We start from the raw sequence: 217029 nt of genomic DNA on the forward strand, positions 1-217029 counted from the left end.
TTTTGCATTTAAACTATGTCTTGGTGTGGGCTTTTTTGGATTCATCTTTCTTGGGCCTCTCGGCACCTCCTGGACTTGTAGGTCTATTTCCTTCATCAAGTTAAGGAAGTTTTCTGTCATTTTTGAAATAGGCTATCAATGTCTTGATCTCTCTCCTCCTTTCAGCACCTCCATGATGCAAATGGCATGCTTGAAATTTTCCCAGAGGCTCCTTACACTATCCTCATTTTTTGGATTCTTTTTTCTTTTTTGATTGGGTGTTTTTTGCTTCCTTATATTCCAAATCACTGATGTGATTCTTGGCTTCATCTACTCTTTTGTTGATTCCCTGTAAATTATTCTTCATTTCAGTTAGGGTATCCTTATTTCTGACTGGTCCTTTATTATGCTGTTGAGATATTCACTAAGTTCTTTGACCATCTCTATAACCAGTGTTTTGAACTTTGCATTTAGTAGATTGCTTGTCTCCATTTTATTTAGTTGTTTTTTCTGGTGTGTTTTTTTCCCCCTGTGCTTTCATCTGGGACATGTTATTTTTGTCTCTTCATTTTGGCACCCTCCCAGTGTTTGTTTTCATGTATTAGATAGAACTGTTACATCTTCCAGACTTGGTAGAATGGCCTAATTTGGTAGGTGTTCTTTAGTGTCCAGTAGCATAGCCACCCCAATCACCCAAGTTGGCCACTTGAGGTGTGCCCCCCACAGCACTTGAGGGCTGTGTACACCTTTTCTCTTGTAGTTGAACCTGGATTGCTGTTGGCACATCAATGGAAGGCATTTATCCCCATGCCAATCTCCTCCAAGGATGCCTGACCACTGACCACTGACTTCTGACCATGGTAGGGGATCAGCTGTGTAGGGACCCACCCCTCAAAGCAGAACTTACTTTAGTGGGGTTCTGGTATCCACTGAGTCCACCCCTTGAGTGTGTTGCTTGCGGAGGTAGTTGGGTATTGATGCTGAAAGTGGAAAAGTTTGTTTTTGTCTTGCCTGTCACAACCAGAACCAATACGCAGAAACAAGAATTGAATCTTTATGATCACTTTATGCAGATAGCTGTGATCTGAGTAGATGGTAGTTTATGTACCCTCAAAAACCGCCTTAACTTCTCACTTCAAATTGACCTTTTTATAAGGAGAAAGGGTAGGTAAGGGGTTTTGAAAAAGTTAATGGGATAAGAGTTGCAGTTTGATGGTGATTTTTCTGGTACTTCTTTATCTGTTGATCAACAATTCTTTATCTGCATCATGGATTACCTTGCAGGAACACCACTGCTCAGATACCATCTTCATCATTTGCAGACTCCCTGGGGAAAAAAGGTTGAATTGCTTGTTGACTTCCTGGAGTCATGTGGTCATACATTCCAGTTCTTGGATAATAGCTTTGTACAATATTAATCACTTAAGCCTATCAACTAAGGCTAAAATCTTTAACTCTTGAGTTCCCCTATCAAGCTGTCCACTAGGTGTGCTGATTCTGAGGACTCCTGGGAGGTACAGGCCAAGATCAGCAGCCACCTGTGTTCTGCCTAGGGCCACTCGGCATGAGCTACAGAGCCATTTGGACATGGCTTCTACTTGTTCTGAGCTTGGAGATACCCAGGCATGGCCACGCTGCAAACCAAGGCCAGTAGCGGCTAGTGCCAGGACTGGGGCCACCTAGCAAGAGGTACAGGGCATGCTGAGAGCCAGATGCTACTTGTTTGAGAAATTTTAAGAAAATCCAAAGCATAAGCCAAGACAAGCCATTTGTATAGAAAATCCACTGGAAACAACAAGGTGGGGGTGGGAGAAGTTATGTGGGGTTGGACATCAGGGAATCACCAGCACAGGTCAAACAGTGTGAGCCCAGTTGATGGAGTCTCAGATATGGGGCCCATCTGCTGGCTTTGTGGGGGTAGGGCTTAGGAAAGGAACAAGGGGCTCTGACGGCACTTCTGTCTAGGAGAAAGCAGCACCTCCAGCTCTCATCCCAATGCTAGACAGTTCAGTTTTTTCCCATATGTCTCGGGTGCCTTTCACCCTGCTGCCCCAGTGCTGGAACTCAGAAGGACTGAGTTCAAGTAAGTCTGTGCTTGGGCCTTATAAGAGGAACTGCCTGAGACTCCAGGAGCCCTCCATCTTCTTCAGCCACAAGTTATGGGGTCTCCTCTTCCTGGCACTGGATCCCTCGGCTGGGCACTTGGTGTGGGGATAAGACCCCTTGTTTCTCAGGGGAAACCTCTGCAGCAGAAATATCCCTACCGATTTTATCTGCCACACATGGGTTTGGGACCAGCACATACTGCATCTCCACTCCTCCTACCAGTCTTGATGTGGCTTCTCTTTTAATTTCCTAATTGTAGGACTTCCATTCAGCCAGACTTCAGGTGGTTCTGAACAATGGTTGTTCTGTAGTTTAGCTGTACTGTTGATGTGGCTGTGGGAAGAGGGGAGTACTGCATTTACTTATGCTTCCATGTTGTTTCAAAGTCACCAGTGTTGTGTTTCTTTATCTCAAAGCACTTACTCCAGACAAAATGCTAATATCCACAGCAGGTTTTTGTTAGTCATTTACATCTTTTGGTGACAGATTTGTAGATTCTTTCCTAAGAGTAAATTTTAATAGATGAGATAGGGAAAGTAAGTGAGTACAGCAACAACTGAAGGGATTGGGGGGAAAGGATGCAAATCTGAGAGCCTCTCAGTTTTGGATGGGGCACTCCTTAAAGCCACATAAGCTGGCTATAAGCCTAGCATTTAAAACCTTACCAACAGAAGAACTATATGCACAATAAGAATATGGTTCTTAGAGACAAGGTGAAACTTAACCACATACCATTTCTTTCCACATGCAATATTCTCTGGATCTAGACTTCTTTAGCAAGACACCTGAAATTGGCTCCTTTTTCACCTTTCTCTTAACTTATCAGAATCTGAAAGACAAAAGATACTTAATAATAATAAATATATAAATGCGCACTTCTATTATAAATTTATTTTCAACAATGACATTGATTAAATTAAGTGGTGAAAGAAAGGGTTTTATTTTTTTCCAATAAGTAGTATTAGAGCAACTAGTTATCTGTAAAGAAATATGTGCTATAATTGTAGGCTATTTTTCATGAGTTCATCTTCTCTGAACTAGAAGGTCCATCTGGAATATAGTATGAAAAGCAATCCATTTACTCAATGATGAGATTACCCTGCATGAGACAGATGCATTGTGGGTTCAAAATCACAGAAGACAATCACCCTTCTGACTTCACAGTGTGCACACAAAACCAGAACTTTCTCTCAGTTCACATCCCAAGGTTACAGAACAGAAATCAGTTGACCTGGACTCTGGTCCAGCTCAGTCATTGATTGGCAAGTGACCTTGAGAGGGATATTTATTGAATGCCTGCTATCTGCCAAACATTGCTCTAGGCTCTGAGCTCTGTGAATATAGCAGTTATTTCAGGCAAGAGAGTATAAAACTAACCAAAGTAACCACAGATATGAATAGTGTTATTAACAGAGAAGATGATTAGTGGGAGGTGGGAGGCCTCTGTAGAATATGGCATTTCTGCTAAGATGTGATGGAAAGGACTCAGTGAAGAACCTGGGAAAAGATATTCTTAGCTCAAGAACATCAAATACCCAGAGGCTGAGGTGGGGAAAACCTTGGCGTGTTCTGGGAACCCAATGAGGCCAAGACATTCAGAAAGCATTAAGGGGTAAAATGTATGAGAAGAGGTTAGAGTTAGGCAAAGAACGAATTATACAAGACCTAGTGGTCTGATGAGGACTCTGGCCAGCGGTGTCCATGGTGTTGTGGATGCAACGAACAAGTTCACATGGACTGCAGAAGTCCTGCGGAGAAAAGGGACAGCACGGCCACTCTCTGAGAAAGAGAGCACCTTGACCCTTGCCTGGACAGGCTTTTATTGCTTTCTAGTAGTATTATAACAAAGAAGGTTCTCATTCATTATGCTCAGGTTTACTTTAAGTGATTACTTCTTACAGATAACAAAGAAAAAAATGTTGCAAATGCAAGGGAATGATAAAAGTGATTGATCTGGTTACACTCCGTCCTTGGGATGGCTTAGCACAGACTTTAGGGAGTTGCTTCAGAGATAAGCATTAAACATCTGCTGTCTTAACTCAGGGTGAGGCAGTTTTAGCAAAAGCAAGCCTCAAAGCATCCTAGATATAATGCAGGCCTGGTTCCCCAAGGGAAAGCCAATGTGTGGGCCTGGCTCCTGTGTGCCGCCTTGCACCTGTCAGTTTTCCGAACCAGGGCTGAGCTACATTCACCATTGCCACGTGGACTGGTTCCATATAGTGGTCCATGGTAAGGGGTCTGGATTTTTTTTCTTAATTCAGTGGAAAAATATTAAAGGAACATTGTCTAATTTGTATTTATAAGAGATCAGTCCGATTGTTGTGTGGAGAACAAACAGCACATAGTATTTATTGGGCAAGAATGTTTTTGTGCAGAATTTTCTGATAGAAGGATGGAGACAAGAAAATAAACCTTGATTTTGTTGCTTCTGACTTGTGCAGCTGGGTGGGTGGCAGTACACCTGGCTGGAAGGCAGGAGACTTAGGGAGGAGGACTCAACTACAATGCAGGCTGATGTCTACACTATAGCTATGACCAAACACAGAAATATTCATAGCCAAAGCCAGTTGCTTCTGCCCTAGATCTTGATGACCTCACGCGCAAATCACACCAGCACCCTCCCAACTACAAAGCTTGCCAGCCTTGCTTCCTGTCTCTCCCCACTGTGGGCCTCCATGATTTTTACAGTTATTTATTAATTTAAAAATAGGGAGCACTTCATGAATTTGCATGTCATCCTTGCACAGGGGCCATGCTAATCTTCTCTGTGTCATTCCAATTTTAGTGCACATGCTGCCAAAGCGAGCACTACTTTTTTTTGCCACAATAAACATATATACATATGCATAAAATGTATCATTTTAACCACTTTTAGTTGTACAGTTCACCAATGTTAAGTACATTCACAATGTTGTACAATGGATTTTTATTTTTAATATGTCATTATTCTCATCCCCCTCTTTCCCCTGACAATCTCAGGAAAAACTGTGCCTTGGATCTTCCTTCACCTACTAGTTCTCTTTCTTGTATCAAAAACTACAGAGAAACAAAAGTTGATATAGAAAGCTTGTCAAACAGGCATTTCAAACTTTTACCCATTGAAACAGATTCATAGATACAGCTGTCAGAGGGGTGGGCGTTGGAGGGCTGAGAGAAAAAGGGGAAGCGATTAAGCAGAACAAAAATTGGTAGTTACAGAATAGTCGCACAGATGTAGATTACAGCACAGGGAATATAGCCAGTAACATTGATAAAGAGAGAAAAGGAAAAAACAGAAAAACAAATAGTAATAATAACAATAACAATATCATGATAACTATGTGTGGGGCCAGATGGATACTTGAAGCAGTGGGGGGACCCCACCCTGTGAAGTACATAATTTTCCAACCACTTTGCTGTACATCTGAAACTAATACAGAATAATATTGAATGTAAACAGTAAACAAAAACATAACTTAAAAAATAAAACTTATACCCAAACAGTGTAAAAGGAATAACCAAATCTTTATGATTTATAAAAAAGAAGTTTACAAGAACAAATCATTTTAAGATAGCAGTTATTGTAATTCAATTGAGTTGAACATACAATTTTACACTTTTATAATTTTAAACATTTTATTGGAACACTAATAATTTACTACATCCATAGCCAGTATAAGAAAAGCAAGAAGTTCAAGTTAATTGGGCTTTTTATAATAAAGTAACTAGTTATTTTATGAGAAAATAATTATGGTCCCAGAACAAGTCTTAATTTCATTAGAAAATTGCTTAAGTATTTTATCAGGAAAGCTAATTTCTTCTCAGAAAGAGATAATGAATTATGTCATACAAAAATGTTCTGTATTAGTCCATATTTGACAAAATTTTCCCTGGCTGAGGTGACTGAGTGGATTGAGGGTCCGCCTACGAACTGTAAAGGTTGCTGGCTCCTTAACTAGGGGCAAGGTGCTTGGCACTGTCACCTGGTAGAAACAAGGTGTCAGGCTGGATAAAACAAGGTGGAGGGCCAGATTTGGCCCGCGGGCCTTGTGTTTGCCACCTGTGTGATAGAGCAATCATACAGGTACTTAAAAGTCCTGTATGAAAAGTCAATGTGCATTTAATTAATTGTGTGTTTTAAGTAATTAAATAATTAACACAGAGATAATTCTGTTTTGTTAGGACTATCTCTGTCAGCCAGAGGCACCCAGACTACCTTGAGGGGAATCGGGATGCCATAGTAGGAATGCGAACACAAAAGTGATATTTGCTTTGGGGCAGTTTTTGCTTCTAAAAGAAATCATTGCAAATCAAGAGAGAATACCTGACAATGACAGGGCATAGCCTCTAGAAAGGGAACAGAAGATATGCTGTTTACCCTACATATGACCACCAGGGAGATTCAGAGGATCACCTTGACTAGTTGGTGAACAGAGAACCGGGCTATGGCCTTGAAAAAAGTTGGAGGCCTAGATACGAAAGGGCCTGACTTGGGAAGCTCACAGGAAGTCAAGGATTATCTGGGGCCAGAGATGAGCCAAAGTCCTAAAATGACTAGTGACCTCTTGAGTGAGCACCATGTCATCCACACTTGCTGTTCTCAGTACATGGGCGAAGGCATTCCATGGACAGCAATCTGCATAGCACTTCTTAGATTATTCAGCAAGACACCCACTTACCTCCAAGAATTTATCAAGCACCTGCCAAACATTATAATGAATGAAGCACCTATGTAGAAATGTAGAACAATCTCCAAAATAGATGGATAGGGGTAACACAAAGTGTATAATAGTTTATGTAGTAGGGTACCATTTGAACCATTTACAAAAGAAAAGTGTATATGCATTTGTATATATGTAGGTGTGTAGCTAAGTATTTACATATTTATATGTGTAAAAAATATCTCTGAAGCCCACAAGAAGCTGGTGACAGTGGTTGTCTCTGGAAAGTAGAAAGGTGGTGGAGGGCTGGAGTACGTGAAGAATTCCTTATATGGAAAAATCCTTTGTTCCTTTTGAACATTTTTATCATGTGTACATGTTACATATTCCAAAAGTTGAATAAAATAATACAAATAAATATTCATACAAAATAATTTTGCTAGAAGATAAGTTGCCTGCAGAAGCCCTCATGCATGTACAAAAGGGGGGAATGCAATATTGTTTATAAGGGTAAAAACCAGAAACAACCAAAATCTTCCTCAATAGGGAATACGTATGTAGAATATGGAAGAGCATACAGCAGTTTACATAGAAAGACTTGAGATGATGGATAGATCAATCTATTATAGAATAAAGCTAAAGCAAATGAATTAGATTGCTCTATCTGCATATCAACATGGAATGACAAAAACATGTGGAAAATTCATAATATAGAATGTGTGTTTAGTATATGATCTAGTTAGATTTTTTTAACACACTAAGTCAAAATATAAGAATAGGCTAGAAGGATACTAAATTCACAATGTAGTTTCCCTGCAAGTAGGGAGAGTAATATTTTATTTCTTAAAAACAAGTATAAAAAATATAGAAAGCATGACAAAATATCACAAAATGTTAAAAGTTTTAATTCTGGATAATAGGAATATAGGTGTTTGTAGTTTTATTCTTTGTATTTTTCTCTGTTTTATACAGTTCTACAAATGTAAATAAATGTAAAATAAAATTATCCAGCCCTGGTTCTCTAAATAAATCCTTTAACTTTCTTTTTAAGTTGAGTAAATTCTAAACAATCAGTCTTGACATTATTAATAATTATTCCTTTAAAAAATAAAATGTGGACCCTGGTTGTTACGGCTTAGTGGATTGAACACTGGCCCACAAACCAGGGTCGCCAGTTCAATTCCCAGTCAGGGCACATGCCTGGGTTGCAGGCCAGGTCCCCAGTAGGGGGAGCATGAGAGGCAACCACACATTGATGTTTCTCTTCCTTTCTTTCTCCTTCCCTTCCCCTCTCTCTAAAATAAATAAATAAAATATTTAAAAAAATAAAATAGTAAGAGGTTTTGAAACATTGGGAAACTCTGGCTGTGGCCTTAGATTTCACAATTCACGTGCAACAGGATGGAACCATTGTCAGAGAATGCAGGGAAGTGTGGTTCTTGCTACATCACGACTCCTTGTGCAAACCCATTTGTTGAGTCTCAACCACAAGCTCCTCCCAATTCCTGTTAGCTCTTCTGTTGGGGAAGCAGGAAGACTTGTTTCAACACATATTGGTTTTCCTTGTGCTCTTAAGGAAAATAAAACATTCTATAGGTGGAGCTCTGAACAACCCTCTTTAAAGACAGGAGTCACCACGCTTACCTGACACTTCAGTTCCAGTATCCTTGCCCAGCAAAGAAGCAATTAGTCAAAATGATACCTGGAGGTTTAACTGAAGCCAAGCCTGCCACTCCAGAAATCCAGGATATTGCTGATGAGGTGAGTTGATGCACCCCATGGAATGGTTTAATCTAAAATTTTAGTTCCTGGGTTGGCCCTGTGTTAAAAATGCAGGTGAACATGAAAACCAGAATACTGGGAAATGTGTAGTTTTGTTCAGGCTTTCTTACAACTAAAAGAATTTTCCTCTTTTAAAAGATGAAACCTCTAATAATCCCAACTGAGGGAGTGAGCTTGAGCAAGTCATATCCCCTCTCACAGCCCCAGTTTCCCCATTTGAAAAGAATTTTTATTGGATCATCTCTGAAGCTTTTTACTACGTATGATTCTAGGATTGTTAACTCAGTTTCTAATGAAACTTATCTAATCTCACCATGTGGAGCCAACATGGAATTAAAGTCTGAGGTTGTTAACAATTTGACAAACTAGACTTCAAATGCACTGCACGGAAATTTTTTTGAATGAGTTGAATTAAGAAGAACATGGTAGAGGCAATCCTCTTACAAATTTCCTACAAATTTAACCAAATAGACAATGTTTTTGCCATTTAGTATTAGAAGATGATTAAACTAGTAGAGAATAGATGTGGAATAGTTCATGGTGATTCCAAAATTGATTATAGTGAAAACAGAATAATAAATGTTTATTAGAAAGTTGTTTGGTTAGCTATCACCCATATAATAATATTTATTATATTGCATATTTTATGAAAAGAAAAATATAAATTACTATTTTAGGTTTATAAAATTTTCTATTTTCTTTTTTAAAAATTTTATTTATTTTTAGAGATAGGGGACAGGGGGCATAAAGAGAGGGAGAGAAACACCAATGTGTGTGAGTAACATCGATAGAGTACCTCTCACGAGCTCCCCAACCCAGGCATGTGCCCTGAGCAGGGATCGAACCAGTGACCTTTCAGTTTGCTGGAATATGCTCAACCAAATGAGCCCCGCAGTTCAGGCCCTGTTTCCTATTTTCTTGTAGCATTTCTTCTTGCTTTTTCTTTGAAACTTCATTCTGTAACACTATTTGGCAAGCGGAAAAGATGGAATTCTCTATGTAGGACCCTCACAATCTCTCTAAGACATCAGATGCCTGGAATTCTACCATCCATTTTTTGGTGATAAATATTTCTCTTCAAAGAGTTCTTTTAAAGAATAAATACCTTGGAGTTGTCTTTGTTTTTTGTTTTTCCTGAAGAAGATAATTAATGTTTTTGTTGAATCCCTGGGTCAGTGTTCTCAAACCTGAATGTACACATGAGTCACCTGGGGACTTGTCAAAATGCAGATTCTGTCTCAGTGGGTCTGGGATGGGCCTGATAGTCTGCATTTCTAACCAGCTCTCAGGTAATGCCCTTGCTGCTCTCCATGACTTCACTTGCCTACAGGATCAGAGACCCATAATGTCCTAAGAGACCTGTGAGAGATGAGCTTTCTAAAAACACAGTGCTGCCAAAATATTCTGTTTCATTTGTGAAATGAAGATAACACCTCTTGCCGACCTCAGAGCTGTTAAGACTAAGTGAGAAAATATGCCTAGGTGAGGCGTCACCATTGTTTACTTCCAATTTTTGCCTGAAAGCACCTCTAACCATGGAAAATCCCCTGGAGACTCTCCAAGGACCAGAGCTATAAGAGGGACGAGGAATAAGAGATTTAAAATATACAGGTTGTGGAAAATTTTAATTTTAATGATTTTTAAAAGCCTATCTTGGTTAGCAAGAACATGTTTGTTTGATTTTTAAATAAGAAGCTATCCAAAGGCCTTGCATTGTTAATAACATTTGTCTGTGAACCACATGTTTCTTGCCGCGCATCTCAGGTTCCAATCCTTTTAGAGAGGGAGAATGAGACATAGGTATTTCTAGTAGCTTCCTCACCCCAGAAAGGTACTTTGCAGCTGTAAAAGCTTTGCCCTCCTTTTCAATCTCTCATTTTGATCTTTCTAACCCCTGGGGCAGGGAGAAAAGCATGATGTCCATTTTTCAGATGAAGAAACTGAGATTCAAAGATGTTAATAACTACCTAATCAACAAGCTAGCCTATCTCCAGACTTTTGACCACCTGCCTTTTCTACCATACAGTGATAGGAAACTGGAGAAATATGTGGGGTGAGGGAAAAACAGTGGTGAGATACGGTGTGGCAAATTTGCCTTCTCTGTGCAAGCAGCAGACCCCAGATTTAAATCAACATGAGTAATAGATATTAATGAATTCTTGAATATGTCTTCGGTGTCTAGCACTGTTCTAAATATCATAGAAGTTGCATGAGGACAGTAAGACATGGGCCTGCCCTCAAGGAGTTTCCAATCCATTTAGGGAAATTACCCACTAAAATGCAGGTGTTCTTGGAGGAGCTGAACTTTATTGGCTGTCCCTGATGTTGTCGGAGAGCTTCCTGGTGGAATGCCAACGGAAGGAAGAACCCCATTAGGAAGGAGGGAGAGGAAAGGAAAGGTCACTCCATAAAGAGGAGAAAGCATCTCGAAAAATAATAACTGCATACTCGAGGAATTTGAGATCAAAATGAAAGACGGGTGTTGGATAAGGTCAGATAAGAAGATCAAACAAAGGGGTTGGGGTTCCGAAGATGAACATTTCTGAGGATAGAAGGAAAGAGTGTCCGCATTCTGAAGACAACAGAAACTGGACGGTAATTGCAGAATCATGTACTATGCCAGTGGTATTTGGGACCAGAGTACACATGAAAGAAACCTCCTCTTCCGAGATTCTCTGGATATCAGTCGAGTGTCTTGGCTATACCCTTCTTCCCACTTGGGGAGAGAAGTTGTCACAAAAAGCAAGCCTAGTCTCCTGGTCAGAAGACGCTGATGATGTGCACAGTACTGTGTGAATGACTATAGACAGAGAAGGGATATAAAAGATGTAAAGATAGTCCCTCCCCTCGGAAATTTACAAAATAGATTGGAGATAAGAGATATATACAAGGGAATGAAGAGTCATACATGCCCCACCCATAAAAACCAATAATACAGGGTGGGCCAAATGTAGGTTTACAGTTGTTCACATGAAACATGCAATGATTAATACATAAATAATAATACAAGCATAAGCTCTATGTTTCAGGTACTTACAGCTATAAACCTACTTGTGCCCCACCTTGTATATATGTAATTAAGGATTAAATGAATGACTTGTCTAGCAACAGCTTATGGACCACTACTGTTTCCCATTATTTTACATTATAAGTAAAAAAGAAAAAATATTGCATGAGATTTCTGACAATATTTATGGGCAGGAAAGAAATACTATTTCAATAATTACTTTTAGAAATAACAGCTATAATTACACATGCACAGGTACATACACATAAAACACACATACAAGTCAAACCACATTACTGCATAGAATTCCTGGCACACACAGACTGTGGCTTTTGTCTGCCAGGACACCACACAAACACCCCGTCTGCATACCATTCTGGACACACCTCAGGGCCTAGCATGTCATGGCACTCATCACCCACGAATTTTCATTCTACTCTCTGACTATAGCCTCCTCCTCAGTCATGACTCCATGGCCCCAGCCCCAGAGAGCCTGCCACTCAACCACCCCGGAGTCCTTCAGGCACTCACCCTCCCATCGCCATCACGCACGTAGGCCCACTATATCACTCATGCAGCCTGGACCCATGATGGGTGGTTCCATACTCTCCTCCAGCCCTGGTTTCCATGACCCCCTGAGCTTCTGGCATCCCAGTCCTCACTTAGAGATCACTCCCACTGCCACCACTTCCTCCTCAGCTTCTGCTCCAGGTTCACAAAAAATTGATCAAGGAAGATACAAAGCCACAGAAAACTCACCCATTACAAATCTAGGATTCATGCCAGTGAATAACAGCAGTAGAACCATGGAGCTGCCAGAACATCCTTTTTGTCATAGCTTGTTGGTCCTTTTCTAGAAACCCCACAGAGATCAAGCTGGACCTTATGTCTCCTCAGTTCCTCAATCCCTCCCATCTCCCCGGTCCCTCCAGCCAGCAACTCAGTTCCTCCCTTAGAAGATTGTGGTCATCCTGTGTAAGAACGCCCCAATTTACGTACCCTCCTCTGATCTCATTCCACCTCCCAGCTAAGACCTTGTCCTCCTTTCTTAAGTCAGTCCTTCCTCTCTTATGTCAGGTGCCATCACTTCATGTGTACCGGGTGCCTTACCCCATGCTTCCCCCTTCCCTCAAAACATAGTCAGACAGCAAATGTCCACAAGGCACCTCTCATCAGCCCCACTGTACCTTCATGCTGCTACCCAAACTCTCCTTCCTTACTACGCTGTAAAACTTCCCAAAATATGGCCTATCCATGTTGCCACCACTACCTTCCCATCTATTCTTTCCTAAATGATGCATAGTCTAAATGATTCTGCAGAAATATTAGATACAAGAAAAACTCCTGAGTGTTGCATGCAGTGTGACTGGAATCCTCAGATCCCAGAGAACTAATAATTTGCCGAGATTCATGCTCTGCAGCAGAAAGAAATGCTTGAACAGCCCTGGGGTACATGTATGCCACCGGGTGCTCCTCCCAGGTAGCATCCTTCCCCTGCTGGGGCCCAAGCAATTCCCCTACACTGTTTCCTCCAGTGCCTCAGCCACCACCACGCATGACAAGCTGAGGAATTGAACCCCAACTGTGCTCAGCCCAAGGTCTGGCTGTTTTCTACCAGGCTCCTGAACACCACTCCCAGCTGGCCTTCACCCTCTGAACATCCATCCTGGGGGCTGTTCAGCACCAAGCTGCTTTCTGAAACTTGAGGTTTCACTGACCAGCTTCTTCCTGCTCTGCCCCTTTTCCTGCTCCTCAGCTTAAATCTTATCACCTCGGTTCAGAGCTTCCAACAATGCAAATCTGTTTTATGAGAAGGGGGAGCAAGGCTACAGCTAATAAATAAGTAGGTTCTCCATATCCACCAGTGTCATATCTGCAAATTCAACCAAACGTGTATCAAAATGTTTGGAGAAAACAATCCCGGAAAGTTCCAAAAAGCAAAACTTGAATTTGCCATGTGCTGAGCCCTGTATTGAAAACACACTGAGGAAGTACGCTGCAGGCGATATGCAAACACGTACTACGCCATTTCATATAAGGGACTTGAGCATCTGCAGATTTGGGTATCCGCAGGGGGTCCTACAACCAAATCCCTCCTGTTCCCAGGGAAGACTCTACAGTGAGACTGAAATCAGGGCACGCACTCTAGCAGGTGCCGGTGAGCTTACAGAAACAAGCCAGGACCCCTGAAGGGCACTCTCTCGTGCAAGACTTACAGACTGCGTAGATACAGTGGAAAGTTGCAGCTCTACACAGGACAGATACAAATAAACACTTGTGATCTGTGGAGAAAACATGACCAAAAGACTGGAAACCAGAAAGAGGACAGATAACTGCAACAGATAACTCAGGTATTTATGTCATCAGGCAAGGAATTCAAAACTTTAAACAACTATAATTAGCAATTATTAGCCTTAAGCAGTCATGTTTTCCTCACAGCCCAGGTTCCTCATTTGTAAGAGGTAAAGTAGATAATTTTGGGGTTTGTGTAGAGATTAACCCTTTTCAACCCTTTCCAACTGGGCTGGTACCCAGTGTTGGTTGGAGCGGGTTAGGACAGAGGCTGCAGCAGGACAGTAACCCCTTTCCTCACTCATCCTCTCCCTCCACCATTACCCACTTTGCCTTCTCTCTCCTCCCTCTTCTCATTTCTGGCTTTTTCCCCACTCTTTGTCTTCTTCCTTCCTCCATTTTGAGCTTCATTTTTCCATCTCAAGAAAGCAATCCAATTCTTCCCATCATTCGGAAGTTTACAGGAAGAAACAGGTGTTAGTCCAGGAAGTGTTTGCCCCTCAAAAGTAGTCTGAGAATGCCTAGCTTGCAAATGGCTTCATTCTTTTTTTTTTTAAATATATTCATTGATTATGCTATTACAGTTGTCCCATTCCCCCCCCTTACTCCACTCCATCCTGCCCACCCCCTCCCTCCCACATTCCCCCCCTATAGTTCATGTTCATGGGTCATACTTATAAGTTCTTTGGCTTCTACATTTCCTACACTATTCTTACTCTCCCCCTGTCTATTTTCCACCTATCATCTATGCTACTTATTCTCTGTACCTTTCCCCCTCTCTCCCCCTCCCACTCCCCTATTGACAACCCTCCATGTGATCTCCATCTCTATGGTTCTGTTCCTGTTCTAGTTGTTTGCCTAGTTTGCTCTTGTTTTTGTTTTAGGTGTGGTTGTTAATAACTGTGAGTTTGCTGTTGTTTTTACTGTTCCTATTTTTTATCTTCTTTTTCTTAGGTAACTCCCTTTAACATTTCATATAATAAGGGCTTGGTGATGATGAAATTCTTTTTTTTTTTTTTGAACTTCTTTAACTTGACCTTATCTGAGAAGCACTTTTATCTTCCCTTCCATTCTAAATGATAGCTTTGCTGGATACAGTAATCTTGGATGTAGGTCCTTGCGTTTAATCTTGGGTAATGTAATTATGATGTGCCTTGGTGTGTTCCTCCTTAGGTCCAGCTTCTTTGGGACTCTCTGAGCTTCCTGGACTTCCTGGAAGTCTATTTCCTTTGCCAGATGAGGGAAGTTCTCCTTCATTATTGGCTCAAATAAGTTTTCAATTTTTTGTTCTTCCTCTTCTCCTTCTGGCACCCCTATAATTCAGATGTTGAAACGTTTCAAGGTGTCCTGGATGTTCCTAAGCCTCTCCTCATTTTTCCGAATTCTTGTTTCTTCATTCTTTTCTGGTTGGATGTCTCTTTCTTCCTTCTGGTCCACACTGTTGATTTGAGTCCCAGTTTCCTTCACATCACTATTGGTTCCTTGTACATTTTCCTTTGTTTGTCTTAGCATAGGCTTCATTTTTTCATCTGGTTTTTGAACAAATTCAACCAATTCTGTGAGTGTCTTGATAACCAGTGTTTTGAACTGTGCATCCGATAGGTTGGCTATCTCTTCCTTGCTTAGTTGTATTTTTTCTGGAGCTTTGAAGTGTTCTGTCATTTGGGCCTTTTTGTTTTTTTTTTTTTTTTGGTCTTGGTGCATCTGTTACTTTAAGGGGCGGAGGCTTAGGTGTTCCCCAGGGCAGGGTAACGCTGGTTGCTGCGCTGTGACGCTGTGCATGGGGGAGGGACCGAGAGGGAGCAATGGCGCCCTCTCCACTCTCCACCGGACCTCAACCCTCCACTCTGCCACCCACAATCAAATTGGGCCCCTCTGGTGCTGGTTCCCGAGTGGGTGGGCTTGTGCACGCCCCAGGCCCCTGTGTGTCTCTCCAATGACCTCTCCCGTGAGGCCGGGAGTCTCTCCCGCTGCCACTCCAACCCCCACGGGCGTTTTCAGTCAGAGGTTTGAGGCTTTATTTCCTCGAGCTGGAGCCCTGGGTTGCTCGGTCTGCTTTGCTCCCCGCCATTTGTCCGGTTTATCTGTGCGTGAATGTGGGGCCGCTGGGTGCTACCTGCCGCTCTGCCTGCCCCATTCTCCGCCACTCTGAGTCCAGCCCTCTCGGTTTATCTGTGTGCCAATGTGGGGCCGCAGGGTCTGCCAGTGGTCGGACTGCCTGCCCCACTCGTCCCACACTCCACCAGTCTCAGTCCCGCCACAGCCACGCGAGTCCTCTCCACCCCGGTGCCTGTCTCTGCCCCTCCTACTGGTCTGGATGAATGTTTATTTTTTATTTCCTTGGTGCCAGACGTCCTTGCCGTTCGATTTTCTGTCAGTTCTTGCTGTGCGAGGAGGCGCAGTGTGTCTACCTACGCCGCCATCTTGGTTCTCCGGCTTCATTCTTGAAAACACTTGTGGCACCCAAAGGGAGGCGCCAATAGGAAAGGATCGAAAACATTTGCACAGTGATGGGAAGGGCTGGAGGTCTGACTGGGACTGTAGGTGCTTCAGTGAAGGGCTGGGAGGCAACTTCCTAATAAACGAGATGCATGAAAGCACACACATGTATTTTTCTCTTCCCTCTACTTAATAGAAAAGGATCAGGGGGAAGGGGCACAGACACACAGCTGTAAAGACAACAGGAGATAGGCAAAGACCACCTCAGAGATAGAGACAACACTGTGAAAGATGGAAAAGAGACAAACAATGGAAACTGACTGAGCCATCTAGACACAGCCTGAGCCACAGAGGGGAATGTCTGAGGCAGGCGCAAGCAGGTTCTCATCGCAGAATTCCAAAGTACCTCAAGCACGAGCAACTCCAGAAACTGATGGAGAGGAGACTGAGGTATGGGGCTAACGCCGGAGGATTGATGGGTGATCTGTCTAAGGAGCAGTCAGACTGCCCCCAGATCCTTCCCTCTCACTGTCCTCTACCTGCAAGACAAGCTACTCCTTGTCCTCCCCCAGAGCAAAGGCTCGATCTGTACTCTTAGCAGCAATCCAGTGAGAGGAACTGTGGTGGACAATAGCACATGAGGCCCAGCTGAGAGCAGGAATGAATGACCTACACTGAAAACTTGGATTCAATCAAAGTTCACACATTGGATTGGAGACTCTCTTGCTCCCTTCTCATCCTTGGTTCAGGAATTCTGGCATCTAAGCTTATTACTCCGAGTTTGACAGAATGATGACCATCTAAACCTCTGCATCCTGTAAAAAATGTCACCTTACTGGGCAAAGGGACTTGCAGATGAGATTAAATTAAGGATCTTGAGATATACAATACTATTTTTGCAATTTTGAGTCAGGAATTGCTTCAAAACAAATCTTTTAATGGAACAGTAATTATTATTCTCCTCCTGCCCCTTTTTTATATTAGTCAAAGACACATATAACTATTAGAGCCTCACCACTCAAAACATTACCTTATAGCCCTGGCCAGAGGGCTCAGTTGCTTGGAGTGCCGTCCTGTACACCAAAAAGGTTGGGGGTTTGATTCCCTGTTGGGGCACATAGCTAGGTTGTAGGATAGATCCCCTATCAGGGTACGTTCAGGAGCCAACAGATAGATGTTTTTCGCTCACATCAATATCTGTCTCTCTCCTTCTCTCTCTCATTCTTCCTCTCTTCCGCTCTCTAAAATCAAAAAACATATCCTCCGGTGACGATTTAAAAAAGAATTACCATATTGCCACATTATCATGTTACCAAATTGAGTCAATGTAAACTGAGCCTAAAGCAACAAAATTTCACCTTTTAGTTAGCCCATGTGATCTTATTAAAGATAGGTCTTTCCACCCACCCATTTCTCCCTGCAATTATCACCCCTTTTTCCATGTCTGTAAATTCTCTTATTTTTTCTTTTTTGCTCATTCTTTCTACCCACCAAGTCCTCACCCATTGCCCATCCCCTCCAGACATGTCAGCCTGATCTCTCAGAGTCTGTCTCTGTTTTACTTGTTAAGTTTGTTAATAGATTCCCCGCACGAGTGAAATCATATGCAAGAGGGTATAGGTAGAATAAATGGTGATGGAAAACAAACAAGCAAACAAACAAAATGGTACAGCCATTTTGGAAGACTACAGACACCAAAATACTAAATAAAATTTTACCTAATAAAAGCTATAGTATACTGAAACAAATGTGATCCAGTCGTATTTAACCCAAGCTTAATTTTTTTTATTTATTAAAAATAGATTTCTACTAAATTATGCATCAAAGGAAATAAAAGCATTTTTAAAAAGATAGGTGTTTTCTTTCTTTGAAATATGAAACTACACCTTCATGGGTGTGGCTCAGTGGATTGAGTGCCAGCCTGCAAACTAAAAGTTCCTCAGTTTAATTCCCAGTCAGGACACATGCCAGGGTTGTGGTCCATGTCACCAGCTGGGGGTGTGCAAGAGGTAACCAAAAAAGAAAAATGAAAATAGCTCATAGATCTCATTATCATCATTTAAGAACATGAGGAGCTACAAGTGTACATCTCATAAAAGGAATCCAATATACTTTTGATAATTTGTTTATTTTTCTCTCAAGGTTAAACCACAGCTTGAAGAAAAAACAAATGAGACTTATGAAGAATTTGAAGCTGTAGAATACAAAACTCAAGTGGTTGCTGGAATAAATTACTACATTAAGGTTAGAGTTCAACATCCACTTTGACATTAAGACTCTGTATTTCTCACTTTATGTGATGCTCCCTGTCACCTCTACCACATAATTTCTTCCTTCACCTTGTCCTAAATCAAGATGCCCACCTAGCATACTTCCCAAGTAGTAAACTCTCAAATTTAGTAGATATCAGTATATTTATGTCACTTTTCTCTTGTTAATTTAGAAAGCCTTCTTATATTGATTCTTAACTTAATTTCCAGAAACTATATAGAAAAAGATTTCATAAAAGTTCAGATCATATCTACATTGTGGCTATGGCTACTTCTCATGTGAAGTGGGAGCCTGAAGGCCTGGGCTGGACCAGAAGCTCTCTTGAAGCTTGTTTCACCTCAAAGGATTGTGCTTCTTACATGTCTAAATGAGTAGATGTAAGGATTGGTTCTACATGTCTAAATGAGTGGATGTAAGGAATAACTTCAATCATTGACTGGGAAAATAATTTAAACCTCTTTTGCCCGTTTTGATTTTGATTAATGTAATTTAAAATTTTTTTGCAACTCAAATAGATTCAACTTGTAGCACTGAAGGTATATTATAAAGCAATGAAACATTTAAAATATTTTTAAACTAATTTTATATCTATGTCAAAAAATTAAATGATGTATTACTCCAGTCCCAATTGAAGAAAAAAGCTTGTGTACTTACTGAGAGAGAACCAATTCAACAAGTCAGCTCTAGATATTTGGGAGTCAGTTTCGTCCTTTTGTATTGAGAGGATGATAATTTTGTTTTAAAAATAATAACAACAGATATTCAAAAGCATTTACTTAATCTTTACTAAATTCCTTGAAAGGGGCACTATCAGGCTTATTTCTTTTTAACAAAAATTAGTTATTTAAGATAGAAAAAATTTCTAAAAAGTTTTTAACAAAGAAAATAAAATGAGTGGTGCTTGCCACCTCAGCATGAGAAAATCACAGTCCTGAATTATGTGACCTGATGGACCCAGTTCCACCAAACTGGAGCTGTGAAATGTGCCCGGCCCTGGGGCGTGTGCAGGGTGTGGGGCCCTGCGGTGTGAGAGCCTGCCTTGTGCTCAGAAAGCAGCCCGCTCTCTTTATAGCTGGAAAAGAACACTTTCCAAATAAAAAATGATTTTGTTCAATAACAAGCGTTCCATCAAAATTAGGGTCATTACTTTAATAATTTACAATTAATCTAAGTGTGTAACTTTCACATATTGATTAGCTCATAAATTTCTTTAAAAATGCATCAGAAAACTATCTTGAGAATGTCTTCCCTAAAGATCACCTGCCCAGTCTTAACTACAGTCTGTTCTCTTCCCTCTCCTTTTCTCCCCTACCCTCTTTCCCTACCTTCTCCTTCCTTCTGTTACAAATTTCTCCTACTGGACTATAGCCACTGACCCCAGTTCCCTCAGACTTCCTATTGTTAAAGAACATACCCGGGGGGGGGGGGGGTGAGTGATACACTATTACCAAAAGGACTCCCCCTTTTCTCCCGGGGTTCCCTTTGCCTACTAGGGAACTAGGTTCACTTTGCCTGCCACCAGAGGAAAGACGTCTCTCAATGTCAGAGATTGGTGAAAAGGAAAGGAATTATTTATTTAAAAGTTATACAGGCTTAGAGTAATGACTTAATGTCTTCATTAAAATACTAAAGTCCTTTAGAATACCCACAAACTCACACAGTCCTTCCTTCCCCCCTTTGCCCAGTCTGGGGTACCTACCTCAGGAAAAGAAGTAGAAGTCCGTGGTTCAGGCAGCCCCTCGGTTCCAGCACCATCAGCTGTGTTGCTGCTGCAGTCTCCAGTTAATCCAAAACCATGTGGCACCTTCTCATGGCCCACCAGCAAGAGTCCTTTCTCCCCTTTTCTTCCAGGCAAAGATTCCTGCTTTCTAAGCCGAGTGGCAAAAAGGAGCAACCTAAAGCCACATGGTCCTGACTGTCTCCCAAGCAGTGGGGCCCCACTCCACCAAAGCTGCGTGGCTCCCCCCTTCTCCGCCAAAGCTGCATGATCCTCTCTTGGTGTGGCTGCTGTGCCTGGGTTTAAATCCCAGCGCCAGTCTTCCTCTGCAGCCGCATTTCTGACCCCTCCCGCAGTCAGTTACACCTTCCAGCATCCCTGTATTCTGCCAGCTTACTGGGCTGCCATAGTAAGTCTGGGAAGATGTGGCCCCATGGTGTGGAGCCAATCATCTCTAAGCGCTCAGGTCACTGTAACTGGGTGGGGGGAGTTGCCTCCCAGTTACATCTTGGGTGGAAGTCGCTTCCATCCCCCTGGCTCAAAGCATGGCCACAGCTATTTAACATATCTATGTAACCAGTTAAAAGTTATAGATATGTTAAATGACCATGCCAGAGGTTGGCTGCACAGCTGTTGCTGTACAAAACAGCTCTCAATGGCCCTGCTCTATGTGTCCCATCCCCCAGCTCAGACTTGTGAGAGTGAGGACATCCTATACATATTTTTTTCTAATATTTCCTGGACACCTTGAGTTCTGGACCTCATTACAAATCCGTATTTTGGGGCCCCCTCTTGGCTGCACCCTGTTACACTATCAGTCTAGCTGTTAATCCCTTTGCTCTGAGCCACTCTAGACTGAAGGTCTTGGTGGTGATGTGATTCTCTCAGCTCCTTCTCAAGGGCCTATCAAAAGGCAGGTGGTAAAATGGAAGGATTGTAAATGTTGGTCCTGGGTTTGAACCTTTGTTTGACTTGTTCTGCTAGTCAAAACCTGCGTGATTGCAGCTCCTCATCTCCTCTGAGCTATCATTGCTGTATCCGCACAAAGCAGACAATAACCTCCTTTGCATGGTGTTGTGTGGAACAAAGGAATCAAACATATCCTGAGTTCAGAGAATGTACCAGACACTGTTTTAAGAGCTGGGTGTGTATTACCTCATTTAATCCTCTCAACAAACCTATTGGATAAGTATGATTATTTTTCTTGTGTTACTGATCAGACAACTGAGCCCTGGGAAGGTGAAGTAGCAGAAATCAGATAACTATAAAAGCAGAAGCCAGGGAGTCTGATGCATAACCACTGGTTCTAATGATATATGCAAAGGCTTGTGCCCTGTTCCAAGCATGGAATGAATGCTTTTGAAAGGTTACACCATAGAGCAGGGGCGTCAAATTCATTTTCACTGGGGGCCACGTTAGCCTCAAGGTTGCCTTCAGAGGGTCAAATGTAATCTTAGGACTGTATAAATGTAACTACTCCTGAACAATTAAGTGAGAGCTCAGCACTGCTGCCAGGTAGAAACAAGGTGCCGGGCTGGATAAAACAAGGTAGAGGGCCGGATTTGGCCCACGGGCCTTGTGTTTGCCACCTGTGCCATAGAGTGAAAGGAACGTAAGTGTTGAAGTCTGAATTTGAATTTTAGCTCTGTCCCTTATTAGCTGAGAGATATATGGAAAATTACTGTCCTTAATCTCTCTGAATCTCTCTGATTTTTAAAAATCTCTCCAATTTTATAAAATGATCATTGTTCCATATTTTTCAGGCCCATAATAAGAAGTAAATAGGATCACGTATATAAAATGCTCATCATAGTGTCTGACACAGAGGAAACACTTGATAAATGACATTTGTTAAAACTAGGTTAGCAGCCCTGGCTGGTGTGGATCAGTGGACTGAGTGCTGGCCTCAAACCAAACGATCGCTGGTTCAATTCCCAGTCAGGGCACATGCCTGGGTTGCAGGCCAGGTCCCCAGTGGAGGGTGTGCAAGAAGCAACCACACATTGATATTTCCCTCTCTTTCTCCTTCCATTCCCCTCTCTTAAAAAATAAATAAATAAAATCTTTTTAAAAAATAAAAATAAAATAAAATTAGGTTAGGAAGGGGCATCAGAACACACTAAATATTCTTCTAAGCAAAACTTTATTGTCTCAACCAAGATCAAAAGTAGAAATTCTTACCCAAACTACCATTTCAATCTTCATACCATTTCAATCTTCATAGCAATAACCTCCCAGAAAGATCCCTTACTTTAGAAGGGAGACCAGACTGTCCACCCGCTGGGCCCTGCTCAGTCCTACCAGTGGGCTTTTTTTTTCATTAACATTTTTTAAATTGTTGTTCAAGTACAGCTTTCTGCCTTTTTCCCCCACTCCTTCCCACCACCCCAGTCCTCCCCACCTCCCTCCCCTATTTACCCCTCCCTTGTTATTGTCCATATGCCAGTGGGCATTTATAAAATAGATTATGATATACATATGAGAACCACAAATCTCAAATTTTCTAGGACAATTCTACTTTTCTTTTCCCTTCTTAAATCATGTGGCAAATAAATTGTCCCAGTTTCAGTGTCAAAAATAGTGTCACTTACCTCTGTACCTCTTTGAAAATGAAATGCACCTCATTTGTGACCAAATTATATTAAAATATAAAATAAAGTACACCTAGGACCTATGTCATTTGCCATACCTTTAACCTGCCCTTTCTCTCATAAAATAAGGTGATAAGTTTTTGAAAACCAAGTGTCTAAGAATGCTGGTCTAGGTATGTTGTTCCAGAAAAGCTTATTGTAATGAAGCCTTTTGTTTTATGCATAATTTTTTTTGTTTTTCTTTATTTTTATTGTTTACACTATTACTATTACTGATATCCCCATGTTCCCCTTTTGTCACTTGTCCCTGCCCTCACCCCCCACACCACACTGCTGGGTGTGTATGTGCCATGCACACACACTCTTTGACTAAACCCTTCAAGGCCTTCTTTCATCCAGTCCCTCCTTCCCGCCTCTCCTGACAGCTGTCAGTCTGTCCCATGTACGTGTGCCTCTATTTCTATTTTGTTCATCAGTTTCTATTGTTCATTAGATTCCACACATAAGTGAGATCCTGTGCCCTTTGTCTATCACTGCTTTGCTTATTTCACTTAGCACAATAATCTCCAGGTCCATCCATGTAATCACAAAAAGTCCTTTCTTTTTTATGGCTGTGTAAATGTCTATGGATTCTCACTTGTCATAGATCCATGCAAATGAACTTCCTTTTTCTTTCTTTTATCTTTCAGGTACGAATAGGTCATAATAGTTACATTCATATAAAAATATTCAAGCCTCTTCCTCAACAACAGCAGTCTTTGACTCTCACTGGTTATCAGACTGACAAAAGCAAGGATGATGAACTGACTGGCTTTTAGCGGCACGTTACGAAGTGCTCTGCTTCCTTCCGCTGGCTACCGATTAATGACTCCTGCTAATAAATGCAACTACCAATAAAAATTTTTTTTAAATAAATTAATCTCTTCAACTATTTGTCTATTGTATTAAATAGTAATTACTTTTTCTTTCTCAAAATCAATGTTATTGCTTTAGAGCAGAAGTTCCATACTAATTGATGTCAATTGGAAGTCTTGTAAAAATTAGTCAGGCCTAAGCAATTGTTCTTTTTTTTTTTAAGGTTTTATTTATTTTTAGAGAGAGGGGAAGGGAGGGAGAAAGAGAGGAAGAGAAACATCAGTGTGAGGTTGCCTCTTGCACGCTCCCTACTGGGGACCTGGCTGGCAATCCAGGCATGTGTCCTGACTGGTAATTGAACAGGTGACCCTTTGGTTCACAGGCCGGCGCTCAATCCACTGAGCCACACCAGCCAGGGCCAAATGTTCAATTGCATTATAATCAGATCCATAACCAGAACTTCATTTTAAGTTCTTCTCATCTAGAGACAAACATTATTTTACTCTGATGCATTTGCAAATAGCTTTCATCTTAAAAAGCCATGGGAAGAGATATTTCAAAAATGGGTGGATGGATTTGTCAGTCCTTTGCCAAATTTTGGGTGGCAACCCAGCTGTTGAGGTATTAAATATGACTGTCCTTGCTTCACAAATGAAGTCTGTATGGAGCCAGAGATAGGGTTTCAGAAACAATTCAAAGCCCATCAAATCCTTTTACCTTCCCAAAACCTCCCCTATTCATCTCAAAAGGCTTGTAGATAATTGGCTTTATGAAACCAAATCCTTCTAGGAGGAGCTTGCTTCCCCCCCACCCCCATATACCTTTGAAATTCAAATATGCGGTGTCTTCAAGAACTATCTGGCCATCCATTAAAATACAAGTTTCTGGGAGGCAAAGCTTATCAGAGGGAGAAAAACCCTTCGCTATCTGAACAAATCAGTTTAACTTACTTCAGCTATTGCTTTCTAAATTAGTGAGTTTTGCTCTATAATACCTGTTTCATAGAAGTATCTTTTTTCTTTTAAATTTATTGAATTTATTAGGGTGACATTGGTTAATAAACTTATAGAGGTTTCAAATATACAGTTCTACATCATCTATTTATTGTATTGTGTGTTTCCCACCCCAAGGCAAGTCTTCCACCACCAAAGAAATGCCAAGTTCCATGTGGGTTCTAGAGAGACAAGCAACTTACAAAAGCAGGGCACTCCTGCGAGCTGTGAGCAGCCAGAGCCTTGTCAATCTCTGTCACGGGCAGCAATTGCAGGTGAGTCAGGAAGCAGGTCAGAATTGATAAACCTGTGGAACAACTGAAGCAGGTTTGGAAACTGCAAACAGAACCCTTATTTGGCCCTGGTTATCATTCCTTACCCATCTGGGTTTAAATATAATCCACACAACCCTAGTCACGACCTTCGATTTTCCCTCTAGAATTGATTAGCTTTTTCTACCCTGAGATATTCTAAAAAGGATTTAAATTAATTGGGGAACTCAAGAGTGGGGAAACTTTACCTTCAGGTAATAGCTAATAAGCCTAGTGCATGTGAAAAGCTATTGTTTCAGGAACTGCAGGCACAGCCCACCCTGACTCCAGGAGACCACAAGTGATTGACCTTTGTGCTCCAGGAGAGACCATAGCAATCAAGGGGGTATCTGACAATTGGTTCGAGGGAGAGATAATCGGCAGCCCAGAACTCAGATAAAGAAAATCTCCCAGGACCCAGGACACAGATGGACAAGGAAATCACCCGTCAGTGGATGAAGGATGTTTGGGAAATTGCCGGAATGCAGCTTTTACCTGATTAACGTCTTTTCTAAGAGTCCCAAATCCCTTACCTACACTTTTGCCCCTTTATAAAAAAGGCTGGCTTGAAAGGAAATGTAAGACGGTCTGTTAGGGTACAAACCCGCCGTCTTCTCAGATCACCAACCGTCTGAATAAAGCGCCCGTAAAGATCAATCCCTGTCTCTGCTTATTGGGTCTGGTAGTGACAGGCAGCCAGAACGCTGACTTTTCCAGTTTCAAAATCACCACGCCTAGGTTATTAAACCACAGTCACAAAATAAACTTGCACCATATGTAATGGAGAAGATTGGGACTGGAGGAGGGAGAAATAAGAGTAAGAACTAAAAAATAAATAAAGCTACAGTGAGGTTATTAGACTAAACGCTGGCTTCTCTAACGTAGGGTTAGTTGACAGAGGCAAGCCTGCCAATTTGGCTTTTCAGGTCGCTGGAGCCAAAGCAAAGACAGAAACAAGGTCAGTTATGCAACTCTCCACGAATTGTACAACTGACAGGAACGGCGGTTTCCTGACAGCAAGGCATGATGGACATGGTCTCTAAAAAGGGCTCAACAGATCCCTGCAGCAAACGTGAAATAGGAGGGCAAACGAGTCCAGGGCTTGTGCTGCCTGTCACCACTCCGCCAAAAAGCGGAGACAGGGATTGGATTGTAATTGCTCTTTCATTCATATCAGAGGCCAGCAGTCTGAGAAGGTGCCAGGTTAAAACCCTAACATCCACTTTACCTAGAGCTTTCAGAAGCAAGTTTATATAAGGGAAGTATAGGAATTCGGGAGGGGGAAATCCCTAGGGGGAGCACAAACTGGCTGTTTCTCTTGGGAGGGGTAGCTGAAAGAGAAATCTACATCTTCTTCCCCAGGTGGCTCCTTTGTTCCCGTGTTATCTTTCCATTTGCATTAGAATTCTTCTTCTCTTTCTCAAGGCCTGTGAGGCCTGTGATTTATGGCCAGGGCGGTTCTGGGTTCTGTTTTCTCTGGCTAGGGAAAAGAGATATAAACCATTTATTCCTAAGTGTCCTTGGTTAGGGGAGATAAGGTCTTGTGATTCACCAGCTGGCTATAAATTGCTGGAATTGTTTGGCCTTGTTTATTTTCCCGTCTCAGCTTCCCCATCCCACTTGCCCAGGCATTTTCCTAGCTTCTTGCTCCTGCTGCCTTGTCTCATTCCCCCCACTCAGAGACTTCCATTCCTAAAATCTTTTAGGAGTTATGAGGGAGTTGATTTTTTTATCAGTAATTACTTCCTGTTGACAAGGGACATAGTCCCTGCTTCCATAGGGTATGGAAGTCTCTCCCTGCCTGGTCTAAGGGAGACAAGGGGATGGGATCTGAGATTAGAATGGAGAGGCTGTGAGCTGATCCTTTCAAAGCATGGATAGGCTGGAATCCCTGAAGCATCATCATCTTGATATGGAACTGTTGTATCCAATTCAAACATCTAGTCCTGTCACAGGTGAGCACAGGTAACCAGGTTCTTGGTTATCGGGACAAAGAATTGAACTGAACACCCAGAGTTTATAGCAGAGAACATGGGAGCAGGCCAACTTCAAGCAGAGATTGACCTCCGGGGCTGGAGGGATTCCATTCTTATAGGGCGGATCCTTCCTGGCTAGTTTTGGCGGGCTTTTACTGCGCGTGTACAAGTAGTTGTGTTACTTTAATACACTGCGCATGTGTTCTCCCATGATTTTCCCTGATTGGCCAGTGGAGAAGGGGTCACACAGTTTTACTGAGTGGATCCCAAGTCTCCTGGGGTCCCCTGTACTACGTTCGCCTTGCCCACTGCCAGGGAATTATAGCTCTCCATGTTGGAGACTGGTGAAAAGGAAAGGAATTATTTATTCAAAATTTATACAGACTTAAGAGTAATGACTTAATGTCTTCATTAAAATCCCAAAGTCCCTTAAAACACCCACAAACACACACAGTCCTTCCTTCCCCCCTGTGCTCAGTCTTGGGTACTGTATCCAGGAAAAGAAATAGAAGTCCATGGCTCAGGTAGCCCCTGCCTCTTCCCAGTAATTCGTGCTCGGCTGGCCGGCCTCCCTAGGTTCCCAACACCATCAGCTATCTCTCTGGGATCTCCAGTTCTTAATCCAAAACTACATGGCACCTTCTCATGGCCCACCAGCAAGAGTCCTTTCACCTCTTTCCTTCTTGAAATGTCTCTCCTGCATTCTTCTGAGCTGCTAAGAGAGAGCTCTGCATCGCTGCTACATCTTGCTTTCCAGCATCCTAAGCTGCATGGTTCTCCCCTGCTAAAGCCACATGGTGATTCTTGTCATGGCTGCTGTGCCTGGGTTTAAATCCCAGTGCCAGTCTTCCTCGGCAGCCCCATTTCTGACTCCTCCCACAATTGGCTACACTTGCCAGCATTCCCGTATTTTTCCAGCTTTTCTGGGTTGCCATAGTAAGTCCAGGTAGGCGTGGCCCTTTGGTGCAGAGCCAATCATCTCCAAGCTCTCACGCAGGCACTGTAACCAGGGGGAGTTGCCTCCTATTTACTTCCTGGGTACAAGCCACTCCCTTCCCCCTGGCTCAAAGCATGGCCACAGCTATTTCACATATCTATGAAACCAGTTAAAGGTTGTAGATATGTTAAATGGCCATTCTAGAGGTTAGCTACAAAACTGTTAATATTCAAAACAACTCTCAATGGCCCTGCTCCATGTGTCCCATCCCCCAGCTCAGACTTGTGGGGGTGAGGACATTAGATAGATAGATAGATAGATAGATAGATAGATAGATAGATAGATAGATAGATGATAGATAGATAGAAAGACAGACAGATGTATTTTTCTAATATTTCCTGGACACCCTGAGTTCTGAACCCCATTACAAATCCTTTTTGGGGGACTCCCTGGATGCACCCTCTTATAGTCCTGCTAACAACTCCATTCAACCAGGCCACTGAGTCTCATTTCAGGAGGTGACGATGCAAATGGGCTTCTAAAGGGAGGCCTACACAGTGTAAACAAGCAACCAGGTAGACAAGGTCATAGTAGAGACTCTATGAAAACAGAAATAACACAAAAGTTAATGAACACAGTAAATCATAAACCAGTTTCTGAGTCTGCAAGAGTGCTAGATGAGAAGGCTTCCAAATACAAGGCTTTTGCTGAAATAAACTTAAGCAGTGACAATCTGCTATATCTTCTTTTCTGTAGTTTAAATGTCTCTGGTGATATCATCAGGTGCTCAGGTAAATTCTGTAGGTTGGTTCTGCATCAGTAGTTCTCAATAATTCCAAATCAAAGAATGAAAGAAAAATGAAACATCAGTTTGAAAAAATACTAGAAAAATTCATGATCCAATTCAGTTTGTAGGCGAAAAAACTTTAATTAGAGTCCAATATCTGCAACTGGGCATTGTGATTTCCACTGGAACACAGTTTCTGTCCCCCAAATCATCCTCATTTTAATCAGAGACTGCATTAAGTCCAGTATTAATTTGTCTTGGTTATTTGCATAAACACAAGAATAGTAGTTGATCATATAGGCTCTTTCAAATCCGCTTTGTTGGAATATGACAAGGAACTTTCAGATTGAGATTTAGACAGCCCCTCAGGGCACAGAAGCCAAGCCACACTATTGTCATCAGGCCTTGCCTGCAATATCTACAGATTTGGGGGAGTTCCTCAGGTTCTCGAGGACCCCAAAATGTCTTGAGGTTTTTATCTCAACATCCTTCAGCAAAGCAACCTGAAAAGACTGCCATACCGGGAAAGACTGCCGTGAACATTCTGAATGAGCAGGTTACCAGGCCTTTGCTCAAAGGGGCTTTTATTGGCTTCAAGGTCAATCTTTATTCCTTCAGGCTTTCTGTTGACATCCAGAGTCCAAGCTTGTCTCTCTCTCTCTCTCTTTTTTTTTTAATATATTTATTGATTATGCTATTACAGTTGTCCCATTTCCCCCCTTCACTCCACTCCATCCTGCACACCCCTCCCTCCCACATTCCCCCCACTATAGTTCATGTCCATTGGTCATACATATAAGTTCTTTGGCTTCTACATTTCCTATACTATTCTTACCCTCCCCCTGTCTATTTTCCACCTACCATTTATGCTACTAATTCTCTGTACCTTTCCCCCCTCTCTCCCCCTCACACTCCCCTGTTGACAACCCTCCATGTGATCTCCACTTCTGTGATTCTGTTCCTGTTCTAGTTGTTTGCTTAGTTTGTTTTTATTTTGGTTTTAGGTGTGGTTGTTAATAACTGTGAGTTTGCTGTCATTTTACTGTTCATATTTTTTATCTTCTTTTTCTTAGATTAAATCCCTTTAACATTTCATATAATAAGGGCTTGGTGATGATGAACTCCTTTAACTTGACCTTATCTGGGAAGCACTTTATCTTCCCTCCCATTCTAAATGATAGCTTTGCTGGATACAGTAATCTTGGATGTAGGTCCTTGCCTTTCATGACTTTGAATACTTCTTGCCAGCCCCTTCTTGCCTGTAAGGTCTCTTTTGAGAAGTCAGCTGACAGTCTTATGGGAAGTCCTTTGTAGGTAACTGTGTCCTTTTCTCTTGCTGCTTCTAAGATTCTCTCCTTCTGTGTAATCTTAGGTAATGTAATTATGATGTGCCTTAGTGTGTTCCTCCTTGGGTCCAGCTTCTTTGGGACTCTCTGAGCTTTCTGGACTTCCTGGAAGTCTATTTCCTTTGCCAGATTGGGGAAGTTCTCCTTCATTATTTGTTCAAATAAGTTTTCAATTTTTTGTTCTTCCTGTTCTCCTTCTGGTACCCCTATAATTCAGATGTTGGAATGTTTAAAGAGGTCCTGGAGGTTCCTAAGCCTCTCCTTATTTTTCCAAATTCTTGTTTCTTCATTCTTTTCTGATTGGATGTTTCTTTCTTCCTTCTGGTCCACACCATTGATTTGAGTCCCAGTTTCCTTCGCATCACTATTGGTTCCCTGTACATTTTCCTTTGTTTCTCATAGCATAGCCTTCATTTTTTCATCTAATTTGCTCCCAAATTCAACCAATTGTGTGAGCATCCTGATTACCAGTGTTGTGAACTGTGCATCTGATAGGTTGGCTATCTCTTCATCGCTTAGCTGTATTTTTTCTGGAGCTTTGATCTGTTCTTTCATTTGGGCCATTTTTTTTTGTCTTGGTGTGCCTGTTACAAAAAGGGGCAGAGCCTTAGGAGTTCACCAGGACGGGGTAATGCTGGTCACTGCACTGTGATGCTGTATGTGGGGGAGGGGCCGAGAGGGAGCAATGACGCTTGCTCCACTCTCTGCTAGAGTTCAGTCACCCCCTCCGCTACCCACAATCAAACTGGGCCCCTCTAGTGCTGATACCCGGGTGGGTGAGCTTGTGCATGCCCTAGGCCCCTATGGGTCTCTCCAAGGAATTCTCCTGTGAGGCTGGGAGTTTCTCCTGCTGCCACCCCAACCCCCACGGGTGTTTTCACTCAGAGGCCTAAGGCTTTATTTCCCTGAGCTGGAGCCCTGGGTTGCACAGTCTGTTTTGATCCCCCACCATTCCTCCCAGTTTATCTATGCACAAATGTGGGGCTGCAGGGTGGGTCTGCCAGCCACCACCTTGTGGGTTCTGCCAGCTGCAGCCTGGCCTGCCCCATTCCACAATCTGCCACCTCGCTGGGTCCGCCAGCCCCCACCTTGCCGCGAGTCCTCTCTGCCTCTCCTACTGGTCTGGATGAATGTTTCTTCTTTATCTCCTTAGTTGTCGAACTTCCATACAGTTCTGTCAGTTCTGGTTGTTTTTTGTTTTTAAATTGTTGTTGTCCTTCTTTTGGTTGTGCGAGGAGGCGCAGTGTGTCTACCTATGCCTCCATCTTGGCCAGCAGGTCCAGGCTCGTCTCTTCTGATCATGGCATTCCAGACAGAGACTTGGCAAATAAAACCACAATTAGAAACTATTTTTATGGGTCCTGTTATAAAGAAATCAGGCTTTTATTGGATTTATGCAAACAAATATATTGCCATGGAGATAATACTCAACTCATGAGGAGTTTCCAAAGTCCACAGGGATGAGGTATGGAGAAAAATATAAATGTCTCAATACTGCTTATGAAAGTATAATTTACCAAATTATTTTTTTAAGTTTTCTTATGTCTGAAAAACAAAAGATTAAAAATTAGCAACATATTTTAACAAAAAGTTATACAAGCCACAATTATCTTCAGTTTATTATGTCCCGTAATTAGTTTTTTATTTATACTGATTGTGTTGCGACCCTTCAAGGTCAGGCAGGTCAAAGGTATTCGTGCAGATAGAGTAATATTCATGGAGCTGTTGGGATGTCTGGCATGCCTTTATTCATAGGTGGGCGACCCACACATGCTGTAAGCTGTGTGTTTCCCTGCATGTTACATGTCGTGGCCCTTCCTCCCCAGCGTGACACCCATCGTGGCACCTGTCCCCTTGCGTGTGTCTCTCATCATCACCCCCAGCAGGGGAGTCCCTACTTGTTTAAGTAATAGAGGGGAACAAAGCGGCATTTCCAGAACATTACATAACATAATTCTGCGCATGTGAGCCCACTTCATGATATGGGAACAGTTTATCGGACCCAGTCTCAAGGCTATGAGGACACTGGTTATTAGGCCCCTCCAAGGCTATGGGAACACTGCTCCCTTAGCTACCCAGAAACCTGGGTGAGGAAGCCAGCCTGCCTCTACTTACTCTACACTGATTATTTGCAAGTAGTTCTATGGATTCAGTTACTCCTTAGGGTTCTGCAAATCTTAATTTACTTCAAAGATATGACTGAAACCTGTCATGTAGAGTATGTCAGAGTTCTTTTCATAAACTTTTCCAAAGGTATAATATATTTTTGCAAATGCATCAGAGTAAAACAATAGCTGTCTCCAAATGACAAAAAAAAACCAAACAAACCATTAGAACAATGTGGTTACAGATTTGATTATAATGCAATTGACAAAGAAATTTGCTTTCCTGCAACAACATTTTAAGATAACAACTAAAATTACAAATGAAAGTATATCAGAACCTTGTAGAATCTAGGAGATTTTTATATAATCTCTAGAACATCTAGTTTAATAATAAAAATATGTGTATAAAAATAGAACATACTTATTATTTCATTATTTGATAAAGCTTACCATGTATTTTAAGCATAATAAATAGGCCTAATTAGTTCAAAATTTCTTCTTAATAAAAAGGAAGAACAAATCTCCAAGGCATTCCAGGGACCCACTGGAATGACCCAATGCCAATTTTAGGTCAAGAAAAGCCTCTTAAAATTTAAAGCCTGGGGAGGTTTTCAAATGCACTTGACTAAAATGTATCAAATGCACTTGACCAAAAGTGTATATCATTATGAAACTATATTAAATTATTTACTTCCCCAAAGTGACAATAAGGGTATCAAACATATATACAGGCTATCAAAACTTTAGTTCTTACAATAAAGAGTACAGGATTTTGAGTAATGAGACACCTGATTAACACAATATAACACATAACTATTATTTTTAAAATATATAAAATCTTTGCATACTAGGCAGATACAGAAAAAATCTTTTTTCCTCTGAACAGTTGAAAAAGAGCCAAATTCTGTATTAGCTTACTTTTGATACTTAGATTCATTCATCTAATTTATTATTCAGCTTACCTATAATTTCCTTTCAAGATCCCTCTTCACAAACCTTCTTCAACTTGCACAGACCCTGTGGTACCTACTCAAACCCCCCTCAACTTACAGTCATTTCCCTCCACAAGTATTTTCACACCTTACACCTTCTATTACCAAGCCATACAATTTCTTTCCAATCTAGCTGTAATTCTTAATTCTCAGAAGCCTTGATTTTTAGTGACAACCTAAGTAAGTAATTAACATTCTTTAGATTGATGCTTTTATGAACATATTGCATAACTTCTAGAAACATGTTCTTTCATTGGCAAACACATTTTCAAGAGACAAACTTCAAATAAAGTACAAGATACATTCATTAATGGATCTAAATCTGTTTTCTAGCTTCATTGCAATAAGAAGCCAAAATAGGCAAACTAAGATCAGTATTTCAGTATACTGTTATTTTTAAATAGCTAGATATTTAAATAATTTAATAATTTAATTATTACTAATGATGGCCATCCAAACTCCTGGATCCTGTGAAAATGTCACCTTACTCAGCAAAGGGACTTGCAGATGAGATTAAATTAAGGATCTTGAGATACACAGTACTATTTTTGTAATTTTGAGTCAGGAATTATTTTTTTAAAAATTTGTAATGAAGGAGAGTATTGCCTTTCCCTTTTTTAAAAAATTATTTTATTGTTGTTCAATTACAGTTGTCTGCATTTTCTCCTCACCCCTCTACTCCATCCCAGCCAAACCCACCTCCCTCCCCAGCTTCCACCCTCCCCCTTGGTTTTGTCCCTGTGTCCTTTATAGTAGTTCCTGAAAACCCTTCTCCCCACTCCCCTCTCCCCTCTGGCTACTGTTAGATTGTTCTTAATGATCGGTCTTCTGTCAAGGGTACATGAGTAGCTGTGCTCCCCTGCTAGAACCTCCAAACAAGCTCTCAAGGTCCCCCTTTTTTTTTTTAATTAATCAAAGACGTACAGTGTTACTGGACAGGAGCCAGCTTTGAGCACGTCTGCCTCTGGCCAGCCTGTAGTGTGTGGGTTCTTGACTTCGTGTAGAAAAGATTTCACCACATGACTCCACGTGATTTTGTTTATGGAGACTAGGACAGTGAAACAAAGGGAGGACCTTGGGTAGAAGAAGTAACAGGAGAGAATGTAGGCAATGCTCTGCTTTGGCTCCCTACTAAAGTTATAGGAAAGAAATGAGCCAAGATGGGACTGCTTGTAGCTCACCATGAAGTCAGAGAAAAAGAGGGTCCCTGGAGACTGGGTAAGGGGGTAAGCCCGGGTCAAGCTGCTGCTGCCCACTGCTCCCTTGGCTGCAGGTCTTCTGGGAACTGTTAAATTTAGGAGGAGGTAAAGATTTATGCCCAGGAAGGAGCCTGGGCATGCTCTAGAGCAAGCCAGTAATGCATCTTTGTCCTGAGGGCTTTTCCTTTTATCTTTCTTCTGTGGGTGAGAGCATTAGGGGAGGGTTTCAGCAGAATGTTCATCATCTTTCCAGGTGCATTTTTAATATGCTGATGTGTCGAAATGAGTGCACATGATGTGGGTGGCAGGGGCGGTGTTGGGAATATTCTTGGGTCTGTTATATTGTTTTACCTTTATCTTGAGTCTGTCTGGCTTTTTTTTTTTTTAAGATTTTATTTATTTATTTTTAGAGGGGGAGGGAGAAAGAGAAGGAGAAAAACACCAATGTGTGTTTGCCTCTCATGTACCCCCCTACTGGGGAACTGGCCCACAACCCAGGCATGTGCCCTGACTGGGAATTGAACTAGTGACCTTTTGGTTCACAGGTCGGCACTCAGTCCACTGAGCCACACCAGCCAGGGCGTGAGTCTCTTTGGCTTTTAATGACATTTTGGTTATTTGTTCACCTGACTGCATCTGTCCCTGGGTTTAGCTGGCACAAATGACATTAATTAGGTCTCTGTTCTCTATCTCCCAGACCAGAGAGATTTAAGCTACGTATTCTTTGGTTAGGGAGGAGCTGTATAAAGTATTCACTCTCAAGTGTCTTGATTAGGGGAGATAAGTTCTTGCAATTCACCAACTGGCTATAAGTTGCTCTGTTTGGCCCCGTTTAATTTTCTTGTCTCAGTTTCCCCATTCCACTTGCCCAGAAATTTTCCTAGCTTCTTACTCTCCTGCCTCAATATAAGCGTTAGAGTTTTGCCAGTTAAAACATTACCATTAAAACCACATTGCCACATCTCCACATGGAGTTGATGTAAATTCAGCCTAAAGCAACAAAACCTTTGAGTTAGCCCGTGTAATCTTATTAAAGATAGGTGTTTTCTTTCTTTGAAATGTGAAAATAGCTCATAGATCTCATTATCATCATTTAAGAACATGAGGAGCTACATGTGTACATCTCATAAAAGGAATCCAATATACTTTTGATAATTTGTGTATTCTTTTCTTTTCTTAAGGTTAAGCCACAGTTTGAAGAAAAAACAAATGAGACTTATGAAGAATTTGAAGCTGTAGAATACAAAACTCAAGTGGTTGCTGGAATAAATTACTACATTAAGGTTAGAGTTCAACATCCACTTTGGCACTAAGACTCTGTATTTCTCACTTTATGTGATGCTCCCTGTCACCTCTACCACATAATTTCTTCCTTCACCTTGTCCTAAATCAAGATGCCCACCTAGCATACTTCCCAAGTAGTAAACTCTCAAATTTAGTAGATATCAGTATATTTATGTCACTTTTCTCTTGTTAATTTAGAAAGCCTTCTTATATTGATTCTTAACTTAATTTCCAGAAACTGTATAGAAAAAGATTTCATAAAAGTTCAGATCATGTCTAGATTGTGGCTATGGCTACTGCTCATGTGAAGTGGGAGCCTGAAGGCCTGGGATGCACCAGAAGCTCTCTTGTTTCATTCACCTCAAAGCATTGTGCTTCTTACATGTCTAAATGAGTAGATGTAAGGATTGGTTCTACATGTCTAAATTAGTGGATGTTAGGAATGACTCGAATCATTGGGAAAATGAGTTAAACTTCTTTTGTCTGTTTTGCATTTTGATTAACATAATTTAAATAATTTTGCAACTCAAATAGATTCAACTTGGGGCACTTAAAGTATAGTTTAAAGCAGTGATTTTCAACTGGTGTGCTACAAGAATTTTTAAAACATGTAGTACCTGACTACTTTCAGGGGCACTGACCACTTTTCCCTTAGATTGTCAAATTAAAAAATGCAACAGCCAACACAACAATAACTGTCCAATTTGAATGAATCAAAATTATACCTATCTTTTTGCCAGGCTGGCAAAAGCATATTTTTTGGTGTGCCACAGAATTTTAGTAATTAGTCTATTTATACCAGGAGATGCAAAATGTTGAAAATAGCTGGTTTAAAACAGTAGAACATATAAAATATTTTTAAAATTAATTTTATATCTATATCAAAAATAAGATGTATTGTTACCTAGTTCCAACTAAAGAAAAAACTTATGTACTTACTGAGAGAGAACCAACTCAACAAGTCAGCTCTAGATATTTGGGAGTCAGTTTCGTCCTTTTGTATTGAGAGGATGATAATTTTGTTTTAAAAATAATAACAACAGATATTCAAAAGCATTTACTTAATCTTTACTAAATTCCTTGAAAGGGGCACTATCAGGCTTATTTCTTTTTAACAAAAAGTTAGTTATTTAAGACAGAAAAAATTTCTAAAAAGTTCTTAACGAAGAAAATAAAATGAGTGGTGCTTGCCACCTCAGCATGAGAAAATCACAGTCCTGAATTATGTAGCCTGATGGACCCAGTTCCACCAAACTGGAGCTGTGAAATGTGCCTGGCCCTCGGGCGTGTGCAGGGTGTGGGGCCCTGCGGTGAGAGCCTGCCTTGTGCTCAGAAAGCAGCCCGCTCTCTTCATAGCTGGAAAAGAACACTTTCCAAATAAAAAATGATTTTGTTCAATAACAAGCGTTCCATCAAAATTAGGGTCATTACTTTAATAATTTACAATTAATCTAAGTGTGTAACTTTCACATATTGATTAGCTCATAAATTTCTTTAAAAATGCATCAGAAAACTATCTTGAGAATGTCTTCCCTAAAGATCACCTGCCCAGTCTTAACTACAGTCTGTTCTCTTCCCTCTCCTTTTCTCCCCTACCCTCTTTCCCTACCTTCTCCTTCCTTCTGTTACAAATTTCTCCTACTGGACTGTAGCCACTGACCCCAATTCCCTAAGACTTCCTATCAGTCTAGCATAATATTTTCCACGTCCATCCACACCTTCACAAAGGGTACAATTTTCTTTTCTTATGGCTGAGTAGTATTTCATTGTGTAAATGTCCCATAGTTGTTTTATTCACTCATCTACTGATGGGCACTTGGGCTGCTTCCAAATCCTTGTGATTGTAAATAATGCTACAATGAACGTAGGGGTGGTTATGTTCTTTTGAATTAGTATTTTAGGTTCCTTCAGATATATTCTCAGAAGTGGGATCACTAAGTCATAAGGCACATTCATTTTGAATTTTTTGAGGTATCTCCATACTGCTTTTCACAGTGGCTGCACCAATCTGCATTCCTACCAACAGTGCAAAAGGGTTCGTTCCCCTTTCTCCACATCCTCACCAACACTTGTTTGTTAATTTATTTATGATAGCTATTCCAACAGGTGAGATGATACCTCACTGTGATTTTAATTTGCATTTCTCTGATGATTAGCGATGTTGAGCATTTTTTCATGTATCTACTGGACATCTGTATGTCTTCCTTGGAGAAGTGTCTATTCAGGACCTTTGCCCATTTCTTAATTGGATTGTTTGTTTGTTTGTTTGTGGATTTTAGTTTTATAAGTTCTTTTTAAATTTTGGATATTAACCCTTTGTCAGATGTATTGGCAAATATGTTTGCCCATTCAGTGGGTTGTCTTTTCATTTTGTTGATGTTTTCCTTTGCTATGCAAAAACTTTTTAGTTTGATGTAGTCCCATTTGTTTATTTTTTTTCTTTTGTTTCCCTTGCCTGGGAATATATAGCAGATAAAATACCACTACCAGCAATGGCTGGGATTTTACTACCTATATTTTCTTCTGGGACTTTTATGGTTTGGGGTTCATATTTGTCTTTAATCCATTTTAAACTTATTTTTGTGTATGGCATAAGAACGTGGTCTACTTTCATTTTCCTGCACATATCTGTCCAATTTTCCCAACACCACTTGTTGAGTAACCTATCTTTAGTCAATTGTATGTGCTTGCTTCCACTGTCAAGTATTAATTGACTATAAAGATGTGGGTTTATTTCTGGGCTCTCTATTCTGTTCTATTGATCTATTTGTCTGTTTTTATGTATGCTAGGACAAGGCTGTTTTGATTACTATGGCCTTATAGTATAGTTTGATATTAAGTACCAGGATTCCTCTAACTTACTTCTTCTTTCTCAAGATTGCTGTTGCTATGCGGGGTCTTTTGTGGTCCCAAACAAATTTTTGAAATAATTGTTCTAGTTCTGTGAAATACAACATTGGAATCTTGATAGGAATTGCTTTGAATCTATAGATTGCTTTGGGAAGTATGGACATTTTAATGTTAATTAAATGTTAATTATTCCTATCTGTGAACATGGTATGTACTTCCATTTATTTGTTTCTTCTTCAGTTTCTTTCTTCAGTGTCTTATAATTTTCCCAGCACAGATCTTACATCTTTGTTTAGGTTTATTCCTAGGTATTTTATTCCTTTTGAAGAAATTGTGAGCGGGATTGTTTTCTCAATTTCCCTTTCTGTTAGTTCATTATTGCATATAAAAATGCAACTGATTTCTGGATATTAATTTTGTATCCTGCTACTTCACTGAATTCATTGATCAGTTCTATTAGTTTCTTGGTGGAATCTTTAGGGCTGTCTATGTACAGTATCATGTCATCTGCAAATAAAGACAGTTTTACTTCTTCCTTTCCAATTTGGACACCTTTCATTTTTTCTTCTTGTCTGATTGCTATGGCTAAGAATTTCAGTACTATGTTGAATAAGAGAGGTGAAAGCAAACATCCCTGTCTTGTTCCCAATTTTAAGGAGAACACTTGTGGTTTTTGCCTGTTGAATATGATGCTGGCAGTGAATTTGTCATATAAATATATATTTAACTATGTAAATATATAGCCAAAGGGTCAAAGCAACTCAAATATTAATCAACTGATGAATGCATAAACAAATTGTAGTTTATCTATAAACTGAAATATTATTTGGCCATAAAACAAAATAAATTTTTGGTACATATGGATGAACCTGATAACATTATGCTAAATAATGTTATCATTTATTCATAAAAGAAGCCAGTTACAAAAGACCAAATATTTTATGATTCCATATATATGAAATGTCTAGAATAGGCAAATCTATAGAGACAGGAAGTAAGTAAATTAGTGGTTGCTTAGAGGTGAGATGGGAGATTATTGCTAATGGGTATGGACTTTCTTTTTGAGGTGATGAAAATGTCCTAAAATTGGGTGTAGTAATTGTTGCACACATTTTTTAATATACTAAAAATCATTAAATTGTATACTTTCATTGAGTGAATTGTATGGAATGTAAATTATATCTCAATAGAGGTATTAAAAAAGAGCAAAATGGCAATTTTGTAGAATGCGTGACTTTGAATTAGATCTTTTTGCAATAAAAGATATGTTTGGGATGACTAGGGAAATTTGAATGTTATCTAGGAAATTATTAGATGTAGACAAATATATCAATGATAATTTTCTAATTTTGGTGGTTGTATTTCAGTTACTCAGAGCATTATACTTTCTTGTAGGAAATGCAAAATAAAGCAGTTGTTGCTGATGGGGTATCACTGTAGGTACCTTACTCTCAAATGTCCAGGAAAAAGTTATTTTTACAACTTACCTGTAAATTTGAGATTGTTTCAAAATAGAAATAGGTTTTGTAAAATAACTGATTTAAATTTGAAATGTGAGAATGGAGATGGAATGTTGTATACTCAGCAACCACAAGGCATTGATGGCCCAAGGTGTAGCCTGCCTACAGTGGGGATGGTGATGGTGGTTTGGTGGTATTATCTTTTAGCCAGTGGCTTAGGCTTGACATCTGCATCATGGGAATACCAGAAGGAGAAGACAGTGAGCAATAACTATTGAGAACCTATTTGAAGAAATAATGACTGAAAACTTCCCTAGTCTGGAGAAAGAAAAAGACACACAATGCAAGGAAGTACAGAGTGTCCCCAACAAGATAGACCCAAAGAGGCCTACAACAAGAGACATCATACTTAAAATGGCAAAGGTTAAAGGCAAAGAGAGAATCCTAAAAGCTGCAAGAGAAAAGCAGTTAGTTACCTACAATGGAGCACCAATTAGATCATCACCTGATTTCTTAACAGAAACATTTCATGCCAGAAGGGAGTGCTGTGAAATATTCAAGGTAATGAAGGACCTACAACCAAAGCTACCTTACCCAGTAAGGCTATTATTTAAAATTGAAGGAGAAATAAGGAGTTTCCCAGGCAAGAAAAAGCTGAAGGAATTTGTTAATACCAAACCAGTACTGCAATAAGTATTAAAGGGCTCTCTCTCTCTCTCTCTCTCTCTCTCTCTCTCTCTCTGCCTCTCTCCCCCCCCTCTCTCTCTCCCCCCTCTCTCTCAGAAAAGTGGAAAATAGTTTAAGAAAATGGTAATAGATACATACCTATCAAAAATCACCTTAAATGCAAATGGCTTAAATGCTCCAACAAAAAGACATAGGGTAGCTGAATGGATAAGAAAACAAGACCCATATACATACTGTCTCCAAGAGACCTACCTCAAATTAAAAGATACACATTAAAGACTAAAAGTAAAGGATTACAAAAATATTTTATGCAAATGGGAAGGGAAAAAAAGCTAGCACAGCAATACTTATATCTGACAAAATAGACTTTAAAACCAAGGCTTTGTAAGAGACACAAAAGCATACTACATAATGATAAAGAAAACACTCCAACAAGAGGATATAACCCTAGTAAACATTTACACACCCAACACAGGAACATCTAAATATGTAGCAGGGGTGCTCAATATGTGTTCCGTGGACTGCATGTGGTCCAGGATTGCTATGAATGTGGCCCAACACAAAATCTTAAATTTACTTTACTCATCAGTTTTCATTAGTGTTTGTGTATTTACTGTGTGGCCCAAGACAACTGTTCTTCTTCCAGTGTGGCGTAGAGATGCCAAAAGTTTGGACACTCCTGAAAGCAAATTTTGATGGACATAAAAGGAGAGATTGACATAAATACAGTCCTGGTAGGGTGATTTACCATCCCACTGACTTCAATGGAAAGATCTTCCAGACAGAAAATCAACAAGGAGACAGCAACCTTACAACACACTAGGTCAAATGGATTTAATTGATATCTTCAGAGCAATTTACCTCAAACAAACAGGATGTGATGCAGATCCCGGCACACAGGATCCGTGTGTTGTGGCAGCAATGGACAAATTCACAAGGACTACAGAAATTCTGTGGAGAAAAAGGGACAGCATGGCCACTCTCTAAGTGAGAGAGTGGGCAAGAGGGCCAGAGAGAGCCCGACCCCTGCCTGGACACGCTTTTGTTGCTTTTCTGGGCACGTTACATGGAGGATGGTCCTGATTTACTATGCACAGGTTCACTGTAGGTGATTACCTTTTACAGATAACAAAGGAAAGAATGCTGCTAATTACTTCAAAGAGAAGGATGTTACAGATCAAGGAGGAAAGTGGTTGAACTGGTTACATTCCATACTTGGGAGGTTTAGCACAGACTTTAGGAAGTTAAAGATACACAGTAAATATTTGTTGCCTCAATTCAGGGTGAGGGAGTTTTAGCAAAAGCAAGTTTCATAGCAGCCTAGGTACAATGCAGGCCTGATTCCCTATGGGAGAACCTGTTCATGGGCGTGGGTCCTGTGTGCCAGACCTCGCACCCACTGGCTTTTCCAAGTGGGAGCTGGGCTACATTTCCCACATGTGGAACAGTTCCCTATAAGGATATACAAACCTTTCAAGTGAACATGGAATGTTTTCTAGGATAGACCACATGCTAGGACACAAATCAAGCCTCAATAAATCTAAGAAGACTGAAATCATACCAAGCATCTTCTCTGACCACAATGCTATGAAACTAGAAATCAATCACAAGAAGAACACTGAAAAATACATGACATAGAAGCTAAATAACATGTTATTTAACAATGAATGGGTCAACATGAGATCATGGATGAAATAAAAACATACCTTGAAACAAATGAAAATGAGAACACAACAATCCAAAATCTGTGGGACACAGAGACAGCAATCCTAAGAGCATTATTCATAACATTACAGGTCTATCTTAAAAAAACAAGGAAAAGCTCAAATAAACAATCTAATTACACACTTAAAGGGTGAAAAAAGAGTAAGAGAGTAAACAAAGCTTAAAGTGAGTAAAAGGAAGGACATAATAAAAATCAGAGCAGAAATAAATAAAATAGAGTCTAAAGAAATGATACAAAAGATCAATGAATCCAAGAGCTGGTTCTTTAAAAAGATAAACAAGATTGACAGACTCATCAACAAAAAAAGAGATAAGACCCAAATAAATAAAATCAGAAATGAAAGAGGAAAAATAACAGCAAAAAAGTACAAATGATTGTAAGAAAATACAGGGTCTGGCACAAATAACACCCCTTTTTTATTACATAAAAATCTTTTATTATACAACCATAAGCATGTAATTCTGTAACATAATATCACACACAAGCACACCATATGACATTTTAGGTGAAATGTTCAAATTGCTGTCCATCTCATGCCTGACATTCACGTACCCTACTAACCACACTCAATGCTGTTACTTTTGCCCGACTCTGTATTATGACCGACTATATGCCAACAAATTGGATAACATAGGTGAAACGAATAAATTTGTAGAAACATACAATCTTTAAAACTGTGTACAAGTTTTTGTGTATACATGTTTTCAGTTCTCTTGGGTGTATACCTAAGAGTGAAATTGCTGGTTCATATGGTAACTCAATGTTTAATTGTTCAAGGAATTGACAGACTATTTTCCAAAGCCACTGCACCATTATACATTCCCACCAACATTGTATGAGGGTTTGGATTTCCCCACATCCTCATCAACATTTGTTATTACCTGACTTTTTTTTTTTTTTGGCCTAGTCATTCTAGTGAGTGTGGAGTATTATCTAATTGTGGTTTTGATTTGCATTTCCCTGATGACAGGTTATGTCAAGTATCTTGGAATGGGCTTATTATCCATTTGCGTATCTTCCTTGGAGAAATGTCTATTCAGATCCTTTGCCCATTTTCTAATTGGGTTATTTATCTTTTTATTTTTGAGTTGTGAGTGTTCTTTGCATGTCCTGGATACTAGTTCCTTATCAGATATGTGATTTGCAAGTATTTTCTCCTATTTTTTTATTGTCTTTCATTTCCTGATGTATTCTTTGAAGAATAAATGTTTTTAATTTTAATGACATTCAAATTATTTTCTCTTTTGTTGCTCATGCTTCTGGTGTCAGATCTAAGGAACATTTATCAAATCCAAGCTCATGATGATTTACTAAGAGTTGTGTAGTTTTAGCTTTTTAGTTAATCTTTAGGTCAAGGGTTTTGTTGTTGTTGTTTTGTTTTGAGGTTTTTGGGGGTTGTTTGGGGTTTGCTTTTTTTTTTTTTGCCTATGGATGTCTAATTGCTACAGCACCATTTGTGAAAAGGCTATCCTTGTTCTTTGAATAGCTTATGTATTGTCAAAAATTACTTGGGCCTATTTGTGTGGGTCTATTTCTCATTCTCTGTTCTGTTCCTTGATTTACATATCTATCCTCCATCACTATCACACATCAGTACATACATATATAGTAATTCTTAGCATGTAGAATAATTCCTCCCATTTTTTTCAAAATTGTTTTAGCTATTATATGTCCTTTGCCTTTCCATACAAATTTAGAATAAGCTTATCTATATTTGCAAATAAATTGTTAGGATTTTGATAAGAATTTAACTTAATCTAGCCCTGTGGTGTAGCTCAGTGGATTGAGTGTGGGCTCTGAAGCAAAGGGTCGCCAGTTTGATTGCCAGTCAGGGCACATTCCTGGGTTGCAGGCCAGGTCCCCAGTAGGGGGCATGTGTGAGAGGCAACCACACATTTATATTTCTCTCACTCTCTTTCTCCTTCCCTTCCCCTCTCTCTAAAAATAAATAAATCTTAAAAAAAAAGAATTTAACTTAATCTTATAGATCAGTTTGGAGAAAATCTATATCATCATTAGATTAATTCTTTCAATACATGAATACAATATGTCTACCCATTTATTTAGGCTTTCTTTGATTCCTTTCACCAGTGTTGTGTAGTTCTTAGCATAGAAATCTTATACACATTTTGTTAATCTTTACCATTAGAGGTAAGGATTCAACTTCATTCTTTCACATGTGGTTATCTAGTTGTTCCAGCACCTTTTGTTGAGAAGACTATTTTTTCCTACATTGAAAGATCTTTTTTTAAAAAAATTATTTTATTGTTGCTCAATTACAGTTGTCTGCATTTACCTCCCACCTCTCCCCACCCCCACCCCAGCCATCCTTACCTCCCTCCCCTACTTCCACCACCCCTCTTGGTTTTGTGCATGTGTCCTTTATAGTTGTTCCTGAAAACCCTTTCTGCCTCCCTCCCATTATCCCCTCCCACGTCCCCTCTGTCTGCCTTGAAAGATCTTGACTCCTTTGTCAAAACCAGGTGATCATAGGCACATGAATTAATTTCTGGACTCTCAATTTTATTTCATTAATCTACATGTCTGTCTTCATGCCAGTTCCACATTTTCTTGATTACTATTGCTTTATAGTAAGTTTTGAACTCAACAAGTATGAGTCCTCCAACTTCGTTCTTTTTCAAGAATGTTTTGGTTCTTCTAGATCCTTTGAAATTCCATATGAATTTTAGAATCAGCTTATAAATGTATATAAGGAAGTCAGCTAGGATTCTGATAGGGATAGTTTAGAATCTATAGAGCAGTTTGTGGAGTAGTACTATCTTAACAATATTAAACTTTTCAATCCATTAACAAGGGATGTTTTCTAAATTAGTTATCTCTTCTACAGTTTCTTTTAACAATTGTAATAGTCTTCACAGTAGAAGTTTTGCACTTCTTTTGTTAAATTTATTCCTAAGCACTTTATTCTTATAAATGCTATTGTAAATGGAATCAATATATAATATATATGATTTTAATCATATATATACATGATATTATGTATTTATTTTCAGAAAGAGGGGAAGGGAGGGAGAAAGAGAGGGAGAGAAACATCAACGTGTGGTTGCCTCTCATATGTCCCCAACTGGGGACCTGGCCTGCAATCCAGGCACGTGCCTTGACTGGAAATTGAACTGGTGACCCTTTGGTTGGCAGGCCAGCATTCATTCCACTGAGCCACATCAGACAGAGCTAAAATATATTTTATTGATTATGCTATTACAGTTGTTCCATTTTTTTCCCTCTTTGCCCCCCTCCACCCGGTATCACCCTTCCCTCCATCCATCCCCCACCCTTAGTTCACATCCACGAATTGTGCATATAAGTTTTTTGGCTTCTCCATTTCTTACACTGTTCTTAACATCCCTTGTTTATTTTGTACCTACCAACTATGCTTCTTAATCCCTGTACCTTCCCCCCATTTTCTCCCTTCCCCCTGCCCATTGGTAGATAACCCTCCAGATGATCTCCATATCTATGATTCTGTTCCTGTTCTGGTTGTCTGCTTAGTTTGCTTTTGTTTTTGTTTTTTTTTTAAGTGTGGTTGTTGATAGCTGTGAGTTTGTTGTCATTTTACTCTTCATATTTTTGATCTTCTTCTTTTTCTTAGATAAGTCCCTTTAACATTTCATAAATAAGGGCTTGGTGATGATGAACTCCTTTAACTTTACCTTGTCTGGGAAGCACTTTATCTGCCCTTCTATTCTAAATTATAGCTTTGCTGGATAGGGTAATTTTGGTTGTAGGTCCTTGCCTTTCATGACTTTGAATACTTCTTGCCAGTCCCTTCTTGCCTGCAAAGTTTCTTTTGAGAAATCAGCTGATAGTCTTATGGAAACTCCTTTTAGTTTACTCTCTGCTTTTCTCTTACTGCTTTTAAGATTCTCTCTTTATCTTTAACCTTGGGCAATTTACTTACAATGTGTCTTGTGTGGTCCTCTTTGGCTCCAACTTCTTTGGGACTCTGTGCTTCCTGAACCTGTATGTCTATTTCCTTCATCAAACTAAGGAAGTTTATTTCATTATTTTTTTAATAAATTTTCAACTTTTTGCTCTTCCTCTTCTCCTCCTTGCACCCCTATGATTTGGATGTTGGTACATTTGAGATGTCCCAGAGTCTTCTTATTCTCTCCTCATTTTTTAAAAATTATTGTTTCTTTATTCTGTTCTCATTGAGTGTTTATTTCTTCCTTATATTCCACTTCATTGATTTGAACTTTAGCTTCCTTCCCTTCACTATTGGTTCCCTGAGGATGTTACTTTATTTCACTTAGTGTAACCTTCATTTCATCCCTTATGCTTTTGCCATACTCATTGAGATCTCTAGGCATCCTTATCACCAGTGTTTTGAACTCTGCATCCGATAGGTTGGCTATCTCTGTTTCACTTAGTTCTTTTACTGGGGTTTTGTTCTATTCTCTTATTTGAGCCATATTTCTTTGTCTCATCAATTTGGCAGCCTGCCTGTGTTTGTGTATTATGTAGAGCTGCTTTGACTTCCTGTCTTGGCGCACCTGTTATATAGTATGCAGCAGAGCCTTAAGTAGTGTCAGGGCAGGGTAGCCTGCTTCAGCACTTTGTGGCTTTGTATGTGGAAGAGGGGTCAGAGAGGGGGCAATACTGCTGCCTGTCTGCTGGAGATTTGTGCAGCACTCACCCCACTTCCAGTCACTTCTCCCTCTTCCTGTATGCAACTGTGCCCCTCTAACTTTGCCCTGGTGGTGGTTCCCAGAGTGGGTGGGTTTCATGTGTTCTAGGACCCTGTGGGTACTTTAAGTGAACTCTCCTGAGAGACCTGCAGTTTTTTCGACCACCTCAAACCCCACTGGTTTTTACAGCCAGGAGTTATAAGACTTTATTTCCCAGTGCTGGAACCCTGGGCTGTGCAATTTGTTCTGGGGCTTGCTCCCCAAGTACCCCTAATGTGAGACCGCCCATTCTGCTGGCTGCTGCTGCTGCCACCACCTGGTCACTGCTATCTCGCAACACCCACACCACATCCTCTCCACCCTGGCTCCTCGGCTCCGCCCCTCCTATCATCTGGATGAATATGTCTTTTTTAAATCCTTGGTTGTTGGACTTCCATACAGTTGAATTTTCTGGCAGTTCAGGGTATTTTTTGTTTCAAGGTTATTTATAATCCTTCTTATGGTTGTGCAAGGAGGTGAAATGTGTCTGCCTATGCCTCTGTCTTGATGGTAAGTGATAGAATTGTTTTCTTAATTTAATTTTGGCTTGTTAATTGCATGTGTATAGAAATATAATTGAATTTGTATTGGTCTTATATTCTTCAAACTTGCTGAACTTGTATATTGGTAGATTACTTAGCTTTTTCATATACTACAAGATCATGTCATCTGCAAAGATAGTTTTATTTCTTCCTTTCCAATCTGGATAATTTTTCTTCTTTTATTATCTAATTAAACTGGCTAGAACCTCCAGGACAAAGTTAAATAGAAGTGGTAAGAGTAGATATCCTTGTCTTCTTCCTGATCTTAGGGAGAAAACATCCGGTCTTTCACCATTTACTATGATGTTAGCTACAGCATTTTTGTAGATGCCCTCTATCAACATGAAAATACACAGGGGACTAAATGGTAATGGGAAAAAACCCCAGCCCTGGATGGTGTTGCTCAGTGGATTGAGCGTGGGCCTGGGAAGCAAAGGGTAGCCGGTTTGATTCCCAGTCAGTGCACATGCCTGGGTTGCAGGTTAGGTCCCCAGTAGGGGGCATATGAGAGGCAACCACACTTTGATGTTTCTCCCCCTCTCTTTCTCCCTCCCTTCCCCTCTCTCTAAAAATAAATAAATAAAATCTTTTTTAAAAAAGAAAAACAATAAAGATTAAATTTTTTTAAAAAAGAAAAGTTCACTTCTAGTGTCTTTAGGATTTTTTTTATTGTGAAAGAACATTAGATTTTGTCAAATTTTATTACACACCTATTGAGATAACCATGTGGTTTTGTTTTTTAATCTATTCATAAAGTATACTACATTAATCATTAATTGATCTGGGGATGTTAAAACAACTTTTCATTCCTAGAATGAGTCTCACATAGTCTGAGTGTGTAATTTTCTATGAACTAGATTTGATTTGCTAGTTTTTATTGAGGATGTTTGCATTCATGTTATAAGAGTTGTACTTTTCTTGTGATGTTTTTGTGTGATTTTGGTATCTAGGTAACACTGGTCTCATAAATTAGTTGGGATGTAGTCCTCCCTCTTCTATTTTTCAGGAGAGTTTGTGTAGAATTGGTATTAATTCTTTAAACATTTGGTAGAATTCACCAGTGAAGCCATATGGGCCTGGGTTTTTCTTTGTGGGAAGTTTTTGATTACTAATTTGATCCTTTCACCTGTTATAAGTCTATTTAAATTCATTCATTTTGCATTGATTTGGCAATGTTTCTTTACAGAAATTTGTTTATTTCATCTATATTATCTAATTTATTGGCATACAATTGGTCATAGTATTCCTTCCTTGGCCCTACTAATGGATTTTCCTGGATTGTTTAGAAAGAAGAGGGCAAGAAGAACTAGGGGAAAGAGAAACTAGGGGATGGAAGGGAGAGGGAAAAGAGAAAAGAAAAATGTTTTAAAGATACCCTAAATAACGTCTCCCTCTGTGTTCTGCACTCTGCTCTACAAGGCCAATCCGTCTGTCCCCCCAAATAATAGTATATGGAGGCCTGTCCAGAAAGTATCCAGCCATATAACATGAAAAATTGAGACATTTCTTGAGGAAGATACAAAAAACATTACACATAAGACAATGACACCTCAGCCCTCTTTAAAGTAGGCATCTTGGGACCTCACACAGTTCTCCCAATTGCCATCAGCTTCCCTGTCATATTTTCCTGAATCTCATTGACACTCTGAAATCTTTCTTTTCAAAGGTGATTTTAGTTTTGGGAAAAGCCAGAAGTTGCAGGGTGCCAAATATGGGCTGCAGAGGGGATGAGTCACCTGGGTGATTTGATATTTTGCCAAAAAATTTTGCACAAGACATGATGCATGAGTGGGCACATCGTCATAATCAAGGTGCCAATCACCAGTTGCCTATAGCTGCAGCCTTCTGAATCATCTGAATAGTTTCCACAGATGAATTATGTTTAAGCTTAGTGCAAAATCTGATGCAGATTCGTTGCTCTACTCGCTCAGTCATTGTGAATGTGATGGCCACACAGTACACATGCTCACTCAACAGTGTCTAACCCACTGACTAGTACAGTAAAGTCAACATTGTTCACACACGCGCATTCCAGTCCACTCTCCTTGGCTGCCAGGTTACACTGATGTCACTGATATCATGCTTGCTATATTAACAATGGCTGGACTTTTTCCAGACAGACTTTGTATGTTCAGTGCTTATTGTATGCCAGATAGTATTCTAAAGACTTTACACATATAACTCATTTAGTTCCCATAATAACCTCATGAGATAAATATTGTTATTATCTTCTCTTTATAAAAGTCTAAGTATAGAGAAGGTAAAATACTTTCCCAAGGCCTCATGGCTAGTTAGTACATTGAGGATATAATGGCAAGCTGTTTGCCTCTAGTGCTCTTAACCCCTACACTCTCTACTCTGACCCCTGAAGGAGATAAGTAAGTGGGAGCTTGAAGCAGTGATTTTTTAAAAAATTACCAGTGGCAACTCTTAATGCTTCATAACAAAGAAACCGTGCTATTTATCTGTCCTTAGCTCCCAGCTCATAGACATTTAGTTCAATAAAGAAACTAAAAACTTTCCAGTGGTTGGCTGGTATTAATGATGTAGGGCTCTTAGGTAATAGGGACTATCAGAGATGATCCCACTGGCCTAATAATAAGAATCCTTTTCTGAGCGATGCAGACATGGACACAAATATAGATAGCTGTATACACACCACGGCATACAAAACCCAACAATCAGCTTGATTAGATTTATTTTTACTTTATCCCAATTTTGGTATAGAATATCTGACTACATCACTGTGTAAGAATTAATCTAACAAGGGACATACAGAACCTATGCAAAGACAACTACAGCACTTCACTGTCAGAAATAAAAGACCTGGCAAAATGGATAAACATACTCTGTTGCTGCTTAGGCAGACTTCATGTGAAAGAGAACACAGACATAAATAGGAAAGATGATCAAGTAATGCGTGCAGTGATTCTCAGTCTTGCCACATGTTGAACTACTTAATCTGCAGGAATCTGGCCCAAATAACGCCCCTTTTTATTACAAAATCTTTTATTACAAAATCATAAGCATGTAATTCTGTAACATAACAATATCACACTCAGGCACACAATATGACATTTTAGGTGAAATGTTCAAATTAAAACTGTTAAATGATTATACCCACATTATTTCCCTACCAACCACACTCAAGTAGGACTTACTTCTGCTGGACCCTGTCCTTTTTTAAAAATCCAGGTTGAGGTCCCACTGCAGACCAATCAAATAAGAATCTCTAGGCAAGGGTTCAGGTGATTCCAATGTCATCAGGGTTGAGTATTACTGTGAGTTAAAGGGGAAAAAAGAGTTTAATGGATGTACTTGCCCTAATGAAATTGAAAATATATTTCAAAGTGAAAAATTTATTACAGAATATTTCACTGAGAGTAGATGAAAATAGAATAGATGATGGGAACAGAAAAAAAAGTCAGAAAATGTAACCCAAATATATTTAAGCCAGGTAAAATAAAAACAGTGTGTGTGAAAATAATTTTTTTCCTAAATGCTGCTGAAAATTTACATTTGGGGGGGAGATAATCATTTGGATCCATATTTAATGTATATCATAATAAATGACAAGTTGGTTAAAAAGTTAAAAACTGGAATAGTTTAACAACAATTTTAACCTAGGAGATTTATTTTTTTATTATTATTTTTTGTTTCAACATATATCTTATTTATTGTATTTTTTCAGAGATGGCTTTTTAAAAGGGAGTGGTTTGTTTTAAATGATAATGAAGTATCATGAACACAATTAGATTTATTCTAATTAGATTTATTCTCCAAGAGTTGCTGGAATTCTCAGAGTAAGGAAAACAAAAGAGACCTACAGCTTAGTTTCTTGGAGTGTCGTCCTGATGCACCAAGGTTGCAGGTTCAATCCCCGGTCAGAGTATGTACAAGAATTAATCAATGAATGCATAAATAAGTAGAACAACATATCGATGTTTCTCTCTCTCTCTCTCTGTCTTCCTCTCTGTCATTAAAATCTATCAATAAATAAAAGAAAATAGACCTACAACTGAATAAACCATTAGTGGAAAAAGTATTCAGAAGTTGGTGGCCATTTAGGGCTTATCCAAATAAAGGAGCGAGTTTCTCTCCAAAAGACCTGACTTCCCTTAGCAATACCATTGCAAACAAAGATAAAAGTACTTTGCTAAAACATTTTTCCCACCAAATTTGAAGTTGAATTGGGGAGCAAGAATTTGTACTCTGTTATAAAAATTATTTTGTCTAACCCAAAAGAGAGAGACAGAGAGAATGTACTCTTGCCTCACAACAGTGAGGGACTCAACCCCAGCTGTCTATTAGGCACTCACAGAATTCACTGTGACAGAGTTTGTGCTTAAATAACTGGAACTGGACCAAGTGCAGACTTATAGGGCATAAGTCTACCCAGGGTTATAGGCAATGCCTACTTGGTTCTGTCTTGGGAAAGAGGTTTTTTCACTTATGTAAGGGAGTGACTCAGTCATTTTCTGCCTAGTTTATTATTTAAAAGGCCTAAGACTATTCTGAGGCTTCCTTTGCTGGAACCTGAAGTTCAGACACAGTGAAGGTAACCCAAGAAGCTATCCAAGTACATCCCCATTGCTCTAAACAACAATAGAAATTTAAAGTATTGGATGAGGAAAAAATGTCCTAATGTCAATAGAAGATCTAAACATGTAGATATTGCTTGGCTACTTGAATGTCCTTGATAGATTCCTTTGGTTCAAGAGATCTTAATTTACTTTGCGTAATGCAGGGATTTATCATATACATCTGGTTAGGACTCTAGGAAATGCCAAACAATCAGGCCTCATGGAGAAGAGGGACCTGTACAGAACTGGGTCTCACAGCCAGAACCAGAATCCAAGGCAGCTCTAAGAACCTGAAAAGCTGTGGTGGTGGGTATTCACTCTAGGGCCCCATTTTTAATGGATCTCAGTTATTCCCCAAGCAGCCATCTGCATCTCTGTCTCTGTCCACTTTTCCACCAGCTCCACCTGGCATTCCCTCTTCTATTCTGTGTAACTTTCCCTGCCTTGAGATGTGCATCCTCACAACTCTTGCCTTCTCAGAATATTGTACCTCATCCTAGCCTCTACTGTACCTGGCCTCTGTTGTACCTCATCAACACTCTACTTCAAGTTTCACCTCCCACTGCTAACTACTGGAAGGCTTTGATTGTCCTGATCACCTTTTTGCCCCAGGACACGTCACAGAACACTGGCCAACTTAAGCTTTAGTAGTTTTGTGGTCCGCTGCACAGCCCTGATCCAATCAGCATAGTGTGAAATGTGCTTCCCAGGGCTGCTCTTTCAGTAGGAGTTTGGGCCAGAGTCTTCCCTAAAAAGAGCTCTGGTGGCTTCACGGGTGAATTTTACCAAACATTCAAAGAACCAACAACTCTCCTCAAATTCTTCCAAAAAATTCAAAAGAAAGGAAGACTTCCAAGATCTTTTTATGAGGCCAGCATTATCCTAATTCCAAAATTAGATAAACTACAGAGAAAGAAAATCATAGATCATTATTCCTGATGAACATAGATGCTAAAATCCTCAACAAAATATTAGCAAATTAGATCTGACAATACATTAGAAAGATCAACCATTTAATTTCATTTTAAATAAATCTACTTATTTACATACAAAAAATACATTAGAAAGATCACACATCATAACCAAGTGGGATTTATTCCAGGGATGAAAGGTGGGTACAATATTTGCAAATCAATAAGTGTGATATATAAACAATACATGAGCATATCAGTAGACACAGAAAAAGAAACTTTTAATAAAATCCAGCACCCATTTATGATAAAAAAAAAACTCTCAGCAAACTGGCAATAGAGGGAACATACCTCAACACAATAAAGGCCATATATGAAAAACATATAGCCAACATCATACTCAATATGCAAAAACTAAAAATGTTTCTATTAATATCAAGAACAACACAAGGATGTCCACTTTCACCTCTCTTACCCAACATAGTACTAGAAGCCTTAGCCACAGCGATCAGAGAAGAAGAAGAAATAAAGGCATCCAAATCGGAAAGGATGAAGTAAAACTGTCATTATTTGCAGATGACATGATATTGTACATAGGAAACCCTAAAGACTCCACCAAAAAACTACTCAATTTAATAAATGAACTAGACAAAATATCAGGATACAAAGTATCCAGAAATCAGTGGCACTTTTATACACCAATAATGAACTCTCAGAAAAAGCAATCTGCCCTGGCCGGTGTGGCTCAATGGACTGAGTAACTGTCTGTGAACAAAAAGGTCACCAGTTCAATTCCTGGTCAGGACATAAGGCTGGGTTTCGGCCCCATCCCCAGCTGGGGATTTGCGAGAGACAACGGATTGATGTTTCTTGCACACATGGATGTTTCTCTCCCTCTCTTTCTCTCTTCCTTCTCTCTCTGAAAATAAACAAAATCTCTTTAAAATGGTTAAAATGGTAAATTTTAGTAAGAGCACTCAATAGATTCAACACAATTCCTATTAAAATGCCAATTGTGCCCTGGCTGGTGTGACTCAGTGGATTGACCGCCGGACTGCAAACCAAAGGGTTGCCGGTTGGATTCCCGGTCAAGGCACATGCCTGGGTTGCAAGCCAGGCCCCCAGTAGGGGGGGCACAAGAGGCAGTTACACATTGATGTTTCTCTCCCTCTCTTTTTCCCTCCCTTCCCCTTTCTCTAAAAATAAATAAATAAATCATTTAAAAAAATACCAACGGCATATTTCACAGATCTATGATATTCCAAAAATTTATATGGAACCAAAAAAGACCTGAATAGCCTCAGCAATTTTCAGAAAGAAGAACAAAGTTACAGGGATACCATTTACCAGATACCAGATACCAAACTATATGCTACAAAGCCATCATAATCAAAACAGCCTGGTACTGGCATAAAAACAGGCAAACAGATCAGTGGAACAGAACAGAGAGCCCAGAAATGAACCCACTCCTTTATGGTCAGTTAATATTTGATAAAGGAGACAGGAGGGTATGATGGAGTAAAACCATTTTCTTCAATAAATGGTATTTGGAAAATTGGACTGGTATATGAAAAAAAAGAAAGAAAAAGAAAATAGACCACCAACTTACACCATACATAAAAATAAACTCAAAATAGATAAAAGACTTAAATGTAAGTCACAAAACCATAAAAACTCTAGAAGAAAACATAGGCAGTAAAATCTCAGGCATCTTGCATAGTGTTATTTTTGCTGATATCTCCTAGTGCAAGGGAAACAAAGGAAAAAATAAACAAATTGGACTGCATCAAACTAAAAGGCTTCCAAACAGCAAAAGAAACCATCAAAAAGATGAAAAGGGAACCCACTATATGGGAGAACATATTCATTCACCAATGATATATTTGATAAAGGATTAATTTCGAAAATATTGGGTTGGCCAAAAAGTCCATATGGTTTTTTCATAAAATAAAAGACTCAGTTTTAATTTTCACCAATAACTTTATTAATTTGAAAATTTTAAATATTTTGAATATGTCAGCCATCTCTCACATGGTATAATGTTGATTGTTCTCAATGTCTCGATTTGATCACTATCAATTTCAACTGGTCTACCTGACCATGGAGCATTGTCCATTGAGAAATCTCCAGCACAAAACTTCACAAACCACTTTTGACATATTCTATCAGTCACAGCAACTTCTCCATACACTGCACAAATCTTTTCTTTGCATTTCAGTTGTGTTTTGCCTTTCTTCAAATAATAAAGCACAATATGCCAAAAATGTTGTTTATTTCCTTCTATCTTCAATATTAAAAAGGCTACACAAAAAAATCACTAGTTTTTTTTCTTTTTTAAATTTTTATTGTTATTCATTTACAGTTGTATGCCTTTTCTCCCCATCCCTCCACCCCACCCCAGCTGAACCCACCTCCCTCCCCTACCTCCACCCTCCCCCTTGGTTTTGTCCATGTGTCCTTTATAGTAGTTCCTGTACTCCCCTCTTCCCACTGTCCCCCCCCCCCCCGGCTATTGTTAGATTGTTCTTAACTTCAATGTCTCTGGATATATTTTGTTTGCTTTTTTCTTTTGTTGACTATGTTCCAGTTAAAGGTGAGATCATATGGTATTTGTCCCTCACCGCCTGGCTTATTTCACTTAGCATAATGCTCTCCAGTTTCATCCATGCTGTTGCAAAGGGTATAAGCTCCTTCTTTCTCTCTGCTGCGTAGAATTCCATTGTGTAAATATACCATAGTTTTTGGATCCACTCGTTTGCTGATGGGCACTTAGGTTGCTTCCAGTACTTGGCTATTGTAAATTGTGCTGCTATGAACATTGGGGTGCACAGGTTCTTTTGGATTGGTGTTTCAGGGTTCTTAGGGTATAATCCCAGCAGCGGAATTGCTGGGTCAAAGGGCAGTTCCATTTTTAGTTTTCTGAGGAAATTCCATATTGTTTTCCACAGTGGCCTCACCAGTCTGCATTCCCAACAGTGCATTAGGGTTCCCTTTTCTCCGCATCCTCTCCAACATTTGTTTGTGGATTTGTTTATGTTGGCCACTCTGACTGGTGTGACATGGTACCTCATTGTGGTTTTAATTTGCATCTCTCTGATGGCTAGTGATGCTGAGCATCTTTTCATATGTCTCTGGGCCCTCTATATGTCTTCCTTGGAGAAGTGTCTGTTCAAGTCCTTTGCCCATTTTTTAATTGGGTTGTTTGTCTTCCTGGAGTGGAGTCGTGTGAGTTCTTTATATATTTTGGAGATCAGGCCCATGTCTGAGGTATCATTAGCAAATATGTTTTCCCATACTGTTGTTTCTCTTTGTAATTTGGTTCTGTTTTCTTTAGCCATGCAGAAGCTTTTTATTTTGATGAGGTCCCATTTGTTTATTCTTTCCTTTATGTCCCTTGCTTTAGGGGATGTGTCTGTGAGGATGTTGCTGCGTGGAATGTCTGAGATTTTCCTGCCAATGTTTTCCTCAAGGACTTTTATGGTGTTACAACTTATATTTAAGTCTTTTATCCATCTTGAGTTTATTTTTGTGTATGGCGTAAGCTGGTGATGGAGTTTCATTTTTGAAACTCCTGGAGTTTCAATTTCTTGGTCTCTCTCTTCTCCTTTTGGCACCTCATGATGTGTATGTTAGTACATGTGAAGTTGTTCCAGAGGCTCCTTACACTACCCTCATTTTTTTTGTGTGTGTGCATTTTTTTTTCTTTTTTGCTGTTCTGATTGGGTGTTTTTGGCTTTCTTATTTTCTAAATTTCTTTTTAAAAATAATATTTTATTTATTTTACTATTACAGTTTTCCCAATTTCCCCCCCTTACTCCCACTCCACCCTGCACCCCCCAACCCTCCAGCATCCCCCTCTTAGATCATGTCCATGGGTTGTACATATAAGTTTTTTGTTTCCTATACCATTTTTTACCTCTCCCTATTTAATGCCTACAAATTGTGCTTCTTCTTCCCTGTACCTTTTGCCCCTATTCCTCCCCACTCCCCACTGAAAACCCTCCATGTGATGTCCATTTCTCTGATTCTGTTCCTGTTCTAGTTGCTCATTTTTTTTTTCATTTTTTAAGGTTCATTTGTTGATAGTTGTTGAGTTTATCATTTTACTGTTCATATTTTTGATCTTACTTTTCTTAGGTAAGTCCCTTTAACATTTCATATAATAAGGGCTTGGTGATGATGAACTCCTTGAACTTGACCTTACATGAAAAGCACTTTATCTGCCCTTCCATTCTAAAATGATAGCTTTGCTGGACAGAATAATCTTGGATGTAGGTCCTTGCCTTTCATGACTTCAAATACTTCTTTCCAGCCCCTTCTTGCCTGTAAGGTTTCTTTTGAAACATCAGCTGATAGTCTTATGGGCACTCCTTTGTAGGTAATTCTTTCCTTCCCTCTTGCTGCTTTTAAGATTGTCTCTTTGTCTTTCATCTTGGGTAACTTCATGATGATGTGCCTTAGTGTGTTACTCTTTGGGTCCAACTGCTTTGGGACTCTCTGGACTTCCTGGACTTCCTGAAAGTCTATTTCCTTCACCAGATTGGGGAAGTTATCCTTCATTATTTGTTCAAATAAGTTTTCAATTTCTTGCTGTTGTTCTTCTTCTTCTGGCACCCCTATAATTCGGATATTGGAACATTTCATGTTGTCCCAGAGATTCCTCAGCCTCTCTTCATTTTTTTGGATTCTTGTTTTTTCATTCTGAACCGGCTGGATGTTTATTTCTTCCTTCTGTTCCAAATCATTGATTTGAGTCCTGGTTTCCTTCCCATCACTGTTGGTTCCCTGAATATTTTCCTTTATTTCACTTTTCATAGCCTTCAATTTTTCCTCTATTTTGCAACCATACTCAACCTATTCTATGAGCATCCTGATTACCAGTGTTTTGAACTCTGCATCTGATAGGGTGGCTATCTCTTCATTACTTATATTTTTTGTCTGGAGCTTTGATCCATTCTTTCATTTGGGCCATTGTTTATTGACTCTGCTCCCCGGCCTGTTCCGTAGTAAGGGGCAGAGCCTTACGGGTGCGGCAACTCATGTCGCTGTGTTGTGGCACTCTATGTAGGGGAGAGGTCCTAGAGGGAACAATGCCACTTGCTCAGCTCTCAGTTGGCGTTCAGTCACTTCTTCCTCTACCCATAAGCAAATTGGGCCCTGCTGGTGCTGATTCCTGGGTGGGTGGGTTTATGTATGTTCTAGCCCCAGTGGGTCTCTCCAATAAACTGTCCTGTGAGGCTGACAGTTTCTCCCACTGCCACAACCCCCACAGCTTTTTTCAGTCAGAGGTTGTTGAGGCTTTATTTCCCCATGCTGGAACCCTGGGTTGCATGGCCTGTCTCACTCCCTAGTTGTTCCTTCCGGTTTATCTGCACACAAATGTAGGACCACCCACTTCTCCAGCCGCTGCCTTCCTGCGAGTCTTCTCCACCTCTGCTACCTGTCTCCACCCCTCCTTCGGGTCTGGATGGATGTTTCTTCAACTCCTTGCTTGTCAGATTTCCATACACTTCGACTTTCTGGGAGTTCTGGTTACTTTTTGTTTTTAATTTTTTATTGTTGTTGTCCTTCTTTTGGTTGTTTGAGGAGGCCAAGTGTATCTATGTATGCCTCACTCTTGGCCAGAAGACTCTGACTAGTTCTTTTTGATGCTGTTGAGGTTCTCACCATGTTCATTAAGCATCCCTGTAATCAGTGCTTTGAACTCTGCATCTAGCAGATTGCTTGTCTCCATCTTGTTTAGTTCTTTTTCTGGAGTTTTGTTCTTTCACTTGGCTCATGTTTGTCTCCTCAGTTTGGCAACGTATGTTTGTTTCCATGCATTAGGTAGAGCTGCTATGTCCCCCAGGCTTTGCAGAGTGGACCAATATAGTAGGTGTCCTGCAGGGTCCAGAGGCACAGCTTCCCTGATCATCCAAGTTGGGTACTTGAGGTGTGCCCCCCTGTGAGGACCATGTCCACCCTCCTCTTGTAGTTGAGCCATGATTGCTGTTGGCACATCAATGGGAAGGATCTACCTAGGCCAATCAGCTGCAAGAACTAGCTGTGACCACCAAACACCAACCTACTTCCACCATGGAGTATCAGATGTGCAGGGTCCCGACCTACAGAACAGGACTTACTTCAGCAGGACTCTGGTTCCTGCTGAGTTCTCCTCTTGAGTGTGTTGCTTGTCAAGTTGGTTGGGTGGTGGTGCTTCAATGTGGTCTCAAGCTGTCCACTGGGTGTGTTCTGAGGCCTCTCAGGAAGTGCAGGCCAAGATCAGCAACTACCCGTGTTCTGCCTGGGATCACCGGGCACAATCTGCAGATGGCTGGTACTTGTGCAGGGTTTGGAAGTGACCAGGCAAGGCCAAGCTGTGAACCAAGGCCAGCTGCTGCTACTGCCAGGCCTGGGGCCACTTAGGACTCCCTGAGACCAGATGCTGGGTTTTTTTTGAGAGGATTTAGAAAGTCTAAAGCATGAGCCATGACAAGCCATTCATATGGAAACATTCTGGTTGGGCCCAAAATTTGGGTGGGGTGGGACCTTAGGGAATCATCAGGGTAGGGCTAATAGTGTGATCCAGGTGATGGAGACACAGACATGGCACCCACCTTCTGGTTCTGTTGGTTGGAAGTCTCAATAAAGGAATAAAGGCCTCTGCCAGCACTTTTGTCTGGGAGAAAGCTGCCCCTCCAGCTCCCACCCAGATGCTAAACAATTCACTTCCTGCTTATAAGTCTCTGGTGCATTCCAACCTGCTGCCACTGCCCTGGAGCTCAGGAGTGAGTCTGAATTAAGTCCATATGTAGATCCTTTAAAAGGAACTGCCTGGGACTCCAGAAGCTTCCATCTTCCTCAGCCTTACTCCCTACTCATTTTATGGGGACTTCTATTCCTGGTACTGGAACCCTGCACCAGGGGAGCTGGGATCCCTCACTCCTCAGGGGAGACCTCCACAGTTGAGATATCCCTCCTGATCTTTATCTGCTACAAGTGGGTATGGGACCAGTCCGTTCCACATCTCTGCCCTTACCAGTCCGTGTGGTTTCTTCTTTAATTCTGTATTTGTAGGACTTCCATTCAGCTCCGTTTCAGGTGTTTTTGAATGGTTGTTGTATAGTTTAGTTGTAATTCTGATATGAGAGGAGGCAAGTATAATTTTTACTTACCCTGCCATCTTGACCAGAAGTCTCTAGGTGGCTTGTTTAAATCATGGTAGGCAGGATTCTTAAGTGACTCTACAAGATACCCTACTCTAATCCTTCACACAGCGAATGTGAGGCACATCTCTGTGATGTTACATTACCTGGCAAAAGGGATTTGCAGATGTAATTAAGGGTATAATCAACTGATGCTGAGTTTACCAAAAGGAAGATTATCGTGGTAGGCCTAAACTAATCATGAAGACCCTGTAAAAGCTGTTAGTGTAGCTTACAGCAGAAAAGGAAGTTATATTCCAAGAATGAAGAGGATTCAACGCACTGTTGCTAGTTTGAAGAGGAAGGAGGCCATGTATCAAGAAACAAGGGTGGTTCCCAACAGCTTAGAGTGGCCCATGACAGATAGCAAGGAACTGGGGACTTCAATCCTAACACAAGGATCTGAATTCGGGCAACAAACTGGATGAGGCTGGGAGCAGCTTCTTCACCTAGAAAATCCACCCTGGCTGACAATGTGATTTCAGCCTGAGACCCTAGGCAGAGAACTTAGTCTAGCCTGCCCGGACTTCCGACCTACAAAACTGTCAGATAATAAAAAGGGGTGATTTAAAGCTGCTAAATTGTGGGAATTTTTTACATAGCAACAGAAACTAATAAAATCATCCTGTGCTAGAAAATGCTTTTTCTTTTTGCAATGACCAAATCCTGATATGAGGTTTTGTTTTTGTTTTACTGACTCATTTGTATATTATCATGAAGCCCTCCTGTGCTTTTCCCTTTCTGAACTTGATTTACTGCTTTCCTTTTCATTGTCCAGGGGAAAAAAATCCCACCCAAAGTTAGTTTTTTGAGTTTGAAAACAAGCGAAGTTAAGGTACTAAGAGAAAGTTTCTTTGGGCAGTATCCAACCTATAATACTGCCCTTTTACTTAAGAGCAATAAACCCACAAAAATAAAGGGATAAAACCATCAGTGACCAAAAAGCTCCATGTTCAAGCCAATAAATTTGTAAAAATCATAAAGGTATAAAACAAAATCAGGTACTAAATTTGTGTTCAATATTCTCTTATAAGAACTTAACTGTCTCAACTAGAAAAATAATCAATATACACACTGAGTCAGAAAATTATTTTAATAGTTACAAAACTTTTTTTTTAACAGAATCAGTATAAAATAGCAGTTGATTTCTCCATAATTATCAGAATTATTTATACGTGAGGTCTTGGCTAAGTGGGGCTGAAATCAACAAAAGGTCTTGGACTGTTGGCTCAGAAATCATTCTAAGAAGCCTGCCTTGTTGATGTCTGTCATGCTTAGCTCTTATGAGATGACCCAGTCGTTTTTAAAATATCTTTTCATTCATTCTTGGGAGGCTTGAAGTGAACTCGGCAGCGTTCATTAAACACCTGATATTTAAACAGAAACAAGTCACTGAATTATTCTGTATAAACCAGGCCTGGAACCAAATTAAATTTACAGGGCTCAGCCTCAATTGGTGTGGATCAGCTGATTGGTTGTCATCCCGCAATGTGAAAGATCACCGGTTTGATTCCCAGTCAGGGCACATGCCTAGGTTGAGGTCAGTCCCTGGTCAGGGTGTACACAAGAGGCAACCAATTGATGTTTCTCTCTCTCTCTTTCTCCCTTCCTCTCTAAAAACAAAAAAATAAAATAAAATAAACTTACCATGGTTCAGGAGGACATAATAGTTTCTTTCCCGTCAACAGTTTTAGGAAACACAGATTTTTTCACCAGTTCAAAGTGACTTATCGAGTGCTAAGAGCACAGAAAGCCTTGATATACGTTTATAAAGCAATTTTATTATTTTAATCAAATTTAAATTATTCAAGGAAAAAAATCATCCCAGGCTAGCTTATTTAGTAACTAACCAACAGTTCAGTTCTATAGTCAGGACTTGTTTTAGACAGGTAGACAAAAATATCTAAAATAAGTTTAAGGTTTTTTTTCCTTTTTTATAACATAAAATTTACTTAGCTATCTGTTGTGCTTTTCTAAATGAGTGCTAGCTCCTTCTTACAAGCAGGTATGCTTGAAGGGAGACTATATTTTGTTAAATTGTGTAAATTTACATGTTTTGTTCTATTTACTTTGCTTCCTAAAAATCTAAACAAATTATACATAATAAAAGGTTAAAATGTTTTATCACTGTCTGTCAATATGGGATTGTATTAACCAAAAATTATGATACAGCCATTCAACAGAATACAATGTAAAAGGCGAAAGATTTATATGATCTAAAGAGAAACCAGAGTATCAACAGAATATAATGTAAACATAAAAAAGAATAAGGAAGCTCTTTATGTTCTGATTTTAAAAGATATCCAAGATCTGTTAAGGAAAAATAAAGTATGAAGAGTCCACTTACATTTGTGTAACAAAGAGGGAAGTGTGTGTGTGCACACATATATAAAATTTAAAAAGGTACAAATATCTGAAAGCATATACCATCCTTTCAGAGGGAAGCGAAAAGTGCCTATAAGAGATGAGAGGTAGAATTTTTATTGTACATCCTCTCATATTTAAAAAATTGAATTATGTATCTAAAAATGTGTATTTAAAAAAATTATATGTATAAAAATCTTTTTGAAATTCTCAGAATTTACCCTGGAATTTCATTAACATAAGGAACAAATCATTTTTTAAAAAGATTTATTTATTTTTAGAGAGAGGGGAAAGGAGAGAGAAGGAGAGGGAGAGAAACATCAATGTGTGGTTGCCTCTCGCACACCCCCCCACTGGGAACCTGGGCCACAACCCGGGCATGTGCCCTGACCAGGAATCGAACCTGAGACCCTTTGGTTTGCAGGCCAGCGCTCACTCCACTGAGCCACACCAGCCAGGGCATGAAAAAATCATTTTTAAGGTTAAAAAAGAAAAACCTATTTTGGCTGCTATTGACTATTACAAAAGTAAATGCAAAATCTACACAGGGAGGTTTTAAGGTGCTGGTATTACTCAACTTCTTAAGCTGGGTGGTAAATACATGAGTGCTCATTTTATTAACATTCCTAAATTCTACGTATTCCATGCTCCTTAGCATGTGCATCTCACAATTAAAACACAAGTCAAAATTATAGACTCTTTCTGGCCCCTCCATCTTGTAGTTTGTCACATGTCAGTTCCTAGCCCTGACATTCCCTGAAGTTCCCAATGCTCAGACCAAAGGAGTCTTCAGATTACTGGCCTTGCCACATTGGTTGGGATGATACATACAACTCGGGAGAGCTTCTCTAACTCTTTTCCTAAATACCACTTTTGTGGGATTATTGCACCATAGCACCATTTTCGTATTTTTAAAACAAGTGGGAAAGGTCACTTTCTGTGGGGTGGGTGGGTTATATTGTTACTGCATGGGGACCAGGCCCAGAGCAGGTCTGCCTCAAGCTAGCCAATAGTTCTTGTCTTCAAGTAGGAAAGATTTCACAGCACGAGTCCAGGTGATTTTGAGTGTTTATTAAAGCTGGGGACAATGAAACAAAGAAAGGACCTAGGGTAGAAGAAGCAACAGGAGAGAGCATAGGCAGTGCTCTGCTTTGGTTCCCTAGAATGTTATTAAGAAAGAAGTGAGCTAAGGCAGGGCTGCTATTACCTCACTGGAAAGTCAGAAAAACGAAGCCTTGCAGACAAGATCGGGGGTAAGCCCAGATGAGCTGCCGCTGCTCCTTGCTCTCCTGGTTGCAAGTCTCATTGAGAACCCTTAGAGTTGAGGAGGAAGTAAATAATTCATGCCAGAGAAGGGGCATGGCGTGCTCTAGAGCAAGCCTGTGCTGAGTCTTTGTCTTGAGAGTGTTTATTTTTCTTCTGTAGGTGAGAATTTTAGGGGAGGGTTTCAGCAGAATATTCATCAGCTTTCCAGGTGCATTTTTAGTATGTTGATGCATTAAAATGAGCAAATAGCGGTTTGGGATTATTCTTTGGTCTGCTTTATTGTTTTACTTTTATCTTGGGTCTGTCTGGCTCTAATCAGGTTTTTGTAGGTTGTTCCCATGATTCCAGCCATCCTTGAGTTTACCTGACATAAATGGCACTTTTTGGGTCCCTGTTCTCTATCTCCTTGACCAGGGTGATTTAAGCTATGTATTCTCTGGTTAGGAGGGGGAATATGAAACATTTGCTCTTAAGTGTCTTTGACTAGGGAAGGTCTTACAATTCACTACAACGTACAGGCTGTTACTTACAAGCTGTAAGTTTTTCAAATTGTTTGGCCTCATTTAATTATCTTGTCTCAGTTTCCCCATTCCACTTGCCAAAGAATTTCCCTAGCTTTTATTACTATTCTGTCTCAAGTTCCTTTAAAACTAGTATCAGATCCAAAAATGCTTCACTCTTCCCACAATAATACACTTTACATACATCAACCTCTGCACTGGATTTTTCAAATCAGTTATTTATTGTATCCCTACCCCATCCCATGCCAAGTGTAAATATGATCTCTCTGAAGAATTTAAATGGACTAATATTGCTAAAATCTTTTGAGTAGCAAACACCTTATCACACTGATGAAAAGGGCAGAAATAGGAGATCTTGGCAAAGAGGACAGAATGAAGAAATGTAAGCTGCTCTCTCTATGGGGCACACCCATGCCTTTCGCCATCCCCTTCACGCAGGCCCAGTTTCCTTGCCTATTTTTCCTGAGCTCCAAGGGCCCTTCTTTTGCCTGTCACTTGTTTCTTACGCCTATTTCTTCTGTGCCTCACTTCTACCTCTTTGACTTTCTAAATAAACTTTCTCTTACAGTTTGAAAAAAAAAAGGAAATACAATAAAGCAAAGTAAACTAATTTGCATTTTGCAATTTATTCATGGCGCTGCAAGTTGATACATCCAAGTTTTTGGTTCAGTTAACCTCTCACTGGATTAAGCCAATTCCAATGGTTATTTTCAAAGCATGAAACAAATTTTGCAGTTAATTCTTTCAGATTTAATAAATTTTGCCCTCTAGAAAAAAAGAGAGCTATATAGTTTTATTGTTTTTAATTCTTTTTTGTATTTTTTTACCCTTATGCCCTCTTCTGCCTCCTCGTTATTATTATTTTATCCTCATCCAAGGATATTTTTTCATTTCTTTTAGAAAGAAAGGGATAGAAAGAAACACTGATGTGAGAAAGAAACATCGATTAGTTGCCTCCCATATATGCCCCGGACCAGGAATCCAACCCATGGCCTACAAATGTGCCCTGACCAGGAATTGAACCTGTGACCCTTGGTTATCAAAAGATGCTCCAACCAACTGAGCCACAATGGCCAGGGCAAGAGAGGTATATAGTTTTAGAGACGGGTATATAGATAATACCTTTTTAGAAAACTAAAGTCAGGATTTAAAAAAAATTTTTTTGACTACATGTAAAGTTCTGGAATCTTGGTCCCACTCTCTTAATTCCTAATCAGAAGTATGCAGGTGGTAAAAAGGAGCATGTGAATCTAGGAGCCATAAAATAGCCCTATTATCAGATACCAAAGGCTATGTACAAAAATGTTCAGGATCAGATACTAGAAAACAAGCTACTGTGATGGGTAGCTAATGATATGAAAATTTATACAAAGTAATTGGGATCAAAATGGCTAATTTTAACAAATAACCTTGGTGAAGGTTCTGAGTTAATCAGAGTAAAAACTCTAAATATCAAAGATGCCCATAATTAGTATTAGGAAACATACAGAATGTCTCCAACTCTATTACCATGGCAGGTCATACAATTCTGCCCTAACTATAAAGCCAATTTTTATAAGATGGCTCTATTTGGATGCTAACCACATCCACCGCACCCCCTCCAAAAAAAGTGAAAACCCTCAGTTGTTTGTAAATGAAGCATCTCTGTCCTTCTTAAGAGCCCAAGAGCTCTCCTTACTCCTCCTCCCTTGGTCTCCCTTTGCTAGTTCAGTTTTCCTCCTACTTCTCTCTGAGCGCTAACATTTTATACCTTCCAGCTTCTGTCATTTACTACTTCTTCAACATTCAGTTCTGACTGCATCCATTTCAACTGCAAGAAAGGAAAAACAAATTTAAGTTATGGAAATTGAAACCAAAAAACTAAAACCAAACTCTATAATGTTTTCCCAACAAAACCAGCCACTGCACCTGCAATCTTTGTTAACAGTATTACCTAGGCTATGTCTTGGAACCTTCTTTGACACACCTAACCCATTCTCCCCGTAACTAGTCAATTGTTAAATCTTACATTAGTCACAATTCTCAAGCTTTTCTGCATGGTATAATCACTCTGAGGGCTTTAAAAAAAATCTCAAATTCCCAGGAGTTCACAGAAGAAATAAAAATGGCCTCTATAAAGGACAACCACTATAAAGGACAATTTGGTAAGATTTAAAAAGATCTATAAACTCATACGTTCTTGAACTCAATAATGCCAGTTACAGTTATTGATCCTGTAATATGGATTTGCAAAAACAGCACAGAGGAATAAAAAAGGGGCAAGGAGATGGCAACCTGATTTGGATTATGAAAAAAGCATGGAGGGGGGGCAAAAAAAAAACAGAGAGAGAGGGAGGGGAATATATAAGGCCCAAGTGATCTTGAAAGGCATGAGTTTTCCACACCTTGATCATATGGCTCCAGAGGTCTCAGGCAAAAAATGCTAAAGTCTTTCTAATTTTCTTTATAACTGCCAACATAATCATAAAAGTAGCCAATTTCACTGCCAGGCTCAGATGGCAGGGCCCATCATTCTCCTAGTCACTTCCTGGTTAGAGAAACCTGAAAGGAAAGAAGCCAGCAATTCTAGGAAAAAGGCTTGAAAATATTCAGGAAAATTTGGAGAAAAAAAGCATGATCTACAGCTTGAGACAGCCAAGAGGTTAAAAACCAGGATGATTTGCTCAGGCCAAAGTCAAGACCTAGGCCAGGATATTTGGGGACAAAATGCCAGAAGGCTAGATAAGATCTGGGCAACCATGAGTCAGCAAACTAGGCCAAAGAACCTATCAACATGCCCTGGACCAGGAATCCAACCCATGAAAGAATCCTGCCAGGATTATAGCTCAGGCAGGAGGTTTGAGAATCGTGCATGTAACACTAGTAAGGCTGGAACTTGGTACTGATCCAATGGCTCCTAGATTCAGAACCGGTGTCAGAGTGCGGGCCAGGACACAGGACTAAAACTGGAACAGGGGTCAGGGCTGCATTTCTGATGGCCGGAGCTGTGCTGCTGAGGAGCAGCGAGCCTGAAGAAGCACACCTGCGCATACCAAAGCGACTTCGGTTTCAGATTTTGATTAGCCGTATGGACCAGAAATCACCGAAGTGTCACTGCTGTCAGAGCCTGGACTGTGTGCCAAAGAAGTAACAACTTCAAACAACATGCCACTAAGACAAGTCTTCACAACTGATCTGAAATATTTAAAGGGATTTCATGTAGCAGTGGGTTTAGACCTACCCTATACAGCTCCAGAGGGAACACTAATAAGGAGCAATAATTACCCATTAAAGGGAGGCAGATTTTCACAATATATAAAACCTTTGATTACAAAAAGAGAATATACTGCCACAGATGATAATGTGTCCCTAACCCCCTTAAGCAGTGGTTAAACAAAAGGTGGAAACCACTGGTCGGGAGAACCCTTTGGTGCCAAAAAAGTTAAGGGACGGCTGGTGAAGAGGATTAACACTATGTACTCCATGTTAACTACATGTTACTCCATGTAACAAATATGGAGTCCCAGAGCCCCAAAAAGGAAAGGAAAGAAGCTGCTACTTTGTATCGGCCAATGAGCTAGATCATTTAATCCTCATCAAAAAAAGAAAACAAAGTTATTAAGTATCAACTATATTTTACAAGTTGAAAATGAAAAGTCAGAGCAATTTACAAGGTTACAAAGCTACCAAATGACAGATGAGATTTATTTCCTTAGAGCTGTCTGCCTTTATAACCCCTGCTTTTTTTCGTTCTTGAACACTGCACGTATTACAGCCAATTCCTGATGAAACTTCAATTGCACCAACATAATGCTTCCTTTGAGCTGGTTCTTTTTGAAAAGGCTCTGGCCTTTTCAAACTTCCTCTCAAACGCCACTAACAGGTGACAGCAGTTACATAGTTCCAGCAAGGACTGTACTTTTTGGGAGTTAAAAATTCAGGTAAAGAACCGGGGACTTTTAGACTGGCACCTCTGTATATAAATAAAATATGTCCACTAAAGTAATCAGATCAGCCGCAACTTAATGTAAAAACCCTGACTGAACCCAAAGTCAGAAGAGATGGGTTAAAGTCCTAGTTCTACCACTTACTGCCTTGTGATTCTGAGGGTGTGACTTGGTATCTCTGAGTCTCAGTTTCCTCATACAGAAAATGAAGAGGTAGAGCTGGAACATCTCTTAAGAGTTGTCTCTTTCTAATTCCACAATCTCCACAGCAAACTTAAAGAATAAAAATAAAAAATTCAACTTTCCTTACTTGCTTAAGTACTATTCATGGCTCCCCTATAGTCTTGGTATAGTATGATACCAGGCTAGAAAGCTACCTTTCTTTCCCAACTCACTGACTGGCTTCTCTCCGGTGATTTTCTGGGCCTTAAAAGCACAGGGCAGAACTGGGGGTGGAGCAAAGTGTGTGACACTCCAAAAACACACACTGGGTTTTGAACTTTGCTCTCCGTTAACAAAGAGTCACTTCATTCTTTGACCTAATTTGCAAATAGTGATTTTTTTAGTTTCTGATTTAACAGCCCTGCTCTGTAGTTTTGTCAATACCTTCAAGAGTCTGTTAAAATACAGAATTCAAAAATAACTAGATTTTAACCAGTGTTATGTAAATGGTCTCTAGGCCTTCATAAATACTAACAGTAAAGTAAGACGACCATTATAGAGCATAAGTTCACTGTCTGAGGAACCCACCACTGCCTGGCGAATAAGCGGGTACGGGGTACAGGGCTGAAGCAGTGTCACACCAGAGAGAGCCACGAAGGCAGCGGAGGGCTCCTGCACCCAGTGAGACACGCTGCATCGGGGGGATGGCTGAGAAAGTGTGCACTCACTGTGCGCAGCTGAAAGAGATGACAAGATCCCTGTTCAGTGCTTGGCTACACCTACTAAACAAAGGGTAAACTTTACAACTGTTCAGTATGAAAAACAGGATTCCATCCCACTGTGGATTTTCACTCACCGGACATGCAAGGATCAGTAAATCACCTATTGTGGCATCAGACATGATTTTGATAATTGCACAGCGATCATTAAAAAAAAAAAAAAAGCTCATGTTTGGGAAATAACCAATGTATGCAGGGCTAAAGGGGCAATGCCCACGTTACTAAAAATGGCTCAGGAAAAAAAGTGTGTACATATGTGGTGGAAGGGAAAGGAAGACTGGGAAAGAGTGAGGCAAGTATGGAGGAAAAAGGTAGGCTAAAGAGAATAAATTGTGAAGCAGGTGAGGCAACATGTAAACAAGTAGGTAAATATAGGTGAAGAGTACATGGGAGTTCTTAGTACTATTCTTAAAACTTCTCTTTAAGTTTGAAATTATCATCAAAATAAAGTTACCCCTTGCGAACCTCAAGAGACAACAATGCATTCCATGTAATAAAATATGGTACATATACATTTCAACTGTTTTCTTGACATGCCACATTTAAGGGCTATACAAAAGTGTTCTGCTTCAGTAACTATACTCTGAGGTCCACACCCTGCCTGCATTATAGCTGACTCTGATCGATAAGGCTTCCTCTGACACAGCACTCAGGGGACACTTGCTGTTTTTTTTTAAAGCGAAAGCTGTAGGAATGGGAGACGAAATGGAAACAAAGACGTGTCCAACAAGAGCCAGAGGCCCATAGCAACTTCTCCCCAGTAGAGAGATAAATTATAATCAGGTTCTAGTGTATCTGGGTATATTAAATTGTACTGTATTTTTATGGATGAAGAGGGTAATGTCCTGACGTTAATTGTGTATTACACTTCAGCAGATAAAACCAGAGGTACATATTTTCAAAATGTAAATACATTTAAGAGATGTTTCTTCGCAGGTCAAGCTTCAAAACATAGATACAGATGTGATTTCCCTAGATTTTCCGATGTGGTATTGGCCTGAATTAATCCTTTTACCTTTAACAGCAGAATATATAAAAGAATGAAAATCAAGTATGATTACACTGCATACGTTCATGAAAGTCACATTAATTTACCAATTTACCATTGGATATTTCCACGTGTAAAATAAAGCCCATTAAAAATAAAGTTTTAGTCTCCTGGTCACTTTTTTTTAAAGTAATGATCATATCTTACTCTAAATTTTTTGTAATAAAAACTGCTTTTATTTTGAAAGATAAGTTTGGAAAAACTGTGCCTCAGAAATGTAAGCCTTATTCAACTTACCTTTGTCTGTTCTTTTCTAAGTTGCTTTAATAACGTTAAATCATCCAAATTCTTTTCTCTCTCTTCTCGTAGATGTTTTACTACTGATGAAGTCTGAGCTATACAATTTTTTATGAATCTGTCCCTACTGGCATGAGCTTCCATCAACTAAAAGAACAAAGGAGTGAAAAGAGAAAAATCATAACAACTTATTACATTTTAGTTTTTTTGATCCTTATTTTTAGAGTATAGAAATGTAATGCTTTCCAAAACAAGTTTTTAAAAATTAAATCTATAGAAGAGAAGATTGTGCTCATCAGCTAACCCACCTAAAAATTTAGGATGAAAGGAAGCAGCTCTGCCAGTGGTTGGGGTTGTCTTCTTCCTCAGTGAGCTCCCAGGGCTTCCTGCCCCGTCTCCTGAATCCCTGCTCCCACACGTGGGATGCCCACACCAGGCCTATCATTTCATTCTCTTTCCCCTGCCATCCCCTTCTCTCCTCGTTATCCCATCCATGTGCTCCCTGACCCACACCCACTCTCACATATCTGGGCCACTTTCTATTGGTAGTCTTCCTCTCTTCTTTGGTTCTCTCATGCTTTCTTCGGCCTCATGTCGTCATCAAGTGCGAGAAATTATAAAGTAAGTGATGTAGAAAAACTCTTAGTTATATAAGAAAAACAAAGAAAGTTACATTTACCTATGTAAGACAGAGCCCTTTTGAAGATTTTAAAGTTAAGTATTAATAAGGCCAATTATGTATAAAGTACAGAGTATTGATTCCATCAATTGTGTGTGCTGATTGAAAGGACATCTGACAGAGCAATTCTTTGTGAACCTTCATGCCAATGTAGCAAATCCAATATAACAATTCATGTCTATTTTCTGCCTTGATTCAAGAGGTATGATAGTCAAGTATCAAACACTCCTGTGATCATAGCCAAATTTTGATGATACCCCCCAAATTTGGGGGACAGGAAAAGCAAACACTAAAATGATATGTAATCACCAATATAATGGTACATAAATAACAGTGGTTCACCTCCAACTAAAATGTGTTAACTTGTTTCATGTAATTATATTTCTTCCTCCCTCTGAAGAGGGAATAACCTAATGCAATAGTTATAGCAGGGATAACCTAACCATTTTGTATACACGTGTGTCCATGTGTGCACGTTGTGTGTGTGTCTAGACAGATAAAATATAGGACTAACGTAACCATTCTATAAGCATTCTTCATATGCTACTAAAAGCACATCTCTTAAATGATCATGTTAGGACCGTACGGTTGAGAACGACTGTCTAATATTCACCAGGAAAGAATAAGCCTTTGCATGTCTAGAGTGCGGTACTAAGAGTACATTAATTATAAATCATACCCATGGAAAGAGAAGGAAAGTAAAGGTGAACTGCCTAAAAGACATTAATCCCACCTATAGTAAATTTCTCTAATATGCTCATTATTTTTCATTGTAACATATGATTCCCAAGGACAGTTTCAAGGCCCGTATTTCATTGGCTAACATGCCACTTCTTTACTTGTTTACTCCTTCAGGTATAATTACAGGATATTAAAGGAACTACTGAGGACAGGGAACTACTCTTCCCAAAAGAGAATAAAAAGAAAAGAACCATTCTCAGAGTTAGGAAGCTCTCCCTGTTGCTGTGTAAGGCTGGCTAAATCATTAGCATTTCCAGGCTTCAGTTTCCTCTTTTGTAAAATTATGGATTATGAGAAAATAATCACTAATATCCTTTCTATCTCTAATATTTAGGGGCAACACAAGTCAATCCACTGCTAAGATATCAGCTGCTATTTCATCACTTTGTTATCTTGTCTAGCCCCTCAGCAACTGGTGAAATAATACTAGCACCAACTAGCAGCTATAGGGAACTGTTCCACCAGTGGGAAATGTAGCCCAGCCCCCACTCGGAAAAGCCAGTGGGGAGTGAGGTCCAGCAGGTAGGACCCACGCCCACAGACAGGTTCTCCTGTGGGGAATCAGGCCTGCATTGTACCTAGACTGCTATGAGGCTTGCTCTTGCTAAAACTCCCTCACTCTGAATTGAGGCAGCAAACATTTACTGCATATCTTTAAAGTAACTTCCTAAAATCTGAGCTAAACCTCCCAAGTATGGAGTATAACCAGTTAGACCACTTTTCCCTTTACATTTGCAAATATCCTTCTTCTTTGATGTAACATCCTCTTTAGCAACATCCTCTCCTTTGTCTTCTGTAAAAGGTAACCACCCAAAACAAACCTGTGCATAGTAAATGAGGACCATCCTTGACGTACTGTGCGTAGAAAAACAGTAAAAGCCTGTCCAGGTGGGGGTCTCGGGGCCCTCTCTCTGACTTAGAGACCAGCTGTGCCGTCCCTTTTTCTCCACAGTATTTCTGTAGTCCGTGTGAATCTGCCTATTGCCGCCACAACACAGGATCCTGCTGCCCAGGATCTGCATCAGCAGCATGTAACAAAATAGTTTCGTTTTTCTATCTGCATTTTGGTTTATATTTTTTAAAGTAATTTTTTTATTTTAATATTTTTAAATTTTATTTTTCAATTACAGTTGACATTTTTCTATCTTCACTTTAAAATCAAATTCAAATTTTGAACATTTTCCTTTCATTCTCTCTTATCACAAAGTTTCCTTCTTTGGTTAGGCTTTCTTCCATTATTCCCCTCTTAACTTGCCTCTTTCCTGTGGATACACTTCTAGCTGCAGCCCACCCTCACACCCTCACCTGCTAACTTCTCCTTCAGATTAGCCCCCTGGGAACCCATGCAATGTGAAGAGAAATTACTGGGCAAAATGTCTTTTACTCTGTATTATCAATTATTTTAATCTGGTTTTCATGACTGTCCTGCAATAAAATTCAGATTTAAGAGCCATGTTAAAGAGGACCATGCATGGACTTTTTGTACATCTATGTCAAAGAAAGGAGAAGGCTTGACAGCTAGTAATAGATTATGTGACAGGAGCCTACCAAAGAAAAATAAAGCAATAAACCAGGCTTAGCTCATTAGTAATTCAGATGCTTGAGGATCTGGTCACATGAGAACTGTTTCATTATATGTGAAGTGCTTATTAAAGGAAATAAGGTAACACTTATTAAGAAACTTGATAAAAGGCAAGGAAGGCCTTTGGTTACAGAAGAAAAACACTGAACAATAGGCCTATCATAACCTCGCTTCCTTTGATTTGGGGTAAGCAACTTTGAAACAAAAACCTGGGGGTGAGGTAGGAGAATGATTTCAGAGTAGTCTAAAGGGGGTTTATCTAGGACTTTCCAGTTTTATTTTATCCGAACTTTGAAAACTTCTTTCAGTCTAAAATTTCACATGTCTTTTAATCATTATTTTAAAACAATGTTTTCATCTTTAAGGGAAATATAATGCCAACAGTTTTCCTAATTATAGTTTTTCTGGTATTCTTCTTTCTAAAACAAGGGTTGATTCTAAATATATTCTACATTAAATTCTAATTTCCCAAACATAATTTATTTTTTTAAACTTGACATGACCCTTGGTTTAACTATCATTAAAATCAAACAAAAATTAGTTTTTGTGATAGTATTTTTTTGTGTTTTAAATTTTCTAGAACTTCTGACCAAATGATACAAGGAGGAAGCATACCATTTAAGTATATATTCCAAAAGTTCATTATATTAAAGAGATTTCTTTAAGAGTAAGTCCATCACTATGACACCAATAATAGTTTTGCATTTGTAAAACACTGTTCCAAATTCACAGACTTTATATTGCTAAGGATTGACTTTTATGTTTACCTTGAAAACAATAAATAAAGCTAGAAAAATTTCAAAGATTGAGGGGAATATGCTCTAATAAAGAGATCTCATTAAAATTATTTTACTTTTACCAAGAGTATACTTCTAAGATTTTTAAGATTCTAAGAGATCTAAGATTTCATATGTAATTCTAAGATCTGGAATTACTAAAACGAGTGCTTCATAAGAGCCTTGCTGTTCATCTCCTCTGAAGAAGCATTACCATTACAGTGTAAATACTCCTTCACTGGCTACAGAAGAAAGGGTCAGAGACTAAAGTAAGTCAAAGTGACTACAAGTAGCTTAGACATTTCAGAGTTCCACTTCTTAACTGAGACGTATTTGAGGGAACTCAGTGGTACTTATTAGCACTGGCGCTGTGCTGCAGCCTGATCCCTGGCACAAAACTACTTGATAAACAATCCTTTGCACGATGTTCATGTTGTTGGATCCCTCTAGGGTACCAGCAGAGAGAGAAAACTCAAACACATACAAGCGGGGACCAAAAAAAATAAAATAAAAAGGAATTACCTTGTAGTACAGGCTTCCCCCGCTAGGTGAGTGTTCTAGGAACTCATTTGTATCAGTGCACCAGCTGGTGGTTGAGAGAGGCTGCCCCGGCTGCAGTGATTTTTTTTTTTTTCTGAAGGCTCTCTTTGAAGATTCTTTCAATGTGTTTGCCCCTTTCATGATGGGCGATTAACAAGTGCACCCTCCTACCTCACTGAGTGTTCAGCAGTTTTTGGCCAAAACCAGCAAGATCCTCGTACCCCACCCTCCTTGATCAACCAATCTAGTCCCACGCTACTGTTTTTGTTTTCCCTGGATGAAAAGTCCTCAAAGGGAAATGTTTTGCCAACGTGGAGAAGGAGAAACAAAAAACAGCAGAAGCACTAAAAGCCATCAAAATCGACAAATTCAAAAATTGTTTTGCGCAGTGGAAAAAACATCTGGATAGGTGTATTGAATCAATTAGAGAGTACTTTGAAGGTGACTGAAATTTAAACATGTAAGAATACATACACAATTTTTCATAAATAAATTCTGATGTTTGGGATGTCCCCCCTCATACAAAGAATATCCAAAACAGAAAGGTTTCAAATTTAGTATGCAAGATTATCCTGGTTCAAATAAGGATAGGAAATAATATAGCAATAACTAAATAGAAGCATCAAGAATGCCTATGGAAAACATTTAGTACAGTAAGTACTTTATATTAACTCATTTAATGTTCTTAACAACCCTATGAATGAAGTTTTATTATGCTACTATTTTACAAATAGGAGGCTGAGGCAAAGAGGTTATATAACATGTTCAAGGAAATCCACCTAGGAAGCAGCAGAGGTGAGATATAATCCAGATCTGGAATCCATGTGGTTAAATCACTATAATATAAAACTCTAATAAAAAGATTGAAAACAACTGAGTAGATTATAAAGCTTATATGTGTTGCGAGGGGGAGTCACTTTTATAAAGTGATCATAAATTCCCAGTTCTTCAGATAGAGCTACCCAAAGAAACAAGTGCATAATAAATTAGGACTAGGCCACATGCTCCCTACTTCCAATACTGGATTCTACTCATTAAAGCCCACAACCCTGTGATTTTCTCAAGACACTAGAATTACCAACCACTCAGTAAAATAACATATTTTCACATGAAAGCAAAACAAAAATAGCAGCAGTTAACAGTTTGAATTTAACTGTTATCAATAAGCTCATCCAAAATTGATTTTTTTTCATAATTGAGAAATGGACTATAGGTTTCAAATAACACCTTCTTTATAAAGCACTGAATCCAAATAGTAATCTTGCAGTACAGCCTAAAAAGCAAATAGCATTTGAACTTTAGCTTCCAAGTTAAAGAAAAAATGTAAGAAACTATAAAAAATACTTAGCTATGTCATTATTTCCTTCTGCTTTTGGAAATTAAAGAGAGGAATAAAAGTGATCTTTAAGAGTCGATGAAAAAAATACATACTTGAGAAACCAAAGTCTCAGGAAACGATAATTTATCTGTGACTCTCCTCTCTCAACTGCCAAATGCTTCTATTCCCCTTCCTGATGAGTGTGGGAAGAAAGAAGACAGAAGGCATGAAGGGTTTTCTTACACCAGCTCTCTGGCTTCTTAGAATCGTTTCATTCTAAGCCCGTGCTCTAGACCCATTGTTTAACTTGACTGTTTGCACTTTCTCCTTCATTCCTTTGTGCATAAGGTTTCCTTAAGTTAAAGGCTTCCCAAGAGGGGGCTGAAAAACTACCACTCCCATTCCTTAGAACCGTCCCTCCACAGACTTGTGCACACTATCACACATTTCTTCAGTCTGTAGAAATTAGGTCAAAACTTGTAGTTCTCTGACCACCTCCCCACTAGTGAACATTTAGGTTGTTTCCAATTATAATCACCATGTTAGGCCATTCAGACTAAGCCTGCGGTCCAGGTTTTGTTCCTATCAGCCTTTAATCTTCCATTAGTAATTTAAAGATCTTTTCTAGATTTCAACCTAGAAATAAAGCAGTTTGTAGAAGGCTCATAATTTTGACTAATAAAACACAGGCAAACATCAGGTCTAAACCCCTCAGGTGTGGGCAAGAAAAAACATGAAGGTGTCATTCTTTTATCTGTAGTTTAATTAATACATTTATCAAAAGAGTTCTTATTTTGCCTGCGAAGACAGACATAAAAGACGCACAAAAGGAAGACTCAAAAGATATACTTACAGAATCATAAAGCTGTTTACAGGTTTGGCTGGCATCAATTTTCCCTGCAAAGGAAGCTGTTGGAACCGTAGTGTTTAATTCATGTACTATTCTGTCATCAATCGTCCTCATCACCTTGAGTAATTCCTATACATATTTAAAACAAAAGAATAACCCGAATGGAAAGTTAAGTGATAGAAAAAAACACTTAAACAAAAAAATAAAGCTCCTGGATATATTATAACCCTGTACATTAGGAGTGGGGAAACCATGCAGTGCAACCACAGGAGTATCTTCATTACAAGAATTATGTACTAGTAATCCTAATCACGGGGTCATCTTAAGGGTAAAGATTGTTTTATTCATTTTTAGACCCACACTACTTAGCAAGCAGTGTGTGCTCTTCCCATATCCAGTATACAGACTGTAGTTCTAACGAGCTCGGTTACCGCAGCATAATTGCTTATTCCATTTCCTCTCTATCATTCTAAAATGTGGTGCTAGGTAGAAAACTTCTGGAAAGGTAACACAAGAAACTATGAGTAGTGATTAACTTGCAGAAATCAATCTGTACCCTTTTAGGCTAAATTAATCTAAATATATCCTTTTAGACTGTTTTTTACTATGGCTGTGCATAACTTTGGTAACAAAAATTAGTAAAACCAAATATGCTGCTAGAGAAAAGAGTCAAATCTCTTCATGGCTTTCTTGTTTACAGAACAAGTAACAACCAGTTTCACCTTTCTTAGTAACCATAGCTCACACCTCTCCCCAAAAAGGCTCCAATTCTCAAACCAATCAAAAGAAAAATGTTAACAAAAGGGAAGACGGCTTTGACTCTGGAGAACAAGCCTACCCGGCACACACAGTCCTTCTCCCCACTTTTTGTCACTAGAAAAACTGGGCATCAGCTACTAGAAGAGGTATAGTATACCTTTCTCTTTCTTTTAAAATTACTTCTTAAATTTGTTCCCCCACCCATAAACAAACTAACACGTTCTCTGCAAAATCATCAAGTAGTACTAGCAATAGACTTACTACTGAAAACATCCAAGTTCACATTCAATATTAATGTGTATTAAAAACAACTTGCTTGATCCTACTTTCCTCCGCATAACACCCAATTTCTTTCCTCTGCCGACTTAAATCTGTATCTGAAACCAGCTCCTTTTTCTTTCTTCATCCATTTGTTAAAATAAAAAGTTTTACTACCCTTAAAGCATTACACATTCATTTTAGAAAAATTAGAAAACTGTAAAGAAAATAAAAATCATTCAGTTAACCATTACCAATATTTTAACATGCCCCTTTAGTTTTTCTATAAATACCTATAAACACTTTTATAAAATTAAGGTACTATGTAACATTTTAAAGTCCAGCTTTATGACCATAAGCATTATACCATAAGCATTCTGCCCTTATTAAAGACACATTGAAGACTTTTTAGTAGTTGCATTAATATTCTATTCTATGGAGGTACAGCTTATCTGGCCACTTCCCCATTAACGAACATTCAAGTTGTTTCCAATTCTATTAACCATTTAGGCTATCCAGACTAAGTCTGCAGTCCAGGTTCTGTTCCTATCAGTCTTTAATCTTTCATTAGCAATTTAAAGATCTTTTCTAGATTTCAAGCTAGAAATACAACAGCTCATAGAAGGCTCATAATTTCAACTAATAAAACACGGGCAATATCAGGTTCAAAACCAACTTCACTGTCTTACCTCCTCATCTTGTACCTTTCTGTTTTTGATCTTCTTGTATCTATTTTTGGCAATAGCACCATCATTCTCTGTACACTTGAATTCTTAGGAGTTCATCTCAACATATTCACTAAGCAACTCTAAATAATGTTTTATTTACAGTGGAGGATGTATCGTGTCAATAAGTGGCAAGTTCCAAACAAATGATGGTTAGCACTATTTAGACTGTCAAAAAATAGCTAAGTAGTAAACAGGGACCTACCTTGCCAACTTTACCTCCTACAATTTTACTATTTAAAAAAAAGGCCTCCTTTAAAATTGAACTGATCTTCTGAGGCTAATGTTTAGGTTACACGTTTTAGATAAAGCTTTCCCTGATTGAGAGGCCTCGACAATCTTTTATAATTTTTTTTTATCCTCCCCCGAGGACACTTTTTTCATTGCTTTTAGAGAGAGAGGAAGAGAGAAACGTCGACATGCAAGAGAAACATGGATTGGCTGTCCCCTGTGTGTGCCTGCCAGGGACTGGTCCTGCAACCTAGGTATGTGTCTCTGTGTCCTCACGGGGAATCAAACCCGCAACCTTTCGGTTACAAGACAACACTCCAACCGACGGAGCCACACTGGCCAGAGCTCTTTCTTTTTTATCTATCTATTTATTTATTTTTTACTCTCACCAGAGGACATTTTTTCATTGCTTTTAGAGAGAGAGAGGGAGAGAAACATGGATGTGAGAAACATGTATCGGTTGCTTCCTTGCTGCGCCCCAACCAGGGATCAAACCCGCAACTGAGGTATGTGCCCTGACCAGAAGCCAAACATGTGACCTTCAATCTACAGGAAGATGCTCCAAGCAACTGAGCCACAGCAGACAGGACAGGGCTGTCACACCATTCTAAGCACCAGGACAACAGTGGTTAATAAAACAGAAAAGCTTCTTGCTTTTATGGAACAAAATTCTCACAGACAGACAATAAGCACACCAATAAACAAGGTAATTTCAGTATAATGGTTCCCCCTTATCGACGGGGGATTCATTCCAAGACCCCTCAATAGATGCTCAAAACCGTGAATAGTACTGAACCCTATATATACTGTGTTTTTCCTTAATACATACATACCTTTTCACTTAAAGAAAGCACTTTACAGCTTCTCTTTGACATCTCTGAACTGTCAGCACTGCTACTCTTATGCTCTGGGGACATTATTAAGAGTTACTTGAATACAAGCACTGCATCATCAAGACAGTAGACCTGAGGGCCAAGGCAGCTACTAAATGACTAACTGGAAGGCAGCAAAGGGATGACTTATTGATTCACGTCCTGGGTAGGATGGCGCAGGCTACTCAGAAAGGTGTGCGATTTAAAACTTATGAACTATTTTTTCTGGAATTTTCCGTTTAATATTTTTGCACCACAGTTGACTGAAATTAACTGAAAGTGCAGATAAGGGGTTTCAGAAAACACACTAAGGTAACTGGATGAAGAGTGACTGGGTGAGTGAATGGCCTACCTTAGAATGGAGATCAAGAAAGGCCTCTCCGAGGATGAAGCATTTGGGCTGAGACCTAAATATGAAGCCAACTGTGAGAACATCCGGGGAAATAAGTAAAAAAACTATGAGGCAAGAACAAACTTTGGCATAACGAACTAAAAGAAGTGGGCTAGGAGTGAATAAGGGAGTACGTAGTATGAGGTAAGGTCAGAGTAGAGGAAAATGAAGGACAACAGAGACCATGGAAATGATCAAGGATTCTGCTCTAACGGTAACCGTTTTAGGCAAGGGGATGACATAAATGACTAATTTTTTTAAAATAACTTTGGCTGCTATGTAGAGAATGGACTACAGAGAGAGGAATGGAAACAGTGTGACCATTTAGCAGACTACTATGAGAGTCTAGGCAAGATAAAGTTAGTTTGATAAAGTGGTAGCAGTAGAATTAGGGAGAGGAAGCTGGATTCAGGATATATTTTGAAAACAGAGCTGGTAAGGCTTGCTGATGAACTGTTGACACTATCACAGACATCCCCATTTTCCTCCCCTTTACCCGCCTCCACCCAGCCCCCACTCTCCTTGCCCTCTGGCCTCACCACACTGTTGTCAGGGTCTATGGCTTGTGCATGTATGTTCTTTGGCTGATCCCCTCACCTTCTTTCATCGAGCCCTCCCATCCCACCCCCCTCTGACAGATGTCAGTCTGTTCCACGCATCCATGTCTCTGCTTCTATTTTGTCCGTTTATTTCATTAGAGTCCACATATAAGTGAAATCATACAGTATTTGTGTTAGTCTGACTGGCTTATTTCACTTAGCATAATAATCTTCAGGTCCATCCATGCTGTCCCAAAAGGTAAAAGTTTTTCTTTTTTACCTCTGTGTAGATTAGATTGAAGGGGGGACATATTAGAGAAAGAATGACTGAAAGTCATTCATGACTGAAAGGAGACCTACCACAAGGCTAGTTGCAAAAATGACACAGCCTGAACAAAGACCGTGGCACAAGTGGTGGATCTCTCTAAAGCACCTATTCGATCACCTCGCCCCCTCTGCTCAAAAGTGACTCCCTACCCTCACATTTGGCATCCAAGGCCTTCCACAATCTGGTCCAATCTTGTGTGTAATCTCAAAGTGCCCCTGCACAAATCCTGAATTCCAGCAATACTGATTGGCTATTTCCCCCAAACACATAAAATTGTCTGCCTTACATACTGTTTTCTCTACCTAAAATGCCCTTGATCCTATCCACCTGAGGCCCAACTCAATTGTCACGGTGTGTGGTTGCCTCCTGTGCACTCCCTTCTGGGGACCTGGCCTGCAACCCAGGCATGTGCCCTGACTGGGAATCGAACCAGTAACCCTTTGCTTCGCAGTCCGGTGCTCATTCCACTGAGCCACGCCAGCCAGGGCAAACACTCTTAAACTTTAAAGCATGCACCTATATGGGAAAAAATCAGAACACTGTTTGTAAGAGGGAAGAACGAAGAAGGATAGGGCCGGGATTGACTGGAAAGGGGCATGAAGAAACTGTGAAAGATAATGGTATTATTCTCTATGCTGATCGAGGTATATGTAAATGTCAAAATTCATTTAACAGTAAAGATTTGTGTATTTCACTAATGCAAATTTTACAGAACGAAAGTATACAAATATTGAATTCTACGTAATGATATGCATAGTGAAACACATGTTTAGGGATGAAGTATGTGGATGTTTGCAACTTAGTTTGACATGTATTAAAAAAATAAAAAAGTGGATTGATGGATACTTATGTGATAGAGTAAATAAAGCAAATTACTGAATACATAATCTAGATGGTAGGTACATGAGTTTTCATTGTACAATTCTTTCAAATTTTCTGTAATATCTGAGTATTTTCATAATAAAAATCTGAAAAAAATACACCTAATATTTACAATAAAAAAGTACATGATGACTTCTCATTTCTCCTCCACTGTATTCAGTGCTGTGCTTTTCACATTTAAGGTACTTACATAGAAAATGTAATGGTTTCGCTCCAAGCCAGAAGAGAATGGCAAGGAATATTCCAAGTAATGAAAACCAAAGGCCTGCAACCAAGACTACTCTACCCAGCAAGGCTCTCTATTAAAATGGAAGGCCAAATAAGGCGTTTCCCAGACAAAAGTTGTCTAAAAGAACATACCTACACCAAACCAGCTCTGAAAGACATGCTTAAGGGTCTGCTTTAAGAACAGGAAGAAAAACAATGAGAGAGGAACACAGGTACGAAAAAATGGCAATAAATAAGTACCTATCAATAATAACCTTAAACGTAAATGGATTAAATGCTCCAATCAAAAGACACAGAACAGCTGAATGGATAAGAAATCATAACCTACACTTATGCTGGCTACAAGAAAGAGCCCCACCTCAGTACAAAAGACCTACACAGACTGAAAGTGAAGGGCTGGAAACAAATATTCCAAGCAAATGGAGACAGGAAAAAGAAGTAGGGGTAGCAATATTCATATCAGACAAAACAGACTTCAAAAAAAAGGGCCATAAAGAGAGACCCAGAAGGTTACTTCATAATACTCAAGGGAAGAATCCATCAAGAAGATATAAACATTGTACATATATATGCACCAAACATAGGAGCACCCAAATATAAAGAAAATCTTGGAGGATTTCAAGAAAGTTATTGACAGCAAAACAATTATTATAGGGAATTTTAACACCCCATTGTCAAAAATGGACAGATATTCCAAGCAAAGTATCAACAAAGATACTGCAGCACTGAACAATGTCCTAGATCAAATGGACTTAACTGATATATACAGAGCCTTTCATCCCAAAGAAGCAAAATACACATTCTTTTCACATGCACATGGAATATTTTCAAAGATAGACCACATGATAGGACACAAAGCAAGCCTCAACAAGTTCAAGAAAACTGAAATCATATCAAGCATTTTCTCCGACCACAAGGGACTGAAACTAGAAACCAACCCCAAAGGAAAAAACCCAAAACACTCAAAATCATGGAGACTGAATAGCATGCTATTAAACAATGAATGGGTCAAGAATGAGATTAGGGAAGAAATCAAAAACTTTCTGGAAACGAATGAAAATGAACTCACAACAACCCAAAACCTATGGGACACAGCAAAGGCAGTCCTGAGAGGGAACTTCATAGCAATACAGGCCTACCTTAAAAAGACAGAAACATTTCAAACAAATAACCTAACCCTACGCCTACAAGAACTCGAGGAACAACAACAAATACAGCCCCAAGCAAGTAGAAGGAAGGAAATAACCAAGATCAGAGCAGAGTTAAATGACATAGAGACTAAAAGCACAATTCTAAGGATCAACAAATCCAGGAACTGGTTCTTTGAAAAGATAAACAAAATTGACAAGCCTTTAACCAGACTCATCAAGAAAAAAAGAGGACCCAAATAAACACAATTAGAAATGAAAGAGAAGAGATTACAACTGATACCACAGAAATACAAAGGATTGTAAGAAATTACTACAAAGAACTATATGCCAAGAAATCTGAAAACCAAGGTGAAATGGACAAATTTCTAGGAAAATATAATCTTCCAAAACTGAGTGAAGAAGAAGCAGAAAGCCTGAACAGACCAATAAACAACTGACAAATTTGAAGCAGTAAACAAAAATTCCCAACACACAAAAGCCCTGGACCAGATGGTTTCACAGAATTCTACAGAGCATTTAAGGAAGAGCTAACCCCTATCCTTCACAGACTATTCAAAAAAATCCAAGAAGATGGAAGACTCCCAAACTCTTATGAACTAGCATCACCCTAATCCGAAAACCAGATAAAGACACAACAAAGAAAGAAAACTTCAGGCCAATATCGCTGATGAACATAGACGCTAAAGTCCTCAACAAAATATTGGCAAGCCATATCCAGCAATACGTTAAAAGACTGTACACCATGACCAAGTGGGATTCATCCCAGGGATGCAAGGATGATATAATATTTGCAAATGAATAAATATAATACATCACATAAACAAAAGGAAAGACAAAAATCACATGATCATATCAATAGATGTGGAAAAAGCATTTGATAAGGTACAGCACCCATTTATGATAAAAACACTCACCAAAGTGGGAATAGAGGGGCATTCTGCAAACTAATAAAGGCCATACATGAGAGACCTACAGCCAACATCATACTCAATAGGCAAAAACTAAAAACTTTCACACTAACATCAGTAACAAAACAAGGTTGTCCACTTTCATCACTTCTATTCAACATAGTATTGGAAGCCCTAGCCACAGCAATCAGACAAGAAAAGGAAATAAAAGGCATCCAAATTGGAAAAGAAGAAACAAAACTGTCCCTGTTTGCAGATGACATGATAGTGTACATAGAAAATCCTATAGACTCCACCAAAAAACTGCTCAACCTAATAAGCGAATTTGAAAAAACAGTGGGCTACAAAGTCAATATTCAGAAATCAAAGGCATTTTTCTATATCAACAATGAAATATCAGAAACAGAAATCAGGAAAAAAAAATCCCATTTGATATAGCAACAACAGCAGCAAAAAATACCTAGGAATAAACCTAACCAAGGAGATAAAAGACCTGTACTCAGAAAACTACACAACATTGAAGAAAGAAATTAAGGAAGAAACAAACAAATGGAAGCATGTACCATGCTCATGGATTAGAAGAATTAACATCATCAAAATGGCCATACTACCCAAAGTGATTTATAGATTCAATGCAATCCCTATTAAAGTACCCATGACATATTTCAGAGTTATTCTCTATGTTCTCTATTTCAGAGAACAAACATTTCAGAAATTTATATGGAGCCATAAATGACCCCAAATCACTGCAGCAATTGTGAGAAAGAAGAGCAAAGTAGGAGGGATCACACTACCTGATATCAAACTGTATTTCAAGGCAACTGTAATCAAAACAGCCTGGTACTGGCATAAGAACAGGTGCATAGACCAATGGAACAGAACAGAGAGCCCAGAAATAAACCCAAGTCTCTATGGTCAATTAATATTTGACAAAGGGGGAAGAAGCATAAAATGGAGTAAAAATAGGCTCCTCAACAAATGGTGTTGGGAGATCTGGACAGCTACATTCAAAAAAATGAAACGTGATCACCATCTTACATCATACACAAAAATAAATTCAAGGTGGATAAAATATAAGTCTTGACACCATAAAAGTCCTAGAGGAGAACATATGCAGGAAAATCTCAGACATTCAACCTAGCAATATCTTCACTGATATTCCCCTAAAGCAAGGTACATAAAGGAAAGAATAAACAAATGGGACCTCATCAGCCATGTCTGATGTGGCTCAGTGGACTGAGCACTGGCCTGAGATCCAAGGGGTCACTGGTTCGATTCCCAGTTGGGGCACGTTCTTGGGTTGTTGGCCAGGTCCCCGTGTTTCTCTCCCTCTCTTTCTCCTTCCCTACTCCTGTCTAAACAAAGTGTATATTAATAAAATCTTAAAAAAAAAACCCAAAACAAAACAAATGGGACCTCATCAAAATAAAAAGCTTCTGCACAGCTAAAGAAAAGAGCATTAAAATGAAAAGAGAACCAACCATATGGCAAAACATATTTGTCAATGATACCTCAGATAAGGATTTGATCTACAAAATGTATGAAGAACTCACATGACTCCACTCCAGGAAGACAACCCAATTAAAAAATGGGCAAAAAGCTCGAACAGACACTTCTCCAAAGAGAACATATAAGAGGGTCCAGAGACATATGAAAAGATGCTCAGTATCGCTAGCCATCAGAGAGATATAAATTAAAACCACAATGAGATACCACTTCACACAGGTGAGAATCGCCATCTTAAACAAATCAACAAACAACAAATGTTGGAGAGGATGCAGAGAAAGGGGAACCCTAGTGCACTGTTGGTGGGAATGCAGACTGGTGCAGCCACTGTGGAAAACAGTATGGAATTTCCTCAGAAAACTAAAAATGGAACTGCCTTTTGACCCAGCAATTCCACTGCTAAGATTATACCCTAAGATTCCTGAAACACTAATTAAAAAGAACCTATGCATCCCACTGTTCATAGCAGCACAATTTACAATAGCCAAGTCCCGGAAGCAACCTAGGTGCCCATCAGTAAATGAACGGATTAAAAAAACCAAGGTACATTTACACAATGGAATTCTATGTAGCAGAAAGAAAGGAGCTCCTGCCCTTTGGGACAGCATGGATAGAATTGGAAAACATTATGCTAAATGAAATAAGCCTGGCGGTGAAAGACAAATACCATATGATCTCATGTATAAGTGGAACCTAATGAGCAAAAAAAAAAAAAAAAAAAAAAACAAGCAAAATGTAACCAAAGACATATAATCAAAAACCAGTTTGAAATTAAGAACAAACTGACAGTAATCAGAGGGGAAATGGAAGGGCATAATGGGAGGGAAAGGGTGAAGGGTTTACAGAAACAACTATAAAGGACACATGGACAAAAACAAGGTGGGGTGGAAACAGGCAAGGGAGGTGGGGATGGCTGGGGTGGTGGGGACTGGGGGGAAAAGGCAGAAAACTGTACTTGAACAACAATAAAATTCAAAAGTATTTAATTAAAAGAAATTTTAAAAAGAAAATGTAATGGTTTCATAGCTTTAAATAATTTAAACTTTCCTTAATAATTTGTGACTATGTCAGTTAACCATGCTTTACAATTTAACAAATTTATCTAAACCTAAAAGCTATACTAAAATTTTACAATGTTACAGCACCTTCACTTATGTTCTTGTGAGGCAGTAGGGGCAAATGTTATTCTCATTTACAATGAGGTAAATGATGGGCTAAGGCCAGCTCTGGAAAAACAGATCTTCTGACCTTTAACCCAGGATAGTCTCCCTTATAAACCATGTTAGAGAAAGTATCTAAAAATTTCCCCCAGGTTTTACTAGTGAGACTTATTTTATGATCTCTTTACTTACATTATCTGTGTGAATAGAATGGTTCTGCAAGGCAGTTTAACTTTTGCCCCACTTACAACATTCAACATTTTATCTGACCTTCCAAAAGAAAAATCAGTGTTCTTTAAGCAGTGTTGGATGTTTTAACAGCAAAAAGGGATTCTGAAATTTGGTTTTAGAGATTCAAATAACTATGGGGAAGGAAGCTGTTATAAATGCTACTTAAAATAACCTTATTTTATAGACTCAAAAGTTAATTCCCAAAGGGGTTAAATGATCAGCTCAAGGTTCCAAAGCTGTTAATGGGAGAAGCAGTACTAGAATCCAGAACATCTAACTCCCTAAGCAGGGCTCTTTCCCATAAACCTTAAAACTGTCATTGCAAAATTATCTGAGTGTATTAACTCAATTTAAATCATAGTATGAATGTGACAAAACCAAAGCCACAAAGGGGCCAGTAAACGTTAAATAGTCCACATACTTTCGAATTCAAGTCTTTATTTAAAATTTTTACAAGGGTTTGCATTTGCTGGGCACATGGATTACACTTGAAGTCAGCTGCTGTGCTGAGCTAGTCTGAGAAGCAGCTGAAGAGGGTGCAATGACCCCACATAAAAAAGACCCCACTTAAGTTCTTTGGCCAAAGGATGTTTGTCAGAGAATTCAGCCTGTTGCGATTACCTCCAAGAACAGCACTCCCTACAAAACGGCTCAAAGCACAAAGCTTACTACAAATAGGTCAATGACAGGTGAAATGACTTTTCATTATCTTTGGTTAAAAATACATTTGTATGATCATGACTTTTTAAAAATTCAACTATTTATCTAGACAGCAGCACATTTGTGGCTACAATGGAACAGATAACTTTCATTGCAACTTCGTCAAAATCCAAACCCCTGTCCTTTAACACATGGGTTAATATTTAACCAAAGACTTCTGGCGATTGAACATATAAAAAACACCACCTTTTTCTTAAATGTTACATTTTCTCTAATGCTTAGGAAGGCAGCAGCACCCGGGCAGATACCAGAATTAATCTCCTCTTCAAGCCCCCAAATGTTCTGCCCCATCAAAATAGTAAAACTTGTACCAAGTTGTTTTATCAAGTCCATAAGCTCTCCACTTTTTAAAAAATCTCCTACAAATGCTCCACTTAAAATACGAGGGGGAATGGTACAGGATAGAAGAGATTTCGGGGGATGGCCAAAAGGTTTTTACAATCCCTACCCACCGCGGCTTGGTCACCGCGCAACCACCTGGAGTTTCCCGGGCGGTTACTCCAGGCCTGAGCCGCGCAGAGAGAACCATGACCCCCAAGGAGCAGCCTGGCTCCCAAAGGCCAATCCCGCGCCCCCCATGACCTCCAATGGCTCGAAAAAGGAGCTCTGAATTGCCCATTTCTTCCACACTAGTCCGCACTCCCTCCTAGGCCAGAGAAGGGAACAGGGACCGGGGACAAAACAAAGGACACGCCTGCCACTGAGAAAAACCCCATCACCTGGAACTCGGCGAACTCCTCACAGTTCACACCGCCACTGGGCGCCGCCATATTGGACAAACGCGAGGCCCCCTCCGTGAGCCAATCACCGCGGAGCAAAGGTGTCCGCGGCGCCGCCTGACAAAGTATTTCTAGGTACATCTCCGCAAGAAAGCTGAGCCCTAGGCCTGTTTTTTCCCCTAGTCCTCTTCACGTCGGAACCTAGAACTCTACTGTTGTTTCCACGTCTACTGCTTTAACACATCCTCCTGGAACTGACCCATATGCATGGATCGAAGAATGTCAGAACTTTTGAAGGAATCGTTTTACCCTAATCCCATCTTCTTATAAAAAGGGAAACAATTCCCTTGTCGAGTAGAAGTGGTTTTTCTTAACCCTTTCCCTCCATTATCTACCTATCAAAGCTGAGGGGCCTTCGTTAAGAACTAGGGACCACTCAGAAATGTCAACAAGACATTGCTGACAGTGTGGGTGCGTAAGGGTTGAACAGGTGTTAGGTGGGTAATGCTTAGTTTTACAAAAATAGGTAAACAGAAATAGGAAATATACATTAGCCAGAGAGACACTCCCAAAGCCAACAAAATAGGCCTCAGCTACGTGTTTTTATAAAGACATACACTGTATATTCATTGAAAACACTGAAATACCGGTTTACCTGGGCAGTTTGACTTCGTGAGTCTACAGTTCGCAAAGTTATAAAGCAGTTACTGTACTTTTCTTCTATTTTAAACAAGTACTTTCTTAGATCCGAAGAATAATACGTATAGGAAAGGCTCATTATACTCATACTCTATATGAGCATTTTAAGGACGCGTGCCTCAGGTGGTGCCCGCTAGACGACTTGCCACCACATTCTCCGAGTCCGGCACGTTCCAAGCGTCTGGCCCGGTACCACCCGCCAGCCCCGCCCATACGCCCGCGCGTCACGCACGATCCGTTCGCCCCGCCCTCTCTTCCCACACGCTCCAACCACCCTCTGAGCCTACTTCTTTCCCTTTGCAGCCCTCGGTGACATTGAGTACTCCTGCGCCACCGCCTTCCCCGAGGCGCTGTGCGGTTTGGCGGAGTAGGCGGCCATGGGGAGCCTCCGCGGCCTGCACCTGGTGGCGGGTGAGACGCGGGACTGGATGGCGGGGGTGGGGGGCTGGGCAGCCAACTTGGCCACTGGGTTTGGAGAAATCCTGCAATCTCCCCAGTCCTGGTAGTGGCTTGGTGCCTCACGCACTTCCCTCTAGTTGCTTGGAATCCTACCCTCATGGTAGTAATAATGGGAGAGAGCAAGGGCTGAGTGAGCAACTGCTGAGCAGACAGTGGGGCTGGCCCGACGTGACCCTCGCACCTGGCTCCTAACCACACTGCTCCCACCAACTTCATGAGCCCTTGCTCCCCCATCCCTTCCCCCTCTCCCCTCACTAGCCCCCTAGGAGGAGCTAAGCTCTTACTGGCATCTGCCATCCTTAGAACTACCTCATTGCTTGATTCAGTTAGCTTTCCACCCTAATCTCTCCCCTCCCTCCGTTACTTCTACTTGAGTATGGAGTCTCCCCCCCCCACCCCCCACCCCCGCCGCCCCCTGTCCCACCCCATCTCGAGTTTATCCCTGCTGTCAGAGAAAACTGTAGTCTGGGGTTTCCTATCCATTTAGAGACTGTGATTTAAGGTCTCACAGTTGTTTTCTTAAGATGGGGGATTTCTTTTAAACAATTCTACAATTAAGTACTTTGAATTTCTTCAAGTGTTATGTAAATACAGGACCTGTAGTTTGTTTTCCTAGTAGACATCTGTAATAATGGGTGTTTGGATTCAGAGCTTAATTTGCTTTGGGGAACCCGCCGAGGTTTTGCTTAGTAAAGGCTAAGAAATCAGCATTTGCCTCTACTCTCTCGTCTGGGCCCCAGGGCCAACCACTCTCGCACACCTGTGTAAGATTTGCTAAGGCACAATGATTGTTCTTTTGTTCCTTGGTACCAAATTATTAAAGAGATGTATAATTCACATTTTAAAGGAAGAATTGCCCCAAACTTGGCTATGGAAGTAATATAAATGTATATTGTAAATGAAGTAATGTTAAAAAAAAGTTATCCTTTACACACAGTTTATTTTGCGTTCCAGTGGAGAATGGACTGGAAAACATGTCTCAGACTGGAGAATATTGTTTACTTCTTTTACAGCAAATACCCTCTCCACTAAAAGTGATGGATTTCATTGATTTGTTCAATCTGTTGAACTAATTTGCCTAAAATCTTTTGTGTACAGTAGTCCCCCCTTATCTGTGGTTTTGCTTTCCACCATTTCAATTACCCATGGCCAGTCGTGGTCTGAAAATGTTAAATGGAAGATTACAGAAATAAAGAATTTATAAATTTGAAGTTGCGGGCGGTTCTGAATAGTGTTGGTGACGTGAGGGACCTGGTTCTTCTTGCTGACGCATGTAAAGAGTTACAGATCAGCAAATCTATTAGCATGTAATAAGTTTATTAGTGATCCATTCCCATGGAAGGAAACAGGACTGGGTAGAGTGGGGGGTGAAAGGCAAAGTTTCAGGGCAAAGCAGGGTGGCAAAAGTTGAGGGGCTGAAGACCAGGGGCATGTCGCCAGGAAGCCTGAGGCCCGGTGGCCACAGGCCCAGTGGCCCAAGAGCCAAGAGCATCAAGAGCTCCCAGAGCCCCAGAGAGAGAGAGAGAGAGAGTCCTTTGTTCTGAGGACTTATATAGTTGGTGGGATAGGAGGAAAAAAGTTACATGTTGATAAACGGCTAAATGTGGCGCCAGCTTTCCTGGGGCAATGTGACTACCCAAACTTAGGTATGTGTGGGGGTCTGTAAGCCTGAATCCTTATCTTGCTCCAGACTCCATTTGTTCATCTTGTTGTAAAACAAATACATGACAGGAGGCAGTTAATTAAAATTGGGGCACTTTACAAAGTTATTTCTGGGCTCTTTCTGTAAGCATCAGGGACTCCCTCCTAAAACAGATAGTGACCAGAGGTAGACAATTAACCAAAGTTGTTTTATGGGCTGCTTCTTTGGGCACCGTGGACCCTCTCCCGAATTCTAGACCTTGGGATTAAAGCACAGTTTCAAGGCTTTCTTTCCCAGATAGTGGAAATGCTACATAGAATTTCAAGGACTTCCCTTCTTTAACATAGTGTTTCTTGTGATGTTGGAACACCTGGCGATATTATCAGACCAGGCTTAGGACTGCTGAGTTAGCTTGTGAGACATGTCTCCCTCCTCCTCCCTGCCTCGGTTTACTATTTATACTACCTAATTGGTAAAAGGTGTTTCCTGGCAACCAGGATGCTAGACGCTGGCCAGTAACAGTATTGCAGTCTCAGAGTTCTTCCTGTGCCGTCTCCTGCCTCAGTGTGATTAAGTCTTGCATCTTTCCACCCCATCTCGCCCCTGGGTCCAGCGTTTACTCTGCAGAGACTATCAGATTGTTAGGCACTTAGTAGCTGTCTCCATTGTTAGACTGACTGTTGTGATATTGCAGTGCCTGTTGTGATATTGCAGTTCACGTCACCCTTACTTTAGTTACAGTGGCCTCAAAGCGCAAGAGTAGTGATGTTGGCAGTTCAGACATGCCAAAGAGAAGCTGTAAAGTGCTTGTACATATTAAAAAACATAGTATATGTAGGGATGAATACTATTCATTGTTTCAGGCATCCACTGGGGTCTTAAAATGTTTACCTCATGGCAAAGAGGGGACTACGGTATTCCCTTAAAGTGTTACCTTTTCAGCATGGTAAGTGAAAGAATCATTGATCTGTAAAAAAGCTAAAATAGACTGAGTGAGAGGGACTTTGACTACACAAGAGCTAAGACCGAAAGTTTATAAGTAGTCCATCTTCTTGCCTTCAGAATGTATTTATGCATTATAAAGATTCCAAAGCCTGCCCTAGCTGGTGTGGCTCAGTGGACTGAGTGCTGGCCTGGGAACCAAAGAATCGCCAGTTTGATTCCCAATCAGGGCACATGCCTGGGTTGCAGTCCAGGTCCCCAACAGGGGGTGCATGGGAGGCAACCACACAGTGATGTTTCTCTCCCTTTCTTTCCCTCTCCCTTCCCCTCTCTAAAATAGATAAATAAAATCTCTGAAAGAAAGAAAGAAAGAAATTTAAAAAAAAATTCCAAAGCCTCCAGACTTTTAATGTTTAAGAAGTTCAGTATTGGGCACTCAATCAAAATAAAATTCCTTGAGCAATTTAAGAACAATTTTATTCCAGAGAGATCCACTGAAGATGTCATATGGGCACCTCTTTCCAAATGTTCTTCTCTTAATGTTTGTTGTTTTGTGAACAAGTCCACATAATTTGCTCACCCACGTTTGCCCATTTTATAGCTAAATACATTCATGTACCTTATCTTACTTGACTGATTTCTCATAGTAGCCTTCTTAGGTAAGTCTTATCATCCCCTCTCCATTTTACAAGTGAAGAAACATAGGTCAGAGGGTTAAATGGCTTATCTAAAATCACTTCACTTCACGATGTTAGAGCCAGGAGGTGAACCTGCCCTCTAATTCTGGAACTTGTGCTCTTTGCCTTGTTCAAGCTGTCTATTCACAGTAGCGTGTATGCGTATGTGTCATGGCTCATTGTGTCTCTGATGTAAAGTGACAGTCATGAACTGTAATTGTACTTATGAGAAGGAGGCACACATTCATATGCAACTGGATTTTCAAATAAGAAGACTGATGTAACAAGCAACTGTAACCAAAAACGTAAAGTCTCTACTATCCACAGATTTAGTCAACCACAGATCAAAAATACTAAAAAACAAAATGTTACCTTGTTGCTGATTTATACCGTTTAATTAAGTCTATGATGGTTGCATCTCTACTGAGCAAGTACACTTTTTTTCATGTCGTTATTTCCTAAACAATACAGCCTAATAGCTATTTACATAGCGTTTACATTGTATAAAGTATTACAAGTATTCTAGAGGCTATTTAAAGCATTTGGGAAGATGTGCATAGATTATATGCAAGTACTATGCTATTTTATATGAGACGTGAGCATCCTTGGGTTTTTGTTGTCTGAGGGGGTCCTAGAACCAGTCCCCCTCAGATACCAAGGGACCACTGTGCATCTCACTTATCCAGAATATTAATAGGAATAAGATACTCTAGGTGAGTAAAATTTCAAATAGCCAAAGCTTAATCCTTTAAATGATGGCCTTTTATTTTTAATATTTTCTGTTGGAAATCTTTGCTATACTCCCTTAGCAAACAGAATATGGGCTTTTATGGCTTGAATTTGTTTATTGTTTTGTAGATATAAGTCAGGGTTACCAGTAACTTGCAATTCTTGGACCACTTCACAGATGAGAGGCCCTGTAAACCTCTGCAATTATAATACATATAACATAATACATAATTATATTCAAATTTTGATGTTTATATAGCTGTTTACAGAGAGCAGATCCATAGTTTGCATCTGTTACTGAGATCTGTTTGTACACTTTCAGTTAAAAAGCGTTGCTACTGATGATTTACAACTAAAGAGCTACTGACCCATACTAGTGTGGGTTTCATGAGGGTAAAGACTGGATCTGATTTGTATTAACTAAATCCTCAGCACTAATCATTGTCTAGCTCATAGTAGACAGGAATTTTTTTGCGGGGGGGTATGAGAGACTCTAGGAAGTATCTTGGAACATGCTGCAGATAAAAGGTGAGTTACCTCAAAGTAGAATAAAATAGGTAGAAACTTCAAGTCATTATATCTTTCTACAGAATAATTATTAGGTCAAAGGAATGGAAGGGCCTTATAAAAATGTTTCTTTGTACTTTCAGAAAAGTTTTACTGCCCTAAACTCCGTGGACTTAAAAGCAGATTTTAAAATGAATTTATTATCATTTTTATACCAATGCAGTGGACCATGGCGGCTCCTTGTCAGTTTAACCCACATCACAGAGCATTAGAATCAAGAGGCATCCTAGGAGTCCTGTAGTCCAGTCCCCTAATTTTAAAGATGAAGGAACTTAAGACCCAAAGAGAAAATTGACTTGCGAGGGTCACACAAATACAAAGGTGGGCCATAACCAGTATCTCCTGGCTCCTATGCATATTTTATTTCCACTGCATTCATTGTTTTTTTTGTTTGTCCTTGCTAACCAACCCTAAATGAGTACATGCCCTTTTCTCCTGCAATAATCCTTCTCCAGTAATTAGCTTTGCATGTCTTTCCCTCCAGGTTTTGCCAGCAGGTTTTTATTAAGCACCCACTTTGTGTCCTGTGCACTATGAAAGCTCTAAAATGAGTGGACTGCCACCCCTAGGCCTGGAGTTTACTGTAATGAACATTTATATAGTACACCTGGAGAGCTTATACATGACAATATATGTTAAATTTTGGGTTACAGGACAGGTTTTCAGTTGTGTGGTGTCCTGGAGCTGGTTCTAGTGGCTTTGTGCACCTCTCTTCCCAATCACACAGTCAGAGATGTTATATTGGTAGCTTGAAGTCTGCCATGGTGAGGGTTACTGACACACACTACCTGTCAGGACTTTTCCCTGCCAGCCCTCCCAAGAGCCAGCACACCACTCAGAGAAAGGAGTAGTGTAGGTTATGATTATCTACTGAAGGCTCCACTGAGACAGAAGGGATGGGAGGCTTACATGAGCAAAGGCAGGGGTAGTAATGAGTCTGGAGTGGGTGATGGGGTGGGGGAGCGGAGTGAAAGGGCAGTAAAGAGAAAGGATTACATTGGATTTGGGTCAGGAGGTAATAGGACATATGGTGTAGCCTTTTGAAGATTTTGAATCAGATGAGTTTGGACAGAAAGGAAACCTTTGAGCAGAAGTGATTAAAGGAAAAGTTTTCAACAATTAACATGCCTGGCCCTGGCTGGTGTGACTAAGTGGATTGAGCCCAGGCCTGCAAACCAAGCGGTCACCAGTTCGGTTCCCAGTCAGGGCACGGACCTGGGTGGCAGGCCAGGTCCCCAGTGTGGGGTGTGCAAGAGACAGCCACACATTGATGTTTCTCTCCCTCTCTTTCTCCTTCCCTTCTCCTCTGTCTGGAAATAAATAAATAAAATCTTAAAAAAAATTTAACATGACTGCTTACATAAAACATGAATAGCTGCTACCTGTGAAGATAGTTCAGTAACCAACCAATGTGTGAGGTGGTGATGGACATGACACAAGAGGAATATATCTGGGAAGTGTTTCAAGGAAATTAGTATGACTGAGACATAGAGTAATTTAAGGAAAATTCTAAAGATTTGACGTCTTTGAGCCTGGAGGACTGAAGGAATGTTGCCCCACCGTCAGAAATAAGAAAGTTGGGAAGGGTTTGGTGGAGAGGATGGTGTGTTATTGAGTGGTGGGTGGCACTGAGTTATAGGTGAGGATGGGACTCTCGGTTGAAGACCTGAGGACAAAGGAAGGATGCAGTTAGGGGCATATATGAGAGCCGTCAGTGTGGAGCTGATTATTAAAACAATGGTGGAGTCCTCCTTGAGAGGAGAGCAGAGTACTGGCAAAGGCAGAAGCTTAGAAAGGCCTGACATAGTGTAAGTAGTAGGAGGTGGCAAAAGGACGTTATAGAAGAGAGATCGTAGAGGTCAGGGATAAAGGGAGAAAATGGTGTAGAATGTCAAGAGGGACTAAGTCCTTATAGGATGAGACCAGTAGAGTCAAATGGCCACAAAGATGGAAGAGTGGAATCAAAGGAGCTAATGATAAGAATCTAAAAAATATATTCCTGTGATTAGAAAGAGATCATTAATGTTTTTAGAACAATTTTAGTAAAATGAGTGGGGGAAGAAACATTGTAGTAAACCGGGTGCTGAGGTCAAGGTAGCAGATGCGTACCACTTATTCAGTCATTTGGGCTATGAAAGGAAGCGATTAGTATCTTATTTATACGAGCTGTTAAGAACAAGTAAATGTTTTGTCCAAGATAGCGGACTGTCAGTGCCACTGTGGTGTGATGAAATAGGAATTCTCATCAAGTATTGATAGAAGTGTAAATGTACTCGGCCTTTCTGGAAAACAGCTTGTTATATATACTAAGAATCTTAAAAGCGTTCATATCTTTTAATCATCATATCCTTTAGCTCTCAACCACCAGGATTATGTATAAGAAAATAATCAGGAATGCCATCAGAGATTTATGTAGAAAACTGTTCACTGAAACATTATTTGTAACAGTGAAAATGGGAGACAAATCCAGCTGTAGGGAATAATTAAATTCAGGTTATATCTGTGTTGGATGTCATATAGCTATCAAAAGTATTTTTAATTAGTATCCAGGAAAAGTGTGACATAAGGTATAGTACTTATTATGTGATTATAAAAAATGTGTAGGTTGTGTATAAGCATAGGAAAAAGTCTGGGAAGAAATATACCAAGTTGTTATTCCTGGAGAGTATGCTTATGGGTACTTTTATTTGTTTATTATTTTTAGCTTCCAAATTTTTTGTAGTAGGCAGGTGTTAACTTTTATAATTTCAAATTTTGTTTTGTTTTAAGAATGGGAAAACAACATTTGGCATGGAAAGGAAGGGTCTAGAGGTTGTGAGAAAAGTTTGGTACAACATTCCTTAGCAAGAGGGATCACAGGTGAAAGGGTTCAGTTGTGCAGAGTGAAGGACTGGTGTTCTGAGCCTGCAGGGAGGGATGAGAAAACAGCTGGAGCAATAGGGATATTGCTGTTCCCTATCACCAATAGGGATATTGGTGATCTGTTTCTGTCACAAAGCCGATTTAGGTCAATAGCTAAGGCCAAGAGAGTTTCAAGTAGCCCCTGTTGGGCATGTGCGGGAATGCCAATGGGGGAAAAATGATCACCAAGGAGTGGCCCTATCTCACTGAAGAGTGGCCACCAGGTACATAGAATTGCAAGACTTTTTTCCATAGAGTTTCCCGTACAACTTAAAAGCCGGACAGATGCCAAAGATTTATTTATAAATCCGTTTTTTCAACTCTAGAAGATCTTTCCCATAAAACCAATGTTATAAATGGTGCTTAGGGTTCTAGCTAGTCCACAAAAACTCTGTCAATCCGTCTTGCCAATTTTTTCCTTTTTCTTTTCCTTGCCTTTCCTTTCCTTTTTTTATTTCTTGACAATTTTTACTCCCAACTAGTTTTCACATATGTTAGGTTCTCTCCGTTAGGACTTACAGTTATCCATTTTCTTCCTTTCTTTTTTAATATTGACAGTAATATGTCTTTATTAAGAATTAAGTAAGTTGGGGCTTCCCGCCAAGATGGAAACGTAGGTAGACACACTGTGCCTCCTTGCACAACCAAAAGAAGGACAACAACAATTTAAAAACAAAAAACAACCATAACTGACAGAAAATCGAACTGTGTGGAAGTCTGACAATCAAGGAGATAAAGAAGAAACATTCATGCAGACCAGTAGGAGGGGTGGAGATGGGCAGCTGGGGCTGAGAGGACTCACAACAAGGTGGCGGCTGGTGGGGACCAGGGCAGGCAGTGCAAACGCTTGCAGACCCGGTGGCCCCACATTCTCGCATAGATAAACTGGGAGGAATGGCAGGGAAGCGCAACCCTGGGCTCCAGCTCGGGGAAATAAAGCCTCAAACCTCTGATTGAAAACGCCCGTGGGAATTGAGGCGGCAGTGGGAGAAACTACCAGCCTCACAGGAGAGTTCATTGGAGAGACCCACAGGGGCCTAGAGCGTACACAAGCCCACCCACTTGGGAACCAGCACCAGAGGGGCCCAATCGGATTGTGGGTAGCGGAGGGAGTGACTGAAATCCGGCAGAAAGTGAAGCAGGCACCATTGCTTCCTCTCGCCCCCTCCCCCACATACAGCATCACAGTGCAGCAGCCAGCATTACCCCGCCCTGGTGAACACCTAAGGCTCCGCCCCTTTATGTAACAGGTGCACCAAGACCAAAAAAAAAAACAACAAAAAAAAAGGCCCAAATGAAAGAACAGATCAAAACTCCAGAAATAATTCAACTAAGCAATAAAGACACAGCCATCCTATCAGATGCACAGTTCAAAACACTGGTTAATCAGGATGCTCACACAATTGGTTGAATTTGGGCACAAATTAGATGAAAAAATGAAGGCTATGCTAAGAGAAACAAAGGAAAATGTACAGGGAACCAATAGTGTTGGGAAGGATACTGGGACGCAAATCAATAGTGTGGACCAGAAGGAAGAAAGAAACATCCAACCAGAAAAGAATGAAGAAACAAGAATTCGGAAAAATGAGGAGAGGCTTAGGAACCTCCAGGACATCTTGAAATGTTCCAGCATCCGAATTATAGAGGTGCCAGAAGGAGAAGAGAAAGAACAAAAAGTTGAAAACTTACTTGAGCAAATAATGAAGGAGAACTTCCCTAATCTGGCAAAGAAAATAGACTTCCATGAAGTCCGGGAAGCTCAGAGAGTCCCAAAGCTGGACCCAAGGAGGAACACACCAAGGCACATCATAATTACATTAGCCAAGATGAAACAGAAGGAGAGAATCTTAGAAGCAGCAAGAGAAAAGAACACAGTTACCTACAAAGGAGTTCCCAGAGAATATCAGTTGATTTCTCAAAAGAAACCTTACAGGCAAGAAGGGGCTGGCAAGAAGTATTCCAAGTCATGAAAGGCAAGGGCCTACATCCAAGATTACTGTATCCAGCAAAGCTCTCATTTAGAATGGAAGGGCAGATAAAGTGCTTCTCAGATAAGGTCAAGTTCAAGGAGTTCATCATCACCAATCCTTTATTATATGAAATGTTAAAGGGATTTATCTAAGAAAAAGGAGATTAAAAAATAGGAACAGTAAAAATGACAGCAAACTCACAGTTATTAGCAACCACACCTAAAACAAAAACAAAAGCAAACAACTAGAACAGGAACAGAACCACAGAAATGGAGATCACATGAAGAGTTATCAACAGGGGAATGGCAGGGGGAGAGAGGGGGGAAAGGTACAGAGAATAAGTAGCATAAATGGTAGGTAGAAAATTGACAGGGAGGCTAAGAATAGTATAGGAAATGCAGAAGCCAAAGAACTTACATGTATGACCCATGGACATGAACTATAGAGGGGCGGATTTGGGAGGGAGGGGGTGGGCAGGATGGAGTTGAGTGAAGGGGGGAAATGGGACAACTGTAATAGCATAATCAATAAATATATTAAAATTTTTAAAGTTCATGAAATTGCTATTTGTAATCTTTAAAACTGCACTGAAGTCTTAATTTTGTTGTGTCGCACTAAAGGAACAGCAGGATGGTTATACAATGTTCTTTTTCATTCAGTTTTGTGACTCTAAAGTACTTGCAAATTCTTAAGACTACCTTTACCACCAGATTAGATCAGTAAGTGTAATAACCAATTTCCTCATAAGTAATTCAGTGTATGTTTTTATATCATATTCACTTACACTTAAGAATTAAAGCAGCCCTGGCTGGTGTGGCTCAGTGGATTGAGCAATGGCCTGCGGACCAAAAGGTCTCCAGTTCAATTCCCGGTCAGGGCACAGGTCCCCAGTTGCAGGTGTGAGACAGGCAACCGATTGATTATCTCTCACACATCATGTTTGTCTCCCTCTCTTTCTCCCCCCTTTCTCCTCTCTCGAAAAATAAATAAATGAAATTCTTTTTTAAATGTCACTATAAAGATCTGTTAAAAAAATTTAAAGCAAGTGTATTACTCTGATGGAAATACGGAAAATCTCATGAAGTATACAAGGATAATATTGAAGCCAAACGGAAAATATCCTATTCTTCTTATTTTTTAATGTTTCCTTTCATAATCATCTGCATGATAAATTAGAAAACCCATGAAGTTGCCCACAGATCAGATATGTATTTTCAGTTCCTCAGAAGCACCTGATATCTGTAGCTAATTTATACCCAATTATTAAATGTCATTTCAGCAAAACCAAAATGAACCCTACAAGTTCCTATAAACAAAAGCTTCCAATGGACTAAGGACAGACAATAATTCATGTAGTCATTCAAGGGATTATGGCTGTTCCTTAAGGAATGCCAGTTCAAATCTGACATTTTGGTCAACACCAAAAGTAATCATTTAATAACAATTTATATGTAATTATCTTTAAATTCTTTATCAGCATAACATGAAAACAGTCTTTCCACAAGCAAAAAATGTGGAAACATTAAAAAAAATGGGTCATTTTTTAATGTAACTGATAAGATTTTATAAGCTACTCTCGGAAACTGGATGTTGCTAGAGAGAATCCCTTCATTTCGTGGCTTTTCTGCATCCACTGGACTGGACCAGTTCTTCTGTGTGTGGTCCTAAGAGCTCATCAAAACATAGGTCATGCTATATAGGTAGTAAAAAGCGGGCTAGAAGATAAAAGGCTGACTTGCACCATCCTCCTTTCTGACGGTATGCTAGAATATCTGCATTCATGATGGTCGCAGGGTCGTATCCTGGCCCACTCATCATTGGTCTACTCATATACCTCCAAACATGAAACGCCATGTGGAGGGACATACCGAGACCCAGTGTAAGCCACTGCTGCACAAAGAAACATCATACAGAAGAAAGCATGGGTGAGTTATTCCAGAAGTACAGGAGGATTCGGGGTGTTAAACTGGTCTATAGGGTTACTGTAATCAGTCTTCAGCTCATCAGATGATGCCAGACGATGAAGAAGATGATCGTAGCAGTGAACGCCAGCGCCAGCATATAGCAGAAGGCCGTGAACATGAACACCATGGCTGGGGAGGAGAGCAGGGAGCAGGGCAGGGCCCTCTGGGAAAGCCCAGCTATCCATTTCCTTCACAAACCTCATTTGCATACAGTGTAGTGACACCATCTAAAGTGAGGTTCCATATTCCTGTCTTCCCACTCCTGCTGCCTTTACCCCTTCTCCCCCCACCTCAGGCCTGGCTTGCATTCTGCACTCAGATTTATCTTCCAGAAATACCATTGCTCTTTTTGTTTTCCTGCTCAAAACTGCTTTGCCTGTTTCCCAAATCATTTGGGGGGAAGAGCAGGCAAAAGGCTTCTCCTTGGGGGGCGGTGGGGGGAGCGTGGATAGCCACAATACCAGACGCAGAGTGAGCTGGGCCAGTGTCATCACTTACATTCTGAGCCCTCGAACGCCAGCTTGGACCTCAGTAACGGGGCAGAGTTAGGCGTGTGAGTGATGGCAGGCTGGCAGGCAGATCCAGAAGTCTGCGTCACATACAGGAGCAGGACAAATCAGATTTGAAGCCACATAGATCAGTTCCTTGTCACAACAGTAGCAGCAAGCCATTCTGGTCTGATTACTGACAAAGCTCAAAGCAAGTTAATATTACAGGTTTATTCATTTGTTTTGCTGTGGTCAGTCCTTTGTGCAGTACAGCTTTGCTTCTAATGTGGAAACTAAATCAATGTTTCTCTAATCTAAATGAGCTCTGGGTGGAAATAAGAGCTCCCACTTACTTAAATGACAGACTTACCCTAATTTAATCATTCTTTCTACTAGGTCAATTAGAGTAGCTATAAACATTTGACATGCAATTCGCTGTAATTATAAAACACAGTACTGATGAGACAGTTATGTATATGAACTATGCTATACTCAGGATAGGCATACATGTAGCTTTTTTTCCTCCAGAGAATTAAAATTGACTGGTTCACAAAAGGAACTTTCCAAGTGCCTTCCTCAGACCTGCCCTTTCCTATTACTGCAAACGTTTTAGGACTGGAAATATCCTATTTCAATTCTAAAAGGACTAATAGGCATTTGTGGACTCTCATGAGTACTGTGTAAGTATTTAGATTAGAAAATCTTGCCATGGGACATGAAAAAGGAACATCATTGCCCCAGAAATAAGCTTCTCCCAGTGGAGGTCATGGTAGCAGCTGCTGGCCTTCTGGAAAACTCGGAAAAGAGAATGAGGAGGTTGGGCAAACAGTCTCACCACTGAGGCAGGATCAGGTCTGTGGACTCTGGTCACTCACTGGGAGGTAATTAGGCAGTGGCTGTTTCCCCCACGAGGGGCAGCCAGCTGCTGTGGAGGAGGGATGTGAACTAAAGCCTTGTCTGCAGGGGGATGGAGAGGCAAGGCAACTGTAGAGCAGCGCACACTGTGTGTCGTAAGGACTGGCTAGTATATTGGAGACTGACAGCTGGGCATACTCCACAGGGATGCCAAACTTTCAGTGCAGCGAGTTAAAAATAACTGACACACAGAAGTTAGAAGTAAAGCTGAGCTTCTTGTCAGTAAGTTAACTGTTGAAAAGGCATTTATTTTGGGCCCAACTGGAGATGTTGTATTAAGCCCTTCTGCACTCTGGGCATTCACGAAGCTCATGTTCAATGCGAACTCTAGCTGGTTGTGTTGAAGAGTGGTGATCCTCAAACATAGCCGCACCTTAGAATCACTGCGAGAATCTTTTCAAAGAATATTTAGGTCTGGGTCCTAGACCCAGAAATTGGGATTTCATTGGTCTGGCATGGTGCTGTGCTTCTCTTCTCTTCTCTTCTCTTCTCTTCTCTTCTCTTCTCTTCTCTTCTCTTCTCTTCTCTTCTCTTCTCTTCTCTTCTCTTCTCTTCTCTTTTCCTTTCTTTTCTTCTCTCTTCTCTTCTCTTTTCTCTTCTCTTCTCTTTTCTTTTCTTTTCTTTTCTTAGTGTTCTGGTGATTCCCATTGGCAGAGTTTGAAATCCAGTTTTCTAGAGCAGTGTTTCTCAAACTTTAGTGTGCATAGGCATCACTTGGAGGGTGTAAAGACATTTTTCTAGACCCCACCTCAGAAGGTTCTGAAGGTTTGGTGTGGGGGTCTGAGAATTTGTATTTCTCTGATGCTCCCAGCTAAGGCTAACTAGCACTGTGCTAGACTTTAGAGATGTGGTATTGGTTTCCATGTGTCTGGCACACAGTAAGTACTCAGCAACTGTTGAGTAAATATGGGTGACTTTTTGATTCTCAAAATTTAATGTTCATTTGGATATCTCATTAAAAATGTTGTAGGTCTGGAGTGGGAGCTGAAAGTCTGCATTTCTAAAAAGCTCCCAGGTAATATCAACCATGCTGGAGAATAGCAAGGTGTGACAAGGTATAAACTATTATGTGTAGTTTTCTCATTTCCACCAGGGTACGCTTGTCAGATGATCTTCACCTGCACATCTTTGGTCGACCCTGGATTGGGCACACTTGCTACTATACCCCACTCCTTTTTCTTTCCCATTGCATGAGCATACTGGAGTGCAAGCGAGTGACATTTTTATAGCAATAACATCAAATCTCTCTGATTTTTAATAGTAACTATCAAGTAAATATATAATATTTATAAAATATGTATAAAGTAAAAACCAGTATATAATTAATAATACCCAAGTACCCATGTTTTAAAAATATTTTTATTTTGGAATAATTTTAATGTACAGAAAGCTTGCAAAGATAGCACAGAGTTCTGTGTAGGTCTCACCCAGTTTCCCCTAATGTTAAGATCTTACACAACCACAATACATTTGTCAAACCAAGAAGTTACCATTAGCACATTACTGTTAGCTAAGGCCAGACTGTTTGGTTCTCACCAGCTACTCTGCTGTCCATTTTCTGTTCCAGGGTTCGATCCAGGCCACCACATTGCACTTAGTTGTCATGTCTCCTCGGTCTCTTCTGGTCTGTGACAATTTCACATGCTTTGATTTTTATTATCTTGGTAGTTTTGAAGAGTACTGGCCAAATATTTTGTAGGATGTCTCTCAATTTGGGTTGGTTTGATGCTTTCTCATGATGCGACTAGGATTATGGGTTTGGGGAACATGTTTTATGACTGGTGATTTTGGCCACTTTGTTTCTTTCCTGTGAAGTCACTATTTTTTTCCTTTCCATACTCTGTTCTTGGGAAGTAGGTCACTAGGTCTGACCCATACTCAAGGGGGAAAGAATCCAGGAGGGAAGATTATCTACATATATTTGCGATTTCTCTTTAAGGAGGATTTGTCCCTCCTCCTTCATTTATTCATTCATCTAGTTATTATTTATATCAGTATGGGCTCATATATATTATGCTTTGAGTTATAATCTGTTACTGCATTATTTATTATGTTCCTCAAATTATTCCATTGTAGGCTCTATCAGATCAGCTCCTTTGTCCCTTTACATGCCCCCACCCTTTTGTTTTTTGAACACTTTTTTTCTTTCTGGTGCTACAGGATATTCCATATTCATCTTCTATTTTCTCTGCTGCATCTTAGAATCAGCTATTTTTCTCCAAGGAGCTCCACTTCCTCTTTTTGGATAATGGTATTTAGAAACCAAGATCTGGGCATTGAGTGTGTGTATTGCTCCTGATGTGTCACTGAATCCAGGCCCACCCAGTGGGTGGAACTGCGAAGTACATATATGTATACTAAGCCATGTGTACACAAATAATTATGTCTATATCTGTCCATCTGTCATATCTTTATATATTTATAAATACATAAACAACATATAAGTATGTAAGGCAAAAATAGTCCATGCAGTGTTCTGACTCTGATCCAGCACCACAGGGTTTATTCTGGCTTTCCACGCCTGCTTTTGGAACTCCTTTCTCTGACAGTGAGAAAGCTGGCGCTCGTTATCTGCCATGTGGCTTTGGTTTTGTTTGTCCTCACTCAGAGACATGCTTATTGATTTTAGAGAGCGGGGAAGTGAGAGGGAGAGAAACATCGATCAGTTGCGTCTTGAACATGTCTCCACTGGGAACCAAACCCACAACCCAGGACGTGCCTTGACCGGAAGTCGAACTCGCTACCTTTTGGTTTACAGGATGATGCACCCAACCAGCTAAGCCACTCCAGCCAGGGCAACCATTTGTTTACTTACTTGTTCAGCCCTATTATAGTTGTAAAGTAATTTTAGAATTGTTTACCCATGCTCATGTAAAAAACAAAACAAAACAAAACAAATTTGCCAATTAGAGTACAGTATTTATGTATGGTTCTTTTTGTTTTTAGTCTTACAGTTTCTAGTCAAAACAATGTTTTCCAAAGTTACTTAGGTCAGCTTCTTTTGTCCCCCACCTTAAAGGTTATGAGGTTAGATTGTGTCATATATTTCTAATACAGTTAGATACATTTGTCACATTCTGCATTCCATCCTGAGATTTCTCCAACATCCTGGTTGATATTTTTATTTATTTGTTTACTTATTTTTTTAGAGAGAAAGGAAGAGAGGGAGAGAAGCATCAATGTGTGGTTGCCTCTCGCATGCCCCTACTGGGGTTCTGGCCTGCAAGCCAGGCATGTGCCCTGACTGGGAATTGACCTGGTGACCCTTTGGTTTGCAGGCCGGCACTCAGTCCACTGAGCCACACCAGCCAGGACCCTGGTTTATATTTTTAAATTTGCATGTAGTAAAGCTCTTAGTGATGTACAATTTTATGACCTTTGACAAATGTCAGTTTTTTAAGCAAATCATTAGCAAACTTCATAGCTAGAAACATACTTGCAACACACCTGACAACTGATCTTGGCAAAGATTAGGAAACACTGACTTAGATAATTTTTTAAAAGCCTCTTTGTTATCTAGCATTCGTTGAACCTTCATTTATCATCACTGATTCACAGAGATTGGTCATGTCCCAAGTCACATCACTGATGCTTATCTCCAGGAAGTTCTTGAAAGATTCTGAGACAAAAGGTGTCCCCACCTCTCTGCACTGTCCATCATGAATTTGGAAGTACTTTTTAGGGAAGGGAAGGGACAACAGGGTGAAAACCAGTACTCGAACCAGCCTCATCCCACCTGACCTAGCTAGAGCTGTGAGGCTTCATCTCGACTTCCTGCTTAGGGCCCTGGGGATGCAGAGCTGTCAGCCAGGGACAGCCTGCAAGTTCAACCAGAGGGCTAGAGAGCTCTTTTCCTTTTCATTTGTATGTTTGTTTTCAATTGCGGTCCACCAGAAAACGGGACATGTTTGGCTTGCATGTCTGGGGCAAAATATTCTGTCTCTTTGAGATAGAAAAAGAAGATCTTAATAATGATACTAAAACTTTTATGCTTTTTTTTTGTAATAGCAAAATAAAAACTGAGCTCACATCAAGTACTTCATTTTTTTAGTTATGCCAGTTTTTTAAAATTATTTTTTATGTTAGTCTGTTATTTCTAATGCGTATAATAACACCATATTTATGTATGTTTTAATCAGCATGTATACCTTAAGGAGTTAAAAATTATTGGCATCCAGTATGAAGTTGCAGTAAGAAAAAGTTGGGAGATATTTTATGATCTAGATAAACAACTCATGCCTTCAAGTCCCTACCCCCACCTCCATCTCAGGTACCTCTATAATCTCAAATCCTACTTTCTTCACATTGTTCACTGTGTTCCACAACCTGGCTAGGGCCCTTGCACTTACTCTTGTTCCTGTTTGGACTATCTAACTATATTTTTTCTCTCTAGCACATAGTATCTAACTATATATTTTTTCTCAGTAGAATGTAGGTTCTGCTGGCATAGATTTTTATCTGTTTTTGTGTATTGTCTGGAACAATGCCTGATACATGATAGGTACTCAATTATCACTTGTTAAGAATCTGCAAACATGCATTTGTGTGACTGATAGTAAGTAGGTATAAATGTTAGCATTTTTACTTTATTATTACCTAAATTTCTATCCTTCTCCACTGTCTGTTCTGTTCCATTCTCCTAAATTGCCTCTGTTCTAATTAAGAGGGATGGGGAAGGGCAGCCACCAAAGGAAATAATTGTTGGTTCTGTTTCTGTTTCTTATTTAGAGAGCAGAGTTCTTCTAGCTCACTGCCAGTTGCCCTCATTCCTTTCTGTCTCATTGCCTGCCAGAAAAGAATGGGACAGGATGGTGTGAGATGGGGCCTCATGGTCTCATGAAACCATTGCTTCTCTGGGGAAGATGAAAAAGTCCTGGAGATGGATAGTGATGACAGTGAATTGTGCTGATGGTGGTACAGTGTGAATGTACTTAATGTCACAGAACTGTACACTTAAAAATGGTTAAGATGGGCCCTGGCTGGTGTGGCTCAGTGGATTGAATGCCAGCCTGAGAATCAAAAGGTTGCTGGTTCAATTCCCAGTCAGGGCACATGCCTGGGTTGTGGGCCAGGTCCCCGGTTGGGGTGTGTGAGAGGCAGCCAATTGATGGATGTGTCTCTCGCATGCTAATGTTTCTCTCCCTCTCTTTCTCCCTCCCTTCCCCTCTCTAAAATAAATTAAATCTTTTTTTTAAAAAAATGGTTGAAAGGGTAAATTTTGTGTTATGTATATTTTACCACAATTTGTTTTAAAAACACAATGATTCTCAAAGTGTAGTTTCAAACTAGAAGTAGCAGTTTCACCTAGAAACTTGTTAGAAATGCAAATTCCCAACCTCTACCTTCAAATTACTGATTCTGAAACTGGAGGTAGTATGTCCAGTGTTTTAATAAGCCATTCAAGTGGTTCTCATGCACACTGAAGTTTGAGACCACACAACTAAATAATTTTGTTTTAATCCTGAGAGCCATAAAAAAACTTTTGAAATGCTTCATAGAATATTCTCATGCCCTGGTAACTGCATAATTATCTTGGTCAGAAAAAGTGTTCTGGAGATATTTTGAAGATTAATGTTTTAAGTAGTGTTTCAAAAAAAAACCCGTACAGTTTCAAGCACCTTGCCAAGTGCTGTAACATTTGTTTTTCCATTTAATCTTTACATCAGTCCTGGTGAAGTAAATACTACGTGAACCACATTTGAAATGAGGAAACAAGCCCAGCTCAACTGTAGTGTTTACTTGCTTCCACTAAGTGGCACTGATGGTGTGGTTACCGAAACCCAGGCAAAACTTTCTGGGAATACAAACCTAGAAAACTGGAATAAATGAGGCCTCTTAAAAATAAATAAATAAATAAATAAATAAATAAATAAATAAATAAATAAATAGAAATCAGACTGCAGGTAACCACAAATCTTTACACAAATAGAGGTTCTGACTTGTGATATGTTAGAATAAGGATTTCTGAAACTCTACTCCCATATAAAAGTAGTGAAAATACTGCCAGAAATACTTAAAATCAATTTTTGCAGATCTCTAGAAAATAACCAGAGGCTTGTGACAATCTTACTAGCATTTTTCCAAGAAAAAGCACTTAATTATGGTAAGAACAGCAAGCCTTGTGCAGTTTTAACTGATTCCTATTTCCTCTCAGCTTCGCAGTAGCTTTGAAGACTAATCACTCCTACAATCACAGGAGCCGTGGGAACCAGCAGCCTAGAAGGCAGAATGGACTTGCAGTGGCCCTAAACCCCCGGCCCCAGAGAACTGTTACTGTTTGACCTGTCTAGCAGTTCCCTGGAAACCTCTATACTCACAGGCCTTTTTTCTTTTCTTCTTGTCTTCTTCCTCCTCTCCTCTCCTTTCTCTTCCCCTGTTCTTTTTTCTTCTCTTTCCTTTTCTTATTTTTACCTGACTCAGAGCTAATTCAGTGCCAGTAGTTCCCCTGTCCCAGAAACCCCACCCTGGAGCATGGCCCAGCACAAACACAGTCCTTCAGCAAGGGCTGGCAAACCTGTTGGCGGAACGCAACTAAAGAAGTCTCTGTCCAGTTATGGGCTGACCACCAAGTCAACACAGAACATAGACTTACGTGGCAAAACACAGCAACACAAGGGAATAAAGGGAATATAGAACAGTGAAATAGAATGTAGTCAAAAATAAACCCTCACATATTTGGTCAGTTGATTTTCTGTACGTGCCCAAAAAATCCAACAGGGGAAAGAATAGTCTTTTCAACAAATGATCCTGGGAGAACTGGATATTGACATGCAAAAGACTGCAGTTGGATCCTTTCCACATACAGTGTACCAATATTAACTCAAAACGAATCACAGTCCTAAAAGTTAAACTGTAACATTCTTAGCAGATAGGAGTAAACCTTTGTGACCTTACGTATGACACCAAAGCTCAAGCAACAAAAGATAAAATGGGTAAATTGCACTTCATCAAAATTAAAAATTTCTTATTTAAAGGACCTCATCAAGATAGTGAAAAGACAACCCGTGAAATGGGAGGAAATACATGCAGTTATATATGAGATAAGCAGCTTGTATCTAGAATATAGGAAGAACTCTTACAACTCAGTAATAAAGACAACCAGTTAGGAAATGAGCAAAGGAGCTGAAAGAACATTTTTCCAGAGAAGATACACAAATAGCTAATACGCATATGAAAGATCCTCATCATCATTACTCAGTAGAGAAGTACAAATCAAGACCACAATGAGATACCACTTCACACCTGCTAGAATGGTTTTAATTTAAAAAATAAATAAAAGCAAGTGTGGGCCAGGATACAAGAAATTGTAACCCACATACATTGCTGATGGAAATGTAAAATGCTGCAGCCACTTAGAAAATGGTCTTGCAGCTCCTCAGATGATCAATCGTAGAGTTACCACATGACCCAGCACTTTCCCCTCATAGTATATGCCCTAAAGTAGTGAAAATAGATGTACACAAATGTCCATATCAGCACTCTTCATAGTATCCAAAAAGTGGAAACTACATAAATGTCCATTGACTAATATTTAAAGAAATTCTGGGATATCTTTGCAATGGAATAAAATCTATCGATAAAAAAAATTAAGTATTGCTAAAATGCTACAAGATGGATGAACCTCGATAACTTGCTAGGTGAGCCCTGGCTGAGAAGCTCAGTTAGAGCATCCAATACGCCAAGGTTACAGGTTCCATCCCTGGTCAGAGCACATAAAGAATCAACCAATGAAAGCATGAATGGGTGGAAGAACACGTTGGTGTCTCTTCTGTCTCTCCCTTCCTCCCTCTCTCTCAAAAACAATGAAGAACAAAAAAACTATTTCTGCACAAGAACAGACACGTACCAATGGAACAGAATAGAGAGCCCAGAAGTGAACCCAAGTCTCTACAGACAGTTAATTCTCAACAAAGGGGGCAGAAACACAAAATGGAGTAAAATTAGCCTCTTCAACAAATGATGCTGGGAGAGCTGAACGGCTACATGCAATAAAATGAAATTCGATCACCAACTTCATACACAAAAATAAACGCAAGATGGATAAAAGACTTAAATATAAGTCGCGACACCATAAAAGTCCTAGAGAAGAACATAAGCAGGAAAATCTCAGATATTCCACACAGCACTATTTTCACCAATATGTCCCCAAGAGCCAGGGACATAAAGGAGAGAATAAAGAAATGGGACCTCATCAAAATAAGAAGCTTCTGCACTGCTAAAGAAAATAGCATTAAGATGAAAAGAGAACCAACCATATGGAAAAACATATTTGTCAGTGATAACTCAGACAAGGGTTTGATCTCCAAAATATATAAAGAAGTCACACAACTCCACTCTGGGAAGATAAACAACCCAATTACAAAATGGACAAAGGACTTGAACAGACAATTCTCCAAGGAGGAATACAAAGGGCCCAGAGACATATGAAAAGGTGCTCAGCATCACCAGTCATCAGAGAGGTGCAAATTAAAACCACAATGAGATACCACTTCACAGAGGTGAGAATCGCCATCTTAAACAAATCAACAAACAAGTGCTGGCAAGGTTGTGGAGAAAAGGGAACCCCAGTGCACTGTTGGTGGGAATGCAGACTGGTGCGGCCAGTGTGGAAAACAGTATGGAATTTCCTCAGAAAACTAAAAATGGATCTGCCTTTTGACCCAGCAATTCCACTGCTGGGATTATACCCTAAGAATTCTGAAACAGCAATTCAAAAGAACCTATGCACCCCAATGTTCATAGCAGCACAATTTACAATAGCCAAGTGTTGGAAGCAACCTAAGTGCCCATCAGTAAATGCATTAATGGATCAAAAAACCAAGGTACATTTACACAATGGAATACTATGCAGCAGAGAGAAAGGAGCTCCTACCCTTCTCAGCAGCATGGATGGATACGGAGAGCATTATGCTAAGTGAAATAAGCCAGGTGGTGAAAGACAAATACCATATGATCTCACCTATAAGTGGAACCTAATCAACAAAAACAAGCAAGCAAAATATAACTAGAGACATTGAAATTAAGAACAAACTGACAGTAACCAGAGGGGAGGTGGGAGGGGACAATGGAGGGAAAAGGGTTTTCAGGAACAACTATAAAGGACACATGAACAAAACCAAAGGGGGGTAGGATCAAGGGTGGGAAGTGGGGATGGCTGGGGTTGGGGGGAGTGGTGGGAGGGAAATGAAGACCATTGTACTTGAACAAGTTTTTACACATTTTTTTTAATATATTGATTATTCTATTATAGTTGTCCCATTCTCCCCCCTTTGTCCATGGGTCATACATATACGCTCTTTGGCTTCTACATTTCCTATACTATTCTTACCCTCCCCCTGTCTATTTTCTACCTACCATTTCTGCTACATATTCTCTACCTTTCCCCCTCCCCCTCCCCCACTGATAAACCTCCATGTGATCTCTATTTCTGTGAGTCTGTTCCTGCTCTAGTTGTTTGCTTAGTTTTGGGGGTTTTGTTTGTTTGTTTGTTTTTAGGTTTGGTTATTAATAACTGTGAGTTTGTTGTCATTTTACTGTTCATAGTTTCGATCTTTTTCTTAGATAAGTCCCTTTAACATTTTATATAATAAGGGCTGGGTGATGATGAACTCCTTTAACTTGACCTTATCTGAGAAGCACTTTATCTGCCCTTCCATTCTAAATCATAGCTTTGCTGGATACAGTAATCTTGGATGTAGGTTCTTGCCTTTCATGACTTTGAATACTTCTTTCCAGCCCCTTCTTGCCTGTAAGGTTTCTTTTGAGAACTCAGTTGATAGTCTTATGGGAACTCCTTTGTAGGTAACAGTCTCCTTTTCTCTTGCTGCTTTTAAGATTCTCTCCTTATCTTTAATCTTGGCTAATGTAATTTTAATGTGCCTTGGTGTGTTCCTCCTTGGGTCCAACTTATTGAGACTCTCTGAGCTTCCTGGACTTCCTGAAAGTCTATATCCTTTGCCTGATTGGAGGAGTTCTCCTTCATTATTTGTTCAAATAAGTTTTTAATTTCTTGTTCTTCCTTTTCACCTTCTGGTACCCCTATGATTCAGATGTTGGAATGTTTAAAGATGTCCTCCTGGAGGTTCCTAAGCCTCTCCTCATTTTTTTGAATCTTATTTCTTCATTCTGTTCTGGTTGAATGTTTCTTCTTCTGCTTCAAACCATCGATTTGAGTCCTGGTTTCCTTCCCTTCACTGTTGGTTCCCTATAGATTTTTCTTTATTTCACATAATGCAACCTTCATTGCTACCTGGGTCTTTTTTATGCTGCTGAAGTACCCAGTGAGTTCCTGGAGCATCCTGATAACCAGTGTTTTGAACTGTGCATCTGATAGTTTGGCTATCTCTTTGTTGCTTAATTGTATTTTTTCTGGAGCTTTAAACTGTTCTTTCATTTGGGCCTTTTTTTTTTTCTTTCTTTTTGTCTTGGCACACCTGTTATGTAGTAAGGGGCAGAGCCTCAGGTGTTCACCAGGGTGGGGCAACCCTCCTCACTACCTTGTGACTCTGTATGTGGGGGAAGGGTCCGAGAGGGCACAGTGCCGCTTGCTCTGCTCTCTGCCAGTTTTCAATCACTTCTCCCGCTACCAACAAGCAAATTGGGCCCTTCTGGTACTAATTCCCGGGTGGGTGGGCTTGTGTACATTCTAGGCCCCTGTGGGTCTCTCCAACGACCTCTCCTCTGAGGCTGGGAGTTTCTCCTGCTGCCGCCTCAACCCCCACAGGTGTTTTCAGTCAGAGGCTTGGAGACTTCCTTTACCTGTGCTTGAGCCCTGGGTTGCTTGGTCTGTCTTGCTCCCTAGATGTTCCTCCCAGTTTCTGCATGCAAATATGGGACCACCCAGTCTGCACGCCCCTGCCTCACCCAGGTCCTCCAGGAGCTGCCTTGCGGCGAATCCTCTCTGCCCGGCTGCCCGGCTCCGCCCCTCCTACCAGTCTGCATCAATGCTTCTTTAATTCCTTGGTTGTTGGACTTCCATACAGTTCGATTTTCTGTCAGTTCTGGTTGTTTTTGTTTTTCAGTTTGTTGTTTCCTTCTTTTGGTTGTACAAGGAAGCACGGTGTGTCTACCTATGCCTCCATCTTGGCCGGAAGTCCTACATTTGTTTTAAGAATACATCTATTTCCAAGCTTTGTTCACTGGAAAGACTTGAAAACAACTGGGGACAAACCCAGTAACAATGACCTTCCTTCCTTAAGGCATCTCTAAAAACATTTCCTTTTTAAAAGAACCAGAGCACCTTGTAGGCAGAAAGCATCAAAATGAGTCTGGAACATTTTGTCAGGAAGTAGGAGAATTCTCAGTCATCGCTGAGTACATGCTGAAAAAGGACTTGGGAGCCCAGTTAGAAGAGTTCCTAGTGACTTATGATGGGAGCATCTGAGCATCAAAAAGAAAAATAACTGAAATGGAGTGGACCACATCACATGTTAACATACAAGAGTTCCTTTTGATCCATTTAAACAAAAGGTCACCCATGCAGGTTGCAAGAAAACCAATTCATTTAATTTGAAAACTGGCCAAAGGAAAAAAATCAAGCATTTCCCTCACATTTCCTGTATAACTTTTACCTTAGGATAATCAAATAGTTAATGCGGAAAAGAATTTCCCTTATGAATCAATAGATCTAGCTAAAAACATCAGATGAAAGGTTGATGGGGAACTTTATAAGAGGTAAGTCAGACTGATTATCATCTGCTCTACTCTTAACATCGCAGAGGCAAAATCAATGTATGTCTCTTATGGCAACTCAGTAAGAAATACACAATATCACTTATGACATAGTGCTAAAAAATTCTAACTTGAATTTGATCAAATCTCAAACATTTGTTTGCAACATAAAGGGTAGTTAGAAGAATATGTTAAGCAACACTATGGACATGCAATCAACAAAATCTTCAGTGAGGGAAAGTCTGTAGAACAGATGACCTAGTTTCTTCAACAAATCACACAAGAAAAGGAGGGGGGCAAGCAGGGAGACCTACACAGGGCGCATCAACCATATTCAGTGTATGCACCTATTCAGAATAAAGCAACTAAAAAAATTTTGAACCCATTCAGGAAACTGAATTATTTGATGATAATGGGATGATAAATTATTTTTTGTAATACAAATGGTATTTTAGATAGAATTTTGAAAAGGTACTGTTTTGAGATACATACTGAATTATGTACAGAAGAACTAATACGATGTTTGGGATTTGCTTTAAAATAACCCAGTAGGGAATAAGGAGCAGGTAGGGTTTAGATGAAACTATTTATTGGCCGTGTATTGATAATAGTTGAAACTGGGTGATAAGTATATGGAGGTTTGTAATACTACTCTCTATAGGTGCTTAGAATTTAGATTTTAAAAATTAGCCATGGCTGGTGTAGCCCAGTGGAATGAGTGTGGCTGCGAACCACAGGGTCACCTGTTCGATTTCCAGTCAGGGCACATGCCTGGGTTGCGGGCGGGGTTCCCAGTAGCAGGTGCGCAAGAGGCACTCACACACTGATGTTTCTCCCCCTCTCTTTGTCCTTCCCTTCTCCTCTCTCTAAAAATAAATAAAATGTTTTAGAAAAAAATAACAACCTAGGCCCTGGCCTGGAAGTTCAGTTGGTTAGAGCATCATCTGGATACACCAAGGTTGTAGGTTTGATCCCCAGTCAGGGGACATGCAACAGTCAACCAATGAGTGTATAAATAAGTGGGACAAAAAGTCAGCGTTTCCCTTTCTGTAAGATCAATAAATAAAAAAAACCTGTATATTTATATATAATAATATAGTTTTATATATTTAAATATGTTTGTGTAGTTTTAAAATTACACACAATTCATGACTGCATCCAAAGTTGATTTTTAATTGGAGAATTATGGCCTGAAAGGAACAGATTTTCTGGAACCCCTTGCAATTGCAGCTTCCTGCCCATAGTTGACAAGAATAGTATTGACAACTTGATGTTTTGGTGTATCATGTTTGGGAGTTTGCTGATCTTTACCTAAACAGCTGGGTGCCATAATACATAGTGTTTCCACCGGAACCATTATTCTTATGATAAGACATGTGAGACGTACTTTTTATAAAACTTACAGCTGATAAAATGTTGTAAATTCCTAACTTTCTAGTCGGCAACACGTATATTTTAAAACAACACCAAGCTTAGCACCTCTAAATATAGTGCATGTAACTTACAAATAAAGTAGTATATTCATTTTCTTTTTTTAAAACATTTTATTTATATACTCTTTAGGGAGAGGAGAAGGGAGGGAGAAAAAGAGGGAGAGAAACATCAATGCACAAGAGATACATTGATTGATTGCCTCTTGCACACCCCCAACTGGGGAACCTGGGCTGAAACCCAAGCATATGCCCTGTCTGGAAATTGAACCTGCGACCTTTTGGTTTGCAGGCTGGCACTTAATCTTCTGAGCCACACCAGCCAGGTCTATATTCATTTCCTACATGAGTTGATTTTGTTAAATGTATACCTTGTGGGCATGCTCATTTTGAGACAACAGATTTTCTTTCTCTGAAACATTTTTCTCTCTTTTCTAGGAAATTATTTTAGGTTGTGTGAAAGAGATGCTTTCTCATTTCTAAGGCTTACCAGAAACTCTGATTTGAAGAGAATGAATAGATTTTGCACCAAACCACAGGAAAGTCCAAAAGCTCCATCCCGTAAGTTTTTATTATTATCTTTTCTAATCATGGACTAGGCAGCTCCCAAAGAGGACAGTTGGAATCAAAAGAACATAAGGGACAGGCGGTGACAGGGGTACTACATCATCCTGTCATGTAGTTCAGGCTTCCCATTGTACTGACACTGGCTGTGCCCACAGGTAGCAACGATTTCTTCATTTTCCTCATTTGTCACGTTTATTTCTTGCCTCAAAGATTGGACTGTCACTTTTTGTAGGAGAGAGAATAGATGCACCAAAGGAAATCGTAGTTTAGAAATAATTTAAGGAACCCCAAAGGTAACTAAATCAAGAAATGATGTTTTGGGTAAAATATAATCTGGGCTAAGCTCTAGGTTGGGCATGAACGTCAGCACGTTTAGTCCTGTCCCTGACTCAGACCTTTCTCATTGCCACCACTGTAGGAGGAAGGAGCATAATTAATGAACTGTCAGGTCCTAAGAACTGTTTGCTTGTTGCCTCTTCACGAGAGTACACTTGAGCCAAGCAGGTCTTGGTGAGTGGAAAGGAGCCATCCTCAAAGAATATTTTTATCAACAGCTTAAAAATGTTTATATCCTTTGTGGTATTTCACTGCTGGGCATCTATCCTAAGGAATAATCCCTACATACAGGCAAAGTTTTGAGTGTAAAGATGTTTCCATTTTTTATATATAAGAAAATGAGAAAAAATCTAAATGTCAGCTAACCTGGGAATGATTAACTACATACGCCAGATCTACTTGATGAGAGTACGCAGCGTTGGGAATGGCGCAGACACATACCGTGCGCTAGCATGGACACTGTGACAGAGCTACTGGACACAGCAGGACACAACATTTTAGGTTGTGTATGTGCACAAGCACGATCCAGCTATAACTTACACATACATACATGCTTATGGGGTAAGTTATGAAACACACCAAAATTAAAATATAGGGATTATGCTATGACAAGAGAATTAGAGATGGTTTTTATCTTTTTCTTTTTTTTTCACATCTTTCCTTTCTGAATCGTCTGTAATGGGTATATGGTACTTAAAATGAGAAGGGAAAAATACTATAGTGAGAGCTGTGTCAAGTGCTAGAAGTTTAAGTAAAACAACAGTAGTGCCATTTCTATCTTCTAAACCTCTTTTCTTGCCTTTGGTCCTTGCGTTTTTTCCTGTTGACTTTCCTGTTCTTTTGCTGTTAACTTCTGATTACATGAAAGGAACAGCATAAACCAAGGCGGGAGGTGGGGTGAGTGTGACACGTAGGTAACAGTCACGGAGAAGGTCTGTCCGCAGGAGAGGTGGAGGCAGTACACAGAATTTGGGTGGGATTATCTCCAAGGTCCCTTCTACCTTGACATTCTGTGATTCCCTAAATTTTCCTGCTCCTTACCTTCAGTGACTTCCCCTTTTAGTCTGTGGTTTTGTACGTTTCTTCTTTATCTGCCTCTTCAGCCACTCCTTTTTCCTCTGCTGCCTCTTTCTCCTGAACCCTGTCTGGGTCTTTCCCGAGGCTCAGCCCTTAGCCTTCTCTTCTTTTTCACGTGTACTGATGATTATCTCCACTCAGGCTCATTAATGAAACCTACTCAGATGGTATATATTTAGACCCAGTAGTTCTAAAATGGCACAAATAACATTTTTTGGTTGGTAAATTTGAGAGTCATAATCTCACATAAGTAAGGTATCTTGTCTTGTTTTACTTATAGACACTTACAGACACCGAGTGCCATTACACAAACCTACAGATTGGGAGAGGAAGATCCTGATATGGTCAGGTCGCTTCAAAAAGGAAGATGAAATCCCAGAGACTGTCTCGTGAGTGCTGTACTTAGGGTTGTAAGCAGCTTTTATTTCTCACTGATTTGTTTTAAAGGAAAAGCAATTCCTCTGAGTCTATTTAAAAACTTAACCAAATTTTTAAAAAGTTTTCACATTTTCCCAATGTCTCCTCTTTATCAAGCATCTGGAATAAAACCAGTGCTGGGAGGTCAGTATCTTACCATTGCTGTGTTGTGTAGTGCCCAGGGAACAGCAGATACTCTGAAGTCTGCTGATCAGATTTCTTCTCCTAGCTACAGAAATGTGGCTAAGCAGTGATGTTCACTCTTTGTAGTTTGTTTTAATCTGGTGTATCAGTTACCAGTGACAATAACCATATTCTATGCAATTCACTCAAGTGTTCAGACATTGGCATAAAAGTATTTCCTGGATCTCTGGGATGCAGGAAAGAGTACCTTCTGTCACCAACTTCCTTAACCCAGCCTGGCTGGGATCTTGGGACTCTTACAGAGTCTCTCGATGATGAGTATATGTTCCTCTAACCCAGGGTTTCTCACCCTCAGCACTCTTGACATTTTGAGCCAGATAATTTTTGTTGTTGGGGGCTGTCTTGTGCATTATAGTATGTTTAGTAGCATCCCTGGCCTCTTCACTCCTGTATATGCCAGTGGCACTCATAAATGACAATCAAAAATGTCTCCAGAATGTCCCCTGAGGGGACAAAAATCACTCCCAGTTGAGAACCACTGCTTCACTGATGGGTATGCATCTTGGCCAACAGAAATTCTGAGAAATAGATGCCATCTCCCCAGTGGGGCATCGTCGTCCTCAGAGATGGGGACTTGGGACAAATCTCCTAGTCATTCTCTTCTCGCAAGAAAACTACTCCTGCACCTTCTGGTTTCTGGTTTCAAGTCATGTTCACAGAAGATGTGGGTTCATTCAGGGTATGTTTGCCAGAAAGATGCGTGGTATTTGCCCTCTGTGTACAACACCTTCAAAAAAGAGTTCTTCTGCTTCTGCACGTCAAATTAAATAGCACATTATTTTAACAGGAAAAATTATTTCAGCGGGAAAGCCCTACTCCATCTTTGCTCAAGTGACAATACTCTTGTGGGAAACTTGAGTGACGTCAACAGTTTGTCCCAATTTCCTCATGAAAGTCCCAGCAGAATACGAGCTGGTATATACCCGTGGACCTAATAGGTACTATATAGATTTTGCAGTGGAACACCTTCGGTTGGCCCCAGATCTGTAGGTGGTTCCCAGATCCCCTCTTGCCCAAAGTACCACCTAGTGAGTTACCCTAGAAGGCCTTTTTCTAAGCCTGGGCAACCATTTTTCTTTATGCTCATAGTTTCGAACAGGCGCTACTTAACTTGCCCATTGTGATTACTCTCTATAGAATGGAGGGCAACATCATGGCCTTATTTATGTGCATTTTACTATTTTTTTAAAGATTTTATTTACTAATTTTTAGAGAAAGGGGAAGGGAGGGAGAGAAACATCAATGTGTGAGAATCATCAATTGGTTGCCTCTCACACGCCCCCAACTGGGGACTGAACCTGAAACCCAGGCATGTGCCCTGACCGGGAATTGAACCAGCAACCATTTGTTTTGCGGGACGACACCCAGCCTACTGAGCCATACCAGTTAGGGCTTTTTAAATGTTTCCTCAAAAGTAAACTATATCACTTTTCATGAGGATCACAGTACCAGTTCATATAAAATATTCTCAACATGGGTAGTTAGTTTGTGGTTGGGGGGATCTTAGATGCTCTTAATAGAGCAACTCACCATCCTTAGCAGTTGTCCCTGGTTTCTCCCACCTGCAGGCCTGGCTTCAGTGCCTGCAGTGCTCCGTGTACATTGCTGCTTCAGTGGGTCCCAGCTCTTACATCACAGTATATATGCTTTTGGGGTGCTCCTCCCACTACCTGCTGCGTCCCAGATCCTGTGCTTCCTTCCAAGCACTTTTAAAGCACTTTTTGTTGATTTAAAATGTAATATGTGTTAAAATGGGGGCAGGGGGAGTACTTAGCACTCCAGTCCCATCATCTAGAGATAATCATTTCCTATTTATAACCCACTGAGTAGCCCAGTTCTCTATCCTGTGCCCACTAGGACTCTACATGCCCCGCCCTGAAGCTCTACCAAACACTCAAGAAATAGAGCTTCAACCCACTGCCCATCTGCAGAGTCATCAGGGTGGAAGGGCCTTCTCTTCAGACTTTTTGTTTTAAAGATTTTATTTTTAGAGAGAGGAAGGGAGGGAGAAGGAGAGGGAAACATTGATGTGTGGTTGTATCTCCTGTGCTCCCTACTGGGGACCTGACCTGCAACCCAGGCATGTGCCCTGACTGGGCATTTGAACCAGTGACCCTTTGGTTCACAGGCCAGCATTCAATCCACTCAAGCCACACCAGCCAGGACTCTTCAGACCTTTTCTTGTTTGGCCTCTCAGTTTTCCCACAAGAATGATAATGTAACCTTAACCCTTAACTTTCCGTTAAGGCACATGGATCTGTATTCAGTGGACAGGTTAGAAGAGGCACTTGCCGAAGAGCTAAAATTCAGTCACTCAATTTTACCAAAACATTAGTTAAAAGATAAACATTAAGGGAGTATTGCATAAAGGGTCTTTATACTGTTCCAGATATTTTCAAATCTTCTCCTGATTCAAGGCAGAGAACAGAAAAGTTGGGTATAAAAAGCACATTAACTCTCTCCTGTGTGTGTTTTCTTTTGACCTGTGCTTTGTGTTGAAACTTATGAGGCTCGTTGCAATATCTGTTGATGGGATATTATTCAGAGAATCATTATATCACAGAATATTTTCTTGAGAACCTCATGGAGAAACAGCTACTGGTTCCACTTTTAGCTGTGGCTACTGATGGGAGACCTGCGAGCCAAAGCCAGGGCCCGCCATGGCAAGCGCAGATTAACACGTGCCGCCTTTTTGGGGGGGACTTTGTTCCTGGTTTCACTTTCTGTCTTCACGCTTTCTCCTTTCTGTTCTACTTCAAATTTGTGCGATCTTACTGTATTTTATATACAAATATAAAGTGAGTTGTGGAAATGCTCCATTGTCACTAAAGTCCTACAAGATCTCCAGGCCTCACCTCCTTTCTTACATTTACAGGCACCACTCCACTTCTGATTTGTGGTACAGAGCTTTATATCCTGCTGGCAACCTCAGAAAGTGAACTTTCTCTCCTGATCTCATTGTGTGTTAGGTTTGACATGCTCCATGCTGCAAAGAACAAGGTCCGGGTGAAGATCAGCTATGTGATGATGGCCCTGACAGTGGCAGGATGCATCTTGATGGTTATCGAGGGCAAGAAGGTGAGAGTGGACTTCCTCTCTCTCTCTGTTTTCCACAAGAGGCAATCAGGGATTGACCCTCGTATTTATCCTCTGAGAAGAGGAGGCTACTTCCCTACACAAGAAATTACAAGACACAAAGTAAGATACAGTCGGGACAAACCTAGGATATCACGTCTGGGGATAAACAGCAAATCCTAATGTTGGCAAAGAGAAGGACTAAATTTTGTGCAAGTAAAAAGTATTCAGTTATCCACAGAGTTCATAAATGTTACGAAATAAGAAATATGACACTGACAAATTTAACAATAGCTCTGTGCGTGTCTGGGAAGCACCGTCAGTACATGGGCTTGTTTATCCTCCTCCTAACTGCCTTAATCCTGGTGAGGGGTCTTACCACGATCTTTGCTTTGAGCTCAGCCAAGCTGGGCCATACGTCTAAAGACCATAGCTCCTCAGCGGTACACAGGAATTCAAGTCCAGAAATCATGGTATTAACATGGATAATTATTAATAACTATCACTAAATGACCTGTCTGCCAAGTATTGTACTTTGCTGTTATCTCATTTGAACCTCACAACACTGCAAGGTAGGTACTATTATTAGGACCTTATTTATAGCTGAGGAAACATAGCTGAGGAAGCTTTAGTACCTTGTCCAAGGTCATGCACCTCCCTAAAGGCAGAGCCACAGTTTGAACCTCAACCTAATTGAGGTGATAGTAAAATTGCTCCCACTGACTGAGTGCTTATGTATTGCAGGCAGTTAAACTCATTTAATTACCACAATTACCCTAAGAACCTAAGAGGTAGGTTCTCTTATTATGTGTTTTATAAAAGAAGAATGTGAAGCTTGAAAGATGTTAAATAGCCCTGGCTGGTGTGGCTCCATGAATTGAGTGCCGGCCTGTGAAACAAAGGGTTGCCTGTTAGATTCCCAGTCTAGGGTACATGCCTGGTTTCCAGCCAGGTCCCCCCAGTACGGGGTGCATGAGAGGCAACCACACATTGCTATTTCCCTCTCTTTCTTCCTCTCTTCCCTCTCTAAAAGTAAATAAATAAAATCTTTTAAAAAAGACGTTAAATAGCCTTGGTTGGTGTAGCTCAGTGGATTGAGCATGGGCCTGCGAGTGGAGGGGTCACTGGTTCGATTCCTAGTCAGGGCACGTGCCTCGGTTGCGGGCCAGGTCCCTGGTTGGGAGCGCATGAGAGGTAACCACACACTGATGTTTCTCTTCCTCTCTTTCTCCCTCCCTTCCCCTCTCTATGAAAATAAATAAATTAAAATCTTTAAAAAAAAATAAAAAAAGATGTTAAATAGTTTCCTCAAAGTCACATAGCTAATAAGCACCAAGATAAAAATTGAGAGCCAAGTTTGCAAGTTATCAAACTTCATACTGTACCATCTTGTGCTTAAAATGTAGTTACTTTTATATGCAGCAGCAATGGTCAGACATTTATTTATTTATTTTGTAGAAGATTTGGTTATTTTTAGAGACTGGGGAAGGGAGGGAGAAACAGATGGAGAGAAACAGCGATGTAAGAGAAACGTCGATAGGTTGCTTCTCTTATGCAGCCTGACCAGGGACTGAACCCGCAACCGAGGCCGTGTGCCCTGGCCCAGGACTGAACTGGCAGCCTGTGTTTTGCAGGACAGCGCTCAACCAACTGAGCCACACTGGTCAGGACCAGACCTTTATTTTAATACCATGTATCACAGCTTCCCTTTGGAAAGATATGTCTTGTATCTATTATCATATTTAAAAGGGTTTTCTCCCAGCCCGGTGATAACTGACCTCCTTATCCCAAGAGTCTAAAGTAAAAGGAAATGAACTTCCAGCTCTTCTTAGAGCCTCGGAATGGAAGATACTAGGATCTCCTCTCGCCTTATCCAAGGGTATATAGACTGTGTTCTTTAAAGATTTTTATTTATTTATTTTTAGAGAAAAGGGAAGGGAGGGAGAGAAACATCAATTGGTTGCCTCTTGCACACCTTCAGCTGGGCATGTGCCCTAACCAGGAATCAAACTGGCAACCTTTCATAGCCAACCCACTGAGCCATACCAGTCAGGGCTACACTGTGCTCTTTAGAGTGCTTCTCTCCCGTTTTGTATCATAAAAATGTAGTATTTGCTTTTTATGGAACTATTTCTAAAAAATTGGTAGATGCCACTGGAATGGAAAACTTTTGAACTTAATGTGAATCAGAAGACAGAAATTAGCCACTCTGTGTTTTGTGCTCCCCCCCATTTATCATGCACAGTGTCCTCCCCTCCCATACCTAATTCTTTACATATGACATTACATGGATATAAGAAAATACTACCTTCTAGGGTGATAGTGTCACTTGTTTGGTATAAAAATTTTGAAAGCGGTATATTAATATAAGTTTCACAGGGAGGGAAGCAAGGGAAGAGGATGGGTGCCTCTCCCCCACCGCTGTTTGCTCTCAAAGGATGGAATAGTAGGATATATGTCGCTAGAAGTCATCAATGGTAGTAGTTGGTGAAGTCTGGGATCCCCAAAGCTGAATGTTTTGGGTAAAAAAAGGAGTAAGGTGCTAAAAGAGTGTGAAAGTTTACAATGATTTGGAGGAAAAATGGTAGCAACAAAGAAAAGCAAAAGGAGAGAAAAGGGGATAAAAATGGAAATGAGAAGGTATTTAATATTGAAGGCAGGAAAAAGGGAAAGAGAGGCTAGAAGATTGAACGAATGAGGCCAGAAGGAAGAGCAGTGCTTGAATGGGGGGCCTCTACTGTACTGGGAGGCATTAGAGGAGGAAGTCACCCGGAGGCAACCGCGGGCCGAGCGCGCAGCAGGCCCATCCGGGCCTGTGCTGCTCTGGGTACCCTGCTGACATCAGTGCAAGGTCATGACATCACTCCCAAATGGGCATAAATAATTGTTCAAATTGCTTCATTTTAGGCTGCCAAAAGACACGAATCTTTAACAAGCCTGAACTTAGAAAAGAAAGCTCGTCTGAGAGAGGAAGCAGCTATGAAGGCCAAAACAGAGTAGCAGAGGTATCCATGTTGGCCGGAGTTTGAAAATCCAGAAATAATGTTTCCATAACAAGCCTGTATTAAAAAGAATGTGGTATGAGGATCCACTTCGTGAAAGTATGGTTGGTACAAACATACCATTTCCCTGTTTTGCTCTAGAGGTACAAATAAATTTTCTTAAAGAACTGACTTGTCTCATTTCATGGCTTCGATGCAGGTTAAATTCAGTTTTTCAGACTTTTGATAAAATGAAAGAATGAAAAATGAGACAACTTATTTTGACTTTAACTCTCCCTTAAAATCTGGTACCGTATCCCATTTGACTCCCATTACCAGAGTGACTTCTCCGCAGAAGCCAAACTGGCTTCTTTTTCTGCACCTCTCTCTCCTTTGTGTTCATTCTGGAGACATTCTAAGAAAGGCCAGCCGAGTACACTGCCCAAGTGCATTTAGAGAGCTTCTTCTCAGAGCCCTGGCAAGCATTCCAACCACACTTTGCCATTTTGGCGTGTGTTGGCAGGCGGAGGTGTCCCGGCAAGGTGAGGGGAGTGATCTGGCCACAAGTTTCTGAGGACTTTGAAATCCCAGCCGTGTGGTGTTGCCTGGGGCCAGCACGGTCACCTGTTCTGCTCCATGGCTTCGAATTCCCAATTGGTCCTTCTCCTGCTGCCTTTACACTAAATTCAGTTATGAAAATCTATCAAATGCATTTTCTCATTAGTGTTGAAAGATAAGTATTTGTACCTTTGGGATGCCAAGTTGTCTCATATTTAGGTATGGGTGCTGGTTTCTATTTTAAGTATTTCACTTATTTTCTCACAAGTAAAAATGGATGACAAGTCCTCATAGCCACATCAACCTGCTGGGTCTCCTAAGAGGGTTATAACAGATTAAAAAGCAGTATATGCAGCTGTTTGGGAACTTGGTTTAATGAAATACTCAGTAAAATGTAATACACCAATCTACCTATAGCTTTATACTCTATCTGATGTTAACGATGTTTATTTATAAAAAATACAAAAATTGACCATAACTTTTTTAGATACCAAATTCTTTGATTTTTATCACTTGAAAATTATAAAAAAGCATAACTTCTCATACATTTTAGCAGATTAGTTTTTCATGATTATTTTGGAACACTTACATCTTACCTAAACCAATGTTACAAATATGGGTAAATTTTAATATAATTCTTTCAAAAATAAGTAATCTGCCCTAGCTGGTGTGGCTCAGTGGATTAAGCACCAGACTGCGAACTGGGGGAGTCGCTGGTTTGGTTCCCAGTCAGGGCACTTGCCTGGGTTGCAGGCCAGGTCCCCAGTGTGGGGCGTGTGAGAGGCAGCCACACATTAGTGTTTCTCTCCCTCTATTTCTCACTCTCTTCCCTCTCTCTAAAGATAAATAAAATCTTTTTAAAAAATAAGTAAACTTTCTTCATAGAGCAATACCATTATTAACTTCTAAAGTAGCATTTTAAAGTGTTGTATCTTATTTATTATAAAAATGTTTCATTAAACCAAAGCACACAGATGTTACAGTGCAGCAAGAATTTACACAGTCATTTCTCATTTTGTGTCCTTGTATACAGTAACTTACAGTGGCTAGCTCTTTATGGGTTAAATAGAAATTTCTTGGCCAGAGTTAGATAGGCCTGCCCCTATCTAATCCCATTTCTCCCAGTACCCTCTCATACTAACTTCTTAGCAGTCATACTCTACTAATAACTCTAATGTCTTATGTGCCTCAGAACTAGTCAAGCAAATCAGACATAATGAGCACTAGTATAAGACACTATAGAATACAAAAGAAGACAGGTTTGCTCTTGATACTTTCAATTGTTGTACTATTATCTTTTGCTTAATTTCTAGATTTTTTTCCTCATGTCTCTATAGGTACCGGGCAGAAACCATTTTCTCTTTACGTTTTCTAAAAGCCCTATTGGAATAAAGTTAGTATGTGAGGCTCTACTCAGATACTTTTAATTTTAATCAACAAAAATAATAGTATGGAGAATTGATTCCAAAAATTTAGTGAAAGCAGGCAAAGAATGAAGTGTTGGTGGTATAATTTGTTGTTATTTATCAAACATTACTTGAGTCCATGGTATATACAGAAAGTGAGAATACAAAGATGAATAATATGACATACTTATTGACTCCACGGAGCATATAATACACTGGAAACATGGCCCATAAAAACTATTACAATACAATTGGTAAATTATATATTTTAACTTTACTAACAGAAACTATAGAAAGAGCAAGAACACCTAACTCAGCTGTCAGCTGTGGTTGGAGTCAGGCAGGCAGTGATGGCTCCACAGAGTGGTGATGCCCGAACTAAGTCTGAAGCCTGGGTAGGAGCCTGTGGGTCAGACACATAGTGCAAGAGCAGCCTCCCACTCAGGCATTTAGTTTGCTTGAAAATTATGAGAGAGAGTGCTCAGCCTGACAGGGCATCAAGGGGTCCTTTAGTAAAATGACACTTATCATGTTTTAGACTTTCAGAACAAACCCAACCACCTATTTTTCCCAATCTGCTGGCTTGATTCCATGGACCATTTCACATCCCATCATGTAGGCTTATCACTTAAAAGTGTGTGAGTGGCATCTGACATATATCTTCAATCCACCATCATCACAGACTTATTATGCTTTTACTCATCTGGTCTCCCAAACCAAAAACCTTGGAATTATTCCAAACTCCTTTGTTCCCCTCATTTAATTAATCACTCTGTCTTGTGAATCTTCTAAATATTTCTCAAATGTCTATACAACAATCCTCTAGAATAGTTATTGAGAGGAATAGAATGGGCCATGGCTGGTGTGGCTCAGTGGATGGAGCACCAGCCTGTGAACCAAAGGGTCGCAGGTTGATTCCCAGTCAGGGCATGTGCCTGGGTTGCGGGCCAGCTCCCCAGTAGGGGGCGTGCAAGAGGCAACCACACATTGATGTTTCTCTCCCTCGCTTTCTCCTTCCCTTCCCTTCTCTCTAAAAATAAATAAAATCTTTAAAAAAAGAGAGAGGAATAGAATGGAAATCTGTCTAGGGACAGACAAAAGAGATTAATAACAGACTTCAGGATTAAAAGTCAGAAGCCCTAGGTTCTAGACTTGGTTTTCCAACTGTCTTATTTTGTAAATTTAGGTTCTAGGTCTTAAAATCTTAAATAACCCAGGATAAAGTTAAAAAGAAATTCAAAACCATGCCAAAATTAAAAGAAACCATCTTTTTAAGTATCTTTTACCCAATTTGGCTCTACTACTTGCTTTCTAAAGAGTTTAGTAGTTACTCATCCACAGTTTAATTGTTTTGTCATTTCCTAATGCTGCTGACGCAATGATGTTTTCTGTAGGATGACAAGCTGTTGAGATTACAACATCTGTATGACCTTGTAATTTCTGTACAATCTCTTTAGTCTGAAGATTCCAAATGTAAACCAGGTTATCCTCTGAACCAGACACAATCCACTTTCCACCAGTAACGGAAAAATTGGCAAATATGCAGTATTTCTCATTCTTATGACCAGTGTATGTCTTCAGGCATCTACCCCTACTGTAATCCCATAGTTTAAGAGTATTGTCCAAAGTTGCAATGAGAATATATTTACCATTTGGGGAAAATTTAACAAAAGAGACAGGCGGGTTATCATCATCAACAATTGTTTTTAAACACTGACCTGATGCAGCATCCCAGATTCTACAGACACCATCATAGCTACCAGACACCATCAAGGACCCATTACAATTAAAATGAACAGCAGAAACTGGGTCAGAATGAGCAGACAGAGTCTTGAGACACTTTCCCGTTTTCACCTCCCATATTTTCACACTCTCATCAAAAGATCCTGAAATTATGAGATTGGATGGTGGATTGAAATTACAGCAAAACACATAATTACTGTGTCCCTTAAGCGTTTTCAAGCACTTTCCAGATCTCACATCCCAAATCTTTAGAGTTTTATCATCTGAGGCAGAAACCAGACGAGTGGAATCTGATGACCAGTCAACATCTGATATTTCCAGATTGTGACCATAAAGTGTTTTCTCATATTTTCCATCATAGGCTCCCCAAATTATAATTACTTTATCAGCAGAAGAACTTGCTAGCCATTCTCCACTAGGACTAAACTTAACCGATGATACTGCTTCCGTATGTCCCACGAGAGTGCATCTGAGAGCATAGTTCGGGTTTTCAGACTCTTGTTTGCTGGGATTGGCTGATGAGGTGAGGGCCGACTCTGCTGTGATGTCTGACTCCTTCGTTGCCATGGCTCTGAAGCTCCAAGTCAGTAGGTTGGCTAGGCGTCAGGCCCTGAACCAGGCAGCCCGGTATTTTGGCTTTCTGCCCAGCAAAATGAAGATTAAAGCATCAGACTGAAAAACAAACGGTCTTTAATGATTATAATTTCTGGATCGTCTTTTAACTACGATATACACTGATTCAGCAGCATGGGTTGGACCACCAGTTTTTCCTCACTTCCCCCTGGAAACAAATACTTGAAAAATATTATTAAAAAGGCCTCATGCGTTGTCGGCAAGTAAGGTATTAATGTTGGGTATTTTGCGACTGTATAGAGCCGTCTAAAGCGGCGGGGCGGGGCTGAGCTCTACAGAAACTATTTCTCACCGCCCCTCCCCCCAACTCGGGACATCTTTGAGAACACTGAGCAACCCTACCAGTCTGGCAGACTTAGGGTACTTGAGCATGAATGCATCACCTCTTTAAACAGAAAATTTCATAAGCTAAGAGGAAACCTGCGTAGACGCCGCTACTCGAGGCTCGGACCTGACTGACAGCTGCATCCCGCAGACACAAACGGATCGCCGGGCCGCGTAAATCTAAAACACGGGCTTGACGGCCAGCGCATGCGCAGAGGGAGCACTCCCTCCCAACCTTCTTCCGAGTTGAGGTGACCAATGGGAGAGGCCTTCGAGCGCTTGCATGAATGGAGAAGCCAAGGTTTCCTTCCGGTCTTCCTCGCCCCGGCCTCCCGCAACGCCTTCCACAAGCAGATAAGCACTGCTTGCTTAGCCGAGTGGCTGGGTCGGCTGGACTGTCCCAGATCTGACTGGCTAGCGAGGAAAGCAGTGAATGAATGTATGTAAAAAGTTTTTTTTTCTTTTTGCAAACCGTGTTACAAGAAAGGACTGCATACCTTAGCCGCAGAGTTAAGCCCACATTTGGGACGTGAACCGCCCAGACAGTGTGCATTTCGGAAATGTATCTAAGCCCACTTAGGCGCTATTGACTACGTGTCAGCTCCAGCTTTCCCTAAACGTTTAGGGAAGGGTAAAGTAGTTGTGTTAGGGGCGTTTAAAGGCCAGTGGTTAGAGAGCGTGACACGGTGGTAATCCAGGGGGAGAACGAGCAAACGTTGTTTTAACACTTCCTTATGCTTTGAGCCTCCAAAGAAGATTAAGAAAAGTTCAGATTTGCGTAAGTGCTTAAGTCAGGAAAGGACGAAGTAGTAGGTGGAATGGGGTAAGAAATGTGTGAGGTTACTCGTAATTAGGCTTTAGAGACCTTATGCTAGTTTTAAGAAATGAGTAATGGCCGTGAATGTATTATGTAAACCATACGTGCTTTTCAGTTGTAAGTTACTCTCTTTATACAAAAATAGGTTTACCAAAAACCTGGTAGTGTCTCCATCTTCCAATAAAGAGTGCCCGAGAGAATCAGTGTTGTTTTGAAAGGTTTTCCTAGTAGCAGAGTTGAAGGCAAAAGGCAAATATCCCTCCTGTTTTCTGTCAAGAACTGAAACATTCAGAACAATGGGTTTCCTATCATATTAAGGATAATTGAAAGCGTTGCCCTTTATAAGGCACAACAGCACAATTGGGTCACATATAATACTTTAAGACCCTACTACTTTAGTTTGGAATTTAGACAGGAATCGCACAAATGTTTTAGTCTTAGCTAATGCAAGTTAATGAGATAAACACAATGAGGAGGTTCTGGGAATGAGAAGAGCATCTTTAAAATGGTTTGGAGCTTCCATTTATATGCCTGATGACACTTCTCAGTCCTCGTGGACCACCCCTCTGTAACTTTTCCACTCTAATGTATCCTAAAGTTCAGTTCTGATTAAACTCTGCCTCCTCCCAATTAGCCTCGATTACTGTGATTTTTACTGGGAAGCTTAGACACACTCTAAATTCTGCATCAATTGAAATTATTTCCATTATAATTAATTCATTAGAAGTAAATTTAAAAGCACTTCAGACAACAAAGTGTAGGCTTTGTTTCAAAGAACTTAACTAAATCGGTATTTTTCCAATAATTGTTCTAGGGGAGTAAATAAGGAGAAAATTAGGCAAGGTAAACACAGGACATGAGGGCTTCGATTGGGGTGTTGGTGCTGGAGTCCTTAGCCCACTGGAACTATCTCAAGCATGATGAAAAGGGGTACACAAGCATGTGTTGATAGGAATATCCAGAAAAATAACTTATTTTCCCAGAATTTGACTGAAAAAACTTTCCAGTATTAAAATTCATTTTTAAAGTGTATTTTATTGATTGTGCTATTACAGTTGTCCCATTTTTTTCTCCCCTTTATTTTCCTCTGCCCTGCACCCCCCAACACCAGCATCCCCCCACCCCTTAGATCATGTCCATTGGCTGTACATGTATGTTCCTTGGCTTCTCCATTTCCTACACTATTCTTAACCTCCCCCTGTCTATTTTGTGCCTACCATTTATGCTTCTTATTCCCTGTACATTCCCCCCCCCCCACTGATAACCCTCCCTGTGATCTCTATGTGCTTCTGTTCCTAGTTGTTTGCTTAGTTTTTGTTATTGTTTATTTTAGGTTCAATTGTTGATAGTTGTGAGTTCGTTGTCATTTTACTGTTCATAGTTCGATCTTCCTTTTTTCTAAGGTAAAGTCCCATTAACATTTCATATAATAAGGGCTTGGTGATGATGAACTCCTTGAACTTGACCTTATCTGGGAAGCACTTTATCTGCACTTCCATTCTAAAGGATAGCTTTGCTGGAGATAAGAGTAATCTTGGATGTAGGTCTTTGCCTTTCACAACTTTGAAACTTCTTTCCAGCCCCTTCTTGCCTGTAAGATTTCTTTTGAGAAATCAGCTGACAGTCTTATGGGCACTCCTTTGTAGGTAACTGTCTCCTTTCTCTTGCTGCTTTAAGATTCTCTCCTTATCTTTAATCTTAATGTACTTATGATGTGCCTTGGCGTGTGCTTCCTTGGGTCCAACTTCTTTGGGACTCTCCAAGCTTCCTGGACTTCTTAGAAGTCTCTTTCCTTTGCCAGATTGGGAAAGTTCTCCATTATTTTTTCAAGTAAGTTTTTAATTTCTTGCTCTTTCTCTTCTTCTGGCACCCCTATGATTCGGATGTTGTAATGTTTAAAGATGTCCCGGAGGTTCCTAAGCCTCTCATGTTTTTGAATTCTCATTCCTTCATTCTGTTCTGGTTGAATGTTTATATCTTCCTTCTGCTCCAATTCATTGAGTCCCAGTTTCCTTCCCTTCACTGTTGGTTCCCTGTTTTTATTTCACTTTTCCTTCTATTTTGCAGCCATGTGTTTTGAACTCTGCATCAGATAGGTTGGCTGTCTCTTCATCACTTAGTTGTTTTTGGAGTTTTGATCTGTTCTTCTGGGCCACACTTCTTTGTCTTGGCACACCTGTTACGTTGTAAGTGGTGGAGCCTTAGGTATTCACCAGGGTTGGGCAACCCATGTCACTGTTGTAGTGCTGTATGTGGCAGACGTGTCAGAGAGGGAACAATGCCATTTGTCCAGCTCTCTGCCAGCTTTCAGTCACTTCTGCTACCCACAAGCAAACTGGGCCTTTCTGGTGCTGACTCCCAGGTGGGTGGTTTTGTGTACATTCTAGGACTCTGTGGGTCTCTCCAAGGAACTCTCCTGTGAGGATGGGAATTTCTCCTGCTGCCACAACCCCTCAGGTTTTTTTTAGTCATAAGTTTTGAGGCTTTATTTCCCAGCCCTGGAACCCTAGGTTGCACGGTGTCTCCCTCCCCAGTTGTTCTTCCCGGTTTATGCACCCGCAAATGTGGGATCTCCCAGTCCACCAGCTGCCGCCTTACCATGTGCCCTCTCCTCCCCAGCTACCCGTCTCCACCCCTTTTAGATCTCAATGATGTTTCCTCTATAACTCCTTGGTTGTCAGACTTCCATACAGTTCTATTCTCCAGCAGTTCTGGTGGTGTTTTGTTTTTAAATTGGTTGTCCTTTCGGTTGTGCAAGGAGGCAATGTGTATCTCCCTACGCCTCCATCTTGGCTTGACTGCTTAGTTTTTGTTTTCTCAGGTTCATTTGTTGATAGTTGCGAGTTTATTGTCATTTTCAAGTTCAGTTTTCATCTTTTTCATTCTCTTTTAACATTTCAAATCGGGAATTTTTTGTTTACAAATAGCATCAAGAATTCATGCAAAGAAAATTAAAGTTGTGACTATAATTAAACCATTATTCATTAGTGATGTTCTAATACTAGTATATAGTCCTAATATTTTAGTCCTTGTGAATTAGGACTGAGAATTTCTACTTCCTTGGTGGCAGGGAGCATCAGCAAGAGTGGAGGGTGTAGTAACAAGGAATACTGGTATAGGTAAAAGGAACAGGAACCATAATTATATATTTGCATTTCGGGCTCTGAAGCAAAGTTCCTTACATGGCCCTGTTTTAAAACAATTTCTATTTTTGCTGCTGTTAATCATAACCAAATAGGTGATTTGGAAGTTTCCCTCTCTGTAGAAATCAACTAATTTTTTTTTACATGTCCCATAAAAGTTTTAAAACTGAAAGTGTAATCTGTGATTGAAAGGTTTATTCTCCTAGCCCCGTAGTGAAATTTGTGAATATTCTAAATAGATGCTTCACCACAAGAGGGTCATTTTTTCTTCAGTTGAAAAGGTCTGTTTAATGTCTGTCAGACCTAACCATGGCCTGGGAGTGATTTTTACATCGAAGGGCTTTCTTGAACTGACTTGTTTCATGGTAACTCTGATGACCAAATCCAGTCCTCAAAAATCAAATTTAATACAACTGTGTACATACCCTATTGCCTAAGACCACAAGCAATTTAAACATGAAAATAAACCTGGGCTAAATATGGGGTGGCCAAATAACTAAACTCAGGCTTTCTTAAAGTGAAAGGCACTAATATAATTAACAGGCATTAATTGATCTAAAAATCAAGACTGCCCCCAGCACACCAGTACAGCCACTGCTGACTTCTCAAGACTCCCCTCATAATCACAACTTAATCTTGGAAGGTTCTACACTCTTATATAGTACTTAACACCCCAGCCTGCAGAGATCTCTCCCAAACCTGGTACTGTTCTCTTCCCACTACTGTGGTCTCCTGGGTTTCTATTTTCTCCTTCCCCATCACTCTAAGTAATACTGGGCCCAAGTGGTTTAGGTAAGGAAGTGATCGATATTACGGACACCAGCTGGACTCCACTGGCTTCCTTGGGTTAAGTACCGTAGGTATAGAAAAAGAAATTTAATGAGTAGTTTTATTCTTTGCAAAAACACTCAAAAATCACAGAAATGACCATTTATTTTTTTTTCTAAAACAGTAAGAATTTTTCAAAATGCCACGTGAAATAGGGGCAATCATCATCTAAGCTGGCTACAATAAACCTGCAAACCCAGTAATTGTGTAGAGTGTGGTCTGCAGGAACTCAGGCTCAGAATGTTTTTACGATTTTGTTTTCAGGAAAGAAAAAAAAAACCCTGGTCAGTGGAATCTCTCAAAAATGGTGGTGAAGCAATCATGGAATGAAGAAATATACTGCCTTTCTCCTTCTACTGATCTACCACTTAAATTGGAGGAATGGATAAAGAAAATGTTTCCATGCAATAATACATATATGTAAAAATAAAGAATCCTTAATAACCTAAGGCAACCATCAACTTCCACATCAGTTGGATATAACTGGCCAAAAAGTTTTTAATTCTAGAATATGCTGGAAAGGACTGGTGAGCTATTTTTAGTATAAGACACATATGTCTTAGCTATCCTGTAAAATATACTTTTCTCAGAAGACATAGGTGTTTTGTTTTTTTTTAATGTAATAAACTTCTGCTATGATTGTTTGGTTCTGTAAACTTCAGGTCAAATTATGTCTCGAATTACTACTACATATAAAACACATTTTAAGACAATAGCTTTAAGAGTTATTAACTCTGATTTCAAACAGCATAAAGGAATTCCTTTGAACTTTTTCACTGTACCCTTTACTAATATCACATAGATGCATGTTCCTTCAGTCATTTAGTATTTATTGAAGGTCTACTAGGTCCAAGGCACTCACCCATGGCCTGACAAACCGCAGCTGGGTACAAAGAATTAGAGCCATTCGAAACCAAAGTGTAAGAACACTTTGAAAAAGGACACAGAGTGGTCAAAATGACGAGGTACGCAGAACATACTCAACAACATACATTAAAAGGTGACCTTGACACTCCTTGGGACAATACTGCTTTAGGAGATTGTTAAATTCGCACCCGTGGATGGCACTGCTTTCTAAGGCAAAATTCACTCCAAAGCCTTTCATTCAGTGTCAATACCTTCCACGCTTCTTTGAATGGAAACATGCTTTTGAGTATAGCCATTATTCTACTAAATTCAAAATCGTTTGCATATTTTTAAAAATTTGTTATCTGTTGGATCATATACAATTTTAGCACCATAGAAGGGGAAAGATGTTTGGGCCGAGGATCTACACACCAGAATATGTGGCCTGAAAGCAATGTATACCTGATTTAGCTACTTTAAGGGAGCTGCTGATGGGGAAGACTCAGAAAGAATGGTCCAACAAAACGAAACGCTGGCCTCGCTGTGGCTGCCGTGACTAGTTCTGGGAGTGCCTGGCACAGACCACCACCGCGACGGTGACTTTCTCTGACATAAAACCTGCAGGACTCTTCCCCATCTTTGGACAGACAGTATCTAATGGTTGTGAGCTCAGGCAAAGTCAGTTTTCCCAAGTCTTAATTTTGTCATCTATAACAAAGTAACAATTATCCACCTCAAAGAGCAGTTAGAATAAGTGAAAATAAGTGAAAGCCCTTAGCCAAACACTTGGAACACAACAGAGGCTCAAATAAAGACGCCTTATCTTTATTTGACCTTTAAGAGAACACACTGAAACTTGTCTCCCCTTAGTTGAAAACAGGATGGAACGTCACTACCCTTGATACCTTCTTCTTCCCCCAAACTTCCAGGTACGTTTACGCCCAGTAACAATTTGATGTTTTTAAAATTAGCATTTTTGTTTCATTTTATTTCACATTATAGATATACATTATATATCACTTTCGATAGGAAAAGGTGGCCCCAAATATCTCCTACCTGGTAGATATTTACTCTACTTACTTCACAATAGAATAAAATGGCTTTATTAATTTCAGATGGCAAAAAAATTCAGATTTGAGACTGCCAGGTGCAGGCACACCTATCTCTGCAAATGAGCAAATTTTGGAATGTAGGAGGTAGTATGTAGCTTATAAATAGGAAAAACAATGCCCCTGTCTAGAAGTGGATTCCTTTTCTTCACTGAGTATCATCTTAGATACCACAATTTTCTAATACACATAGAAGGTGGGGCAAAAGTAGGTTTACAGTCATTCATATGGAAAACCATACAATACACAATAAACTGTTTTGTTCACTCACAACTTTAAATCTACTTTTGCCTCCTGCTGTGAGAAAAGCCCCAAGCCCTACAACAGCTATGACCTACCTACCAATATAAAAATGTTCACAAAACTCATCAGCAAGAAAGAAAAATCCTTCAACCCAAGGTAAACCCTTTCATAATGCACCCCCAGATTGTGGAATTAAATAACTAAACTTTATTTAGCACTAGGGAAGTAGATTTCGAAGTTGCCTGTGAATAGCCATGTACTGATACAACAGAGGATTTAGATGACAAAATTCAATTTATAAAATATACTAATTTTTTAAGGCAAAATCAGCAACAATCTGGAATAACTCAAGATTTATTACTGGATAATTATCAATGTTTATATCTGTAACAATAATGATGAAAACAACCCAGAGCCCATTCCGTTTTATCTGGCAGAGAGAAGAAACAAACCTAGGGCACTATAGTTTTCAAAAGCAGTACATCTGTCAAAGGTAGTTTTAAAGAGTCCTAATTACTTAGTGACAAGAACATGAATTAATGTGTTCCATGGAAAACTGTCTCCTAAGTCTCACCATTCTTCACATCTATCATTTTTACCTTTCCCAGTATTTCCCAGTCTAATCGTATTTACCGCCTGTTCCTTCAGATACAAGGTGCCATTACTCCCAAATCCTCTCAATGCTTTTTTTCCCTACCCAAGTTCTCATTGAAAAGAATATACACTGAAATGTTGAGAATAAGAAGGAGGGGCTATCAAGTCACTTTTCCACTCATCAGCATATAAATTATAGGTGTTTTCCTGTGTTGAAGTTAACATGCTTTTGTAATGAGTAATATCTTAGTGATAGGGTATAATCAATAAATTGAAATTAACAGAATCTGCCAGGCACAGAACTAGAAACAGGATTTACAGTTACCTCCTGAAACATCATTTCTATTACCAAAAAAGGTTGCTTTCTCAGTTCCAACTGTTATATGCTGGGATCTAACATTTAGTCAATTTCAATTTTTATATTTAAAAAACACTATTTTATTCTAAAAGAATTTTAGCTCATCACCCAGGAACTTCTAAGACGGAACTTCTAAGACAGGAGCCAAGATAAATTCCTGTTTTAAACAGAAAATAGACCACATTAGTTGAGTGGACTTTGTTTTAATTCATTCATTAAGACACCTGCAATTGCTAGCAAAAATTTCCAACATATGCTATTCTAATGTGGAGGAACAACTCTGTGTGCTTTATATTTTTTCCATTCAAATTGGTTTATCAACATGAACTGAAAAAATTTTAAATTATCCAAAAGAAGGTACATAATTTAAAACATTCTAGAGAAATGACGTTACCAGTAATTTACAATTTTAAAAAACTCAGCCACAAAAAAAGTCAAAGCTAAAAACAAGATTTTTACTATGAATCAGTGCTTCTATTACCCTTCTGGAAGAAGTTATAGTTTAATGTGATGTAAAGGCAACATTGAAAGTTTTTCTTTAAATTAACCACCTAACTTGTCCCTAAAATTACGAAGAATGAAAGTCTTTTACAGGTCAAGTGCAGTCAACTAAAATGTTCTTTCAGCACAAAGCAACACTAGAGAAAAAGTAACAGTTACGCATGAGAGTTGACTAGTTTGCAGTGGCTGCTCCACCAACGACAGACATCAGACGGTATCCATCCAGAGCAGACACAACTACAGGTTAGATGTGAAGACTGCGTCACAGGCTTGGCTGAAATGTCCTTTATCTTTTTACTTTAAATGAAGTGGATTTTTTAAAAGTTTAAATTAGGTCACATAAGTTGACTTCTTAATTGACAACATGTTGAGGTATGATAGCTCTGAATATCCCTAACATTCAGTGCGATTTACCAGAGACGTAGAATAGCTTGTCAAGGGAACTCCCAAAGAGCTAAACTTTGGGGTTATAATGAATTCTAGGAGAGGACAAGATTAAAGAGGATTAAAAGGGTATTCTCTATAACAGAAGTGAGCAACTCTTCCTTCAGAATTCATGTTGAATAGCACATCAACAAATATAAATCTTCTCCTATAGTGTGTCCCAATATTGAATCAAGATGACCAACTAGCACCAAGAAGTCGTATGTTCAGCTGCAGTTCTCTTGGCAATTATGCTTATTTTTTTGTTCCAGTCCAAGCACAAATGTAGATCACTGAAGACAGTACTGGAAGTGCCATTTGCAGGTACAGAGTGCAGTCGTCATTGAATGAGCCAGAAGGTAGAAACTGTTTTTATTTCATGACAAGGGGGAGGGCAACTTCACTGGGCAGTACTAACTAGTAGGAGATAAAATGACATGATTAGGGAAAAATAAAGTTGTAAGAAAAAAAATCACTGCCCTTATTTGGGTTAAATAGGTCATACTGAGAAGATGGTTATTTGTTTAAGGTAAGGATGCTACATTAGAGGGATCATATCTGCAGCACGAATACATTAGAATCATGCTGAACCCAACTAAAAAAAAATTTCCTAAGTAACCTTTGAAAGTATGTGTTATCTGCCAGTCACAGAGGGGGAAGCACCTAAGGGAACTCCAATTTAATGAGGACCTAATCAGGGCCACAAAGCCTGAAACATTTGTTTAAATGCAGAAACAGCCTCTAGTCACACTAGTTAAGTTTGGGGACATTGGTGGGGGAGGGGGGTTATTTTTTACTTTCTTATTGAATTACAGAATATGTTTTAGATTACTAAAGATTCTAGGTCAATCTCCAACCAGTATTAGAATCGAACCACTTCCAAACCCTAAGACACGTAAGACCAAAGAGAAGCAATAGCCACACAAATTACTATGTGCCCCTCTCTCTTCTGCTCTAAGGAAATCTTCAAACCAGTATCACATTTGAGAATCAAGTGTTAATGCTTCAGCATTCCTGGCAACTAGAAAGCACATTCACTGAAGGCTGAAGGTGAGAGAGCAGATGGTTTAACTTTAACATCTGTGAAGAACGGCGCCAATGGAGGAAAGGAAATCATCCAATCTCAGTAAGTATTAATGCAAATTTGGCTAGAGAAAGCCACCAGGTAATCCAAGGGTTCACTGCGGAAGAACTCATGAAAAGTACTCTGATGCGTACACAGTAGGTCTAAACATCTCCCTTGTTTGCAAGTAGTTGTGTGAAATTCGAGATAAAGTTTTAGTCTCATCTTTTTAATGTCAGTATTTTTTCCCACTTAAAAGAGAATGAGGAAGAGCCCTCTTTTTCCCCAACAACAAAAAAAAGAGAGCCACATTAACATGTGCATATTCTCATGACTCTTATAATAATATTTAAGTGCGGATCTCCAAAGCCTAGGGATTTTTCCTTAAGAGAGTGGGCCGTTCTGGTTACCCTTTTCTTAAAAGGGTATTCCACCACAGAGAGCCAGAGGTTTTCCAGATGTGTGTAAGAGAGCAGGTGCGCAAGACAAGCAGATGAGCGCAAACAGTATTATGGAAAACATTTGAGAAGTTAGCTCCATGAGGACTGTGGGCTCCACAAGAGGACTTGACTGGGTAGCCTGGTCTGACACAGGAACATAAAACCAGTGTATTGCTTCAAAGCTGGAACCCTTCCATAGGGGCCTCACACTGCTGGAAGATGTACTGCTGCTGGCTAAGGTCAACCTGGGGAGCAATGCTGCTGTCCTCGTCCTCGGTACCGAAGTAATGCTCAATGAGATCAAAGGCCTTCTGGTAGATCTCTTGGTTTTCATGGCTCTGTAAGAACTCAATTTTATCCAGACCTAGAAGAAAGAATAATAGAAAATCTACTGTTTATCTACAGGAAATTCCAATGCAGCAATGTTTTGCCATATGTCTGCTTCCTTGAGGTAAAGAAGATTCTCTTCTCTATTTATATCTTGTATGTATTTTGTAATAGCATAGACAGTATTGCTTGGAATTATATCTGAGTGCTAGTATTACAAACTGACATCTTAAACCTATATGCAAGCAAAAGCTAGTCCCCAAAAGCAGCAATCAGTCACAGTCACCATATCATCCAGTGCCTAAGGCCAGTAGCAGCAGAGTCCCTACTGGACTGTACCTATGGCCTAATTAATCCTTGGTTCTAATTCTATCTACCTAGGCTCTGACCTATCTAGTATCATTTCAACAAATGTGTAATATCTGTAAATCAGTCAGAATGAGTTTCTACTGCTTAAACTTACAAGTCCAACTAGAACAATTTGCCAACACTTTCCCTGTATTAAATTCAAGCCCTTCTGAACTAGCCTTTGTTTTATTTGCAGGCATGAGCAGTGGAACAGCGACAGCAATACCAGAAATATTAACACTGCTCAAAGGGGAAAAAATACATATTCATATACAAGGGAGGACCCAAAAATGAAATTTATAAAAAAAGTATTTATTCTTGCATGTTTAAACTTCAGTCACCTTCAAAGTACTCTCCATTTGATGCAATACACCTAGAGACATTTTTTCCACTGCTCAAAACAGTTTTTGAACTCGTTGATTTTGATGCCTTTTAGTGCTTCTGCTGTTTTTGTTTCACCTCTGCCACATCAGCAAAATGTTTCCCTTTGAGTTTTTTCATCCAGGGTAACAAAAAAAAAAGTCACTCGGGGGGAGACTGGGTGAATAGGGAGGGTGGGGCATGGGGGGTCATGCCATTCTGGTTAAAAACTGCTGAACACTCAGCGTGGCGTGGGCAGGTGCACTGGTAAATCATTCATCTCAAAGTGGGCAAATGTGTTGAAACACTCTTAGCACTGAAGTCGAACACAATCTCTCACATCTGCTGTTACACTGATACAGATGGGTGGGGCCTTAGAACACTCACCTAGCAGGGGAAACCTGTACTATAAGGGTCCTGCCCTCCAGAAGATAATTCCAATTTTGGGGGGTCCCCCCCATATATATCCATATTAAAATATATATAAATCAAAAAAGTAACAACACTTCTTATCTCTGTGGAGTAAGATCTCTGAATAAAGTACATTTTTATGCCCTGGCTGGTGTAGCTCAGTGGACTGAGCACTGACTAGCCTGTGAACCAAAGGGTCACCAGTTTGATTCCCAGTCAGGGCACATGCCTGGGTTGTGGGCTAGGTCCCCAGTAGGGGGAGCACAAGAGGCAACTACACATTGATGTTTCTCTCCCTCTCTTTCTCCTTCCCTTCCTCTCTCTAAAAATAAATAAAATCTTTAAAAAAATGAAAATTAAAAAGTCAAAAATCACTGGAAAATAATTCTGCATTCCGATCAATTTGAAAAATGAATGTACCCCCCCCACCCCCGCCGGCCATGACCCCTAATTCCAATCTCAAGAACAGACAAACCCCAGAACAGTGATTTTTTAACCCTGTCTATGCATTAAAATCACTTAAAGAACGTAAAAGGTTAAAGTACCAATGGTTAAGTATATAGTTAAGAGTGGTATTAGAAGACTGAGGAAACCAAGTTAATTTTTTAAGATCAAACTCTTAGAAATCTTTTTTAAAAACTGATTTTTGAGAGAGAGAAAAAAAGGAGGGAGAGGGAGAGAAGTAGGGAGGGAGGGAGGGAGGGAAGGAGGGAGGGAGAGGACGGGAGAGAGAGAAACATCAACTTGTTGTTCCCCTTATTTATGCATTCACTGGTTGATTCTTGTATGTGCCCTGACCAGGGATTGAACCTGCAACCTTGGTGTATCAGGATGACACTCTGACGGAGTTACCCAGCCAGGGCTTATTCATCAGAAACCTTTAAAGTCAGAGACTCTTTAGGAACACAGGAACTGCTGGGTGAAATGCATAATCAGAGCTCTCTATCTTAACAGGAGAAAAGTCGTCAGGAATCATCTACGGTAGATGTGGATGTTCCTGAGGCTCAGAGGGACTAGTAAGAATGCAAGAGTACTCGCAAGGAAAAGTGGTCAGGCAACTGGGAGGATCTGAAGAGGAGAGTTCTCGTTTCTCTTTACAATACATATTCTTTTCCAGGTCTGAATACTAAATATTATTTTCGTAAGAGAACAATTTTTTTGTATGTGTTCTCTAGTGACAGATGTGGACAGGAGAGAAAAGCCCAGAGAAAAAGAAAATAATAATTTCAAGACATCCTATTAATACTCTATCTTACCATAAGCTTCTTCAATCAAAGCACAGTAAGGGTTAATGCCAGTGCCGTTTCTTTTGGCTTCTTGTTCTCCAAGCCGCAGGATGTTTTCCAAGCCATTTAGCGCAACCTGTACAATCTTAGAGTCCATGACTGTCAGGAGATCACAGAGTGGCTTGATACAACCCAGTTCTACAAGGTACCTAAGTTAATGAAAAGAATAATTTACTCAAACAAAGCTTTTAATTCAATAAAACTTACCGGGCTGGTGGAAGGGTCACTAGCAACCTGACTAGAGAGATAAAAATAGGCACCCACTCAACCATACAAGGTATCTTATCATACAAAAGAAAAAAAAATCTACAAATAAATGAAACAAAACCAGTTCTCTAGCAGCCAGTTCCATTCCTTTTTCCTTCCACAATTATTGGACTCCAAGAAACCAGAATACTCTCTTTTGAGTATGAGCAACTCATAAAATACAGTAATACCATCTCTTTCTACAGGTTGATATTAGTGAAATACAGCACACTTGGTGGGAGAGCTAGCACATCAGGCCATTCTATTCTGTACACAGAACTCTAAAGAAATCGACTCAATGTTAAAATGAGCAAATGATCAAACACACAGCTCACTAAAGATGCACTGATGGGAAGTAAACATATAAACAGACACTCAACATCGTATTACATGTCATTAAGGGACTGCAAATTAAGACAACAATGACACTACATACCTATTAAAATGACTAAAACCCCAAACACTAACAATATGAAATCCTGGCAAGGACATGGAGCAACAGAAACTGATTTTTTGTTGGTGAGAATTCAAATTAGGATAAACCAATTTTGGAATACAGCTTGGCAGCTTTTCACAAAGGTTTTTATACAATCCAGGAATCATGCTCCTTGGTATGAGGAGCATGATTTACCCAACTGAGATAAAACTTATATCCACAGAAAAACCTATACACCGATATTTACATCAGCTTTCTTCATAACTGCCAAAGCCTGGAAGCAACCAAGATGTTCTTCAATAGGTGAATGAATAAATAAATGGCGGTCCATTCAGATAATGGAGTATTATTCAGCAATTAAGAGAAATGAGCAATTAAGTCATGAAAAAACATGAACTAACATTAAATGCATATTCCTAAGTGAAAACAGCCAGTCTAATAAGACTCCATACTTTATTATTCCAAATATATGACATTCTAGAAAAGGCAAAATTTTTTGTGAAGACAACAGAAAGAATAGTGGTTGTCACAGATTTGCGGGTGGGGTGAGGGAGCAGGTGACTCGGTGAAGCAGAGGGCACTGTCAGGACAGTGGAACTAGTCTGTATGATGCTCCAATGGCGGAAACAGGACATCCTGCACTCATCAAACCTGTGGAACTGCACAGCAGATATAAAGGATGATCCTTAATATAAACTATGAACTTTAGTTAACAACGTATCAGTATTGGTTCACTAGCTCACTAGCTCATTACATTGGTTCATTACATTTTTAAAAATGTAACCAGACTATGTGAGATGTTAATAATAAAAGGAAATTGTACAGCTGAGGGGTGTATACAGGAACTCTGTACTATTGTCTCAATTTTTCTATAAATCTCAAAAAGACTGTAAAAAAAGTCCTTTTTTAAAAAGTAGTTGTATGACTTATTTAGCATTATTATTTACTCAGGAGTGAATTTAATAGTATTGTGCCTAATGTTATTTAAATAGTTCCTGACAATTAAGACTACATGTTCAACGAACAGAGCAGGTCAGTTATCCAGCCTTAAAGTCAACGCTGACTACTTCCCCTTCCTTTAATACCACAGCTTTTAGTCAACCCTTCCTTCAACATACCTGTATAATTCTCATTGTTTTTTTTCTTAAAAAAACAAAAACCAAGCCTCTTTATAATTGTCAATACGTTAGTTGTTGCAAACTTGGAAAATGCCAAAAAACATTCAGAAAAATAAAAGTACCCAGAGATAACCACCACTACTACATTCCAGCTGCGCCACTTACAAGCTGAATGACTTTGGGCAAATTATTTGATCTCTCTGTGCCTCAGTTTCCTCAACTGGAAAAGTGTGGGAACCACAGATTTATTAATGTCTGTCACAAAATCCCAGTAAAATTTCAGAATAGCGGATTAAAGATGAATTATACGTCTGCATTTAAACTTCACTGGACTAATAGGTGAGTCTGCTGAACACCAATTGGTATTTCAGAGACTTTTTCACAATCTCCAAATTGTCCTCAAACTCCATCCTGGCCTGCTCTTTTTTTTCTAAGTGTTTGATTCTGCAAATTTCAGAAAATAAACAAATAACCCCATTATCCTAATATTTTCTGAGTGAAGAAAATCAAATTTTAATTTATGATGACCTAAAATCCCAGTGCCAGGCCTGAAGGCAACAGGAGGAACAGTCATCAAATGATCCCTGCTCTGCTCTTGATGTGATCTCTTCTTCCCAATAAAAATCCTGACGGATCTGATCCTTATATTTACTGACTTTAAAAGTTCATTTAGTTTTGTAACACTGGTGTTATATTATGAAAACCAGTGTACTGAAAACTTGATTGAGGATTAAAATGAATTTTAAGGATGCTAGAAGTGTCCAGAACTTGTATATAATTTGTTAAATGAATAATTCAAAAACGAACTATAAGATTATAGACTAAAATGCTCTTATTAAAAACTCTACCCAAAAATATGCTAATAAGCAAATCCAGAGTTCTGAAGATGTGAGATTTTATTTGCAAAATATATTATCAGTACTTTGTATTCTGACATTAGTCATTTAATGAGTTCTGGGTTCAGAATTCTAGCCATTTAAAATATTTTAATGTAGATTACCAGATGTGAGCAAATAGAGCAGATGACAACTTACTTTCCAAGGACATTAAAGATTAAAAGCTCTGTTTTCAGGCCAGTAGTGGCATCACCGAGTCAACAGGTGCTTACTTTGCATACCTTACAAGATCAGAAGGAATTTCAGGTGTGATTTTCTGATGAAACCTCTGGAGATTTAAAGACCAATGATAGTGGTATTTCACTATTGATGGAAATTTCTCTAAAGAGCAATCTACACCTAAAAACAGAACAGGTGATCAAGGCATCTGGGCTGTGTAGGAGTTGGAAAGCAGTATTATTTTGAGAAAATCCTCAGAAGTTTGAAGTCTTGAAAAAATGACTGGAAAACAAGCACAATTCTATAGTTAAAGTCTGGGAGTAGCCCCTATGGGTGGGTATTTGGAACAACTGGGTAAAGTGAGCACTGGTTATCAATGCTAGCCAGCTTTTGTGATAGAAAAGTATCATTAAGAAATTTTCTCGGTTAGAAATTCAATTCACAAGAATACATTATCTGGAAAAGTGTATTATATTTCTCATATTATATTAAAGTCTCCAACCTGAAAGATCTGAGCTAATTGGTAATTTTACATTTCGGAGTTCCTTTAGGAAGGAGAAATTTATGGGGAAGAAACCCACAAACTCTAGAACAGAGGAAAGTAAGTTTTGAGAGACAGAACTGAAAAATCAGATTTCTTCAGTTGAGCGACAAACTCAGTGTGTCTAAAACCAGCACCCTCAAGAGAGACTTCTGGCCAACATGGAGGTGTAGGTACACACACTGTGCCTCCTCGTACAACCAAAAGGACAAATTTAAAAGCAAAAAACAACCAGAACTGACAGAAAAACTGTATGTTAAGTCCGACAACCAAGGAATTAAAGAAGAAACATTGATGCAGACTGGTAGGAGGGGCAGATAAAGGCAGCCGGGCAGTGAGGACTTGTAGCAAGCAGCAGCTGGAGGACCAGGGTGGGCTATGTGGTGGCAGGCTGTCCCACATTTGTGTACAGATAAACTGGGAGAAACAACCCGGGAGCAACACACACCATGCAACCCAGGGTTCCAGCATGGGGAAATGAAGTCTCAAAACCTCTGACTGTGAGGTTTTGTGAAAAACCTGTGAGGGTTGAGGCAGGGAGACAATCTCCCAGACTCACAGGAGAATTCACTGGAGAGACCCACAGGGTCCTAGAACGTATACAAACCCACCCACCTGGGAATCAGCACCAGAAAGGACCAATTTGCTTGTGGGTAGGGGGAGAAGTGACTAAAAGCCAGCAGAGAGCTGAGCAGGCGGCATTGTTCCCTCAGACCCCTTCCCCACATACAGCATCACAACGCAGCTACATGGGTTGCCCCTGCCCTGGTGAACACCCGAGGCTCTGCCCCTTACTATGTAACAGGTGCGGAGATCAAAAAAACAAAACAAAACAAAACAAAAAAACCCCGGCCCAAATGAAAGAACAGATCAAAGCTGCAGAAAAAGAGAACAACTAAGCAACGAAGAGATAGCCAACCTAGCAGATGCACAGTTCAAAACACTGGTTATCAGGATGCTCACAGAAATGGTTGAGTATGGTTGCAAAATAGAGGAAAAAATGAAGGCTATGAAAAGTGAAATAAAGGAAAATGTACAGCGAACCAACAGTGACAGGAAGGAAACCAGGACTCAAATCAACGGTTGGGAGCAGAAGGAAGAAAGAAACATTCAACCAGAACAGAATGAAGAAATAAGAATTCAAAAAAATGAGGAGGAGCTTAGGAATCTCTGGGACAACTTTGAACATTCCAACATCTGAATCGCAGGGGTGCCAGAAGGTGAAGAGGAAGAACAAGAAATTGAAAATTTACTTGAAAACATAATGAAGGAGAACTTCCCCAATCTGGCAAAGGAAAGACTTCCAGGAAGTCCAGGAAGCTCAGAGTCCCAAAGATGCTGGACCCAAGGAAGCACACACCAAGACACATCATAATTACATTACCCAAGGTTAAAGATAAGGAGAGAATCTTAAAAGCAGCAAGAGAAAAGAACACGGTTACCTACAAAGGAGTTCCCATTAGAGAAAGAAGTATTCAGAGTCATGAAAGGCAAGGACCTCCATCCAAGATTACTCTATCCAGCAAAGCTGTGATTTACAATGGAAGGGCAGATAAAGTGCTTCCCAGATCAAGTTCAAGGAGTTCATCATCACCAAGTCCTTATTATATGAAATGTTGAAGGGACTTTCAACAGCACCCACCATTTTCCCCAGTCATCTGTGACTTTTCCCTTTCCTTTGTTACCTATAGCCTGCCACTCAGTCCTATAGATCCTGCTTTCCCATACTCAATCCATATCCCATGCAACAGCTACTATCTTAATCGTGGCCATCGCTGCACACTAAACTACTGCAATGGCATCTTAATTGCTCTCTTTTCTCTCCTCAAAAGACCATCTTCTTTATTTCACTTAGTCCTCCCAAGACAGACCTTCTAACCCTATAGCAAGACTGATCTGCCTCTTCCAATAACATTTACTGTGCATATTCCATCATACTTCTCCTCATGCTATTCTTGCTCCTCTAAACAACTGCCAAATCTCTACCTAAATGCTAAGTTTCACCTCTTTCATGAAACACTCTAGTTCCAGGCAACATTCTTTATCCCTCATTCTTAAGAACAAACAGTATGTGTATATTTGATTGTATTTCACACAGAATTATGGATATTTTCTAAGTTATTCTAACTGATTATTGCATCTAAATCTTGTCTTCCTGGCAAGAATGAGCAGAAGCCACATAGATATCTTCTTCAGAAACAAAGTCAGTTTATATTCTATAATCTGGACTATATCTTTGTAATAATCTTTTAAGAAAACTTCATCTAGTTAAAAGAAACTGCTAGGATATTGATAACTAACTAAATTATTATAAATAGCTATGCCAGATTTTAAAAAGGGGTAGTAACCATTCTACTCTCCTCCAACAGAGCAAAATATCCTTGAATGCTTTCTGATGAAAGCTATCACAGTACTTTAGAAAAGCTTAAAAAATATGTATATGTCCAGTTTAACCATTTCAATTAAGAAAATAAATTCTGTACACCTTGTAGAGACGATTAATAATTATAAATCTGAATTTGAACATAAAACTATTAACTGTTCAAATAACTTCTATAGTACCGCAATTACTGCCATCTGGTGGTGGCATACTTATAATCATAGTACATACATTAAGTCCTCACTTAACATTGTCAATAGGTTCTACCACTTTAAGCAAACCAACATAATAAGACCTATTTTACCATACTCTCATTAATATAAACAAGTTTCTACACTACAACAAAACATTATTCAATGACTTGCTATACCTCAGAACCAGAATCTTAGAGGTAAAGACCTAATCTCATACAACATCACGTGGAAAGTCTTCCATGAATAACCTGTCCACAATGAATTTTACAGAAACAGCTACTGCATGTGTTCACACCCATCTTACCTCTTATTTTCCACACCTGATCAATTTCTGATATGTTAGGATTACTTTATCTTTTCATTTTTAAATTCTCAACAGAGCATTAAAAATTGGCACTACTTCAGTGACTGTTTAACCTACAGAGCAACAATGTGAGAGGTAGTGTTTCCCCAATAGTACCTACATACGAGAAAGGGGCTGATGCTTTACCACTCATTTGAAACCATCTTCCCCTCATCTGAATTCCCCATAAAGAAAGTTAAAGTAAGTTAAAAGTCTAGGTTCCATTTTTTTCTTTGTCACTACTGTTTCTTTCTATCTGAAACACTTAATATCCCTAATTTAGCATTTAATTATACAATATTCCTGAGGAATTGATTCCTCCCCATATTTATTTTTTCAATTACAATTTAAATTCGATATTATTTTGTATTAGTTTCAGGTGTACAGCATAGTAGTTAGACAATTATATATAATTTACAAAGTGTTCCCCCTGATATTTCCAGTACCCACCTGGAGCACACATAATTATTACCATATTATTGACTATATTCCTTATGTTGTACTTTCAACCCCATAACTATTTTGTAACTACCAATCTGTACTGCTCAAATGCTTCATCTTTTTTACCCAGCCCCCTAATCCCCCTCCCCTCTGGCAACCATCAGTATGATTTCGGTATCCATGAGTCTGTTTCTGTTTTGTTTCTTTGTTTATATTGATTGTCCTTTCAATTCCACATGTAAGTAAAATCATACGGTATTTGTCTTTCCCTATCTGACTTGTTTCACTTGGCATAAAACCCTCTAGGTCCATCCATCCTATCACAAATGGCAAGATTTAAATGTTATGATCCCTATTCATGTTTATGCCTTTTCTAGCCATTAAGATTATAAGCTGCTACCCACCAGGCCATTTAAGTCTCAAGCTAATACAGATCTCTCTCTTCACTGAATGCTGTAGTACTTCGGGAGACACTTGCCTCTACTGAATCTGGCACTTTAAGATACACCTCTCTTCCACATCTGGTCAATGAAGACATTTAAACTAAAAATAGCAAGAGTTAACTACTAAAGTTGAATTCTAAAGATTCTACAAGTAACCTTCCAGACTACTCAAGATGTTTCTGACCAAGCAGCTCCAGAGTAGGCTGAAACCACCCCTATAATTATTTCTACTGCTCCAAACCTCAACCATGCCTTACTTTTCACATCCCAGAATTTTTTTCAGCAGGAAGGAATGGGAAAGGTATAAGGAATTAAATCTATATTTGAGTCTAATTATGAAACCAAAACCAATCTTCCAAGAGGCTAGAACGAGCATTCTTAATTGGGAGACAAATATAATTTTTCCTTCAATTTGTAAGATGCTGGCTAGTCAGTCAGTCCTGGCTAGTACTTACTTGATCTGTTCAGCTGATCCTCCAGAAGTTGCATTTGTGATGGCCCAAGCTGCTTCTTTCCTTGTTCGAAACTCAGCAGTTTGTAATATACTAATGAGGGCTGGAAAAATGTTGGCATCTATCACAGTCTGAAATTAAAAAAAAAATTAAATGGAAAGGGAAATTATAAGATTTATAATGTCTAACCATTATGCTGTACACTTGAAACTAATACAAAATACTGAATGTAAACTGTAATTGACAAACTAAAAACACTTATAAGAGTGTTCATGAAATTAAGCCTAACTATAACTTTTCAGCTGGTTTCACTAATGACAATCCTCCCCTGTTAAAAATAAATTACAAGGACTTAAGTCCTCACTATCCCTAAACCTTCTGGCCACACTTGGTATCAGTAACACCCTCCCTGGAGTCTGTGCCCTTATAATCTCCTAGTTTCCCTCCGAATTTTGTCTTTTATTGTCCTCTCTTGTTCCACCCCCAATAAATTATAAAAGTTCAATTCTCTGTTCCTCTGCTTTTTTCATTTCTCTTACAGCATGCACCCTGACATGCGCGCGTGTGGTAGCTCTCTGGTACTCCTTTCTCACTCGACCGCAGCCCAGGATGGCCAACAGCTGACTTTAGGTCTGCTAATTGCTTCAAACACATCATCTGCCCCCTGTATGTGGTTTCCTTTCAAATCTCTCTAGTTTGCAAAGGCTCTCTTTGTCTGTCTGTCTGTCTGTAGGTATTCTAAATTCAGTCAGTCACCATGTCTTTTACATTTTCAATTTAAAATGCCCTGAGCCCACCTTTTCCTTTCCTTGAGCACTGCCACCATCCTGTTCCAAGCCATCAACTCCCATCCAGATTACCAGAACAGCTTTCAGTCGGACAGAATGTTTACTCAGTCTCTCTCATACACTGACACTAAAGTAGTCTTCCTCAAATTACTTTTCTTTATGTTTCCCCTTAGCCTCATATCCGATATCAAGAAACTGAGTAGTTCTACATAAGAGACTGGTGATAGCAGGCACCCAACTGCAGCTGAAATCACCTCATATGCATGCTGCCGACGTCAGCCCCTGTCAGCACTCTGTTAGGGGATGACTAACCTACGTTTTCCTTGTTAAGAACTTCTTCTATTATGCCAATGAGGAAAGTAAGCAAAGTTTAACGGAAAGGCACTTCATCTTGGTCCTGTCATTTACGAGAGGTGCTCTTGAGCAAATCATCTTATTTTTCTGAGCCTCAGTTTTATCTATAAATGAGAATGTTAGATTAGATGACCTCTGATTCCACTCAGCTCAAAGTCTCATAAACTGTTTTTCAGTCTGTTGTTCCAGCCTTTCTCATGGCCTATGCTGACCCATTTGGCCCACTGCTAGCCTTCCACTTGGGCTACTCCTCCACCGATATAAGGACAAAAGGACACAGCAGATAACTAGTTAGAGAAAAACAGGTCCCCAAAGGTTCATGGAAAATTTGAAGCAATCCAATACATGAGTCCACTAGAAAATACATATTTTACTTGGCAAGAGTAAAGCTAATCTGTTTAGCATCAAATCTGACAAAGCACTGCAAGGATATAAGACACTATTTCACTATCTTGGCAAATCACCAAATAGTAAAGGCAAAGGGAAATACCAAGGTCTAAGTGTAAGTTCAAAAGCTGTAACTTCTTTAAAGTAGATTTTTTTAAAAAAGAAGTAGACTGACCAAATAAGACAACCTTAGAAGTTAGCGGTGTCCAAGGCAATAATGAAAAAAAAAATTTTTAAGGCTGACAGAAAAAAAAATCTTACTTATCAATAAAAATTAAAGACAGGGGCTATAAAATTACCTGGATCTGGGCCCTATTTCCTGCTGTGATATTAGATATTGTCCAACATGCTTCCTTTTTGATAGATTCCTTTGGGCTACTCAGCAAATGCAATAAACTCTGCAGAGCTGAGCAATTCAAAATTACCTAAAAGGAAAAGTTTGAATATTTTACTTATTATACTGATCCAAACAAAAATAAGCAAAGTTTAAAAAACTCTAGGTTAAGAAAAATAAAAGCAAAGAATATTTTCCCTTGAAATTTTACACTAACTGTATACGTAAAAAAAATTCACTGCTAGATAGCATTAGTTTCTAACATTATCAAAGCAGTTTCATTGTACACATTCTCAACTACTAAGACCGTACTTAGCGAGACACACTTCATTACTCACCTTCCTATTCCCAAAGCGTATTAAAATGCCTTCGGATGGGTAATATATCAAGATGCCAGAAATTGAGAAGTGGTCTCAGATTTTTAAGTCCCGCTCCCTGGCAGTCAATGAACCAATACAGACTTAATGAAGTACACCAAGTGTTTTATAACATACAAAGATAAAAAGAGTATGTCCCTGCTATCAAAAATTTTACATAGGTGAAGGAGGTAAGATAAATACACATGAAGGAGATCTACTCTACCAAAAACTAAAATCATATAGTTGTTATCACTAAAATAATAGGTGGCAGGCTCAAGAATCAATCACTGAATAACAGAATAGATAGCTGGTCCAAAAGCAAATTCAGTTATTTATAAAGAATTTATAATTATAAGTATATATTGAAGTTATAAAGAAGTTATATTTGTAAGTATATAATGAAGTTAATCTTTTTTCCTACAATAACTGGTGTCTTATTCACTAGAGGGTACTAGAATCAAGGGGTTAATTAATTGAAAACATTTTTAAAAATCAATACTTAGCCCAGTTACCAAATAAATTTGCAGCTGGTTTAAAAAGTAAATATAAAAGGCAAATCATAAGACAGAAGAAAAAATATCAGTAAATAGCTGGTTTTGGGATAGTGAAGGACTTTTCAAGCATAAAAACAACCAAAAAATAGGAGGGAAGAGCAACAGATAAGAGAGTTGTTATCTTTAAAATGTAAATTGGTAAGAGTAAATGAAATTTGAATAAAAAGTGATCTCACAAGTAATGAAAGAAATGCAAATTAAAAGGAAGCCTTTTTTCTGCCTATTAACATAGCTCAAAAAAATAAAACTTTGGTTAAACAGAGATAACCTTTATAAGTAACAGTATATCTCACAAAGTAATTTTTAAAGTGCCAAAACATGGAGTCTGGAAAATAAACACATCAGAAGTAAAAGATAATACCTAGGGAGAAGCACCCTATTTTGCTGTGTATGATGCGCTCCCATGTATAATGTGCACCCACATTTTTGGCCCAAACTCTCAAGAAAAAAATCTCTCATTTTAATTTTTTAATTCAATTTCTTTATTTATATTTAGAAACATAACTGACTATCATATTCCAGGGTATTATCTTGCATATAGATATCATTATTGCTTTCTGGAGTTACACTTTTAATGTATAAGCACAAATAAAAGAATTAAAAACATTTATATAGATATGGATTAGTACTACCCATGTATAATGTGCATCCTTATTTTCCCCTCAAAAATTTGGTCAGAAAGGTGCGTATATACCTGGCAAAATACGGTAGTCAGGAAAAGGCTTCATTGAGAGTTGGGGGAGAATGCTTTTAAAACAGGTAAGATTTCAAAAGCAAAGAAAAGGACACTGCAGATAGAAAGGCTGAAAATGAGAAAATGCCCGGATAGGCTACCACAAAGTATCAAAATAAAAAAAACATTAACACTGAAGTTAACAAAGAAGGGTTTTCTGTATCCTCTAAATTACTAGTAGGCAAGAAGGAGGAGGAGGAGGAGGAGGAGGAGGAGGAGGAGGAAGAGGAGGAGGAAGAGGAGGAAGAGGAAGAAGAAGAAGAAGAAGAAGGAGACTAAAATCTTGAAGTACAAGTTCCTTAAAGTCTTTCAAGGTTCTTTAGCTCATAGGCATCAAAGAAGCTTGTTTCTAAGAGGAAAATAAATAATATGAATAAGGTTATATCAGGAAAGATGAAGCTGTTATTAGGGAGAATAAACTGAGAGGGATAAATGCTTAGGAGAGTAAGAAGATAAATCAGGTGGGTACAGCAACAACCCACGTGACACAATAAAATAAGACATGGATCTGGTAACAAGAGAAATCAACAAGACCTGGTGATTTACTATACAATGTGTGAGAGGCAACGGAGACGTCAAATATGACCGCAAAATTTCAAGTGTGGATAAAGAGTTGTATCATTAATTGCAATGGGAAAAATCAAGAGTTGGAACATGCTTTGTGGGGGAAGAAGGTACACTGTGAGAGACAAATGTGAGACATGCAAGCATAAAGATCTAACAGGCTACTGGAGACATGGGACTAAACTTGAGAGAAGTCAGGACTAGATGTATAGATTCAGAACTTCATTCAATAAATATTTTTGAGTCCCTTTACATTGTGTCAGTAACTATTAGATTATAGAGGCATAAAAATGAACAAGATTGACAGTGTTCCCCCCCAGAAGCTTATAATCTAGTAATTAAGACAGTTAATACAGTGTAGGATGGTAGGTGCTATGATGGATGAAAACAAAAGGAGTACCTAACTTAAATTAAGAGTATGAGAGCAAACAAGGCTCCCCCCCCCCAAATCAGTGTTTTGTCATACCAAGACCTGAAGAATGACAAGCCAGTGGCCGAGTGCAAATACATGTAAGGTTGTGATCAGAGCAGGGGGGGAGTGCTATGTGTTAAAGGGAAGACAGCATGTGTTAAAGCTCAGAGCCGAGCGTGGTCACAGCTAGTTCAGGAAAAAAACAGCAAGAGTATAGAGTATGGTGTGGGAACGGGAACACAGAAACACTTATTTGAATAGCAAATACATGGAAATAGTTTAAAAATACAGAAAGTATAAAGGACAATATACTTAAAAAGCCTCCCTAACCTTCCTGTACTCCAGACACCCAGTTCTCCACAGAAGCAGCCAATATTACTAGTTTCCTGTGTATCCTCCAGAGAAATTTCATGCTAACATAATGTACATTGTGTTTTTCTCCTTTCCTTCCTGCCCCTTGTTCTTTTTGGGGGTTTATTTTTGTGTGTTTAATTCAAACCTATATTTTTATTTTCTAAAATGTTGACCAACAGATCACTTTGTTACACATGTGTACCAATGAAAACAAAACGCAAAGAGAATCCCTGCCATCCCCACAAAAGGAATGGCTCCTTTTCTAACATTCTTTAATAATATGCATTATACAGTCCCTGCGCCTCACCAAAGGGGGCAATGTAATAAATACACTGGCTTAGTTCTCACTGTTCAGCAAGGTCCACCAAATACTTATTATAAGCCCTCTCCTTTCTGGATTTCTCCAGGGTTTTCTTGTTCTCCTCTCAACCTTCGAGACAGTACCGCTAGATAGGGCACTTGTCGTTGTCGTCGTCACAGCTGATCATTTTTCTATAGGAGACCTGACTGCACAGACAGTACGTGGACTTGTTCAGTCGATGGGAAGGTTTACTTTAGCCTTGGAGCGTTTCTTCTTGTTGGGGCCTTTGCTCTCTTCTTAGATATTCCTGAGGTGATATCGTCATGATCATTAGCTGCATTCTCCAGGTTCTCAACTATCATTGTTATGCTGTCAGCGAGACCTCATTACTGGGCTTTTCTGCTTGTGCGACTGTCTTGTTCTTGGACTTATCCTGGCTGGCTTTGCCACTATGGCCAGTGGTGTCACTGATCTCTTGGTGTGCCTCAAAGAGTTCCACATGACTGTCCATCTGACTGGTCCTGTTATCTACAAGCTCCACTACCTGACTAACAATCTGGATCTTCTTGTCACCCAGCTCCTGGCTCCAAATCAGGGCTCTCTGAATGCAGTGCAACACTATTCTCTTCTGGGTGCTGTCTGGGTCCCATTTAAACTTCCTACAATACTCATCCAGTTCCTTCAGGATTTGCTTCCCCCACTCCTGGAGGCCACCGGATCCCTGGGACCAGGGCAGGAGGTCTGAGCTGTGTCGAGCCAGCAGCTTGGCTAACAAGTCTCCCCCTAGCCCCAGAGCACCACTATTGTTCCACAACCCTCTCTTGTTTTTCTTTTTAAACAATATAACCTGGAGAGCTTTCCATATCAGTGTGTAAGAACTTCTTCCTTCTGTTGCACAGCATTCCATTATATAGCAACTAGATTTTAAATGATTTTAGACATCATCTAAGGACAACAGAAGACCATAAAAAGATTGTATGAGGGGGGACTACAAAAAAAAAAAAAGAGAAGAAATAAAGAAAGAAAAGAAAAAGAAGAAAAGGAATTAGGTAAGCCTCTTCTAGTACAGGCTTCCCCTGCTAGGTGAATGTTCTAGGAACCCATCTGTATCAGTATACCCAGCTGGTGGTGTTGTGAGAGGCCGCGTTTGGCTTCAGCAAATTTTTGAAGACTCTTTCCGCATGTTTGCCCATTTCAAGATGGATGATTTACCACACCACGCTGAGTATTCAGCAGTTTTTAACCAAAAACGGCATGACCCCCATGTCTACTCTCCCTATTCACCCAATCTTGCCCTGAGTGACTTTTTTTTGTTTCCCTCGATGAACAAAGTCCTCAAAGGGAAAAATTTTGCTGATGTGGAAGAGATGAAACAAAAACCAGCAGAAACACTAAAAGGCAACAAAATCGAAGAGTTTAAAAACTGTTTTGAGCAGTGGAAAAAGTCTTGATAGGTGTATTGCATTAAATGGAGAGTACTTTGAAGGTGACTAAAGTTTAAACATGTAAGAATAAAGACACAATTTTTTATAAATAAATTCCAGGTAAGATTAAACATGATCAAATTTGCATTTTACAATCCTTCTGGTAACATGGGAATGGTACAAGAACTGTAAGCACTACAAAGGGTAAGCAGAGACAGAATACTAGACTAGGAGACTGATGAAAGCAGTGGAAGAGAAGAGAATCAAGCTGATGTCCAGGTTTTTACTTCGGACAACTGTTGGTGCCATTCTCTGAGACAGGGAACATAAATAAGCAGAGGTCCAAATACACAAGGGAAAGTAATGAGTCCCCTAGTGGAGAGAATAAATTTAAAGTAAATATCAGAGTCTGAAGACACCTCAGAAAACAAATCCAATCTTCCTTACTTTTAGAGGTTAGAAAAGTGAAGACATTAAATGTACTTCTGAAAGTAAGTGGTGGTTAAGAAAAAGCGAAAGTGCCCTGATTGGCATAGCTTAGTTGGTTGGACATCACTCCACAAAGTGAAATGTCACCAGTTGATTCCCATTGAGGACACATGGCTATGTTTCAAGTTTGGTTCCCGGTGCAAAAGGCAACCAACTGATATTTCTCTCCCTCCCTTTTTTCTCCCTTTTCCCTCTCTCGAAAAAAGAAAAAGCTAAGGTGAGGCTAAACCTAATTCTTAATTCATGTACACAAAGGCTGAATTTATAAATAAGATCAGTGAATGAGGCTGAAGGATTATCTAAAGGAAGAAACAGAAATAGAAGTTCACTAAAGAGAAACAGTCAATGAGGCAGGAGACCCAATACTTCAACACCACAAAATCCTAGAGAGATAATTTAAAGATAATGGTAATACACCAATGTATCTGAAAGGTCAAGAAGAAAAATGGCTAGGATAATCCACTGTGAGTGGATGTATCTTGATATAGAAGTTGAATGGACTGACATTAGGAACTAGAAGGGAAGGATACTCCTCACATGAGAGACTTATCATGTACAAAAAGAGGAAGCTATCAGAGATGATGAGGTAAAGACAGATGACAGAGACAGAGAAAGGATGCTACTGGAGACTTGTGATGCTCCCAAGAAACATTTAAAGTAGGAGTAGCAGAAAATAAACCTGCTTGGCCAAAAGGTAAGTTCGGTCACAGAGGAACCCAAAATTGCTACAAGTACCAGGTCAAAACAGAGATAGTAATGGTAGTATAAGTAGCTGCCTAACTTTTAATAAGCATTAATGAAACAAAGTATTAATTCTCTTCAATAATATAGAATTCAATAGTACAATAGACAATTATGAGGTTCAATGCACTATTTTTGAAAGAAAAAATACTTGCCACTTATTCATACCTGTGTCTGAATATCATCCCCTGTGACAATGTTTCCCACAGCCCGCAAAGCAGGAGAAACCACTTTGTAATCATTATGCCTGCAACCATAAAAAGAAATGTTATTATATCCAACAATGCTATCCTTAGTCTCTTCTCCTTGGAGCTGAAATCCAAAGTAAGTAATATTTGATAGGATTTTAGAGCAGAAAGGCACCTTTGGTGTTTATTAGGGGAACCCTATCAGGATAATGGAATGTTGGGTGTTCCCTAGAAGAACTGTCTCTTCTTTATTTTGTGTTTTTGGATTAAAAAAAGACCCTATAAATCTTTCCTAATAATATTTCCCAGGTATTCCATCACCCAGATTCTAAGTTTTCTCTCTCATTCTTTATTAGTCTTCATTTCCTCTTCACTTGGTCTCTGTGGTTGCTGAGGTAACGAAGAGCAGTAGTTAACATTTATATAGCACTTCTTTTATAAATTGCATAATTTTTAGAGTAGAAAATAAATCAACTTGAAATAATCTGAAAATGAAAGCCAGGCTTCACACTTCAAATAGTGAACTCTCCAAACCACTCCTGACTTACTGATCAAAAACAAAACAAAACAAAACAAAACACCCAGAAAAACAAACAAAACCCACAAAACCCTTTATATATTTGAAGACAAATATTAAGTCTTTATTTCAATTAAGTTAATATATTAGGTGGGCCAAAAGTTCATTTGGTTTTTTCCATACGATGGCTCTAGTAGCATTTAGTTGTCTTTAACTTCATTCAAAACAATTTGTGACAGCTGTCATATCAGCGTGCATTTAAAAAAACTTACCAAAATTGGTGAATTTTTGTGTAGCCACTTTAATATTGAAGATGGAAGAAATAGGCAACATTTTAGGCATATTGTGCTTTATTATCTCAAGAAAGGTAAAAACGATTAAAACTCAAAAAAAGAATTGTGCAAGTAAGTGTAGGGAGAAGGTGCTGTGACTGATCGAATGTGTGAAAAGTGGTTTGCGAAGTTTCATGCTACAGACTTCTCGCTAGATGATGCTCCCACCGGGTAGACCAGATGAAGTCGATAGTGATCAAACTGAGTCATTAAGTGAGATGACTTATCACTTGGTACATCAACGTTATACCATGTGGGAGATGACCGACATACTCAAACTATCCAAATCAATAATGTTATTGGTGAAAATGAAAAATGTGTCCTTTATTTTACAGAAAAACTAAACAGACTTTCTGGCCAACTCAATACTTTAACTTTCCTTAAAAATCCTATTTTTTTCTCCCCTTCAATATGATTGATTACTCTTCTTAAAACTGGTAGTTTCTTCACATATATTTTAAGATTGGATGATTAAAAGAAATGGTTAAGATACACAGTTAATCTAGTGACTAAAGAGTACAAAAGATTACTTCCCAGATTTTGAGTGCTGTACTTCTGACTCCTGGAGCATCAGACTAGTTTTAATTCACAATAGCATTACGCTGCTGACTGTACCCAGGCTGTGACCAGCTGTAATCCCAGAGTTTTGTGTTGTGTTTATGATACTGATCCAATCTATTCCACACGTCATTTGGGACAATGTCTCTTTGTATCTACTTTGTACTTACTTGAATTAAATTTCACATAGCTTGTAATTGTATCATTTCCCCATTATGTTTTAACTCTAATTTTTTTCTTCTTTAGTATTATCTAAAAATTTGATTTATACAGTCTCTGTGTTATCAATAAATCTTCCGTTCCACAAACCAAAGGCATCACAAAGAGACATAGCAAAATAAAATTCAAAGTATGACAACAGTCTACAATAAGCTCTAAATCAGACAGAAAGATAAGGAATGATTATTTTTAGCGGCAATATTCCTTCCACTAGCCAGTGGTTGGTCTCAGGTCATTAAGCATGAATGGGAGAATTACACAGATCAGTTTTTCAAATGTTCTTGAAGGACTGCTGACAGTCTAAGAGTGAGAGGTTCTTTAGAAGCCTCAGAGCAAACAAACAGACATGACATCAATATAAATAAGTACAAAAAACAGAAGTCCAAAGTATAATAAATCAATATAATGAATTACTATCTGAGTACAGCAGCTAAAAAATTGACATAGGGGCAAAAGAGCAGACATACTTTCTTAACCATAACTTACATCAGCAGCTCCACAAGTCTTCTACACACCCCCGCATCAATGACTGCTTGAATTTTATCATTAGGTCCATCTGATAGGTATGAAAGGGCCCAGCAGGCATCAGCTAGTACATCAGTATCACTGACAAACAGCAACCAGGAAAGCACATTCAGACAGGGGGAAACCTGCAAAGGAAGATATGATTATAAAATTCTACAGAATAAAAGCCAGAAGTGAGGTGAGAAACTCCAGAAAGCAACAAGGAGCACACTTGAGGACTTCTGGAGTGATCAGTACTTCTAAAGATGGAGTGACAAGTAGCCAAGTAGCATTCCCATCTTCGAGAATGCCGTCAGTGGCCTTACAGTTTACTTTGATGAGGTGGTAAGAGCCCAAGGAGAGTAATTTCAGAAAGCAAAGTTGAATACAATACCAATTCTGAGAGATTCCTTGTCATGATACCCTCACTGTAGACCACAGAGGGAACAGAACTTTCACAAGTGCTAAAGCTAGGAAATTCTGTATTGTAGATATAGAAAATGCTAGCTTTAAAAGATTAATTCAGAGCTTTTTACGGGCATCAAAATTTATTCTAAATTAAAACCAAAATAAACAAGAAAAAGCCCTATTTCTCTAAAACCAAATAATTTTTGATAAAATTTATAATGGTAGAATTTTATTATCTCTTTCCTTTCATATTCACATTGGTTGCTACACTCTTTTAATTGCACCTTTTTCCTGCAAATTTCCCACAACTATAATCTTTACCTTTGCAAATTCTGGAGGCGGACTTTTCCCTCTACAGAGATTAGACAAAGCCCATACTGCATTCCGGGTCATGGTCAAGCGGTTTTGCTTCGAAAATAACCTACAAATATGATAATACAACGGTAAACTACATAATTAACATTAACTCTCTGATGGCATGTATAGTCACTAAACCATTTTCTCCAGAACAATAAAGTTTAATTCTAACCAAATAATGTAGAATTTTGAGACTGGAACAAGACAGGATGCCTGAAGAAATACCTGAACCTGAACAAGTCAGTAAATGTCCATAACAAAAAAATCCCAGTAGAAAATCCAAAATAATTTCCAAAGATGCACTGCTCTCTGCAGAACTTCCCATATTTTTATTACTTAAAAAAAAATTTAGAAACTTACTGTAAAAGAGGGGGAAGAATATTGCAGTCTAAGACGTAGTCCCTGCACATGGTACTATCTCCAGCAATGTTGCCAAGAGCCCAGACTGCCTGTGAAAAAATTATTCATTAATGACAGGTTGTATAGTTTCTCTCAAATTCTTTCAAAAAAATGCAAACAAATCCCAACAATTCTTTACAAAGTTACATAGTACTTAACATTACCAATAACCCTAAGTCTACTCATCAAGGAGTCATGAAATACTTGTGAGACTGGGGAAAGAAGATCAGTAATATTATAAAATAGACATGTGAACACTCGTAGCAGTATGCTTAGTAAAGGATGAAAATAGTTCTTACACATAATTCTTTATCTCTCAAGGTCCCAACCCTAAGTAACATTCCACACAGCCCTTGGTACAGAGCAGTATGGCTTACTCAACTGGTTAAAAATGTATTTTAAAGCTTGCTTGCCAAAGCAAATAGTAAACAAAAATTTAAGAACAATCAAAATGCAGAAAATTTTAGTGAACTTTTGGGGGTGATGGACATATTAATTATCTTTATTGTCATGATGGTCCATGGGTATACACACGTCAAAACTTACTAGATTTAAATATACACAGTTTAAGTCAATCATACCTCAATAAAGCTGTAGAAAAAACTCATTCTCACTTAGCAGTGATTTATATTTGCAAATATGATAAAGTTTGAATAAAAAATTAATTAAAAATTCATGTTTTCTAAGTCTTTTGTGCACAAAACTGACAAAAAACTGCTACTTCAATCAACACTATAAATTCCTACAATAAAAAACTGAAACTACTTGCATGGTCTAAAAGGTATATCTGAGGGCTTAAAGAATTTCAGGTTTGGAAGGAAAAATGGTTTTGTTTCTAGGAGAAATTCTACCTATACTCACTATTAAATTTTCTGTTTTGGTAAGTTCAGATTCCTAGAAAGCTCCCTCTAATGAATCATGGATTGTCATGGCCAAGCGGTAAAACTGAGGCCCTAAATACAACAACAAAGGGAAAAATTGTATTCTTTCACCTGCTTCTTTGTTTCATTTTTTTTACCTGTTCCTGGACATCTTCAAACTCTGAACTGAGCAACTCTATGAAGATAGGCACAGCTCCTGCCTGAATCACAATCCGGGTCTGAAGAGAATTTCCTGAAGCAATATTTGTCAGTACCCAAGCTGATTCAAACTATAAAGATAAAAATAATTTCATTATTTATTAGAATAGCTTGTTTACTTATAACAGTAAAATTTTCTGTATATGAAAAAAAGATCTGAGATTATTTGCATATAATCTATCCAGTGAATGCATTATTTTTAATAGAGGAATTCCCCGAAGAAATACTCAGAAGCCTACAGAACTATTCAGGGTATCTAAAGTTTCAGATGAAGGCAGAGCTAACAAGAGACATAAAAAGAATGAGGGAGTGTTTCATATGTTGATATGGAATGATTTCCCAAGATATAAATTTTTAAAAAATGCAAAACAGTATACATTAATAGGACATCATACTATATTCTCCAAAGGGTTAAGAAGGAATGTATGCATTAATTTACTGATTGCACAGAGTATCTCTGGAAGGAGTCACAAGAAACTGTAAATACTTGTTACCAATATGGAGAGGTCAGGGTGAATGGAGAACAGGGGTGGGAAGGAAAAACACTACTTTTCACTGTAAAGCTGTCTATAACTTTGGCCTCAAATTATGTATATTATCTAATAAAAAATAAAATTAAGTAATTTATATAGGATAGGAAAAGTGAAATGGAGAGAGGATGTTAGTGTAAAATGTGTAAAATATAGGCAGAGTGACAAAGGTAAAAGATATTTTAAATGATAAATAGGACAAAAGAAGTTAACATGCATATAATTAATAGAAATGGCAACTTCAGAGCTTAAAAGCTTCTTCCAATAAATGAGAAGGCTCCAAACCAAGGTACAGGGGTAAGACTTTTTAAAAAGAGCATTCTTAAATGTTGATAAACTAGTAAACAGAAGATATGAAGAAAATTATGGCCAATGAAAATTCTAGTATGTTAATAATCCTACCCACCTTTATTATAACTTAACTCTAAAACCTCATATGGAGAAATCCAAGAATTATTAAATTCCGAAAATGAACTCTTACAGTTCTATTTTAGTTTAGTTCTTAGTTTTGTTTCCTTCTCTCATTTTATCTTTAGTTTATCCTTTAATGAAGCTCATATGCAGAAAAAAAGTCAGTGGTATGTATGCCCCTTGAATGAGAGATCAATAAAAAGTCATCAAAAAAATGGAGCTGACTCTTCTTAGCTTCTGGGTGCACTGAAAGGCAGCTATGATATGAAAAACTAAAACACCAATCATAAGGGGTAAGGAAAGACGGAAGAAATGGGAAGACAATCTGGTTAGCACAGTTCAAAGCCACATTAATGACAGCAAATTCACAGCAGAAGACATTTAAAGAAGAGGACATTCAAAGAAACCTAAACTTGTGACATACACAAGTGAGATACAGCGGTTTGGTAGCACAGCAGACACTGCTACTACAGCAGCAGCGAGTACCAGAGCCGGAGCACCATGGTTAAATCAAAACCCACCAAATATCCCCCTGTAATTAAATCACTACCGAAATCAATGCTCAAACCCTTTTCAATCTGTCTGAATTGAAACTTCACATTTATACAGTACTTTACATTTTCAAAGCATTACTCACATACTCTCAGGTATTTTCCACAGCAACCCAGAGAAGCCTGGCTCTTACAGTTTATGAATGAGGAAACTACCAGAAAAACATCCCAACAATCTAACGACTTGAGTAATGTTACACAGCCAGTCAAAGAGAACTAGATTACAGCCTCCTAATGTAATTCACTTAAAGCCAGACTCTCTAGCTTCCTCTTTCATAGTTTCCTCTCTCAAGCATACCTACAACACTGACAAAAATCTTTCAATTGTAGTTTTGGTATCCAGGGCCAGAAATGTCAAATAATATGTCAGATTGTTTAGTGGACACTAAAAAAAAAACACAATTCACTTAAAATGTAGCTCCTTTGGCTTACTAGGAAAATTTATTAGTAGAACAGACACGTATGATGTGAATATAAAAGCAAACTTTCCTACCCGAAGGCAAGCTCAAAGTTCAACAGAGTCATCACTTACTGTAGAGACCAAGTCAAAGGAATGAAAACTGGAGGCAAAGCAATCTGTAAAGAATAAGATCAGCACACACGCCAATCTGTGTCAAAAAGAAAACAGACTGTAGTGTGATTCTAATGCAAAAGAAATGGTAACAATAACCTGAGTAGGTAAATGATATACTAAAAGGAGTTTTCAATGAAAAGAAATCAGAATACTAATTGCTGCCAGAGTCCAAACTGCTATTTGTCTGATGACCAAAGGTCTCATAGAAAATGAGAGAATTCCAGGTGCTACTGAAGAGAATAAAAAGGAGAAGCAAAATAAATGACAATGATTAGAAAAATTACGAGTAAGTGAGTAATACTCTGAACACGGATGGAAGAAAATTAGACATTAGGACATCTCAGCAAAGGAAGAATGTACCAGAGTCATGTTTATTACTAAAAAGGACACAACGGTAATAACCTCTGAACACAAAGATTCAAAGTCTCTCTCGGTAAAAACGGAAAGCAGAAATCAGTTCTGTCACTACCGGGACAAAGAAAGACAAATAACTAACAATCAGAAGGCTGCTGAAAACTCAATCATATTCATGCATTAAACAAGGCATTAAAACATACATGCACAGTGGATGCTGGGTACTTTAATGCTTACCTTGTAAAAACTCACCAAACTATATCTGTGCAGTTTTCTATACCTCTATATTTATGTGTGTGATAAACTTCTCTGTCACTGGGTACTGTAGTCATTTTTTTTTTTTTGGTTAATGTTTTGGCTTCCAGTCCCTGATTAAGAATTTAGCACAGGAGACCCTGTCCAGGTGGCTCAGCGGTTGGAGCTTCGTCCCACACACCAAAAGGCTCTGGGTCTAATTCCCGGTCAGGGCACATACCTAGGTTGCGGGTTTGATCCCTGGTCAGGGTGTGTACAGGAGGCAACTGATCAATGTTTCTCTCTATATATAAAATCAAGAAAAAAAAAAAACCCATATTCTTGGGTGAGGATTAAAAAAAATTAACCGTAAAGAGAGTTGTAAAATAGGAAAGCCCAGAGTGGACAGCACAATCACATAAAGTTATGATAGAATGGTCAGAAAAAGTAATTTAGTAAGTAACCATGTGACTCAAAAACAAATGAGTAAGATGAATGAAAAAACCCCCTAAGAAATAGTAGTACCTAAAGTGATAAATGGCAGTCAAAATAACTACCTTTACTTCCTGTTTGTCATTTTAAATTACTACATTCTACTATATTCTTAGTGTTCCAAGAATGGCATCATATAAGGAAACAACCTGTCGTGCAGCTGTAACTTCTTATAAATTGTAATTCCATTCTTTTTCACTATCCAGAACTTGCTATAAATAAGTCTACAACTGCAATATGAAGGGCACACTGAAGATTTGATATTTTCTCTCTTCCCTTTCTCAGTCTCTACCTTCTGGTGCTCAGTTCCTTAAATAAGGAAAAAGAAAATCCAAAGCTGAAATACTTCTGACCTCCTATCAAGTTTCCCACTCCAGGTTGAGGTACGCCTGGTTCCCTTTCTCCATTTGGATCAGGACTCTGTTGCTGGCCACTTTGCTGGGTCCACTCTGGTTCCTAGCAAATGCCAGGCTCACCTGGAGAGCAAGTGAAAAGAAAGGCTCACATCAGAAAAATAAACCCAGATATAAAACTCTGCAGAGAACAGTGCCTGAGTCATCTGAGCAACCTTTCAAGGAAGGTAGAGGGGTCAATGAAGATGGGAAAAGATGTAGGAGGATGAAGGCTTACTGCAGTTTATCACATTAAGATTTTAGAAGGGACAACAGAGGTAGGAATGGGAAAACTAAACCAATTTTTTCAAATTTATGGCTTTAAGAAAAGTATCTAATGACTGGAGCTAGGAGGCAATTTACTTATTACTAAATATTTTTGTAATCGTCTTTAAAAGGTTTGAAAATGTTGCCCTGGCTGGTGGCTCAGTGGATTGAGAGACGGCAAACCAAAGGGTCACCAGTTCCATTCCCAGTCAGGGCACATGCCTGGGTGCAGGCCAGGTCCCCAGTAGGGGGTGCATGAGAGGCAACCACACATTGATGTTCCTCTCACTCTTTTTCTCCCTCCCTTCTCCTCTGTCTAAAAATAAATAAAATCTTTAAAAAAAAAAAAAAAAAAAAAAAGGTTTGAGAATGTAACATGTCAGCACTGCAAAGGACAGTACAAAGAGGCTGGGCCTGGACTCAAAAAAAAAAACAGAGTGGGCACAGGAAATATACCATAAGGCAAACCAATCTCATTTCAAGGGCTCAAGGATGTCTGAGACCTACATGTCACTGAGCTTGAAAACACTCTTAGACAAATGCTACTGTCTGCTTCCAAAATCCTAGATTCCACCATGTTCATCTCATTTGAGGGCAAGTGTGTATCTGGGTAGCACTGCCCAAAGCAGGCATTTTTATCTCCCTAGTGTGAGGTACCTCACTGATTTCCAGATAAGAAAAGCCAGAAAGGAAGTGAAGAGACCCTTTACTAGGATTTACAGTCCTTTCCCTATGGAATGAACAAATTAAGTTTGTTCACAGGATTTACCAGTGAGTTTAGCTATTATGACCATATTCTCTTCCTGGAAGTGAAATGGCAAAAGTCCCATTCCAAAGAGACACTATTCAAATTTCTAGCAAGTAGGTGGGAGTACCCAAGACAACTTACATGGTAGTGCACTCCAAGCCGACAGAGGAATGAGTACCCTCCAAGTTTCCCAGAGCATGTCTAATTATTTGAGCATGAAGCCTCCTGGCCTTAAGGTCTCCCTCAATTTACTTGCTCCTCCTGCTTCTGGGGTGATCAAGATTACCCATTTGTCACAGTGGAGAAAAAACATCATGTTGTGCTATAATGTGCACAGAAGAAAAGCTGGGGATGACCTTTAGATAATAAACAGGGTGATTATTTCTCAGAGTCTTTGGACAGCTAAGGTGAAAATCAAGAGGCGGTCACTTCCAGAGGAATCATTTCTCAATCTTTCAGCCTAATTATCAGTTTGCACAAGGGTGGAATCTGAGAATTTAAATAGAAGCAAATTAGAGATTTCTGAAGGCATTCATCTTGATGTTTTAAAGATACAAGTTCCAGGATTATAGAATCGAAAATGATGTAGAACTTACATGTGTTAGCCAGGAGAGGACACTGTCTGAGGGAACATGCTGGACTCTTTGGGGAGTACTGGAGAATGTGGAGATGGGGAAACACACATTTCTCTGACATCATTTTAGGCCTAGAAGGTTGTACCATCTTTCTTTAGCACCGGATTAAGAACCGGATCTCTGTAAACACCTATTACAGAGTGAATTCAGTATCTCAGAACTACTCTCATTGTCAGAGACAGGAGAGAAATATATATTCACATGAACAAAATAATTTTCCCTACCTCCCTCTTCCTAAAAAGCTTTTCAAATGATAAATTGCAGTAAGGCTCTTCATTTGGTTCCTCTGGTTCTCTTGGCAGGTTGCTTAAGGGCTCAGGCTCTGTTCTCTGCAGTGTTGGTTGTCTGGATTTCCTTTTTTCTGAGAAAAGTCTTTCTTTCCTTGCTTTCTAGGTAAACCTGATAATTTTTCTGGAGATGGTGATCCTGGACTTAGATGGAGACCAGAATTATAATCCAGGAGGCAGCTAGCAAAACAGAGTCTTAATTCAAATGAACTTAGGAATTAGTAACTGTCAAACTGGAGAAGAAAAACTGATGGGATACTGAAATACTCTACCTTTTCTGGATTTCTTGTTTTTCCTCTGGAAGAAACTCATCACCGCAACAAAGAAAGTAAAAGAGTAGAAAGAAGGGGTGGGAGGAAAGGAGAGAAAATATCAAGACAAAGCATCAAGTTCTATCAATTATCTACAATACTCTGGATAGTAAGGAACCTGGGGACAGAGCTGTCATTTACAAAAATGCCCCAATCCCTAAGGCAAAAGCGAACAGGGGGGTGGAAGTTATCTTTATGATTAACTTGTTATTGGCAGATATTTACTTGGAAAAATAACCCCATTTTGTGATCTACTTGGTCTAACCAATTTTTATAGTTGCCTGAACCCTTCAGACTAGATACTAAAAGTGAGAATTTAGGTGTCATGGGTATTTGTTAAGAAATAGAGAAACCAAGTCAGTTGGTTACTCCAAGAAGTCTAGCTACTGAAAAATCAACAATTTACTGTCAGTCCGACTTTATTCAGGAACAAAATACTATTTTAAAATTTCTAAATAACTCCCAGGACAAGAGTCAGTTGAGAGCGGTTCTTTTTACTGTGAAAATGATGTAATCCAGAAGTTGTAGAATTTCATCTTGAATCCTTTATATAATACAGTATTGATAGACTAAATTAATACAGCAGAAAGCACACAGATTCCCGACAAGGCTATATCACCTTGTTAGTGCTTCTGAGGTAAGAGGAAGAATAATTCAGACCAGGTATGGGGATTAGTGAATCTCTGATCTAGCCTATGCTACAAAGCTTTGAGAAAGCTAAGAAATATAATGTAAAAATCCTTCAAAACCAAACTTTATATAGCCCACACTTAGGTCCTATCTATAATGGTTCCTCTACCGCAATAATTCCCTATTAAGTATTACCAACAATTGTAAAATATGACTAAAAATGACAAAAATTCTAAAAAGTAAAACCAAGGGCCTGGATGTTAACAAAACTATCAAAGAAACTTGCATGTGGTTGTTGGGAACATTGTTATAAAACATTAACCCTTTACACAGATTAAAAGTAAAAAAAATGTAAGTTTGCCAAGAGAGTTAAGACACAAGCCAAGAAATGAAAAGGTTCGCACCTGCAGTGTACAATTCTCTTTTCGTTTGAGGAACTCCACAAACCTGGCCACCACTCCTGGCGTGCTGATGACTTCGTCAATAGGAGGATTAGGTTCTGTGTCCCCATAAAATAAAAGGAAAAAAGAAAAACAATCCTTTGATTTCAATACAAACACTTTATAGCTCAAAATTACTTCATAATATCCCTCCCTCCATTTTAGTATCTCTTTAACGTTGTAAATCTAAGAAAAGGGAAAAAATGTCAAGTTGAATTTGGTCACTTCGACACTGTGGTGGCTTGAAAGATTTCACTGTAAGGTAGGCCTTAATATGGAAATGATGGGCAGAACTCCTAAAATTAAAACTACTACCTCTACTATTTTAGAAAATAGCAGGAAAACCATCCAAAGACAACCACTGTTACTATTTTGGTACAGTTCCTTCTAGCCCTTTTTCTGTGTATGGGTTTTTTGCTCATCTTTTTTGTTCAGTATAAACTGTCTGTAGAAACTGGATTAGGGGAGCATTTGAAATCTTGCTTCCCAGCATATGTTGTCAGTCTGGCTCAAAGTCTTGTAAAAAGTAAAAAAAAAAAAAAAGAAGAAAGAGAAAAAGAAAAAGAAAGAAAGAATCTGGACTAGAAGATTTTTAGTGTGTTTGCAGGACCTATTTTTGCAGCCATATTGTTAAGTAGAAGCCAGAGCAAGAACTCACTAAGGATGACTTGTCAAATTAATATCGTTTCCATTTATAATAATAGAGCATCTTATAAATGAAGTCAGTCAGTAGAAATTTGTTGGGTGAATAAATGTTAATGACCTAACCAATCAGCATAACAATTTCAGCAAGAGATCTAACAAAATTATTGACGACATTCATGTAGGAATGCATGAAAAATGGCAGCTGGACTACAGTAGTACTAGGAATTCTGAGCCAAGTCAATAGCTTTACTGAAAGAGGTGATTCAATGTTAATTTGGAGAGAGCTCTAATGACATGCTCTTTGACTAGGTTCAACCTTTTTACCAGCCATTCAGATAGACACAACAAATAAATTTGATATTATAATAAAGATTAAGTAGTTAATAGGCTAGATTACAGAAACAACATACAGAAAAGACCAATAATAAGCCAAAGTTGGCAATAAAGCAACAGGGGTAAAGCAAAGCTCAGCAACAAAATTTTTTAAAATTAAAAAAACAAAAAAATCCATATGACTTCACAGATAAAACTTAAAAACAATTCATGAAGAAAAGTGTTGAGAGTTCAGACTGCTGCAAACACAACAAAACACTACTATGCCATTACTAGTGAAATAACTGATGCTATCTTGGAATATATGACTGGCATGTTGAGTCTCAGGAAGGCAATCTCTCACCACTGACAGCAGTAACACATTGGCAGTACTACATTCTACTTATCATATTCTAAGAAAGGAGGATGGCAAACTCTAATACATGCAGGGAAGTAGGAGAGTGGTGAGTAGCCTTAAAAAGACACATTATGTGTGAAACCCATCAGGCTCAGCATGCTGAAAAGAGACATCTTTAGAGGGGTGAGGAAAGTGTAAATAATAATGACCTTCAAATATTCAACAATTTGTGATAAAAAAAACAGAATTTTTTTTTGTTATGGTGGTAGATTTTCATTCCCATTAACCTCAAGGAGAATGTTAACTTATCACTAATAACTCCCAACAAGTGTAACTTACTTCTGGTGGGTCAGTTCTAAGTATTTACCACTGACATTGTAATACAGTTCAGAGTTCCAGAGTTCTTTTTACTTGCCTAGATGAGAATAAGTATTACATTCCATTCTACCCTAATTATACAAAAGGTAGTTACCCTGCCCACCAATAAATCCATAGTTAATTTCTGCTAACATTAGATAAACTGCTAACATTAAAACCAACAATCACTGCCCTTTCAAGTGATATTTTTAAAGTTTTCTCTTAAAAAAGAGTGGAGTTTCTCAATATGAATGAACAGAAAATACTGCCTACTGTTCTTATCACTTTAAGGTCTTTTATAAGATAGCTCAGAAATAAAAATGCTGCTGCTTTCTGATACTTGTAAGATCACACAAATAAATAAGGAAACTGAAAAGTTAGTTATGGCTCACAACTGTGTATCTGCATGTGTCCTTATAGTCTGTTGATAGACAAACTCTAAAGCAAGTTACCTGTGTTATAAACAATAGTCTGTGAAAAATTAATACACTGTGAATAAATATTATACATAACATTCAGAACTCACCTTTTGAAAGCAGTTTTCTGAATTTCTGCGTTGCCGAAAGCTGTTGCTCTGGGCTATTAGAAAATATCATTTCAATCATGTCGGAAGTAATAACACCACCCTGGGATGACAAACAAAAAGTAAATATAAGGGAATTTTAACTTTAATTCAAAGGAAAACAAAGAGTAAAAATTGTGGCCATGTAATTAAGTTAATCGTATTTATCTAGAAGAGTTACACAAAGAGAGGGCAACCTCTACATGTAGAAATGTATGACATGATTAATAATGTGGTGAAGCTAAACTCTTTGTCTATCATTAAAAAGCTCACAACAGCCCTGACCAGGTGGCTCAGTTGGTTAGAGCATCATCCTGCACACCAAAAGGTTGCAGGTTCGATCCCTGATCAGGGTACATACCAAGATTATAGGTTTGCTCCAGTCAGGGTGCGTATAGGACGCAACTGATTGATGTTTTCTCTCACAAGGACGATTCATTTTCATTCTCTCTCTCAAATTAATAATCATATCCTTGGGTAAGGAATTTATCCTTGGGTAAGGAATTTTTTTAAAAGTTCACAACATTAATAAAGTAGTAGTAGTAAATACCAAAACAAAGTGTTTATTATTCTTCCTCTCCTTGTTCATTAAAGGGTTAGCTATTTCTTGTCATTCAGATTAAATGTTCAATTCTAAAAGGAGGCTTTTCATGACTTCCAAATCTAAAGGGTCCATTCCATCTCTATCCCATCCCTCTATTTTAATCCTGGGTCCATCCCTTTTCACTATAGCTACACGCGCACACACACACACACACACACACACACACACACACTTCATCCCCTTCACTTTATTAAAAGAAGGAACAATAAAATGGAAACATTTATATGGAAAATGCAGTGGAGGGGTGGTAGGCAAAGAGGTGGAGTGGGTAAGCCCAGTTCAAAGATGGAAGGGGAGCTGGCTACCCCCAATCTCTCCTATACAGGAGATGAGATAATTATATTTTTCTTAGTTACTTCCCAGGTTCCCCCAGTATACTATAAGCTCCTTGAAAGCCAAAGATCCCGTCTATCTTACCACTTTGTCCCTGAGAGCTGTACAGTAGATGCATAATGTGTATTTACTGCATAAGTATAGAGCAGTCTTATATAAGCACAGGCTCTAGACACTGCTAAATCCAACAGCTGACCCTTGAATTTCTTTAAAATTTATATTTTCTTTATTAAAATGTTTTAGTTTCTCACTATTTTCTTGTTTTATTAGAACTTTTCCATTTTCCACTATAACCCATCCCCAGTATTAGTAGTTAACTCTCTTCTCAGGATTATTTGTCAATGAAATAAAGTTTGTATCATTTCATCAAGGGTTATAGTCAACAAGATGAACCGTGAAGAACGCTGCACCAAGTTGAAAGCACCAGGTGGTTGGTAAGCAATATCTAACACTTAAGAATCCCATGGGGAGAATGAAGCAACTGCTCTGAAACTTGAAAGACTGATTCCTGAACAAACCAAGATATCTATATAATTCTATTATGAATATATATGTGTGTGTGTATCTATCTGTCTCTCTATATACGTGCGTACATGTATACATTGGTTTTCTTCCCTCTTGTAGCCCCTTATCATATAACAAAACTGACTTTACATTCATAGTACTTACGTATCATTAACTTTATGTCATAGTACTTAGGTTATAGGACATCAGGGTGAGGAGTGAACAACATCCAAGAACTTCTGGGGAAAAGGTTAGTGCATTATAAGTTGTATGAGGGGTAGTTATGTTATGTGGAGGTACAACTTTGTTCCTGTCTCTGAGTCTCAGTTGAGTTTAAGGAGCTGTATATGTGGATGCCAAATTGACAAAGAGTAGACTAGGATGATTAATTTTACATATCAACTTATGTTATGATATCCAGCTGTTTGGACAAACACCAGGCTAGACATTGCTGTGAAAGTATTTTTTATATATGATTTAACACTTTAAATCAGTACGCTTTGAGGAAAGCAGATTACCCTCCAAAATGTGGGTAGGCCTCATTCAATCAGTTGAGCAAAGACTGAGATATCCTAAAGAAGAAATTTAGCCTAAAAACTACAACAATTATTACCTGAATTGCTAGCCTGCCGGCTTACCCTATGGATTTTTGGACTTACCAACGCTAATAACTGCATGTGCTTAAAATCAATCAATCAATCAATCAATCTCTTTCTCCTATTGACTGTTTCATCTGTAGAACCCCAATACAGTCCACAAAATACTTCATATTCATCTAACACCCACCTAAAAAAAAGAACAGCCTGACTTTCTGAAAGGCCTGGAAGAATTCACCACAAAATAATAATAGTAACTGCAATGTCTCTATCAATTTCAAATGGATTTTAAACTCCCCGAACTCCAAAAGAAAACTGGCCTATAAAAACTGCAGACCTATGACGTGGAAAAAAGGAAAAACCTACAATGGTATATAATATGCCACCATAAAAAAAAGGAGGTGGAGGAAATTTATTTTCTCAAAAAAATAAGAATCTAATAACAGTGGTTGTCACTAGAGAAAGACAATGAGTGACTAAAGTAAATGAAGAGAGGTTTTTTTTGAAAACCATGTATATACATGTTCTATTAAAATACTATCAAATTCATTTTAATAAACTGAAAATATAGACAGGTGTGATCTATATAAAGCACAATTTTTATCTGTTTTTGTAACCTCAAAACAGTTACAAAATGGATTTTAAAAAAGAATTCCAACAGTTGTGCTATGGAACCAGTTTTTAAAATCATGTAAACATATCCACTTTTGTAACTGAAATAAATAACCACCTGGGATTTCCTTTAACATATCCCTTGTTATTCAACTTTTAAGGAACAATTTTATTATAATTATCTTTGTAAGTTTTTTTTTTTTTTAGGGAAAATGTTTTGCCTTTGTAAGGGAACGATTCAGTAATTCTTGCATTTTGTTTATTGCCCTATGAAAACACAATTTGCAATACATGCATTGATCATTTATAGGGGTTTATGGTTTTACAGAAAAAAATTTAAGTCCTCTATCCTTTTTTTTACAATTTGGTCTGAGGAACGTTCCAAACCTCTTCCTAAGCACTCATCCTCCTTTACTTCTCCCAAGCAGGCCTTGTGTGGAGAGGGCTTTGGAAGTTTTAATAGCTAGATTAATCTTCATAATTTATTAACCCTATTTAACTGCATGTTACTTAAAATATAATACACATTTAGTAAATCATGAGATTAAGTAGATGGCTTCTTTTTAAAAATGAAATGCCAAGTACTTTTCATAGCCATATCATGTTTTCTCAAAAACAAAGAGAGATCTAACCTCACATTTTCATCAGAGAAACACTAAAGAGTTTTTCACTATCTTACTTACTGGTGCCATTTCCATGTTATTAATCTGAGCTTCATGGAAGCCTCCATCTGACATAACTTCTTCTTCTGTTTCTTCTTCTGCAGTAGCAACATTTCTTCGCTTGAATAACTGAAAAATAAAAGACTGTTACTTAAGTAATTCTAATATAAGGGAGTTTGAAAGCCCAACACTAGTCATCCACTTAAAAGGTAGTAAGGATGGAGCTTCTTGAAAATCGTTTTAAAAATTCCAAAGTTTGTGCCACTTTCAGCCTTTCCTGATGAGGAACTATTTTAGAATTCTCCACAGTCTTTATAATCTACTGCAATTAACTATCACTTGATGAGGTAAAACTTACCAAGAGGCCTCACACTGCATGACATATAAAAAAGGTAAGACTGGAAAATGGAGTTGGGGCATGTTTGGCCATTTTCCTCTTCCCTTTATGTGAAGTAGGTGATAGGACAGTCTCACTACACACCAGGAGAAATAAGGATAAAAATGATATCAAGATGACGTAATACTTCCCTCCTAACTCTCAAAGATAGTATATTGAGAGGCTTCTTGACTTTCCCAACCTGTCCAGCAACCATTGGTGACAAATGACTTCTGCTTGAACACCACCTTTAAAGCACCCACTTATCTGTGTAGGCAAAGGAGAACAGTTCTCTCCAAAGGCAGACCATGAAGATGGCTTCCATTACAGCCTTAAGAGTCCTAGGCTATATATACACTTATTCATCAAGCCATCATGGAGTAATAATTTACCTTCTCATCAAAAGGATCAGTGGGTTTAGTTTTCAATAATTATGAAAAGTTTTTAGCCCTTACTTCTTTCAATAACTTTTTTCTCTTCCACACTCTCTCTCCTTCAGGTACCTCCAATTGTCCATGTACGAGGCTTCTTATAAAGTTGTCCCATAGCTCAGTGGTCCCCAACCTTTTCGGCACCATGGACCCATTTTGTGGAAAAACAGTTTTCCATTGGGCGGGGTGGGGGGGGGGGGAAGGGGGAGATGCGGGGTGGGGGAGGGAAAGGCTTTGTTACAGCCTGCCAGCAGATGCAGCTTAACTGTCACTTGCTACTCACCAAGAGGGTTTTAATGAGTTTGCAAGTAACTGATTTATTATGGTCTCTGTGCAGTCAAACCTCTCTGCTATTTGCAGCCGCTCCCCAGCACAGGCATCATCGCCTCAGTTCCACCTCAGATCAAGCACTAGATTGTCATAAGGAGCGTGCAACCTACATCTCTCTCATGCGCAGTTCACAGTACGGTTGGCGCTCCTATGAGAATCTAATGCTGCCCCCTGATCTGACTGGAGGCAGAGCTCAGGCAGTAATGCAAGTAAGTGGGGAGAGGCTGTGAATACAGATGAAGTTTCTCTGCCTGATGCTCACCTCCTGCTGTGCGGCCCTGTTCCTAACAGGCCACAGACTGGTAGTGGTCTGTGGCCAGGGGGTTGGGGACCCCGCCATAGCTCACTGATGTCTTCTTTTCCATGCATGTGCACATGTGTATATTCTTTCACCTTTTAAAAAATCCTTATCTAATAATATATTTATTTCAGAGTGGGGGAGGAAAGAGGAACATTGATTTGTTGCTTTCCATACTCACTCCGATCAGGGATTGAACCCACAACATTTTGGTGTGTGGGATGATGCTTCAACCAGCTGAGCCACCCAGCAATGCCTTTCCCCTCTCTTTTTAATTTCCGATATCCCTTTGGATAGGATATCTTCCTATCCCTTGAAGTTAGTAATATTTTCTTCTGCAATTTCTAATTTAACATTGACCCTATCTGTGCACTCTTCTTCTCAGACATTGTGGTTTTCACCTCTAGAAGTTCAATTTGAGTCTTTGTGCATCTTCCACGTTTGTACTTAACTTCTGAATATATGAATACAGCCACAATACTGCTTTAATGTCATTCTCTAATTTTGTGTCAGTTTCAACTGGTTGTTCCCCTCATTAATGGCCTTGTTCTGCTTCTTTGTGTACCTGGTAATCTTTGTATGCCTGACATAATCAACTTGACTTTGTTAAATACTGGATATTTTTGTATTCCTGCAAATCTTCTTGGCCATTTATTCTGGTATGCAGCTAAGTTATACAGAAACAGCTTGCTCCTCTTGGACCTTGCTTTTATGATGTGTTAGGTAGTTCTAGAGCACAACTAAGCCTATAGCTAATTAATCTGCACTAATGAGGCAAGACTCCCCTGAATACCCTCCATATTGCCCCGTGAATTATGAATTTTCCCAGTCTGGCTAGGGGCACAGGCCACTATTCTCAGCCCTGTATAAGTGCAAGACACTAATCCCTCTAATCCTTTTGGCTAATATTTTCTCTAGGCTTGGGTCGTTTCCTCAAACACATGGATTGATCAGAACTCTGCTGAAAATTCAAGGAAACCCTTTGAGGAGCTCAGGCTTCTCTCTATACATATAGGTCTCTCCTTTCTGGTATTCCATTCTATGAACTCTATTAGCCTTGGTCTCCCTGGACTCTCAGCTGTGTCTTTTCAACTCAGGGAGGCTTACTTATAACATAGTGCCCTGTCCCTATGTTGCAACTTGGAAACTCTGGCAGTAAGCTGAGGTTGTGACAGGGATCACCTCACTTTCCATCTCTACAGATCACTTCCTTCACTGCTTGATAGCTGATATCTTGAACAGTTGTTTAATGTATTTTCTATTATTCTTGGTTGTTTCAGGTGGGCGGATAAATCTGAGCTCTGCTACTACACTTTGGCGAGAAGTGGAAGTCCTTACAGTACCTTTCTGATACCCCAAATATCCTACTTTTGGCTAATGGGAGCCTGTTCAAGCTACCTCCTAAGTCTTTTCAGCACAATTTCAGTGGTCTTCAATTACTCCTTTATGTTATTAAAAATGACAGGTTCACCTTGAACATTCCCTATCTTTAATCAAGAATCAGCTATTTTTCCAAGGAGACTTACTCCTGTGAGAGGAAGATTCTAATGACCACAATCTCAGGATGCTGGGGGTACTCACTTCACTTCAAGGTATTTCACTATTTCTAAGCCTTTTCAGTCCCTAGTGATATTATCAATTCAAATTTATGTACCTTCTTTGCTTTTGTATTCCCATTATTTTCTTAATCTAAAATATCCAGGTTCCTACATTAACAAATACTTATTTACTATAGCCACGTAACTATCAATCTTATGATTACTAAAATCAGTCAAAGGTTTGTTTATACTGCTTTTTACCCTTAAGATATAATCCAATGGAGACAACTAATCACACTGCCATATTTTAAATGTACTAAAATAATTCCTCTCTGTATGGTTTAGCCACAAGCATGACATACAGGGTCGTTCAATTCCTTGTTTATTTTTAAGAATTTCTTTCCTCATTTTGATTTAATTTTGTCTTACCATTAGTTAAAAACATTTACATTACTCCAAATCAAACTTAATCACTAAAAGTACATCTACTGGTTTGCAAAATCTGTTATCTACAGCCAGTGCTTTTAATATGGTATGACAGGATCTTTAATTACTATAGGTCATGATACATACAACAACTGATAACAAGTGGAATTCGAAATTAAAAACACAATACCATTTACATCACAAGTATCAACACAAGAAAAGAGATGAGAAATTCCCAACAAAGGTTAAGTCCTAAGACTACGGCTGTCTAGCAAGCCCACAGGATAAACGACACTGGCAACACTGGAGCACAAGGACAGAAAATGCAGGGTAGAGGTCTTAGGGTGGGGTGGTGGGGAGGGACTGTAATTAATAAATTATCTGAGAAGTTTTACCAAGTAGAAAATGAGACAAAAGTAATTTAAGAGAGCTACAGGAGAGAATGAAAAAGCAGCCAGGATGTCAAAGAAAGCCACTCATGTTAAAAAAAAAAAAAAAAAAAAAAAAAAAGACGACAACGACGACAAATTAACTCCAGGAAAAACAAAGTATAAGAAAGAAAATGTAACCACAGTATGCTATTCAGCTCAGCAATACTTAGATATTGTAATATAACTATACTATGCAGATGGATATAAGGGAAAGAGTAGTATAAGAGCTTAAATCTTCACCTCTCAAAACAGAGTATCAATGAAAAATATTTTAAGTTGATAAATAAAGATATATAGTAACATACACATATTACTTATAAATTTAGCAGTATAAGCCACAATGAACAGTTAAAAAGGTTGAAAACGTAGTTTACTTGGGATGAGAACACTGATGGTTTGATTACAAGTATTTTAGCACTATTTAACTTTTCCAACTATGTACATGTATTACTCAGAGAAAAATAGGTTTTGAAAAAGAAAAACACTACCAAAACAATCATGACTTGTATCTTTATAGGTATACCTTATTTACATGTTGCCCAACTTTGTCAACCAAGTCAATCAATGGGAAAAGTTGGCTGTCCACAAGTTTATCAACTTGCTCACTTCACAAGACAGTTCTTGTAACTAAAAACAACAAGCCTCCATTCTTCATCCCTGTCATTTTTACAACTTCAAAACAACACTATGTTACCTACTCAGACTGAGTTAACAAGCATCTGTTTGATGCAAAATATTTTAATAGTAAATGAAAAGTGTTCATCTTTTTATACATGTAAAATTATAGACACTGGCTCAATCAGAGTATCAACTGCTAAATTTTTTTGCCAAAAAATAAATTTTAGTTTGGTCTGTCGGTGTCAAATGGACAGAGAGCATTTATACAGTGCTGCCTAGATAACAGATATTAATTGCTTGTCTGCTAATAGGATATCCCTAAAAGAAACAGCTACTTTATATATATATATATATATATATATATATAAAATTAGCAGCCTCAATTCCTGTACTAGCCTCAAATATAGCTGTTCAGCTGGCCTAAAAGCCTGTGACTTTCCCAGACAGATGACAAAGTAACTGTGGAAAGATTAACAGTACTTAAATGAATCTATATTTTATTGATGTTTACTTTTTTACAAACTAGGCATGAAACAAGTATTGTTATGATATTAAGAAGCCTGATTAGTATCACCAGTTCTCCCTACATAAGCTGGCACATATGAAATGACAAAATTAAGATTTTAAATAGAGCATATTCCAAAAACTTATCACAGAAACTTATTAAAGCCTAAGCACCCTTTCAGATCTCATACAATGAAGACGATGACAGAGTTTCAACTACAAATATTTTTATTCAAATATGTGGGGCCATACTTGACATTCATACATTAAGAATATAAAGCATTTCACCCTGGCTGGTGTGGCTCAGTGGATTGAGCACCAGACTGAGAACCAAAGGGTCACCAATTCCATTCCCAGTCAGGGCACATGCCTGGGTTGCTGGCCAGGTCCCCAGTAGGGGGCGCTTGAGAGGCAACCACACATTGATGTTTCTCTCCTTTTCTTTCTCCTTCCCTTCCCCTCTCTAAAATTAAATAAATAAAATCTTTAAAAAAAGAATATAAAGCATTTTGCCATCAGGCAGGTAAGTAAATATGAAAAATTATTTAGAATGAAAACTTATGACAGAATGATATTACTGCATCTTCAAATGGCTTTATGCCAAATATGATGTGTAGGCTGGTGGTTATATCAGACCTATACTTGTTCTCGCATACATACATACATATATTCACATTTATATATGTGAATATAAATATGTCACAATGCTGTGATTTCTGAAATTTACCCCAAATACCGAATCTAATCCAAAGAAAAGATTCCACTTTTTCAACCAAGAGAAACCCATCCTTTTATGAGTAAGTGGTTATTCAAAGATGAGAAAGCAGAATGCAAGAACTCAAACTTAATTTGCTGTGCTTAATACAAACTCTGTTACTATATTACAAACTGTTTTTGCCCCCGCTGCAAATAACAGTAGTAATAGTGTCTGATTTAATCATCTACAGCCCAACTAAACACTGAGGTTGTAATGTACACTTGGACTTCAACTACTTGGAATATTTAATGCAGTGCTGCTCAAAAGCACTGTATACAGAGTGGGGCAAAAGTAGGTTTGCAGTTGTTCCTGTGGAAAAATAATACAGTAAGTAATAAATACTGCAAGAATAAACTGTTTCATGAACTCACAATTGTAAACCTACTTTTGTCCTACCCCATATGTTGAGAACAGGTCACTAGAACTGCAAAATATTTATGACAGATTACCTTATTTCTCAGGTATGAAGGGTTCTGTCTGACTCATTTGTCTTTTATGAAGTTTTTATAGTGTGAGGGGTCAAATAGTCCTTTCAACCTCAAAAGTCACTCCTTACCACCCCCACCCAAAAGTCACCTAAGTGTGTCTGTAAATTTCTTTGCCAAAAATGATGGACTAAGTATTTTTAGAGAAAGGTAAAGTGAAGGTGAGTCTCAGATACTCCTGAAAATGTTCTCAGGTTAAAATGGTATTTTAAAATAATGTCCTATCAAACACCATCATTGGAAGACTTGAAAGAATTCAGTCCCATTTTGGGAAAGCTTGCTAACACTTTTGGATGAAGAAAGTGCTTACTTTGGAGAAGTGTTTTATATCCATTTTAATGTGCAGTGGGACAAAAATGATGTAGACTTAATTATGAATGGAAATTGCACAATTGTCATCCAAACTAACAAGATGGACAGTTTCTAAGTGTGCCGATTATACTTTTAACATTTCTGTAAAGGCCATTTATGAAGACTTTCAGAGGATTTCACGAGGTGTGTGACAAAGAGATTAATGAAATTTTCTCTTCCATCCTGAAGAACTACAGGACTATTGGAAATATAGATATGACTGGAAACATTTCAAACGAATTTATTAGGAACAAGAATATGGTATTTCACATCCCACCGTATCAATATTTTGGAAGGCTTTACACAAACTGACCTTAGAGAAAAAAAAATTCCTGTGTTTCTTACAGGAAATGATAGAATTCAAGTAAAAGGTATAAAGAACATGAAAATAATATTCTCCTGTCCTGAAAGACATATACCTTGAGGTTTTGCTTAAAAATACTACATAATAAACGTAGAGACATACAGACATGAAGTAAGGCAAATTGTTGATAATTACTCAACCTAGAGGATGGTTTTTTGAAGTTAACTATTTGTTCTTTATTTTTGTATGTGTTTACAAAGTTTCAAATTAAAGTTTACAATGAAAGGCAAGTTTTCTTGGCCACTTCAGAATTCATTAACAAATACACATAAAATCTTAAGGAAGTTACGACTTTAGAAAAACAAAATACACTAAAACAAATAGGCCGAAGTATTAAACAGTGGTTATAGTGGGGAAATGGGAACCGGAGAGATTTCTTCATTCTTGTATTCCATTTTTCATCATCTCCTTTCCCCCACCCCCAAAACACGTTGATTTTATGGTGTCTGTGGAATATGTGTGTGTAAACACTGTTAAAATTAAAATAAAGGAAGGTGCTTTCAGACTTAAAATGGAACATTAAGTTCTTTAAAAGGAATTAATAATAGTAAAGGACTTACCTGCTCTTCTCTTTTCTGCTTACGCAACTGTAGTCCCTCTTCTTCCCTCCTCCTGCGCATCTCATCAGGATTCAGGGACTTATTTTTGTAACTTTTCAGGCGAAAGTTCTCTTTCCCTGGGGTAGTCATGTTTTCTACAAAAATAAGAGAGGAAAGAAACAGATGAGCTTAGCTTACTGTAAAGAGCCCTACTGTTCTAAAGGCTCAGCCTTTTATATGCATACATGCCTAGGTCCACGCCACAGGGATATCAGAAATGATTCTTAACAGCTTTATTAAAGTATACAATTCGCTGGCTTTTTAGTATATTCACAGCTATGTGCAACCATCACCCCAGTCAATTTTTAAATATATTCTCATCACTTCAAAAGTTTGCCATTCAGCTACCATTCCTATTCTGGACATTTCACATGTGATCTTTCATGCCTGACTTTTCACTTAGTATGTTATTTTCAAGGTTCATCCATGTTGCAGCACATATCAGTACTTTATTCCTTTTTATGGCTAAATAATATCCCACTATGAACGTACCCCACTATATTTATCTGCTTATCAGGTGATGAACATCTGGGTTCTTTCTGCTTTTTCACTATCATAAATGACACTTCTACAATTATTTGTGGACACATTTTTGCACAGACAGATGTTTTCATTCCTCTTAGGTACATATACCTAGGAACGGAATTGCTGGGTCTCTTTAACCATTTGAGAAACTGCCAAACTATTTTTCCAAAGTGGCTGCACCATCTTATATTCCCACCAGCAATATGTAAGATTTGACAATTTCTCCACATCCTTGCCAACAATGGTTTCTAGCCATCCTAGTGGGCTAGATGTCTCTTCACCTATTTCCCAACTGTACATCCTCCACTAAACAAAATATCTCCTCCCCACCTCAGGTGGAGGGATGGGGAGAAAAGGCATACAACTGTAATTGAATAACAATAAAAATTAAAAAAATATATATCTCCTCAGATTCTTTGTGGATGAGAAGTAGGGGCAAGACCAGAAAAAAATTCTTTGATCATTTTTAAATTGGGTTGTCTTTTTATCACTGCGTTGAAAGAGGTCTTTATATATTCTAAATAGATCTTTATAAGATATGACTTTTTAATATTTTCTTCCATTCTACCGGTTGGTTGTCTTTTTCACTTTCTTGATGGGTCCTTCGAAGCACAAAAGATTTTGAGTTTCATGAAGTCTAAATTAACCAATTTTTTTTCTTTTGTTGCTCATACTTTTAGTGTCATAATTATGGATTCTTTATCCTAAGTTTTCTTCTAAGAGTTTTTAAGTTTTAGCCCTTACATTTATGTCTGTGGATCCATTTTGAGTTACTTTTCCATATGACATGAGGTAAGAGCCCAACTTAATTCTTTTGCATATGGCTACCCAGTTGTTCTAGCATTGTCTGTCGAAAAGCCTAGTCTCTATCCAATGGTCTGAACACTGGTTGAAAATCAGTTGACCATAAAGAGTTTGATTTCTCAACTCTCAATTCTGCTCCATTGATCTGCATGTATGTTGTGCCAATTTCAGTCTGGATTACCATTTTTGAAACAAGTTTTGAAGTCATGAAGTGTAACTCCTCCTATTTTATTCTTTTCAAAATGTGTTGGTTCTTCTGGATACTTCATAATTCTGTATGAATTTTACAATGTCAATTTCTACAAAGAAGTCAGCTAGAATTCTGATATGGACTATACTGAATCTATAGATGAATTTGGGGGATTATCGTCACCTTAATGTTAAATCTACCAACCCACAAATATGAGATATTTTCTATTTACTTAGATCTTTTAAATTTCTCTCAACAATGTTTTGTAATTTTCAGTTTCAGATTTCTTATTAAATTTATTCCTAGGCATTTTAACCTTTTTGATGCTATTGTAGTAAATGGGAATTTTCTCCCTTGATTTTCACTTCTGAATCGTTCGTAACAAGTCTATACAAATACAATTGATTTTTGTATATTGATTTTGTATCCTGCAACATTGCTCAACTTGCTTATAAGCTCTAATACTTTTCTGGTGGAATCCTTAGGATTGTCCACACATAAACTCATGTCATCTGCCAGAAATAGTTTTCTTTCTTTCTTTCCAAACTTGATGCCTATGTCTCTTTCTTGCATAATTACCACGTTTAGAGTCACCAGTACAATGTCAAATAGAAGAGAAGACAACAATCTTGACTTAATCCTAATCTTACGGGGTGTTCAAGTCTTTTACCATCCGAAGCATCTTTGGGTCTTTCACAGATGTCCTTTATTATGTTGAGAAAGCCCCCTTCTGTTCCTAGTTTTATTTTTTTTTCCTAAAGATTTTATTTATTTTTAGAGAGCGCGGAAGGGAAGGATAAAGAGGGGGAGAGAAACATCAATGTGTGGTTGCCTCTTACCTGCACCCCATTGGGGATGTGGCCCGCAACCCAGGCAGGTGCCCTGACTGGGAAATGAACCGGCAACACTTGGGTTCACAGGGTTGTGATCAATACACTGAGCTACACCACCCAGGGCCTGTTCCTAGTTTTTTAAGTGATTTTATCATTTCTGCATCTATTGCAATGACAATGTGACTTTGGTTTTTTTATTTTATTGATACAATACATTAAATGGTTGGTGATCTTTACACCAACCTTGCATTTCTGGGATAAATAGCATCTGGTAATAGTGTTTCAATTTTTATATGCTGTTGAATTTAGTTTGTTACTATTTTGTCCAGGATTTTGTGTTCATATTCACAAGAAGTACTGGTCTATAGTTTTCCTGTGATGTCTTAGATTTTCTAGCTTCATAAATTGGGAAGTGTTCCCCTTCTCAATTTTTGGGAATAGTTTGTTAAGAAATAGTATTAATTCTTCTTTAAATGTTTAATAGAATTCTGCAGTGAAGTCATATGGGCCTGCGCATCTCTTTGACAGCCATTTTATGATTAATTTCTTCACCTGTCTATTCAGGTCTATCCAGATTATCTATTTTGTAAGTCAGTTTCAGTAGTTTTTGTTTCTAAAAAGCTGTCCATTTTATCTAAGCTAAGCTATGGTATACAGTTGTTCAAAGTATTCCCTTATTTATAATCCTGTTAACTTTTGCAATGTCAGTAGTAATGTTTGCCCACTTCTGCTCCTATTAATGTGAGTCTTTTCTTTTTTTCTATGTCAATCTATCTAAAGTTTCACCAATTTTGTTGACATTTTCAAAACACAGTGGTTCCTCGGTACTCCTCATTAACTCGTTCTGGACCTGGAGACCAGCACCAAAACTGAGGAATACCAGGTGATGAAGCATTTTCTCTTGCAGGGCAGCATCATGACTCGACACGTTCTAGCAAGTGTGATGAGAACCGAGCAAGTGCCGAAACATTTTCTTTTGGTCAAGTTGTGGTGAATGCAGGTTTTGATGAGTTCTGAAGCTGACATGTACCAGGGTATGATTGTACAAGTTTTTGGTTTCCTGAACCTTCTCTATGGCTTTTCAATTCTCTAGTTCGCTGATTATAGGAGACCATTCTGCATAGCATGGACCCAGCTCCCACTCAGAAAAACCAGTGGGGAGTGCTGTCCAGCACACAGGACCCACACCCACAGATAGGTTCTCCCATGAGGAATCAGGGCTGCACTGCACCTAGGCCACTTTGAGACTTGCTTTTGCTAAAATTCCCCCACCCTGAATTGAGGCAGCAAATGTTTACTGCATATCTTTAAAGTAACTTCCTAAAATCTATGCTAAACCTTCCAAGGAGGAGTATAACCAGCTTAACCACTTTTCCCTTTGCATTTGCAAATGTCCTTCCTTTTTGATGTAATGAGCAACATCCTCTCTTTTGTTTTCTGTAAAAGGTAACCACCTAAAGCAAACCTGTGCATAGTAAATGAGGGCCATCCTCAATGTAATGTGCCCAGAAAAGCAATAAAAGTCTGTCAAGACAAGGGTTGGGGCGCTCTTCTCTTGAGAGAGTGGCTATGCCGTCCCTTGGTAGTCGTGTGAATTTGTCTCGTCTCAGCCACAATGCCGCAGACACTGCAGGCTGGTGTCCGCATCAACTAATTTCTACAGTAATCTTTATTATTATCCTTCTTTCTGCTTGCTTCAAATTACTTTGCTCTTCTTTTTCTAGTGACTTAAGGTGGAAGATTAGGTTACTAGTTGAAGATCTTTTTTTTTTTTTAATTGATTCTAGAGAGAAATAGGAAGGGGGGAAGAGAGAGGGAGAGAAAGAGATCAATGTGTTGTTCCATCTATTTATGCATTCATTGGTTGCTTCTTGTATGTGCGCTGATCAGAGATCAAACTCGGAACCGTGGCATATCGGGACAACACTCCAATCAACTGAGCTACCCAGCCATGGCCCTTCTTCTCTCTTAATACAGGAATTTATTACTGGAAGTTTCCCTCTAAGCATGACTTTAACTGTATCCCATAAGTTTCTTTAAGGTGGTAGCTTTATTTTCATTTGTCTCAAAGTATTTTCTGATTTTCCTTTTGATTTCTTCCCCAACCCAGTAGTTATTCAGAAATACATACTTTAATTTTCACGTATTTGTGATTTGCCCAAATTTTCTGTTGATTTCTGATTTCTTTACATTGTGATCAGAGAGCATCCTTTGTTGTTATTTTAATCCTTTTAAATACATTTGGGTTTGCTTTGTGGCCTAGCACATGGTATATCCTGGAAAATGTCCCATGTACACTTAACGATATATGGGGTGGGTAAACAATGGTTATCAGATGTCAGCATGTGAAAGAGTTTATTCTTATATTACTCATTAATTATTGTATTATTTATCTGTATTATAACTGTAAACCTACTTTTGCCCACCCCTGTATATTCTCCTGTTGCTGCTGGTGTGGTCTGTAGATGCCTGCTGGGTCTATTTGGTTTACACTGCTGTTTCCTTGTGACTGTTTTGTCCATTTTTGAAACTGGAATTTTGACATTTTCCAACCACTACCGTTGAATTGTCTATTTATCCCTTCATTTGCCAGTTTTTGCTTCATGTATTTTGGTGCTATTATTAGGTACATGTATATAACTTATCTTTCTAGTGAGTGACCCCTTTACCATTATGAAATGTCCCTCTTTATCTCTAGTAGTATTTTTGTTTTAATCTATTTTCTCTGACCTTAATATAGCCACTCCAGCTTTCCTGTTTGTCTACATATTTAGTTTTCAATCCTTATACTATAAATATATTATCTTTAAACTTAAAAAGTCTTGTACAGAGCATATAGCTAGACCCAGTCTAACAATCTCTGCTTTTAATTTTTTTAAAGATTTTATTTATTTAATTTTAGATAGAGGGGAAGGGAGGGAGAGAAACATCAATGTATGGTTGCCTCTCACACACCCCCTACTGGGGACCCAGCCTGCAACCCAGGCATGTGCCCCGACTAGAAATCAAACCAGTGACCCTTTGGTTCACAGGCCGGCACTGAATACACTGAGCTCCATCAGCCAGGGCTCTGCTTTTTAAAATTAGATTGTTTAATCAACTCATATTTAATGTTATTGTTGATACAGTTGGTTTTCACAGCTTTTTCATTTTTTGTTTTCATGTGCTTCATGTTGTTTTTTCCCTTTAGTACTCACTTACCACTTTTTCACATTTAATAAATATTTTCAAATGAAGCACTTTAATTTCCCTACTGACTTTTTCACTATATATTTTGTTTGGGTCACTACTGGTAGCTGTAGGGCAGCAACTTTCAACTGGTAATGCCACAGCCCACTCATGGGCCCCAAGAATTTTTTAACACATGCAATACATGACTTTAGTCAGGGACGCTGAACTCTTTTCCCTTAAATTGTCCAATTAAAAAACGACAAGGGCCAACACAACAATAACCACCCAGGGTGTAGGAGTAAAAATTATACTTATTTTTTGTCAGATCGGCAAAAGTAGTATGCTTTGATATGCTAAAGAATTTTAGTAATAACTTTAGGAATGCCACGAGATGAAAAAGGTTGAAAGTCACTGCTTTAGGGTTTATTACATATGCTTTACCAGAATCAGCTTCAGACTTATACTACCTTAATGCTGGTGAGATATAGAAATATTAAGCTATATAATTCTATTCCCTTTTATGGTACTATTATACATATTAAACTTGTAACAAGCCCAAATACACAATTATAATTATTATCCAGTCATTTCCTTAGCTTAACATAGCTCTGCTCTCACCTCTTCTGTGCTACTGACATATATTACTAATATATTACAATTTCACATATAGACCCCAGAATACATTATATACTACCACTTTACAGTTTCTTTTTAAATGTTTTTATTTTTTCAAGAATATTTTTTTGATTATGCTTTTACAGTTGTCCCAATTTTTTCTCCCCTTTACATCCCTCTACCCAGTATCCCCATTCCCTCTGGCATTCCCCGCCCTTAGTTCATGCCCATGGGTCGTACATGGAAGTTCCTTGGCTTCTCCATTTCCTATACTATTCTTAACCTCCCCCTGTCTATTCTGTACCTAGCAATTATGCTTCTGATCCCCTGTGCCTTCTTCCCCATTCTTCCTCCTCCCCCTTCCCACTGATAACCCTCCATGTGATCTCCATTTCTGTGATTCTGTCCCTGTTCTAGTTGTTTGCTTAGTTTTTTTTAGGTTCTGTTGTTGATAGTTGTGAGTTTACTGTCATTTTACTGGTCATATTTATGATCTTCTTTTTCTTAGATAAGTCCCTGTAACATTTCATATAACAAGAGCTTGGTGATGATGAACGCCTTTAACTTGACCTTATCTGGGAAGCACTTTAATTGCCCTTCCATTCTAAATCACAGCTTTGCTGGATAGAGTAATCTTGGATGTAGGTCCTTGCTTTTTCATGATATTAAATACCTTTATCCAGCCCCTTCTTGCCTGCAAGGTTTCTTTTGAGAAATTAGCTGGCAGTCTTCATGGGAACTCCTTCTTAGGTAACTGTCTCCTTTTCTCTTGTTGCTTTTAAGATTCTCTCATCTTTAATCTTGGGTAATGTAATTATGATGTGCCTTGGTGTGGTATTCCTCTTTGGGTCCAAGTTGTTTGGGATTCTCTGAGCTCCCTGGACTTGTATGTCTATTTCCTTCACCAGAATGGGGAAGTTTTCTTTCATTACTTTTTCAAGTTAAGTTTTCAATTTCTTGCTCTTCCTCTTCTCCTTCTGGCACCCCTATGATTCAGATGTTGGAACATTTAGTTTAAAGTTGTCCCAGAGGTTCCTGAGCCTCTCATTTTTTGGAATTCTTGTTTCTTCATTCTGTTTTCTTCCAACGTTTATTTCTTCCTTTTGTTCCAAATAGGTGATTTGAGTCCTGCTTTCCTTCCCTTCACTGTTGTTTCCCTCTATATTTTCCTTTATTTCTCTTTGTATAGCATTCACTTCTACCTTTATTTTGCAGCCATACTCAATCATTTCTGTGAGCATCCTGATTACCAATGTTTTGAACTCTGCATCTGATAGGTTGGTATCTCCTTGTTGGTTAGTTCTTTTCCTGGAGTCTTGAATCTGTTCTTTCATTTGGGCCATATTTCTTTATCTGGGTGCATCTGTTACATGGTAAGTGGTAGAGCCTTAAGTATTTGCCAGGGCAGGGCAATCCAATTCATTGTGTTGTGGTGCTGTATGTAGGGGAGTGGTCAGAAGAGGGACCAGTGCCACTTTCTCAGCTCCTGCCCTGCTTTCAGTCACTTCCTCACTTCCCACAAGTGACTTGTGCCCTTCCAGTTGCTGCCCTGATGCTGATTCCCCAAGTGGGTGGGCATTTGTAGGTTCTAGGACCCCATGGGGTCCCTCAAACGGACTCTCCTGATGGACAGGCAATTTCTTTCCACTGGTGCAACTGCCACAGATTTTTACGGCTAGAGGCTTTGAGGCTCTATTTTCCTGGTGCTGGAACCCTGGGTTGCGTGGTCTGTCTTGCTCCCCAGTTGTTCCTTCCACACATGGATGTGGAGCCACACAGTCCACCAGCTGCCCATCTGCCAGCTGCTGCTTTGCTGCATGTCCTCTCTTCCCTGGTTGCCCATCTCCACCCCTCCTACCAATTTGGATGAGTGTTTCTTCTTTAATTCCGTGGTTGTCAGACTTCCATACAGTATGATTTTCTGGCAAGTCTGGTTGTTTTTTGTTTTTAAATTGGTTGTTATCCTTCTTTTGGTTGTGCAAGGAGGCAAAGCACATCTACCCATGATTCCATCTTGGCTGGAAGCCCACGATAATAGAATTTTTGTTTTGTTTTATTTTTTAAGAGAGAGAAAATATGTGGTTATTCTCTCTTTTAAAAGTACAAACAGGAGGCCCTAGCCAGGTAGCACAATTAGTTGGAGCATCATCCTGATACACCAAAGTTGCGGTTTAAATCCCTAGTCAGGGCACATACAAGAATCAACAATGAATGAATGCAAAAATAAGTGGAACAATAAAAATCATTGTTTCTTTCTGTCTTTCTCCTTTCCTCTAAACTAGTAGTCAAAATAAAATTATATACAGTAATTACCTTTACTCCTGTTCTTTGTTCATGGGAGTTCCCATTACCATCTAGGGTCATTTGTTTTCAGCTTAAGAACTTCCTTTAGTATTCCTGTAAGGTGGGTCTGGTGGTAACGTTTTTTTAATCTGGGAATGTCTTTACCTCCACTTCACTTTTAAAAGACAGCTTTGATAATATAGAAAATTTTTGGTTGACAGTATTTGTTTTTGATACTTCAAACAGTAATGCACCACATGACGACACTCTGGTCAGCAGAAAAACCACATATGTAGCAGTTGCCCCATAAAAATTACAGTGGTGCTGAAAAATCCCTATCACCTAGTAACATCATAGCTAATGTGACACAGAGCAACACATTACTTACTCATGCATTTGTGGTGACAATGGTGTAAATAAACCTACTGGTATGCTAATTATATAAAAGCATATACAATTATATACAATATGAGGGGGGAACCCCATCCCCCCAAAATGGAATTGTATTCAGGAGGGCAGGCCCCTTCTAGTACACGCTTCCCCTGATAGGTGAGAGTTCTAGGTACCCATCTGTATCAGTGTACCAGCTGGCATTGTTGGGAGAGGCTGCATTCAGCTTCAGTGAATTCTTCTGAAGACTTTTTTTTGATGCATTTGCCCATTTCCTATGAATGATTTATGAGCGGACCTGCCCACACCACATTGAGTGTTTAGCAGTTTTAGACCAAAAAGGGCATGACTCCCAACGTCCCCTCATTCACCCAATCTCACCCCAAGCAACTTTTTTCCCTGGATGAAAAAAGTTCTCAAAGGGAAATATTTTGCCGATGTGGAAGAGGTGGAACAAAAACCGGCAGAAACACTAAAAGGCATCAAAATCGAAGAGTTCAAAAACTGTTTTCAGCAACAGAGAAAAACATCTCAGCAGGTGTATTGCATCAAATGAACAGTACTTTGAAGTTGACTGAAGTTTAAACATGTAAGAATACACAATTTTTTAGTAAGTTTTTTGATCCCCTCCTTCTACATAATCCTTAGTAATAATAAATGACTGTTACTGATTCATGCATTTGCCATACTATACCTTCTATCATCATGTGATTTTTTTTTTTTAGAAAGAGGGAAAGGAAGGAAAACATCGATGAGTGAGAGAAACATCACATCTATAAGTTGCCTCTCACATGCCCCCAACCAGGGACCTGGCCCACAACCCAGGAGTGTGCCCTGAGAAGAAATCAAACTGGCTACCTTTTGGTTTGTGGGATAATGCCCAACCCACCAAACCACACCAGTCAGCGCTTTTCATCATTATTTTAGAGTGCACTCCTGTTTACAAAAAAAAGTTTCCTATAAAACAGTATCCATGTTAACACTGGGGCAGCTTCATACATCTCATGCTTACATCTCTTGACTGGATAATTTTCTCCCTCTTGTTGTTTGTACAGTAATAAGCTATGCTAGCTTGTAGCCTAGGAGCAACAGGCTACATACCACATAGCCTAGAGTGTGTAGTAGGTTATCCCATCTACATTTGTGTAAGTATACTCTGTAATGTTAATGTTCACAAAACAATCACCCAATGCTGCACTTCTCAGAACTTATCTATAATTAAGTGGCACATGGCTGTGTATTATTCCACTGCCTTCTCCGACTTCTATGGTTTGTGCTGAGAAGTAAGCTGTTATTCTTATCAGGGTTCCCTTTTAAGTAAGTAACTAGTCATTCTTCTCTTGCTACTCTGAAGATTTCCCCCTTGACTTTAATTTTCAACATTTTTATATTAATGTGTCCACTTGTGGACTTCCTTGCATTACTCCTACTTAAAGTTCATTGGACTCCCTGGCTGTACAGGTTTTTCAATAAATTTGAGAAGTGTTCAGCCATTATGTAAACATACTTTTTCTGCTTTTTCTCTTCCACCCTCGTCTGGTACTCCAATTATGTGTATTGTGGTGTGCTTAATAGTGACGCTAATTTCTCTGAGGCTATTTTCATGTTTCTTCATTTTTTTTTCTCTCTCCCTTCCATAAATCTCTATCAATCTTTTGGCAAGTTCACTAATTCTTTCTTCTACCAGTTCAAACCTACTATTCAACCCCTCTAATTTTTCATCATGTTACTTTTCAGCTACAGAATTTCCACTTGATTTTCCTTTGAAATGTCTGTCTTTATTGCTAATCTGTATTTGATGTGAGTTGTCATCATACCTTCATTTACTTCTTTAATCAAGGTTTCCTTGGATCCTTCGAACATATTTATAATGGCTATTTCAAAAGTCTGTTTCTATTAAATACAGTATGTGGTCACTCTCACAGGCACTTTGCTGCTGCCTGTTTTCCCAGGTGTTTTGGTCCGCTGGTTTTGTATGTCTTACAACTTTTTATTGGAAACTCAGTATTTTATATAATGCTTTGTGGCAACTCTGGTTACAGGTTTTTGTTTTTATTTATTGTTTAGTAATTTTCTGTATTTTGAAGAAGTCTATTTCCTCACCCCCATAACCCTCCTCTGCAGTGTTATGCCTCTTAGGCTGATCCTCAGGAAGCATAGCCTGAACATGCCCATAGTCACCCTGCCACCACAGTAGTTGGGCAGGGCTCTGTCTCCTTCCCTGACAACTCCCAGCTGTTAACCTCCACTTATCACTGCCAGCTGACTGCTCTACTGTTTTCAACAACAGTCTCAAGTGTAAATTGCTCTATAGAGAAATCCAATCAAATTCATGTCCTTTCAAGGAGTAGTTCCAGGAGTCAGTTTTTGACATTTGCTTTGACCTCAGGATGGATCCCTCCAGCTACCTTTTACCCCAGTTCTCTCCAGCAAACTAGCTAGCTTGCAGTTTTGCCTGTATTTTCTTGAATCTACAAATCTCATCCTAACTGCCTCTCAACACAACCCCCACTTTTTTAGAGTACTCTTAGGTTTGAACTTCTCCAGCTCTATTGCAAATGAAGTCAGTACCTTGAGGTGATTCGAACTATCTTTTTTATGCCTTGCTTCTTCCCTTCCCAGTACCCCTGAACAAAATCTCTGAATCAGGGCTCAAGCTGGGGGAATGGACACCAGTACACTTCTGTGATTCATACCCCCTTTAGGAGCTACATATTTGGTGAGGGAGAGGCATTAGCCTGCAGTTTTTCTCAGCCTGTCTCTTCTAACATGGAACCACCACCTTTTAAGATAGGAAAAAGGTAATTTGTTCTCTAGTACTCTCAATGTCTCTGTGCCCAAGGTAAAGCCTCTGTTCCACAAATGGGAACTGGACAGAAGGCAGTCCCCTAGCTAGCCACTGTACTGGCCCAGAGCATAACCAGCAGTAAGCTGGGGCAGGATGAGAAATCCTGATGTCCTTCTCCTCCCAGGAAGAAAACCTTTCCTCCAACTGGAAGCTCTTCATTTACTGTATGTCCTAAGACCATTTCCAGATGCTTTAAATAGTCAGTTTTTAGTTTTACTAGAAAGCTGGTCTGCAGAGCTCCTTATGCTGTCAAGCTGGAAGTCACAGGAAGAGTTATTAAGATCATTTTCATGCAAGTCTAGGTTGGAAATAACTGAATTACAATGTGCTGTGTCACATCATCTAATATACCTGAATCTTTCAATAGACCTATAGGGCAAGAATTACTATTCTCTTTCTTTACAGATAAGGTTTCAGGAGGTTCACAGAGTTTGTGACTTGCCCCAGGTTACACACTTAATGCAAGATAAAGCAAGGATATGATTTTAGGTCTCTGATTATAAACCTGGTGCTCTACTGCTACGAACTTAATTGTGTCCTCCTCCCTCCAATTCATATATTGAAGCCCTAACTCCTAATGTGACTAAATTTGGATACAGGGCCTTTAAAGTTAAATGAGGTCATGAGGGTAGGGCCCTAATCCAATAGGACTGGTGTCCTTCTAAGCAGAGGGAGAGACACAGGATTACCTCTCCTCCTCTCTTAGCACGTGCACAGAGAATAGACCATGTGAAGGCACAGGGAGAAGGTGGCCGCCAACAAGTCAGGAAAACAGGCCTAAATAGAAACCAACCCTGTTAGCACCTTGATTTTGGACTTCTACCCTCCAGAACTGTGAAAAAATGATTTTTTGTTGTTTAAGTCACCCAGTTTGCCACATTGTACTTTTTTAGACTAGAAGGTGGATGCAATGCAAATGAGAATTAGCAAATAATTCTGAACTAATCATATTTAACAGTGTTGAGAAATGATACAAGGAGCTGGGTCCCTGAAGCAGGCAGCATTTTGGTTCTAAAATATCACAAAACAGCACAACAGCAGTGTTGCAATAATAATCTATGGTCAAGAATCAGAAATTTTAGGTCAAAGGAAGGAGAAAGCCTACAGTAACAGCGCAATACAAAAAGCCAATTAGATTTAAGTAATTAGAAGCCTGTATTCAACATGGAGCTGGAGGTACAAACAATTAAGAAAAGGTAATGTTGCCCTGGCCCGGTGTGGCTCAGTTGGTTGGAGCATCGTCCCATAACCAAAAGGTTGTGGGTTGGATTCCCAGTCAGGGCACATACGTAGGTTGCTGGGTCAACACCCAGCCTGGATGCGGACTATCCCAGGCACAGGTGTGTACATCTGGGCACATGCATCCAGGTATGGGCAGGAGGCAACCAACCGCCGACTGAAGTATCTCTCTCCCCCTTCCCCTCCTGCTAAAAGTAATTGCGAGGGGCAGGGGCAGTTCCTCAGTGACGGGGGAAAAAAGTAAAAAAAAAAAAAAAAAGGCAATGTTAGGAACACAGTACATGTATACAGAGAGAATAAATGATAAAGCAAATGGAGTAAGGTACAATGAATACTGGGGAATGGGAATGAAGGATAAATAGGAGGTCTTTGTAAATTTCTTAAAACTTCTGTAAGTTGAAATTATTTTTAAAAAATACACAATCTAAGAGGAAAGAAATGTTCACACAAAAAGTATTCACTTGCACCCTGGCTGGTGTGGCTCAGCTGACTGAGTGCTGGCCTGCAAACCAAAGGCACACCAGTTTGACTCCTGGTCAGGGTACATACCTGGGTTGTGGGCCATGTCCCCAGTGGCGGGGCAGGGGGTGGAGGCGGGGGCGCGTGGCATGTGAGAGGCAACCACACATTGATGTCTCTCTTCAAAATTATTCACTTGTTGCTTTTTATTAAAGTGACGTAAGCAGCAAGTCCAAAGAAGTTGTCTGTCCTTGAAGCCCCCTTTTCAATTTTACTTCTTAGCACAATGATGTAGGGAAAATACTCAACTTCTTGAACCCTGGTTTCTTCAATTTCATGGTGGCAATAATACCTTATGAAGGGAAGAGAAGTAACATGACAGCATACTTCCACTGCCTGGCCCATTTATAGCTCACATCTGATATTCGTGTAATGAAAAAATAGCTATGAATAGCTCTAAAGGTTCAAAAAAAATCTCTTCAGACTAATGTGATCAAGGATGGCTTCATAGGGAAGACAGTGTTCCACACAGGTTGTGAAGAACAGGTAAAACCAGCTATTGTGGCTGAAAGAGAAAGACCCACAAAACAGAAAAAATACAAACTAAGGATATACACATTAGAAAATACAACTGAAGAGGACCAGCAGTAAATCTCTTGAGTAGAGCAACTGTTCTTCAAAAGAAGTAGGAAACATGAGAAATTACAGGGTCTCTCAGTCGTTTCTTACCTTTTTTGTTGAATTGTGGTATCCAAGAACTCACAAATGACTCCAATAGTGTAACAACTTCTACCATCCATACACTGTACTTTTGCCTTTGAAATATTCCTTCCTTGTGAATTATAAAAAGGCTCTCGGTTTTTAAAAAAATCCAAATATGAAAGGGAATAAGAGGAAAAATGAAAGTGTACTTTCCCTGGTTTCTAAAGGAAGCCTCCATCAAGTTCTCTGTATATCCTTCCAAAAACTGGTTACATAAGTATACACATATTCTTTTGGTTTTTCTTGTACACCAAAGGGATAATTACATAAACAGTTCTGCACTTTTCTTCAACTTTGGACAAACTTTTTCCCATCAATGTCTATAGAACTAAATCATTTTTAAATATAGTAATTAATTTTTACACAATAATAACCGTCACTAGACATCAATTAAGCTTGTTCCCAATTTTCTATCACAAGCAAACATTTTCATGTATTTGCACACATTGTGCAATTATGTCCAATTACATCTAAACAACAGAACATCAAAGTCAGAAGTATTTGCATTTAAAATTTTGGTACTGTCAAAGTACCCTCTAAAATATTGCAAATATTTACTAGTGAATATGAGTGTACCAATCAGTTCCCCATGCCCACCACAGCTAATCCAGGAATGATTCAACTTTTCCACGTTTGACAATATATGTGAAAAAACGCATCTCATGACAACTATTTTCATAATACTAAGATATTACATGCTTTTTTCACTTTCACTCCTGTTTTTCAGAGGATTCATATGTGATGGCTTCATCATTCTTATGCCTTATGGAATATGTGCTGTGTATTCCTGTATTTTATAATTTTGTTTTAATTTCTAATACAGTAAATATTAACAAATACAAAACTATAACATAAAAGTTCTTTGGGATCCTCAATAAATTAAGCGTGTAAAAAAGTTTTGAGACCAAAAATTTTGAGAACCCTTAGTTTCTTAAGACGATCTTTTCTGTCTTAAGAAAAAAGAGTCTTTTGATGTTCAGATAGCATTCAAAAGGAAACTCAACATGTTTACAATATTTAATTCAAGAATTAAATATCCCCATTTACCTTTTTGGCTACAATAATAAATGTGAAGTTTCCTTCAAGTATACTTGGCTACTGTTTGTATAAAGGAAAATTACTCATTACTATACACTAATTTTTTAAGCCAGCTACTGAATTGTTTATAATACCTTCAGCTGACACTTTAATATTTAATATCTAAAAAATTATACACTGCCTTCTCCATTTTAATGTTTCTATCCCACTTCACATTCCTTCTTAAAATATTAACTAGTACTTCAGGAACGATGTTAAGCAACAAAGGTCAGAGTTGACATTTTAATCTCATTTCTACTTTTGATCTATGTCTAGTGTTTTGCCACTAAACATGACACTGAGTTTTTTTTACAGGTCAGGTTTATTGAGGTATTAATTCACATACAGTAAAATTTGCCATTTAAGTGAGAACACCACCACAATTAAGATAACACTTTCTTCACTATAAAGGTTCTGTCAGGTCCCTTCCTAGTAAATCTACTCCTCCCAATCCCAGGCAAACACTATTTACTCCCGGTCCCTACAGTTTTGCATTTTCCAGAATGTCAAAGAAAATGGGAGTATACAGTATGTAGCCTGTTGAGTGTGGCTTCTTCATTCAGTATTAACTAATTTAAGATTCACCCATGTTGTTGCATCTATCAGTAATTCATTCATTTTATTGCAATTGTATTCCATTGTTTCCCACAATTTATTTATTCACCAGTTGCTAGACATTTAAATTGTTTGTGGGTTTGGGTGATTATGAATAAGGTACTATGAACATTTACATGTTTTTTGTGTGAACGAAACATTTTCATTTTTCTGAGTAACGACCTAGTAGTGAGACTGCTGAGTCATGAAGTATGTGTTTATCTTTAAAAGCAATAGTCAAACTGTTTTCCAAAGTGGCTGCTGTATCATCATGCACTCCTATCAGAAATGTATGAGATCTCCAGTTATGTCACAGTATTGTTTTGGGATACTCTTAAAAAAACCTCATATATAATGCCGCCTATCCATACTTACTTTACTAAAAATATAAAAACCTGAAATGTGTGTTAAATTATTATCAAATGCCTTTTTGGCACTTATTTAAGTGATCACTGTTTATCTCCTTTGACCTATTAAATATGTGAGCTATTAATAGATTTCGTTAATGTTTTCTTAAAAATTTTTACAACAGTATCCATAAATGCGATTGGTTATTTATATAACACCCTTCATTCCACTCCTCTTTGGGAGAGACAGTGGTATTGTATTTGTCACACTGACAACTTTCTGAAAACCACATGGGTATGATTCCAATTATATGTCACTCTGAGAAGAGGCAAAGCTTTGGAGACAGTTAAAAGATCAGGTCTTTGCCAGAGGTTTGATGGGTGGAAGGGATAAAGCAGGGCAGAGTATTTTTATGGCAGTGATACTACTCTGTAAGACATTATAATGACTGACATTAATGTAAAGTCATTACACATTTGTCAAAACCTATAGAATATACAGCACCAGGAATAAACCCTAATGCAGGCCTGGCTGGTGTGGCTCAGTGGACTGAGCACTGGGCTGTGAGCTAGGTCAGGTACCCGGTGAGGGGTGCACAGGAGGCGGCCACACATTGATGTTTCTCCCTCTCTCTCTCTCCCTTCCCCTCTATCTAAAATGAGTGAATAAAATCTTTAAAAAGAAACAAAAACAAAAAATTAAGAAACAGGAGAATGTCTATAACACAATACAAATGACCTTTAAACAACATGTTTGAAATGCACGGTCCATTTATACTAATTTTTTTTCTTCAGTAAATACCAGTATTGTTTCAACCTGTGGCTGGAGTCTGTGGATGCAGAGGGCCAACTATATGCAATGACCCACACATACACTTTATATAGGGAACTTGAACTTCTGTGGATTTTGGTATCCACTGGGAAGGGGGAAAGCCCTAGAACCAATCACCCAAGAATACCAAGAGACGACGACGTTTTGGGGGAATCAAAATTTATACTTGGATTTTGTACTACATGGTGGTTGGTGCACCAACTCGAGGTGCTCGAGGGTCAACTGTACAGTCATGTGCAACCTAACGATGGGGATAGTCAGAGAAATGTGATGTTAAGTGATTCATCTTGTGCAAACATCATGAAGTACACTTAAACCTACATGGTACAACACAGAACTGTAATTGCATGTGCTATACTTTTATATGACTGGCAGTACAGGAAGCCTGTTTATACCTTCATCACCACAAGCACATGGGCTAAGATGTTATGATGTCACTAGTTGACAGGAATTTTTCAGCTCCATTATCTTATGGGACCACTGTAGTATATACAGTCTGTTGTTGACTGAAATGTCATTAAGTGGCATATGATGACTGTACATAAACTAAACACACACACACAACCCTCTACATATTTCACCATGATTCATATATAATCCAGGAGCACATCAACCACAATGAAGTAGGTGCTTCCTGGAAAGGGTAATGGAAGTAGGCCTCAGAAATAAAACAGAAAAACTTAAAGGGTGTGTATGGTCTGTTCACAGGTGTCAAGAACTGAGAAGCATAATTACTTCAAAAACTTGTGTTACCAAAAAGTCAAAAAATAATAATAATAAAAGGAATTTCCCAGAAACAACAGACATGAATTTCCAGCTTGTAAGTGTCCAAGGAGTGCCTTTACATGAAAAAAGACACACATCTAGGCACATTAATATGGAATTCAGGGGTTAAAAATAATATCCTAAGTGCTTCTAGACACTGAAGGAATGACAGGGAAGATCATATAAAAAAGAAGAATCAGAATGGCTTTGAACTTCAATGGCAACACTAGAATGCAGAAAATAGAGCTATGACTTCCAAGATCTTTAAGCCTAGAATTTTATACCCAGCCAAATTACTGATAAAATGTTAAGGTAGAATAAGGATTTTTTTTCCAATCATGCAAGCTCTCATAAAGTTTTTACTTTACTTCTCAGGTATTCTTTCTCAGGAAGCTAAGAAAATGTGGGAAATAAAAGATCCACTACAGGAGAGGGGCAAAGAGAATTTTAATGGTGACACAAAGAGAAATTCCAGGATAACAACTATGAAGTAGGCCTAGAAAGTAACTAGTCCAGAAAGTATTAAAAGGGCAGAGGGTTGCAGGACAACTGTCTTAGGAAATGAAAGGTGATGGGTAGGGGCATATTGGGAATCGTCCTGCCTGGTTTCAGAAACTGTAACCCCTCGTGGATAAGGCTGAGTAAAAAGACCTTGGGACCAAAAGCCACTTAGGAGACAAAGCTTATCTTTGTTGTAGGGGTGCCACCTCTGCCCCCTTTCACCTCATCCTGCTTGCCCCCCCCCCACCCCGGGCAGATGACTGGTTAGCCAGTCACAGGTAAGATTCCTCAAAGGAGGGATGACCTGACCTAAGACAGGCACGGTTGTGAAGGGGCCCTCAGGGAAGGACTTGCAGGACTATAGAAAAAGGGGGTGATGGACCCTCTCCCCTCAGCTTTGACATAGCCTGAGTCCTCATTCTGTCTGCAAGGAGTCTCCTAATCTCTTGGCTGCCTTACTTCCCCTCCCTGACTTAAGTCTGAAACAATGCCTGAGGCAGGCACGTCCTTGTGCAGGAAAGGGCGGGTTCCCTGGGGTGATCAGGCCCAAGAAACAATACATAAAACCCTATGAACCCTACTTTACTAATACCCTCAATTTAAATGATAAGGGTCCATGCATAAAATGAGCTTGTTCCCCAAAGTTTTATGGCCCTTTATCTGACCTGACTCAGAATAAGCCCTCAGAGTTCTCTGAATGTTACCTATTTTTTGATCATTTCTGCCTGACAATGACTGATGAGCTTTATGTATATGCCCTGTATTCCTGTGCAAATTAAACCCAATAAAAGCCTGTCCAGGCAAGGGATGGGCCAGCCCTCTCTTTCACTGAGAGAGAGGCCTTGTCATCCCTTTTCCTCCACAGGATTTCTGTAGTTCGTGTGAATTTGTCTTGTCTCATCTATAACGCCACAGACACTGCGGGCTGGTGTCATATCAGGGGCGGGTAATAACTCCTAGAAAAACTAATAAATTGTTTAAGTGAATAAATAGCATCATAATACACTACATGATTCAGCTGTTAATAGTTAAAGCTGAAATACTGTAAAAACACTGAATATTAACTTCATAAACACCTGTGATAACTATATGGGGAGGATGGGAGAGGCAGTGTGGAGATATGGAGAAAAGCCAGTCAACTGACAATGTCCAAAAATTGCTATATCAAGAAAGAGCAATAGAACCAAGTTATTTATAAATATGAAATTGTGTACAGGCTGGGACAGGGAACAGTTGCTTTTGGTTATTATTCTAATTCTAAAATTGTATTTTTTAACAGTAATGAAGCAAGGAATATAAACAGCCTTTCAGCTTTTAGTAAATTAAATCTTCACAATATTATTTCATGATGCTAAACAAACTCCATCTAGTTTGTTCTGCTGGAGGCACTGAACTACAAACCAAAACAAAATCAAGCTTTAATGACTGATGTGAACAAAAGTCCAAATACCCCTGTGTTTGAATTAAAGCTCCACCACTTACTCAGCAAATTAGGGCAAGTTAGCTAACCACCCCGTACACTCCTCAAAGTGGTTTTACAAGAATTAAGTGAAAGCACCTGATACAGTGCTTGACCATCAATAGATGTTACACTTTCTGCTTGTCTCTCTGGTTCCCTAGCTACAAACCCACATTCTGACCTCAAGCTGCTTTGCTGTACAGAGACCCATGGACAATGCCACACATATCCCTCCTCACACTGGAAAATCAATGATGGTGAGTAAGCAGACTTATCTCTGTATATGAAGGGCAGCATTATTCTTGTTATGTGTAGGAGATTATCCCCATTATCTACATTCTGGATTATTGCCTGTGTTCAAGAACTGTCCCAATTAGTCTACTATACTAGGCCAGAACCATTTTATCACTTAGGTCTGTTTTGTAGAGTTGGAACACCTTTGAAACAAAAACAGGCAAACAAACAAACAAAAAACAACTGTACAGTTCCATCAGTCTTTATTCCTACTCTTTCACTGCAGGGCCTCAAAATTTTCTAATGAGGGCCCTATCTGGCCCCTCTTTGGCCTGGGGCCACCTCCTGCTTACTGCAGCAAAAACAGAATGAAATCAGCCCCGATCAGCTAATTACATTGTTGATCACTTCCAATGTTTTCTTCCATTATTATGGCTGAATTCATAATACCTTGCAAAGTACAGAGATCTTAATATAAAGAGAGCAGTAAGGTATTATCTTTATCACTAGGTTCAGTCATCTTTACTTGCGTGACCAAAAGTCTTAGTTGGTTTTCTACAAAGTATCCATACATACTTCTAAAAACAATCTGACAGATGTAAAAACACAAACATCAGACATCATCAAGACTTAATTCAATAAACACTATGCTAAAACACTGTAAATTAAAAGAATAAGATATAATCCCTACTTTCAAAATAATGGAAAAAAACTAAATCAAGAGCAACAGGGAACAAAGAAAATAGTAAAGGAATCAATTAAGAGCAATTCCAGACTATGTGGTGTGATTTATAACATAGTTGAGACGATGGAAAGTTACAAAAAACTGGCCCAAATTCTGAGCCTCCTGAAGCCAAAGTGTAAAGAGAAACAAGATGGCTTACAAAACACAAATTATCTAATAAAAGCTTATTTGTTTTTTTTAAAGCAAAAAGGGAAAAAAAGTCTATCATTGGGATTTTTAAACAACTGTCTCTAAGGGTCTCTGCTTTATAAAAATTGATAAATTAGACACAGTCTTGGATAGCAATGAAGATTTTTTTTTCATGTTGCCTTTTCTTACGTACCAATCCTAGATAAAAGCCTAGGTGCATAATATTACATCATAGTTCTGTCAAGAAACTTCCATGAGGACCTAAAGTAACAATGCAATTATACTGACTTCAGGCAAGGCATTTATTTCTGCCATTTAGTTTATTCTAGGCTTTAATAAATTTTTTTTGTTTCCCTACTAAACTGTAAACTAAAGGATTATGTTGTTTGATTCTATTTGAACTTCCTTTGCTATTTAGTAAGTACTTTACAGTTTCTGCTTAATTATAATGACAGACTAAATATCACATAGTATTTATAATACATTCAATATTTGTTAGTATTCCCCTACACTGAAAATACCACGAGGGCAAACACAGTATCATGATCATGTCTATATCCCCAGTCTGGGGCACATGACCATTCTGTTAGTATTCACTGAATGAATGAATTAAATAAACAACCAAGAAGTATGAAAGAGGAGGAGAAATAATTCTTAAAATGGCAGTAACTTTAGGTTCTAAGGCTGGTTCCAACAGGAGCCGGATGACCTTACCTAAGTTACTTCCCTGACCTTCAAAGTTTTAATCTGTAGAACAAGAAAAATTGGTATCTACTTCAGAGCTACTATAAACATTAAATGTCTTAATATGAAAAAATATTTAGCACAATACCTGGAAGGGACCTCAATAAATGTTAATTCCTTTACTTTTGTTCATGTCCTCAATCTTAAAATCAGGTATTATACCTAGAACAGTCCCTACCAAGAATAAATTATTACAGTAAAAATACAAGAGTTCATTCTCACTTTTTTTTGAAAAGATTTCATCCTTTCAATTTTTAAAATAGGGAATACTTGTTAATTACTTTCAAAATATTACAAATCCAAGAACAAGTTTGAAAAAACAATGTCAATGAGACTTGAAGCAACAAGAGGGAGGAAAAATCACTCGTCTACGGCTAAGAAACAGATTTTGAAAGAAGTTTATTAAAAGAAAAAAGAATTGAAAAATTAGTAGTGTTATTTAACAGTATGTTTTAGAAAATACTTCGAAATTGTCTATTCCAAATTTAAACCTTAAAAATCACTTATTGTGAAATCTTACATTTGTACGTGGAATATTAATTACGTCCATTCAAACCAAAAATGTTCCTTCAAGACGACTCCCCTAACTGCAGTCATCCTTCAGTTTACTCCTCCCCTTTTGAACTTAATCTAATATTCCCCGTTTCCCTCGAATCACCACTTACACAAACCGTGTGCAAACGAAGTTCTGCCCTTCCTATAATTACCACACCCCTGTCAGCCGCTTCAGGTCCCTGTTGTTATGACATCGGTAAACTGCAGTCGTCCTCCTCCACCCCACCTCCCTCCAAACCACGGGCTCCCGCTCCGGCCGTAACTTGGAATTCCCGAGAGATCCCTTCCCACCTAGGTTAGGATCTTCACACGTCCCCCCCACCCCATCCCGCCTCCCCTTTCTTGCCTCAGTCTCAGGACTCCGAGCTACCCACCCCCGCCCCTCGCCCGCTCGCGCCCATCCGCAGCGCAGGCTCCGCGGCCGCCTCCTCTCCGCCCCGCAGCCTCGGCAGCCCGAAGTCCCCGGCGCCGATCCCAGCCCCATCGCCTCGCCCCGCCTCAACCGGCGTTCCCTTCAGCGATCGCACTGGCGCTCCCCACCCCCACCCTACCCTACCCACCTCCGGTCGCGCGGCCGTTAGGCCAGCCGGGCCTGTGACGCACAGACGAGCCACGGGCGCATGGGCCCAAGAACCCCAGCTGCAGCACGGCCGGCGCCCTCCCTCACCCCGGGACCTCTTCTCCCAGGTCCCGCCGAACTGCGGGACCCGCCGGGGAGGGGGAGGGGCCGAGACTGCGGGACCCCCGCACTCACCAGGCTAACGGCAACCGATCCCGGTGCCGCTTGGGGTGAACCGCTTGCTCACTCGCCGGCTGGCCGAACCTATAGCGTACACAACCTCGAAGAGTCGGCTCGCACCTAGGCGGTGCTCACCAGGCCTCGCTCTCCACCACCGCGCACCCAGCAGCTAGAACCAGCTCAGCCGGCGTTCGCAGTGCGTCTGCGCGCGGGGGCCGGCCCACGTGCCTGCGCACGCCCGTGCGCTGCCCTGCTGCAGAGGCTACTGGGAGATGTAGTGTTTCAACGGTCTTTCACTGGAAGTCCTAGCGGTTAACCCCGAACCAGTAGAAAAGTCGGAGGCGGCTAGGAAGGTCTCGCTGAGAAGGTTCACGGACAATGGCAAAGGTTGTAAAGTCGTGGTGGGGTGACAATGAAACGGTACTTCTTACGTTGATTTGCAAGGTTACGTCTACAAAGCTCTTCCAATTCTATCTATCCTCGCTCACCTTTATCCATATTTAGCCCCTAACACCATGGTATCGAATACTCGTTTATTGAGTGGAGGATGGGATGAATGAAGGCTGAGGGAGTATAACTTTTGAGGGAGCTTCTGATTATTCCTTTTTTTTTATTCTCTCCCATCCCCTTTGCCTAATAATGTATAAGTATCAAAAATCATTAAGAAATAGGTACTTGCTTTACTTTCAATCAGCGCCTCAAACGAAAATTTGGGGCAAATAATTGCAACTGTTAAATTGATGGAATGTTTTTTCTTTCTGGTGAATTCTTTTTGAGCAGTGGCTTCAAAAGAAGAAAAAAAGCCAGACAAGCAATAGGTCAAGGAATAGAAAGTCTCACGTGTAACATGGTTTATCATATCGATTTAAAACACCTGCTAAGAAGCAAGCTGAAAGAAATGGGGTAGCTTAACACATTTATAAGTGTGGGGACAAGATCACACTACATGAATCCTAGGCTATACCATGTTCATTTCTCCTAGCTCTCACTCCACAGCATCAGTATTCCCCATCGGAGTTGAGTTTGAGCAAAGGGGCTAAGGGATGGAGAAGGTATTCTGAGAGACTTAGGGGAAACTATGCCTGACCACAGCAAAGCTAAGGACAGATCACTTTGACCCAATTAGGGGCTAAGATTATTCAGAGCTGGACTTTAGCCTTAGTGAAAACTAGTTTGTTTCCAGTTCACCCTTACTCCTAGCTCGGGTATCCCTTGAGGATTTCAACCGTAAAAAAATAATAATATAACAGAGTCACTTTAAAATGGAGCTGGAACTGTCGTCTAAGGGGAACTGCCTTGCACATCTTATGCCTCAAACCTATGGAATGTTAAAACAGGGCAAAACAACCTTTGGCCTGGACCTAAAGCAACATTGTGTCCCAAAGTACTGTTTGCAAAGATAACAAGAAAGCAGATATTATTTCTACCAGACTGATGACCACCAGACTGAAAATTTTAAAAACTGTTTGAAATTAGCATCACTGTTATGTTACTGCACCAATAGAAATGATTTTCTTCTATCGATGTAATTGTTCTCCTTACGTTCTCATAAATATCCCTTGCCTTTGTCTCTAATTGGAACACTATTTGAGTTTGTCTTAATCAGTGATTCCTGAATAGCCATCCTCTGATCTCAAGTAAATGCTTGTTGCCTCTCACTTTGAAAGGTCTTTTATTTTTAAGTTAACACAACCAAAAGTCTGGCGTATTTACTAGGGCCAGGCCTTTTAAGCCCAATGAGACAGCCAAAAGCTTTATTCAGCCCCTGCTTTCATAGTTAGCAATCACCTCAGGTGGAAAAGTGATGGCAAATGTCTGGCTCATCTCTTATAACTACCCTTTCTTCCAGTTCTTGGACCCACAAATTCTCACTGCCATGGTAGCAGTTCATTGCCTTAATGTTTTTTATATTTTGTCCTGTTCTCAGTGGTGGGAGGATTTGTTCAAAACAATGGTAAGTCTCACTGAAACATAATTCCCATATATATGTTGTCTTTATAAAAATGCTATCATAGCATACATGGTGTTTTATTAGCTAATGTCTCTCTGACTATATATATTTGTATTTTGAGAAATTTAAAAACTATGAAACAATAGTTTTGCTATTACAAACAATGCCGATATGAATATTCTTGTACACATCTTCTTGTATACAGGGAAACTGCTAGATCCTAGAACATCGCATCTTTAACTTTACTTGACATGGTAAGCAGAATTCTAAAATGGACCCACGACCTTGGCCCCCCTGGTGTTGCTGTGGGGAGGACCTGTGACTGTAGCCAACAGAATGTGACAACAGTTCTATTGATGTGATGTTACTCACGTGATCACATGTCATATGTAAGTATCTTAGGAGCCTGGAGCTGGATACTCTTCTGCTGTCCTTGAAGAAGTGAGCTGTCACGTTGTGAACTGCACACAGAGAGGGTCACGTGGCACAAAGCTGTGGGTGGCTACAAGGACCTGAGTACAGCCTCCAGGTGATAGCCAGTAAGAGGCCAGCACCCTCAGTCCTACAACCACAAGGAAATGAATTCTACCCACACCCTGAGAAGGCTTGGAAATAGATTCTTCCCCAGTCAAGCCTCCAGATGAAAAGATGACTTGTCTTCTACCTTGATTGCAGCCTTGTGACACCCTGAACAGAGGAACCAAGAAGGCTGTCCTTGGACTTCTGACCTGAAGAAAGTGTGGGATAATAAATGTGTTTTAGGAAACTAGGTTTCTAGTAATTTGTTACACAGCAATGGAAAACTAATATACCAAATATACTAGATATTGCTGGATTATTTCACAAAGTGGTTATACCAGTTTATACTCCATAAGCAGTATATAAGATTCTTTTTCCTAAACATCCTTGCTAACCTTTGGAAATGTCCTACTGTTTTTATTTTTGCCAATCTGATACATATGAAAATAAATAATAATATATAATAATTACACATATATTATTACTTTAATTAAAAACTAAAATTTTGTACTTACTTGAAATTATGTATTCTGTTATATTTCTTTTCTGTTTCGTAAGTGCTATTACTTAAACAAAATAACAATAGGACTAGTTAAAAATAACAACTAGTAATAACAGAAGGACTAATTAAGCAAATAATATGTGTGAGGAAAATATAATGATATTTTTATGTTTCTGTCCTAATTTTTAAAAGATAATGTAAATACAATAGAACTAATTAAACATGTTACCTATATTAAATTAAACAATGCAATATGTTTCTGTCTCATGATACAGTGGGATATTTTTATTCTTTCTGCTTCCTTTTCCATTAATACTTCTCTGAACCTTTAGGATATCTTGCTTTTCTTCTATGTGATGGTAAAACTAGATACAGTCAAATATAAAATTAATATTGACTGCACCTCTGTTTTTCTGCCTACATTGCCCTGATTCCTATTGTTGGAACAAGTGATGCCAAGCTAAATATTCTCTCAACAAAAGTGTTTGAGCATAGCATACTTAGGATTTTATTTACTAGCATAGCTGGGTTTTAAACTTGTTGGAATTCATTTCCAGCTCTCCCAAATGTCCACCCATCTTAGGAGCCATCTTAGGAGCTCCTAAGGCTTAGGAGCCTTAGGAGTATCTCCAGATCTATTTGGTAAGCCAACTGTTTGTCAGTTGTATCCTTTGCATCTATAAATTAACCACGAAGGATCTGCTATCTAAAGTGCCCATTGTTTTTAAAACACTCTAAAGCACACTGTACGTCATATTAAGTTAAACCTCTCTTCCCAGGGAAAATGGTTTTAAAGAACAGAGGTATTTGGACTTGTGAAACTGAAGTTAGACTCCAACTCAGTTCACAGTTTTAGTAAAAAAAAGAAAGTTTTTTTAATTGAATTTATTGGGGTGACATTGGTTAATAAAATTATATAGGTTTCAGATGTACAAGTCTATCACACATCATTGTATGTTGTAGTGTGTGTTCACTACCCCAAGTCAACTCTCCTGCCAGCACCATTTATCCCCCCTTCACCCTCTCCTCAGAAAGTTCTGTTTAACTTGGTTGCCTTTTTCTAGGGACTTTTTGTTTTGTTTTGTTTTGTTTTTTGTTTTTTGGTTTTTTTTTAGTCAAACTCCTTTTCCTCCTCCAGCTTTATTGGATAGTTTAAAATTACATTTCTATTATCTAGGACTTCAGTTGCTTTTTCCATGACTTTTAAAACTGATTACATCAAATGAAACACAGTTGTCTTAAGTGATATAGTATACAAAAATAACATCTTGATTTCTGTGAAAATGCATTTCTTTGCAATTCCTGGATAGCTCCAAATTACGCTTACTCTGAACATAGATGTTTACTCATAAAACCCATAGGTGGGTTTTAAATTTTGTCTTTGCCAGAGAATGTGTTCTAAACCTTTGTCATTTGCATATCAAGTAGCAACACTAAGTTGTTCCTGTTTAGGCTTTTATCCCAATTTTCCTCCCAGATGTTAAATGCACATTTATCTTTTTATTTTGTTTACTCCCACTCAACTGTATGATCTATGTAGGGCCTGATACAGATGTTAATTGATGTTATTTAACAGCTACTGAGGTCAGACAATCCAAGGCCATCATTATGCTAAAATTAAAGTTACTCATGGAAGCTCACAGACACTTCCAGAATTGGTTTTCACCTTCTACACGGGAACATATTCAAGAAACCCAGAACGGGCTTGCTGGTCTGATTCAACTCTTCCCATTCATCAATCCCTATTCACCAGTGGCAAGGAAGGGGGGTTCTTTAACAAGCATTATACATAACACCTCTACCAAACTAAACATAAACTTTTTTTTTGTAGTTAAATACAGAAAGTCGATTTTTTTCCACCCCTTTCCTCCTTTTACATGGCAAGTAAAGCTCACTGGCCTGGGAGTAGCCTCTATCTGCCAACCTTTGGCCAGTGAAGAGGATCCAGAAAAAATAATACAACCATCAATCAGAAAAAGGAGGGGCGACAAAGGAAAATAATTAAGCTGCGGCCTCAATTGTGCATTCCCGTGCAAGGTGCCCTGATTCACCACAGCGGCAGCAGTTGACTTCACTTGTCTTGCTGCAGTTGACGGCTGCATGACCCGTTTCACCACACCTATAGCACTTCACTTTGGTGCAGTCTTTTTGAATATGTCCAAATTCTCCACAAGAATAGCACTACTGCTCATCTGCATGGTCACAGTCACGAGCCAAATGGCCTGGTTTGCCACAGTTGTAGCAGCACTGCTCTCGCTCTCTCTTAGGCTCCTTGCAGTCCTTGGCAATGTGGCCACCTGGACCGCAGTTATAGCAGGCATCCTCCTGAAGATCACAATCCTTGGCGAGATGACCAGACTCACCACAACGGTAACAGATGTCTGAAAGAGACGAGGAAACAAACTGGAAACCTCTATCCGAGGTAAAACCACCTCTGCCACAGCTTCTCATTCCACGACCACGGCCTCCACCAGTAGGGCATCCCCGGGCCCAGTGGCCAGATCGTCCACACTTGAAGCACTCATTGCTGCTCATGGCTGCAGTTAGATCTTCGGCGTCTGAGCCGGCCCGCAGCAGCGGAAACTAAGACGCAGGCCGAAGTAAGCAGCTCACACGGCAGCAGCTGTTTATTTTCAGGAGTGTCCTTTCCTGCGCCACATGCGGGTCTGCCTCTAGGGACTTTTTTTAAGCTCCAAAAATGTCTTATTCCCCCCCCCCCCAAAGACTTTCTTTTTTGCCTGTTGAAATTTTTGTCACAATCTACATAAAATATTTAATGACTCGTTAAATGACTCGCAGTTGGTTGTTCCTTTTCTAGATTCCCTATGGTCCCTTCAAAGATTATTACGTAGTTTTGGAGGATCAACAAATGTATTTCTTTTCCACTGTAATCTTTCTCTTCATTCTCATCTTCAACATGTTTCCCAATTGGAGCAAGACGTTCTTCTTGTTTCATACTTTGTTTTGTTTTTATTTTGTTTTCCTTTTTATTGAATTTACTGGGATGACACTGGTTAACAAAATTATACAGGTTTCAGGTGCACAGTTCTACAACACATCATCTGTATGCTGTATTGTGTGTTCACCGCCCCAAGTCTTATTCCACACTTTAAAATGTGATTTTATTTCAGGTCAACATTTAACATCTTTTCCATGGCTGGCAGCACTGGTAGCCATCTCATGGGCACATGTTTAAGGAAGCTACTGTCTTCCATTTGTACAAAGTCAAAAATTTCATTAGATGCTTCTCCACTTGTGAGGAAACTAAAATGACCAAATACTCTCCTTATGAAAACCTCCATATCACAGGTAATCAAACCACACCCCTCTTTTAAAAGTGTTCTGTATAAGGTGTTTATCAATGAGATCATTTCATTTTCTTTGGTAATAAGTTTAGAGATTAAATAGAACTTGCCAAAATTTACATTTGCACTGAAAGCAGATAAATGAGTCAAGTCTACTTTGTCTTTGGACAAGATGTAAGACCCTTTGTTTTATGTGTTGTGGTTTCATTCAAATCTAAATAGATTTCAAGAAGGTGATTTTTTTTTATTTTTAAAGATTTTATTTATTTATTTTTTAGAGAGAGGGGAAGGGAGGGAGAAAGAGAAGGAGAGAAACATCAATATGTTGTTGACTCTCGCACACCCCCTGCTGGGGGCCTGACCTGCAACCCAGGCATGTGCCCTGACTGAGAATCAAACTGGTGACCCTTTGGTTTGCTGGCCTGCGCTCAATACACTGAGCCACACCAGCCAGGGCATCAAGAAGATAATTTTTAACTCCATTTTTCAAGTTGAATTACTTTAGGAGCTAGAGAGAATATTATTTAGAATCAGGAAATGTAATCTTACTCATTCCAAGGAGTAATCAGAGATACGATACAATAAATACACATTGGTTCATGTGATGGGCCCAAGATAATCCAGCAGCCACTATTTTCAACTAAGCATGGGTGTCTTTTGAGGAAACGAAAAAACTTTTGATTGATTTTGAAGTACTTGTCTGACTTATTCCAGACTTTTAAACATCAGTCTCCATCTATGCTTTCACACCCCCTTCTCTACCATACCCAGTCCCAAATTCTTCTCTGCGTATTGTGCAGCAACCTATTTTTGTTATTTACCTTCCAAATCCAGTTATATTGTCCTTCTGTCCGTCATTAATATTACACAGTTGTTTAGCTTTCTTTTTCAGTGATGTCTGGGTCATACTATAATCATTTTCATTTTCTTAACTCATAATATACGGTCACCATATTCACAATGTTAAAAAATTCAACTTACATGAGGCACAATGGTTAACCCATGGGCAAAGTCAAAGATGGACTGCTGATGTTCTAATGTTTATGATTACAAGGCACTTAAATTGCACATTTAAGTCACATCCCTCGGCATGATGCAACAATGGATAGTCATTACTATAAACTGTAAATCGTGATTATCAACATCAATGGTGGAGGAGAAAAACAATGACGGTGACTATAGAAGTCAAATAATCTACGCTGTATCCATTCCTGGCTGGGTACTCAGTTGGTTGGAGTGTTGTCTCAATACAGCAAGGTTGCAGGTTCGATCTCCAGTCAGGACATATACAAGAAGCAACCAATGAATGCATGAATAAGTGGAACAACAAATTGATGTTTCTTTTCTTTCTCTCTTCCTTCCTCTCTCTCTAAAAATTATAACTAAAAATAAATTAATTAAAGCAGTGTTGCTTTCAGCTCTGATTTTTGGGGGGCAGTCATGGATTTTGTAGTTTCCCCCAATCTCTCACATAAATCACAGAAGACCAGAAATTTTCTGGGTGTCCTCGGAGTGTTGCCCAGGATGTAGGAATTTTGGTGCTAAACCCTGGAAGGTCAGGCAAATCAGGACAGTTGGTCACCTTTTTCCACTTGTACTGGGCAGATGTATCCCCTCCATATAGCCAGGACACCCATTCCCCTACTTGCTGTGAATGCTGGCTAATAACACTCAGCCGCCTCCTCCTCTGAAGAATTGTAGGCCTACCAGGGGCCAGCTTGGGAGAAGTGTCCCACTCCCACTCCCGAGGACAGACCTAGGCCAGTAACTGACACCCAAGTGAGTTCAAAAGGCCAACTCTTGCTACAGTGTGGGACGTACTTTCACGGTACAATTTGTGTTCTAGATCTTTTCCCTGGAATAAGACTAAAGCTAGGTATCAGCTGATACTATACTCTTAATAGCTTTCCCTCTGCCCTGTACTATCTCCTTTATTGCCATATTCCTGAGAGCTCACCCCCAGTAAGTCACTTGAACAAGAATTCCCATCTCAGCCTCTGCTCCTAGAAAACCCAACCTAGGACGTGAACCAAACGTATTGCTTTCCATTTTCTTAACCAGTTGGCCAAGGCCACTTATAGAAATTAGTCCATTATTTTACTAGTGATCTATAATTTTACCTCTGTTATTCATATAAGAACACACACTCAGGGCTCTATATTGAAAAAAGTATACATATTGTCACATTATAATCAGAAAATAGAAGAACCAGTGAGTAAAAATGCAAGCATCAAGTAGCAATTTTGACTTGAGCGTGGGAACTTGAATAAGAAATCAATTGTATTCTTCATCACTCAAATTCTGACTTTTAAATGGTACTTAGCTTCTAAATGCAAATACTTGCCGGAAATTTTTCAGTGTACCATAAAAATATTGACACTATAAAACCTGCAATGTGAAGAGGTGGATTATATATATAACAGAATATTTATATATTTATATAATTTCATGTATATGTATATATTATATATGTATATCTAATTAATATATATAATTCATACCATAATTATATATTATATACATGTATAATATATAATTATATATCATATAATTATATATTATACATGTATACAATTATATTTATAATTACATGTGTATATATGTATTATACAGAATATATGTACATATGCATTATATATGTATATATAATTATATATTAATATGCAGTGTTTATATACAATGGATATAATATGCATATTATAGTTTACAATATAATTTATATACAAGTATATTATATATTATATAAACTATAATATATACTATGTAATTTATATGCTATATGAATTATATATTTAAATATATAATTAATATATAACAAATGAGATATATGTATCTTGAATATATATTCATATATATCTATTCATACATTTTATGTGTCATATTCAATACATATGTAGAGATACATATACAGGATAGGGAAAGTAAGTTTACAGTTGTATGTATGTAAAATAATACAATAATTAATAAATAATTATACAAGAATAAACTGTGTTTTCTGTACTCACAACTGTAGACCTACTTTTGCCCCACCCTGCATATTTTGAGAGATATATTTGAGATACGAATATTCTCAGGTTTCCATATGAACACGGGTCTGTTCGGGAGCTACTCAGTGGGTCGGTTTGTCTGTCTGCGCAGCAGTAACACACTGCAGTTGCAGAGTAAGTCATGCCGTGTGGTAGGTCGAGACCCCTCCACTTTGTTTTTCTTCTTTAAAATTGCTTGGGCTTTTCTTGGGCCTTTTTATTTAATATAAATTTTATAATTGCTCCATCAACTTTTATGAAGTAAATCTGGTGTGATTTAGATAAAAATTGCATTGAATTGAGACGATTAATTTCTGGAGAATAGACATTTCTATTATATTGAGTCTTCCTCTGGATGAGGATATAGTATATCTCTCCATTTATTTGGGTTTTCTTTAATGTCTTGCAGTGAGAGTTAGCAATTTTATTCTATCTGAATTTTTACAGATCTTTTGTTAAATTTATTTCTAGTTACCTTATTTTTCTGCTGCTGCTATTATAATGGTAAAAAGAAGTCATTACATTTATTGCTTCTCATGCATAAGAGTGAAATTGATTTATGTATAACTTCTGTTTAGGACCTTGGAGAATGCTTTTAGTAATTCTAATCATTTGTCTCCAGATTTTCTTTAGGCGGTTTATTTCCTGTGATTAATGACATTTTTATTTCTCCATTTCCAATCATTTTTATTTTGGTTGTTCTCCTTCACTGTGTTTGACAGGAGCTCTAATTCATTGCTAAATATACGTGGTATAGGAAGCATCCACTGTCTCATTCATGATTTTTTAGGGAATTATTCTAATGTTTTACCACAAAATATAATGCTTGCTCTAGGTTTTTGGTAGACATCCTTTCATGAATTGTTTGTCAAATGAGTTTTCTCTATGTATTGAAATGAGCATACCCTTTAATATACAGTTGACCCCAAACAACATGGGTTTGAAATGCCTGGGTACACTTATGTGCAGATTTTTTTCAATAAAGACCTGTAATGTATCCCATCTGCAGTTGGGAGTCCTCAGGCGTGGAAAGCCAACTACATGCAGTGGTCAGCGACACTGAGCATCCACAAATTTTAGTATCTATGGGGGTACTGGAAACCATGTCCTGTGGGTTCCTAAAGAAGACAACTTAAGTCTTTGGGGAGTCTAGTTATATGAGGATTTTCAACTGTGCTGGGACGCTGGTGCCCTAAACCCCGAGTTGTTCAAGGGTCAACTGTGTTTATGTGGTGAGTTACATTAATAGATTTTTCTAAAGTTAAATTATCTTTGCATTTTTGAGATAAACCCAAATTGACCATGATTTATTTATTTATATAGAGCTGAATTACATATGTTAATATTTTGATTAGCATTTGTGCATCTATTTGCATAAATGTCACTAGTAAAATAATTTTAACCTGTTGAATTTACTTGTTTACTTGGTAGGTAAATTTTCAATTACTAATTCAACTTATTTTATACATATTTAAAAATTCAGATTTCTATTTCTTCAGTCAATTTTGTAAGTTCTATTTTGCTAAGAAAATCTATACTTTGTATAATTTTCAACTTATTAGCACAAAAATGTTTTTCTAGTATTAAAACCTTTAGGTCTCTAATATATTTTAGTTACATCCTCTTTTTCTTCTTCAAAATCTTTATTTGTACCATTTCTTGTTTTTTTTTATTAGTCTTACCAAAGATTTGTCAATTTTTAAAATCTTTACAAAGAAATAGCTATTGGTTTTATTACTTCTCTGTTGTATTTTTTCTATTTCCTTATTTTTTGTGTTTATTCTTCAAGTTTATTCTAATTTTCTTTTTTTAAGTTGGATGCTTACTCATTAACTTCTGACTTTCTTTAAAAATGTAAGCTTTAAAGTTATGAATAATTTAAGCACTATTTGAGCTTTAGGTCACAAATTATATAATATCTTCACTGTCATTTGGTTCTAAATATTTTCTCATTTGTTACATTGTCATGAGGCATGAAATGTTATTTTGAAGTGTATGGCTAATCTCCAAACACTTATTTCTAAACTATTTTTTAAAAGATTTTATTTATTTACTTTTAGAGAGAGAGGAAGGGAGGAGGAGAAAGAGAGAAACATCAGCGCGCAAGAGATACATCGATCAGTTGCAAATTGTTTGCCTCTTAAATGTCCAGGAGCAGAACCTGGCCAGCAACCCAGGTTTGCTCCCTGACTAGGAATCGAACCCCTTTTGGTTCACAGGCCAGTGCTCAATCCACTGAACTACAACAGTCATGGCTGTTGTAGTTCAGTGGATTGAGTTTTAAGTTTTTTTAAAAATTGATTTCTAAGTTAATTGTACCATGAATTATGGTCAGAGAACATGGTCCAATTAAAAATGTCTTTTAAATTGTTGAACTTAGAATAAGGTCAGTATACATAGCTGTTTAGTGTATAATTGAGAAGAATGTGTACAATCTAATTACTGGGTGGAGAGTTTTAATATTGTACCTTAGCTAAAAATTGTGTTGTTCAAATCATCTATAGTCTAATTTTTTCTTTCTTACTACTGGTCTACTAGTACTCAGAGCTGTGTTAAATATCTGTGATAGCGGAGTTGTCCATTTTGCCTATAATTCTGTCAGTTTTTTTTTTATATAGTTTGGGGCTATGTTATTAATAGCATACAGATTAACTGAATCTTTTGTTATTATCAGAAGTCATTTTTATTCCTAATAACACTCATTAACTTAAGGTCTATTTTGTTGTTATTAATAAAGCTATACCAGCTTTCTTCTGGTGTTTGCTAATTATAATTGGTGTTTCTATCTTTCTGTTTTCAATCTTTCTTTATTTTAATGCTTTTTTTATATGTTCTGTAAACAGTATGTTGTTGAATTTTTTAAAAT

At 39.1% G+C, this 217029-nt stretch overlaps 5 protein-coding genes, 2 long non-coding RNA genes, 2 other non-coding genes and 2 pseudogenes across 15 annotated transcripts; 3 read left to right on the forward strand and 8 right to left on the reverse strand.

The window, feature by feature from the left end:
* Nucleotides 1-4787: 4787 nt before the first annotated feature.
* Nucleotides 4788-4894, reverse strand: LOC112320714 (U6 spliceosomal RNA). The gene has a single exon (XR_002976431.1). It is a non-coding gene; the product is annotated as a U6 spliceosomal RNA (small nuclear RNA).
* Nucleotides 4895-8275: 3381 nt separating this feature from the next.
* On the forward strand, nucleotides 8276-23739 carry CSTA (cystatin A). Its single transcript, XM_024577873.4, has 3 exons — nucleotides 8276-8486; nucleotides 18388-18489; nucleotides 23514-23739. The coding sequence occupies exons 1-3, from the start codon at nucleotides 8421-8423 to the stop codon at nucleotides 23640-23642; spliced, it is 297 nt and encodes a 98-aa protein (XP_024433641.1). The 5' UTR covers nucleotides 8276-8420; the 3' UTR covers nucleotides 23643-23739.
* Nucleotides 23740-61310: 37571 nt separating this feature from the next.
* Nucleotides 61311-89505, reverse strand: MIX23 (mitochondrial matrix import factor 23). 2 transcript variants are annotated; one of them, XM_024578110.3, is made up of 5 exons: nucleotides 89292-89505; nucleotides 77032-77157; nucleotides 70543-70689; nucleotides 66141-66200; nucleotides 61311-61606 (listed from the first exon to the last, which is right to left on the reverse strand). In XM_024578110.3, exons 1-5 carry the CDS (start codon nucleotides 89421-89423, stop codon nucleotides 61556-61558), a joined length of 516 nt encoding a protein of 171 aa, XP_024433878.1. In that variant the 5' UTR covers nucleotides 89424-89505; the 3' UTR covers nucleotides 61311-61555. The 2 variants fall into 2 exon arrangements, with proteins under 2 accessions (XP_024433878.1, XP_024433879.1); XM_024578111.2 differs by lacking the exon at nucleotides 89292-89505 and adding an exon at nucleotides 88637-88695.
* A 78-nt stretch (nucleotides 89506-89583) lies between these two features.
* On the forward strand, nucleotides 89584-124535 carry FAM162A (family with sequence similarity 162 member A). 2 transcript variants are annotated; one of them, XM_045186011.2, is made up of 6 exons: nucleotides 89584-89746; nucleotides 116128-116250; nucleotides 116986-117153; nucleotides 117950-118058; nucleotides 121260-121368; nucleotides 124273-124535. In XM_045186011.2, exons 1-6 carry the CDS (start codon nucleotides 89713-89715, stop codon nucleotides 124363-124365), a joined length of 636 nt encoding a protein of 211 aa, XP_045041946.1. In that variant the 5' UTR covers nucleotides 89584-89712; the 3' UTR covers nucleotides 124366-124535. The 2 variants fall into 2 exon arrangements, with proteins under 2 accessions (XP_045041946.1, XP_024433885.1); XM_024578117.3 differs by lacking the exon at nucleotides 116986-117153 and having other exon boundaries at nucleotides 89587-89746.
* Nucleotides 100664-101313, reverse strand: LOC112320616 (protein cornichon homolog 1 pseudogene; annotated as a pseudogene).
* Nucleotides 124536-125910: 1375 nt separating the features above from the next.
* Nucleotides 125911-129230, reverse strand: WDR5B (WD repeat domain 5B). Of its 4 annotated transcripts, none has more exons than XM_045186016.2 (2): nucleotides 129107-129230; nucleotides 125911-128693 (listed from the first exon to the last, which is right to left on the reverse strand). In XM_045186016.2, exon 2 carries the CDS (start codon nucleotides 128618-128620, stop codon nucleotides 127631-127633), a length of 990 nt encoding a protein of 329 aa, XP_045041951.2. In that variant the 5' UTR covers nucleotides 128621-128693; nucleotides 129107-129230; the 3' UTR covers nucleotides 125911-127630. The 4 variants fall into 4 exon arrangements, with proteins under 4 accessions (XP_045041951.2, XP_045041948.2, XP_024433913.2 ...); XM_045186013.2 differs by having other exon boundaries at nucleotides 125911-128725; nucleotides 129070-129230; XM_024578145.3 differs by having other exon boundaries at nucleotides 125911-128725; nucleotides 129107-129229.
* Nucleotides 129231-129317: 87 nt separating this feature from the next.
* Nucleotides 129318-138232, forward strand: LOC123478454 (uncharacterized). The gene is made up of 3 exons (XR_006653656.2): nucleotides 129318-129449; nucleotides 134063-134325; nucleotides 138145-138232. It is a non-coding gene; the product is annotated as an uncharacterized lncRNA (long non-coding RNA).
* On the reverse strand, nucleotides 134612-205032 carry KPNA1 (karyopherin subunit alpha 1). The gene is made up of 14 exons (XM_024578223.3): nucleotides 204876-205032; nucleotides 181982-182115; nucleotides 174534-174641; nucleotides 171166-171265; nucleotides 168932-169026; nucleotides 162051-162182; nucleotides 160994-161082; nucleotides 160598-160697; nucleotides 159851-160014; nucleotides 157719-157797; nucleotides 151585-151710; nucleotides 149760-149887; nucleotides 142078-142256; nucleotides 134612-139739 (listed from the first exon to the last, which is right to left on the reverse strand). Exons 2-14 carry the CDS (start codon nucleotides 182108-182110, stop codon nucleotides 139552-139554), a joined length of 1617 nt encoding a protein of 538 aa, XP_024433991.1. The 5' UTR covers nucleotides 182111-182115; nucleotides 204876-205032; the 3' UTR covers nucleotides 134612-139551.
* On the reverse strand, nucleotides 144340-144483 carry LOC112320738 (small nucleolar RNA SNORA79). Its single transcript, XR_002976449.1, has one exon. It is a non-coding gene; the product is annotated as a small nucleolar RNA SNORA79 (small nucleolar RNA).
* On the reverse strand, nucleotides 165611-168925 carry LOC128780234 (uncharacterized). 2 transcript variants are annotated; one of them, XR_011650873.1, is made up of 3 exons: nucleotides 167859-168925; nucleotides 167524-167725; nucleotides 165611-165733 (listed from the first exon to the last, which is right to left on the reverse strand). It is a non-coding gene; the product is annotated as an uncharacterized lncRNA (long non-coding RNA). The 2 variants fall into 2 exon arrangements; XR_008426151.1 differs by having other exon boundaries at nucleotides 167524-167730.
* A 3915-nt stretch (nucleotides 205033-208947) lies between the features above and the next one.
* LOC112320582 (CCHC-type zinc finger nucleic acid binding protein pseudogene) lies at nucleotides 208948-210496 on the reverse strand (annotated as a pseudogene).
* Between the last annotated feature and the right edge of the window lie 6533 nt (nucleotides 210497-217029).

This window comes from Desmodus rotundus, chromosome 2, assembly GCF_022682495.2.
Source record: "Desmodus rotundus isolate HL8 chromosome 2, HLdesRot8A.1, whole genome shotgun sequence".
NCBI classification, from domain to species: Eukaryota; Metazoa; Chordata; class Mammalia; order Chiroptera; family Phyllostomidae; genus Desmodus; species Desmodus rotundus.

Excerpts from the sequence above, each read along its gene's own strand:
- CSTA (XM_024577873.4), top strand. The coding sequence starts at position 8,421 with ATGATACCTGGAGGTTTAACTGAAGCCAAGCCTGCCACTCCAGAAATC. Across the intron at positions 8,487-18,387 it reads TCCAGGATATTGCTGATGAG|GTTAAACCACAGCTTGAAGA; the intron begins GTGAGTTGATGC and ends TTTTCTCTCAAG. Across the intron at positions 18,490-23,513 it reads GAATAAATTACTACATTAAG|GTACGAATAGGTCATAATAG; the intron begins GTTAGAGTTCAA and ends TTTATCTTTCAG.
- MIX23 (XM_024578110.3), bottom strand. The coding sequence starts at position 89,423 with ATGAGTATAATGAGCCTTTCCTATACGTATTATTCTTCGGATCTAAGA. Across the intron at positions 70,690-77,031 it reads GTAAACAGCTTTATGATTCT|TTGATGGAAGCTCATGCCAG; the intron begins GTAAGTATATCT and ends TTGTTCTTTTAG. Across the intron at positions 61,607-66,140 it reads TAAATGACAGAAGCTGGAAG|GTGTTTAATGAACGCTGCCG; the intron begins GTATAAAATGTT and ends TTTAAATATCAG.
- FAM162A (XM_045186011.2), top strand. The coding sequence starts at position 89,713 with ATGGGGAGCCTCCGCGGCCTGCACCTGGTGGCGG. Across the intron at positions 116,251-116,985 it reads AAGTCCAAAAGCTCCATCCC|ATCTACTTGATGAGAGTACG; the intron begins GTAAGTTTTTAT and ends TACATACGCCAG. Across the intron at positions 118,059-121,259 it reads GAAATCCCAGAGACTGTCTC|GTTTGACATGCTCCATGCTG; the intron begins GTGAGTGCTGTA and ends ATTGTGTGTTAG.
- WDR5B (XM_045186016.2), bottom strand. The coding sequence starts at position 128,620 with ATGGCAACGAAGGAGTCAGACATCACAGCAGAGTCGGCCCTCACCTCA.
- KPNA1 (XM_024578223.3), bottom strand. The coding sequence starts at position 182,110 with ATGACTACCCCAGGGAAAGAGAACTTTCGCCTGAAAAGTTACAAAAAT. Across the intron at positions 169,027-171,165 it reads CAGAAAACTGCTTTCAAAAG|AACCTAATCCTCCTATTGAC; the intron begins GTGAGTTCTGAA and ends ATGGGGACACAG. Across the intron at positions 157,798-159,850 it reads AGACTTGTGGAGCTGCTGAT|GCATAATGATTACAAAGTGG; the intron begins GTAAGTTATGGT and ends TTATGGTTGCAG.